The sequence below is a fragment of the Balaenoptera ricei genome, chromosome 18, assembly GCF_028023285.1.
Source record: "Balaenoptera ricei isolate mBalRic1 chromosome 18, mBalRic1.hap2, whole genome shotgun sequence".
NCBI classification, from domain to species: domain Eukaryota; kingdom Metazoa; phylum Chordata; class Mammalia; order Artiodactyla; family Balaenopteridae; genus Balaenoptera; species Balaenoptera ricei.
The window spans coordinates 15,611,877-15,900,234 of record NC_082656.1 but is presented as its reverse complement, the minus strand read 5'-3'; the positions used below and the strand labels follow the sequence as shown (position 1 = coordinate 15,900,234).

Below are 288,358 nucleotides of genomic sequence, written 5' to 3'. Positions count from 1 at the left end.
GGGTGGACTTCTGCGGTATACGTGTTCTCCAGTTTGTGAGTCACCCACCCAGCAGTTATGGGATTTGATTTTATTGTGATTGCACCTCTCCTACCGTCTCATTGTGGCTTCTCCTTTGTCTTTGGATGTGGGGTATCTTTTTTGGTGAGTTCCAGTGTCTTCCTGTGGATGATTGTTCAGCAGTTAGTTGTGATTCTGGTGTTCTTGCAAGAGGGAGTGAGAGCACGTCCTTCTACTCCGCCATCTTGAACCAATCTTGAGTCATTAACTTTTTTGGTGGGTCAAAAATATTCATTACAATATATGTAGAATCATTTCTAGGAAAAATGAGATATCAGGTTCCAGATAACTGATTTACATGTGAATTTCCTAAGAGCCAACCAGTTTATAAGCTTAAGCGTAATTGTAGCAGGGAATTCTCTGGTGGTCCAGTGGTTAGGACAGCATGCTCTCACTGCTGAGGGCCCGGGTTCAATCCCTGTTTGGGGAACTAAGATCCCACAGGATGTGCAGTGCAGCCAAAAAAAAAAAAAAAGAGTAATTATAGCTAATTTGAACTAAAAATGTAAAAGTCTAGAAGTCATGTGGTATCTTGCTATGTCTATCTTTAATACCATAGCACTGCCCTGAGTGAATTGGCAGGAGGATTCTTCATGGCAAAGTAAGATATGATAAATAAATACATGTATAATATGTACACACGTACAAACATACATACATAACATACATAGAGAAATTAAGATTTGGGATGTTCACCCTTAGGGGCACCCATGGGAATATAGAGTTCCCTTGATACTGTTTCTAACGTCCTCTCGTGGTAAGATTCTATGTGGAATAGTCTTTGTCTCTTGAATTGAGGTAGAAAAAGAGGCACAAGACATAGAGGGAGTCTTCTTACTCCCAGTCTTGACTCTCAGTTACTAGCAGCCAAACTCTCGGGAAACTGTCAGATTGCCTGTGTATGAGACTCTCCTGGAGTGGGTGTGGGGAAGATGAAAGCCGTCTGGAGCAAGGAGAATAATAATAAATTGTATCAGCTACCATGTGAGGCCGATAACCCAAATCCAGACCCATGTTCACATCAGATGGAGCCCCTGACTCAGGACTGTAGTTACGTGACCCTATGTCAGGGGCAGGAAAGATGAGCATGCTTCCTATGGAGCACAGACCTGGTGAGGAGGTTAGATTGGTCAAGAAAGTTGGGTACCTACAACCTGAAGTTGAATTTGAAATAAATTCCACCCCAAAAGGTTGTTACACATTGGATCAGATTCAGTAGTAAAGAACTGTACTTCAGTCTTGAGTCATTACCTTTTTGACAAGTGTAAGATATTCATTACAAATACATAAAGCCTCATTTCTGGGGAAAGTGACCTACCAGGTTTCAAGCAATCGATTTACATGTCAGTTTTTAAAGGGTCATCTAGTTTATAAGTGAAAGCATTAATTTAAACTAATTTGAACCAGAAAGTTTAACTGAGAAAATTATAGGGTGTCTGACTGTGCCTTTTTAATCCTTTAGCACTGCTTTGAGTGAATTGACAACAGGAAGACCTGATGGACCCACCACTAATACGTGAGATAGAAATAAAGATAGAGAGATGTCAACAACAACAAGAAATATGTATATAAATGCAGAGAGAGAGAGCATGTGAGAGTGAGAGAAACAGAGAGAGGAAAGGGGAGAGAGGTTGATTATATTTGGGAGGTTCATTTTTAGGAGTATTCATGACATAACAGAGTGTCTTTGACATTGTTTCTAAATCTTTTTACTGTAGCCTATGTAAGTATGTTTCTTTCTTTCTTTCTTTTTGTATCTAGTTGGATAAAACAGAAACAGGTCATAAGAGGGATGCTTCTTACTCATCTGTTTATCACTCTTAGATGCAGCCGAAACCCCTAGGGAAACTATCCAAATGGTTGTGTTTGAGGCTCTACTAAAATGGGCCAAGAAAGGAGAGAAACTTATTTTGCAAGGAGAAAGTTGTACTCCTGAAGGGGTTCAGGAGTCAAGAAATGTCTATAAACTTGATTCATGACATATTTCCCCCCCCAGGACTAAGATTTTCATTACAAATGTATAAAGCCTCACTTACAGGGGAAAATGAAATACCAGGTTTTAAATAACTGATTAGAATGTTATTTTTAGGACAACTAGGTTATAAATTGTAGAGCAATTGTAGCTAATGTGCATTTAAAAATAAGTCTAGGGAGACCTGACGTCTTACCATGTGCATTTATAATCCTTTAGCTATGACCAGAGCCAGGTGGAAAAAGTAACTTGTGTTGAACCCTTCGATGAAAGGTGAGATATAAATATATATAGATAGTGTAAGGGGGGATGTTGAGATTTGTGAAATTTATTCTGGGGAGCATCTACGGCAATACAGAGTTTCTTCCATGCTTTATCTAAGGGTTTTGTTTGTTTGTTTGTTTTGCCAGCCTCAGTATGTTACTTTCTTTCTTTTTTGGATCTATTTGGGGGAAAAAAAAGAACAGGTCATAAAAGGGAGTGTTCTTACCCCTAGTCTGTTTGTTACCCTTAGGAGCAGCCACTATCTGATACTTTCCCTTAGGAAGGTATCAGATTGCCCATGCATGGGCCAAGAGAGGACAGAATCATATTAGGAGTTAGGAGAAGGTCTCAGTGGATAGAGAGCAGAGGGGAACCCTCAACAGAAAAAAATGGATCTGATAGACCGTGGATGTGTCCCTCACTTTCCAGAGCTCTGCCACCATGTGAGGCTGGTGCCCCAAACCCAAACCCACCATCACATTGGAGGGAGACCCTGCCTTGTCTTGACCCTGTCTGAAGGGCAGGAAAGACATCTATGATTCGTGAAGGGTTACTAGGTGGTGTAGGGACTTGAGAAGGCAGAAAATTATAGGGCAAGTGAGATTAGTACATACAAACTCAAGCTGAATTTGAAGTAAATTTAATCACAAAATGGTGTTACACTTGGGGATTAGGTTCAGGAGTAAAGAAATGTACCTAAATTTGATTACGTTTTCCCACAGGACTAAGATTTTTATTACCAATATATAAAATTCATTTCTACAGAAAAATTAAATACCAGGTTTTAAATAACTGATTAGAATGTTATTTTTAGGGCAACTAAATTATAAATTGCAGAGTAATTATAGCTAAATTGCATTTAAAAATAAATCTTTAAGACACATGGAGTCTTACTATGTACATTTTAATCCTTTAGCCCTGACTCATGTGAATCGAGAGGCAGAGATGAAAGGTGAGATATAAATATAGAAAGAGGGGAAAAGGGAGGCTATTAAGATTTGTGAAATCCAATTAGTTATGGAGTCCTTGTCTCAGGCAGTTATTTGAAACCTACTCAAGGAGAAAACAAGATATCCATAATATGTGAAAAGTAGGTGGTGCAGGGACCCAGGTTCCAAATAACTAACTGACGTATAATTTTTTTAGAGTTCAACCAGTTTATAAGTTCTAGAGCAAGTGTATCCAATTTCAGCCAAAAAAAGTGAAGTCATTTCGTGCTATGTACATTTTAAATCCTTCACAATGACCCAAATAAATTGACATCAAAGGTCTTTGACTACTTTGATATATCTTGCCTTTTAATTATGGTGCCTTCCAAGGCTGCTGATATAATTTACTTGCATCAGTGCTATCTATATATTATTAATCTCTATCATTATAGAAAGAGTGAGACAGAGAGAGAGAAGCAGACACAGAGACAGAGACATAGGGAGAAACACAGAGAGAGAAAGATTTGCAAAATTCAGTCTTGGAAGTATCCATAGGAATACAGAGTTTTCTAGACAATGATTCTAAATTTCTTTCTGTAAGATTGGGTCATCCAGTGAGCTAAGTCATGGTTCCTTTAGATTTAAGGAATTCTTTTTCTTCAAATAAGTTTTTCACATCACTGTTCCATGTAGCAAATCTCTAATGATATATTTTTGCATTTGTTGGCGGTTAAAGTATGATGGAACAGCTGTCCAAGATCGATGATGGTGATGAAGACATTGACTCTCTCAATTCACATTAGTAAGTTAGTTTGAAGTTCGGAGGGAGGGAGCTGTTGATGGATTTCTTATCTTTTAGAAGATGGGGCTCATGCTGAGGTGAAAAAAAAGAGCTATGGAAAGATAGCAAAATGTTTGGGAGGGAGGGTATACAATGAGTCTATTTGAATTTGCATATAAGTACCATACTTGAAAAAATATTTCCACGTATTCACAAGTAAATGTTCTTCTAGTTTGAAAATGTGAAAATATCCTTTGTAGAGACTAATTTTATTACAAAGTTTCTTTCTAAACAGAGGATTGCAGAATGCTGCTTGCTCTTCTCTTGTGTTCCTTTCTCATTTTTCTTGGATATGTTCTGATTCCTAGTTTTGTTGATTTTATCTATGAGCAAATAGGACTGAGAGCAAAAGCAAACATGTTTTGCTGATTAAAGACCTCTTCATGTCCGTTGGGATTTTATTAATTTTGACTTGTTTCTGAGTAATCTCACGAGAGTACTTCCTATTGCACTGATCTGAAGGCATTTTTACCTGTACTCAATGACAAGGACACGATACATTCTTAAAATCACACACGTCTGACTCTCCCTCCCCCAAACTACTATGTATAAAATAAGCATCAAGGATATATTGTACAGCACAGGGAAATATAGCCTTTATTTTGTAATAACTTTAAATAGAATATAATCTATAAAATTATTGAATCGCTATGTTGTACACCCGAAACTAATATAATATTGTAAATCAATTGTACTTCCAAAAAAATCCCATGTGTCTGGACTGCAGAATTATTCATGCAGTTTTTCTTCTGCTACTCTCTTGGCCAGTTACTTAACCATTCACCAACTTGAATTAACGTTGGGGAGTGAGTATTGCTAAAGAGGCAATGAATTGGTTACTGTTGTAATCTGTTGGTGTCTAGACAAAAAAACAACATGAAAAATAAAGGGGCGACTAATGAATACAAATAGCTCATCAAATTACCCATGAATTTCCATTTTCTGTTTTTTCATCATGGGCCATCAATGAAGAGTTCACTCTGCTACTTAATTAAATGATATGTCTGAATATTAACTATATATTTTCTGCAATGAGGCTGCCCAGGGCAGGGGCAAAATTTGAATAGACTGAGCAAGGCAACTTCTTACAAAGAAGAAGTGTTAGTTTAGTTTTGTTTTTTAAATTACAAATGCTTATGGTATAGATTTGGGTGGCATTTCAATAGTCCCTGTGTGAGAGACACTGGTGTTTCAGACCAGGGGATGGTATTAGATTTGGAGTAAGACCTGGAATCAGTGCTTGGCTTTGGCATCTAATATGCACTGAACACTTGGCAAAATACTAAACTACTTTAAATTTTAGATCTTTTATCTGTAAACTGGTAATAATGCTATCTACAATATCTATGTACTGGGTGCTGGGTGTAGTATAATAAAAAACTAAAAATAAATGTGGAGTAATATGTACACACATATTAGTGTGATTTTAAAACTCTAAAGCACCATAAATAAATTTTATACTTAAAACCAAAAATAAAGCAACAAAATTTCACTATTAGGAAAATCAGAAAATACAAACAAGCAATAAATCCTCCCATTAATAGGCATTCCTAATGTTTAATAGATGCCCTTCAAGGTTCTTTAGGCTTATACATTTTTTGTTTATGGATATGGTATCATACATTGTTTTAAAAATAACCTTATTACTTAGTGACATATCATGACTATATTTCCATGCATTTACATTTGCATTTACAACATTATATATTTTTTAATTTCAGATTTTTTATTGTTGCCTGAAGTTCTGCCTATATTTGACTTTATTGATTTTTAAATTTGCAACATTCCTTTTGACAGGTGTATAATATTTCATGGTATAGATGTTTAAATTGTCATTCATTTAAATTGTCAGATATTTCTGGACATTTAAGCTGTGACTTATTACAAAATATGATGAATAACTTTGAGACCAAACCTCTGTATATTTTATTTCTTTATAATAAAAATTCTCAGAGGTGTAAATTCTGTGTCAAAAGGAACGTTTGTGAGGCTATTGATTTTGATACTTTCCACACCAAGATGCAGTGTACATTTCTTCCCCTTTCACGCTAGCCATTGCTCGTCTTTTCAATGTTAGTAAATATGTTTGTTCTAATGCACATTTGACATTGTTTTTGTTTATACTTTTTTCCATAGAACTTGTATTTCATTGTTTGCAAACTACCTTTGCCCGCTTAAAATTGGGGTGTTTATCACTGCCACTGGATAGAAAAGTTAAATATATCCTTTTTATATCATAGATAGGGCAAGTATTTTTTCCCAGGTTGCCTAGCTTTTCACTATATAGAAGTTTATAATCCTCATACAGTTGAGTACATCTGTCCTTTTCTTTATGATTTATGCCTTTAGCGTCAGAAAGTCTTTCTCTACCTAAGATTTTAATATATTCACCAAAATTCATCTATGTTTTGAATATATTTTCTACATTTAAATAAAACATCAGGATTTATTTTGTATTAAGGTATAAAATGTAGGAGTCTACTTTTCTCCCACGTGACTACTTAGTTTTCCCAGCATCAAAGTTGCATCCCCCTCCATTGTCCTTACCCTAATTTAATGATCCTTATTGCATTTATCACCTTATAACTTACTACCTTATTTACTTATTTATTATATTTATGGTCTGCACGAGACAGAATTTAAACATCATGACGGAAGAAAATTTTGTCCATTTTTTTAACTGCTGTATCTCCAGTGCCTCAAACAGTGCCATGGCACATAGTAGGCACTCAGTGAGTTTGGTTGAATGAATGAACCCATTATTGAAAACATTTATATCTTGTTCAAAGATTTTAAAATCAATCTCTGTTATGTTATGAATCTTTATACACTGGGTCTTTCCAGAATCTATTTTATTTAATCATTTTCTAGCCTTTTGATTTCAGCATGCTTTTCACACATTATGATATAATTTATAGTGAACTAAAACATTCTTAAAAACATAAGTTCCATCCTTTTCCTCTTCCCCTTTTGCTTTTGTTGTCTCAAATTACCCATTTTTGTTTAGTTAGTTTGTTACCAAACTGTAGAGAGCTATAGTTACTTTTCTGCTTTCTTTTTTTTTCTCCCTTTAACCTTTATATACTATAATAAAGTATTTAAAAACCTATCTTGGTAAAGAGTGGCAATTTTCTGGTTCTATTTATCACCTTGCTCAAAGTTTTGTGTATTCTTGTCCTTTTGTTTCTGATAGAAGAGTTCCTTTCAACATCTCTTGTAAGGCAGGTCTAGTGTTGATGAACTCCAGCTTTTGTTTGTCTGGGAAAGCATTTATTTCTCCTTCATATCTGAATGATAACTGTGTTATATAGATTATTCTTGGGTGACAGTTTTTATCTTTCAGTATTTTGAGAATGTCATTCCACTCCCTCTTGGCCTGTAGGGTTTCTGCTGAGAAATCTGCTGATAGCCTAATAGTGGGGGTTCCCTGGTAGGTTACCATCTTTTTTGCCTTAGCTGATTTTAAAATTCTTTGTCATTCACTTTTTTTTTTTTTTTTAAATTTCCAGTGTTTAATTGGGTATGCACACAGGCATGACACAGGTTTGGATCCATTAAGTCCTCATGCAGAATTATATTCTTCTCCATAAAGAAGCCAGTTCCATCCAGGTCACTATGTACACACCTATGTTACAACATTTATATCAAATCTGGTATCTGAAGAAAAGATACACATATAATATGTTCATTTAAGTTATGTATTTTACAGAAAGATTAAAAATTCAAGTCACACAAAACTCAAAAACTGTATTAAAAGTTTGAATAGAAAACTCAGAGATCCACCTGGAATGACTAGAGAATGGAAGTTCTGTATCTACCTGTGTTAAAACTGGTAAATGTGATGAAATTTGTTACCAATAAGATGCATTTGTTTACTCAGTGTAAGTTATCTAATTTTAACAATATGGCACCCTAAAAACCAAATGTATTTTTATGATGAGGCACTTTTGTTAGTGATGTCATTCACTTTTAACAATTTTAATATTATGTGTCTTGGAGAAGGTCTTTTTGCATTGAGGTAATTAGGTGCTCTCTTAGCTTAATGGACATCTCCAGTTCCTTCCCCAAGTTTGGGATGTTCTCAGCTATTATTTCTTTAAATAAACTCTCTGCTCCCTTTTCCCTCTCTTCAACTTCTGGGATATGCACTATCCTAATGTTGCCCTTCCTGAAAGAGTCAGATAACTCTCTCAGGATTTCTTCCTTTTAAAAATCTTATTTCTCTTTCCTCTTCTACTTGTATCATTTCTAGATTGCTATCTTCCAGCTTGCTAATTCTCTCTTCCATATTGTCTGCTCTGTTTCCAATGCTTCTAATGTGTGTTCTTCATCTCATTTATTAAGTTCTTCAGCTCCAGAGTTTCTTTTTCGTTCCTTTTTATTTATTTTAATTATTTTTTATTGATGTATAGTTGATTTACAATATTGTGTTAGTTTCTGCTGTACAGCAAAATGAATCAGTTATACCTATACATATATAACCACTCTATTGAGTAGAGTTCCCTGTACTACACAGTAGGTTCTTATTAGTTATCTATTTTATATATAGTAGTGTGTATATGTCAATCCCAATCTCTCAATTGTTTCTTTTTAGAGTTTTAGTCTCTTTGGTAAAATATTCTTTCTGTTCATTCATCTTTATTCCTGGGCTCATTAAACTGCCTTTCTGAGTTTTCTTATATCTCATTGAGTTCATGGGCTGTGCCACTGCAGGTGGGGGAGTGGCAGTGAGGTTGTGGTCACCTCGGTGGCTGGAGGGACAGGATCCCAGGCCCCACTGTTGGTCAGTTACATGTAGCCATGGGTGCTGGTGTGGTCTGGAGCCTGGAGTCATGTGTGCTGCTTCCCCTGCTGCTACTGTATTCTCTGAAGCTGTGGGCACAGCTGCTGTGGTCAGAGGGCCAGGATTGCAGGCACTGATTCCACTGTTCCCTCGTTCCATCTCTTCTAAGTGTTCCAGTCCACCTGCCTTTAGATGTACAGATGTGTGGAGTCCTCTGGCCAACTGTTGTGTTGGACAGTGGCACCTTTGTTGAGTTGTGGATGTTTTATTGGTTGTAGATTGAAGGGGAGAGACAAAGGTAGTTTTTCACTCTGTCATGTTTCTGACATCACTGTGAATGTACCATATTTTCTTATCCATTCACCCACTGATGGACATTTGGATTATTTCCAGTTTTGGCCTGTTATGAGTAATGTGGCTATGAACATTTGTGTACAAGTTTTTTGTGTGGACACAACTTTCATTTATCTTTGGTTAGTGCCAAGGAATAGGATTGCTGATACTTATGGTAAAGTGTATGTTTAAGTGTATAAGAAATAGTTTCCAAAATGGCAGTACAATTTCACATCTCTTCTTATCTTTAGGTTTTCATTTTCTTTCGTCAAGTTTTGTAATTTTCAGCATACAGATCCTGCACATATTTTGTTACTTTATAAAAAAGTATTTCATGGGTTTTGGTGCTAATATAAATGGTTCAGTTGCTTAAATTTCTACTTTTCAATCGTTCATTGCTAGTATATAGAAATATAATTGAATTTTGTATATTGACCTTTTATACAATAACTATTAAACTCACTTATTAGTTCTGTTAGCTTTTTTGTAGATTCCTTGGGATTTTCTAGGTAGGCAAGCATCTCATCTACAAATAGAGGTTTTTTTTTTTTAAATGTGTTTAAGATTTATTTATTTTTTATTTTTTTGATTAATTAATTTATTTATTTTTGGCTGTGTTGGGTCTTCGTTTCTGTGCAAGGGCTTTCTCTAGTTGTGGCAAGCGGGGGCCACTCTTCATCGCGGTGCGCGGGCCTCAATAGTGAGAGTTTTATTTCTTCCTTTTCAATCTATAGGCCTTTTATTTCCATTTCTTGCTTTATTACATTGACTCCAATATAATTTTGAGTGGAAGAAGTGTGAACTGACATCCTAGATGCCTAATCATTGGAAGAAAACATTCAGTCTCACCATTAAGATTGATATCAGCCATAGGTTTTTTTGTTTGTTTGTTTTGGGGGGGCGTAAATGCCCCTTGTCAGGTTAAGGAAGTTCCCTTTTTTCCTAGTTCACTGAAAGTTTTTATCATAAATGGATGTTAAATTTTGTTTAAAAATTTTTTTGCCTCTACTGAGATTATCATATGTTTTATTTTCCTTAGTTTATTGACATGGCGAATTATGTTATATTTAGAATGTTGAACCATCCTTGAATTCCTGGAACAAACACTAAGTGGTCATGAATTTAAAATATATATATACTGCTGGATTCAATTTATTAATGTTTTGTTAAGGATTTTTGTAAATATATTTATGAGGGATATTGGTAATTTTCTTGTCAGGTAATGTCTTTACTGGTTTTGGTATCAGGGTAATGCTAATCTGCTAAAATGAGTTTGGAAGTCGTCCCTATTCTTCTGTTTTATGGAAGAATTTGTTTAGATTTATATCTTCCTTGAAGAATTAAGTAGAATTCTCCAGTGAAGTCACTTGGGCTTGGACTTTTTTGTTGTTGTTGGAAAGTTTTAAACTACAAGTTCAATTTCTCTACAAGATATATTACCTTTTAAACTATTCAGGTTATCTATTTTTTCTTGAGCACATTTTAGTAGTTTGTGTCTTTCAAACAATATCTCCATTTAATCTAAGTTGTCATATGTGGCACCTTTAAAATTTCTATAGTGATAAAATGCAATTAAATATCTTGTATATTAGTACTCTCCCACTTCACTGGTTTTATTAAATCATGGTCAGAAAATGTTGTCTGAATAATTTTTATATTTTAGAGTACCATTAAAGTTTTTTTATCTTCTTGTAGGATAAATTTCTTTTAAAATTTCATAGAAATGCTTTAAATATGTTTTCTCTGCACAATAGAAACTATATATATATATATATATATATATATGTAGTTTTAAAATATATATATATATATATATATATTTTTTTTTTAAATGGATAGTATTTGACCAGGGACACTCAGATCTTATCTTTGCTACCAACACCCCTCTCCAAAGGAAAGTATATCCCTGAGGACCAAGCCGGGCAAAGGACACTCCTGGGTACTTTGGAGGTTTCTCTCTAAGTCCCAGTAGAGAATCCTAATGAGCGAACTTAGGTTGGATTCAGATCTAAAGCCTGACTCTGCTCTCTTCAGCCTGAGTTTAATCTAGGAATATAGCCTTGTCTGTTATGGATAGTTTGGTGGGGGGGACCCAGAGCCCTGGAGTGAGAGTAGGAAAACCAAAGAATCATCCCAGTGCCTTTAATGCTTTGAGTATGACCACATGCCTCCCTCCACCATCTGTGCAGAGAAATAAGTGTCCAATGGGAAAGATAGGACCTGCCCCCAATGCAGATCCCACCGCTGTTCAACATGGTCTTAATAGTATCTTATAGAGTCTGCCTTCTATCAGTATAAAATAAGTCTTGGTCATAGTTAATATTTTTGCTTTGAATTAAACTTTGATATTAATATTACAACTTTTAATGTTTTGAGATTTCACATTTGCATCTGATATCTTTGTCCATCTCTTTATTTTCAAACTATCATTTTAATTTAGTTTTTGTTCTTGTATACAGCATATAGTGCATTTAGTTTTTAAACTTATCAAAGTATTTGTCAGTATTTGATATGAGAGTAATGTGTTTGTATTTATTATCATTTCAGGTATGTTCGGTTTTATTTGCTATCATTTTACTTTGTTTTCTGTATTAAACACTTCCTTGATAGTTTTTCTTTAAATTTTTTTAACATTATGCTATTAGTTGGTTTGTTTTTATTTAAGTTTTAATAATATGAAAGTTATAAACCTGTTTTTAGAAAACATAATTGTACCTTTGTTTCTCCATCAGTATCGTTTAAAACTGGACTTGTACCTGGGAAGATAGAAATGCAACATGCTTTTACTTCTGTCTTCTGAGAAACCTAAATTATTGTGGAAAAACCCTGCAAATTTAAATCCATACTATTATCGAGAATTTTGTTACTTATCTTTGCTTTTAGAATCATTTGTTTACATTTCCACATGCTACATTAACAATGATGATTTGGACTTAGTTCTGAATTTTTATGATTTTATTTCTTGACACCTTTTCTCTGTAAGCCATCTTCCTTATTCCTGCCTTCTTCATTTTTATTCCTTGCTCAGTTGGCTCAAGCACTTCTCTGAGTAATCATTTTTAGGAAGGTTACATGGTTGCACTGGGTGTTGGAGAGTGTATGTCTGTTGCTCCCACATATGAATAGTACTTTTTCTAAATGTATAATTATTGAGTTACTGTCCTTTCCCAGCAAACTCCACACACATTGTTTGAAGCTGCATTTATATAGCACACTCTTTGTTAAAAAAAAATCTCAATTCTAAATTTACTTGGGGTAGTTTTGGGAGGCACTGAAAGTGATAGTAGAGCCTAAAGCCACCCCCAAGCCATCCTTTTGTGCCCCAATGATTCTGTCGGGCATGGTTCTGTAAATTCACTTTGTCAAGTAAGTTCTGATTTGTTGTAACATTTCTTTGCTACCCAGAGATCTGATAGTCTGTCTGGGATCAGAAAGGGCTTGTATTAAGAGAATGGCAACCTCAGGGGAGGTTCACCTCTTTTGGCCAATCAGTTCCCCATCCGCATCAACCTTTGCTCGCTAAGCCTGGGCAGAGGTAGTGGGTGCAGATGGAGAAGGGAGAAATTAGAGGGGGTGGGGAGATCTTATAGCTCAGCTTAGCCCAACAGTATCCATCTGTGGCCTGTTCCATTTGGCAGTGCCGCAGTTCTATTAGGCATCTGTCCTCCCTCTTCTCCAGTCTTGGGCGCAGTCTGTGAGCATTGCTTTGGGATCAAATCCCACTTGGGGTGGAATTTGGGTCACGTGTTGGAGGCTTCAGCAGGGCAAGAAATTGCTCCTCAATGACTACCTTGTCTCCAGCCATAGGGTAAAATGAGGCACAACTGCTGGCGCTATAAAACCGTCTCCTCCTACTACTAATGGGAGGAGCCCAGCCTCCAGGGTGTTTCTCCTTTGAAATGTATCTTACTAACATTCCTCACCCCCAAAGTGCACTTCCCACCCCAGCGGTGAGTCTCATTAATGTTTAACTGTCTTATTCATGGGGTGACTTGTTTCAAGAAATGCATATTACAAGACAAGAGCTTCCCTGAAGGTCCCTTATTCTATTGTTGTAGAACAGGTTTGGCCATAGTTTGATGACTTGCCCAGGACCCCACAGCTCACTCATGGGAGAGCTGGAACACACATCTCTTCTACCATTCCCTTCTGTCTCCACGCTCTGTTGCTTTAGTTGATGACCCCAAGCTTAATCTTACCATTAAGCTGGGATTAGGGCTTTACAGTCAAGGGAAAGGTTAGTGTTTTTTTCACATATATTCTACATAGGAAAGAAAGAAAAAAAAAAGAATCAGGTGAAATTTTTACAGTTATTAGTAAAAAGCATTTTGTTAGGCAACTTCTGGAGACTTTAAAAATTATATTTATAAAGGCCTTTGTTGGTTAAATTCATACTGTATGTTAGGAAAAATCTGATACACTTGAAAGCTCTGAAGTTTTATTTTTACTTCTTTTTGCAGCAGCAAGATTAAGAGAATTGTGTACTTCATTGTATCATCCTTCACTTTCAGGTATGTGAGACTCTAGAAAAGGAGGTAATTAAGTATGTATTAATTTAATATCAATATTTTTTAATGGCAAAGGATCTGGGAGGGAACAAAAAGCATTTCCACTGTCAGTATGTCGCTAAATAACCTTTGTACCCCGTTTAATGCAATCTAATTTATCTTGGAATTTTAATTGAAGCTGAACATTAAGAATTGCAAAGAAATGGCATGTACCGAGTCTAATAGCAACATATTAACATGCTTTTTTTTTTACCTGTAAAAGTAAAAATAATGAAACATGCATTTCAAAATTCTATAGCTATAAGGAAAGTGTTTTAGTAAATACCTTATTCACCTAGAATTATTCCTTAATTCTGGAAACATTTTACTTAGATCTTTCTTCTCTACATGATAGTAAGATTTCATACTATGTTACAGATTCACACAATATACTTGCTTCCTTTTAAATTGATAATATTTTAATTTGCATTGCTATTGTGAAAAAGTGCTTTAAGATTAATTTATCTTCATAGATTATACAAATAGTATAATCAACTTATAGAGAATGTGTTCAGCATATATAGGAAGAAGGCTTAAGAGTTACTTTAGAGTTCAATTATGTATGTATTCATGGAATTGAATTCCTTATGTGCCCAGAACTGTGCCAGAACCATCCATTGATATGTAATCTTATATTTGTTGATAATCTCACAATAAGAAGCCTTACTGGTCAAAGTAGTCTTTTAAGGGCTTATGTTAGTCATGCTTTCACTTGGTTTTTATTACTAAATTCTTTAAAAATATCAAGATTAATGAGGTTTAATTTATTGTGGGAAATTGATAGAAGACCCTTCTAAAATTCTTAAATTTTAAGAAGAGTTTACAAGTGGAAACATGTAATTTTAATGTAGTTTGCCTATTCTGTCTTGGAGTGTTGGTCTGATGTGTCTTAATATAAAAGGGCATGATATCATGAAGTGGTTTAGTCGGAAATTTATTTCCCTAACAACTGCTGCTATTGGGTGAAAGCAGAGTAATTTATGTTCAGATTCTAAGAGCAGTTCTCCCTACCACTGAACAGTTTAATCCAAAATAATGACATTTTGATATCAGATCATTGGGCTGAAGTTAGTCTACCTATAGGGGTGAAAACCACTTTATCCTTATTTGGTTTATTTATTTGTTTGTTGTAGAATATTTGGAATTTTGCTGATCTTTGTGGATGTGTCCCTCATCATTACAGACATAGTTGTCTCTGATAGCACGATGTATATTCCTTTGGAATATCATTCAGTTTCTTTAGCTATTGCTTTATTTTTTTTCATGGATGTTTTTCTTCGAGTATTTATAGAAGGGTAAGTTTGATTAATTTTTTAAAAGCACATAGAACTATTTGTACTGCTATGAGAAGCATCCCAGGTAATTACCAGGTCAACCCAACTAAATATGCCCCTCTTTATCAGAATAATTCTCCTCGAAGGCATACTCCACAAGAGAAACAACAATCCAAATCCCAATTTCTATCAGATTGAGCTTTAATATTACTATTGCAACTGGCACTCTAGCCTCCAAACCATGTATTCTAGATGGTTCCTTCAACAGATAAAGCTTAAAGGGTTTGCAAAATGGGGCCAGGCAGCTAATATGTCTACATGCACATTATTAAGAGGAATATGTATGTGAAGTATAAATATTGATATTTTTATTGAGTTCAATGTAAATAAAAGCTGACAGTATATTAAATACTAGATAATAGATCATGAGCAAACCCTACCTCAGTTAAAATAAAAATTTGTGGTACTTCCCTGGTGGTCCAATGGTTAGGACTCCATGCCTCCACTGCAGGGGGCGTGGGTTCGATCCCTGGTTGGGGAACTAAGATCCTGCAAGCTGCAAGGCCAAAAAATTTTTTAAAAATGAGAAATTTAAAAATAAATGAACAAAAACTTGTGTTAACCTCTATGGGAGAGCGAGTCAGGGACTAAATTCCCCAGCCTCACTTCATCCAGAGCATTTCGGAACATGCTTGTCTCCTTTCTGGCTGAATCTCTGTCCTCATGCCTCCGAGCTAAGGACAGTTGTCCACTCCCAGGTTACTCAGAGCCTAAAGGGGCTACCCCAGGATTAGAAGAAGCTTTCCCCGGAGCCCCAGTGCCCATGGCTGAAGGAGCTAGTGTTGAGGAGGAGGTGCCGGGGCTGAAAGTTCAGCTTTGCACAGAGGAGGCCACACCAGGTCACTGGGATTCCACTGTGGGTGCAAAACCAGGTGATGAGTTTGCAGGCCAAAGTAGTGGACCCGTCTTGCTCTCACAAGCTCCTTTCATGCACTTCTCACAGCCCGTTTCTCTAGGGCTGTGACATGTTCAGCTTCCATTGTCTGATAGCATGGCTCACCATCCCATCTCTCTCTCCCACCTGTGTGAAGGCAATGCTTGCCTCTTGTTCAATGGTTTGGTTATACCTCTTACTATACTTATGGTTATACTTGCCATATTGATGCTTTTGTCCTATATAAGTATAAAATGAGCATGAATATTTTTTTCCTTAATCTAGTCTAGTAAATGCACTTTAAATCATTCATCAAAGCAGAATTCCTTTTTTAAAAAAATATTTATTTATTTTGGCTGCACTGGTTCTTAGTTGCGGCATGTGGACTCTTAGTTGCAGCATGCACGCGGGATCTAGTTCCCTGACCAGGGATCTAACCCCAGGCTCCCTACATCGGGAGCGCAGAGTCTTACCCACTGGACCACCAGGGAAATCCCAAACCAGAAATCTTAAGGGGGATGAGTCAAATAATTTGTGCTCTTAAAATATCCCTATCTCTTCTTTGGGGAAGCATAAACTTATATATTTTTTTGTTTTTTATTACAGGGTACGACCGTATTTTTCTGATATAGTTAACTCCTTAGATGCTGCCATTATTGTGGTGACTCTACTGGTCAATATCGCTTATATTTTCTATGACTTTAAGGTTCTTAAAGATTTCCCTGAGTAAGAAACATATGCTTCCCTTCTCTTAAAGTTTTTCTTTCTTAAAAAATATTTTCTGTGGCTTTCATTTTGTGTAATCTTTTTAACTCTGAATGTGCTAATTCTGTGCTAAATAAGCTGCTTGAAAATGAAACATTGAAATAAATTTCCACATATCTGGAAACTAAAGGATGGTGGTGTTTAGAGACCAGTGAAGGGTGTCCACGCTGAGTACCTTTAGTTGAATGAAGAAGATGGTGCCCCCAAAGAAGAAACTGGGGACTTGCTTCTTGTCCTAACTTGAACTTCTCTACATTTTGAAATTCCCACTTGCGCTTCAACCACAAATTTCTTACACGTGAAATTCCTGGGTTTTTCCTGTAACCAAGAGAGTACTGGTTTGAGTTGATGAAAAATTTGAGTGACTCCAATGATGATTCTCTAAAAAGGAACAAATGGAAGAGAAAACGAGGTGACATGGGTAGAAACACAGAGGTAGAATTTTTGCAGTATAGTTAACATGATGAAAGCTGAGGCAAAGTTAGAACTGTTAGGGATCAAACAAAAATGTGTATGAGAGACCGATGGCTTCTTTTCTTTCTCCTCCTCTTTCTACTGTGGCAGTGAGAAAAAGAAGAGCGGAAGTGTTCTAGGATGTAGCTGCTGGGTGGCTCACTAGGCTTATTCCTTAGTCAAGACAGCTTGCCACTTCCTGCACTCCAGCTTCTCAGGACTTTGACTCAGGTCCCAACAAAACTTGATGTGATAAGCTTTTGGAGTTTTTGAAAATAACCAGAACCAGTATGGTCTTCAGACAGGCAACCTCAGTATCACCAAAGAGCTTGACAGAAATACAAGAAGAAAAACACCTCAGGGCCCACTCTAGACCTACTGAATCGGTATGCACACTCAAGCTAGAGAAGCACTAGCCCAAACCATCAGTTCTTTGCCATCGTGTTTCTTCCTGATGGTAGGAGACACACTTGGGAAGTAACTCATCTGCTACCTGCCTGATGTGTGTTCACAGCTCTAGTGAACCCCTGTTACTCACAGGAGTAACAGAGGGGAATAAGAATTCTGTTTTGATGGGGAAAAGATTGAAAAATGCTTGTCTTAAACCACAGAAGTTAAATCCACAAATTCTGAGAGTCTACCATATGACTTTTTCTTTAAACCAGAGTTTCTCAACACCAGCACTACAGATATTTTGGACCAGATAGATATTTAGTAAGGGAGCTGTCCTGTGCATCGGTACTGAGCAGCTCCCCTCTACCCACTAGATGCAAGTAGCAGCCCCTCACAGGCAGTTGTGACAGCCAAAAATGTCCCTAGACATTGCCAAGTATGCCCGGGGTGGGTGGGGTGGGTGGGAGGCTTGGGCCAGGGGGGCGTGTACAAAATTGCCCCTGGTTAAGAACCACTGCTCTAAACTTAGTCCATACTGACAAAATCCTCTGTTTCTAAAGCAAAAGTGAATCTTGTAAATTTATTGTTAGATTGACAATGATTTTACGACCTCTACGACTTATCATTCTGATAAGAGTTTTTCATCTGGCTCATCAAAAAAGACATCTTGAAATGCTGACCAGGAGGATGGTAAGTGGGCAAAATATGTTTTATGATTCAGAAAAAATGTTTGTGTTTCAGAAAATACTGGCAAGGGTTGTAGATATCTATATATTGTTCTTTTTTTATGTTGATTTATGTTTTACAAACGAATGACTGTTTTAAACCCTCAGGTTTCAGGAAACAAACGGCGATACAAGAAGGACGGATTTGACTTAGACCTCACTTACGTTACTGGTTTGTGAAGTTTATCTCTTGATTTGCCTATATTAACATCACATTTTTCTTGTGTGTGAGTAATTAATTATATGCTAATTTTGTTCTTTCCCTGTCTGAGGCATGTTCTTTCAAAGCATTTTTTATCCATGAAGACATATGCCACTATGATAGTGTGATGTATTTGGGGTTTAACCCTGAAAATGGAAAAATCTTAAATTTCCTCTCAATTCAGGGCTACTTGCTTATAGTATAGGAAGTTGAATGGATTTTCAGCTGACTCCATTCGTTTGGTTTAGAATTCATTGAGTTCTAGTAGGTATCCTCGGTCCCAAGGATTTCAGAGAGACCTGTTCTCTTCCTAGAACCCTAGAGATGAGGTCATTGCTTTGTAGGTCTCAGGTTTCTGAGTCAGGGGGGACGCTGGAAAGCACCCTAGGAGTTCCCAACATTGCTGGAGCCAAGATCTCTCATTTTTCTTTGGTGTTTAAATAAGAAATAAATTCCCACCACAGGGGGCCCTCCAGACTAAAGTCAACGAAAATTTGTTGCATAAGGCTGGAACCAGTTGAGACTTGGGAACACTGAATGTAATGGTCAAAATAGTGGATAGTTTAATATCCAGTATTGGATATTAAATACTGGATTAGTTAGCTAACTAGGGCTAGTTAGGGTTAGGGTTAGGGTTAGTTTTTTTCCTGTCATTCTCAATCCTGAAAGTTCTTTTCTATGAAAACAGTCTGATTATATGTAAGTCGAGTTCTCATATATTGTTTCACATCTATAACATTTGTTAATAGTGACTGTTTTGACTTCCAGAGCGTATTATTGCCATGTCATTCCCATCTTCTGGAAAGCAGTCTTTCTATAGGAATCCCATTAAGGTAAGAGTTGTTATCTAACAAATGCTCACATTTCTCAGTAAACATAGACTGTGGAATTGTAAGATAATTTTGGCCCAGAGATGACAGTGTTCTCCTAAAAATTTACACTTTCAGGTAAAAAATTATCATGGATTGCTGTCAATTACCTTTCGCTCTGTGATGAATCACCCGCAAACTTAAATGACTTGTAACAGCAAACATTTACTTTGCTCGTGATAATGTGGTTTGTGAATTTGAGTTGGGCTTAACTGATCAGGGACACGCTTAACTAATTTCAGCAGAGCTAACTCATGCATCTGTGGGCAGCAACTGGGCATCTGAGGGCTGGCTAGTCTAAAATGGCATTGTTGGATGGCTCCAAGTGATGTTTCATTCTGTAACAGGCTAGCTCAGGCTTGTTCACATAAGGCAGTGGCAAGGAGCTCACTAGCATCAAGCAGAAGAATGCAGAGGCCCTGGCTCTCAACTAGTATAATGTGGCTTCTACCTCATTCTATTGGACAAGCAAACTACAAACCCAGTTCAGATTCAAGCAGACAACAGATGCCGTCTCGGGAAGGCAGGAATTGTGGTGAATTGTGGCTGTTTTTCATGGTCTATCATAGGGAAGAAGATTGAGAATTCTTTAACTAAAATGTGTATTCTTAGATTGAGATCCTAAATTACAGTGGATACATACTGCTTTAGGTTCCGTAGATTAAATAAAGTTCAAACATCAAGTGATGCTTACTATGAAATGCCAGTTAAAAGTCATTGTTTAAGAAGTTTGCATATGTGTGCGGGTGTGTATACATTAGTGCAATTTACAGTATTTGTTCTATCTCAATAAAACTGTAATTATGTATGTATATGTGTGTATGTCTATGTATAAGTATGTGTATATATAATTATACTTTGAGGCATAAAAATTACTGTAAATTGCGCTAATCTCATGTATATCTTGATAAAATTATATATAGGTATATATACAGCCAACACCCCTATCAAAATATAGAACATTTCTTGCTTTTTTTCAGTCAATACCCCAACACACTGGAGGTAATTACTATTCTCACTTGTGTCACAACAGATGAGTTCTACTTTTTTTTGAATTTCACATAAATGGAATCATAGACTACATCTTCTGTGACCAGCTTTTTATGCTTAAAATGAATTCTGTGGGATTTAGCCAATATTGTTGGGTGTACAGTAGTTCTTTCTAAATAGTATAAAATAATATTTATTGCTTCTAGAATACTGATTGAAAGCTCAAGCATTCAGTTTACTTACAGAAATTATACAATTATACATTGCTTCACAAAGGCAGCAAACACATTATACTCTAAAAAGTCTACTTTACAGAAAATTAAAAATTCTAAATATCAAAAGGTACATCTGAAGAAACAAGTATAAATTTGGCAGCCAGTAATTTTGACAGGAAGTTGTACAGCTTGCATGACTTTAAATCTGTGAATATGACCTTCAGTCATTTAGCTCAAGTTCATCATTAATTTATTAATTTTTCCAATATAATTGTGTTTCATACCATTGACATTTGCATACTCTAGAATATGTTAGAAAGAAATGTGTAGTATTCACAAATGTTCAGAAAAGCAAGCAAAAGTTCTGTGAATCGGCCCAGTTCTTCTGAGATGGTCTCACATCAGCTTCATAAGCATATTCAATCATACAAAATAGTAAGCTAATGTTTGAACACAATTTCCAAGATAAAGCATATTTTCTCACAAATAGTGAAGTCTTTTTCTCAAGCACCACAAAAGTATACAAAAGAATTTTAGTTTGAACAGATCTGTCAGAACGTGTTTAACCTGATATTTCAACAGACTTAAAGTTTCCATGCTTTCACAAGGACCAGATTTTTAATTACTTAGAGAAAGAAACGGCCTTGAAAGATGTGGACTCGATCATTACCAATAGAAAAAGTATCCAATGCATATCTTATAGAAACAGAAAAATAGAACATTTCCCCTCTCAGAATAATGTGTATATAATTATATGTAATATATATTATATATACTATACTATATAGCATATATTAGATAATGTATAGTTGTACATGTAATTATATAATATATAATACATTTCCTTCTTAAAATAGTGTATATTTAAATAAAATGTATATTATAATATATATTAAATATATATTAATATATAATGTATAATATATAAAATTAGTATATAGTATTTGTAATATATATCATATGTTATATATAATTATGTTATATATAACTGCATATAAATTTTATATAGTATAACTATATATTATTCTATTTATAAATATATATTACATATATATCTTATCTCTTATAGAAACAGAAAAACATAACATTTCCGCCTTAGAATAATACATGTATACTTATAGATAATATATATTATACAGAATAATGTATAATTACATGTATAAATTATATATTGTATGTATAATATATGTCTTATATAACATGTAAATATATTATTTCATTTATAAATATATAATATAAACTCATCTCTTATAGAAACAGAAAAATATAACATTTCCCCCTTTATAATAATATATTTATATATAATTATGTTATTATATATAATTATATAATGTATAAATTATATAACTATATATTACATATCATAATTTTATAACAATAATATATAAGTATGCATATATTATGAATATATTAACATCATAAATATATAATACTGTAAGTATATAGATATGTAACTTATATAAATTTATAGTTTATATATTATATAATTATATAATTTATATTTTGTATGAATGATATGTAAATTACAATTTATATATCATTTATACAGTATATAATTCTGTTATATATATTTATATATAATGTTATATATGTTATTACTTTATTTTATATTATATGATATGTATTATATTACATATGTTATATCATATAACATATATAACATTATAAAATATGTTACACATAAATATACATATATTATTCTAAGGGAGCAAATTTTTAATTTTTCTGTTTCTGTAGAAGATGAACATATATGTAATTTATATTTATAAATATAAATAACTACCATGAAACCCTTTAATTCATATGGTAAATGTTGAAACTATGACCAAAATATGAAGACTGCCAGAGCTGTTAGAAAAAGACTAGAAGCCTTTTCACATATGTATAATCTAAGCATGATACTCTCCAAAAAAAGAAAAGGAATTGTAATTATTACCTTCCAGTTTGAAAACTTTAATTCTAAATTAAAAAAAAAATCTATACACAAGCCACTGAGTTAACCAGATCCTCCCCCGCCCCCCCAAAAAAGTGTTTAGTAAGCAGGACCCAGAAGAGCTGATATTCACAGTTCCTACAAGAACAACTCTTTCAGGGTTTATCCCATGAAGTACTTTATTTTACAACCATCTTCTCGTGCAAAACTAAAGGTCCATTTGATTACACAGAAATTTCATACAATGTAAAACTAGAACTGAGTGTGAAATACTGCATGTAAGTATTTCTAAATAGTCTTGTTCCATCGGTTCATCAGTGATTTCTGTGGCTTTATAGTCATTTTCTGTGGAAGATTCTGAGAGAATCTCTCCAGTTCTACTGGAATTGGAGCCTCCTAATTCTTCTGTTTCATGGCAGTCGGAATCCTACTTGCAGGGCCTCTGTTTTCACTATCTTCAGAATGTAAATCTTTCTCATCCAGAGACAGATGAGATTCCTCTATTTGATTATTTTCCGCAGAATTCTCTTCATTTATAGTTAAGGCATCATCAGATTCTTTCTCTTGAATTTTTTTTTTCTGGAATCATTTCTGTTGTTAAAGACACTTTTCCTCTTCATCCTCTTCTCTTTGTCTTTATTCTTAGATGAAGCTGGTTCTTCTGTTTCTTCTGTCATAACTGAAGAAATGTGACTAGAAGTTGTTTGGTCATCTCTGACTTCACCTTCTTTGTCACACTTGAGTTTTTTAACCTCATGTCCCCCAGCTCCCAGACCATATTCATTTGGATGTTTATTTTCTATACGGCTCACTGAGGAACTCCTGATCCAGATGTCAGAGTCACTGTGAATTTTGTCCTCATCATGCTGTAAGTTTGTAAAGACTCTTTGCTCCCTGTGCTCTGAGGCAAACCCTTCCTTCCTTCCTTCCTTCCTTCCTTCCTTCCTTCCTTCCTTCCTTCCTCCCTCCCTTCCTCTCTCCCTCCCTCCCTTCCTTCCTTCCTTCCTCCCTCCCTCCCTTCTTTTCTTCCTTCCTTCCTTGTTCTCTCCCTTCCTCACTCTCTCCCACCCCCCCATTCTCTCTCTCTCTTTCTTATTGTATAAGTTGCAGGAGTACAGCATTAAAATTCAACAAATGTATACACTACAAAGTGATCACCAGCACAAGTCTAGCTGCTGTCTATCACCATACAGTTGACCCTCTACCTATTTCAGCCACACCCCAAACCCCTTCCCCTCTGGTAACCAGTAATCTGTTCTCTGTATCTGTGTTTGGTTTTGTTCGCTTTTGTTTGTTCATTTATATTTTTAGATTTCACATATGAGTGAAATTGTACGGTGTTTGTCTTTCTCTGCCTGACAGTTTCACTTAGCATAATATTCTCAAGGTCCATCCATGTTGTTGCAAATGGCAGGACTTCATTCTTTTATGGTTGAGTAGTATTCATTGTGTGTGTGTGTGTGTGTGCATGTGTGTGCACGCGTATTTATCACATCTTTATCTATTCATTCATCAGTGGACATTTGGGTTGTTTCCATATCTTGGCTGTTGTTAATAATGCTGCAGTGAATATAGGGGTGCATATATCTTTTGGAATTATAGTGTTTTTTTGTGTTCTTTGGCTAAATAGCCAGAAGTGGAATAGCTGGGATCATATGGTAGTTCTAGTCTTAATTTTGGGGGTAATTTCCATGCTGTTTTCCATAGTGGCTGCTCCAATTTACAGTCTCACCAACAGTGTTTGAGGGTTCCCTTTTCTCCACATCCTCTCCAACATTTGTTATTTCTTACCTTTTTGATAATAGCCATTCTAATAGGCATGAAGTGATATCTTACTGTGGTTTTGATGTGCATTTTTCCTTAATGATTAGTGTTGCTGAACATCTTTTCTTGTGCCCATTTGCCATCTGTATATCTTCTTTGGAAAGCTGTCTATTCAGGTCCTCTACCCATTTTTTAATTGGGTTGTTTTTAAGTTGTATAGTTCATGTATTTTGGATATTAACCCCTTATTGGATATATAAATTGCAAATATTTTCACCCATTCACTAGGTTGCCTTTTCGTTTTGATCATGGTTTTTATCACCATGCAGAAGCTTTTTAGTTTGATGTAGTCCCATTTGTTTACATTGGCTTTTGTTTCCCTTGCCTTTGGAGTCAGATCCACAAAAACATCGCTAAGACCAATGTCAATGAAATTACCAGCTATGTTTTCTTCTAGGAATTTTATGTTTTCACATCTTACATTCAAGTTTTTAATCCTTTTTGAGTTAATTTTTGTGTATGGAGTGACATAGTGGTATAGTTTCATTCTTTTGCATGTGGCTGTCCAGTTTTCCCAACACCATATATTAAAGAGACTATCCTTTCTGTATGTTCTTTTCTCCTTTATCATAAATTAATTATCCATATATGTGTGGGTTTTTTTCTGGGCCCTCAATTCTGTTCCATTGATCTATGTGTTTGTTTTTGTGCCTGTACCCTACTGTTCTGATGACTTCAGCTTTGTATCAATAGTATAGTTTAAAATCAGGGAGCATGATAACTCCAGCTTTGTTCTTTCTGAAGATTGGCTATTCAGGATCTTTTGTGGTTCCATGCAAATTTTAGAACAAATTACAATTTTCTTAAAGCTTGTTAACCACTTAACTTCCTTCTCTGGTAGCTTTAAACAATGTGTATTTACAGTAGAGGATAATCAGAGTAGTCATTCACAACTTTTGTGTGCTATTTGAAAACCATCAGTGGGTTAGTTATGACTTGGAATGTATGTACCTTTTTATTCCCTGAATCTCCCCTAAAAGGTGCTAAGTGACGGACCAGTGAATAAAAGGGTGATAATCATTTTAGGTTAGTCCTAGGAAAAGGCTTATGTTGGTGCCATGTGGAATATGTAAGGTATGTGTCCATCTTTTTTTAGGAAGTTGTACGGTTCCTGGATACCAAGCATCAAAACCACTACCGAGTCTACAATCTCTGCAGTATGTACATGACTCGATATTTTGCTACTATAGATAGAAAACAGGTCACTCACTGCATGTAAGAAGATGATTCAGTTTTTACATTTCATTTAATCATAGGTATTTGGTGGTGGTGGGAAGTGAGTTTTAAAAAGTCTCCATCTTGTGCTGGCTCTGTTTGGTAGGAAAAGAAAGTGCAACAGCACACAGTGCCCTGTGAGGTAGGCAGGAGGCTGGGGGCAGAGCCATTTTAGGAGAGTCAGGTCTAGTGGTAGTAAGTTTTGGAAAATATTTGTTTTTTCCTGCCAGCTTGTGTTTTGAAGACAATTCAACAAATGCACGCTCTAACCCACTAGGAATGAGGCGTGAGGAGACCAGGGCCCTGCATAGGAAAAAACCCCAAAACCCTATAGCAAACAAATTATAGCCCAGCTGACCCTCTTCCTCTATATTAAATGGACATTTTCAGGAGGGAAGTATTTTGGTTGGCCGCATTGGCTTCTTCTCTGTGTAACCTTCCAATAACATAGTGAGTAGCCTGCTAGAAAAGTACAAGTAAGGCCTATTAAACCAAAATAACTTGGGCTTATGTTACTCAAGATGGACAAAACACTACTCTACTTTTATGTTTGAGACGCTTACGTTTCTTTTAGAACAGCAGGGGCCAGACAGAAAGCTCCTTTTAAAGGTAGAGGAGGAATTTCTAATAGAAAAGTATAACTTATTTACACCTTGACCGTTTACTGTGTTTATTAGGGTTAGAGATATGACCCGTGCATCATTTATTTCAGGTGAAAGAGCTTATGATGCTAAGTACTTCCATGATAGGGTCTGTCGATACATGATTGACGATCACAATGTCCCCTCTTTGAGGTAAGTTTGATGCCACGCTGGCTGTCAGAAGAGGGCTAAATACACAGGGCTTGATTTTTGGGGAAGTATTTTCATTCAACTAAAAATCTTTCACTTGGAATCAGTGAGATGGTGGCGTTCTCCAAGGAAGTAAAAGAGTGGATGGCTCAAGACGAGGAAAACATCGCAGTGATTCACTGTAAGGGGGGCAAAGGTAAAAAACGTTTTTCTTTTTCGTTCTCTTTTTCTAAAGAAATTTGAAAAATATATTAAAGTACACCAACAAGATACGTTCTGCTATTAACCGGTATTAATCATTGTTAACATTTTTTAATATTAGCTTCAAGACTGAAGGAAGGGAAGGAAAGAGGGAGGAAGGGGGGAGGAAAGGAAGAAAGAGTAAAGAAGAGAAGAAAGCAGGAATAGAAGAACTGAGGAAGGTTAAGTGTGTTTTCCCTTGTTTATTGACTATCTGGGTTTCTTCATTTTTGATTTGCCAAAATATCTGTCAAAATACAAACACTGGGGCTTCCCTGGTGGCTCAGTGGTTGAGAATCTGCCTGCCAATGCAGGGGACACGGGTTCGAGCCCTGGTCTGGGAAGATCCCACATGCCGCGGAGCAACTGGGCCCGTGAGCCACAACTACTGAGCCTGCGCGTCTGGAGCCTGTGCTCCGCAACAAGAGAGGCCGCGATAGTGAGAGGCCCGCGCACCGCGATGAAGAGTGGCCCCCGCTTGCCGCAACTAGAGAAAGCCCTCGCACAGAAACGAAGATGCAACACAGCCATAAATAAATAAATAAATAAAAATTGTAAAAATACAAACACTGTTTAACTTTAGAAACCATCAGAGCACTTTTCATTTTATTTAAGGTTGTTCTTAAACTTTGTGAGGATGTTTTAAAGTTAAGAGTGTCAACAGCCATGCCATTTCAAAGACCAAAAATTATACTGGAATTTTTATAGTGTAATGATACATAGAAGTTGATTTTGGTGGGGGGAAAATGGGGGTGGTGGGAAAGCCAGTTGTAAATTCAACCAATTTAACTTGAATCAGATTTTCTCTCATTCAGATTTAGGCTTTTAATAATCATCTAGGCATATTTCACAGTTTTTGACAAATAAGGAATTATGGTTTCGTTGGGCTGTGAAACAGTTTTTTATATTAAATTCCAGGAAAACACACTTTAAAACTGCCTTCTGTAATTGAGTAGAATAAAGTTTTAGTCTTATTTGAAAAGTAGTTTCAAGCTCATGAGTTAGTAGGTAAGTTCTATCTTTAGTTCCACAGGTCGAAATATTCTGTATGTATGGCAATTTACAATATTGTGCCTAAATGAAGAATACAGAGGTTGAACCACATGGAATTGCCTTTCTTTGGACCATCTTTTGCTTTAAAAAAAGGCCATTTAATATGGCTCAACGAAAATATTATAATCTAAGAGTTGGCTTTAGTTTTCTTTTAATCAGGTTAATTCCCTGCTTAAAGGAAAACCTTCATTTCAAATTTAATTTTTTTTTCTGAGAGCAGACTTACATTATTCTGTGTTCATGTGTGTTTCATTGCTTTCCCTTAGGATTGTTTCGAAGGCTAGTATTCAGTTGGTCTGTACCAGAGCAGCACCTTTTTTCAAGTTTTCATTCATCTTGATTTTGCTTCTTTTTGTTGGTTGATGCCTGCACATTACCAGTAATATCATGATAGCCCAAATATTTTGTGATTGATTTATAGGACTTCTTTAAATAATCTGGGTGCTAATTTTTTGTTAGCAGTTTATATTGCAAATATCTTCTTCCACTGTGTTGTCTTTTAAATTTGATTGTGATTTATTTTGTCATATAGAAGTTTTAAATTTTTAATGTAGTGAAGTTTATCAGTCTTCTGTGTGTGCGTGGTTCGTGCATTTTGGTCACGTTTAAGAAATCCACCCATACACTGAGGTGGTGAAGATATTCTCCTTATAAAATAGTAAAGTTTTGCTTTTTATATTTAGGTCTTTAATCTAATTGGAATTTGGGGAGGGAGATTTCTTTTCCATATGGATAGACAATCGTTCTAAAACCATCTATGACATGCTCATGTAGTCCCCATCAACATGTAGTCCCTTCTCAGTCATATACCAAGTTTCCATACGTATTTGGGACTGTCTGTGAATTTTCTATACCACACTATTGTAATTTTTATAGCTTTATAATATATATTGATAAAGACAGAAATCTCTTGACTCTTCTTACATTTAATTTTAGAATTATTTTATCAAGTTCTACAAGAAAATATATTTGGGATTTTTATTGGAACTGCATTGAATCTATAGATTAATTCAGAAGCATTGAGAACTTTGCAATATTGAGCTGTACATGAATAGTTTTCTATTTATTTGAATCATCTGATCTTTCAATAATATTTTATACTTCTCTTCATGATGGTCTCGTATATCTTTTGTTAAATTCATCCCAAGACATAGTGCTACTGCAAAAGGAAGCTTTTTTCTATTACATTTGGATTGGTTCCAATTTTTACTATTATAATACTGCTATGAAATACATTTTTCTTGTTGCACATGTGCCCATATTTCTGTTGAGTGTAGACCTTGGACTAAAATTGTTTTGTCTTAGGATAATGAATCTCAAACTTTAATAGATGATGTCATCTGTTTTCCAAAACAGTTGACAATTTACACTCCACTGGCATTGCATGAAAGTTCCAAGTGTTCCACGTCCTTACCAACACTTGGATTTCTCAGTCATTTTATTTTTAGCTATTGGGTGGGTGTGTAGTTGTATCTCATTATGGCTTTCATTTGCATTTCTATGGTTACTAATAAGATGGAGAAAGTTTTCATAGGTGTATTATGATATCCTTGGATATTCTTTTTTGTGAAGTATCCGTTTAATTTCCTTGTCTATTTTTATCCTGGATTGTTTGTTTTTTTCCAATTGACTTGTAGGAATTCATTGTATATTCTCAATTTCAACTCTGTTGTTTGTTATATGTATTATACAGTATTACAAGATACCTTTTCTGCTCTGTGATTTGCCATTTCTCTCTGAGTATCTTTTGGTTAACAGCACTTCTTTTCTAACATAGTGTACATTGTTCTTTCTCTTCTTAAGGTTAGTGTTCTGTGTCCTAATTAAGAAATCTTTCCCTGAGTTTAAAAAGACATAGTCCTATATTATCTTATATAAGTTTTTATTTCGTTTGGAATTGATTTATGTGTGTGGTGTGAGGAAGGGGTCAAGTTTTATCATTTTCCATATGGCTGTCTAATTGTTTCAGCACACTGATTTCATTTCCTTGCTGTTCTGCAGGACATGGGTCTGTTTCTGAACTTTCTAATCTGTTCGTTGCTTTTTCATCTATCTCTGTGCTAGTAGCACAACTCTCTTACTTGCCTTAGCTTTCTAATAAGTCCTGATTTCCTTTCAAGGGAGTCCACTCATCTTGTTCTTCACAATTGTTTGGGTTTTTTAGGCCATCTACATTTCCATATACATTTTGGAATCAGCTAGTCAAGTTACACACACACACACAGCACACAGCCCTGATGGAACTTTGGAATTTCATTGAATCTGTAGATAGAGGGGAATTGAAATCTTTACAATACTGAGTTTTCCAATCCATGAATGGAAATATCCACTCATCTAGTTAAGTCTTTTTCAATCTCTCTTTATAATGCCTTTTCATTTTCTGCATAGAAAGCTTGTATATGTGTGGTTAGATTTATTCCTAGATATTTGATATTTTGATACTATTATAAATTATATCCATTGGAAATTTTTATGTCCTAAATTTTTTTTTGTTGATGCTCTAAATGCAGTTGATTTTACTAACCTTGCAATCAGCAAACTTAACTAAATTCATTCATTAATTCTATTAACTTGTCTGTAAATTCTTTTGGATTTTATGGCACATGATTATATCGTATGAAATAATGAACTAAATTTTTCCTTTTCAATCCTTTTTTCACCTAGCACTTGCTAGAACCTTTGGTACAGTGTTGAATTATACGTGATGATTGCAGGAATCCTTGTTCTCCTGCTCTCAAAGGAAAAGCTTTCAGCATCTCATCAATTACTTTAGGGTGTGTGTGTGTGTGTGTGTGTGTGTGTGTGTGTGTGTGTGTGTTAGATATTCTTTATCAGATTAAGACATTCCTTTAATTTGCTAAGAGTTTTTATAATGAATGAATGTTGAATTTTATCGGAAGCTTTTTCTATGTCTTTAAAATAATATGATTTCTTACCTTTATTCTATTAATCTGGTTGATTACATTGATTACAAAGTAGTAAACTAACCTTGAATTCCTGGAATAAACACAATTTTGTTGTGCTGTATTATTTTTTAATAAATTGCTGGATTCTGTTTGCTAATATTTTCTTAAGGATTTTTGTATCTATGTCATGAGTAAGAGTGGCTACAGTTTTCAAATTTTGGCTTCATAAACCAAAATTAAGTTGTACTTTTTTTTTTAAAGTCTCTGGATGAGTTTGTATAAGTTGACATTTTTTTCCCTTACATGTAAAGTAGAATTCAGTAGTAAAGCCACATTGGCCTCAGTGGGGGAATTGGCCTTAGTTTCTCTGTGGGGAAGTTTTTAAAGTATGGTTCAATTTCTTTATTAGATATGGGATTATTTATAATTTTATTTCTTCTGCACATTTTGGGTATTTTTCCAAGCATTTGTTCATTTAATCTAAATTTTCAAATGCCTTGGCATCAAATTGTCTTAAAATATCTAATTCTAATGTCTACAGTGGTGTTGCCTTTTTCATTCCTTACATTGCTATTTTTGGTGCCTTCTCTCTTTTCTTTTGATTAGTCTCACCAGGAATTTATTAATTTTATTAGTCCTTTCAAAGTACCAAGTGTTTTGGCCTTACTGATCTTCCCTATTATTTGTTTTTTATTTCATCAATTACTTTAGTGTTTCCTTTCTTCCAGTTTCTTTGGTTTAATTTGCTGTTTTTTTCCTAACTTCTTGAGATGGATGCTTAACTCATAGATTTTCAGCCTTTCTCTTTTCTAGTTAGTGTTTAAGGCTATAAATTTCCCTCTAAGAATAGATTTAGCTTCATCACACAAGTTTTTATGTATATTCATTATTATTTAGTTCAGAATATTTTCTAATTTCCATTGTGCTTTTTTCTTAGACTCATGGGTTATTTAGAAATATACTGTCTTATTTTCAAACATGAGGATTTTGTAATTATCTTCTAGTTATTCATTTCTGGTTGTATTGCATTGTGGTCAGAGAACATATGTATTTTTTTGGTTCTTTGAAACGTATTTAGACTTGCTTTATCGCCCAGAATTTGGTCAATTTTATCAAATGTTTTCTGTGCACTTGAAAATAAAGTGTATTATGCAATGTCCTGAACAGTGTTCTATATGTGCCCATTAGGTCGTTTGTTAATTGTTTTATTCAAATCTTCTATATCCTTAACTGACATTTTATTTTGGTTTGCTTGAATTCTTTGCAGCATAATTCCTTCCTCCCACCCCCACCATTTGCTTGGAAGTCATATACTCTTTTTATATTCCTTAGTAATTACTCTAAAGATTTCAACTGACATCCCTTATTTAGCTATTGGTTTTTGCTTTTTTCTTAGTGTTGACCTTGTATCTTCCTGAACTCTTTCATTAGTTTTAGGGGTTAGCCTAGATTTACTTGGATTTTTCTTTTTTTTTTTTTAAAGAATAGCTATTAAATCTTTTTTTTTTTTAATTTTTATTTATTTATTTATTTATTTATTTATGGCTGTGTTAGGTCTTCGTTTCTGTGCGAGGGCTTTCTCTAGTTGTGGCAAGCGGGGGCCACTCTTCATCGCGGTGCGCGGGCCTCTCACTATCGCGGCCTCTCTTGTTGCGGAGCACAGGCTCCAGACGCGCAGGCTCAGTAATTGTGGCTCACGGGCCCAGCTGCTCCGCGGCATGTGGGATGTTCCCAGACCAGGGCTCGAACCCGTGTCCCCTGCATTGGCAGGCAGATTCTCAACCACTGCGCCACCAGGGAAGCCCTACTTGGATTTTTCTAGTCTGCAAATAATGAGAGTTTGTTTCTTCTGTTTTTATCCCTATACATTTTGTTTCTTTTTCTTATCTTACAATACTGGCTAAGCCATGTAGTAAATAGAAGCAGTGAATAGTGGACATTTTGTTTAGTTCCTGGCTTTAAGAGGAATGTTATCATCATTTCATCATTAATATGATATACCTGGTAGGTATTTTGGTAGATTCCTTTCATCATAGTTAAAAACTTAAAACCTTTGTCCAATAGCAAAAGTTTAGTGAATGAATATACGTTTATGTTTTAAGTTAAAATACTGAAGACAAGTGTAAATCATTTTAATGATTCCTTGCATACCTGACTTGACTGGATGAGAGGGCATCTACTTTGTCTGTGGTTGTGCTTATCCATAGCCACCGGGACATGAATCTGCAAGTTTGTTTTCAAATGGGAATATATAAGGGCTGTAAAGACTCAGAGATGTCCTCCAGAATTGAAATGTTAACCATCCATGCTAGAGGGCTAGAGAGCTAGATTGTTAATGGTCAGTAGCCTCCTTTAGCAAGAAGCTTTTACTTACCAGAGCACAGGGCGGTACAAAGTCCTCTTTGGAAGTACTTGGCTTAGAATATTGTTTTTCAAACTATGGGTTGCAAAATAAATTTAGTGGTTCATTTTTTCAAAAGGATAGAATAGAAAATAGAGTGCATCTTAAGGTAAAAGGATAAGTTTGGAATTACATAAAATAAGTTCAGCATATACTGGCTAAGACAAAAGTTACAGATCACTGTAGAAAGAATAGATGCAATGTACTTTTTAACTCACATTTTGTATGGCAGGACAAAAATATAAATTGGAAAAAAAAAACATGAGACTTTGAGGATAAAATGACATGAAATCAAGGATTTGCTTTAACATGCTGGTGGGGGGGGGCGCTGGGGCACGTGTAGAGAAGGGGAGGGAAAGAAGGATGAGGGAAGAAAAGGAAAAAACAAGTATAACAATATGATAATTATCGAATCTGGGGAATAGGTATATGGGGGCTCATTATTCTGTTCTTTCTACTTTAATATATGTCTTGTAACACCCAAAAAACTCTAACTAAAATGGAAGGAATAATAGGTATGGCAAATGCTAGGTGGTGTTTTGGGTTCTGTCCACATTTTATCTTTTATAGTTTCTTTTATTTACATTAGTAGAAAAACAGGGTGTGTAATTAGCTCTTAATTGGTAGGCATCTCTTTAGATTTAGAGTCCTAGAGCAGAGCTCATTGCCTCTGCCTCTTACTGCAGTCTCCAGGGGTCATGATTCAAGAACAACATACACGTGCACATTCATGCACACAATTAGCACAGAACTCCAGGTGGAACCTCAGAGCAAGCAGTGTAAGGGCTTTGTCTATCTCTGAATTGAAATATTTTGAACCAGCACTTTCAGAGTGGAAGAAAATCAATCCAAAATGAACTCTAAATACTTCTGAGAGTAGATTTATACCAAGTGCTGCCATGAGCAATGGTTCATGAACTAACTTCTTTTCTAGGAAGAACTGGAACCATGATCTGTGCCTACCTTCTTGCCAGTGAAATATTTGCAACTGCAGAGGTATGAAAGATGCTCCTACCAACGCTGTCTTAGGCTGATTGAATTTGCTAGCTCTGAAACCCCACTGGTGGGATGTTAACATGATTCCTGAGTCATGGTACTTAATGGAGTTGTGATTGGAGAGGTGATTATTAGAAAGCCTGGTTTGGATACTTTCTCATTTAACTGGCACTAGTTAGTAACTGACCTCAGGGCCTCTTTCTTTGGGACGGGATGAGGGTGAGGTCAGTGAGACGCTCACCTTGGACACGAAATTTAAGGGAATGCCAAAAATCTCAGTAATTAAGATAAATAATATTCTAGTGCAGCATTTAAAAAATCTAAGTTAATGCCAAAAAATCCATCGTGGATACAATATGAATATTTTAAATAAAGACAGGACACAATAGAGTCCAGATTAATGTGAAATGAGTAAGGTCAAGTTGTGAAAGTGCAAAAAACCCTCAGCAATACAGAAGCTTGACTTGCCTCCTCCAGACCCAGAACTGCTCTGACATAATCCCACCAGCTCCAGGCCTTCCTCCTTTCTCACGAGAATAATAAGAAGATGGGTTAGGGAAATTTTCTAAAGGACCTTGAACATCCTTGCAAGTGCTAGGTAGGTAAAAGGCATCGTTTTCCAACTCAGAACAAAGTCTCTCCTGGATGTTATTATCTTTGCACATCTGTGGGGCCTGTGCCCTCTGGAAATTTCTGAGAAGACAGGATGGGCTGTTGCTATGTCTAAAGCAGGGTTCCCACTCTTTTCCTGCCATGATCTTGCTGAAAAGTCACCTCTTACAGGGCACGCTCCCAGCAGCTCTGCTTCTCTCTCAGCCTGCAGCCCAGATAAGAGAAGCTGGGGGTTATGATCGGGGCCCAGCACCCTGATCCCACCGTCTTCTTTATTTCAAATTTGAGACACACAGGTTAGGAAAATGGATGCTCTAGGACAGTGTTTTTCACACTGTGCATCACAGTTTATCAGTGAGTTGTGAAATCAACTTATTGGGTTGTCACTCGCATTTTTTAAATAAAATGGAATCGATTTGAATAGGAAATATCAAAAGGTAAGTATTGTTTGTGAAACTTTTGTTTCAGTTCTGTGTGTGTGTGTGAGAGAGAGAGTGCGTGTGTATGTGTGTGTGTGTATCTCCCAGGTTTATGAATGTGGATTGTAGCTTTAAAAATAAAAAGTTTGAGGGACTTCTCTGGAGGTCCAGTGGTTAGGACTCCACGCTTTCACTGCCGAGGGTTGAGTCCCTGGTCAGGGAACTAAGATCTCATAAGCTGCGTGGTGTGGCCAAAATAAGTAAATAAATAAATACAGAGTTTGAAAGCTGTTGGTCTGGAGCCCTAGACAGAGCCAGAGGCCGGTGCTCAGGCCTGTGCTGTCTCTGACTGGCTGCATGCATCTCCACGGCAGGTCACTTGGTTTTCTTTTGGTCCTCATCTTCTCCATTTGTAAAATAGAAAGATAGGAAGAAGGACCAGATTATCTCTAAATTCTTCCAGCTCTAAAATTGCCTGTCTTTGTGAATCTTTGAGTGATAGGCCTTGATGTGGCTTTGTTAATTCTGTTATTTCGGGTATAGCCTCTGCCCAAAGACCGCTGACTTAAGGAAATCATGTGCCCTTAGAAACTTCAGAATGCCTTACACAGGAAAGGACGTGCATATGACCCATGATTGGACTGTCCCCTGTTTTATAGGACAGCCTTTATTATTTTGGAGAACGGCGAACAGATAAATCCACCAGCAGTAAATTTCAGGGAATAGAAACTCCTTCTCAGGTAAGTGTTCTTTCTTTAAAAGGGGTCACTCTGGATAATTAGGTTAAGATTGGCATCTATTACCTGGTTTCATTTTAGACTCTCTTCCTTGGGTGATTCCTTAGGTCATCTTCTCCTTGGGTGATCTTCTCCTTGGGTGATCTTCTCCTTGGGTGATCTTCTCCTTGGGTGCCCCGTGACAGGCCTTGATCCCTTCCAGAGGCCAGGAGCCCTGCCTCAGGTGTTGCTTGGCTTTGCAAGCACTGAGTTCTCCCCAGAGCACCCTGCTTCCCATTTTAATTGGTTATTGTTTACAGAGTTCAGGAGTTGATTCCCTTCCCAAAGTAGGAAGGTCCAATTCCTAAGGTTTCAGACCCCTGAAGATTATCTGAAGTCACTAGCCTTTTATTTCCATGTAAAGAGGAACTGAGTCTTTCACAAACCCCTATTAGGGCAATTCAGCCCTTGTAGAACATTGTGTGTGTGTGTGTGCACGCATGGGTGTGCACATGTGCACATGTGTAAGGGAGAGAGACAGACAGTGACAGAAAAAGACAGAGACAGACAGAGTCGGTGGGAGGGGGGCTGCGCTTCAAAAGAGAAAGGAAATGGAAAAGTAACATTTTTCAAAAACCTATTTTATACTAGACACTATTGTACTTTTACATATATTGTCTCATTTAATACTCAGACAACCCATGCGACCCATATGTTATTACCTTATTTTTTTTTCCTTTTAAAACGTTTTATCATGGACTTTTTCATAAACAGTCAAGACAGTCATACAATAAATCCCCTTATATTCATCACACTGCTTCAGCAATCGTTTCGTCACGTGGCCAACCATTCATTCCTCCCCAGTCTACACACACACACACACACACACACGCTGCACTTTCACACTAAACTTGGATTATTTTGAAGGAAATCCCAGACATCAGATCATCTTATCCCCTAAGCATTTTAGTATGACATCTAACATAAAGACTCTAAAAAAAAAAAACAAAAACTTTAAAACCATTGACATATCTAACAATATTATACCTTAATAGTATCAAATGTCTAGTCCTCGTTTAAATTTCCATAATTATCTTAAAATCTTTTAAAACTTAGTTTGTTTTAATCGGGATCCAAACAAGGGCACACATTTCATTTGGCTGCTGTGTCTCCTTAAGTCTCTTTTAGTTTATAGGTTTCCCACCTCTCTTTTTTTTCCCTTGTAAATTGTTTATTGCAGAAACCAGGGCGTTTATCCTATAGAGTTTACAACATTCTAGGCTTTGTTGAATCCTGCTAAGGGTTTTACATTCATTATCTAATATAATATTCTCAATAACGCAAAGGGTTTTACATTCATTATCTAATATAATATTCTCAATAACGCAATGAGTGGGCACCATTATGATTCCCATTTTATAGACTGGGAAATCAAGGTTCAAGGAAACTAACTTTTTGAACTAAGAACTCAAATCCAGATCTTTCAGACTCCAAAGCCTATTATTTCCCATCCTGTGTACAGCTTCTCATCTGGATTGCCTTTTCTATACGGCCCCTCAAACCCAAGTGAGAGATGGTTGGGAATTCTTAAGTAAATGTGGATGTGGCCATGAAGGAAGTTTTCTTTGAGTGAAGTGATGAAAGCTGATACCCTTGGCCTAGTTAGCAGAACACTGTACCTGCTGGCTCTAGACATTTCATTTGGGATCAAAGAGCTCAGCCTTATCCATTCTTACTTTTCTGCCAAACTCAAGCAACACAAGAAAAAAAAAAAAAGATAGCCATAGGCTATAAGTAATACATCAACTTATTGAAGCCCAGCTCGAATCATGCCATTGCATGCTCAAAATCCATAATGGCCTCTGACTGCCAATGGCAACAAATATGTTTTAACCTGGCACTCCCAATCTAGATTTGATTTTTCCCACCGCTTCTTCCACTATGTGCATTCACATGCTCTAACGCGTTTGGATTGTTTGCCGTTTCCCAGCCTGCTTATACTTTACACCCACGTGCTCACGAGGGCCCCTTGTCCTGGAGTCCCTTTGCCCTCCCAGCCTGAAGTAGTCTCCTGCTTTTTCAGGAGTTCTTATAGCCTTTGTGTTCCTTTTAGGGACTAAGTTGCTTTATATTATTTTCCAGCTATTCGAAGTTGTGTCTTCTCTACCCTTTTTGCAGGCCCATGTCTTGCCCATCTTTCCACCCTGGCAGCCCGAAATGCCTCATATAGTATCTCCTTTGTCTGTAGTGAGTGCTTACTAAATATATGTTGGTTTTATTAACTTCTGCTACATGCGCCTGTTGTTTTGGGCTGTAGGGGAAAGAAGAGTGAGAGCAAAACCAGCTACAGGGCCATGGTAGGTTACAAGCCTTCAGTGGAAGGTCAAGGATCTGGTGGCAGGAGCCAAGGGGACGGTAGAGGTAGCTCCTTCAGGCACGTCTTCCCTTCCCCATTTCCTCTGCAGTCCCGTGCAGTGTCTCTAACTTACTCCAGGACTGGCACACCCTAGGCTGCAGCTGAGTCTCTTCTGACTCACTGGGCTAGCAGTGCAGCGACCCGGCCTCAGGCTTGAGGGCTGTGTTGGCGAGGCCCCAGGACAGAGTTCCCTGTGTGCGCGGCAGTAATTCTCAGACACCATCCCCTCCTGCCCCTGCAGTGTGGCCATTCAGTGCACTCCATACATTTCATCCACCCCGGAGTTAAGAGCTTGACTGGTCCTTTCCAATGCAGAGGATGGTGGTTAATTTTATTAACACTTCCCAACGGGTGGGGAAGAGTCTATGAACTTTTCAGTCCGGTTGATTCTGTACCAGAACTCTTCTTAACTTCTAGAAGAAAGGAGAGCCCTTGTGAACGGCTTGCCACAGGAGATGGGACTAGGCTAAGAGAATCCCCAGGCTTCCTTGCAGAAATGGCGCTGGGGACATGGGCAGTGGAGAGATGCTCACTGGCTGGGACTGGAGAAGGATGTGAATGTGCTGCTGGCCTATGGAGCGCTCCCCCTGAGCTTTTACCTCTTCCCTGCTCTCATGCCAAGGAGGCTCCTCCTCCCCAAAGCACAGACCTTCCTTTAACTCAGCCACAATGAAGCTTCTGCCCCAGACCCGCCTCTCCCACATTTGCAGTTGATGGCATCTTGCTGGGATGTTGTCCTAGCTGTTCTGTTGGCTCTGGTTAGTCACTCTCTCAGTCCCAGCAGCCCCTAAGCAACACCTGGCTCCTTTCCTGTTCCTTCCCTGTTGCTCTTCATTCAGTATTTTTTTCTAAGGTAGATATTTAGTCATGAGGCAACAAATGCCTAGTTACATAATGGCACCCGATCAATGTTTCCTTCATCTATTATTTTCCTTAAAAAAATCAGGACTTTTTTACCTCCACTTAAATCGAGACTTCTGTTGTTTTGCAGAACAGATTTGTTGGATATTTTGCAATGGTGAAAAATACCTACAACTTGACTCTTCCTCCAATGAAAAAACTCACGATTAAAAATATCGTTATTTATTCAATTCATGGTAAGTGCTTTATGTATAATTGGAGAATTGGCGGGAGGGCCAATGTTCTTACTATTCGGGAGGGTTTTCTCATGGTTATATACAGAGACAGTCCCAACGCATAGCTGTCTTTTTGTGTAGCCTCAGGTATAAACAAACCCCTCCCCCTGGAATTGCCCATCAGCCCAGCGCTGCTGTGGCCACATTACCACTGCTTAGGTGTCCTCTACTTTCCTTTCCCATCACCAATTTGGGGGGCTCCATCCCCCCTTCCCTTTCTCCTGTTCTCATTGCTGCTCTGGCCTCAGCCCAGGGTGTCCTTTTCAGAGTAGAACCTCTGAGATTAAAGGGAGGAAGGTCCCATGAGACCTGGAGACCACTTCTTTCTCACGCCCATCTCTGGTTCAGGGTTTGTCTTGGGAGATGCATCCCTGTATCATTTTCTCTCCTACTCCTCTCAGAAACCTTTTTCTTTTTTCTTATCCCCTGGTCTCTCCCTTTCCCCGCCCTCCTCCCCCATAGCCCCCTCTCCCCCAGCAACTCCATCAGGATGTCTTAAATACTGGAACAGCAAATGAATTTTGTTGCCACAAATTCTTTTTGCAAATGACTGCTGAGAACTGCTTTGGGCCAGGCCCCCTGCTCGTGTTTCTTTGCCCTTCAGGAGCCCCTGAGTGTAAGCAGAGGAGAGGAAGGTACACAGGTGAACAGCTGACCACAGTGTTGGACAGCTTCCTAGGGGAACAGCACTTAGGTCTTCCCTGCCTGAACCTACACGAACACAAAAAAGGGGTGGGAGAAACCTGGCCTCTGGGGGGGGCTCTCTCAGGCCCCTGGCTGTTACCAGTTCTTACCAAGAGTAAAAGTCCTTATAAACTTCAAAAGAGCTGACGATGCCTGCTTCAGGAGTGTAAGGAGAGAGAGGGGACCTGCCACCGCCCCGAGAGGCAGAGATATTGGTCAGATCGTCCACCTCTGGGACTTGAAAGAAAAGGAAGGAGGGGAGAGGAATGGGCCTCAAGGCCATGTCTTTATTTCTCTGTCACCCGCCTAGCTTCCCTGTACAGCTCACCCTCAGGGAGGTGGAAACAGGGACCCCTCAGTGTGGAGGGGATGGGGCCTCACTCACCGCCAGAGGTGCAGCAGGAGGTGCAGCTTCTGACCCCCTAAAGCAGCAGCCAGCTGGTGCAGCACGAGGCGGCGCTGAGTGCCGGGCCTCTCCCGGGCCCGGCTGCGGGACGAGGGCGCTGGTGTCCACCCAGGCAGCCCGTTGTCTTTAGCCCTCTGGGGAGTCACACAAAATAAGATCTAGACGTGTATTTTTTAACGCTTCGACCAATTATTCAGAAATAAGAGAACCCTTTAGAATGTATGTAACCACTGCAGAGTCAAAAAAAAAATTACAATTGTTAGTTAAAATATAAAATGCTTTTTCCAAATTATTTACATATTTCTCCCTTCTTCTCCACACGCCCGCATGGCCGCCACTTCTTGGCAGGGGTGAGGAATTGTGAAAGTTACCACGAGCAGATTGCATGGGTTTCTGGCTTCTGGAAACGAACTTCAGCCCAGCAGCATGGTTTCTGTGGGAGATTTTGGTCTAGATTTCCAAACAAGCGCTGTGCAGGCAGACCCTGGAAACACAGCCCGTCCCAGCAGGAGGCTGCCTGCGTGTATAAAGGAGCAACTGTTTGTGCGGAGGCTTTGTGGGCTGCAGAGTTCTCTGTGAGGTCCATTCTCACTGTGATGTGCGTGTGTCACGTATGAGGGACGGGGCTGGAGTGGAGCCTTGCTCAGAACACCACCTGCCTTCAGACAGCCCCGGGGCAGAGCCAGGCTTGTCCGGCAGCTGGTGGGAAACGACAGCAGTGCCTTGCTCACCATCCTTTCCTGCAGGAAGTGCGGTGTGAGAGGCAACCCAGGTGGCTGTCGGAGCAGTGTCTTTCTCTAGGAAATTGAAACTCAGCTCTAAAACCAAGTTGGTGGCGTGAGAGCCTGTTTCGTACCTGAGTGTATCCTCTCCCTCAGGGTCCTCTTGGTTAACAGTGGGAATCCAGGCATCCCTCGTTTTATTGCTCTTTGCTTTATTGCACTTCACAGATGTTGCACTTGTTCAAAAAATTAAAGGTTTGTGACAATTCTGAGTTGTCAGATGATGGTGAGCAATTTTTTTTTTAGCAATGTGGCAATCAAGTTTTTTTATTTAATGGTTTGTGTTAGAATTTTATGTATCTATTTATTGGCTGCATTGGGTTTTCGTTGCTGCTCGCAGGCTTTCTCTAGTTGCTACTCTTTGTTGCGGTGCGCGGGCTTCTCATTGCAGTGGCTTCTCTTGTTGCGGAGCACGGGCTCTAGGTGCGCAGGCTCAGTAGTTGCGGCGCATGGGCTTAGTTGCTCCGTGGCATGTGGGATCTTCCTGGGCCAGGGGTCGAACTCATGTCCCCTGCACTGGCAGGTGGATTCTTAACCACTGCACCACCAGGGAAGTCCCAATCAAGTATTTTTTAATGAAGGTATGTACATTGTTTTTTTTAGACATAATGCTATTGCACACTAAATAGACTACAGTATAGTGTAAGCATAACTTTTTATATGCACTGGGAAACCAAAAAAGTTCGTGTGACTCACTTTATTGCGATATTCGCTGTATTGCAGTGGCATGGAACTGAACCCACAGTATCTCCGAGGTAACCCTATAACAGTATCTATACAAACCTCTGTATTAAACTATTCCAAACAGGCAAATAGGCATTTAGTCTGAGGGAGTTTTGATGCATTTCTCTAACATGAACGATGAGAACAGGAATAGTTTCTCAAACTTCTAAGCTTAAAAATGGTCTTAATAAGTTCTAGCATTTCATATATTGTCCCAGTCTGATATCATATCCTAAGACTGTGACTTCTCTCTTCATATTTTGAATTTTACTTAACCTCTGTGGAGATATTGTTTAGTTAAAACTGTAAAGTGCAGATCTAGAGAACAGAGGAACTAACACAAATTTATAAGTACTGCAGGTGAAAACTGGTGGAGAGTTTTATGGGTTTGATTTCCTCGTCTCAGGCTAACATAAAACAGAGGATTTTAAAAGTCTAATTTGAGATCCCTCATAAAGGCTTCCAGGCAGAAAGCTGTGCCCTTTGCAGCTGTTCTTACGGTGTGGGCCTCGGCTGGCAGAACCAACTTACGAAGGCCTGCCTGGTACGCTAAAATTCTTGCTGCACCCACGTAAATAAGCAGGCCAAACCCAATGACAGCAGCCTTCTTTTGGAATAAGAATTATCCCCTTTGAGGGAGATCAAGGTGGTGGAGTAGGAGAACGCTGAGCTTACCTCCCCCCACGAACACATCAAAAATACAACTACTTGTGGAGCTACCTGGAGGCTGGCGGAAAGGCCCTTCTACGGCCGAGGCTGTAAAGAAAAATCCACATGGAGGCTGGTAGGAAGGGAGAAGTGATCTGGTCGAGACCTGCACCCTTGGTGGGGGACAGAGACGTGGAGGGGGGTGTCGCGGGCTTGGGGAGCCTCCCTGGGGAGCAAGGGGTTTGAGCCACACGTTTGGCACTCCAGCCCTGGGGTCTGACACCAGAAGGATGAGTCCCCTTAGCTGCGTTGAAAGCCAGTGGGGCTCATGGGAGGCTGTGAAACACTGAGACCTCACTCAGCGGTTGCTTATACCCGCGTCCTGGCAGCCTGAGAACTCTGACCAGGGGGAAAGCAGCCTTGGCCGGTGCTCGGTCACTGCCCACATGTAGGAGGAGTGAAACTACGCCAGGGCAGGGGCTGACATTGCCAGCAGGAAAGAAAGCAGCTCGGTAGTGAGGCACCAACCCCTCCGGCCCTGACCCAGCCTCTAACCAAGGGTGCGCAGCGGGGAAAATGTAAAACCAGCACAGAAGTGCAGCCCCAAACCCTTGAGCCCCTGCTGCATCCCAAACCCAGGTGGAGACTGCTGTCTCTCTCACACACAGGGTCGCACCTGGCTCCGGCTCTAGCCCCTCCACCTCCAGCCCCGCTTCCCACCAGGGTGGCGGCTGCCACCGCACCCCAGGGGCAGATGGGACCTGTGCTCACTTCTCCCACCAACGCCGCTGAGCATATGCGGAGCGCATAGTCCTGCACAAGGGCACGCCTTCACGACTGGGATGGGTGACTGATCCACTTAACTTCACAGAGACAGAGAAAGGTCAACAAAATGAGAAGACAAAGGAGTATGTTTCAAATGAAAGAACAGCAAAGAAAAAAAAAAAACCCCTAAAGAATAATCTTCCTTTGAGATTATGATCACAACAGACTGTCAGGAAAAAGTGTGATAGATTCTGAAATGGGCAGTATCTTCTCTAGGCCCACCTCCAGGGTTACCTTCACCTCTCATGGTCTTTAAGCTATTTTACAACTCTAAGTTGTAGAAAACTGATAATAATGCAAATAACTTTTGTACATAAAAATGCAAATTAGCTGTGTCTAGCAGAATGCAACTGATTATTGACCTGTTTTGTATTTATGTGTAAATTCATTTCATCATTCCTTATCTGCCCATAAATGTGCAGTACTTTGAAACAGCTGTAGCATTTTACTGGTTCCTTAGTAATAAGTTAACATTTTTGACGTGTTAAAAAATGCATGTACAGGACAGTGCTATGGCATGCAACAATTTCTGTAAAACAGAAGGAGAATATATTTGTTCATGTGTATATACATATATAAAACCTCTGGGAGAATATATATTCATATTTGACTATACATGCATAAAGAACTAGAAACTAGTAATAGGGGTTATCTGTTTGGGGCTGGAGAACTAAACAGGTGGGAGATAAGGAAAATGGAGACTTTTCACTTCATGCCTTTTATACCTTTTATTTATTTTTTTTAAAAGATTTTTTATTTTATTTATTTATTTATTTATTTATTTTACGGCTGTGTTGGGTCCTCATTTCTGTGCGAGGGCTTTCTCTAGTTGCGGCAAGCGGGGGGCCACTCTTCATCACGGTGCACGGGCCTCTCACTATCGTGGCCTCTCTTGTTGCGGAGCACAGGCTCCAGACGCGCAGGCTCAGTAATTGTGGCTCATGGGCCTAGTTGCTCCGCGGCATGTGGGATCTTCCCAGACCAGGGCTCGAACCCGTGTCCCCTGCATTGGCAGGCAGACTCTCAACCACTGCGCCACCAGGGAAGCCCCCTTTTATTTTTAAATCATGCAAATATACTTAAATTATTTTTAAAAATTTTAAATTGTGTGGGAATTAATTTAAGCTCATAAAGCAATGCCCTTTTCCTGTCATGTGGTAAGTGTTTGACTTCGTTTAGCTCTACATTTCACTGACTTCTGGTTGACATCAGTAGAAGGAAGTTCTGCAGGTGGATGGGACAGAGGGAACTGAGGCAAAGAAACCATGATTCCTCATGACAAATTGTGTTAGTGAGAACAAAATTAAATGAACACAAAACAAACTTAATATAACAATTAAGAATGATGGATATATGACTTTATTAGAGTATTTGTTTTAGTTCTGTACCTTTAGTTCTGTGCATATTTAAGTGAAACATGCAGGGTGGAAAGGAAAGCCGGAAAAATTAATTGGAGGCTTGAGAAACCAGCCCTTTGATGAAATGCTGAAGTAAGTGGGTCAATTAAATTGAAAAAAAATAAAAGGGGGAAGAAACCATTTGTCTGTAAATATATGCTGAACATAGCAGGAATGTTTGGATACAGCTCTCCTATATTTTCCATAAACTGGATTTAAACTAGGGCAAGAGGAATTTAGACTATTTATTATTAAGAAACATCACAATTAGAAGTCTGAAGAAAGCAACACATCAACAAGAAAGGTTGCACGTCCCCTTCCCTAATTTTTTTTTTTTTTCTATGAAGGTGAAGTGATGAGATTCTAAATCTTAGAAGCTGAACAATGTCTTTTTTTTTTTTTTCTCCAGCCTTATAAATTCTGCTTTAGGGGACAGAACTGAACTTGAAGCCTTGTCTCTCAAAGACAAAATCCATGCAAGAGCCAAATGATTCAATATTGACACATTGTTAGCTGGGATAATTTTTTCTCTTTTTAATCCGTATTGTTAATTGGTGAGACATTTTGATCTTTGCTCTAACCAGCCTAACTTTTTAATTTCATTCAGGTGTTGGAAAAGGCAATGGAAATGATCTAAAAGTACAAATAATAATGCAACGAAAGCCTGTTTTTTTCTGTTCTGCTTCCAAAAACTGTGGGGTAAGAGAAAGCATGGAAACTGAAAATTCTAGTGTTTGTTTTAAATCTCAGTGTCAAATCAGCATGTTGCCCTCCCCACACCATCACTCACCACAGGGAGAGGCTGTGTTGCTTTCTGCTTGCCATCCAACTTGGTGTCCCTGGGTTTGGATTTGAGTCAAGAGTTAAATTTATTTGTTCAAAATAGTTTTCAGGGGAAATAGTTTTCCAGAATATATTTTCAGTTCAGAGTGGTGCCTTGCCTTTCACTTTTCCACAGATGCCAAGCATGTTCCCAGGAATCTATCAGAGTTTTAAATTCATGTATCTGGTCACTTTTAGCCATATTCTCTTCTTCTTGGTCATTTTTGTGATATGGCACTGATTCTGAAATTTTAATGTGCATGAAAATCACCTAGAGACCGGTAAAGATGCAGATTCCTAAGTTATACCCCCAAAGTGTGACTCAGGAAATCTGGAAAGGGGCCCAGGAATCTCTAGACTTCGCAATGTCTCAGGTGATTCTAACTCAGATATCCTGTGGGACTGCACTGTGAGAGACAATGCAGGGGTGTATGGATTGGGGAGGAATCTCTTTGGGACCAAATAGTCAGTTTTCTTAAATGCTGAAGAAATGGTTAACACTACAAACCTTTCCTGGAGCAACAGGAAAGCTTCCTTCATGGGTGTAAGAAATATAAACTTTTAAGATTCTTTCTCCGGCTTTGGTCTCTAGTTCTCCTATTACCCCTCCTCCTCCTCCTTTTTACTCCCCTGACCCCCGGGAGGGGGCACTCCCCCCAGGCCTCATCCCTGGCTTTCTGTTCTTATCTCCACACATACTCTATTCTTGGTTCTGCACATCCATTCCCCTACTTTGAACTATAATATCTTCTTTCACTCACTTGACACATTATTTATGAGCCCCATACACGTGGTAGACACAGGAGCTGCAATGTGGGCATTCCTTTTACCCCAGCAATTCAAACACAGTTGTCAATCCAATTTTATCCAATGAACTTTTCATCTGCTTCTGCAAATGGCACCAGCATTCTCTTACTCAGGCTTTCAAATTTGGTGTCATCTTTGATTCTCTCTTTGCCCGTGGCCCCCTAAATCCAGTGAGTCACCAATTCCTGCTGATGATAGCACTGGAATCTCTCTTCACTCGCTCCCTTCCTGTCTGTTCCCATTGCCACTACCTGGTCCAGGACCTCATTTGCTCATGCCTAGACTTCTACAATGGTCTCCTTACCTTTTCTGTCTCCTTATACAGGGCAGTATATAGGGTCCTGCAATATGCATCCTGAAATACTGCTCTCATTGTAAAAAGCTGTAGCTAGACCAGAAGACACACTGTGTACCCACGGTCAAAGCTAGTTAATATCTCTGGCTCAATATTCTTTTTTTTTCTGGCTGTGAGGCATGCGGGATCTTAGTTTCCCAACCAGGGATTGAACCCATGCCCCCTGAAGTGGAAGCGTGGAGTCTTAACTACTGGACTGCCAGGGAAGTCCTTTTGGCTCAATATTCTTATCTGTAAAATAAAGGTTACATCTCAAGTGTTGTGAGGATTGAATTAGATAATATATGTGAAGTTGCTTTGTGAGTTATATACATCACTAAATAAATGTTAGATGTGATAATTACCAGGCCAACTTTATCACCTAGGAAATGCTCCACTATAATCTTCAACAACTTCCTTCTTATTTTCCTGGGTCTTGAATTCTCAAGATATAGCCCTATCATACCTGAGCTTATTCGCATTAGTAACACGGCCTGCTGTCTCCATGCCAGGTAGACTGGGTCCCCTGTGGCCCTTGGAACACAGCACTCTGATTTCTGCTTCCTGTTTTTGCTGGTCTTTCCCCTCCTCCAGCCCTGCCCTGTCAGTCCCCTGTCTGAACTGGATTCTCTTTACAGAGCTCCTCTTTTTTAAAAATTGAAGTATAATTGACATACAATATTATATTAGTTTCAGGTGTACAACATAGTGATTTGACGTTTATATACATTGTGAGATGATCACCGTTAAGTTTAGTTACCATTTGTCACCATTTAAAGTTATTACAACGTTATTGACTATATTCCCTATTCTGTATATTACATCCCCATGACTTATTTATTTTATAACTGGAAGTTTGTGCCTCTTAATCCCCTTCACCTATTTCACCCATCCTCCTATCCCCTGCCAACCACCAGTTTGTTCTTTCTATCTATGAGTTTGCTTCTGTTTTGTTACGTTCATTTGTTTTTTAGATTCCACATGTAAGTGAAATCATGCAGTATTTGTATTTCTTTGACTTAATTCACTTAGCATAATACCTTCTAAGTCCATCCATGTTGTCACAAATGAAAGATTTCATTCTTGTTATGGATAATATTCATATATACATACATGTGCATATATATATATATATATATATATATATATATATATATATATACCTCACACTTTATTGATGGATACTTAGGTTGCTTCCATATCTTGGCTATTGTAAATAATGCTACAGTGAACATAGGGGTGCATATATCTTTTCGAATTAGTGTTGTTGATTTTTCTTTTTTTGGATAAATACCCAGAAGTGGAATTGTTCAATCATGTGGTAGTTCTATTTTTAATTTTTTGAGGAACCTCCATACTTTCTTCCATAGTGGCTGCACCAATTTACATTCCCACCAACAGTGAAAGAGGGTTTCTTTTTTTCCACACCTTCACCAACGTTATTTTTTGTCCTTTTGATAATAGTCATTCTGACCGGTATGAGGTGATGTTCTGGTTTTGAATTGCATTTCCCTGATGATTAGTAATGTTGAGCATTTTTTCATGTGCCTGTTGGCCGTCTGTATGTCTTCTTTAGAAAAATGTCTGTTCTAGGTCCTCTGCCCATTTTTCAATTGGATTCTTTTTTTGATGTTTCTTTTTTAAGTTGTATGAGTTATTTTTATATTCTGGATATTAACCTCTATTGGATACATAATTTACAAGTATCTTCTCCCATTCAGTAGATTATTTTTCCATTTTGTTGCAGGATTCCTTCACTGTGCAAAAGCATTTTAGTTTGATGTAGTCCCACTTGTTTATTTTTGCTTTTGTTGTCCTTGCCTGAGGAGACGGATCCATAAAGGTATCGTTAAGATCAAAGTCAAAGAGCTGACTGCCTATGCTTTCTTCTAGAAGTTTTATGGTTTCAGATCTTACATTCAAATTTTTAATCCATTTTAACTTTATTGTCATATATGGTATAAGGTAGTGGTCCAGATTCATTCTTTTGCATGTAACTGTCCAGTTTTTCCAACATTGCTTATTGAAGAGACTGTCTTTTCCACTTTGTATATTCTTGTTTTCTCTGTTGTAGATTAATTGACCATAAGTGTGTGGATTTATTTCTGGCCTCTCTATTCTGTTCCATTGATCTATGTATCTGTTTTTGTTCCAGTAACATACTGTTTTGAATACTATAACTCTGTGATATAGTTTGAAGTCAGAAAAACTGATACCTCCAGTTTTGTTCTTTTAAAGATTACTTTGGCTATTTGGGGTCTTTTGTGGTTCCACACAAATTTTAGGATTCTAGTTCTGTGAAATATGCTACTGGTATTTTGATAGGGATTACATTGAATTTGTATATTGCTTTGGGTAGTAGCATGGACATTTTAACAATATGAATTCTTCCAATCCATGAGCACAGTATACCTTTCCATTTAATTGTATCACGTTTACCTCTTTCATCAGTGTATTATAGTTTTCAGAGTGCAGGTCTTTCACTTTCTTGGTTAAACTTATTCGTAAGTATTTTATTCTTTTTGATGCAATTTTAAATGGGAGTTTCTTAATTTATCTTTCTGATAGTTCATTATTAGTGTATTGAAATGCAACAGATTTCTATACATTAATTTTGTATCCTGCAACTTCACTGAATTCATTTATTTGAATAGTTTTTTGGTGGAGTCTTTAGCATTTCCTATATATAGTACCATGTCATCAGCAAATAGTGACAGTTTTACTTTTTCCTTTCCAATTTAGATGTGTTTTATTTCTTTTTACTGTCTAATTGCTGGGGCTAGGACTTCTAATACTTGGTTGAATAAAAGCAGCAAGAGTAGGCATCCTTGTCTTGTTCCTGATCTTAAGGAAAAGCTTTCAACTTTTCAACACTGAGTATGATATTAGCTGTGGGTTTATTACATATGGTCTTTTTATCTTGTTGAGGTACGTTCCCTCTATACCCACTTTGCTGGGAGGTTTTTTTTTTTTTTTTTTTTATAAATGGGTGTTAAATTTTGTCAAATGCTTTTTCTGCATCGATGGAGAGGATCATGATTTTTATCCTTTGTTAACATGGTGTATCACATTAATTTCATTTGCAGATGTTGAACCATCTTTGCATCCCCAAAATAAATCCCACTTGGTCTGGTGTATGATTTTTTTAATGTATTGTTGAATTTGGTTTGTTAATGTTTCACTGAAGATTTTTGCATCTATGTTCATCCAGGATATTGGCCTGTAATTTTCTTTTTTTGCAGTGTCTTTGTCTGGTTTTGGTATCAAGGTAATGCTGGCCTCATGGAATGAGTTTGGAATATTTTGATGAAGGACAGGTATTTACTTTTCTTTAAATGTTTGTTAGAATTCACCTGTGAACCTCTCTGGTCCTGGACTTTTGTTTATTGGGAGTTTTTTGATTACTGATTCAATATCATTATTAGAAATCTACCTATTTGGATTTTCTATTTCTTCCTGATTGTTTTGGAAGATTGTGTGTTTCTAGGAGTTTATCTATTTCTCCTAAGTTTTCCAATCTGTTGCTGTAGTTTCATATGATCCTTTGTATTTCTATGGTATCAGTTGTAACTTCTCTTTCATTTCTGATTTTATTCATTTGGGCCCTCTCCCTTTTTTTTCTTGATGAGTCTGGATAAAGGTTTGTCAGTTTTGTTTATCTTTTCAAAGAACCAGTTCTTAGTTTAATTGATCTTTTCTATGTTTAAAAAATCTCTATTTCTGTTCTGATCTTCACGATTTTTTCCATTCTACTAACTTTGGACTTTGTTTGTTCTTTTTCTACTTCCTTTAGTGCTAAGGTTAGATTGAGATTTTACTTGTTTCTTGAGTTTGGTCTGTATTGCTATGAACTTGCTTTTTAGAACTCCTTTTGCTGTGTCCCAGAGATTTTGGAATGTTGTGTTTCCATTTTTATTTGTCTTAAGGTATTTTAAAAATTTTCTCTTTGATTTCTTCAGTGACCCATTGGATTGTTTAGTAGCATGTTGTTTAGTCTCCACTTGTTTGTGTTTTTTTTTTCTTCTGGTTTTCTTCTTATAGTCAATTTCAAGTTTGGTATTGTTGTGGTCAGAAAAGATGCTTGGTATGATTTTAATCTTAACTTTATTTAGACTTGTTTTGTGGCCTAACATGTGATCTATCCTGAAGAGTGTTCCATGTACACTTAAAAAGAATGTATATTCTGCTGTTTGGGGTAGAATGTTTTTTATATATCTATTAAGTTCATTTGGCCTAACGTGTCATTTAAAGCCAGTTTCCTTATTGATTTTCTGCCTGGATGATCTGTTCATTGCTGTAAGTGGGGTGTTAAAGTCCATACTATTATTGTATTACTGTCAGTTTCTTTTATGTGTGTTAATATTAGCTTTACCTATTTAGGTATGCCTATGTTGAGTGCATAAATATCTACAAGTGTTATATACTCTTGTTGGATTGAACCCTTTATCATTATGTAATGTTTTTTTTTTTTTTGGTCTCTTGTTACAGCCTTTGTTTTTTCTTTTTTTAATACATTTATTTTATTTATTTATTTTTGGCTGCATTGGGTCTTCGTTACTGTGCACGGGGTTTTCTCTAGTTGCAGCGAGTGGGGGCTACTCTTCGTTGCAGTGTGTGTGGGCTTCTCATTGTGGTGGCTTCTCTTGTTGTGGAGCACAGGCTCTAGGCACGTGGGCTTCAGTAGCTGTGGCACGTGGGATCAGTAGTTGTGGCTTGTGGGCTCAGTAGTTGTGGCTTGCGGGCTCTAGAGCGCAAGCTCAGTAGTTGTGGCACATGGGCTTAGCTGCTCCACGGCATGTGGGATCTTCCCAGACCAGGGCTCAAACCCGTGTCCCCTGCATTGGCAGGCAGATTCTTAACCACTGTGCCACCAGGAAACTCCCACAGCCTTTGTTTTTAAAAATTGGTTTTATTTGGGGGGATTGTTAAAATTGAATTATAGTTGATGGACAATATTATATAAGTTACAGATGGACAACATAGTGATTCACAATTTTTAAAGGTTATACTACATTCACAGTTATTATAAAATATTGGCTGTATTCCCCGTGTTATACAATATATCCTTGTAGCTTATTTATTTTATACATAATTTGTACCTCTTAGTCCCCTACCGCTATCTTGCCCCTCCCCCCTTCCATCTCCCCACTGGGAACCACTAGTTTGTTTGTGTTTTATATCTGTGAGTCTGTTTCTTTTGTTATATTCCCTAGTTTGTTTTATTTTTTTATATTCCACATATAAAGGATACCATACAGTATTTGTCTTACTCTGACTTATTTCACTTAGCATAATACCCTCAAAGTCCATCCATGTTGTTGCAAATAGCAAATTGTTCTTTTTTATGGCTGAGTAGTATTCCACTGTGATATATGTGTGTGTGTGTGTGTGTGTGTGTGTGTGTGTGTGTGTATATATAATTTATGTTTATATATCACACAGTGGAATACTACTCATATGCCACATCTTCTTTATCCATTCATCTGTTGATGGACATTTAGGTTGCTTCCATATCTTGGCAATTGTAAATAATGCTGCTATAAACATTGGAGTGCATGTATCTTTTTGAATTAGTGGGGTTTTTTTCTGTATACATACCCAGGAGTGGATTGCTTGGTCACATGATAGTTCTATTTTTTGGTTTTTTGAGAAGCCTCCATACTGTTTGCCACAGTCACTGCACCAATTTACTTTCCCACCAACAGTGTATGAAGGGTCCCTTTTCTCCACATCCTTGCCAACATTGGTTGTCTTTTTTTTTTTTTCTTTTTAATCTTTATTGGAGTATAATTGCTTCACAATACTGTGTTAGTTTCTGTTGCACAACAAAGCGAATCAGCCATATGCATACACGTCCCCATATCCCCTCCCTCTTGAGCCTCCCTCCCACCCTCCCTATCCCACCCCTCTAGGTCATCGCAAAGTACCGAGCCGATCTCCCTGTGCTATGCTGCTCCTTCCCACCGGCCAACTATTTTACATTCAGTAGTGTATATATGTCGATGCTACTCTCACTTCGCCCCAGCTTTGCCCTCCCACCCCATGTTCTCAAGTCCATTTTCTATGTCTACCTCTTTATTCCTGCCCTGCAACTAGGTTCATCAGTACCATATATATTTTTTTTTAGATTCCATATATATGTGTTAGCATACGGTATTTGTTTTTCTCTTTCTGACTTACTTCACTCTGTACGACAGACTCTAGGTCCATCCACCTCACTACAAATAACTCAATTTCATTTCTGTTTATGACTGAGTAATATTCCATTGTATATATGTGCCACATCTTCTTTATCCATTCATCTGTCAATGGACATTTAGGTTGGTTCCATGTCCTGGCTATTGTAAATAGTGCTGCAATGAACATTGTGGTACATGTCTTTTTTTTTTTTTTTTTTTTTGGCTGTGTTGGGTCTTTGTTGCTGCACATGGGCTTTCTCTAGTTGTGGTGAGCAGGGGCTACTCTTCGTTGTGGTGCACGGGCTCTCTTTGCAGTGGCTTCTCTTGCTGCAGAGCATGGGCTCTAGGCGCCTGGGCTTCAGGAGTTGTGGCTCGTGGGCTCTGGAGCACAGGCTCAGTAGTTGTGGAGCACGAACTTAGTTGCTCCGTGGCATGTGGGAACTTTCCGGACCAGGGCTCGAACCCATGTCCCCTGCCTGCATTGGCAGGCGGATTCTTAACCACTGCGCCACCAGGGAACCCCCATGTCTCTTTTTGAATTATGGTTTTCTCAGGGTATATGCCCAGTAGTGGGATAGCTGGGTCATATGGTAGTTCTATTTTTAGTTTTTTAAGGAACCTCCATACTGTTTTCCATAGTGGTTGTATCAATTTACATTCCCACCAACAGTGCAGGAGGGTTCCCTTTTCACCACACCCTTTCCAGCATTTATTGTTTCTAGATTTTTTGATAATGGCCATTCTGACTGGCAGGAGGTGATACCTAATTGTAGTTTTTGATTTGCATCTCTCTAATGATTAGTGATGTTGAGCATCTTTTCATATGCCTCTTGGCTATCTGTATGTCCTTCTTGTGAAATGTCTATTTAGGTCATCCACCCATTTTTTAACTGGATTGTTTGTTTTTTTGATATTGAGCTCCTTGAGCTGTTTGTATATTTTGGAGATTAATCCTTTGTCCGTTGTTTCATTTGCAAATATTTTCTCCCATTCTGAGGGTTGTCTTTTCATCTTGTTTATGGTTTCCTTTGCTGTGCAAAAGCTTTTAAGTTTAAGTCCCATTTGTTTATTTTTGTTTTTATTTCCGTTACTCTAAGAGATGGGTCAAAAAAGATCTTGCTGTGGTTTATGTCAAAGAGTGTTTTTCCTATGTTTTCCTCTAAGAGTTTATAGTGTCTGGTCTTACATTTAAGTCTTTAATCCATTTGGAGTTTATTTTTGTGTATGGTGTTAGGTAGTGTTCTAATTTCATTCTTTTATATGTAGCTGTCGAGTTTTCCCAGCACCACTTATTGAAGAGGCTTGTCTTCTTTTTGATGATAGCCATTCTGACAGGTTTGAGGTGATATCTCATTGTGGTTTTAATTTGCATTTATCTGATGATTAACAGTGTTAAGCATCTTTTCACGTGCCTGTTGGCCATCTGCACGTGCTCTCTGGAAAACTCTCTATTCAGGTCTTCTGCCCATTTTTTAAAAAATTTTATTTATTTATTTATTTTTGGCTGTGTTGGGTTTTTGCTTCTGTGCGAGGGCTTTCTCTAGTTGTGGCAAGCAGGGGTCACTCTTCATCGCGGTGCGCGGGCCTCTCACTATCGCGGCCTCTCTTGTTGCGGAGCACAGGCTCCAGACGCACAGGCTCAGTAGTTGTGGCTCACGGGCCTAGTTGCTCCGCGGCATGTGGGATCTTCCCAGACCAGGGCTCGAACCCGTGTCCCCTGCATTGGCAGGCAGATTCTCAACCACTGCGCCACCAGGGAAGCCCCTGCCCATTTTTTAATTGCCTTTTTTTTTTTTTTTTTAAATGTTGAGTTGTAGGAGCTGCTTATATATTTTGGATATTAACCCCTTATCAGTCATGTCATTTACAAATATTTTTCCCCATTCAGTAGGTTGTCTCTTCATTTTGTCAATGGTTTCCATTGCTATGCAAAAGCTTATACACTTAATTAGGTCCCATTTATTTATTTTTGCTTTTGTTTCCTTTGATTTAGGAGACAGATCCAAAGAATTATTGCTATAATTTACATCAAAGAGTGTTCTGCCTATGTTTTCCTCTAGGAGTTTTATAGTATCCAGTCTTACATTTAGGTCTTTAATCCATTTTGAGTTTTTGTACATGGTGTTAGAGAATGTTCTTTTACATGTAGCTGTCCTACAGCCTTTGTTTTAAAGTCTATTTTGTATAATATAAGTATTGCTACCCCAAATTTTTGTTTCTATTTGCATGGAATATCTTTTTGTATCCCTTCACTTTCAGTTTGTGTGTGTCTTTAGATCTGAAGTGAATCTCTTGTAGGCAGCATATAGATGGGTCTTGTTTTTTTTTTTAATCCATCAGTCACCCTATGTCTTTTGATTGAAGAATTTACATTTAAAGTGATAATTGATAGGTTGTACTAAATACCATTTTGTTAATTATTTCCTGGTTGTTTTTGCAGTTCTTCTATGTTCCTTCTTCTCTTGCTCTCTTCTTTTGGAATTTGATGCCTTTCTTTAGCATTATGTTTGAATTCCTTTTTCTAATTTTTCTCAATATTAGGTTTTTGGTTTGTGGTTAATTTACGGTTCGTGTATAGAAGCCTATGTGTATAGCAGTCTATTTTAAGTTGATTACTTAAGTTCAAATCATTCTAAAAACACTACATTTTTACTCCCCCCACTCCACGTTTTATGTTTTTGATACATTTTACATCTTTTGATTTTGTATACCTACTAATTATTGTAGTTGTAGTTGATTTTACAACTTTTCTCTTTAAACCTTATATAACCTTTGTAAGTGGTTGATCCACTGCCTTTACTATACGTTTGCTTTTACTAGGGAGATTTTTCCTTTTACATATTTTCTGATTTTTAGTAATGGCCTTTTCTTTTTTGCTTAAAGAAGTCCTTTTAACATTTCTTGTACGACTGGTTCAGTGGTGAACTCCTGTAGATTCTGCTTGTCAGGGAAACTATTGCTCCTTCAATTCTGAACAATAACCTTGCCAGATAGAGTATTCTTGTGGTTATAAGTTTTTCCCTCTCAGTACTTTGAATACATTGTGCCACTCACTTATGGCCTGTAAAGTTTCTGCTGAAAAATCAGCTGACAGTCTTATGGGGATTCCCTTGTACATAACTAGTTGTTTTTCCATTCTTTTGCACCTAATATGCTCTTGATTCCATCTACTGTATTGTTCCTTTCAGTTATTGTATTCTTCAGCTCTGATTGGTTCTTTTTTATATCTCTTTGTTGAAGTTCTCACTGTGTTCATTCTTCTTCCAAGTCTGGTGAGTATCTTTATGGGTATTACTTTGAACACTTTACCAGGTTGATTACTTATGTCCATTTCGTTGGTTCTTTTCCTGAAGTTTTGTCTTGTTCTTTCATTTGGAGCATATTCCTGTCTCCTCATTTGTTTCTGTGTATTAGGTAGATTAGCTACATCTTCTGGTTTTGAAGAAGTGGCCTTATGTAGAAGGTTTCCTGTAGGGCCCAGGAGAGCAATCTCTGCTAGTCACCAGAGCCAGGGATGTTTTCTTTGTGGGCTGCATGTGCCCCCTCCTGTTGTACGGTGCCACAGTTGCTGCAGTCACGCTAGTGGAAGGGGCTGGCCCCCAAGCCAGCTGCCTGTGTGGCCTGGCCACAGCTGCTGCGCATTCACTGGTGGGCAAGGCTGGCCCCAGTGTGGCTGGTTGTGGGGCCCAACCACAACAGTTGTAGGTACAATTGTGAGTGGGGTTGGCCGCCAGGGTGGGAGCTTCTTTGGGCTCCCACCCTGAGAGGAGGGAGACTATAACCAGCCAAGGACCCCCACTGGACATGGCAGGGTGGCTGCCAGCTGGGAGGAGCTGCTTTGGGCACAGCAGGTCTGCAGGGGAATGCTGGGGTCGGGGTGAGCAGTGTTAGCAAGGTAGATGGCAAATGTTTTGAAATGGCACCTGCCAGCACTGGGCCAGCCTAGGTAGAGGGAGAATTTTTTTAAATGATGCCTGCCAGCACTTTGTTCCCCAGAGGCAGTTTCTTCCCCCCTTTGGCACTCACCCTAAAGTTAGTTAATGAATGTACTTCACATATAGCCTGGGCACTTTGCAAAGTGCTGCCTCTGTCCTGGGACTCAAAGTGAGTGAATTTGTGCATGTGCCCTTTAAGAGCAGAGTCTTGGTTTCCTACAGCTCTCCTGCTCTCCTGGATACAAGCCCTGCTGGTTTTCAAAACCAGATGTTGTTATGGGGGCTTATCTTCCTGGTGCAGGTCCCCAGGGCTGGGGTGCCTGATGTGGGGCTCGAACCCCTCTCTCCTTAGGGAGAACCTCCATGTTTGTGAGGTCCCCTCCCACTTGTGGGTAGCCGTGTTGGGGGTATGGGTCCTGATGAGACCACATCTCTGCCCTCCTGTCTCAATGTGTTTTTTTCTTTATATCCTTAGTTGTAGGAGAGCTGTTCTGCTAGTCTTCAGGTCATTCTGAGAGAGAGTTGTTGCACGTGTAGTTGTAGTTGTGGAGTGTCCGTGGGAGCATCTTCCTACTCCACCATCTTGATCCCACCTCAGTGCTCCTCTTCATTTATACAAATCCTTCCATGCCCATCTCAGTTTCTACCTCCTCGGTGACACTTTCTCATTCTACGCCTCCTGTTAGCCTCCCTGAAGCACAGAACAGCACCCTTAGTCTTCATCATACAGCTTAACACGTAGTTCTATGCTATTCTGCTATTGTTCCTGATGTGTTTTACTCCCTGAAGCATCAACGGAGTCTTCACTTTCTTTTGTATTTTTCACAGGGCCTAGCATAGACCTTTCTCACTGTGGGTGTCATTATCATACAAGGGTGTAACTGTAACAAATAATCAGTATAGCTTCAAAGTCGTTCATTGCAGAAACTTGGCCTACCTTTGGCCACTCCATCCAGCAGTCTGCTACAAACAAGGCCTATGATCCCATCAGCAAACACATTTTTGATAAAATGTGAGCAACTAGGCATTGCTTTTTAAATATGCATACTAGCTTTAAAATTGAGCTTATGTATTCCCAACATATGAAAATTAGGTGACACACATTCATCACTAATGTTTACTTGGTTAAAGTCTAATAGAAAATTGAATACTTTCCTTTTCAAGTGTTCCACCATAACCCTTAACCACGATGGCCTGTTAAAAATGTTAACAAACAGTATTGCAACTTTATAGAAATAAATATTAACATTTATACATGTAGTCATTGGGCTATGAGACCAAGAGTACTTGATTAAATATAAGAAGCCTCAATAAGTGAACATGAACTTCACTGTTGTCTCATTATCAGTTAGGTTTATAATTCTGAATACCATGTGTTCATCCACAGATAGTTCATGATGCTGAAACAGACAGAGTAATAATTAATCTATCCAACTGTCCACCTCTGTATGATGAGGTAAAAGTGAAATTTCTCTCTTCTTCGGTGAGTAATCAAGAAACAATCTATGCTGCTAATCTTGTCTAGTCTTCTGAATGATTCTGGTTTGGGATTTCCTTTGCTACAATTCCCTACAAGGGAGATGACAAGAGATGTCAACCCCTAGTCAGGGATGGGGAGACAAAACAAGTCAGATTTCTATATCGAATTTTTTTTAAAAAAAGAAAACATGTAATTAAATATATTTTTGCTCATTTGTTTTCTAAATTGTATACAATTTGCATGTATTAATTTTCAAATAAGAAAAAAATACAAAAACCCAGATGTTAAAAAAAAAGAAACCCAAGGTATAAACTACATAGCAGCGATCATATTTTTGGTTTGTATCTTTAAAACACATTGCTCCCCATAACTTATAAAATATGTTAAAGTGAGGGGGATTTTGCTTTCCTCTCAATGGATGTATAATTCATTTAAAATAGTATATTTAATCCAATATTTATAAAAAATATCTGCCATTGTCATTACAGTATAATTTATGCTGACCAGTTATCAAATGTATGTCTGATTATTCTGTATATAGCAAATTTCTAAGCCCCAGTAGTTTTTTTCCTATTAAATCATCAACCAGAACTGCCAACACGTAACTGTGTTTGCTCAATTTAAAGCTTATTTCCTGTGCCCGCCTGCATCCCCTGCTTGCTCCCTGTTGGCGGAGAATTTACTAAGTTTGAAATGGTACATGTGTCGAAGCAAGTGGCCAGGATAGCTCCCCGTGAATAATGGAGCCAGTCTGAATTCTCTAAATCAGTGGTCTCTAAGCAGAAGCACTGGGGTAGGGACACTAGCCAAGGGCATGTTGGTGATATCTGGCCTTTGTGATTGTCAAGGGTCATGAGATGAAAGCACTTTCAGGAATCTTAGATATTTCTATCATCATCAATCGTGGTTAATTATCCAATGTAGCTGCTCCTTGTAGGAACGGATGATATATTGGGGCAGAAATAGACATAGGTCCTTAGTAGATTCTGTTTAGCACTGTCCAAACCAGATTAAAAGACCAGTGTCTAAATTTATAAATATCTATCATAGAGAAAATACATATCCTTGAAAATTTTGTTAGAAATGGCGAGAGAAAGGAACAGCAATCTCTCAAAGTCTGTCTTGGTGTCTTGAGTATAATGTTGACGGTAAGTCCTGCATATTCAATAGCTACAGTTATTTGATGAACGTACAGATTAATAAAGGAAGGAATTTTAATCCCTTTGGAAAGATTATTTTTCACAGTAAAATGGATACTAAGAACTAATTGTTTTTTTTTAACCATGTCTTTTTAGGACCTTCCTAAATACTATGATGACTGTCCATTTTTCTTTTGGTTCCATACATCTTTTATACAAAATAACAGGTATGGCTATGGTATAATCCAGTAGAAACAGCTTAGTCTCGAATGTCTATGTAAGAGGTAATGACAAGTCTTTTGCTAATTGCCATAAGCCCAATTTATAGAAACCAAAAAATCCTTGAGTCACCTTTCTTCATTGCCTTCCTTATTGTGATCTGGTTATTTAAAAAATATGGCTTTTTTTTTTAACATCTTTATTGGAGTATAATTGTTTTACAATGTTGTGTTTCTGTTGTACAACAAAGTGAATCAGCCATATGTATACATATGTCCCCATATTCCCTCCCTCTTGAGCCTCCCTCCCACGCTCCCTATCCCACCCCTCTAGGTGGTCACAAAGCACCGAGCTGATCTCCCTGTGCTATGTGGCTGCTTCCCACTAGCTAGCTATTTTACATCTGGTAGTGTATACAAGTCCATGCCACTCTCTCACTTCTTCCCAGCTTACCCTTCCCCCTCCCCATGTCCTCAAGTCCATTCTCTATGTCTGTGTCTTTATTCCTGCCCTGTCCCTAGGTTCTTCATGACCTTTTTTTCTTCTTCTTAGATTCCAAATCTATGTGTTAGCATACAGCATTTGTTTTTCTCTTTCTGACTTACTTCACTCTGTATGACAGACTCTAGGTCCATCCACCTCACTACAAATAACTCAATTTCGTTTCTTTTTATGGCTGAGTAATATTCCATTGTATATATGTGCCACTCTTCTTTATCCATTCATCTGTTGATGGACACTTAGGTTGCTTCCACGTCCTGGCTATTGTAAATAGTGCTGCAATGAACATTGTGGTACATGACTCTTTTTGAATTATGGTTTTCTCAGGGTATATGCCCAGTAGTGGGATTGCTGGGCCATATAGTAGTTCTATTTTTAGTTTTTTAAGGAACCTCCATACTGTTCTCCATAGTGGCTGTATCAATTTACATTCCCACCAACAGTGCAAGAGGGTTCCCTTTTCACCACACCCTCTCCAGCATTTGTTGTTTGTAGATTTTTTGATGATGGCCATTCTGACTGGTGTGAGGTGATACCTCACTGTAGTTTTGATTTGCATTTCTCTAATGATTAGTGATGCTAAGCATTCTTTCATGTGTTTGTTGGCAATCTGTATATCTTCTTTGGAGAAATCTCTTTTTAGGTCTTCTGTGCATTTTTGGATTGGGTTTTTTTGATATTGAGCTTCATTTTTCATATTGAGCTTGTATATTTTGGAGATTAATCGTTTGCCAGCTGCTTTGTTTGCAAATATTTTCTCCCATTCTGAGGGTTGTCTTTTCATCTTGTTTATGGTTTCCTTTGCTGTGCAAAAGCTTTAAAGTTTCATTAGGTTCCATTTGTTTATTTTTGTTTTTATTTCCCTTACTCTAGGAGGTGGGTCAAAAAGGATCTTGCTGTGATGTATGTGTTTTCCTCTAAGAGTTTTTTAGTGTCTGGCCTTATATTTAGGTCTTTAATCAATTTTGAGTTTATTTTTGTTTATGGTGTTAGGAAGTGTTCTAATTGCATTCTTTTACATGTAGCTGTCCAGTTTTCCCACCACCACTTATTGAAGAGGCTGTCTTTTCTCCATTGTATATTCTTGCCTCCTTTATCAAAGGTAAGGTGACCATATGTGCGTGGGTTTATCTCTGAGCTTTCTATCCTGTTCCATTGATCTATATTTCTGTTTTTGTGCCAGTACCATACTGTATTGATTACTGTAGCTTTGTAGTATAGTCTGAAGTCAGGGAGCCTGATTCCTCCAGCTCCGTTTTTATTTCTCAAGATGGCTTTGGCTATTCGGAGTCTTTTGTGTTTCCATACAAATTGTGAAATTTTTTGTTCTAGTTTTGTGAAAAATGCCATTGGTAGTTTGATAATTGCATTGAATCTGTAGATTGCTTTGGGTAGTATACTCATTTTCACAATGTTGATTCTTCCATTCCAAAAACATGGTATATCTCTCCATCTGTTTGTATCCTCTTTAATTTCTTTCATCAGTGTCTTATATTTTTCTGCATACAGGTCTTTTGTCTCCTTAGGTAGGTTTATCCCTGGGTATTTTATTCTTTTTGTTGCAGTGGTGAATGGGAGTGTTTCCTTAATTTCTCTTTCAAATTTTTCATCATTAGTGTATAGGAATCAAGACATTGCTGTGCATTAATTTTGTATCCTGCTACTTTACCGAATTCATTGATTAGCTCTAGTAGTTTTCTGGTAGCATCTTTAGGATTCTCAGTGTATAGTATCATGTCATCTGCAAATAGTGACAGTTTTACTTCTTTTCCAATTTGGATTCCTTTTCTTCTCTGATTGTAAAAATATGGCTATTCTTGAGACCCACTGTTGCATTATCCTCAAGGTCCATGCCATAGGACTGCGTTATAAAACATACTATAAGCAGATCTTGAGTGTGGCAACAGATCCCTCCCATGAAAGTTTAATATCAGTTTGTTCAGTACCTTGAATATGGCAGGTCCTCAGTATGTGTTGATTTACTGATGACTGACCAACACCAAATTCTATGCCACAGGAAGGTGTCATCCAGGGAGGCTCCAGCTAGTTTAAAAGCTAGTTGACACACTTACATCTAGGGCAGAAGTTACAAGACACAGTAAGTATCAGTAAAGACAGCTTTTAAAAAATCATTAAGTCTCCCATTTAAAACTGGTTTTCTTACAACTAAACTGGATAATCTATTTTTAAAAAGTAATTGATTTGAAGAGTATTCCAAAGAACCTCTATCATATCTGAAACTCATTCCTAAATCTAGAAGTTCTCCACGTCTTCTATTCTGTGGTGCTGAAAATTTGAGATTGGTATCACCATACCATTCAATACAAAAGGAAAGGTAATATTCAAAAAATCATACAGAGGAGTTTTGAAGAAGTGGTTATGATTGTACGTGGCATGAATTGACAGTTCCCATGACGTACAATCCTAGCCTTTTCTTCAAATGTAGACTGCATCTAATCCCACCTCAAGTCCACTAAGGTGATAGTAAATAAAAACCTGGCCTAAACACCTACAATGCACACACATTTAGTGGATATTGATAGAGTGAACTTTGGATTTGATGGAACATTTTTACCAATTTTTTCCCCTGGATGTATACAGACAGAAAACTTCGACTTATAACATGAGCAAAGTCCCTCAAATAGACATCTAGGTGGAACTTCATTTGGTACTACTTCTCAAAAGTGGTTCTTGCTAAAGGGCACAGTTTTTTCCTTTAAAACACCATGTTCATACTAGAGAAGCAACAAGCTAGATCACTTTTCTCCTCATTTTATAGTTTCTGAAGATTTAACGTGTGAATTTCTATACTCCTTGGTAAAGCTGTTTTTATTATGAGACTTAATTTACCCAAAATGCCAACTTCATCATTTAAAAGACACTTGTTATTACTGGGTTTTAATACACATCTAGTCTGATTTATCACATATAGAAATTTATTTTATTAAATGCAGATGTTAATTCCATAAAAGGCAATATTAAAAGGATCAGTGACACGTTGTTACTGAAGGTCATGATATTTTTGTGTCTTAAGAGAGAAAGTGGGAGAGCTGGTCTTTGAAAGCTAATTAGATGCAGAGGAGGGGTCAAGACTGATGGTGGCCAGCAAGGCTTTTTTTTTTTTAAAAGCTCTAACAAGGGTGTCCTACAGCATGGCTTTTCTGTTAGCCCTAGAATAAAATGTAATCTTTTTTTTTTTTTCTATTCAAGGCTTTATCTTTCAAGAAGTGAATTGGATAATCCCCACAAACCAAAAGCATGGAAAATTTACCGTCCAGAGTTTGCAGTCGAGGTATATTTTGATGACGTTAAGTTGTAGCTGGTATCTGATTAAGTGTAGCTCCCCTTCTAGGCTAGAATCATGTTCTTCCCAATCCTTGCTACCTATTTATATCTTTTAAACCTATTTCCTTGCTGATATATTTACATATATATACATATGTTCTTGAGAACTGTATTAAATATATACAAGGGAGAATGCCAATGGCAATAGTTTTTTTTTGAAAGAATATATGTCACAGTTTTCATTTGTATTGAGATCAATTTGAAACAGTACACGGGAACATTAGTTATCACTTAAGAACTCAGAAATAAAACTTTCCTATCAAAATAACATTTAAAAATTGTGATTGTCCCCCAACACTGTGGGTTTATTTTATTTACTTATGTATTTTTGGACAAGTATTCATTCCCTGCTTTGTTTTACATTTGTAATTTCAGATTTGTTAGAAAAGTAATTTCTAATTCCTTCTTCTACTTGATTTACAAACTATTAACAAGCATCAGAATGGCAGCAAAGATCATTTTAAAACCCATCACCCCTGCTCACAACCAGCTTCACCTAAGCTTAGGGAACTCTGAAGTAAGGTCAAGTTTTCATTATAGACACTGGTTAGTCCTGTGTCCACAGGGAATCATTTTCTCTTTGGTACCAGGTGCTACTTTATTCTAAGTACTTTCACTGCCACTATCTTAAGGCCATAACTTTCTTTGAAAACAGTTCTATGTTGGCTTTACTATTTGAATGATTTTCCTTTTATTGGCAAGGCTCTCAACAATCTAACCCAAGCTGAATTGATCAGGAAATGAAAAGTAGCAAATGATAACCAGCGCCTCTGCTAAAACACAGACTACTCGTTCCTGAAAAACCCTGCACTTTGCAAAAAGCACACGATAAAAAAATAGGGTTTGGGGGGTTGGGACAGACCATTCCAACTAAGCAGTGTTGTAACAGTGCACTAACCACTGGCCACTTGGGTTGGCAGCCCCAGGAGGTCTGGAGGTTGCCACAGTCAGTACTTTTTAAGGGAAACTAGAGCAACACTTTATAGAGAAGGGTTGGTGGGTGCCGGCCTAGCAGGGACGGGAAGAGAGCCCCGAGCCGCCAGCGTGGTGGTGTGGAAGGCCACGCAGATGCTTCTCACCCCCTCAAAATAGCCCCCCAAAAGCGCAGCTGCAAAGGTTATTCTACTCGCCTTAATCTGACTCCCCTTAGAGGAAGAGCTCTTGGAGACACAGCCTTTCAAACTCCTTCCATGTTATGACTACATTATTCCCTGTAATTTGGGTTACAGAAACGTACTGTGGCAGCCCAGGTTATTTCCTTTAAAATTCCTGCAGCTATAATCCGTGGAGGGCAGATCAGCGGGCAGGCCTAGGTGAATGGGAAAAAAAAGTGAGGAGTAAGAAAGATCTACCTTTAACACTGGCAAAAGTTGGGAAATCCCAGTTTTTCAGAATCTTGCTTTTTGAAATAAAGGAAATTACAGTTGGGGGTTTCTCTTCCCTAGCCCTCCAAAATGGATGAAAATTTCTGGCAATTATGAGCTGTCACACTATTCTGCTTTTGCTCATAAAGAGAACTTGTTCAGGGCCTCCAGCAGGGCTGCTTTCCTAGAACCCAGTGCAAATAATTCGTTAAACAACTTGAGAAACTTAGATCATAATATATCAGAACGATATTGGTTTTCTTGAATAGAATTTACTGACCTGGAACAGAACTATCCAAAACTTGATAGCAAGAAGTTTATTTTAAAAAATAGAATGGCATCCTGCCAAATCAGTCACATCACATACACAGCCTGGTGGAGGGAGAGTAATTCTAGTGGGCCATGTTTCATAACTGCAGTGTATATAGAATATGTATTTATATCAGTAGTTGTTATTTTACATCAGGAATCTTGCTGACAAAACAATGCTTGTTGCAATAAAACCATCACCTTGAAATATCACCATACATAACTCAAACATTCCTGACAGTTGGTTCTTAGCACGTAAAGTACTTAAATCATATAGTCAACTATTAGGCAAATAATTTAATGAGAGAACACGAGAATTTCTTTAAACACAGTATTTCAAGTTACTCTATTTTTGTCTGGAGTACAGATCTGAAATGGTACAAATTGTACCCACATACTGAACCATGAATTAAGCAAATAGAATGAAACGTAAAAAAAACCAACTCTGTCTTAAGTTTCCATTCATTACTCCCACTCACTCTTACTTGCCTCAGACAGTTTCTGTTGAAGATATTCAGTTAAATCTTTACAGGACAACACGTGAGAAGACTTACTGCCAACAGGGCTTAGACAACAGGGGCCTGGTGGGCTCTGGAGCAGGTCACTTCCTGGGGGAAGCCAGTCCCATTTGCTATTTTTGCTTCAATCCAGGCCTGTTCAGAAGCAGCACCACTCAGTAGCTACTGACCATTTAAGTACGGACAAAAGTAAGGGAGAAAAACTGCTTTTCAAGAAAAGGCAAACGGAAGACCAGGCATAGCTCTGGAGCCCATCGGGCACAACACCGGGCATCCCCCCTCCGCTAAACGTCTGCCAGCAGCTGGCCTTCCTGACCCTCTCTGGCTTCTGGCTGGAGTCACCACCGAGGCTGCAGGGAGAACAAAAACTTGTGGAAACTGGAGGTCTCACACAACGCTTCCGTCCTGCCGACAGGGGCGGACATACCAGTGTGGATCATTATTAACACATCAGCCGCAGGGGCGGATTAACAACTCTTTATTAGAGGCCTGGGTGGTCTCGGAGCAGCACAGGATGAGGAGGCTTACTTCTCTGGTGACGACAAGGGCTCCCGTAAACCAGACGGCCAGAGAACAGCTGCCCTCCCCAAGTCTATGGGAATCAGATGAACTGGGGTTTGTTATTAGTGCATACATACGACATAGTTTAATAAAATTACCTTTGCTTCATTGATTCATTAAGTCTCACCCCAGAGACCACATCACTGAAATTCACGACAGCCAGTACCCCATGTTAAAGGCTCCAGCATGGCAAGGAGTGAGGGATCCCGAGACAAACTTCAGCCTGGGTCAGCCCTGACACCACTCACGGGGCACGCAAGCACGACACTCTGGTTCCCTCTGAAAGGAGACCGCTTTGCCCACAAGCACCACCACTCTGGCCCCAGACGGGGAGCCAGGGCCGCTCTTGGCTTTGGCACTCTGCCAATCGGAAGCCCTTCCAGGGAGTAGAGGCAAGGAGGGTGTGGTCCAAAGTCGATCAGCAGCCCATAGATGGTCCGACAGACTTCTCTGGAATCCCGCCCAGGCCAGGACACAGAGGCAGAGGCTCAGGGCAGCTGTCAGCCAGTCTTCACAAAGCACCCCAGGCCCCTCCTCTCAGCCCCTTCCCTGAGCTCAAGCCCAGCAGGGAGGAGCTCCTCGGGAGAGGAGGAGGGGCTGGCACAGGCGAGGGCCGTGCTGCTTCCTTCCCAAAGGCTCTAGGCCACACCCAACAATATGTCCGAGCGTGGAATGTGATCCCGCCTGGAAGAAGATGGATGGCACTGTTTCCACAGAGGAGCATCTTGGGAAAATCCAGGATGCTTACTCTGAAACTTAAATCAAGAACACGGAAGCCACACCAGTATGCAGGTATATTCTCCTCTTTAGAATCGAGATGGACGTCTTAGTTTTCAAGCACCACAGGAAAACTTTTTAAAAACTTTAACCACTTATTATAGGGTACGTGCTAAGCAGATTTTAAAAGAGACCCACATCTAGAATGGATTAAGCATTTATAACCATCCTCATGAAACATGGTTACCTCTGGTTTTTTCTAGTGAGATCTGAGATGAAACATGGAACTAAACTGTGCTTCACTCACGACACAGAACCATCTAAACTGCATGTACACATACAGGTTTATGCAAAAGCCCTTGATATAGCTCTACTTAGCCTTTCAGATTAGGTACCTAGGGCCAGCAGCCCACCCTGTATGTCCCACCAAGGACAAGAGCAGCAACTTTTCCATTTCAATACAATTATGGGCAGAAATTATATAGTATAAAAGAGAAGCTCTTCTATAAAGTTTAAGGTATAAGGTAGAAAAATGGAAGACAAAAAAAATTCCCACAAAATCAAACAATTCCACATTGGTCTTGTAGTCTTTGAAACCCTGAGAACCGCAGTCCTCAAACACCTTCGCTCGGGTCAAGGCTCGCCAGAGCGCTTCAGTGCGCTTCCAACTGGCTCATCATCAACCTCCGGCTGTACTCATAGGCCAGAAAGAGTGCCCCGTTGGCGGGGAACGCGCGAATCATGGTAGGTTTCAGTCCAGAATATAAGGCCGTTATTCCTAGAAAACAAAAGGGTGACCAAAGACTGAGCTCCCCCTCCTTGGAAATATCCCATGAAGCCACACAGCACAGATATTTTTACAGTTACAAATCCAGACAATAGCGCTAAAAGCCAGCAGTGATGGGACAGGTTTCCCTGGGCTACTGGAACTAGACAGACTAGTAGAAACAAGGGCAAGGGCAGGTCTCCCGGCAAAGCTGGCGAGGCTCAGGGAACAGTCACCAATCCCGTGCCTGTTCACTCCTGGTAAATGGATCAGGCAGAGCAGGGGGCCTCACATGGGCAGACAGAAGGCAACCACAGGGCCACAGACAGCAGCAACGTTGCAGCTTCACCTGGCGGGTGAGGACCACGAGGCACTGGGCCAGAAGACAGAGCACTGACATTGACATCGAAGACCTGTTTCTGGTATTAGCACTGCCCAAGGCCGTTCTGAAGATCCAGGCAGATAAGGGAGGTGTAAGTACTTTGTAAAACTATAAAGTGTAATGCAAATTTAAAAGGGGTTACTATTAGTAATATACAAGATGTCTGTGCTCTATTTGGGGTTAAATCAGTTTCTGCATACTGTTACTGTGCTCGCTTGCTCTTAAAATCAAGACAGAAAAGTGCACATCCAAGTTTTAAGACGTATAGTGGATGCTGGAAGGACAAGCCTTTACTCACTAGTGGCATAAAATTGGCTTTATACAAACACTACTTTAAAAGTCTTTATCCGCCTGTATAACTAAAAACTGATAGCAAATCACCTTCAGAAATTGCTTAGTGCCTTTCTCATTGCAGAAGTCTTATCATTAAGGATGTACATTCTTTTAAATGCCTTAGTGATACGCTGTTAGAGCTCATCTCCTGATGATATTGTTTAAAACAAGTGGTGCAGGACTTCCCCAGTGGTCCAGTGGTTAAGACTCCACACTTCCACTGCAGGGGGAATGGGTTGGATCCCTGGTTGGGGAAGTTTCACACGCCGCAGAGTGCAGCCAAAAAAAAAAAAAGTGGTGCTAACTCTGAAACATTTGTCCTCGTAGACAAAACACATACTTTAAAAATTCCCACCAGGCTATTTAGAAACAAAATCCTGGCCCAAAGGTTAGGAATCAGAGCTTTAAACACTCTTGAGGGGACTTCCCTGGTGGTGCAGTGGTTAAGAATTTGCCTGCCAATGCAGGGGACCTGGGTTCGATCCCTGGTCCAGGAAGATCCCACATGCCGCGGAGCAACTAAGCCCGTGCGCCACAACTACTGAGCCTGCACTCTAGAGCCCCCAAGCCACAACTACTGAGCCCGCGAGCCACAACTACTGAAACCCATGTGCCTAGAGCCTGTGCTCCGCAACAAGAGAAGCCACCGCCATGAGAAGCCCGCGCACCGCAACGAAGAGTAGCCCCCACTCACTGCAACTAGAGAAAGCCCACGCGCAGCAACAAAGACTCAACACAGCAAAAAATAAAATAAATAAATAAATAAACAAACAAACATTCTTGAGAATAGTGAAGTAAGCTAAAGAAAGGGGTCTGGAAACAAATCCACAAATGTGAATTACATACCCTGTTAGAAAAGTGAGGCGGTGGAAGAGAGCGATTACCCATCTGATCAACCTCGACGAGACTAGCAGCCAAATGACCACTCTCTATACGTACCTCCTCTGTTTCAGCAATTGGCAGACTCACCTTCATTTTTCACGATGCTTATAAAAGTTCCAATAAATCCTGCCTGTTTTCCAGACATGGAGAGAACTTGAATTCTGGATTTGATACAATCCACTGGGTAAACAGCAAGCCAGAGGCAGATTCCACCAAATCCACCACTTAACATCAAAGGGACAGGGCCTAGAGAAGAAAATGAGCAAACAGTATTTTGTCTCAAGAACAGCTGATGGGATATTTCCAGAGGTCAATGTAGTAGTAGCTGCAGGTAGGTGCAAATACAAACACTAAAGCTGTGGAACACAGTTCCCTGGGGCAACTGCCAAAATGTCTAATAGCACAGGTTCTGTGTGGTAGCCTGGGGCTGTCCCTCATGACTCCAGGACAAGAGACAGCCCTAGTGAGGGTCAGATTTAGGCTGGTCTCTGTGGCCCTCCTGCCCCGTCCTCCAGAGGCCTGACCCCCCAAGAACCAGCAGGCCCCTGGCACCATGGCAACGCCCTACCATGAGGAGTGAGAACAGAGGCCACTGAAACACAGGCTGCATCTTTTTCAACTTTCTCTTAAGTATTTTAATATATTAATGTCCCACAGCCCTGATTCTTCCTTTGCCATGAAAAAGCAAAGTTATTAAACATAATAGTTAAGCCTGGGAGCTTGACTATCCCCAGAATAGGTCCAAAACACTGAAGGGAGGTATTAAAGAAAAAAGTAATCACTCATGTGAGCCAAACATTGATACAGTTGTGTCAAGCAGTTAATTAGGATAAACTAGAAGTACACTTCTCACTGCTCTCAAAACACTATCAAGATTTATTACTAAACTTAAGCTTATTGCAAGATGATTTATAGGTGATTTCCCCATTTGTTGGTGATATCCTACAGGGAAAATAATGTCTGTATTCTCCCCTAAAATGGACCCAGAGCAAATGAACAAATGTTATTCCAGTAAAAAAGTTTGGGTGGGGGAACCTTCAAGATGGCAGAGGAGTAAAACATGGAGATCACCTTCCTCCCCACAAATACATCAGAAATACATCTACATGTGGAACAACTCCTACAGAACACCTACTGAATGCTGGCAGATGACCTCAGACTTCCCAAAAGGCAAGAAACTCCCTACATACCTGGGTAGGGCAAAAGAAAAAAGAGACAAAAGAATAGGGACGGGACCTTCACCTCTGGGAGGGAGCTGTGAAGGAGGAAAGGTTTCCACACACTAGGAAGCCCCTTCGCGGGCGGAGACTGCGGGGGGCAGAGGGGAAGCTTCGGAGCCACGGAGGAGAGTGCAGCCACAGAGGTGCAGAGGGCAAAGCGGAGAGATTCCCGCACAGAGGATCGGTGCCGACCTGCACTCACCGGCCCGAGAGGCTTGTTGGCTCACCCGCCGGGGCGGGTGGGGGCTCGGAGCTGAGGCTCGAGCTTCGGAGGTCGGATCCCAGGGAGAGGACTGGGGTTGGCTGCGTGAACACAGCCTGAAGGGGCTAGTGCGCCATGGCTAGCTGGGAGGGAGTCCAGGAAAACTCTGGAACTGCCTAAGAGTTAGGAGACCATTGTTTCGTGGTGTGCGAGGAGAGGGGATCCCTTCCCTCTCTGCCCACGGAAGGCAGAGCACCGCCTAAACAAGCTCCAGAGACAGGCACGAGCCATGGCTATCAGCTCAAACACCAGAAATGGGCATGAAACGCTAACGCTGCTGTTGCAGCCACAAGGAGTCCTGTGTGCGAGCACAGGTCACTATCCACACCCCCCAAGGAGCCTGTGCAGCCCTCCACTGCCAGGGTCCTGTGATCCAGGGACAACTTCCCCGGGAGAACACACAGCACACCTCAGGCTGTTGCAACGTCACAATGGGCTCTGCCACCACAGGCTCGCCCCACATTCCAATTATAACTACCGTACCCCTCCCTCCCCCCGGCATGAGTGAGCCAGAGCCCCCCAATCAACCCCTGCTTTAAACCTGTCCTGTCTGGGCGGGAACAGAAGCTTGAGGGCGACCTACACGCAGAGGCGGGGCCAAAACCAAAGCTGAACCCCAGGAGCTGTGCGAACAGAGAAGAGAAAGGGAAGTTCCTCCATGCACCCTCAGGAGCAGCGGATTAAATCTCCACAATCAACTTGATGTACCCTGCATCTGTGGAATACCTGGGTAGACAACAAATCAACCCAAATTGAGGAGGTGGACTTTGGGAGCAACTGTGGACTCGGGGTTCGCTGTCTGACACTGACTTGTTTCTGATTTTTATCTTAGTATAGTTTTTAGTGCTTGTTATCATTGGTGGATTTGTTTATTGGTTTGGTTGCTCTCTTTTTATTACTTTTTAATTTTTTTATTTTAACTATTTTATTTTATTTATTTTTTATTTATTTATTTTTCTTTCTTTTTTTTCCTATCTTTTCTTCTGAGCCATGTGGCTGACAGGGTCTTGGTGCTCTGGCCGGGTGTCAGGCCTTAGCCTCTGAGGTGTGGCAGAGCCGAGTTCAGAACACTGGTCCACCAGAGACCTTCTGGCCCCACGTAATACTGATCAGCAAGAGCTCTCCCAGAGATCTCCATCTCAACACTAAGACCCAGCTCCACCCAACAGCCAGCAAGATCCAGTGCTGGACACCCAATGCCAAACAACTGGCAAGACAGGAACACTACCCCACCCATTAGCAGAGAGCCTGCCTAAAATCATAATAAGTTCACAGACACCACAAAACACACCATCTGACTCGGCCCTGCCCACCAGAAATACAAGATCCAGCCCCACCCATCAGAACACAGGCACCAATGCCCTCCATCAGGAAGCCTACACAAGCCACTGAACCAACCTTACCTACTTGGGGCAGACACCAAAAACAATGGGAACTATGAACCTACAGCCTGCAAAAAGGATACCCCAAACACAGTAAGTTAAATGAAATGAGAAGACAGAGAAATATGCAGCAGATGAAGGAGCAAGGTAAAAAACCACCAAACCAAACAAATGAAGAGGAAATAGACAGTCTACCTGAAAAAGAATTCAGAGTGATGATAGTAAAGATGATCCAAAATCTTGGAAACAGAATGGAGAAAATACAAGAAATGCTTAACAAGGACCTAGAAGAACTAAAAAGCAAACAAACAATGATGAACAACACAATAAATTAAAAGAAAAATTCTCTAGAAGGAATCAACAGCAGAATAACTGAGGCAGAACAACAGCTAAGTGACCTGGAAGATAAAATAGTGGAAATAACTACTGCAGAGCAGAATAAAGAAAAAAGAATGAAAAGAATTGAGGACAGGCTCAGAGACCTCTGGGACAACATTAAACACACGAACATTCGAATATAGGGGTCCCAGAAGAAGAGAAAAAGAAAGGGTCTGAGAAAATATTTGAAGAGATTATAGTTGAAAACTTCCCTAACATGGGAAAGGAAATAGTCAATCAAGTCCAGGAAGCACAAAGAGTCCCATACAGGATAAATCCAAGGAGAAACACTCCTAGACACATATTAATCAAACTATCAAAAATTAAATACAAAGAAAAAATATTAAAAGCAGCAATGGAAAAGTAACAAATAACATACAAGGGAATCCCCATAAGGTTAACAGCTGATCTTTTAGCAGAAACTCTGCAAGCCAGAAGGGAGTGACAGGACATGTTTAAAGTGATGAAACGGAAACACTTAGAACCAAGATTACTCTACCCAGCAAGGATCTCATTCAGATTCAACGGAGAAATTAAAACCTTTACAGACAAGCAAAAGTTAAGAGAATTCAGCACCACCAAACCAGCTCTACAACAAATGCTAAAGGAACTTTTCTAGGCAGGAAACACAAGAGAAGGAAAAATCCTACAAAAACAAACCCAAAACAATTAAGAAAATGGTAATAGGAACATACATATCAATAACTACCTTAAATGTAAATGGATTAAATGCTCCCACCAAAAGACACAGACTGGCTGAATGGATACAAAAACAAGACCCATATATATGCTGTCTACAAGAGACCCACTTCAGACCTAGAGACACATACAGACTGAAAGTGAGGGGATGGAAAAAGATATGCCATGCAAATGGAAATCAAAAGAAAGCTGGAGTAGCAATTCTCATATCAGACAAAATAGACTTTAAAATAAAGACTATTACAAGAGACAAAGAAGGACACTACATAATGATCAAGGGATCGATCCAAGAAGAAGATGTAACAATTGTAAATATTTATGCACCCAACGTAGGAGCACCTCAATACATAAGGCAAATACTAACAGCCATAAAAGGGGAAATCAACAGTAACACAATCATAGTAGGGGAATTTAACACCCCACTTTGACCAATGGACAGATCATCCAAAATGAAAATAAATAAGGAAACACAAGCTTTAAATGATACATTAAACAAGATGGACTTAATTGATATTTATAAGACATTCCATCCAAAAACAACAGAATACACATTCTTCTCAAGTGCTCATGGAACATTCTCCAGGATAGATCATATCTTGGGTCACAAATCAAGCCTTGGTAAATTTAAGAAAATTGAAAACGTATCAAGTATCTTTTCTGACCACAACACTATGAGACTAGATATCAATTACAGGAAAAGATCTGTAAAAAATACAAACACATGGAGGCTAAACAATACACTACTTAATAACCAAGTGATCACTGAAGAAATTAAAGAGGAAATCAAAAAATACCGAGAAACAAATGACAATGGAGACACGACGACCCAAAACCTATGGGATGCAGCAAAAGCAGTTTTAAGAGGGAAGTTTATAGCAATACAATCCTACCTTAAGAAACAGGAAACATCTCAAATAAACAACCTAACCTTGCACCTAAAGCAATTAGAGAAAGAAGAACAAAAAAACCCAAAGTTAGCAGAAGGAAAGAAATCATAAAGATCAGATCAGAAATAAATGAAAAAGAAATGAAGGAAACGATAGCAAAGATCAATAAAACTAAAAGCTGGTTCTCTGAGAAGATAAACAAAATTGATAATCCATTAGCCAGACTCATCAAGAAAAAAAGGGAGAGGACTCAAATCAACAGAGTTAGAAATGAAAAAGGAGAAGTAACAACTGACACTGCAGAAATACATAGGATCATGAGACATTACTACAAGCAACTATATGCCAATAAAATGGACAACCTGGAAGAAATGGACAAATTCTTAGAAAAGCACAACCTTCCAAGACTGAACCAGGAAGAAACAGAAAATATAAACAGACCAATCACAAGCACTGAAATTCAAACTGTGATTACAAATCTTCCAACAAACAAAGCCCAGGACCAGATGGCTTCACAGGTGAATTCTATCAAATATTTAGAGAGGAGCTAACAACTATCCTTCTGAAACTCTTCCAAAATATAGCAGAGGGAGGAACACTCCCAAACTCATTCTATGAGGCCACAATCACCCTGATACCAAAACCAGACAAAGATGTCACAAAAAAAGAAAACTACAGACCAATATCACTGATGAACATAGATGCAAAAATCCTCAACAAAATACTAGCAAACAGAATCCAACAGTGCATTAAAAGGATCATACACCATGATCAAGTGGGGTTTATCCCAGGAACGCAAGGATTCTTCAATATATGCAAATCAATCAATGTGATACACCATATTAACAAACTGAAGGATAAAAACCATATGATGATCTCAACAGATGCAGAAAAAGCTTTTGACAAAATTCAACACCATTTATGATAAAAACTCTCCAGAAAGTAGGCATAGAGGGAACTTACCAAAGGTCATATATGACAAACCCACAGCCAACATCATTCTCAGTGGTGAATACCTGAACCTATTTCCTCTAAGATCAGGAACAAGACAAGGTTGCCCACTCTCACCACTATTACTGAACATAGTTTTGGAAGTTTTAGTCACAGTAATCAGAGAAGAAAAAGAAATAAAAGACATCCAAATCAGAAAAGAAGAAGTAAAACTGTCACTGTTTCCAGATGACATGATACTATACATCGAGAATCCTAAAGATGCTACCAGAAAACTACTAGAGCTAATCAATGAATTTGGTAAAGTAGCAGGATACAAAATTAATGCACAGCAATCAATGTCTTGATTCCTATACACTAATGATGAAAAATCTGAAAGAGGAATTAAGGAAACACTCCCATTTACCACTGCAACAAAAAGAATAAAATACCTTGGAATAAACCTACCTAAGGAGACAAAAGACCTGTATGCAGAAAACTATAAGACACTGATGAAAGAAATTAAACAGGATTCAATCAGATGGAGAGATACACCATGTTCTTGGGTTGGAAAAATCAACATTGTGAAAATGAGTATATGACCCAAAACAATCTATAGATTCAATGCAATCCCTATCAAACTACCAATGGCATTTTTCACAGAACTAGAACAAAAAATTTCACAATTTGTATGGAAACACAAAAGACCCCGAATAGCCAAAGCAATCTTGAGAAAGAAAAATGGAGCTGGAGGAATCTGGCTCCCTGACTTCAGACTATACTACAAAGCTACAGTAATTAAGACAGTATGGTACTGGCACAAAAACAGAAATATAGATCAATGGAACAGGATAGAAAGCCCAGAGATAAACCCATGCACATATGGTCACCTTATCTTTGATAAAGGAGGCAAGAATATACAATGGAGAAAAGACAGCCTCTTCAATAAGTGGTGGTGGGAAAACTGGACAGCTACATGTAAAAGAATGAAATTAGAACACTTCCTAACACCATGCACAAAAATAAACTCAAAATGGATTAAAGACCTAAATGTAAGGCCAGACACTATAAAACTCTTAGAGGAAAACATAGGCAGAACACTCTATGACATAAATCACAGCAAGCTCCTTTTTGACCCACCTCCTAGAGAAATGGAAATAAAAACAAAAATAAACAAATGGGACCTAATGAAACTTAAAAGCTTTTGCACAGCAAAGGAAACCATAAACAAGATGAAAAACCAACCCTCAGAATGGGAGAAAATACTTGCAAATGAAGCAGCTGACAATGGATTAATCTCCAAAATATACAAGCAGCTCATGCACCTCAATATCAAAAAAACAAACAACCCAATCCAAAAATGGGCAGAAGACCTAAATAGACATTTCTCCAAAGAAGACATACAGATTGCCAACAAATACATGAAAGGATGCTCAACATCACTAATCATTAGAGAAATGCAAATCAAAACTACAATGAGGTATCACCTCACACCAGTCAGAATGGCCATCATCAAAAAATCTACATACAATAAATGCTGGAGAGGGTGTGGAGAAAAGGGAACACTCTTGCACTGTTGGTGGGAATGTATATTGATACAGCCACTATGGAGAACAGTATGGAGGTTCCTTAAAAAACTACAAATAGAACTACCATATGACCCAGCAATCCCACTACTGGGCATATACCCTGAGAAAACCATAGTTCAAAAAGAGTCATGTACCAAAATGTTCATTGCAGCTCTACTTACAATAGACAGGACATGGAAGCAACCTAAATGTCCATCGACAGATGAACGGATAAAGAAGATGTGGCACATATATACAATGGAATATTACTCAGCCATAAAAAGAAATGAAATGGAGGTATTTGTAATGAGGTGGATGGAGTTAGAGTCTGTCATACAGAGTGAAGTAAGTCAGAAAGAGAGAAACAAATACCGTATGCTAACACATATATACGGAATCTAAGGGAAAAAAAAGGCCATGAAGAACCTAGTGGCAAGACGGGAATAAAGACACAGACCTACTAGAGAATGGACTTGAGGATATGGGGAGGGGGTGGGGTGAGATGTGACAGGGTGAGAGAGTGTCATGGACATATATACACTACCAAATGTAAAATAGATAGCTAGTGGGAAGCAGCCACATAGCACAGGGAGATCAGCTCGGTGCTCTGTAACCACCTAGAGGGGTGGGATGGGGAGGGTGGGAGGGAGGGAGATGCAAGAGGGAAGAGATATGGGAACATATTGTATATGTATAACTGATTCACTTTGTTATAAAGCAGAAGCTAGCACACCATTGTAAGGCAATTATACTTCAATAAAGATGTTTTAAAAAAAAAATCTACATACAATAAATGCTGGAGAGGGTGTGGAGAAAAGGGAACACTCTTGCACTGTTGGTGGGAATGTATATTGATACAGCCACTATGGAGAACAGTATGGAGGTTCCTTAAAAAACTAAAACTAGAACTACCATATGACCCAGCAATCCCACTACTGCACATATACCCTGAGAAAACCATAATTCAAAAAGAATCATGTACCACAATGTTCATTGCAGCACTATTTACAATAGCCAGGACGTGGAAGCAACCTAAGTGTCCATCGACAGATGAATGGATAAAGAAGAGTGGTACATATATACAATGGAATATTAGTCAGCCATAAAAAGAAATGAAATTGAGTTATTTGTAGTGAGGTGGATGGACCTAGAGTCTGTCATACAGAGTGAAGTAAGTCAGAAAGAGAAAAACAAATACCGTATGCTAACACACACATATATATATATGGAATCTAAAAAAAAAAAAAAATGGTTCTGAAGAACCTTGGGGCAGGACAGGAATAAAGACGCAGACCTACTAGAGAATGGACTTGAGGACACGGGGAGGGGGAAGGGTAAGCTGGGACGAAGTGAGAGAGTGGCATGGACATATATACACTACCAAACATAAAATAGATAGCTAGTGGGAAGCAGCCACATAGCACAGGGAGATCAGCTCGGTGCTTTGTGACCACCTAGAGGGGTGGGATAGGGAGGGCGGGAGGGAGACGCAAGAGGGAGGAGATATGGGGATATATGTATACGTATAGCTGATTCACTTTTCTATATAGCAGAAACTAACACACCATTGTAAAGCAGTTATACTCCAATAAAGATGTTAGAAAAACCCCAAAACGTTGTGGATGTCCGGCTCCAGCCTCTGCCCTGAGGAAGTTACCAAGGCTGGAGGACGGTGCTCGCTGTCACCTGCTGCACGGTACTCCCTGGCATCCAGAAACTCCCAGTGCCAGGCGGACCCCCCCCAAGGGGCAAAGTGCACAGAAGCCACCGAGACTACACCACTGGGAAGCAGACACCGTCAAATCCACCTGCTGTCCCTGCCAACACACTTACCTAGTTCATCTTTTGATCTCCCTGATGCAAAAAACGATCGGCTCAGCTCATAGCCACCGAAGAAGAAGAAGTAACCCGGTACTTCTCGAAGTAAAGTGCTCGAGAGTCCATGGTAGAAGCCCAAGGGGCCGTCCTTCTTAAGGATACTCTTCACGACAGACCAAACTGTGCTGGGGGGACACATGGGGTGACAGTTAAGAACAGCGTTCACACCCAACTAGCAGACCTGATGGAGCTCTAACAAGGAAGTAGCTCATTTTATAAACAGAGGAACCAGAATTCCAGCAATAAAAGGTTTTTGTGGGAAGGAAATATCTCCGAGAAAGACAGGTATACAATTATTTTGTAACAAGTTTTATCACTTGAACTAGTCTGTGTAAAGATATTTTATTACAACGAAGGCATACATTTCTAGAAATCATTATCAAAGATCTAAAAGAGCCAATACCCATTTTTTCAATAGTGAGTAAGTGAAATTACAATGAGATTGTCCAAACTCAGGGAGAATAAAATGGCACTGTACGTGCCCAGTCCCTTACCTCCCTTAATTCCTATCTCCTCAGCCTTCCTTTTGAGCTTGTATGTTTTGAGGGAATTGGTTCAGGTGTTTAGGGTTTGTTTTGTTTTGCATTCATCAAGTGAGCAACAAGCCTTAAATGTTACTTAAAGGCAAGACAAAAGAAATTCTAAGGGCTGAGCTATAGCTCCTGTAAGGCTCTAGATGCACCCAGTACTTGGTTCTTAGTGAGGTAGGTGTGTAAGAGTTTTTACGTGCAGCAGATCAGAGCCTGCAGAAGCCAGAACACGGGCACCTTCTGGGCAGGCCCCTCTTCCTGGTGGTGCAGGGGGGCAGGCCCACCCCTGGAACAGCACCACAAACCACACCTGTCAGCTTAGCGAGCCCCGCACTCCTCACTCTGTTCTCAGCCGGTGACCTGGCTTGGATCAGGGAAGGATCAGGCCCCCAGGTAACAAAGGACCGCAGGTAACAAAGGCTGCTTTTATTGATGATCTTCCTTCCCAGGCATTACCCACGAGCCAGGCCCTGCCTGCAGTGCCCCCACCTTCTATCAATACAATGAAGAAGTAACAAAGTCACCCCACTCAACACAATTCGCCTGCTTCCAATCCAGGTCTTAACCCCAAGCTACCAAATCCCAGGCTTGGGCACTGCTATACCTAAAATACAGTCAGCCAATATTTACTTTGGTACAGGGTGTCCGTCTACCTAAGTCCTTTGGATCTAACAATTACTTTCTTTAAAGATACTTTAAACGACTTTTAAGGGACACAAGGGCAACTTTCTGGGTGCTGTTAATGATCTATTTCTTTATCTAGGTACCAGTTTACAAAGGCATGTTCATTTTGTGACTACTTGTGGAACTGCACACCTAGGATTTCCTGTGATTTCTGGGTGTGTTCCTGTTATTGTGTGTACATTGTATTTCAATAAAAAAGCATTAACGACTTAAAGTTTTGAACTTCTAGGCTATGAATAATAGATTCGAATTGGTTGTAATGAATCTCACAGGTGCAGGAAATAGGGCGCTATGATGAACCCCATTCTCACTGCATGGAAAGTGATGACTCTAAAAACGGTCCGTTTACCTAATGGTTTTTCCCAGGAGATTTACTGGCTTTGAGTTCACTTCAGCAACAACCACGAGCAACCCTTTAGTTTAGATAAATAAGCAAGTTTTGAGATTGACAAGGATAATAAATTGATTTTCAATTCAAATATATAATGAATCATATTGTATATGAAACATACATTCACAGGGTAACTAGAATCTGTTTTCAAGACAGAGCTGGAGAGTGATTCGATCGCTGAAGACTTGCTATGCTTATGAGGGTTTGCGTGAATGTTTTCAGAATCTGGCTTGTTTGTAGGTACACTTGAAGGATTCGGGAGGAGGTAAAGGAAGTCATTGCTAGGATCTGGGATGGTCAGCCTGAGCACCCGTGTGAAACCGGGGAGTGAGCAAACATTCAGCCCAGAATCCAAACTGGCAGTTAGGAAAGCTCAGCCCTCAGTTCCAAAGACACTGCTACGTGCCTCCCGGTACAGTTGGGGGTCATGCCTTATGCTCTCCACAGGCCAAATAGGGTGTAAAAGCCCCTGCTTCTCCACTTTTGGGATATTAAATACTTGCCTACAACATTCTGTGGGGTGGATGGTGATTCCAAGCACCACAGACAGTATGTTCAGAAAATTATCCTCAGAGTGGTGGTGGAGAGGGGTGTTTGGACTAGATAAACTGTTTCTCTGCCACTTAATTTTAGTACAACATAAAATTTAAAAATACTGGATACACCAAGGCAACAAGACCCCACGTTTGTGCCCGAGCAGCACTTACTTCTGGCTTTTGGCTATCTTTCCCGACATCTCCATTTCATACATGGTCTGCAGCCGGCACTTCACGAGCTCGGTGGGGCAGAGGACCAGAGCAGCAAAGGCAGAGGCAAAGGAACCAGCAGCTGCATTCTGCAGGTCACTGGAAGGACGCAAGCACAGGAGGCCGGTTACCCACCCATGATTCATGTGCTCGGTCTCAGCATGCCGAAACACTGGTGGTAAAGGAGAGCAAGCTTGAGGGGAGAGGAAGACTTCCTCAGTGCCCACCAGGCACCTGCTGCTTCCTCTGAGGAGCCCACGACCCTGTGAGAGTGACAGCAGTACCCCAATTTTCACATGGGGAAAACGATGCTTAGAGACGCCACGAACTGTGCTCAGTCACACAGCTGCTAAGCGGCAACGCTAGGCTTCACACCCAGGTCTGCCTGACTGCAAGCCCGTGCTCCTTTTATTAGGCATAGCTCTGTGGGCTGGACGTTTGTGTCCCCCACCCCCAGATTCCTATGTTGAAGCCATAACCCCCAATGTGATGGTATTTGGAGGAAGGCCTTTGGGAGGTAGTCAGGTTTAGATGAGGTCATAAGGGTGAAATCTTCTTGATGAGATTAGTGTCCCTGTAAGAAGAGAGCTGGCTGGCACTCTCTCCACCATGTGAGAACACAGCCAGGTGTCCCTGTGCAAACCAGGAAGAGGGCCTTCACCAGACACCGAATCAGCTGGCATCTTGTTCTTGGACTTTCCAGCCTCCAGAGCTGTGAGAAACAAATTTTTGTTGTTTAAACCACCCAGCCTGGGGTATTTTGTTCTAGCAGAGCCAGAACTAAGACAGAAAGTGACACAGAAAAACCAAACCAAACCAAACCAAACAATGTGGGAGAAAAAATTCCCTATGGTCCCACCACCTCAACACACACACTATTAATACTTCAGTGTGTTTGCCACTGAGCTTTAAATAAAAACAGGTCTGAGGCCATCCCTACGTGCCTCTGGATTCAGCCCAGAGCAACAAGTGTAATGTAACTGCTGCTACAGATGAAAACCCAGGATACATTTTTAACCAAAATGTTGCTCATTGAAAAAAGATTTCCCAGTTCAGCTGATGACCTCCTGGACCTCAGTTGCACAGAGGGCACGAGGTGGGCAAGTGGTGCTGCCAGCGTGAGTCAGCAAGCTCAATGGCTGTAGGGCAAGTGGCGAAGCTGGAAATATAAATGGAAAATGAATGCACATAAGTACAAAAATGCAAGAATTCACTTCATCACACATGGGTTTAGTACCACCAGCCTCAGTCACCAGCAGGGGAGTGAAACTGGAAAGAATATGGGGGAAAGTACAAGAAACAAATTGCCAGGAAGACTCCTGAGAGTTCTTGGGGGTCAGCAAAGGAGATCCTCTCCAAACCCTGGGAGGATGTTCTATCACGAGAGCACCGTTGGCACCTACGGGGACAATCTTTAGTTGCACAGAAAGGACTGAGCTGCTCACAGCAACAACTGGCTGTGACACTCACCTGTTAACTGCCAGCATCTGGCTGTCACTGGACGACCAGGACAACTCACAAACCTCCAGAAGCCCCCAGTGGTAACCCCCTAGGCAGCCTGCCCAGGTAGCGAGGTCCCCTCATGATTTCTCTTCCAACTGTGAGCAGAAGCCTAACAGACCTACCACATTCAATTGCCCTAAAGTTACAATAAACTATCTCACTTACATCAATGGACAGATCATCCAGACAGAAAATCAATAAGGAAACACAGGCCTTACATGACACATTAGACCACATGGACTGAATTGATATTTGTAGAACATTCCATCAGAAAGCAGCAGAATACACATTCTTCTCAAGTGCACATGGAACATTCTCCAGGATAGATCACATGCTAGGCCACAGAGCAAGCCTTGGTAAATTTAAGAAAATTGAAATAATATCAAGCATCTTTTCCAACCACAACACTATGAGATTGGAAATCAATCACAGGAAAAAAACTGTAAAAAACACAAACACGTGGAGGCTAAACAGTGTTACTAAACAACCAATGGATCACTGAAGAAATCAAAGAAGAAATAAAAAAATACCTAGACACAAATGACAACAGAAACACTACAATCCAAAACCTATGGGATGCAGCAAAAGCAGTTCTAAGAGGGAAGTTTATAGCAATACAATCTTACCTCAGGAAACAAAAAGAAAAATCTCAAATAAACAACCTAACCTTACACCTAAAGCAATTAGAGAAGGAAGAACAAAATAAACCCAAAGTTAGCAGAAGGAAAGTAATCATAAACATCAGAGCAGAAATAAATGAAAAAGAAATGAAGGAAACACTAGCAAAGATCAATAAAACTAAAAGCTTTTTCTTTAAGAAGATAAACAAAATTCATAAACCTTTAGCCAGATTCATCAAGAAAAAAAAGGGAGAGGGCTCAAATCAATAAAACTAGAAATGAAAAAAGTTATAACCGACACCACAGAAATACAAAGGATCCTAAGAGACTACTACAAGCAACTATATGACAATAAAATGGACAACCTAGAAGAAATGGACAAATTCTTAGAAAGGTATAACCTTCCAAGACTGAACCAGGAAGAAACAGAAAATATGAACAAACCAATCACAAGTAATGAAGTTGAAACTGTGATTAAAAAACTCCCAACAAACAAAAGTCCAGGACCAGATGGCTTCACAGGCGAATTCTATCAAACATTTAGAGAAGAGTTAACATCTATCCTTCTGAAACTATTCCAAAAAATTTCAGAGGAGGGAACACTCCCAAACTCATTCTATGACCCTCATCACCCTGATACCAAAACCAGACAAAGATATAACAAAAAAGGAAAATTACAGGCCAATATCACTGATGAACACAGACACAAAAATCCTCAACAAAATACTAGCAAACTGAATCCAACAATACATTAAAAGGGTCATACACCATGATCAAGTGGGACTTATCCCAGGGATGCAAGGATTCTTCAATATCCACAAATCAATCAGTGTGATAGACCACATTAACAAACTGAAGAATAAAAACGATATGATCATCAATAGATTCAGGAAAAGCTTTTGACAAAATTCAACACCCATTTATGATAAAAACTCTCCAGAAAGTGGGCACAGAGGGAACTTAGCTCAACATAATAAAGGCCATATAGGACAAACCCACAGTTAACATCATTCTCAACGGTGAAAAGCTGAAAGCATTTCCTCTAAGATGAGGAATGAGACAAGGATGTCCACTCTGGCCACTTTTATTCAACATAGTTTTGGAAGTCCTAGCCATGGCAATCAAAGAAGAAATAAAAGGAATAGAAATTGGAATAGAAGTAAAATCACCGCTGTTTGCAGATGGCATGATACTATACATAGAAAATTCTGAACATGCTACTAGAAAACTACTAGAACTCATCAACGAATTTGGTAAAGTTGCAGGATACAAAATTACTACTCAGAAATCTCTTGCATTCCTATATACTAACAACGAAAGATCAAAAAGAGAAATTAAGAAAACAATCCCATTTACCATCACATCAAAAAGAATAAAATACCTAGGAATAAACCTACCTGAGTAGGCAGAAAACCTGTACTCTGAAAACTAGAAGACACTGATGAAAGAAATCAAAGATGACATAAACAGGGGAATTCCCCAGCAGTCCAGTGTTTAGGACTCCATGCTTTCACTGCAGAGGGCCTGGGTTCAATACCTTGTTGGGGAACTAAGATCCCACAAGCTGTGTGGCACGGTCACCAAAAAAAAAAAAAAAAAAAAAAAATACCATGCTCTTGGATTGGAAGAATGAATATTGTCAAAATGACATACTACCCAAGGCAATCTACAGATTCAATGCAGTCCCTAACAAACTACCAATGGCCTTTTTCACAGAACTGGAACAAAAAATTTTTTCATTTGTCTGGAAACACGAAAGACCTCAAATAGCCAAAGCAATCCTGAGAAAGAAAAATGGAGCTGGAGGAATCAGCCTCCCTGACTTCAGACTATATTACAAAGCTACAGTAATCAAAACAGTATGGTACTGGCACAAAAACAGAAATATAGATCAATGGAACAGGATAGAAAGCCCAGAAATAAACCCATGCACCTATGGTCAGTTAATCCATGACAAAGGAGGCAAGAATAAACAATGGAGAAAAGAAAGGCTCTTCAATAAGTGGTGCTGGGAAAAGTGGACAACTACATGTGAAAGAATGAAATTAGAACATTCTCTAACACCATACACAAAAATAAACTCAAAATGGATTAAAGACCTAAATGTAAGGCCGGATACCATAAATCTCTTAGAGGGGACTTCCGCGGTGGTTCAGTGGTAAAAAATCCACCTTACAATGCAAGGGACGTGGGTTCGACCCCTGGTCAGGGAAATAAGATCCCACATGCCATGGGGCAGCTAAGCCCACACGCCACAACTACTGAGCTTGTGTGCCTCAACTAGAACCTGTGTGCCACAAGCTACAGAGCCCACATGCTCTGGAGCCTGTGCGCCACAACTAGAGAAGAGAAAACCTGCATGCGGCAACTAGAGAGAAGCCTGCGCACCACAAGGAAGAGCCCTTGCACTGCAACGAGAGATCCCACGTGCCGCAACTAAGACCCAACACAGCCAAAAATAAAATAAATAATAAATAAATCTTTAAAAAATAATAAAACTCTTAGAGGCAGAACACTCTGACATAAATCACAGCAATATCTTTTTGGATCTATTCCTGGAGTAATGAAAATAAAAACAAAAATAAACAGATGGGACCTAATTAAACTTAAAAGCTCCTGCACAGCAAAGGAAACCATAAACAAAAAGACAACCTACAAAATGGGAGAAAATATTTGTAAATGAAGTGACTGACAAGGATTAATCTCCAAAATATACAAGCACCTCATGCAGCTCTATATCAAAAAAAACGACCCAATAAAAAAATGGACAGAAGATCTAAATAGACATTTCTCCAAAGAATACATACAGATGGCCAAAAAAGCACATGAAAAGATGCTTAACATCACTAATTACTAAACAAATGCAAATCAAAATTCAAATGAGGTATCACCTCACACCAGTCATAATGGCCATCACCAAAAAGCTTACAAACAATAAATGCTGGAGAGGGTGTGGAGAAAAGGGAACCCTCCTGCACTGTTGGTGGGAATGTAAATTGATATAGCCACTATGGAGAACAGTATGGAGGTTCCTTAAAAAACTAAAAACAGAACTACCATATGATCCAGCAATCCCACTCCTGGGCATATATCCAGAGAAAACCAAATCAGAAAGATACATGCACCCTGATGCTCACAGCAGTACTATTTACAAAAGCCAAGACATGGAAGCAACCTAAATATCCACTGACAGAGGAATGGATAAAGAAGATGTGGTACATATATACAATGGAATATTACTCAGCCATAAAAAAAGAATGAAATAATGCCATTTGCAGCAACACAAAGGGACCTAGAGATTATCATACTAAGTGAAGTAAGTCAGACAAAGACAAATATCATATGCTATCACTTATATGTGGAATCTTAAAAAAAAAAAATGATACAAATGAACTTATTTACAAAACAGAAACAGACTCACAGACTTTGAGAACTTATAGTTTCCAAAGGGGAAACATGTTGAGGGGGGGATAAATCAGGAGTTTGGGATTAATATATATAACATATATAACATATATATAAAATAGATAATCAACAAGGATGTACTGAATAGCACAGGGAACTCTACTCAATATGCTTTAATAACCTATATGGGAAAAGAATCTGAAAAAGAATGGATATATGTATAACTGAATCACTTAGCTGTACACCTGAAACACAACATTGTAAATAAACCATATTCCAATATAAAATAAAAAATTTTTAAATGTTTTTAAAAAAAGTGTTTTGAAACCATAAAAAAAGTTACAATAAATAGTTATAGAAACTGAGGTCAAACATTACTACAGGCAAACCTTGTTTTATTGCACTTCGCTTTATTACTTTGAAGATACTGCATTAAAAAATTTTTTTTTTCTTTTTATTTTTTTAACACCTTTATTGGAGTATAATTGCTTTACAATGGTGTGTTAGTTTCTGCTTTATAACAAAGTTGAAGGTTTGTGGCAACCCTGAGTTGTCAGAGGATGGTTAGCATTTTTTAGCAATAAAGTATTTTTAAATTAAGGTAGGTACATTCTTTTTGAGACATAACGCTATTGCACAGACTACGGTATAGTGTGAACATAGCTTTACATGCACTGGGAAACCAAAAAATTTGCAAGATGGTCCGGAACCGAACCTCAAAGATTTGACGTGTGCCTGCATAAAGCCAAGGGCTGCCTACCATCCCGGTCCCGATTTCCTATCCCTGGTGGTCTGGCCTTGGTGCCTCAGGTGGATGTGAAGTGGGTGCCCAGGGCTGAGCCGGCCTGTTACACACCCGGGTCTCAGAAGAGCTGGCTTGGAGCAGGCTTTCTTTCAGGAGGAAGACACTGCCTGCAGTGTGGCCTTCCTCTCGATTTTAAAGAATGATACGTCAGATGGTCACCAGGAGAGCCAGCTCCACAACTGTACCGGCACACAGCTTTCTAGGGGTGGGAAGTGCCCGACGCCGTCCCCTCCATCCTTCCCCCTTCACTCCTACTTAAATTGTTTGTCAAAACCAAAGCTTAGAGGGTTTGTCTCTTGGCCAGTCTGCAGATCCATACTTGGCCTCCCTCGGGACTCTCTGTCAACCTGCTGACAGGCCGTAGTCAATCAGGGTCATTGACAAGGGTTTGCCAATCTTGCTGGAACAAAGGTGGCATCGATAAATGCAGATGGCTGTTTCATCCAAGAGGCAGTAACGCCTGAACGAACCCCAAGCATGTGGATCCAGGGCAACACAGGGCCGAGTCAGATCTGCAGTGGACTTTGGCTTTCTAATAAATACTTTCACCTACCAGCGCATGAGATGAGGGACATGGGCCCCAGGCTGTGCCTACAGTAGAAACGTTTAGAACTGGATCTCAAATGGCAGTCGGCGTAGGATGGGATTTTGTTAAGAATCAACTGTTTTGTCACCCACTCAACAAACGTGTTCCTAAACACTCCTGCCGTGTCAGACCCCGTCCAGCCAAAGGTGAAAAGAGAGCACTACTCAGGGCGTGTTCAAACCGAGAATATTTACTGTATCGCTGCTGAAATTCACAACAGGTGCTCACAAGCAGTTCTTTCCTTTCCCTACTTCTGTGTAATTATTAATCTTTTCTCTAGACCTGACCCCTACAGAGTACTCCAGAGCCCCGCCTGTGGTCTTGTGGGAAGAATGCTGGATTGGGGGTGCAGAAGACACGGGCTGGAGTCCGGCTCTGTCACTTATTAACCCAGTGATCTTCAGCGCATCAGTATCTGTACCAGAGTTTCCCCATCTGTAAAATGGATACCATCACCTGCCTGGATCCTCGCGCAGGACCACGGTGAGGACGAAGAAAGCATGACATGCGTGTCAGGGCTTCGTAAGCTCTCAGGCAGCATTTGCTCACTGGTAATGAGCAACCACTGTTCTGCAGGATGAAAAAGCTGCAGCCCCTGTCCTGTCCCCCAAGTTCAAAAAAGACGAGGGTGCTGGGTTAGGCCGAGTGAAAGAGGAAGCTTTCTTCACTGCAGGACCTGCTCCAGAATCTCCTGTGGTTGCTCCATTTCCCTGTCCTTCTCCAAGGATGCTGAAGGAGACCTAAACTCCAGGTCTCCTCAGCTAGAAAGTCTCTCGCTCCAGTGGAAAGAGCTACAGTCACTGCAGTGTCCCTCCTGTCTGTCTCTACCACGGGACACCACATTCTCCTGGTTTATCTTCTGCTTATTTCTTTACTTCCTCTTTTTCCTGACCCCTCCCTGCTGGAGGGTCCTAGGATCTGTGCTCAGTCCTATAAACACTGTCTCCCTGGGGGATTTCATCCAGTCCCAAGCCTTTAAAAAACAAGTTCCATCTATCAAGATGGGATGCCTGCTATAAAGAGCACATCTCCAGGCATCCCAAAAGAAGACTTCTGTACAAAAGGAACCTACTTTAGCCATGTGGGATCTGTATTTGCAATAGGGTCTTGAATTCCCACCAAAACAACAGGCAAGACTGCCCTCTGCAACCACGAAGCTGATAACAATAATTTTAAATGATTTAAAATAAATCAATGGGGACCTCCCTGATGGCGCAGTGGTTAAGAATCCACCCGCCAATGCAGGGGACACGGGTTCGAGCCCTGGTCGGGGAAGATCCCACATGCCACGGAGCAACTAAGCCCGTGCGCCACAACTACTGAGCCTGCGCACTAGACCCCGCGAGCCACAACTACTGAGCCCACGTGCTACAACTACTGAAGCCCACGTGCCTAGAGCCTGTGCTCCGCAACGAGAAGCCACCACAATGAGAAGCCTGCACACCGCAACGAAGAGTAGCCCCCGCTCGACGCAACTAGAGAAAGCCCGCGCACAGCAACGAAGACCCAACACAGCCAAAAATAAATAAATATTTTTTTAAAAAAGAGTGAAAACTTATAAAATAAATCAATGTTCAAAGGAGCAAAGGCTAAACATTCCAGTGGTTTCCGAATTCCTTTTAGTCTCGGTATAATAAATACCCAAGGGATGACCAAGTACACACCCAAGTCTGATGTTTGGGGCAGACTCGACCAATGAAACAGTAGGTTCACCTGCATCTTCTCAGATACTCTGACCCTTCCTAAAATTCCAAGTTCTTCCTCAAACCTATTTGGCTCTTCCAATACTCTGCATTCTGCTGATGACGTGGAACCCAAAACTCGGGTCACAAGTTGCACCTATGGTTTAAGTTCTGCACTTCTGCCCAGAGAAGTGGCACCAACAGCAGCATTTGAAAAGCATCTTCCCCAAATATCATATGATATCACTTATATGTGGAATTTAATTTTTAAAAATGGCACAAGTGAACTTATTTACAAAACAGAAACAGACTCACAGATCTCAAAATCAAATTTCGGGTTACCAAAGGGGAAACATGGGGGGAGGGGATAAATTAGGAGATTGGGATGAACATAAACAAACTACTATAAATAAAATAGATAATCAACAAGGACCTACTGTATAGCACAGGGAACTCTACTCAATATTCTGTAATAACCTCTATGGGAAAAGAATCTGAAAGAGAATGGATATATATATGTATAACTGATTCACTTTGCTGTACACCTGAAACTAACACAACATTGTAAATCAACTATACTGCAATTAAAAAAAAAGAAAAATAATAATAAAAAAAGAAAAATAATTTTTAAAAAAAGAAAGAAGTATGGAAATATGTATGGAAATATGTTAATATAAATGTTTCAGACATTACATGAAATTTCTAAAAATCTTATATTTGTACTTGTATGGAAATATGTATGGAAATATGTTAATATAAATGTTTCAGACATTACATGAAATTTCTAAAAATCTTATATGTTCTGGTATAATGTTATAAGTAATAATCCTAGTTATTACTTTAAAATGTATATCTCAGAAATAACTAATTTTCTTGTCAACTGCATTATTATGAGCTGTCATCAAATCTTTAACCGTGGTCATTTTTAAGTCTTTTGTCATTTACAGACAGTTCTGGGTGTACTCTGATGATTTTGCAAATATGTTCCTATAAAAGGGTTTCATCTTCAAGAAATACATGGAAAAGACTCTGACAAGTACAGGTTTCTGGTAACGGACTGTACTGCTGAACTGAATGAATAAGCATTTTCAGAACTCTAATGAAAAACTGATGAACTCATAAAAGAGCTAACAAAAGATCAAGATGAAAAAAAAAATTAATTACATGGGACTGAGTGAACTGATGAGGATGAGTATAATTTTTGTGACTTTCTGTCTGAATTAAAAAAAAAAAAAAAAAATTCCACAAGGACTCAGAGGCAAAGAATATACAAATCAATTTTCACTGCAAAGTAAAGGAGCTGTTACAGTGGAGGATTACTGGACTGAATGTCAATACTATGACATAGTATGAGTGTGTTTCATGTTTGGTAATTGCAATCATTGTTGCTTTTGTTGTGGTCATCCATGTACAATGCTTGGTGTCAGTCGATTTATCTCTTGTAAAAATAAAATACAGTGTGTGTGTGTGAAAAAAAAAAAAATATATATACCAAAAATGAAAAAAAAAAAAAAAAAGAAAGAAAGAAAAGCATCTTCCCGAAGAATGGAAGGAACGTGAGAGTGGTTGTTTCTACGTGGTGGATTATGGGCAACTCTCCTTTTGCATAACACATGCGTTTTCCCAGTTTTCTATGATGGCAATATATGACTTCTTAATCAAAGAAAGTAGTTATTGTAAAAAAGGAAATGTTCTTCGCCCTAAGGTCTCATAAAAATCACAAGTGTTGTTTTTCAAACAAAGAGTCTCAGTGACCTCAACTCACCTTAGCTTCGCCTGCTTTTCCAATCCAACCACTTTCCGTACCACCTGCTGGCAGAATCCGTAGCACATGAAGAGGACGGAGTTCTCGGCGATGTTGGCAATCAGCGCTGGGCTGGTCCCCTTGTAGAAGCCCCGGAAGCCCACCTGGTAGTAGGTCTTCAGGCAGCAGTCGGTGAGGCCCCTGTACAGGTCGGGGAACGTCTGCATCTTCACTTTCATGGTGTCGAAGGGCTGCCCGGTGAATACACATGCTGTGCCCCCTGCAACCAGGACAAGGGTCCTTGTGCAGCACGAGTCTACAGCCACGTGGTAGAGTGCGGCCTCGAGGACCCATGGAGATGAGGGACAGGCAGCCCACCGCAGGGCTTACCTCTGGGTCACTTCATTTTGACCTCCTCCCCCCCATACCTTCTAGCTCAGTCCAATAAAACTTCTAGGGGGTCCTTCATGTGTCTGGCACCCCGCTCCAGCCCTGAAGGAGCTCACACTCGGTAGAGGAGAGGACGTGTGTTTGACAGTCAAAGCCACCGGACGTGAAGGTGTGACGTGTGTTCAGGAGCATCGGTCAGAGGGACCTGGGCTCAAAGCCTGACTCTGCTGTGAAATCCTGGCTAAGCGATGTGACCTCCGAGCCTCGATTCCCTATCGGGTTAGCGTGAGGATTAGGAAAAGGCTCTCACGTACTGGCTGCTACACAACAAGTGGCTAATTTACAGCGGTTAACTGTGCCTGTGTGTGCATCCACATAAAAGGAAGGGGAAGGGAAGAGTCTGGTGTTAATCACTCTTTTGCCTGATGCCGAGTGGTCCTAATGACTATCAGGGAAATAACAGAGGAATAGGCCACAGATAAAGAAAACAAAGAGTCTAATTAGTCCCTAAAGAGCTAAATGTTTGACCCTATGGGAAAACCTCTTATTTGGACTCTACCAATTAATGATTTGTATTCAGACAGGAAATGGATTGAAACTTACCTCTGCTGAGCATAAATCATATATTTATATGCTTTTATACGGTAAAAGTATTGAATTGCATTCAATTACTTCGATAAAAATTCTGAATGTAAGGAAAAGAATGAACTATAAACCCTGCAATATCTCCAGACCCTGAACTGGGTCAGCATTTGGGGAACTGTCTGTCACTGGTGAATGCTTCCACCTCCCCATGGGCCTGAGACGTCCCCTGCTTGTGTCAGGAAACACAGCCATTGGATGAGGTTATTAAAACCTCAGCAAAATTGAAGAGAAGGCTTACATAAAATATTTCAGAAATGCAATTTCATAACTTAGACGTAATACACAGTTACTCCAATGAAGCTGTGGAAAGTAGAGATGGAGGGAGGGCTGTTAAGAATAACTTCCTATTAATTATTGGTAGATGGACATTTCCAAAGAGTCTGAAAACTGATCCCTTAAGCAAGCACAAGTGTGATCTCCATGATCCTATCACCATTGTCCCTTTTTTCTAGGACAGCAATGACACATTTCTGCTTTGTTTTGCCACACTATCCCCAGTTTTGAATTAGTGGAATATAATTTAATAAGATGTTACCATAATTAGAGTTATTCTCTCCCAGGTACTGATGGGCTAGAATAAAATAAGATCCTACTTATGTCAAAAATAATCATTCCAAAAGAAGAGGTGAATGTCAGAATTTTTAAAGTGGGTTCATAATTTTGACAACCTAGATGCATTTTAGTTCTATCACAACAGATCCTACAGTCTATCTTTGATAGACTGACTGAAGGATATAAAATTCCAAAAGCTGAGCATCCCTCATGGGGTGAAACGCCCTTCTATTGCAGAGACACAAACTTGAGCCCAGGCATTCACGGGAGGGTAAGAGGATGCCAACGGCAGGCAAGTGGGTCCACTGTTGCCAAAGTCGGCATCCTCTGCAGTATGGCACTGGGGGAGCGGGGACTGGTGAAGGGGTCGGGGATGGTGCACAGGGCCTGGGGTGCTTGATTCCACAGCAGGGTGAGGGGCTGACCCAAAGGCACTCAGCACGTAAGAGGCCATGGGGCGGAATCCCGGCAGCCCTTAGTTCCCCTGCTTCTTGTGGTCTCTGACCTGGGAGCACCCTTGCCTGAACGTCTCATCAGTGTCTGCAGACTTCCTCATGAGCCTACTTTGGCCAATTTCTGGTTCATGGCAAAATACTTCGATCTTCCCTGAACCCATGATTTCCTTTTTACAATTAAGACGACGACAGGGGACTTCCCAGGTGGCGCAGTGATTAAGACTCCACGCTCCCAACGCAGGGAGCCCGGGTTCGATCCCTGGTCCGGGAACTAGATCCCACATACATGCTGCAACTAAGAGTTCGCATGCCACAACTAAGGAGCCCATGAGCCGCAACTAAGACCCGATGCAACCAAATAAATAAATATTAAAAAAAAAAAAAGACGACAACAGGATGAGAGAAGGCGGCTCTGACTGCTCTTGATCTGTTGACCCAGGAGGTCCCACCAGATAAAAGGACAATGGGCAACCCACTCCCCTGGCCTCTCCACTCCAAGGAGCGGTGACCCAGTATAAGAATCGGTGAGGGAGGCAAGGGCAAGCCAGGGTCTTCATCTGGGAAGTATGGGCATTCCAGTGCTCCTCCAGCCCTAGAATCATCCAGGAATCTGGAGAACCAAGTAACCACCCAGGGACTTCCAAGTCTGTCACTTGCCTCAGGCTGAATAAAGGTGACCATTCTAAAGAGTGGCCTGCGGTGGCAGGTGCTACCCAGAGCCCACCGGTGCCTGGTGGGGCCAGAGTCTGCCCCAGCACTCGCCCCGCCCACCACTCCCCGGCCAATCCTGGGGCCTCTCCTTTCAGGGCTTTAAGACACAGTCAAAAGTCAGCCTGATTTACCAAAGACATTCCTAAGGGGATCCTTTCTCTCCCCCAGCAGTAGTAAGGCCAGCAACTGGGATTTCCCTGGAGAGACGGCACAGTGTTATGTTTGCACCCTAAGGCCTCTGAAGCCGGGCTTGGAGCGGAATCCTGCATATCCCAGCCACATGGCAATGCACAAGTGGCTTCAGCTCTGAGCTGTGATGTTTTCCAGCTGTCACCCGGGGACACTCCCACACCGTACCCTGACTCATAGCTCTAATACAGCGGGAACTACTCTACCTTCTGCTGTGTTTGCATCACAGTATTACACTTCTATAAAGTGGATTCATTCCAGGGTTAAAGCATGTCGCTTCTGGAGCTACAAAGGCAATGTCTTCACCCCGAGCTCACTTGCAGAAGGTATTTGAGGAACAAAGGACGGGTTTTCTCTGGGATTACCTGCGGCCCCCGCCGTGAGGTCAATGGCAGCTTGGATGGCAGGATTGGATTTCATGTTTGCCCACTCCTCTGCTGGGCTCCGTGAAGGGCAACTCTCAGGAGCTTATGATGGGCACCGCATATCCCTAGGAGGAGGCAAGAGTTCACCATCAGTCGGGCCTCTGCAGCCCCGCTTTCTCTAGGCCTGCTGCCTAGCTACTGGACTTGAACTTCAGGGAACCGGGAAACTGGCTCTACATTGCTCCAAAGGAGGGGGCTCGAGTTGTCAGAGCAGCTCAGAGATCAGCCTCCCCTTCTCCCTGCCCACCACCTCCCCATAAAAAGCACACAGATCAAAAACCTTGCTCACATATCACTGCTACAGCCACAGGTGAGGGCACTTCAACCAACCTTTCTGAAACCCTCAAGAAACGAATGCCAAATAAGCAAGCCAACCGGACATCCCAAGCCCCATCAAACCAGTTTTTCAGAGGCCTAAGTTCAACCATCAATCCACTGGGCTCTGTTCCAAATTCAGACAGCGGCCTGAGACCCTAAGAGAAGGTCACAAAACAGTAGCTCTGGAAAGGAATGGGTTAGGAGCTCTGCCAAGTGACACATGCCTGGGTCTGAATGCCTGCTCTGCCACCGGTATGGTGGCCCTTTGGGCCCCTAAAGCTGGAGGTCCCCGTCTATACAAGGTGAATAATAAAAGTACTATCATTATAATACGAGGGCAACCACAAATAGCCACATCGGACAAATACGATGATGAACTGTGACCACGCACCAGGAGTTCTTAGAACAACTACAAAGCACAACACCAAACATTACTATCATCATAGGCCTCCCATAGCTTCTCAACCATAAACATGCACATGAATCACCTGGGGACCTTGTGAAAAGGCCGATTCTGATGCAATTGGCTTCAAGTGGGACCAGAAATGCTGCCTGCCTGACGTGTTCCCAGGTGAAGATGATAATGCCTGGCTATTAACCATATTTTGAGAAGCAACACCTGGGTCCACTGCGCCCCAAATTTGCTTGATAAGTATCACCTGGGACACTTGTTAAACATTCCGATAACCAGGCTGCTCTCCTGGAAATGTTGATTCAGTAGGTTTGAGCTGGAGCCTAGAAGTTTGGGAAAACCAGAGTCTACTCCTCTACCTTTAGACAAAAATCAACCATTGGCAAGGCATGAACTTAATAAATATTGACTAGAAAAGGGGAGGTGCTTCATTCACATAGAATATTAAAATAACCAATACAGAAACCAATTCTGTATCATTTTCAAACTATGTCACTGACGTACACGCCTGAATAACAAGGAATGCTTTTTATCCATCACACTGAAGACCTGTGTGATTCCAGTCAGGACACCTCTCAAGGAGGGGGTGGGCGGGCTGGATGATCAATGAATACCAACATCTTCCTAATCATCAGCAGCGGAGAATAATTTTAGCCACCAAGAAGTTTTTTAACCACTTGAAGCATGTTGTCAATGACTAGACACCAACAATCTTTACAAAAAATGTTAAAACCAGCAACAACAAAAGAACACTACTTAATAAAGCAACTAAATTAGACATACAATTAGATGTACAAAACACTGACTTTATGTTACTGATAGGCCTGGAGAGGCAGTACCAATTACTAAGGTTGATAAGACGGTGACCATCCAGTATCTAGAGAAGGATATCAGGGTCCTAACCCAATCTCTTCCCTTTCCGGGTGGAAAACTGAGTCCAGAGGAAGACAAGGACTTGTCCAAGGTCATACAACAAGTCCATGGCAGAGACAGGATTCAACTCAAGTCTCGCCTTTTGGGTCTGTTCCTATCAACCAGAGTATTCCCACCTGGCCAAAAAGAGAAAACAAAACACCCAACCCTGCATTTTAGAGGAAAATGGAGGCAAGTGGGGAAAGGAGTCACAGACAGGGCACATCCAATGCAGCTCATTCCCTTGAGGGTGGACATTTCTTTCTTAGAAGGAAAGAGGCACAGCAGATGATACTGTGTCATCAATGCGAATTCAACCCTTTTAGGCAAGTCAAACTTAAACACATCAACTCCTACAAATAACTACTTGTAGCATTATTAGAACAGTTAACAGTCCTAACAGATTAACAGATTAACTCAGAAGGGGCATCTGTTTCAAATTACGCGTAGCTTTGGCTTGAAGAAGGCATGGGGCGTGGTGGCAGCCAGACTGATCAACTTGAGTTAATTAAACTGATTCGTGAGCCTTCGGTACCAACTGGAATAGAAAAACGGAGTCCTTTCAGGGTCCCTTTACCCTTCCTTCAAACTACACCGGAGTCTGACTCCAGAAGAAACAAACAGCGCCGACCATGTATCTTTTTCATTCCTTAGGGAAATTAACTTCTCGTGTGGGAGAATCCGAGGAGGCCGCATTCCCCACTAGGTAACACGAATTGCTCCGGGAAGATTCCAGCTTCAAGGCCGAAGCTGGCGCCCGCCATCCGAGCGCCCAGAGCTGGTGGGGCCCACGGGCGCTGGGATGCAAACCGGTCTCGCCGCTCAGCAGCCGGCTCGGGAGCTCCTGCTCCGGGGCTCGGGATCCCGATCCGCACAAGGGGCAGCTTAGGGAGACGACTTCCAACTTTGCTGTCTTCCCGGCTCTAAACGTTCGCTGGCTCTGCCACAACAACCTGCGAGGGTCTCCCATTCATAAGCGCCTCCGCCCTCCCTGCCCGGCGCGGAGCCGGCGTGACACGACGACCGGGCAAATGAGTGCAACCTTTCCCGGGAAGCGACCACTGCGCGCAGGAGGCGGGTGGCCCAGAGTCTCCGGGGAACCCCAGGCAGAGCGCGGGAAGGCGGCGCCCGCGGGTCCCCGGGCACGTGTGCGGCGCGGCGGGCCCGGGACCCCATATTTTCCCCCCGCCTCCCGGGAGGGTCACGCCGCCCGGGCGCGGAGGCCGGCCGGCCCGCCCGCCCGCTCCCGCTCCCTCCTCCCGGCCGGTTCCCTGCAGCCCACGAGCGCCCGGCTGGGCTGCGCTCACCGCCGCGCAGACTGGCCACGTCCTACTCGCGCTTCGCCGCCCGCTCTGGACTCTGGCTCGGCGGCGGGGTCGGCCGCTTAACACCCACGTCGGCTACCGGCCGGCCCTCCGCCCCGCCTCCCGCGCTGGACTGCCGCCGGCGGGCGGCCCCGCGGGCTCAGGAGCGCCCCCTGCGGCCGGGACGGGCTGCGCTGGGGCCGGGGCCGGGGCGCCGCCCGCCCGCCGGCGAAGCGGAAGTCGGCGCGGTGCGGCGGCGCGCTCGGGCCGGGGGTCGCGCCGGGAGCGGGAGGGGCTGGCGGGGCCAACGGGGCCGGGGGGAGGGCTGGGACCGCGGCCTCCACGTCGCTTTCCTGCCGCTCGGTTCCCGGAGGCCCTCGGTGAGCTCGTCTCTAGTTCGACCTCAGGGCGAGGGCGGGGGCGGGGGCGGGGGCGGGGGCGGGGGGTGTCCGGAGTGAGGACGAGGGACTGAAGTCTTCAGGCTGGTTAGCTTTGCTGGGGCTCGGGGCTCAAGGCCTTCATTTTATATTATAATTGAGTGCCAAAGTACTGGAAAGGTAGTGATGAAAAATAAATTTGCTTATTGCTGGTAAAAACAAAACCCCAAACATTTCCTATTCCGCCCTCCGCGAGGACATCCATCTCCACCGATGACATTTCGGAAAGCACACCCACCAATGAAAACTGTAACTCTAAATGTCCTTTTAGTTTCCAATGAATTATAGGCTAGTTCTATAGCTCTCTGGCATTTTATTAGAAAGCACAATTCCAAGAGTCTGTCGTGCACCAGAAGTAAAGGAATTTTCTCTAGTGCCCCAGGCAAAGACCCGCACAGCTGGAAGGGTCTTGGTCTATTACTGACAGCTGCTCGATGTTAACAGTCACGGCCTTCGGAGTGCTTTGTTTCAAACCTCATGGATTTATTTTCTTTTTCTACACCGTGTTTTCTTCCTTAAACCGTGCTATCGTTTTCTTTTACAATTTTCTGCCCTGTTTGGATGTGGTGTTAGGCTACTGCCAATGTAACTTAAGTGATTTTGGGTGAGGGCCAGTGACAAATATTTGAAGTGACTTGTGTTAGTCCTTAAACACGGGTGCCGAGCTGAATGGACCTTGGGGGAGGGGGGACAGGGGGAGGTGCTGTGAAGGTTCAGAGCTCCTGATAAACAAGGGCCCTCCTCAACCCAGCCCAAGACCGTCTTCTGCTGCGCTTTAGAACTCAGGCTTCCGGAACATAATTTAATTACAGAAGCAAGCCAGGGCGTTTGAGTGACTTGCCCAAAGTGACATGTAACATAACAAGTGGGAAGCAGATCAGGACAGAACCTACGGTATAACGTCCTATAGGACTAGGACTTTCAGTATCACCTGGCCCAGTGGCTTCTGCAAACCAGAAAGATGAGGCCCAGAGGAGCTAATTAGGCCAGGCTTAGATCTCCTATTACAGATTAGAAAGAGCACTGGACTTGGAGCCAGGCCACTTGTGTTAAAATCTCTGTGAACTTTAGTGAGTCATTTAACCCTTTTAAACCCCAGCCTTCACATAACAGCATCTTGGCCTCCTCTGCACCCCCGTGCTGTGGGAGCCTTCGGGGGCAATCCAGCATGGGGGCAGGGGAGGGCGCTGCTACTCCACATCTGGGTCTCCCTGAGTCATCAGCTCCCCCCTGATACTTTGTCCTTTCTGGCTTTAGCACCTTCCTCTCCTACCCTCACAAGGGCTGTCCCAAACTCTCATCACTCTCCCGAAGCCTTTTACATTTCTTCTCTCCCTCACCTCCCCTTAGCAACCCTCAGCCTCAGTTCTGTAAACTAAGAAGCAATCAGGAAGCTTCTGTGCAACTCTTTAACCCCTAATCTGCAAAGCTGCCTTTTTGCACAAACTTTCTTCTCTGCCTGCTGTCTTGCTTGCTGTACCCCCATGGCTGGCAACGATGCTGGTGAAGAAACTGAGGCTTAAAGAGGTCAAGTGACTTGCCCGATGTGCTGGTTAATGATACTAAAAGGAGAAATAATTTCACCACTTGAAGCTTTTGGGCCCTGATACCATATGGGTGTGTTTTAACAAAGTGTTAATTGGAGTGGCAGATAATTCGAAAACATAAATTACTAAGGGGAGAGCTGGGACTCAACCAAGTTCATGTTGTTAACTGCTATACAGTACCTTAATACCTCCCAGAAGGCTTCCTCTTAAAAGCAAGAGGGTTGCAGGAACCAGAAGTTCTTTCTCCTGGAATAGATCTCCCTCCATAATATTTTATAAAATAACCTCAGCTGCTTAAAATCCCTCACAGCAGCGGCCCTATCTGCTATCTTTGCTTTAGGAATAGAGAACTATGTAGATGTAGAAAAGCTTAACATCTCACAGGAGCTCAAAGAAAGGATTGGAAAACCACCTGGTTGGCATTAAATCATGAAAGTGTCCATGCAATCTTTGTCCTAAGGGTAATTCCCCAGCAACCCAATGGCCTCTTGAGAACAGTTTTAGAGTCATGCATCACTGCTCTCCATAGAGGTTAGTCAACCCAGTGGTATTTCAGATCCAGGTTCAAAACAGCAAATAAGTCAATGCACTGACCTCTTTGCTCCAGGCATCTGTTTGCTGAACTTGGGATTGCACAATCCAGGAACATCAGTGAGGCTGGCTCTGGGATGAGAGGGCAGGTATGACGCAGGTCAGAGGTGAGGGGACAGACAGAGTGGAAAAGGGACCTTTTGCTCTTTCAACAGAATTTCACAACGTGCTGGTTAATGATACTAAAAGGAGGAATAATTTCACCACTTGAAGGTTTTGGGCCCTGATACCATGTGGGTGTGTTTTAACAAAGTGTTAATTGGAGTTGCAAATAATTCAAAAATATAAATTATCTCTGATTCAAGGGTACTTTTAGTTAATGAGAAAAAAGAAAAAAGTGCTTTGATTACACAATTTCAACTCCCGTTGAATATTCTTGGCTGCTGATGTAACTTATTGAAAACTCCCTCAAATTGTTTTGGAATCAGGTAGAGTTTGTATTTGAAATAAGCATGGGTTTGGATTTCTGTCTTTCAATGTGGAATAAGGGAGTAATTCGTGTCCCATGAAAGAGTTGTTAGGGCCATGTTTTAAAGGGGGACAATTTCTTTTATTTGTCTTTTCCTTGTCAGCTTTTTAATGGTATGAGCAAAAATAAGAAAAAGAAAGTCAGCAGAGGTGCATGTTTTATGAGCCTTAAGTTTGAATTTGTAAAATATGTGTTAAAAATAAAAGATAATTTATAACAGCAAAGAATTAGGAGAGATGTCCATAAATGGTTAAACTTTAATGGGTTATCAATAAGAGGAAATACTATGCCATAATTTAAAAAATCATATTCTCATATCATATGTTTTAGTACATATTTGTCTGCAAGTAATAGAATGTCCAACTGTCAGTATAGTTATTTTGAATATAAAAATATATCTAGAAGTAGGATGTTCCAGGGTTGATTAATTTAACAGCTCAAAAGTATCTGGGTCCCCTTCTCTGTGATTCTCTTCGCTTTTCCTCATGACCACAAAATGGCTGCCACAGCTCTACCGATCACATTCTCACATGTGACATCCAAAGGCAGGAAGCATTCTCCCATAGTAACTTTTTATCAGAGAAAAATATTTTCCTAGAAGCCCTCTGTCAAACTTCTCCTTATATTTCATTGGCCCAGAACTGGGTCTCATGCTCCCCCAAACGTAAACATTGGGAAGAGAATGAAGTTAACATGATTGGTTTAGAACAGGGGTCAGCAAACTTCTTCTGAAAAGGACCAGCTAGTAAATATTTTAGGTTTTGCAGGGCATACAATCTCTTGCCTCTATTCAACTCTGCTGTTGTAAAGAAACAGCCATAGACGCTGCCAACAGATAAGTGTGGTTGTGTTCTAATAAAACTTTATGAACACTGAAATTTGAATTTCATATACTTTTTACCTGTCACGAAATATTATTCTTCTTTTAACTTCTTTCAACCATTTAAAACTGTACAAATCAAAAACAGAAACAAACAATAAAAACCATTTTGTATGGTTCATGGCCATACAAAAATAAGTGGCAGTCCAGATTTGGCTACCAGGCCATGATTTGTCAACCTCTGGTTTATCCTCTTGGGAATAAGGAGAGACCCACCTTCCCGGAGACATCACCACTGCAGACCTTAAAAAAATAAAATAAAGCAGGGTTCTATTAGGCAATCAAGAAGGTCCCCTACCATATATTTAGGATATGGAAGAATGCTCAGGATATAAATTTTAGAAAGCAGATTACATGTCAATATGGACTGGATGATCCCAACTAATTCTGCCTGTTGAAATCCCTGCTGTTCACCAAGACCTATATTAGACATGGCTCCTCAAATGCCTTTCCTGGTCCCCGGTCCTCCTAAACAAATTAGATCACTGCTTCCTATCAAACTTTCCTAACAAATTTTTATTTAGCACCGATCATGTGCTAGGCTCTTTGTCAACCCAAACTGAGTGCTGGAAGTACAGAATGAGAGAGACAATGGCTAGCCTTAAAGAGACCTCAGTCCAAGCAGAGGAGGAAGAAACAAATAATTATAATTCAGGGAGGGCATGCAGCAAGAGAGGTACGAGTAGTGTAGCATCTCGGAGAAGGGCATGAATAAAAGATGGAAAAGAGGGTTTCAGGGGAGGCCCCTAGGAGACCCCCATATCAGGGTGGGTTCTGAAAGACAAAGTGGCCCTTTTTTAAGAGGAGGAAAGTCTGTTGATGTACCACCCAGGGCTCTTAGCTGCAATCAACAGAAGCTAGCTCTGGCTGATAGAGCACAAAAGCAGCTGGTTAAAAGGATGCTGGGTGACTCTCACCGCCCCTGAGTGGGGAGATGGTACTTCCTGAAGAACTTGAAACAAGTCCTCAAACCCACTGCAGAGCTGGTCATCCGTGGAACCCATGCTGCAGCTCCTTCCGAGCTCTAGATGTTATAGTTTGTACCACTGTCCCATTTGTGCCAGGGCCTCAGCTTTGTAGCTACTGCTCTTCCAAAGCTGGGCACCTTCGTTCCCAGCTCTGCCTAGTAAGTCAGTGCCACGCCATGTTCACTGCCTTGTGTTTCTCATTCCAAATTGATGTCTCCTGTAGATGCAGCTGATGATTGGAGCCTGGGTCACGTGCCTGGACCCTGATCTGTAAAGGGGGGGCTGGGAGTGTGGGGTTTCTGGCTTCTGTCTTGGAGAGGCAGGACTCGCTTGTTAGGAAATTCCCTGAATGTAGGTTGGGTTTTCAGACAATTTTAAGCAGCCAGAAAACATGACACATGCCCACTCCAGATGGGCCAAGCATTCCTGTCTGGGGAAACGGCACGTCTGAAGGCACAGAGGTATGAAGCAGGACAGCATGTTTGGGGAACTATAGCAGTTTGGCTCTGCTGGAGTATAAAGCAGGGAGTGCTGGCAGGTGGGGCTCAGAGGTGGGAAGAGCCACCTGCAGAGTTCTCAGGGCCGCTGTTCTCTAATCTACTCAGTGTCCCCAGCTAAGGCACAGAAGCTGTGATTTACACCTTGCCTGGCCCAGGGCTTTGGCCATGGTGGGTTTTAGTCACTATCTGTTGATATGAATCATTATAATAAATCTGTTGGATTGCATCATTGTTGTAAAATTTACCAGTATGAAAGTTGCCGGCGTATACAGTTCTTTCTCTTGTGTGTGTGTGCTTGTGTACACATGTGTCTTTCCCCACAACTGGGCCTATCTCCAACGGATACTTTTCTAAAGGCTAATTTGCTTTCAGTACGAGAAGTATGCAATTACTAACTTTTAGAGCTGCGTCCATATTCTTTGATGATGTCTTCATTTGAATGTAAGATCAAAACCATTTTTAAAAAGTCATAAAATATGGCTTGAGAAATAGAATGAACAATAATCCATCTCATAGTAAAATAAATGGAAAACATTATCAAACTTGCAAATCGTTTACACTTACCAAATTAATAATCCAAAGTAAGCAGTGCAAGCATTTTATATTTTTTTTAAACAAAATAACCGTAAAGGCCATTTCTTTTTGCCTTTATTTTTTCTATTTAGATTATTAAAATCTGCAAAATCTACTTATCATTGGTTCTATTATCTTCAAAATACAAACATATCAAAAGTATCTTATGAATAAATTTTCTCCTGTAGGTCCCCCTTGTCCTTTCTCATCTTCACATCTACAGCAATCAGGTATATGCCTTCAAGTTTTCCGAGGCAACAAGCATTAAATTCAGCTTGAACTATCAAAGAAGTGCTGCCATCAGCTCGGGACCTTAATATATAGTATCTTCACAGTCAGATCTGGGGGAACAGTTCCTAGTTTGGTCACTATTAACCAGAGCAGGCCAGGTGACACAAATGATGGCAGAACAGTTGCCTTGGTAACCATCATGCTATGCATCAAGCCCACAGTTCTTAAATCTTTCTTCTTCTCTCACGTATTGGGTGGGCCAGAAGGTTCCTTCGTTTTTTTCCGTGAGATGACTCTAGTAGCACTTAGATGTCTTTAACTCCATTCAAAACAATTTTGTTAGATTGTATGTGACAGCTGTCATATCAGTGTGTATTTTATAAAAGACATCAAAATTGGTGAATTTTTGTGTAGCCATTTTAATATTGGACATGGAAGGGGAAAAAGCCACATTTTCGGCATATTATGCTTTATTATTTCAAGAAAGGTGAAAACGCAACTGAAACGCACAAAAAGATTTGCGCAGTGTACGGAGAAGTTGCTGTGACTGATCGAACGTGTCAAAAGTGGTTTGCGAAGTTTCGTGCTGGAGATTTGTCGCTGGACGATGCTCCGTAGTTGGGTAGACCAATTGCAGTTGATAGTGATCAAACTGAAACAGTAATTGAGAACAATCAGCGTTATACCACGCGGGAGCTAGCTGACATTCTCAAAATATCCAAATCGAGCGTTGAAAATCATTTGCACCACCTTGGTTATGTGAATCACTTTGATGTTTGGGTTCCAATAAGTTCAGCGAAAAACACCTTCTTAACCATATTTCTGCATGCGATTCTCTACTCAAACGTAAGGAAAATGTTCCATTTTTAAAACAAATTGTGACGGGCGATGAAAAGTGGATACTGTACAACAATGTGGAATGGAGGAGATCGTGGGGCAAGCGAAATGAACCACCACCAACCACACCACAAAGGCTGGTCTTCATCCAAAGAAGGTGATGCTTTGTACATGGTGGGATTGGAAGGGAGTCCTCTGTTATGAGTTTCTTCCAGAAAACCAAACGATTAATTCCAACAAGTACTGCTCCCTATTAGACCAATTGAGAGCAGCACTTGACGAAAAGCATCCGGAATTAGTCAACAGAAAACGCGTGATCTTCCACCAGGATAACGCAAGACCGCAGGTTTCTTTGATAAGCATGCAAAAACTGTTACAGCTTGGCTGGCTGGGAAGTTCTGATTCATTCTCTGTATTCACCAGACACTGCACCTTCAGATTTCCATTTATTTCAGCCTTTACAAAATTCTCTTAATGGAAAAAATTTCAATTCCCTGGAAGACTGTAAAAGGCACCTGGAACAGTTCTTTGCTCAAAAAGATAAAAAGTTTTCAGAAGATGGAATTATGAAGTTGCCTGAAGAATGTCAGAAGGTAGTGGAACAAAAGGGTGAATACGTTGTTCAGTAAAGTTCTTGGTGAAAATGAAAAATGTGTCTTTTTATGTAAAAAACCAAAGGCACTTTTTGGCCCACCCAATATTTTGTTCACTGTGGTCAGTGGGAGATTTGAAGTTTGTCTCTATTCTCTTGTGGAGAATCCCCTTCTATGAGCCAAACAAAACAACCAAAGAAGGAAAGCTGTATATTGTATGCCCAGAAGGTTGTGTATATTGATTACTTATTTATTTATTTTCATATATCCACTCTTTTTTATTTCTTTATTTTTTACTTTTTAAAAAAAATATTTATTTATTTGGCTGTGCCGGGTCTTATTTGCAGCACACGGGATCTTCGTTGCCTCATGCGGGATCTTTAGTTGTGGGGTGTGGGATCTAGTTCCCTGACCAGGAATCAAACCTGGGTCCCCTGCATTGGGAGCGCAGAGTCTTAACCACTGACCACCAGGGAAGTCCCTATCTACTCTTTTTTAGATTTCCTTCCCACTTAGGTCACCAGAGATCATTGAGTAGAGTTCCCTGTGCTACACAGCAGGTTCTCATGAGTTATCTATTTTATACATAGCGGTGTATATATGTCAATCCCAATCTCCCAATTCATCCCACCACCCCCCCCTTGATCATTTACTACAGGGTTAAAAATTACACATGTGATTTAACACCAAAAATATGACGGGGTGCTGGGTAGGATTTTTCTTGTCCAAACTGATGCTAAGATTCAATGCTTAGAGGAAGGGCATTCCAGAGAGAGCCACCACAAGGGGCTAATAGCGCCTCCTTGTAGGGTTAAGCCCGAGGTGTCAGACCTGCTGCTTCCTCATCCATCAGCCCGACCCTCCTTGCCCAAGCTCCGCCATCCCAGCCTCCTCTTCCATCACTGGGAGAGGAATTGATTAAGTGGGTGAGGGGAGAGGTTAGTCATGAATCACAGGCCACCTGGGGGAGAGGGGGCAGGGAGGGTGCAGGGCTTGTGTCGAGAAGCTTATTCCTTCCTCCTCTTCACAAAATCATTTGGGTCACCAGGACATTGAAAGGAATCCACCTAGCTCTCTCCCCAGCTGGCCACTAGTGCACTTACTGTCCAAGCAGAGCTGAGCATGGTGAGGGGGTCTTGGAAGAGCTTGTCTTGGGACAGCTGGTGTACAGGCGTCTCATGAACATGAGGACTGGTGTCTATTTCTCACAGAGAGATTCTGAAGGTGGGGAGGCTTGGCCAGCTGGTTTGAAGGAACAGTGGCCTGGTGAAGGGTAGCAGGGTTCTCAGTGGTTCCCATGATTCCCCATGAAGGAGAATGGTACAGGAAGGGGAGGAGACGCAGGACTGCCCAGGGAGCCAAAGGAGGTGGTACCCCACCAGAAGAGGGCATTTGGGGGTGAGCTAACAGCAGCAGCAGGAAGCGTGGCTGCCCTTCTCTGAGGAGGTGCTTCACCATGGAGAGGGCGGGGGCGACCCTGCACACCATCCCTTAGGAAGCATCCCTTTGCTTCATATACTAACTATATGTCTAAATAGTTACATTTAAATAGAATCACAAATGAATTAGAATTAAGAACACCAACAACAAAAAAGGCAAGCCTGCCGTTTCTATCCCCTTCCTGCCCCATCCTTGAGGAGCTTGAGAGGAAGGGGAGGAGGAGAGAAATTGGAGGTGAAATTGGATTGGACTGAATTATCATAACCAAAGGATCCAAAAGTTCTGAGATTAACCTGACCACCCTATTTTATTTTTTAAAATTTTTATTTATTTATTTTTTATTTTTGGCTGCGTTGGGTCTTTGTTGGTGTGCGCAGGCTTTCTCTAGTTGCCGCGAGCGGGGGCTACTCTTCATTGCGGTGTGCGGGCTTCTCATTGCGGTGGCTTATCTCGTTGTGGAGCACGGGCTCTAGGTGCGTGGACTTCCGTAGTTGTGGCACACGGGCTCAGTAGTTATGGCTCGTGGGCTCTAGAGCGCAGGCTCAGTAGTTGTGGCGCATGGGCTTGGTTGCTCTGCAGCATGTGGGGTCTTCCCGGACCAGGGCTTGAACCCATGTCCCATGCATTGGCAGGCAGGTTCTTAACCACTGTGCCACCAGGGAAGTCCTGACCACCCTATCTTAAAATGCAACCCAGGCCCTCCTTCCTCTGCTGCACATTTCATTTTCTGTAGCACATTATGTGCTATATATTTTACTTATTTATTATGTTTTATTACTGTGTTTCTCTTCCTCTCTCACCTCTACCTTCATCCCAAAAATGTAAACTCCTCAAGAGCAAGAATCTTTGTTTCTAACTGATGTTTCCCTAGCATCTAGAATTATACTGTCCATTTTGGTAGCCCCTCGTTACATGTGAGTACTTAATTACAATGAAGTAAAGTTTAAAACTCAGTGCTTCAGTTGTACTAGCCACATGGAGGTGCTCAAGAGCCACCTGTGGCTAGTGGCTACCATATTGGTCAGGACAGATATAGACTATTTCATCACCACCAAAATTTTATTGAACATTACTGACCTGGAACAATACCTGGCATGTTGTAGAGCTCAATACGTATTTGTAGAACAAATGACTGAATGGCTGAGATGTTTTAAGACAAGATAGGCCAGTGGTTAAGAGAAGAGTATCTAGAGGCAAATTGCTCTACTATTAGTAGTTGTGTAAACTTGAGTAAATTAAGTCTGTGCACCCATCATTAGGCAATTAGCTATTTATGAACATTTTAAAAGTGTTTTTAGGGAATTCCCTGGCGCTCCAGTGGTTAGGACTTTGTGCTTTCACTGCAGGGGGCACAGGTTCAATCCCTGTGGGAACTAAGGTCCCACCAGCCGTGTGGTGCAGCCAAAAAAAAAAAATGTGCTTTTAGAAAATTGATTATTCTTTGCAAACACAGACAGATATAACCACTGAAAGGATACACAAATAAAGGGATACATCCAGTCTTTGGAAGGCCCAGTATATTTGAGGCAACGTGGCCTAGAGATTAGCACAGGCTCTGGAGTCAGAGGCCTGAGGGGGAAATCCCAGTATCTGTTCTTCCACTGGGGTGAGAATAAAGAGAGAGATTCAGTTCTACCAACTGTTGTGTTAAGTACCACGCCGCCCATGCCTGTGCCTCTCAGCCCGCCATTTTTACGCTCCATGTGGTCTCACCAATGAAGACTTGCACGTGCCACATTCTAACCCTCTCTTTCTCATAGGATCCTTTCCTCACGGTGTGTAAAATACTAAAGCATGGCATTCAACTAATCCCCAAATAAAAATCCATTATTCAAAGCATTATTCAACACCTCTCTTCCAAGCTTTGTGCTAAGCTCTGGAAATCTGGAGATGAAAAGCAAAGCTTCATCTCCCAAGTAGCTTCTACTGTGGGGAGGGAAGACAGTTTACTGAGAATTATAGAGGCATGTCAAAGGTGCTGGCGAGCAACAGAGAAAGGGCACATAACCCACCCCAGGAAACCAGGAAGGGCATCTGGAGAAAGTGATAGCTGAGTTTTGAAGTATTAGTAGGAGTTATGAGTAGGAGTTTCAAAGGAGGGAACAAACCATACAATTGCAAGGAGGGGAAAGCAGTACGGAAAAGTCTGGGAGCCTTGATGCTTCAGTGCAGAGTAGGAGGTGAGGGGAACAGGAGCAGGGCTGCTCTGTAAGGGTCCCACGTGCCCAGCTAAGAGTGTTGAGTTTATTCAGAGAGTGGGAGAGGGAGCCATTGAGTAAAGTAGGCATTCTTCATGTGAATGTGGATGTGTGGAGAGGTAGCACACAGAGGAGGTTGAAAGCATGGACTCTGGAATTGGACTGTCCTGTCCTCCCATTTGATGGCTTTGTGATGGTGGGCAACTTCTTTAAGCCTCAAATTCCTCATCTTAAAGAGCGGAGAATGGGGCTTCCCTAGTGGCACAGTGGTTAAGAACCTGCCTGCCAATGCAGGGGATACAGGTTCGAGCCCTGGTCCAGGAAGATCCCACATGCTGCAGAGCAACTAAGCCCATGCGCCACAACTACTGAGCCTGCGTGCCACAACTACTGAAGCCCGCGCACCTAGAGCCCATGCTCCGCAACAAGAGAAGCCACCACAATGAGAAGCCCACGCACCGCAACGAAGAGTAGCCCCCGCTCTCTGCAACTAGAGAAAGCCCGCATGCAGCAATGAAGACCCAACGCAGCCTAAATAAATATATAAAATTAAAAAAAAAAAAAAACCAGGGGAGAATGGTGCTACCTGTGTCATGGAATTTTGTGAAGATGAGATAATACATATAAAGCACTTAGTACAGTGACTGACACATAGTAAGTGGTCCATAAATGCTAACTATCGTTATCAATCACTGGAATAATTGATAATTAGGTTTCTTGTTTGCCTCATTTTTACAGTAAATGAATTAATTTTATCACAATGATAGGAATTTAACATGTTGTTTTTTGTACCCTAATAAAAAATAGAAACGTTTGCTTATTCATTCAACAAATAGTGATTGACCATAAATGGTGTACCAGGCACTGTTCTAGGCTCTGGGGATAAAGCAGTTAACAAGGCTGACCAAGGTCCCTGCTTCCATATCCTAGTCGGAGAGGCTAATGTAAATAAATAAAAAACAGGATTGACAAGATCTGTAAACTCTACGAGGCAGGGAGCTGGTCTGTTTGTACTCTGATGTATCTCGAGTGCATGAGATAGCGCCCCCTGCAGGCATTCAATGAATGTGTTGAGTGAATGGAAAATCATTTCAGGTAGTGATGAGTGCTAGGGCCACGTGATGGAGCCGGCAGGTTGCCTTCACTAGATGTGAAAGTGACTGACAAAGGGACTGGTCAGCTAAGTCAAGAAGATGTGAAGGAGCCAATCACGGAACAATCTTTGAGAAGAATATTCCAGGCACAAGAGTATTTCATGCCAAAGCTAACAGTCCTGAAGCAAGGCTCTACAGAGAACAGGAAGAGGGCCCAAGTTACTGGGGTGCAGTGAGCAAGGGGTACAGAGAGGTAGGGAAGGAGGTCAGAGCTGTAGGCTAGGGCTGGTCATTTACCACATTTATGCCTATTTCCTTGCCCTGCACAGACCCCACCTGGTAAGATTTTCTCTTCCTTACTTCACAGTGTCTGTGGAATAGATTGCTTCTTATGTTGGCTGCTCTCACTCTTGTGTAATAGAAATATCTTTTGATTGGCACTTTATCTGCTCAGTGTTTCTGGCTGTGTTGGGTTTATTTTGTGAGATTTGATGTAGTGATAAAGTGAAATCTTGCCCTCTGGGGGAAAAAATTCTAAGTGCAAGGGGGAGACTTCAAGATTTTAAATTGGTGGAAAAAATGGCCTAAATTAAGTTATTAAGGATCACTTTGCTGGTTGGGTAGAGAAGAAATTGTAGGAGAGTGAGAATGAGGGGAAGGGGACCAGGCAGGTGACTAGTGAAGCAGTCAAGGCCCAAGACAATGAGGGCCTGGACTTGGGGTCTAGATGGTGGGAAGAGGGATGATGGGACCCCCAGCACAGGCTCTGATCACTGTAGTCTTTTGGTGGAAGTGTGCGCATGTGCGTGCACACAGACACACACACACACACACGCACACACACACACACGGTATACATGTTTTATGTAACATGAGATTATTCTCGCCGCCAGAGGGCACCTGAACGTTACAAATGTCTCCAAGGGTCAGAGCACATTAACTCAGGCAGAGAAGCAGTTTCCCCGAGGGCACAAGTTGAGAGGGCCAGGAAAGCAAAGAGAAAACAATCTCAGCTGAAGCTACAGCCTTTGCTTATTGGAACTTGAAACGTCTTCTTTTAAAAATTATATTTTCTTGCGATAGCTCGCATAATAAGCCAGTAATTTGGGCTTTCATATATTACTGTTAGTTAAATGATACGGCCAGTCCTCCCAGTGGATGGATGGGAGAGAGGGAGTCTGACAGACAGGAGCTGGGAAGGGAAGGCTCATTTGCAGAGGAGCCTTTGGCCAGGGTGCCAGGCCCGGCTGAGGCCCAAAACAGGGCGGCTCGGAGAAGCCCGAGGGCAGCAGAGAGAAGGGCGCCTGGAGAGAATGAGTATGAAAAGGTGTGGGGATGGGGCGACCGGGGAACTTTCAGACACTTCAGAACATGGCCCGAGGACAGTTTTGCCTGGAAACACCTCTGTCATCTCCAGAGATCACTTGCTAAGTGCTGTTTCACCATAATTCTCTGTCTTCTGCTGGGCAATACACGTTAGCATATGATCCTGGTCTTTGATAAACTTAAAAGTCCAAAGCAATTTTATATATAAATATACTGAGAATGAGTCATTTTACACAGAGAGGGAAAAAGCAAGCATCTAGACGTCTAATTTGAAGGGCACAAAACCACTTCCTTTTCCATCTCATCTTTCATAAACGCTGCCACGGCGTGTCTCAAAGCCCCCTCCCCTCTTACCTTGTCCTTGGCTTTGAGCACTGAAAAGACTTTTGAGTCTTGTGAAAAGACTCACGTCATCGGGGAGGCTTCTCCACCTGGGCCCCCCAGGAGCCTGTGCCTGTGTCACTTTGCACCGTTGCCTTCTGTGTCTTGTCACACCACCTGCTAACCTAAGTGCGACCCCGCCCAGATCACCAGCCCCTTGAAGCAGGAATGAATTCTTACTCATTTTTGTATTCCAAGGATACTAAAACCTTATTTTCACATAACAAGAACTACATGTTTATGCTGATCCCATATATCTCTATTTATTTTATATAGGTACACATATATATTCATCTATTTTAGGCTGTGTTTGATACTCTAGTTTGCCCTGGTTTATAAACTAGAGTAGCTGGGAATATATGTATATACAGGGAGAAGATAAAAATTTCCCACTTTGGAAGGTGTGGAGACACTCTTACTCCACCTCTGAAAAAAGACAAATACTCCATCTAACAATCTGCCCCACACAGCCATGGCCCACCCAGACCAGGAAACCTCGGGACAGGCTTCACCCCAGCTGAGCCGTCCAGCCTCATTCTCTACCTCCTTCTGTGCCTTTAGCTGGTACACTGCCTTTGAAAGATGCCTGTAATAATTTAACACTTCTGCGAGTGGGGTCACAAGTATATTGAAATGGTTAGCTAAAACTGCTGGATAAGTGGGTTTATTCTGCAGGCTTATTTCACAAAGAACAAACCTCAGTGCCTCTGGCGACCTGGCTAGTTGGATTTTCAAATATTTCAAATTCTTGGACTCCTTGTTACATGATGTCATCTTCTGCTGTGACACACAATTACCCTGCATCGGATCATCCTGATGTTATTCAGAAATTTGAGAGACATAGAGAACGGACTTGTGGTTTTCAAGGGGGAGATAGGGATGAGGGAGGGATGGATTGGGAGTTTGGGATTAGTAGATGCAAACTGTATACAGGATGGATAAACAACAAGGTCCTACTGTATAGCACAGGAAACTATATTCAATATCCTGTGATAAACCATAATGGAAAAGAATATGAAAAAGAATGTATATAAACCTATAACTGAATCACTTTGCTGTACAGCAGAAATTAACACAACGTTGTAAATCAACTATATTTCAATAAAATAAAATTTTTAAAAAAGAAAATTAAGTGAGATAACAGATATAAATTGTTTAGTGCTCAATATGGCAGTTAATCTTGTTATTATCATTAATTACTACACTGCAGATATATATGGCACCTCCCAATTTTGTTGGAAAAGTTTTACTTTTTTGTACTCTTTTACATAGACGCATTGAAAATTGATTTAAAGTTGATTTTAGGGAAGAAGGATAATTTTGCACATCAAATAAAGTATACTGATTCTATGAAATGGAAATATTAAATCGTAAATCCTGGATATTCAACAATGTCTACCTACATATAAAGTAGGTAAACAACAAAGTCCTACTTTATAGCACAGGGAACTGTATTCAATATCTGTAATAAACCATAACGGAAAAAAAAACAATGTCTACCAACCCTGAAAATAAAATAGAAAATTGTATAGCTAAAAATAAATATATTGGTATCAATGTAAACTAGTATATAATAGACAACAAAGCAACATATTTATTGGAAAATGAAGTCACATATACAGGCGATGCTAGTGATTGAAAAGCAATTCATAATGTAGATTAAATTTGATTGCATATGAAGTATATGCAGACAGAGCAAGTCTAATGTAAAGTAGAATAAGACAATTAGCAAGGGCTTCCCTGGTGGCGCAGTGGTTGAGAATCTGCCTGCCAATGCAGGGGATACGGGTTCGAGCCCTGGTTCTGGGAAGATCCCACATGCCGCGGAGCAACTAGGCCCGTGAGCCACAACTACTGAGCCTGCGCGTCTGGAGCCTGTGCTCCGCAACAGGAGAGGCCTCGAGAGTGAGAGGCCCGCGCACCGCGATGAAGAGTGGCCCCCACTTGCCGCAACTAGAGAAAGCCCTCGCACAGAAACGAAGACCGAACACAACCAAAAATAAATAATAAATAAATTAAAAAAAAAAAAGACAATTAGCAAACATTTTGATGGATGCATGAGCAAGTAGTCACAGTACCTGTAAAACTCATCTGTGCTGTGACATTTGTGTTCCACTCTCCTGGCACTGGGGAGAAGTGGCTTCTCTATTTGTCCTATTGTGATCCACTAGCATGAGCAGTTTGGCAGCAAATGTCAGATTAGCAGAATATTTCTAACTTTTCCTGTATCTTTCTAGGTGTGTTATTCATTTAGATATTTCCCAGATGTATTATTTACTCAGATGTAGGGTGTTTCATAGAATTAGCATAGTAATTTTTGTTTAAAACTTTTTTCTTTTGGCTGTGCTTTGCAGCTTGTGGGATCTTATTTCCCCTACCAGGGATCGAACCCGGGCCCCCTGCAATGGAAGTGCGGAGTCCACTGGACCACTGGACCACCAGGGAAGTCCCTAGCATAGTAATTAAATAATGTAGGAAATGAAACTGGGATAGATTAGATAGTATGGGAAGGAAGTTCATGAAGATGAAGTGAAATTACTTGTACCATTAAGCTAAACTGCTATTTTAATATCTTTGTTGCTCTTTTGTAACATTGTATAACTTAGCCTGTTTTCAATATTTCTATATAATTATTAATACTATGCATAACAGTTTTACAGTTTAGTGAACCACCAGTTATTGAATCGCACTTCTAACCTGTTAGCTAACAAATTTCAAATTATCATTTATTCATGGAGTGCTTTGGAATTAGAGTGTATATATCATTTGAGTGGAGTGTGTGTGTGTGTGTGTGTGTGTGTGTGTATGTGTGTGTTACATGGCAATAAATATAACTATCACATTGGACTCGAGGTGGCTATCAGCACAGGCTTCAACCACTGTATTCTGGCAGCTGGCCCAACCCTTTCCCTTTGTATCTGGTGACACCCGAGGGCAGGTCTAATTCTCAGAGCTGGTCCTTCCTGTCTGCCCATCCTGCTGCAGAGAGCCAACAATGCCTATCTATGTGTCAGGATATGACCCCTCCTAAACTCTCAGGCTCCCCTCACCCAAGGATGTACTATAATCAGAACATTTGAAAAACTCTTCTCAATATCGAATGCTACATGCACATATTGCTTTACAACACAATTGATGCAATATCAATATTCCTTTTACTTAGATTTCCGCCTTTGAATCATAGATTCCAGAGGTCTGCCGCACCATGAATTGACTGGAATCAATATTCTCCTGATTTAAAAAAATTCTTTCATTTCATTTTCTTTAGCATCTGCAAGTAGAAATATATTACAGTTCTTAAAAACAACAGCAATATATTCTCCCTGGACTATCTGATAAGGGTTGACTGATGAAAGTTCACCGTTAGGTCCAGAAGTAGTAATTGCTGAAAAAAGTTGGCTTTGGTGCTCTCCAGGTGTGCCCCATTTAAAATCATAAGGCATTCTTATAAAGAACAGTGTTTACTAGCCTTCTCAATAATTTAGCATCAACCAAAATTGTTTTCTGCAGGAGCTTTGGAGTTGGCGAACACATCTATGTGCTGGGAGGGTGCAAAATTTTATATAAATTGAAATATGAACTTCTTAAAAGACCATCAAGATGGTTGGAAATGGAAAAAAAGAACCCCGGCAGAACAGACTGGTAAAGTGAATGGGCTTAATTAAAAGTTGGCCAAGATGTGGTGGTAGCCCTCCTTCTCCTCTTTCACCTCCACCTCTACTTCCACCTCCTTCTTCTCCTTCTGCTTCCTTCTCTTCTTCCCTCTTCCTATTACTCCTTGTTCCTCTTCTGTTTGAATATTGTTTTCATTATGAAACATAACATGTGACCAGGAGAGTCCATGAAGCTGAAATTATGGTTTAAATAATTACTATAAACACAAATCCATGCAGTCATCACCAGCTCAAGAAAAAGACAGTTACCCGCTCTCCTGTGTGTCCCACCCCACTTATAACCTCTCCAACTCCCCAATTCTTTTCCTTTTCCTTTAGAATTTTACCACTATGTGTGCATATCTCAACAGTATTATTTGATCTTACCTGTTTTTGACTTTTATGTAAGTGTAATCATACTATAGGAATTTTAGTGGCTTGCTTATTTTCATTTACTGTAATGATTTATGTTACTGTGTATAACTGCAGTTTACTTATTCTCATTGCTATATAATACTCTATTGTGTATACCACATTTTATTTATCCATTCTACTGTTGGTGGACTTTTGGGTTGTTTCCAGTTTAGGCTATTAAGAACAATGCTGCTAAGAACATTAAAAAAAAAAAAAAAAGATGTGATGGTAGCAGGTCTCCAAAGATGGTCCCAATGAGCCACTCCTCCTGGAATTTGTTTATTTTTAAAGATTTATTTATTATTTATTTATTTATGGCCACGTCGGGTCTTAGTTGCGGCACGTGTAATCTTTGTTGAGGCGTGTGGGATCTTCGTTGTGGTGCGCGGGCTTCTCTCTAGTTGCGGTGTGTGGGTTTTCTCTTCTCTAGTTGTGGCGTGCGGGGTCCAGAGCGCGTGGGCTCTGTAGCTTGCGGCACATGGGCTCTAGGTGAGGTGCACGAGCTCAGTACTTGTGGCCCCGCAGCATGTGGGATCTTAGTTCACTGACTAGGGATCGAACCCAAGTCCCCTGCATTGTAAGGCAGATTCTTTACCACTGGACCAGCAGGGAAGTCCCTACTTCTGGAATCTGAAGGGAAATGTAGTTCCCTCCCTTAGAATCTGGGCTGGCCCTGTGACTCATTTTTTTACCAATAGAATGTCATAGAAGTGATGTTATGTGACTTCCAATGCTAGGTCATAAAAAGCTGTGCAGCTTTAGCCTGCGTCTGTGGAACCCTCACGGCAAGGCAAGCCAGCTTGCATGTAAGAAATTCAAATACCCTAAGGTGCCATGCTGTGAGGAAGCCCAAGCTAGCCAAGTAGAGAGGTGTAGGGAAGGAAAAGGATCTCTTTTCCATTTACCCATTGTAGGTTCATTGGCTGGGTCTCTGTAAATTAGACTGACAAAAGAGAGGTTAACAAGAGAAAAACAAATAGAAGTTTATTAACACATGCATCATGCATACACATGGGAGCACTCAGAGATGAGTAACTCAAATGAGTGGTTATAACTCAGGGTTATAGAGCATCTTAACAAAAAAGCAGTACATTTTTAGAGACGGATGAAACCAAAGCGAAAGACTTTGAGTTTCTAGGGCAGCAGATCGTGAGAAGGCAAATATATGGGGGAACTAACAGAAGTTAGAGGTTAGTGAGTAAAGTTGGTTATGTGGATTCCTTTAGTGTCATCTCTGGGCTGACAAGCATCTAGAGTTGTTTTCAGTGATTAATTTTTGTTCTTCCTGGTAGAGGAGGGTGGGGACATCTCTACAAATTTATGTCCTGCTTTTGGGCAAACAGAGGGAAGGCAGAGAGGTTTTTTTGTGTTTGCTTCTTCTCAAATGCTTACAGCTCAAAATAATCTTTATACCAAAGAGGGATATTTTGGGCTGGCATATTCTGCTATCTCTCAGAGGCCATGTAGAAAGAGAGAGAGAGAGAGAGAGTTGCCCAGCCAGCCCATTTCTTCCAGCCATTCCAGCTAAGCCATCAAATATGTGAATGAAAAAGCCATGTTGGACATCCAGTCCAGACTAGCTGCTATCTGACTGCAACCACATGAGAGACACCAAGCAGGAACCACCCAGCTGAGCCCAGTCAACCAGAGAGCCATGAGAGATAATAAATTGTTGTTTTAAGCCATTTAATTAAGTTTTGGGGGTGGTCTGTTATGTAGCAATCGATAACTGGGATGTAGAATGATTTTGTTTTTTTCATTTTCATGGCAGGCTTATGGAGTCAGTTAGTGTAGAATTTCATGAGATATTTAGGACAAAGTCACTGATGTATGTCTGGACCTATTTCAGTTGATTTGCTGCCCCTTGCCCAAGGCACATTGCTCTAGAAAGTGCACTTCAAGGGGGCACTGGGAAGAAAATGACTGGTGAATCAACGCCAGAAAAGAAGGAGGACGAAAAACATTTTCTTTTAGACTACGTTTTTGTCACTTTCATAAATGATTGCTCTGCACAATTGCACAAGTTACGGTTTTTCAAAGGACAGATCTATTCTTATTTTTCTCAGAATGTATTGAAGTTCTCTTGTGGTTTAATTTGTGGCCAGTTAGAGCTACTCTATTAATTATCCTTATTGTGGTAATCATTTCATGATGTATGCAAGTCAAATCATTATGCTGCACACCTTAAACTTACACAGTGCTCGTTGTCAATTATATCTCAACAAAACTGGAGGAAAAACAAACACCCCCCCACCCCCAAATAGAGTGCATTTCTTTTTTTTTTTTTTTTTAAATATTACAGTGTTCTGTAGACCTCCCTTGCTATATGTTCGGTCTTTTTGATACATGTATATAATATGTATTTGTATACGTATAGTAACACTAATCTTCATTTATCAATTTCCCCCCCTCCTTTCCTTTTAATTAATTAATTTATTTATTTTTGGGTGTGTTGGGTCTTCGTTTCTGTGCGAGGGCTTTCTCCAGTTCCAGCGAGCGGGGTCCACTCTTCATCGCGGTGCGCGGGCCTCTCACTGTCGCGGCCTCTCTTGTGGCAGAGCACGGGCTCCAGACGCGCAGGCTCAGTAGTCGTGGCTCACGGGCTTAGTTGCTCCACGGCATGTGGGATCTTCCCAGACCAGGGCTCGAACCCGTGTTCCCTGCATTGGCAGGCAGACTCTCAACCACTGCGCCACCAGGGAAGCCCTAGAGTGCATTTCTTGTAGGCAGAAAAAAAAAAAAAAAAAAAAGGAAAGCATCCTTGAGTATACTGTGTTTAGCATTGTCACAAAAGTTCTGCCAGAGCTAGTGGATCTTAGCAAGATCTGTTCAACGTAAGCTGTGTTTTCAGCATCACAAAAATTTCCCCACCAGGGCTTCTCTGGTGGCGCAGTGGTTAAGAATCCACCTGCCAAGGCAGGGGACACAGGTTTGAGCCCTGGTCCGGGAAGATCCCACATGCCGTGGAGCAACTAAGCCCGTGCACCACAACTACTGAGCCTGCGCTGTAGAGCCCGAGAGCCACAGTTGCTGAAGCCCATGCTCTGCAACGAGAAGCCACCTCAACGAGAAGCCCCAGCACGGCATCGCCCGCTCATCACAACTAGAGAAAGCCCACGTGCAGCAATGAAGACAACGCAGCCAAAAATAAATAAATAAAATAAATAAATTTATTTAAAAAAATTCCCCACCAATTTTGATTCGTTTTTGAAGCGGCAGGGAAAATGTTGATGCTAATAGTCAACCGACAGTATGGAATTCTAAGCTAGAGGTTGCCATGTGACCTACTAGCCGGCATTTTTCACCCGGGTGTGTAGGCTCATGCCCTTCCAGATCTGAGAATCCCTCATCTCTTCTGGGCCACTGTTCACTGCCTTCATACGGGGCAGGAGAAAGCCAGGTCTTTCTCTTGCATTTTTTTTTTTTTTTTAATCTCTAAGGCCATTTTAGATCAATGAAATATATGTCTCATGTTTTGACTCTCCGTCAAAAACAGAGACTGAAAAGAAATACTAATTTATCGGACAGCATGTCCCATGTTAATTTTGTTTTTTAACCTCCTTGGTGGCCATGGATCATTTTGAGAATATGATGAACGCTGTGGATCTTCTCCCCCTAACGCCGCACAGTAGGGTCTGTTCTGCGCCTCATCTTACTGGCCCCATCAGCGGTATTTTGCACAGATGATCGCTCCCTCCACTCTCAGCTCTCGGGTCAGGGCCCCGTCCCCAGCGCCACCCCCTTGCTGACCTCAGTTGACTCCACCTCTGGGATGGGGCCAGAATCGCCGAGGGCGGGGAGGAGTCGCCTGGAGACAGCGGGCTCGGCCGCGGGCGCACCCGGAACACAATTAGCAGCCCCTGTTGTCCGCCGGCACACGAAGCGAGAGGAGCGCGTCGGGCTGGGGAACGGAAGCGGGAGTTGGGGGGCGTGTTTGTCAGAGGACGCGTCGTCTCCCCTGTGTGCCCTATTCTGTTTGTTTCTCCGCGATGTTTCCGAGGGTCTCGGCTCTCCTCCCTCTTCGCCCGCTTTCCCGCCTCCCTTTGTGCTCCGGAGGCCCAGAGGTATCGGCGGCCGCCGTCGTGCTACTCGCTTCTCCGCGTGGGACTGTCAGGTACCGCGTTGCAGCGCTGTTGGTCCCGCAGGTCTTCAGGCAACCCCTGTCTCCGTTCCTGCACATTCAGTGCTCTTTCTCCGGCTTCCTGGAGTCCGTGTTATGATCCGCGGGATCTTAGAAGCCGTCGCTTTAAATCTGAGCAAAGGGAAATCCCAGAAAGATAAAATGACTTGCCCAAGGTCATGGTGACAGGCCTGGTCCGCTGCCCTGTGCTCTTTCTACGACATACCGTGCCTCATCTCTCTTGCCACTTCTCCCCTCATTTTACCCAGGTTCCAGAAAGCGAAGTTGTTTTGTTTTATGGTTTTGTTTTTTGGTTTTTTTTGCCTCCCAAGACTGTGATGGTTTCATTTTTACCTTCATTATTGAAAACGCTTGCCGTGTGCCAGCCCTGGGGTTAAGACCCTAGTAACACAGTCCTGCCATCGCCGAGCTTAGAGTTCCACCACATAGGCAATTCAAGTATAGTGGAGTAATCGCTGAGATAGTGTAGGTAGCGCAGAGTGCCACAGAATTCATTGAACTGGTAATTGCTGGGTGAGCAAATCGAGACGCCTAACCATTGCAGGAGAGGTTCAGAGTATCCTTTCTGGAAAAGAAGTCTGATAAAATCTAAAGGGGGCCCAAGGGTTGGAGTTAGCCAGGCAAGAAAAAGATTTGCAGCATACTTGGTGTTGGTATGTATTTTCTGAGAACTCTCATGATTATGAAAACTTAATTCTCCTGCATAGATATTCCATGCAGATCAGTTGGGGGCCCTTTTGGTTAAGTACAGCCCTGAAGCAGGTTAGGAGCAGTGGGGATGGGAAGAAGTAGCTGGATGGAAAAGAATTCACGGGTGAAATTGCTAGGATGTGATATATGATGAGGTAAGGGTAGGGCAGTCAGAGCAAAGATTTCAGGTGGCTGCTTGGAAGGATTAGGGTACCATTAATGTTAACAGAAGAATGAGGAGCAGCTTTGAGAAGGCTTTTACAATATGTCATAGTTTTTAGAATACAAAAATAGCTATTTATGGTAAGAGGCCCCTTCAGTACAGAAGAGTGAAAAATGGAAGGTCAGTCTGAGAGGCAAGCTCTTGAATGTGGTTTTGGATGTGCTGCATTTGAGGTGCTATTGAGATGCTGTCAGTGGAAACAAGCCCAGGTGGGAGGTTAGGGCTAGAGTTTTATTATTTTAGTGTTATGGAGTTACTTCCTTATACATGATTTTCCTGGTATAAATATAGGTTACTTTCTGTAGTACTAGAGCAGTCTTGGAAGGAAACATTGAAGTACGGGTTATATGTGAGATTCTTTCTCCTGATTGCCACCTTTCTGTTATAATACCTTTAGTATTAATTTAACTTTCACATGTAAAATAGTAGAGCATTTTCCTAAATTCAATGGTATCACATATTGAATATTACAATGTGTCCGTGTACTGAATTTTTTAAAATAAATTTATTTATTTATTTATGGCTGCGTTATTTATGGCCTTGTTGCTACACGCAGGCTTTCTCTGGTTGCGGCGAGCGGGGGCTACTCTTTGTTGCGGTGCACAGACTTCTCATTGCCATGGTTTCTCTTGTTGTGGAGCACAGGCTCTAGGTGCACGGGCTTCAGTAGTTGTGGCTCACGGGCTCAGTAGTTGTGGCACACAGGCTCTAGAGCGCAGGCTCAGTAGTTGTGGCGCACAAGCTTAGTTGCTCTGCGGCATGTGGGATCTTCCCAGACCAGGGCTCGAACCCGTGTCCCCTGCATTGGCGGACGGATTCTTAACCACTGCGCCACCAGGGAAGTCCCCTGTGTACTGATTATAAGGATACTGGTTAAGCAGTTGGTTTTCATTCGATTTTTAAGTGTCTGATGTGTTAGCCTCTGACATTTTTATGAGCAGATCAAATAGTTTGTTTCAGCGTTTTTGGAAATAGCCATTTCTCTTTCATTACAGGGTCCCTCATCTGGCACTACCACTTACTAGCTTTGAGAACTTGAGATACTATTTAACCCAGGGTCTGATGCAGGTTCTTGAGATCAGTTGCACCAGAATCACCTGAGGTCCTGATTAAATTCAGATCCTTGGGCCTGATTCCAAACTTACCAACTGAGAATCTCAGGAATCCATGTTTTAAATCAGCTCCCTAGGTGATTCATATAACCTCTAAAGGTTAAGAACCACTAATTTAACCTTTTTGAGCAGCAGTTTCTTCTATAATATGGGAATAATAAAACCTGTTCTGTAAGAGTGTAAGGATTAAATGGCATGTGTAACATAGCTACTCAGATGTGGGCCTCTGATGGGCAGCCTCAGCATTACTTGGGAACTTGTTAGAAATGAAGACTCTGAGTTCCTCCCCAAAGCTACTGAATCAGAGTTCCTCGGTGGAACCAAAGAATCTGTGTTTCAGCAAGTCCTTTAGGCAGTTATCATGCATATTAAAGTTTGAGAAACAGTGCTCTAGCCTGTTAGCTTCATGAAATAGGCACCGTGAAATTTTTATTTACTAAGGCATCATCAATGCCTAGTATAGAGCCCAGCACAGAGTAGATATTCATTATATTTAATAAATGACTTTTTGTACTTTATACCCTCTTACTGAAACTAACACATTCATTAGTTTTTAAAATTCTTCAACATTAACTATCAAAAGGTTCTTAATGCCACAAAATAAAGTTAGATATTTGGGTTCCTTAGAATTGGGAAATCTTTTTTTGCATGAGTCTGAAATAGATGTGATTGTTTGTGTTGTTCTTTTTCACAAATAAATCTGAAGAAGAAAGCAGAATGACAACTCTAGCCACTGAAGATTCTTTTTTTCTGTTCCAGTTTAGCTTAGTTTACAGATAGTGGTCAGTTAAATGACATGGAGCTCAATGAGAAAGTTGAATAGATTAGAATCACACCCAGGAATTTTTTTGAAGAAAGTAACCTTTTTTTTTACTGATAGCAATTTCTTTATTTTCATATTGTTTAATTGTGACTTTTTATAGAGATCTTATATCATGTTAAGAGCAAGGACTCGGCAGTCTGTCAGTTTGGGGTTTGAGAATAATACGTTGAAATTTATTAACCATGTCAGTGTTTTGCAACTTTTTTAATGTCATGGAACATAGACAATGATATTTGTACCAAACCTTGAGATAAATGGGAGGCGGTAACAGACAGGTGCACCAGCGGCCCTGCTCCTCGCCCAGCCACTTCAAGGACCAGGTGGTCAGTATCTCAGCACACCTGTAACTCATTTGTGCTCACCAGCGGGTCTTAGGCCTTAGTGAGCTCTGAGCTACATGACCTTGGCTAAGTTACTCCTCTGGTTTCCAGTTTCCTTATCTGCAAAATGGGGATAATACCTACCTTTTGGAGTTGATGTGGGTATGAGAAAATGTACATAAAATGTTGCACAAGACTAGGCACATAGTACATGTTCAATAAATGTTAAATTGCTGTCATTACAGTTGCTGATAACAGTAATAAGCAAAAGGGAAGGGTTTAATTGAAAAAATTTTAAACACATAGAAGCAGCGTTTTGAGCCCTGTACTATTTTGCAGTGTTTTTTTGTTTTCTTTTTTTTCTTTAATCTTTTCAGGACAAAAAATAATATCCAAAGATATTTTGGCACTAACGGCGTGATCTGTAGCAAAAAAGATGAGCATTCTGTTCCAACCCGTGAGATTTCCAAGGAGACAGAGAGCCAACACAGTGTAAAGGAGAATACAAAAAAAGACTTGGTAAATATTCTTAAGGGAATGAAAGTTGAATTAAGCACAGTAAATGTACAAACAACAAAGCCACCCAACAGAAGACAACTTAAAAGTTTGGCGGCTTCAACTGTCAGACCTCAGAATGCTCCAGAAGATGCCCCCCAAAAGAGGTAAATTGAATTGCAATTTGAGTGTTTTTCTTTGAAAGTAATTTTTGAAACTCCAGTCTTTTTCTTTTAGAAAAAAAAATTTTTAATTAAAGTACATTGGAGATACAGAGTTAATGAAGACTAAATATTAGTTTGTAAACACAGAGACTAATAATTAAATGAGAAATACTGTTATTGTTCTATATTTAAATAAGTGGATATCTGTATGGAGTCTAGAGGAAAAGAGTAGTGATCTATCTAATTGAGAATTCCACATTCTCTTACATATTCATCACTTATTAACTGCATTTAATTGCTTCTTTAAGCTGTTAATTAACAAATTATTTACATCCTGATTTGAAGGTTGCTTTGTGTCTCTGAAGGACTTCTTTATTTGAAATTTCATTAAAAAAAGTCCACCTAGGATAGAATTTTGTCATGTTAATTACAGCTGTTTCATATTACTTCCTTTGACCAGTAATTATCAGGGCTCTCAGCTTACGTGGTTTCCTCGAAGTATTGTAATTACTTGTGCTTGTCAAAAGAGTATAATATTTTACTGATTCTAAGTGCAATCGGTGATATTTTAGCATTGTGTTGTAGTTTAAATGGCAGTATTTTGTTTTAGTGATATATAAATAATGATTACACCAGTGACATCGTCAATTCAAGTAATAAGAAATGTGGCTTTAAGATCTCCATCTCTGACTTCTCTTAGCAGAATAAACAGATAGTATAGATTTCTATTCCCAGAATGACTTAACATTTTAACAGAACTGCTTGGTTTCTACATTGTATCATATTGTATCTAAACTACCACTGGAAAGCATAATTGGGTGGTAGAGAGTAAGCTAATTCAAACAGGAAATGCCCATGTTAAGTACCTTCTCCTCCTTTTTAGAAACAATATAAAACAAATAAAAAATATATACACACGTAATTAGGTAATACTCCGACACACATTTATAATTACTTATGAAGAGTGAGGGTTTTTCCCCAGCTTCCAGACCTGTTTATGATTCATTTCGCTTTTTATTATAATTATACAATTTAATTAACTATTAATGAAATGGTTAAAATGAGTTGATTGCTTTGCAAAGACTCAGTAAAGGTAATTTTAAAAGTTGCTTTCCAATTAGGTATGAATGAGACAAGCATAAGAGTCCAGGAAAATTCTGCACTCAGACTGCTTTGTAAGCGTTTTAAATTCTTGCTCCATGTTTCCACTTTAAAGAAACCAAAACTGGCAATATTGGAGGATGTACTATGGGTGTAGTATACATATAAGAGATGTATCAATACCTTGAACTTCTATCAGTGGTCCTGTGTTCAAAGAAGAGGCTTTGATCCTATATCAAAAGATTGGTGAATGAGATACATTTATTTTGAGTTTTTAAAAATGTATCTTTTAATGATTCCCACCCCCCTCCAGTCTGCTTTTTTTTTTTTTTAAGGAATCCCAGATGCAGAGAATTGGGTTAGTCATCGTCTTTGATTCATGATGTGCTGTCGTCATTGCCCCGCGCATGGCCCGCTTTTAGCTCGTTTATTTGTATTATATGTCGAACACCCTCCCCCGTGTTGATACAGTTACCATGGATGCATAACAATTGCCCCCAAACTCAGCAGCATAAAACAGCCTTTTTCATGCTCACGCATTCTGTGGGTCAGCAGTTTGGACGGAGTACAGTAGAGAAGGCTCACCTCTGCTCCGTGATGTCTGGGGCCTCAGCTGGAAGACTTGGAAGTTTGGGAGCTGGAGTCATCTGTGGGTTTGCTCACTCAGGTCTGACAGTTGATGCTGGCTGTTAGCTGACACCTTAGCCAGGACTGTTACAGAACCACCTATATGTGGCCTGGGCTTCCTCACTGCATGGTGGCTGGGTTCCAAGGGTGAGTGTCCCAAGAGAAAACGAGCCCCTAGGAATTTGTATCGTTTTATGACCTAGCCTTGGAGTCAGACTGGACATCGCCACTCTCCTTCCTGTTCCATATTGACTTTTGAAGGGTTCTTACTTTTTAATATAGCAACTGCTGGAGAACCATCTTCACAAAGATATGGTGGCATTGAAAGGAATGCAGTAGTCTAATGTTAAAACTGTGAACTACCTTGAGTTAGTAGTTCACACACTCACTGACAGACGTGGCTGACATTTCCCTATGGTACTCCAGGGTGCCTTAGGGCACAGTTTGGGAACCAGGGTCCTGGTCTACATTGAGCTCCCTGTGAGAGGCCCTGGGACCACACCTTTAAGTTTCCTAGAATTCTTGTCTGAAGGGCACTCTAAGGCACCATCTTAAATCTTTCTAAGATCTTAACAGAGGGTTTTACAGTCATGCCCATGGCTTTATCTTTAGACCGTTTTCCTAATGCTGCCCTGGATTTGATCTCTGTACAGAAGCCATTTCTAAATTTTAGCATCATTTGCTATCTGGAGGAGCTAAGAATGAGAAATGTTTTATTTTTGATCCCAGCAAGTCTTGGCTCCTTTATGTGGGACAGTTCTTTCTTCTCTCTCCTCTCACATTTTACCATCGGCCACTAAGAAGGCAGGAGGCACCTTCAGTATTCTGTCTGGAAGGCTCCTTGGTAGGTCGTCCAATTCATTGAGCATCTCTCTCATTTGCCACATTACTTCAAGCAATAATGTCGCTAAACAAAGGCCCCCTTTCCTCCAGCTTCCAGTAACGTTGATTTTCCTACAGCCCTCACTCTCAGCTTCCTTGAGCGTTTCCAGGCTCTGACAGTCTCTTTGAGGCCCTAAGCTTTCTCTAACACTTGCCTCAGGGTCTCTCCGGTTTCCCCCCTCTGCCAGTACCCAAAACTCTCCCATACATTTTAGGTTTTTTTGTTTTTGTGTTATTACAGCAGCACCCAAGCTCCAGGCACCAAACTCTGTTCCAGTTATCTTATCGCTGCGTAACAAACCATTCCAACGCTTAGTGGCAGCATCTCTCTGCAGTCTGGGCAAAGAGCTGCAGATAGCTTTGTCTGCTCCACTCAGCGTCAGCAAGGGCAGCTTCAAAGCTGGCATCTGGAATTCTCTGAAAGCTTGCCCACGTACAGTACATTCCAGTGCTTGATGCTGGCTATTGGCTGAGACCATATTTGGGGCTCTTGGCCAGAACACTTACCCAGGGCCTCTCCAAGTGGCCTGGGCTTCTTTACAACCTGAGAGCTGGGGTCCATGGACACACGTCTCAAGAGAGATCCCAACAAAAGTCGTGTCACATTATGTGGCCTAGCCTCACAAGTCACAGGACACCATTTCTCTCTCATTCTGTTCATTGAGGCAGTCACGAAGTCTCCCTTGGTTTCAGGGGGAGGGGAAATTGCCTCTCTAGATGGGCTTGTAGAAAGGTTTTGGAAGAGCTTGTGGGACCAGAAACACTGCTGTCTGTTTTATGAAAATATCTGCCACAGCCGTTAACCTGATTACCGTAGTTGTCAGCTGTATCGAAGGCAACATTATTATGATAAAATTGACCCCCTGAATAACTCATTGCATCTGGATTGGGCGAACTGTAGGTACGTTACGGTTCAGCGTACTTAGGGCTTCCTTGAGTGCAGTTACTCTTGTAACTGCATGTCCCTTGTAGGGACCACAGATACTCTGCCTGTGGCCTTGTTACAAGAGATACGGGTTCCTGTGGGGCACTAAGCTCCTGCACCTGCGCGATGTGGGTCGCCTGTCCTAACTCCTGGATGGCTGTGTGATGTGTCACCCACAAGTGCTGCAGGGACTCCCCGAGAGGGACACCTGAGGCTGCCCTGCCAGCCTGCTGTGGTTCTGCCCTTTACCTTTCTGAGTAGTCCGGGCCAGGCATGTCAGTGGTAGTCTTGTGCGTCTGCATGTATTGTGAAACCTTACAAGACCCCTGGTGGGTGCAGTGATAACCATAGTTTCTAGCTCCTCTTTTAAGTAACATTCTCTTAACCAAGCAACTACCTGCTCTGATTTCAGCTACCTATTCATTAAGGTCCCCTTTCCTCCAGCTTCCAGTAACATTGATTTTCCTACAGCCCTCACTCTCAGCTTCCTTGAGCGTTTCCAGGCTCTGACAGTCTCTTTGAGGCCCAGCTTCAGGGATGTGGGAACTTTGATTTGCATGTTAGACATTATTTCCTAAGATAGAAAGCCAGGTATAGTAAAACAGTAATTTGGATCCCACTCATTGAGATGGCAATTTTCAGTGATGTAAAAAATGTAAATAACTTTTTATATCTGGCATATTTTTCTCCTAACTTACCCTAATTTACTGAAGAACAGCTTTTTTTTTTTTTTTTAGCTTATGGAAAATTTAAAACATAAACAAAATCATATGATGAAGTTTTGATAATTATCAAATCTTGCCATTCTTGTCATCTATACCTTCACCCACTTTCCATCTCCCACTTGATGATTTTATGGGGTTTTTTTCCAGGTAAAATTTACATACATTAAAGTGTACACATCTTAGCTGTAGGATTTTGGCAAATTGATGTGCCCATGTAACCCACACGCTTTCCAAGATGCAGAGCATTTCCCATCTTCACCTTCCCCATCAGTAACCTTCTGTCCTGAGGCAGCCACTGTTCTGATTTTTTTCACCTTAATTTGGCCTCTTCTAGAACTTGATATAAGTGGAATCATACCGTACATACTTTTTTAAATCCAGCTTCTTTCATTCAGTTTCATACGTGTTGTGGTGTGAGCGGCGTACTGTTCCGTTGCATGGATATATCACTGTTTATCTGTTCTGATGATAGACCTTTGGGTTGTTTCCAATTTGAGGATATTACGATTAAAGCTTGTATAAACAGGTTTAACCACTTTTATATTTGCTTGCAGTCTGTATTGTTTTTGAAATAAAATGGCATCTAACTTAAAAATCCACTAATTTATCACTTTCGAGGCTGATCCCTCATTCCTCCACGTTAATCTATTGCTCTGAGTTAGTATTGTGCTTCATTAACCATCCATTAACTTTAACTTTCAATATGGTAACATTTATATAAAACCGATACCTAATATTTAAGAATTCTTTTTTTAAAAAAATTTTAGTGAAGTATAGTTGATTTACAGTGCTGTGTTAAGAATTCTTGATTTTGTCAGAAATTGAATTGAATGATACTTTTTGAAGGACAAAAAGTTTTCTCCCAAGAAATCATTTTACTTTCCACTGAAGTAATGCCTCTTTTCTCTCATTTGTCTTCCATGTTCTCTTTCAGAAGTGAGTCCCTGAGCCCGGAGTTGGTGGCGGCGGCCTCCGCGGTTGCAGACTCTCTCCCTTTGGACAAGCAGATGACCAAGTCGGAGCTGCTCAGGCAGCTCCAGCAGCACGAGGAAGGCTCGAGGGCACAGAAGGATGGAGCAAGACCTAAAATTAGGTTGGTGCATCAAATAGCTATGTCAGTGATGCTGATATGACAAAACAGGCTGGCTTCATGTGAGTGCTGAGTTATATTACATAATATATTCATTTATATATAAAATATGCCTCCTAAGTATTAGCAGTTTGATTTCTTTTAAAACTTGTGTGTTAAGTAAGATTTCAGTTTTAAAAGACCAATTGAATGATTAAACTTCTTTTGAGAAGTTACATAATTTCTTTCTTGTCCCTGAAAAAGAAGTGGTAAATTCAGTAATGTTATTTAAAATAAAGAAATAAATAATAGAATAAGACAATTTCTCTGAGAAGTTTTTTTTTTAGTTAAATAATATGCTGGTTTTATGCACAATATGATCACGCACTTTATTTGTGTTTGAACAAATGCAAGGCAATAAATAAATATGGCTAAATCTCAACTTTAATATAGGTTTCTAATCTAGGTGCTAGGTATACAGATATTGATATCCACTTGTGTGGAAGTTTGACAGTTTTTCATGAGGGACACTTTTAATTATGTTTTAAATGAACATTTCTGAAGAATATCTTTAAAAGAGAGAAACCCACATCAATCTTAGTGGTCTGTGGTGTTAACAGGCAACATATAATTTTTTATTTAAACATGACTTTTTGTTCAGTATTAGTGCATAGAAGTGAAATAAGAATTAAGTGATATGAATCTCATGTTTAAGAAAGTTTATTATTCTTCTGTAGCTAAAATTTCTAACACACTTGACCTTTTTCTTATTTCAGTTTCACTGACATCATATCAGATATGAAAGTTGCCAGATCTGCCACAGCGAGAGTTAACACAAGACCAGTGCATCAGATTCAGTTTGATGAAGGGACTGATGATTTTGTTGGCCGAGAGAAGCCTGCTGATCTGAGAAGAAGGTGTTCAGGCTCTGCAGTCTGTTTGGTTTTGTTTGTTGAACTGTAGATTTACTTTGTTGCTGTGCATATTGTTGCTGTTGGGTGTCTGAGCATCACGGATGCATTTATATCTGTCTCCTTACTCTCCACGTCCCATTTCCTAGAGAGGGAAAGATGTACTGGGTTTAGCAGCCCTACATTTTTCTATATCGTAAATCAGAATGGGCCCTGCCTCACATTTACCCACGGTGAATAAAGGTCTCCTGATTTAGAATAAGTGGAGCTGACTGAATTCTGAACAAATGAATGTTTTGCGAGAAACACTGTTTTTCATTCTGATGTGTGCCTAACAGTGTATATTCATGTACTCTCTCTATCTCTCTACATAATCATCTTTCTTCATACCTTAGAGAAATAACCCACCATCAAAAAAAGAAAGATCCATTATAATACCTTAAAGTAGTACATTATTTGTGGCAATCTGAATTTGGTAATTTGCAGTTCTTAAAGATGCTAAGCCATGCCTTACATAGTTTTTTGGTTGTTTTTTAATACATTTATTTATTTTGTTTATTTATTTTTGGCTGCATTGGGTCTTTGTTGCCGCACATGGGCTTTCTCTAGTTGTGGTGAGTGGGGGCTACTCTTCGTTACGGTGCACAGGCTTCTCATTGCAGCAGCTTCTCATTGCGGAGCACAGGCTCTAGGCGCACGGGCTTCAGTAGTTGTGGCACACGGGCTCAGTAGTTGTGGTGCACAGGCTCAGTTGCTCCGCGGCATGTGGGATCTTCCCTGACCAGGGCTCGAACCTGTGTCCCCTGCATTGGCAGGCGGATTCTTAACCACCGCGCCACCAGGGAAGTCCTAGGCAGCTTTTTAATGCAGTCATTATATGCTCATATACCCCCTCCGTACTTTTTCAGCTTCTTCCTCACCACCTTCTAATTTTTGATGACAGCTCGAATCATTAAAAATCAATCTATAATATAGCATTCTGATGTAGCTGCCTGGCATCATTTCAAAGAAGACTGATTTAAAGAAGACTAAATTTAAATATTTTGGGGCAATATTTTTTGGTTTGTTTTTTGTTTTTTTAACAAATTTAATGCCTTTTCTATCTTATTTATTTATTTATTTTTGGCTGCGTTGGGTCTTCATTGCCGTGCATGGGCTTTCTCTAGTTGTGGTGAGCGGGGGCTACCCTTTATTGTGGTGCGCGGGCTTCTCATTGCGGTGGCTTCTCTTGTTGCAGAGCACAGGCTCTAGGTGCACAGGCTTCAGTAGTTGTGGGACGTGGGCTCAGTAGTTGTGGCTTGTGGGCTCTAGAGCGCAGGTTCAGTAGTTGTGGCGCACAGGCTTAGTTGCTCCGCAGCATGTGGGATCTTCCCGGACCAGGGCTCGAACTGGTGTCCCCTGCATTGGCAGGCTGATTCTTAACCACTGCGCCACCAGGGAAGTCCCAGGGCAATATTTAATAAGTTAAACTCTAAGTACACATTCTACTTTATTCAATGTCATAGATATAAATATCACTTTAAATTAGTAATTCAAATAATCTTCCGAAGTCACTATAACCCCTCAACTTCCTTTGTTAACTGCTGACCATCTTTTCCAATCTTCCTGTACAAATTAATAATCTAACACCCAGGAGGAGCTAACTCAGGTTCCTGAGATTATACGTAGAGCAAAACCCATGGAATACACAACACACAGAAAACATTCTGTAAGCACATCCTGCTATGACGTTCAGTTAGTGTTTGTCAGACCGTGCTAAATATTTGGTTCCCCCTCCCAACTATCACTTTATAGGCTTGAAGGAGAGAAAGAACAGAAACTTTATGTAAATACAGACAGCTTTCTATTATAAAATAACTATGGGGCCTCCCTGGTGGCACAGTGGTTAAGAATCCACCTGCCAATGCAGGGGACATGGGTTCGAGCCCTGGTCCGGGAAGATCCCACATGCCATGGAGCAGCTAAGCCCGTGAGCTACAACTACTGAGCCCATGTGCCACAACTACTGAAGCCCGTGCGCCTAGAGCCCGTGCTCTGTAACAAAGAGAAACCACAGTAGTGAGAAGCCCGCGCACCGCAAGGAAGAGTAGCCCCCCCTCGCCGCAGCTAGAGAAAGCCTGCATGCAGCAACGAAGACCCAATGCAGCTAAAAATAAATAAATAAATAAATAAATTATAAAAAAAAGCTGCCTAAAGGACTCTAGAATAAGGGGAAGCTATGGTGAGACACCAAGTTGTTCACCTGCTCTGACTTGGGACAGCCTGAGACATTCCAGGCCTGGACTGATTCTGTCAGTTGGAGATGGAGAGGTGTGAGTCGTAAGCACTGGCTTTGGAGTTGCGCTGGCCTGCACTGTGCATCTGACTAAACTTTCATAGCCCCATCAGTCTGCTTCCCTGTCTGTGAAATGCTGGAAGTGAAGCCTGCTTAAATGGCTTTCCTGAGGGATAGAAATGTGTGAACGATATATAGTAGATGCACAGCGAATGTTCTTTCCCTTCCCTTCTTTTTAGTACATTCCTTTTATAAAATTCCATACTTTGGTGAATCATTCCCTCTTGACTGTACTTTAATCCATCGTCCTGTTTACCTGACACGTCGTTGAGGGAATGCCAGGTGGGGAGAAGAGGGCAAGGCACTGAGGGTAGTTCTGTAGCCTTTGTTTACAAATACTTGGGGACCTGCTAGAGGAAAACTGTGTGACTTGAGATCACCTTATCTAATTTTAATGCGGTATTTTCATTTTTTTCAGTTAGTTTAATTTAGTAGAAAAAAGTAATTTGATCCAGAAAAGAATTCAAAATTATTTTAAAAACAAACCCTCTAGTTTATAAACTAGTGTTTAGTATGCCATAAATTTATTCAAGTAAGAATGTGAATTGATACGTAAAACAGTTGATTAAAACATACGAGGAAAAGTTACTTGTTAACTCTCTGACATTAATTTCAAGTTAATTAAATAGCTATGTAAAGAAAGTTAAACATTATTTTAAAATTACAGAATGATCGCTTTGTAAGTGGGAATGTTTTGATTTTTCTGTGCAATCTTTTATAATTTATAATTAAGCATGCAGTGTTTTTTACCCTTAAACTAAGACAAATGTTGACTTTAACAACTTCTAACTTAGCATATTTTAATAGCTTTCCACAATGTCAGGTTTTCTAAAACCTTAATATGAAATGGATCAAATAAAAATTGTGGCAAATTAAGCTGATCTTTTCAATTAGGTATTTTGGTAGTTAAATTGTACTAACTTCTTTGTTGTATTATCATGCAAAAATTCAGGTGAACTTGTTCCTGTTTTTAGTTATCAGTCCTAAAGACTTGGCAATTTAGTTAAAATGTCTGGTGTGGGGCAGCGGAATTATTTTTAATTTTTACGTTGAATATTTCATATAAAATTTTCTTCTCATAAACAATTTTTTGTTGACTGTGTATAAAATATTCATTAAAATAATTTTTTTCTTTTTCAGTTTTAGGAAAAATATATTCAAGGGGAAGAGGCTTAATATTTTTGAGCTTAAGGCAGTTACTGAAGAGGCACCTGAAACAGGTTTGTTAAGAAAATAACACTATTTCTCAGGTGTAGAAACATTCCATCTTTGAAAAATGTCCTTCATGTTTTGATTGCATAATAATCAGGTATTTTAATATTCCATCCTGTCATTGACCTGGATCTTGCTTACTAACGTAGTTGTTGACATTGTTAGTGTTGGTCAGATTTCTCCCTTGAAATGCTGCAGCCCATGAGGCAATGGGAGGTAAGTACCATCAGCCACATGAATCCAGATCTATAGATTGGCTGCTAATTTGGGTTAGAACATTAATGATCACCTACTATGTGCAACACACCTTTGTACTATTATGTAAAGATAAATTGTGGTGTCTGCCCTTAGGCAGCTTACTATCTAGAAGAGGAGATAGCATTTATAGATGCTAATTTATTGAAGTGATTTAGAGATTATTTAGGAGATGGGAAGGAGAGCATTCAGGGAATATATTTAGCAGACTTGTAGTGTTTTTTTCTTAACACACAGTTAGTGTTTGTTCTCTGTTCTTCCCCCTTTCTTCTTTCGGCAAGAAGTCAAATCCTTCAGAGTCACCATTTTAAGCCTAATTAAAAGAGAAATAAGTGTCTTCTTGCTTGACATTAAATTTGTTTTACTGATAACTTAAAATAAATGAAGAAACTCCATACAAATGGTCTTAGCTTATAAGTGACTTTCATTTCTAAGGATTATCAGTTAACTTTTTTGACCTTGGTAGAAATAATTTTATTTTTGATATTTAAGTTTCTAGGCCATCTTCTAGTGGCTCATTTAATCTTTCAGTTACTTATAAAAACATCTGACTTTCCCACTATTCAATAAACTCCTTGATATTAGGGGCTGGGTCTCATTGATTTTTGTATACCCAATAGCCCCTAGCCAAGTGGCTTACAAATAATAGGAATCCATTATCTTAAATCTTAAATCCTTTTTTAAACAAATTGAGCTATAAAATAAATATCCATGGAGGAAAGGCATTAATTCAATCACTGTTCATTTAAGCTGAAGATGAAGCTAAGAGAACAACCTCCCCTTCTTGTATTGTGACAACTGCATTCTGTCCTCTATGATTGATGAAAAGGAAATGCAAAATGCACAGGCGTAGAGAATGGTTCACCTCTCCCCTGTTGAAGTGGCAACTCTTTTTTTTTTTTTTTTGGGCCGCACCGCCCAGCTTGCGGGATCTTAGTTCCCGGACCAGGGATTGAACCCTGGCCACTGCAGTGAATCTTAACCACTGGACCACCAGGGAATTCCTGAAGTGGCAACTCTTAAGCTTGCCCCAAAAAGGGACTTTTTGTCAGGGCAGCTGCTATGGTCCACCTAATGAACAGCCAGAAGAGGCGCTTGGGTTCTTGAAGGAGCCAGCTTGCTTTTTTTCAAAAATAAATTTATTTATTTATTTATTTATTTTTGGCTGCTTTGGGTCTTTGTTTCTGCGCATGGGCTTTCTCTAGTTGCAGCAAGCGGTGGCTACTCTTCATTGTGGTGCACAGGCTTCTCACTGCAGTGGCTTCTCTCGTTGCGGAGCACGGGTTCTAGGCGTGCGTGCTTCAGTAGTTGTGGCATGTGGGCTCAGCAGTTGTGGCTCGCAAGCTCTAGAGTGCAGGCTCAGTAGCTGTGGTGCATGGGCTTAGTTGCTCCACGGCATGTGGGATGTTCCCGGACTAGGGCTCGAACCCATGTCCCCTGCATTGGCAGGCAGATTCTTAACCACTGTGCTACCAGGGAAGCCCCCAGCTTGCTTTTTTAAAGCAGAAATCTTATTCCTAAAACTGAAATTAGCTGGCAAGGCGGTACTGAAGTTGTATGTATTTTATAAAACAATATAAAATGATTATGTTCTAATAAGGAAAATAATGTACAGATTTATGTAAATTTACTCTATTGAAGGTTCTGTTTTAATAAGTATACTTGCATGAATCTGAAGACTGTCCTTTGTTTCCAAATACAAGAATAGCAACAATGTGCAAACTTAAATTTAGTGTTTTTTCACTGCTGTTTCCCTACTGTGTAAAATAATGCCTGACACGTAGCTGGCATTCAGTAATTATTGACGGAATGAATGAGTGCTTCCATCTCATGAGTCCCACATTTTGCTCCCCCCTAAATTCTTACCGCTGCTGCAAAGGGTATTGTCTTAGATCCGACTGCTTATCCTGGAGTAAACTAGAGCGGAGAGGCAGTTTAGCTTAACGGAAAGAGTTTTGGTATTGTGTAGATCTTGATTATTCAAATTCAGATTCTGACATACTAACCTGTCTGAGTCTCCCTTTTCCCACCTATACGTCCATCTCAAGGATTAAATGAGGTAATATAATTAGTGTCAGGTACAGTGCCTGGAAAGAGTTGCAGCTCTTAATAAAAATGATGATGGTAATGATGATCATGGAAAAGACATAAATTGATCAGTGCCCACTGAATAAATTTAAAAGTTGTAACCATGATAATTAAGTTATTTTCTGTTATGATTACTCTAAGTGTGGCTAATTAGCCTAACTGCTGGGATTTTTTCTCTGTATCAGATGTTCAAGACCAACATACTTCATAACCAGCAGTCAGTGTGTGGTCAGGCATGGTCATACATGAACTTCCATGTACAGGTCTTTGTATGGACATGTTTTCTTTTGGGTAAATACCTAGGAGTAAAATGGTTGTATGATAACTATATTCTTTCTTTCCTTCCCTCCCGCCCTCTCTCTCTCTCATCTTCGTTGCTGCATGCAGGCTTTCTCCAGTTGTGGCGAGCAGAGGCTACTCTTCCTTGTGGTGCATGGGCTTCTCACTGCAGTGGCTTCTCTTGTTGTGGAGCACAGGCTCTAGGTGTGCGGGCTTCAGTAGTTGTGGCATGCGGGCTCAGTAGTTGTGGCTTGTGGACTCTAGAGCACATGCTCAGTAGTCGTGGTGCATGGGCTTAAATGCTCCGAGGCATGTGGGATCTTCCTGGACCAGGGCTCGAACCTGTGTCCCCTTCATTGGCAGGTGGATTCTTAACCACTGTGCCACCAGGGAAGTCCCGATAAGTATATTCTTAACTTCTTAAGAAACTGCCAAACTCTTATTCAATATAGAGCAGCTGTACCATTACATTTCCACCAGCAGTGTTTGGTGGGAATGTGACTCATTCTTTAAAGATGTCTTAAATTTCCAAAACAAATAAATAATTGAAACATGTGATATGATGGTGGTAAAAAACTAACACTATATTACCTTAGTCATAGAGTTGGTTATGAGGATTAAATGAACTAATGTATAAAAAGCATTTGGCACAGAATAAGTGCCCAGTATGCATTAATAGTATTATCATTGTCATTGTTATTGTAATTACGTTAATTTAACTTATTTGGTCTTTATTAGTAGTACATTAGTGACTTATCTTAACAGACTAAAAATAAAGATAAATAGGCTGGACTTTAAAGAGCTAAATCACATGTTGTATAAAAAGTGTTCAGTCATAAAAAGATCCTTGAACAAAATAGACATTTTTTTCCTTTCCAGTAGAGGGGGCAGTGAGACTAGCGGTTGATTACCTAACATTGTAGTAAAAACAAAAATTAAGGCTTGCAATTATTGTGGTTGTAGTCTTTATATATTATTTTTGTTTCAATTTTAGCTATCAAAAAGAGTGACCTTTCATTATATACTGGGTTTTGTTTTGTTTTGTTTTGTTGTTTTTTGTGGTTTTTTGGGGGTGTGTTGGGTCTTCGTTGCTGTTCGCGGCCTATCTCTAGTTGCAGTGAGCAGGGGCTACTCTTTGTTGTGGTGCACAGGCTTCTCGTTGCGGTGGCCTCTCTTGTTGCGGAGCACAGGCTCTAGGCGCGTGGGCTTCAGTAGTTGCAGCGCGTGGGCTCAGTAGTTGTGGCTCATAGGATCTAGAGTGCAGGCTCAGTAGTTGTGGTGCACGGGCTTAGTTGCTCCAAGGCATGTGGAATCTTCCCAGACCAGGGATCGAACCTGTGTCCCTCTTCATTGGCAGGTGGATTCTTAACCACTGCACCACCAGGGAAGTCCCTATATACTGTTTAATTATGAGCTTCAAGATCTGAAAATATATTACCAATTCAGAGCTGATAACATTTTTTTTTAATATAAATTTATTTTATTTATTTATTTTTGGCTGTGTTGGGTCTCCATTGCTGCGCCTGGGCTTTCTCTAGTTGTGGTGAGAGGGGGCTACTCTTCGTTGTGGTGCGCGGGCTTCTCATTGTGGTGGCTTCTCTTGGTGTGGAGCACGGGCTCTAGGCATGTGGGCTTCAGTAGTTGTGGCGTGCAGGCTCAGTAGTTGTGACACATGGGCTTAGTTGCTCCGTGGCATGTGGGATCTTCCCGGACCAGGGTTCAAACCCGTGTCCCCTGCACTGGCAGGCGGATTCTTAGCTACTGTGCCACCAGAGAAGCCCTGATGATAACATTTTTTTAAAAAAAGATATTTACATGGAATTGTGCATAATTTGGATGTTTTTATTCTACAGAGGCAGCACCTTCTCTTTGGGATATAGAATTTGCTAAGAAGTTAGCGGCAGTCAATGAACAGCCCTTTCAGAATGGTTTTGAAGAGATGATCCAGTTGACAAAAGAGGGGAAATTGTGGGAGTTCCCAATTAACAATGAAGCAGGTAAGTCTTAATGCCATAGGTTTATAAAACTCAATGATTGAGATTAAATCTGGCAGATGTTCAGTTGTAGGTTTTGGATATTTACCTGAATTTCAAAACTTTGTGTAAACATCTTTGTGATGTCCTAAAAGAAATCTGACAGTGTTTTTTAAAAAGAATGCTACGATTTCACTGAATTCTAGTTGTTGGATAAGGAAAATAAAGAAGTAAAATTATATGGCAGAAATGCATCATGAATTTCTGTGACTTAGAAGTGTTGAGAACTGCAAATAATGACAGTTTTCTACTTGCCAAAAGCAGGAGATTACCTGGTAAATCTTCTAATACATTAAATACTGGGTATGAGATCATCCTTCAGTTTTGGGGAACATTACAACCTTCAAGTTTTATGCTGGTATCTTTTATTTAAAACTGTTGCATTAATGAGGCACAAGTTTCTTGTATTCAAAGCCACTCAAAACAAATATGTTAGGAGGCTTTGAAATTCTTTGGCTGCATACCTAGATGCTTTGAGCCAGTAATAAAACATTGGCTACTTTCCTGGAGATTTTTCTAGAGGTGTTACATCTTCCTCAATCAAAAGGAAAACAGTATTGCTATGCTGTTTATTTTTTATGGCGCCCATGATGTCATCAGCTAAACATTTCACTGAATTTTTATTGATGTATTTTTTTTTTTTTTTTTTTTTTTTAATGTCTGAAACATTTATATTAACATATTTCCATACATATTTCCATACAAGTACAAATATAAGATTTTTAGAAATTTCATGTAATGTCTGAAACATTTATATTAACATATTTCCATACATATTTCCATACAAATACAAATATGATTTTTAGAAATTTCATGTAATGTCTGAAACATTTATATTAACATATTTCCATACATATTTCCATACAAATACAAATATAAGATTTTTAGAAATTTCATGTAATGTCTGAAACATTTATATTAACATGTTTCCATACAAATAACCCAATGAAAGTTTAGTATTAGTTGTTTTGTTTGTTTTTTTATACTGCAGGTTCTTATTAGGCATCAGTTTTATACACATCAGTGTATACATGTCAATCCCAATCGCCCAATTCAGCACACCACCATCCCCACCCCACCGCAGTTTTCCCCCCTTGGTGTCCATATGTCCATTCTCTACATCTGTGTCTCAACTTCTGCCCTGCAAACTGGCTCATCTGTACCATTTTTCTAGGTTCCGCATACATGCATTAATATACGATATTTGTTTTTCTCTTTCTGACTTACTTCACTCTGTATGACAGTCTCTAGATCCATCCACGTCTCAACAAATGACTCAATTTCGTTCCTTTTTATGGCTGAGTAATATTCCATTGTATATATGTACCACATCTTCTTTATCCATTCGTCTGTTGATGGGCATTTAGGTTGCTTCCATGACCTGGCTATTGTAAATAGTGCTGCAATGAACATTCGGGTGCATGTGTCTTTTTGAATTACGGTTTTCTCTGGGTATATGCCCAGTAGTGGGATTGCTGGGTCATATGGTAATTCTATTTTTAGTTTTTTAAGGAACCTCCATATTGTTCTCCATAGTGGCTGTATCAATTTACATTCCCACCAACAGTGCAAGAGGGTTCCCTTTTCACCACACCCTCTCCAGCATTTGTTGTTTGTAGATTTTCTGATGATGCCCATTCTAACAGGAGTGAGGTGATACCTCATTGTAGTTTTGATTTGCATTTCTCTAATAATTAGTGATGTTGAGCATCTTTTCATGTGCTTCGTGGCCATCTGTATGTCTTCTTTGGAGAAATGTCTATTTAGGTCTTCTGCCCATTTTTGGATTGGGGTGTTTGTTTCTTTGATATTGAGCTGAATGAGCTGTTTATATATTTTGGAGATTAATCCTTTGTCCGTTGATTCATTTGCAAATATTTTCTCCCATTCTGAGGGTTGTCTTTTCGTCTTGTTTATGGTTTCCTTTGCTGTGCAAAAGCTTTTAAGTTTCATTAGGTCCCATTTGTTTATTTTTGTTTTTATTTCCATTACTCTAGGAGGTGGATCAAAAAAGATCTTGCTGTGATTTATGTCAAAGAGTGTTCTTCCTATGTTTTCCTCTAAGAGTTTTATAGTGTCCACTCTTATATTTAGGTCTCTAATCCATTTTGAGTTTATTTTTGTGTATGGTGTTAGGGAGTATTCTAATTTCATTCTTTTACATGTAGCTGTCCAGTTTTCCCAGCACCACTTATTGAAGAGACTGTCTTTTCTCCATTGTATATCTTTGCCTCCTTTGTCATAGATTAGTTGACCATAGGTGCGTGGGTTAATCTCTGGGCTTTCTATCTTGTTCCATTGATCTATGTTTCTGTTTTTGTGCCAGTACCATATTGTCTTGATTACTGTAGCTTTGTAGTATAGTCTGAAGTCAGGGAGTCTGATTCCTCCAGCTCCATTTTTTTGCCTCAAGACTGCTTTGCCTATTCGGGGTCTTTTGTGTCTCCATACAAATTTTAAGATGATTTGTTCTAGCTCCGTAAAAAATGCCATTGGTAATTTGATAGGGATTGCATTGAATCTGTAGATTGCTTTGGGTAGTATACTCATTTTCACAATGTTGATTCTTCCAATCCAAGAACATGGTATATCTCTCCATCTGTTGGTATCATCTTTAATTTCTTTCATCAGTGTCTTATAGTTTTCTGCATACAGGTCTTTTGTCTCCCTAGGTAGGTTTATTCCTAGGTATTTTATTCTTTTTGTTGCAATGGTAAATGGGAGTGTTTCCATAATTTCTCTTTCAGATTTTTCATCATTAGTGTATAGGAATGCAAGAGATTTCTGTGCATTAATTTTGTATCCTGCAACTTTACCATATTCATTAATTAGCTCTAGCAGTTTTCTGGTGGCAGTTTTAGGATTCTCTATGTATAGTATCATGTCATCCGCAAACAGTGACAGTTTTACTTCTTCTTTTCCAATTTGTATTCCTTTTATTTCTTTTTCTTCTCTGATTGCCGTGGCTAGGACTTCCAAAACTATGTTGAATAATAGTGGTGAGAGTGGACATCCTTGTCTCGTTCCTGATCTTAGAGGAAATGCTTTCAGTTTTTCACCATTGAGAATGATGTTTGCTGTGGGTTTGTCATATATGGCCTTTATTATGTTGAGGTAGGTTCCCTCTATGCCCACTTTCTGGAGAGTTTTTATCAGAAATGGGTGTTGAATTTTGTCAAAAGCTTTTTCTGCATCTATTGAGATGATCATATGGTTTTTATTCTTCAATTTGTTAATATGGTGTATCACATTGATTGATTTGCGTATATTGAAGAATCCTTGCATCCCTGGGATAAATCCCACTTGATCGTGGTGTATGATCCTTTTAATGTGTTGTTGGATTCTGTTTGCTAGTATTTTGTTGAGGATTTTTGCATCTATATTCATCAGTGATATTGGTCTGTAATTTTCTTTTTTTGTAGTGTCTTTGTCTGGTTTTGGTATCAGGGTGATGGTGGCCTCATAGAATGAGTTTGGGAGTGTTCCTTCCTCTGCAATTTTTTGGAAGAGTTTGAGAAGGATGGGTGTTAGCTCTTCTCTAAATGTTTGATAGAATTCACCTGTGAAGCCATCTGGTCCTGGACTTTTGTTTGTTGGAAGATTTTTAATCACAGTTTCAATTTCATTACTTGTGATTGGTCTGTTCATATTTTCTATTTCTTCCTGGTTCAGTCTTGGAAGGTTATACCTTTCTAAGAATTTGTCCATTTCTTCCAGGTTGTCCATTTTATTGGCATAAAGTTGCTTGTAGTAGTCTCTTAGGATGCTTTGTATTTCTGCAGTGTCTGTTGTAACTTCTCCTTTTTCATTTCTGATTTTATTGATTTGAGTCCTCTCCCTCTTTTTCTTGATGAGTCTGGCTAATGGTTTATCAATTTTGTTTATCTTCTCAAAGAACCAACTTTTAGTTTTATTGATCTTTGCTATTGTTTTCTTTGTTTCTATTTCATTTATTTCTGCTCTGATCTTTATGATTTCTTTCCTTCTGCTAACTTTGGGTTTTGTTTGTTCTTCTTTCTCTAGTTTCTTTAAGTGTAAGGTTAGATTGTTTACTTGAGCTTTTTCTTGTTTCTTTAGGTAGGCTTGTATAGCTATAAACTTCCCTCTTAGAACTGCTTTTGCTGCATCCCATAGGTTTTGGGTCGTCGTGTTTTCATTGTCATTTGTCTCTAGGTATTTTTTGATTTCCTCTTTGATTTCTTCAGTGATCTCTTGGTTATTTAGTAACGTATTGTTTAGCCTCCATGTGTTTGTCCTTTTTACGTTTTTTTCCCTGTAATTCATTTCTAATCTCATAGCGTTGTGGTCAGAAAAGATGCTTGATATGATTTCAATTTTCTTAAATTTACTGAGGCTTGATTTGTGACCCAAGATGTGATCTATCTTGGAGAATGTTCCGTGCGCACTTGAGAAGAACGTGTAATCTGCTGTTTTTGGATGGAATGTCCGATATATATCAATTAAATCTATCTGGTCTATTGTGTCATTTAAAGCTTCTGTTTCCTTATTTATTTTCATTTTGGATGATCTGTCCATTGGTGTAAGTGAGGTGTTAAAGTCCCCCACTATTATTGTGTTACTGTCGATTTCCTCTTTTATAGCTGTTAGCAGTTGCCTTATGTATTGAGGTGCTCCTATGTTGGGTGCATATATATTTATAATTGTTATATCTTCTTCTTGGATTGATCCCTGGATCATTATGTAGTGTCCTTCCTTGTCTCTTGTAACATTCTTTAATTTAAAGTCTATTTTATCTGATATGAGTATAGCTACTCCAGCTTTCTTTTGATTTCCATTTGCATGGAATATCTTTTTCCATCCCCTCACTTTCAGTCTGTATGTGTCCCTAGGTCTAAAGTGGGTCTCTTGTAGACAGCATATATATGGGTCTTGTTTTTGTATCCATTCAGCCAGTCTATGTCTTTTGGTTGGGGCATTTAATCCATTCACGTTTAAGGTAATTATCGATATGTATGTTCCTATGACCATTTTCTTAATTGTTTTGTGTTTGTTTTTGTAGGTCCTTTTCTTCTCTTGTGTTTCCCACTTAGAGAAGTTCCTTTAGCATTTGTTGTAGAGCTGGTTTGGTGGTGCTGAATTCTCTTAGCTTTTGCTTGTCTGTAAAGCTTTTGATTTCTCCATCAAATCTAAATGAGATCCTTGCCGGGTAGAGTAATCTTGGTTGTAGGTTCTTCCCTTTCATCACTTTAAGTATATCATGCCACTCCCTTCTGGCTTGCAGAGTTTCTGCTGAGAAATCAGCTGTTAACCTTATGGGAGTTCCCTTGTATGTTATTTGTCGTTTTTCCCTTGCTGCTTTCAATAACTTTTCTTTGTCTTTAATTTTTGCCACTTTGATTACTATGTGTCTCGGCGTGTTTCTCCTTGGGTTTATCCTGTATGGGACTCTCTGCGCTTCCTGGACTTGGGTGGCTATTTCCTTTCCCATGTTAGGGAAGTTTTCGACTATAATCTCTTCAAATATTTTCTCTGGTCCTTTCTCTCTCTCTTCTCCTTCTGGGACCCCTATAATGCGAATGTTGTTGCGTTTAATGTTATCCCAGAGGTCTCTTAGGCTGTCTTCATTTCTTTTCATTCTTTTTTCTTTAGTCTGTTCCGCAGCAGTGAATTCCATCATTCTGTCTTCCAGGTCACTTATCCGTTCTTCTGCCTCAGTTATTCTGCTATTGATTCCTTCTAGTGTAGTTTTCATTTCAGTTATTGTATTGGTCATCTCTGTTTGTTTGTTCTTTAATTCTTCTAGGTCTTTGTTAATCATTTCTTGCATCTTCTCAATCTTTGCCTCCATTCTTATTCCGAGGTCCTGGATCATCTTCACTATCATTATTCTGAATTCTTTTTCTGGAAGGTTGCCAATCTCCACTTCATTTAGTTGTTTTTCTGGGGATTTTTCTTGTTCCTTCATCTGGTACATAGCCCTCTGCCTTTTCATCTTCTCTATCTTTCTGTAACTGTGGTTTTTGGTCCACAGGCTGCAGGATTATAGTTTTTCTTGCTTCTGTTGTCTGCCCTCTGGTGGTTGAGGCTATCTAAGAGGCTTGATGGGAGGCTCTGGTGGTGGGTAGAGCTGACTGTTGCTGTGGCGGTCAGAGCTCAGTAAAACCTTAATCCACTTGACTGTTGATGGGTGGGGCTGGGTTCCCTCCCTGTTGCTGTGGCGGGTCAGAGCTCAGTAAAACCTTAATCCACTTGACTGTTGATGGGTGGGGCTGGGTTCCCTCCCTGTTGGCTGTTTTGCCTGAGGCAACCCAACACTGGAGCCTACCCGTGCTCTTTGGTGGGGTTAATGGCAGACTCTGGGAGGGCTCACGCCAAGGAGAACTTCCCAGAACCTCTGCTGCCAGTGTCCTTATCCCCACGGTGAAACAGAGCCACCACTCGCCTCTGCAGGAGACCCCCCAACACCAGCAGGTAGGTCTGGTTCAGTCTTCCCCAGGCTCACTGCTCCTTCCCCTGGGTCCTGATGCACACATTACTTTGTGTGTGCCCTCCAAGAGTGGGATCTCTGTTTCCCCCAGTCCCGTCAAAGTCCTGCAATCCAATTCCCACTAGGCTTCAAAGTCTGATTCTCTAGGAATTCCTCCTCCCGTTGCCTGACCCCCAGGTTGGGAAGCCTGACGAGGGGCTCAGAACCTTTACTCCAGTGGGTGGACTTCTGTGGTATAGGTGTTCGCCAGTCTGTGAGTCACCCACCCAGCAGTTACGGGGTTTGATTTTACTCTGCTTGCGCCCCTCCTACCGTCTCACTGTGGCTTCTCCTCTGTCCTTGGACGTGGGGTATCCTCCTTGGTGAAGTCCAGGGTCTTCCTGTCAATGATGGTCCAGCAGTCAGTTGTGATTCTGGTGCTCTCGCAAGAGGGAGTGACAGCACGTCCTTCTACTCCGCCATCTTGGTTAATCTCCCTTCTATTGATGTATTTTCAGTTAGAAGGGATTCATTTACTTTTATGGTAAGATTAAATAGAAATTGCAAACACCTCAGGAAGTCTTAGGAAAATGTAGTCTGTATTTTAACCTTTGTAGTATTATGCTGCACTGTAATATTTTCATTTTTGATAACCTTTCATTTGTTTGGATTAATAAGTGGAGCGGTCGCTTAAATAGTCTTATATTTTCATAAAGTAATCTTTTGTATAGGAAAACTTTAGGGACTTACAAATCCTTTAGCAAATTCTTAATATTTTATATATTTGTATGATATATTCAGTAATATAGAAATTTGCATTTCATCTATTAAATAATGTGTATTTTTTAAAGTATACTTTAAATATTTTTTAAAGTATTATGGCTTCTACATTGTAGAAGGTATCAGGATAAGGTAAAAAAAAAAAACCCAAAAACCAAGGACTTTTATTTGTGTAAGCCTGAGTACAGAGTCCAGCTAAGTCAGTTAGTCGCCATTTGCCTTTGAGGAAATTATTTAACCTCCTGAGCCTTAGTTTTCTCGTCTGTAAAATGAAGGATACCTCCCTGGAAGAATGTAAGAATTCGATAAGATATTGAGTTGCTCAGCACAGTTCTTGGCATATAATACATAGGAATAAATGTTAGTTCTTTTACCCTCCTGTATGATGACAGAATTTTAAAAGTAGCAAAAAAAAAAAAACTAACAAAATACAATCTATGATATTAAGGGAAGACTTTGTTCCATATTTGATGAAAGTTGGGTGTTCCAGGTCCTCATGGTTCAAGGTATGGTTTTAAAACCCAGTATTGAGGTAGAATATGTGACTTGACTTAGGGAGACAGTGAGTGTGGTGGTTAGAGATCAAGTTTCTGAGTGAGTCTTCATCTCTCCAAGCCTCACTTCCTCCCTCTTATAAAATGACGCGAATGATAATAGGATTATTTTATGGGATTCTTCCGAGAAACAACTCATTATACAAGTAAAGCATTGTCACCATCATCATCCCTGTTTCTACAACAACGATATTGTGAGGGGATTTGCTATTATAACTATTTTCTCTTCTATACTATAACATCTTTAAATCTTAAAATATTCATGAAGATACTGTGTATTTTCTAGGAACCCCCAAATAGGATCATAGAAAAGCATGAATTGGCAGTACATTGTCATCAGCAGAGAAACATTTAAGTTCATCAGAATCTTGAGTGTCCAAACTCCAAAGGAATTTATCTTAGATTTGACCTCGTTTCTGAGAAAGTGTAGTTTCTGAAAAAGGAAAAAAACATGTTTTCTGGTCAGGTTGGGGAGATAAATGTGACAAGTGTCCATATACACTGTACATATTATTGATGCTTTGGGGTCGGAAAGGGAGGTATCTCATTTCCAGCTCCTGAAGGCAATTGTTATCTGAACGAAAAACAGGAAGGGAACTGTGGAAACTTTCTCACTTTGATCACTCCCCTCAGTACACACTTAGGATCTTCTGAATACTTTAAGAGGACCGGCCTTAGAGCCTGGAGCCTCAGCCGTTCAGTAACATTCTTTTATATTTCTTATACTTAAGTTTTAAGAGTAGTAAAACGCCATGCTCTCTCTCCTAATAATTAGCTTCATGAAGATTTACTTTGATGTTTTTGGGAAGAGATGTTTTGTTGTGTATTTAGGGGCTCATCCATGTCAGTTTGGGAACATAATACCAAAAATGATAAAATGCATGTCTTGTGTTTACAATTTACTTCCCAGTATTGCGTTTTTCTGTTATATAAAAAATTGCAGTTGTTTGTTTTGCCACTTAAAATGTAAAAATTGTTTTTCCAATTTGAAGTAGCTTTTTGTCAGTTTTTAAAACCTGGTTTGTCCCTTCTGATGTGCTTTGCGAGCCTAGAGATTTATAAGAGCTGTTAGATGGGATTATTCCCAGTTAGATTTTGTAGTATTTGTTATATACTGGATTGATAATAAGATGACTTCTGTTTTAGCTTTGGCTTTATCTAAATTTCGTCTCATTTTTACCACTGCCCAGTTAGCAGAGTCTTGCCCTTGAATATCCATTAGCCATGTACATGCCACCAAATTACAGGTGTTTCTGAAATGCCCTCCAAGAGTAATTCTCAGTTTAGAGGCTTCAGTGGGCAAAAAAGCTCAGTCATGGATGTCAGTCACACTTTTGCTTTTATTCTTCAGTTGGTTTAAACTTGTTCACTTGTAATGTGCCATCCTTTGCTAGGGTATCTGGAATGTGTGCTGTAACATGAGCTAGCAAGAATGGTGAGAAGAGTTCAGAATTACCATAGCGCTCTAAAGAGGGCTCTGTTGTTAGGTGGGAGGGTACAGTGTGGAGGAGATAGGGGAACATACATATAAAGATGATTAAGTACGGTTGTCTGAAACAATCTGTTGGCTGTTTGAGATGGTGGCCTATGAACAAGAGCCTCAGAATACTAACAGGAAAAGAAATAATAGTTTTGACAAAATAGAAGTGGAAACAAGTCAAAGTGAAAGTGACTGAATTTGCTTCAGTGCTGTAATACACTCTTGTCAAAAATAATTGGTCATTGCTATTAGCTGGCTTTTACTGTTTATTTGCTGTACCCTATTTTTAGCTGTATTCAGTAATATTTAATTGCATTCAGTAATATTTAAAGGATAATTAGACACAGATTTAACCTGAGTTGATTGTACACCATTTGGGATTTCCTTGTTGTATTTAATTTCCCACACTCTCTTATTTTCTCCTTACTATATTATGTTTCTTTTGTTTATTAGAAAATATTTTAAATTACAGAAATAAATATGTTAAAGTTTACTTGCAAAAAAGTTAAATAATATGGAAGAATAGAGAATATGCCTTTACCTCTCAGTTCTCTTCCCTTTTTCTGAAACAACCGTTGTCAATAGTTTGCTATGTGTCCTCACAGTCTACTTTAAATGGTAGTTTCACATTTATCTGTTGTTTTGGTCTATATGGGACCATAAAATGGAACTATTTTACATATTCTATAGTATGCCATTGTATGAATGCACTGTAATTTATTTTACCATTTTCCTGTTGATGGATGGAGCTGTAGTGAATCTTTTTATACATATCCTTCTGTATATGTCTGAGTACTTCAATTCCTAGAAGGGTCAAACAATAGGCATGTTTTATATTGCAATAAATATTGGCACATCCTCTTCTAAAAAGATAGCCAGCTGATCCTCCAACTGGTAGGATGGGGGGCAGGGGGCGGCGTGGAATGTCTCACCATTCAGCACACAGACTTTCACTTAATTCCCCTTCTTATCAATTTAGTGACTCATTCCTCTTTCTGTTTTAGTTTCTCCAAAAAGTAAACTGCCCATCTTCTTTGGGAAATGGATGGTGTAGTCATCTAGAGATATAGGTAGAAGATGGGAGATCTAAGTATTCCCTAAACCAATTTTAATTAATCCTCTGGTTTTTTGTCCCTCATCCCCATTCCTAATTTCAGTGGTATATGCTGCCACTAATTCCCGAAGCCTTTGAAGTCTGCTTCTTAATTTGGTTTTAGCATCTTTGACTCAGCTGAGTCAGTTACTACTTATCTGTCCACTGTCCTTCTTCTAACATTTTGCTGATACCTCCTGTCTGTTATTGTTTCTTCTTCTGTTCTCTTTGTCTTTTTATTCCTTTTATTGCCATGTAGTAGATATTACAGGGGAGCAGAGATTTTTAAAGCACGGGTTCAATCTGCTACATTTTAACTAGAAGTCCTTGTTGCTTATCTTTTAACTGTTCAGAATGTCTTCAACCAACAGTGGTTTTAATTTGGACATAGTCAGATCTGTTAGCCTTTTCCTGTTTAATCTATCTGGAACTTATTTTTGTATATAGTATCCCCTCTTTATCTCTTTCTCGTTTTTTCCTTTGTTTTACTTGCCAGTACCACTTGGCTTTCATTCACTCATTGACTTATTCAGGAAGGATCTGTTCATTACGCCCTGCTGGAACATTCTGAGTTAAAAAGATGGTTGATCTCTCATCTAGGGGAAGAGTAATAAGAAATAAGATCACCTATGCCCTTAGATGCTTTTCCACCTAATATAGCATAGTCATAATTGCTATACCCATTAACTCATTATAACTTTATGTCAGAGATAGTCGATCTGTTAATGATTTAATAAATTGATTATTGAGCTTGTGTTAACACAGCTATTTTTTTTTTTTTTTTAATACTTTATTTATTTATTTATTTATTTATTTATTTATGGCTGTGTTGGGTCTCTTAGTTTTCGTGTGAGGGCTTTCTCTAGTTGCGGCAAGTGGGGGCCACTCTTCATCGCGGTGCGGAGGCCGCTCTTCATCGCGGTGCGCGGGCCTTTCACTATCGCGGCCCCTCCCGTTGCGGGGCACAGGCTCCAGACGCGCAGGCTCAGTAGTTGTGGCTCACGGGCCCAGCCGCTCCGCGGCATGTGGGATCTTCCCAGACCAGGGCTCGAACCCGTGTCCCCTGCATTAGCAGGCAGACTCTCAACCACTGCGCCACCAGGGAAGCCCAACACAGCTATTTTTAAAAATGATTTCTCTTGCAAAATTTTCTGTCTTAAGTCTTATATTTTAAGTACATCTAAGGATACTAATAACTAACAACAACAACAAAATCTCAATCCAGAAGTCACCCTTGGATTTTTGAGAGCACTTATCACCTTGATTTATTAAGTTTCCAGTGCTACAGACCTTATTTTTTAGCCCTAACATACTCTTTCAAATATATTGAACATGTAAACCTGCCTTGTTTTTCACATTAGCCATATTGGGTTTTTTTTTTTTTTTTGAAGAATAATTGTCACAGGAAACTGTTAGCAGTGTTTGACGATATGGAAAAGACCTTTTAGCAAAGCGAGGCTTTTATTTTTCATTTTTTACCTCTCTGGATTGCACTTCTCCCATTCCTATCCCCAGGTGCCTATGCCTTAAAAACAAAAGGAAAAAAAGTAAAGGAGTAACAACATGCTTGCTTGGTGGTATAAACTATTGAGAACCATAGAGAATTCTGAATGGGATTCAGAGAAAGATTTTTTTAAACAATAATTTGTCTTATTTTTAAAAAATACATATGCATTTAGGGAAAGGACTAGGAGGATATACACCTTAGAAGTGATTAGTCTTGGAAGTGATTAGCCTGGGAAAATGTGAGTAGAAACTTTGGGGGGTTATAGGATAGAGAAAACTTCCATTTAAAAAATTCCTGCACAGCTTTTTCCCTGTATTTCATTGAATATGACTACTTTTGTCTTTCACCGTTTTAAATATCTCTGAAATCGTGATGCACCTGGTTATGCTAGTCAGGCATCAGTGAAGCAGCAGTTGTCATTGCCTGTTGTGGATATGCATCCAGATTTGCATTAGGGGCGTCAGAGAGGCCATAGTGGAACACTCTTAAGAAACGCTGCATCGCAAATGTTCCTAACAGAAGTTGGAAAGCACGGCTGCTGACAACTCCAAGTTGAAAAGCCAGTTCAGAAGAGTTGGATTCTGAACGTGAAGAAGTTTTAGGAATACCTCAGCCGATCATGTCAATCAGTTTTTGCTACATAACAGACCACCCCAAACTTAGTAAAACAACAGCTAAGTTGTAACTGCTCATGAGCTTATGGGTTTTCTGGTTGGTTTTGGCAGGTTGGCTGGGGGTGGGTTGTTCTAGAGTAGCTTCTCTCAAATGTCTAGTTGGTGCTGGCTGGTTGGTTGTCAGAGAAGGCGATAAGAGGGTTATATGTCACTCACCATCTCACAGGCTAGCCTGGGCTGTTCACCTGGCTATAGAAGAGTTCCTAACACAAGGAAGAGCAAGGATTGATGTGCAAGCGCTTTTCAGGCCTTTGTTTGCATTGTGTTTGGTAATGTCCCATTGACCAAAGCAGGTCACCTGGCCAACCTCAAATTTAAGGGTTGGAGAAACAGGCTGTATCTACCTCTTTATGGGAAGAATGGCAAAGGCACATTGCAAAGGGGCATGTGTACAAGCATAGGATTAGTACGTGGCCATTTGGCAGTCTAACGCCTTAATTTATTTCTTGTGTGTTTCAGTTTTTATAAAAGTGATGAATAGATCTTTAAATGTCCAAATAAAATTTTTAAAATCTCTTTCAATAAGTGTAAGATAATTGTAAGTGATTAGAGAACATTTTTAAACTTCTTATTTTGAGGTAATTGTGGGTTCACATGCAGCTGTATTAAATGATAAATATCTCACATACCCTTTACCCATCTTCCCTCAGTAGTTACCGCCCACGTAACCACAGCCCAGTATCCCAGGCAGGCGGCCGGCAGCCGTATCTTTCAGCCGTGTTCAGATGCCACCAGTTCTACATGTACTCCTTCGTGTGAGTGTGTTTGTGTGCTTAGTTCTGTGCAGTTTTATCACATATGTAGACTCATGTAACCACGACCACAGTCAGGACACAGAACAGTCCTGTCGCCTCAAGGATCTCTCTTACACTCTTTCATAACGACATCCACTCACCTCCCACTGCCGTCCTTTCTTAGTCCCTGATCCTTGGCAATCTTACTAACTCCATTTTCCATTTCTATAATTTTGTCATTCCAAGAAAGACGTACAAATGGAATCACACAGTATGTAACCTTTGAGGATTGGCTTTTTTTCCCCACTCAGCATGATTAATTCTCTGGAGATGTATCCAAGTTGTTATGTGTGTCAATAGGGGTTTTTTGCTGCTGTTGTTTTTATTGCTGAGTAATATTCCATGGTTTGAATGTACCTTACAGTTTGTTTAACCATTCCCCTGATAAAAGACATCTGGGCTGTTACCAGTTTTTGGCTATTACAATAAAGGTGCTGTAAATATTCATGTACAGGTTTCTGTATGAATACAAATTTCCATTCCCCTGGGATAAATACTCAGGAGTGCAGTTGCTGGGTAGTATGGTAGTTACATGTTTAGTTTTTAAAGAAACTTCCAAGTTGTTTTCCAGAATGGCTATGCCACTTTATATTTCCACCAGCATTATATGAATGATCTAGTTTCTCCTTCTCACCAGCATTTGATGTTATTTTCTTTTAGATGTGTTCACATTCTGATTGGTGTTTATTAATATTTCATTGTGTTTTTCATCTGCATTTCCCTAATGGCTAATGAGGTTGAACATCTTTTTCATGTGTGTGTTTGCTATCTGTATCTCTTCTTGAAATGTGAAATGTCTCTTGTTTTTTGCCCATTTTCTAGTTGGATTATCTTTTTTTCTGTTGAGTTTTGAGTTTTTAAATATATTCCATATACTTCGTTGAATATATGGTTTGCAAATATTTTCTCCCAGTCTATAACTTGTCTTTGTATCCTTTTAACAGATTCTTTCACAGACCAAAAGTCTTCAATTTTGATGGGGTCCAATTTTTCCTTTTATGGATTGTGCTGTTGGTGTCAAGTTCTTTGCCAGCCCTAGAACCAGAAGAATTTCCTCTGGTTTTTTTTCTGTTAGATATATAGTTTAGACCGTGATCCATTCTTTGTTAATTTGTATGAGGTTGAGGTTCTTTTTCAATTCTTCTGGCACCATTTGTTGAAAAGGCTGTCCTTTCTCCATTGAATTATCTATGCATCTTTGTAAAAAGTTGGGCATATTCATGTGGATCTGTGTTAGTCTGCTAAGGCTTTTATAACAAAATATCACAGACTGGGTGCCTTACACAACAGAATTTACTTCTCAAAGTCTGCAGGCTGTAAGTCCAAGATCCACGTGTTGGCAGTCCATAACAGGGTCTATTTCTGGGTCCTCGATTTTTGTTCCATCAACCTTTGTGTCTTACCGCCTGCCAATACCATACTCTTTTTTTTTCTTTTTAATTTTTATTGGCATATAGTTGATTTACAGTGTTGTGTTAGTTTCAGGTATACAGCAAAGTGAGTCAGTTATACATATACATATATCTACTATTTTTTAGATTTTTTTTTCCATATAGGTCATTACATAGTATTGAGTAGAGTTCCCTGTGAATACCATACTCTTTTGATTACAGGCATACCTTAGATATTGCAGGTGTGTTTCCAGACCATTGCAATATAGCAAAGATTGTAATAAAGCAAGTCACATGCATCTTTTGGTTTCCCAGTGCATATAAAAATTATGTTTACACTACACTGTATTCTATTAAGTGTGCAATAACATTATGTCTAAAAAAAGTACATACCTTAATTAAAAAATACTTTATTGCTAAAAAATGCTAACCATCATCCGAGCCTTCAGCAAAGATCACCAATCACAGATCAGCATAACAAATATAGTAATAATGAAAAAAGTTTGAAACATTGTGAGAATTACCAAAATGTGACATAGAGACATGGAAGTAAGCAAATGCCATTGGAAAAAATGGTGTAGATACACTTGCTTGACAAAGGGTTGCCACAAACCTTTAATTTATAAAAAAAAAAAAAAGAAAAAGAAAAAAAGAAGAAAAAAGGCAATATCTGTGAAGCACAATAAAGCAGAGCACAATGAAACGAGGCATGCCTGTACTGTAGCTGTATAGTCAGCCCTAGCATTATTCCTCCCACTTTATTCTTCTCTTTCAAGATTGTTTTAACTCTTCGAGGACTTAACCCTTTCCATATAAATTTTAGAATAAGCTTGTCTGTGGCAAAACTTGGCTGGAATTTTGGTAGAAAGTACATTAAACCTGTAGATCAGTTTGGAGAGAAATGACATCTTTACTATGTTGAGTCTTCCAATTTAAATAGTGATTTTTATTTTTATGATCTTGTATCCTGTAACCTTACTGAACTCACTAATTAGTTCTAGGAGTTTTTTTGTAGATTCCTTGGAATTTTCTATGTAGACAATCATGTCATCTACAAATAGTTTTATGTCTTCCTTTCCCACCTCCGTGACTTTTCTTCCTGCCTCCCTTATCAGTGGCTGGAACTTTCAGTACTATGTTGAGTAAGAGTAGTGAGCGCTGATCTCCTTGCCTTGTTCAGGAACTTAGGGGAGAAGCCTTCAGTCTTTCACTATGATATTAGCTGTAGGTTTACCATGTTGATGTAGTTCTTCTCTTTTCCTAATTTGCTGAGAGTATTTATCAAAGTGAGTGTTGGGTCATACGATTTTTCTTCTTTAACCCGTTGATATGGTAGATTACCTTGATTTTCAGATGTTGAACCAGCCTTGCAGTAGAATCCTACTTAAGTAAATCCCACTTGATCTTGGTGTATACATCTTTTTATACGTTGTTGGATTTGTCTGCTAATTTTGTTTAAAGGTTTTTCCTCTAAGTTTATTAGAGATATTGTTTTGTAGTTCTCTCTCTCTCTTGCTCCTGTTTTTGGTTGTTGTTTTGTCTTTGTTTTTTTAACAAGGTAATGCTGGTCTCATAAAATGTGTTAGGAAGTATCCTGTCTTCTAGTTTCTGGAAGAGATTGTGTAAAATTGGTGTTAGTTTTTCTTTAAATGTTTGAGAGCTTTTAAATTACATATTTCTTTTCTTTAATAGTTATAAGATTATTCAGGTTATCTTTTATTTTGGTTGAGTTTTGGTAGTTCAATGGATTTTTTTAAAGTTGTCCATTTTTTTCAAGTTGTTGAATTTGTGAGTGTAAGGTTATTTGGAGTATTCCTTTATTATCCCTTTAATGATTTCAGGATTTATAATGATAACCCCCTTTTCATTGCTAATATTGTTGGTTTGTGCCTTCTCTTTTTTCTTTATCAGACTTGCTAGAAATGTATCAATTTTTGGTTTTTTGTTTTGTGTGTGTGTGTGTGTGAAGAACCAGGTACTGGTTTCATTGATTTTTCTCTATTTTCTTGTTTTCAGTTTTATTGATTTCTGATGTTATCTTTATTATTTCCTTCCTTTTGTTTGCTTTGGGGTTATTTTGCTCTTCTTTTACTAGGTTCTTAAAGTGGGAGCTTGGATTATTGATTTGAGACTTCTCCTCTTACGTGTGCATTCAGTGCTATATATTTCCCTCTCAGCACTGTTTTAGCTGTGTCCCACAAATTTTGATTTGTTGTATTTTCATTCAATTCTATGTGTTTTTTAAAATTTCTTTTGAGGGACTTCCCTTGTGGCACAGTGGTTAAGACTCCACACTCCCACTGCAGGGGGCCCAGGTTCAATCCCTGGTCAGGGAACTAGATCCCACTTGCATGCCACAACTAAGGAGCCCGCCTGCCACAACTAAAGACCTGCACATCCAAATAAATAAATAAATATTATTTCTTTTGAGATTTCCTTTATGACCATGAATTACTTACATTAATTTCCAACTGTTTGAAGATTTTCCTATTGTCTTCCTGTTACCGATTTCAATTTTGATTCCTTTATGATCAGAGAACATACTGTATATTATTTCAGTTATTTTAAATATGTTGACATTTGTTTTGTGACCCAGGATATGGTTAAACTAGGTGAATGTTCCATGGATACTTGAAAAGAATTTGTATTCTGCAGTAGTCTGGTAGAGTGTTCCGTAGATGTCAGTGTGATCCTGTTGGTTGATGTTGTTCAGTTCTTCTGTGTCTTTGCTAATTTTCTCCTTGGTAGTTCTCGCAATTGTTGACAGTGAGGTATTGAAACCTCCAACTGTAATTGTGGATTTTTAAATTTCTACTTTATTTCTATCAACTTTTCTTTCATGTATTTAGAAACTCTTTTGTTTGGTGCATACATAATTAAGATTGCTTTGTCTTCTTGGTGGGTTGATCCTTTTATTATGTAATGTTCCTCTTTCTCTCTAGTAGTTTTCTTTGCTCTGAAGTCTCTGTCTGATATTCCTATAGCCACTCATGCATTCTTTTTTTAAAAATTAATGGTAGCAAGATATGTCCGCCTTCATCCTTTTACTTTCAACCTACCTACGTTATAGGTAAATATTTGAAGTGAGTTTCTTGTATATAGCATATAGTTGGATCGTGTTTTTCTTTTGATGGTATATTTAGACATTTACATTTAAAGTAATTATTGATTTGTTAGGATTTAAGTCTCATTTTGTTATTTGTTTTATGTTCATTTTCTCTGTTTCTCACTCCTCTGTCTTTTCTTGGCTTCCTGTGAGCTGCTTGAATATATCTTAGGATTCCATCTTATTTTGCTTTATGTATTTTTTTAGTGTAGTTTGTATAGTTTTCTTAGTGGTTTCTTTAGATATTAAAATATCCATTAGTAGTAATTGCTGCTACATTTTGAATATTTGTAGTATGCTAAGCATTGTAAAGGAGCTTTATAAGATTTATGTCTATTTAACCTTATAAAACCCCATGAAGAAGGTGCTGTCTTAATACTCATTTTATGCCTGAGGAAACTGTTGCTCAGTGAAGTTAATTTGCCCAATCACATGGTTGTTAAATTGGTGAGCAAACCTCTGTTTTACTCCAATGTTCATGCCTTTACTGTAATGCTATACTACATCATTAATGTTAATTTTATCGTGTAGGTTTTACATTCAAAATTGTAACGTATTTTGTCTCATTTCCTAGGTTTTGATGATGATGGTTCAGAATTTCATGAACATATATTTCTGGATAAATACCTGGAGGATTTTCCAAAACAAGGACCAATTCGTCACTTCATGGAGTTGGTGACCTGTGGCCTTTCCAAAAACCCATATCTGAGTGTTAAACAGAAAGTTGAACATATAGAGTGGTTTAGGAATTATTTTAATGAAAAACGGGACATTCTAAAAGAAAGTGGCATACAGTTCAATTGAAGATCATGGAAATTTTTACTTCAAGCTGTTGGAGATTCATATTATAATTAAATAATTTTACTAGACGTTTTCCTGTATTGTGTTCATTATTGCATCTGATTTGAATGGTATAAATGTTAAATTGTTTAAAAGTATATACAGTGGTAACTGAAAAATATTCCTGCATGGAAAAAAGTTACCAGCTTTTATGGATTCAACTAGTAATTCTAAACAAAAAGAGTATCTTAGAATTACTAATAAGTTTAAGACAACTTCCTGTAACCTTTTTCTTTTCATTCAGTGACCATACTTCTTTGAAATATAAGTCGCCATACATGTGATGTCATCAGAGGACTATAACAGTTGAGAGGATTTACAGACAAATTTATATGCATAGACTATATTTACATATACATGTAGTTTCTATATTTGCATATATACATATTTATATTTTCACACTAAATTAACTACCCTTACCTAAGTCTGGGTCACTATAGTGAAGTAACCTTATAGAAATAAAGGGCTTATACTAATCACTTATAGAATTTTAGGTCATCATGCCAAAATCAGAACTAATTTCCTTTTTTTTTTATTTTAATTTTTATTTATTTATTTATTTTATTTGTTTGTTATTTTTGGCTGTGTTGGGTCTTCGTTGCTGTGCCCGGGCTTTCTCTATTTGTGGCGAGCGGGGGCTACTCTTCGTTGCGATGCGCGGGCTTCTCATTGCAGTGGCCTCTCTTGTTGCGGAGCACAGGCTCTAGGCGTGCAGGCTTCAGTAGTTGTAGCACACGGGCTCAGTAGTTGTGGCGCACGGGCTTAGTTGCTCCGCAGCATGTGGGATTTTCCTGGACCAGGGCTCGAACCCATGTCCCCTGCATTGGCAGGTGGATTCTTAACCGCTGCACCACCAGGGAAGCCCAGAACTAATTTCTATTACGGTGTATAGCAACGTGATTCAGATTCATACAACTGAAAGGACTGAGGATTCTTTAAAAAAAAAAAAAACTCCACCTTAAATTAAGAATTTAGTTTACAGTGGCCTCAGGCTAGTAGTGTTCAGGATCTGGCACAAGCAAACAAAAACTGTATGTGAAGGAACTCAGCATAAACCCAGTCTTCAAATTACAAAACACATAAGGAAAGAAAGCACCATGAATGTACACCAGCAGAAGCAACAGCCAACAGAATCAGACTCACAGAGCCTTTAAATATTGGGCTTATCATATTCAGAATCTAAAAATATGTGTAACTTAGAATGAAGTATAGAGCAGGAGACTATAAAAGTGACCTAACGGAGCTGAAAAAAAAAATTAGTGAAGGGGTTTATTTTTTTTAATTTTTATTTATTTTAAAATATTATTTATTGGGCTGTGCCAGGTCTTAATTGTGGCCTGTGGGATCTAGTTCTAGTTTAATTTAACAACAGATTAGACACTGAAAAATAGATCTAAAGAAATTCTCCACATGCAGCAGAGAGAATCAAAGAGAAAAGAAATATGAAAGAGAGGTAAAGATGAGTATAAGAAAGTAACATTTGTATAATCAGATTTCCAGAAGAGAAAAGAAGAAATGGGCCAGAGGCTCTCTTTGGGTAGTTTAAAAGAAAAATGATAATTTAATAACTGTTTGTTAAAGAAATAGGATCTCTATTTTTAAAATCTTCCCAGAAAGAAAACAATAAGCTCAGACCATTTCTCAGGAGAGTTTAAAATATTCAGAAAGCAAATAATCCTACAAATTATTCCAAAGCATAGAAAAAGAAGGAAAAAAATCCAACTCAGTTTCAAGAGATTAGAATAACAAAGATTAATCTCAATCATGACACATTTGAAAGATCCAAAATAGCAAACAAAATCCAGCAATAAATAGGAAAGAAAAGTTGATAATCTAGTTTATTCCAGGAATGCAAGAGTGGCTTGACAATGGAGAAAAAATATATATATCACCTCAAAGGATATAGAAAAAATTGTTTGATAAAATTCAACAGTCATTTATAATTTAAAGAAACTAGAAAACTTCAAGTAGAACTTCTTTAACCTGGTAAATGGCATTTACAAAAAACTTACAGCAAACATCTTTCTGGTGAATCATTAAACCACTTCCTTTAAGATGATAAGACCACAATTTATTGTCAATATTATACTGGAGGCCTAGACTGTGCAGTGTAGCAAGAAGAAGAAATATAAAGCTATTAGAATGGGAAATTCTAACTACCTTACCACCCAAAGATAATCTCCAATGAATCACATCCTCTCTTTGAGTGTAGGCAGAACCTGAGACTTGCTTCTAGCAAGTGTCAGTAGAATATGGCAAAGATGATGGGTGTAGGCATTCCCTTGACTGGATTATGTTCTGTGGCAAAAGTGACAGAATTAGTCACTCTTATGATTACATTGTTATGTAGGACTCTTAGTGACTAGATGAGTATGCTACTGGCTTTGAAATAGTGAACTGTCATGTGAGAAGGCCTGTGAATCGGCCACATGGCAAGGAACTGTGGGAGTTACTAGAAGCTGAGAGCAACCCCCAGTTGACAGCAACAAAATGGGGACCTCAGTTCTACAGCCTCAAATAACTGAATTCTGCCAGCAGCCATGTGATCTTGGAAGAAGGTCCTAAGCTCTGAAAAGGACCACAGCCTGGCTGACACATTAATTGAAGCCTTGTGAGGCCCTGAGCAGGGGACCCAGCTAAGTGAGCCACAGAAACATGGGGATAATAAGTGTATGTTCTTTTAAGCCACTAAGTTTGATGTAATTTATTATGCACAGATAGATACTTAATATAAAAAGGAAGAAACAAACCATCATTAGTAAGAGCCTGTGATTATGTAGAAAACAAAAGAATCTAAATTATAATTAATAGGCTAGTTTAGCAAGTTTGCAGTTGCATGTCTATATACCAGCAACAAACAGATAAAATACAATTTATAAGATACCATTTATAGTACCATTGAAAATTATAAATGAATAAGATCTTTATGAAGAAAACATTTTAAAACTTTAATAAAACAGTAATAAAATTTTAAAAATAAGGAAGCAAATGGATAAGAAGTTCATGGGTAAGCTATTTATCTATATAGCTTTAATGCAGTTTCATTCAAAATCCCAACAAGGTTTTTCACAGAACTTCACACATTTAAGCTAAACTTATAGAGGGAAGCAAATAACTAAGAAGAGTCAAAATACTCTTGAAAAAGAAGACAAGGTCAGGTAAGGAACTTGCCTTAACTTTTAAGCTATCAAGACTCCCTGGTGGTCCAGGGGTTAAGAATCCTCCTTCCAATGCAGGGGATGCGGGTTTGATCCCTAGTCGGGGAACTAAGATCGCACACGCCACGGGGCAACTAAGCCCTTGCGCGGCAACTACTGAGCCTGCGTGCTCTAGAGCCCACGCTCCACAACTACTGAGCCCGCACACCACAACTAGAGAGAAGCCTGCACGCTGTAACGAAGGTAGCCGTGTGCCGCAACTAAGACCCGATGTGGCCAAATAAATATTTTTAAAAAAGACTTACTATAAAGCTGTGATACTTAGCAGGATATTACACACAGAGATAGTTAAATAGACTGATGGAACAGAATAGAGAACACAGAAATAGGCCCATTAGTATATGGAAACTTGATACATGACAAAGTTGGCATTGCAGATCAATGGGAAGAGTGGATATTCAATGAATGGTGTTAGGACAACTGGTTATACACATGAAGGAAAAAAGTGGATTCTCTACTCATATTAAAAAAAAATCCAATTCAATTGAATTTGATACTTAAATGAGATAAAACTATAAACATTTAAAACGAAAATACAAAAGAATATCTTTATGGCTCTAATGTAGGCAAGGATTTAAAATATCAAAGCACAATCTCTAAGAAAAAGATTAATAAATTTGGCTATGTTAAAATTTAGAAATTTTAATCAAAAAAGACACCACCAAGAGTGAAAAGACAAGTGTCCAACATGAAGATAAATGCTTCAATACAATCACCAAATGAGTAGTATGTAGAGTATACAAAGAACTCCTAAAAATCAAGTAGACGAAAACACAAAAGAATATGGTCAAAATATATAAACAGGCATTTCATAGAAGAAATAATATAAGTGGCTAATATATGAAAGAATGTGAGGAAAATGCAAATGAAAACCATACTGAGAAAACACTAATTCGAAAAGACACACGCACTCCAATGTTCATAGCAGCATTATTTATGATTGCCAAGGTATGGAAGCAACCCAAGTGTCCATCAACAGATGAGTGGATAAAGATGTGGTATATATACACAATGGAATACTACTCAGCCATAAAAAAGAATGAAATTTTGCCATTTGCAGCAACACGGATGGACTTAGAGGGTATTATGCTAAGTGAAATAAGTCAGAGAAAGACAAATGCTGTAGGATGTCACTTATATGTGGAATCTAAAAAATACAACAAACTAGTGAATAAAACAAAAAAGCAGCAGACTCACAGATACAGAGAACAAACTAGTGGTTACCAGTGGGGAGAGGGAAGGGGGGAGGGGCAACATAGGGATGGGGGGAAAGGCTATTATGGGATTACATGAAATTGTGTGTGAAACTTTTGAAAATTTTAAAGCACTATAGAATTTAAAGAACCTTCCAGTTAAAAATTTTTTTAAAAAACCCATATTGAGATAACATTTGTGTATTCTTTAGATGGGTGAAAAATCAAAAGATAGGCAATATCACTCATATGTTGAGGTTGATGGGAGTGTAAATTGGCAAACACTCTTGGAATTACATAATTATATATTTATAATATATATTACACACATATATAGTATGTAAATATTAATATATAACACATGAAACATTTAGTTATCTTTTAATAATTATATGTAAATACATAGTATAAACATCTATCGTGTGTGTGTGTGTGTGTGTGTGTGTGTGTATTTATTTATTTATTTATTTATATAAACTGTGAACAATGCTTCTGGAGTATATACCTAAAGAAACCCTTGCAGATAAGTGCCGGGAGGCATTTACAAAAATGTTCAAAGTAGTAAAAACTGGGGAGAAAGTGCCCATTGCCTGGAGAACTAATAAATAAATTGTGGTTTATTCAGGCAATGGAACTCTAAATAGAAGCAAAAATGATTAAAATAGGGCTATACACATCAATACAGACGTTGAGTGAAAAATAAGTTGCAGAAGAATATATGCAATAGACTCCCATTTACAATTCTGAATATATAGCAGAGCAATAAATGTGATTATAACAAAGATCACAGGAATGATAAACACAATACTGTAACTCAGGGAGCCAAGGGACACGGGCTGTGGCGTTGAGGAGGGACACCCAGGGAGCCTAAACGGCACTAACATTCTATTTCCCAAGTTGGATGGTAGGTTCACAGGTGATCATTTTATTATCATGCTTTAAAAATTATATTACAGGGACTTCCCTGGTGGTGCAGTGGTTAAAAATCTGCCTGCCAATGCAGGGGACACGGGTTCAATCCCTGGTCTGGGAAGATCCCACGTGCCACGGAGCAACTAAGCCCGTGCGCCACAACTGCTGAGCCTGCGCTCTAGAGCCCGCGAACCACAACTACTGAGCCCACGTGCCACAACTACTGAAGCCTGCACGCCTAGAGCCCGTGTTCCACAACAGGAGAAGCCACCGCAGTGAGAAGCCTGCTCACCGCAACAAAGAGTAGCCCCCACTCACCGCAACTAGAGAAAGCCCGTGCGCAGCAACAAAGACCCAATGCAGCCAAAAATAAATAAATAAATAAAAATTATATTACAGATATCCCTTTGTATGTAACAACATTTCATGATATTTTAAGGAATGAATGGAAGTGGGTGTATAACTGGAAGATATGCAGAATCTGGCCATAGTTTTGAAGGATTGTCATACCTTCACAGTTGAGACCATGACATTAAAAACATCCTTTCTTTGTCCATTTACACACTTAATTCTAAAGAATCTACTATCCTTAGATTCTAGGTCCTATGGTCTATGTGTATAATGAAGATACTCCAACCATTTGAAAAAAGAATGCTCTGTTCTCAAGCCAAATAGAGGACCACCTACCATTTCGGGAAGAAGCACATGTTAGCCAAGGTGCAGGAAAGCTGGAAGGGTGTAGCTCGGTGGCTGAGGGCAGTAGAGGTGGTTGCTCCATGCGTGCCAGTCTACGAGTAATTACTGTCATCAGCATCGTGGCTGAGATCATCACAGGCACCACTGAGGTGGTAGGTTCCTCTTGGAAGGACTGGCCTGGTGCTGTGTGCTTCACACATATTACATCACTGAGTTTTGGAATATTCTCTAAGGTATGTAATATTCCCATTTACAGGAATTTAATAAATTTCCCAAGGCTGCAAATAAGTGGTACAGCCAGGATTTAAACCCTAGATCAACAACTCCAAAAACCAAGTATTTTTTTTTCCAGTACCCCTCAAGAAGAGATTTGAGGGCAATTATATGGATACTCTGGAGTAAAGGGAAAAGGAATTTCTTCATTTGGGTTCAGTAAAATATTCTAACGGGATCATCGCAAACATAGGAACTTTGAAGTGGTAGTTAATGTTTAGATGAAAAATCATTAAAGAGTGGAATAACAATGTAATAACTCAGAGTTGTGGGGGGCTAATTCAGTAGGGCTATTTGGGAAAAAATTAAAGGCAGAAAGGTCAGTGGGGCAAATGTCAAAGTGGCCACAATGAAAAAAGAATTTTTAACGGGATGGTAAGTGAGAAACAAACAGAAGAGAAGTCATTTTTCCAGTGTCATTATGGGCAAAAAGAAAATTGTTCTTTTATCTAGAAATCCCACTCCTGGACATATATCTGGAGAAAACCGTAATTCAAAAAGATACATGGGGACTTCCCCGGTGGCATAGTGGTTAAGAATCCACCTGCCAATGCAGGGGACATGGGTTCGAGCTCTGGTCTGGGAAGATCCCACATGCCACGGAGCAACTAAGCCCGTGAGCCACAACTGCTGAGCCCACGTGCCACAACTACTGAAGCCTGCACACCTAGAGCCTATGCTCCACAACAAGAGAAGCCACCGCAATGAGAAGCCTGTGTACTGCGATGAAGAGTAGCCCCTGCTTGCCACAACTAGAGAAAGCCTGAGCGCAGCAACGAAGATCCAACACAGCCAAATAAATACATAAATAAATTGATAAAAAAAAAAAAATGCATGCATCCCAGTGTTCACTATGCAGCACTATGTACAATAGCCAAGACATGGAAGCAACCTAAATGTCCATTGACAGATGAATGGATAAAGAAGATGTGGTATATATATATCTCTATAAATATATAGTTAGATAGATATAGATATAATGGAATATTACTCAGCCATTAAAAAGAATGAAATAATGCCATTTGCAGCAACATGGATGGACCTAGAGATTATCATTCTAAGCAAGATAAGTCAGAAAGAGAAAGACAAATACCATATGATATCACTTATATGTAGAATCTAAAATACGAAACAAATGAACATATCTATGAAATAGAAACAGACTCACAGACACAGAGAACAGACTTGTGGTTGCCAATGGGAAGGGGGGTGGGGGAGGGAAGGATTGGGAGTTTGGGATTAGCAGATGCAAACTAGTACATATAGGATGGATAAACAACAAGGTCCTACTGTATAGCACAGGGAACTATATTCAATATCCTGTGATAACTGAGTCACTTTGCCGTACAGCAGAAATTAATACAACATTGTAAATCAACTGTACTTCAATAAAATTAAGAAAAAAAAGACAAGTATTCTTTTAGGCTCTAGGTCAGCTTGTAATAATCTAGAGATTGGTGGTTTAGGCCACCAATGTCTGACTTTGAGTCAATCTCTATTCCCTATACCTTCAGCAAGAGGGATCAGGAAAAGAAAGGGGAGGAAAGAGTCAGGTGTGCCATACTTGTGGCTGCCGAACGATGCTTCTGTGGGAAAGGAATTTGAAATATGGTCCTAAAATGAAGCTTCTGATTTGGATAGATTGAATTTCACCATGTGAATATAACTCACTGCTATTCATTAGTGTGTAAAATCAAGAGATTTAAATGAGATTAAGATCTTTATTAAACTTTCTGAGATATTAAAAATTAAGAACCCAATTATCTATGCCACATACATTAACTTTGGTTAATGTCTTGACATACTGAGCTACAAACTGGCATTTACAGTCTTTGGTCACTTCTACACCAAAACTTTTAGCCTAACTTGGAGGTGGAGGTCAAGCTAGTAGGAGTCAGGAATTATGAATATGAAGCACAGAATTCCCCAACTGAGAAAGACAAATATCTTTTACTAATTCACTCATTTCATAGGTGTGGAAAATGGAGGCCCAGAGGGAGTAACTTGCCAGTGATTTCATAGTTCATTTATGACAGAGCTGAGAACCCCAGATTCAGATCAGGGACCCTTCCTACTTCTCTTTTACATTAATTGGTAGCTTAAGCTGGTAAGAATTATTTTCTGAATGAACAACAGGGAGCTCCATAAACTCAAAGATGAAAGAAGAGAAAGAGAATGCAAATTGTTTTTAAAACGTTTCAGCATTCTGTGAAACCACATGGTTTCAGTGAAGAGCAGTTCAGTATTAGGGGAAATTCTGAATAATATTCAAATCCTCAGCATAGCTATGACCAGGAGGATGTGGTTTTTAATGTGTGTTATGAAAATCACGCTTCAGATGAAGCTTATTTTATTTTTAATTAACGTTTTTATTTTTGAAATAATTTTAGACTTACAGAAAAGTTACAAAAATAATAGGAGTCTATGTATACCCTTCACCCAGCACCCCCTAATGTTAACTTACACAGCCATAGTTCAATGATCAAAATCCGAAAATTGACATTGATACAATACTATCAATAAATTACTGCTGAGGGCCCAGGTTCGATCCCTGGTCAGGGAACTAAGATCCCACAAGCCACGTGCTGTGGCCAAAAAAAAAAACCGAAATGAAACAAAAAGCATAGAAACCAAGATGTGTGCACAAAAGGGAAGCTTATTATTTGATGATTATAAAGCTTATATATCAGAAAATTTACCAATATAGGATCACGCAGCATCTCCAGTAATAATTCTGAAGCAGAGCAGCCAATTATATATGGGTTAACTTTAAACATGGTTTAAAATGCTCTGTTTGCAGCAAGATGTGCGTTAGGCATGAATGCCATTTATATCAAAGCTGAGAAAGTGCTTTTCCTTCCTAAGATGTTCCTTCATTCTTTAGCAGAAATTTTAATTTTCTTTTTTTTTTCAGTCTCTATCCTTCTATCTATAATGTCAAACTAATTACATCTTATCTTAAATAATAGAATGATAAAATATTCAATCTCATTAATAATCAAAGATATGCAAAGTTAGCAATGAGACTGCAGCCATCTTATGAAAGTATTAACAAATATGGAAAAGCTTAGTAAGATCCAATATTGTTAAGAGTGTGAGAAAGCAGGTTCTCTAGGGCACCTTTTGGAGAGCTATCGGTAGTATTGATTGAAACATTAAATGTGCATTTGTCTTAGCAATTTCACTTCTAGAAATGGATCTATCAGAGACGTAGGTACAAGTATAAGAAGGTGTGTGTGTGCGTATGTGTGTGTGAGACTGCATTGCTGGTATGAAAAACTAGAGACAACTTAAATGTCCGTCAGAGATGGCTGGTTAGATGCTCGACATTGCTAATTATTAGAGAAATGCAAACCAAAACTACAATGAGGTATCACCTCACACTGGTCAGAATGGCCATCATCAAAAAGTCTGCAAATAAATGCTGGAGAGGGTGTAGAGAAAAGGGAACCCTCCTACACTGTTGGTGGGAAGGTAAATTGGTACAACCACTATGGAGAACGGTATGGAGGTTCCTTAAAAGACTAAAAATAGAACTACCATATGATCCATCAACCCCACTCCTGGGCATATATCCAGAGAAAACCATAATTCAAAAAGATACATGCACCCCAATGTTCATTGCAGCAGTATTTACAATAGCCAAGACATGGAAGCAACCTAAATGTCCATCAACAGATGAATGGATAAAGAAGATGTGGTGTATATATATATATATATATATATATATATATATATATATAAATCAATAAATAAACACACATACACACACACACAATGGAATATTACTCAGCCATAAAAAAGAATGAAATAATGCCTTTTGCAGCAATATGGTTGGACCTAGAGATTATCATATTAAGTGAGGTAAGCCAGACAGAGAAAGACAAATATCACATGTTATCGCTTACACGTGGAATCTAAAACTATAAAAATGATACAAATAAACTTACATGTAAAACAGAAATAAACCCACAGACATAGAAAACAAACTTATGGTTACCAAAGGGGAAAGAGGGGAAAGGATAAATTAGGAGTTTGGGATTAACATATACACACTACTATATATAAAATAGATAACTAATAAGGACCTACTGTATAGCACAGGGAACTCTACTCAATATTTTGTAATAACCTATTAGGGCAAAGAATCTGAAAAAGAATAGATATATACATATATGTATAACTGAATCACTTTGCTGAAACTAACACAACATTGTAAATCAGCTATACTTCAATTAAAAAATTTTTTTTAAAAAGAGAGGGCTGGTTAAATACTGTATTGTGCACATAGAGGAGAGTCACAAAGAAGTGATGTTTAAGTTGTGAACTAAAGGATGAATAGGCATAAGCTCTGTGTGTGTGTGTGTGTGTGTGTGGTGTTGGGAGTGAGGAGAAGAAGCTGTAGCACATAGGGTGGCCTTGAGGCAGGAAAGAAAATGGTGTGTTTAAGACTTGGAGACTAAGAGAGAGTGATCGGGAGAGTGCCTCAAGAAGGGGCTGGAGAAGGAGGTGGGCATGGATGGTATAGAGCCTTGACAGGCAAGTTGGGCTCCGTGTGGTGGATACAGCTTATCCTGAGGTTTTTCACAGCTCAGCCTACAGATCCTCCATTGTGGAGCACAGGCTCGGATCCAAGTTCACTTTGACCTCAAGTCACTCACTTATTTCGTGCATAACTGCTTCCAGAGGCCTCCTCTGCCCCTCCTTATACACCAGGCTTTCCTCCATCATTGCACCTGCCATACTGAATAGCCATCATCTATTTGTGTATCAGTCTCCCCATCTTCACTGTGAGCTCCTTGAAGCTTAGTTATCCTTGTATCTCCATGTCTAGCACAGATTGACACGCAATAAATAGCTGTTGAATTAATAAAGTAATTCAACTGACCACCCACCACGGGGTCTTAACCTGGCGTCTAGGGTCTCACTGGGGGAGGAGGTATATATGTAGATAGAATTCAGGGTTGGGGAGTGTCTGTGAACTTAGGGGAAAAAAAATTACTCCCTTATTTCCATTTGCCTCTAACTGAAAATTAGCGTTTCCTTCAATTATGAATGTATACAACAAAACACAGTAGTAATAGTAGTATTAAGACTCTGTCACCCATAGAAGTCACAGCTATTTTCATATCACATTAGAGTTGTTGCAGATATCTCAAAATATAATTTACGCTCATTACTGCTTCAAAGTTACAGTAATTATTAGACCTGCCACTAGATCTTGTTATTTAATGTGTCGAAAAAGAGTAACTCATTCTATCACATTAAAAATATTTTGATAACTGTATTTCAACATAACTGTCTTCCTTCATAGTCCTATATATTTTATTTTATGCATCTAAAAACATTACTCTGAGAGGAAGTCGATAGATTTCGTTTTTTTTTTTTTTTTTTGGCCACCCTGAGAGGCTTGTTGGGGATCTTAGTTCCCCAACTGGGGATCGAACCCGGGGCCCCGACAGTGAGAGCACCGTCCTAACGACTGGACCTCCAGGGAATTCCCCACAGGTTTCTTCAAGAGTTCACAACCAGGGAATTCCCTGCCAGTCCAGTGGTTGGGACTCTGCTCTCACTGCTGAGGGCCCAAATTCAATCCCTGATTAGGGAACTAAAATCCCACAAGCTGTGTGGTGAAGCCAAAAAAAAAAAGAGCTCACAACCAGGTGGTTAAGAGCCCTGCCCCTAGAGGACAGCATATACAAACGTGTATACCACACTCTCTGTGATGAAGTATTGCAAATTGAAAGTGTCACAACCCAACTCCCTTTCTGTCAAACAGGTATCACCTTTGCCTCTCCCATCCCCAGCTCAGGCCATTCTGGTCTCCTTCTGCCCTCTCATTTGAACAAACCACTTGTGCTCAAGCTCTCAATTCTCATTTCTGTAAGAACAACGATTAAATATGAATACCTAGCCTGACCTCTCTCTGGGCCCTAATCATATATAAACAATTGTCTCTATTTCTTGTTGTGTGTCCAACATTATCTCAAGTTCTCCATCTTTCTCCACGAATAACCTCTATTTTCTAATACTGTATCTCCCCTCTGGTCAGATAACAAAATCCATGAATTCTAGACTTTGAGTTCCACAGCGTTAGGTTGTCTGTAGGGTGATTTACTTTTAAAATACTTTAGTATTAACAGTGTGATGTAGTATACCTGAAACAAACACAACATTGTACATCAACTAAACTCCAATAAATATTTAAAACAAAACAGTGTGATGTGTGTGTGTATAAATTAACTTTAATCCATAACCTAGAGGCTGCTCACATTTGAAGTACACTAATTAGGAACCCACACTCTAGAGGGGATTAGTTAACATTTGAAGTACCCTCATCAGAAATTCATTCTCTAGAGGCAGTTACTCAAGCACTTCAAATCCATGATTGATTTACAAACGAAATGATATGATGTCAGGGATTTGCTTCAAAAGAATCCAGGAGGAGGAGCAAATAGGAAGGGATATGGACGAAACAATGTTGACCACAAATTGGTAATTGTTGAAACTGGGTGATGAGTAATATGAGGGGTTTATTAACATCTCCTGTATTTTGTATACATTTGAAGCTTTCCATAATAAAAAGTTTTGACATTTGTCATAATTGCAATCTATACCAGAGTTTCTGTCTAAAGATAACAGATTGAACTCCTGCCATCTACCTTCCCTCCTGAAACCTCACTAAAGTGACAGGAAAGAGATTTCTTTTTTTAAGTCATAAGCATGTAAAGTTGGAAAGAATAGAGAAAAGGTGAAAAGATTTTGGAGGCTGGATAGACAATGGGTGAGTGATAAGGGATTAGCAGACCAAGAAAATGGGAACAACCTGTTTTACTCTATAGAACTCCCCCGCCCCTGGCAAGATCAGTAATTGATTACACCACATTCCTCTGCAAGTGAGGGCAGAAGGTGGTAGGTATAACAAAACAAGACTGATTGAAAATCTATTAGGAAGCAGCTAGGTACAATATATGAAATAAATAAGCAACAAGATATATTATACAGCACAGAGAAATATTCCCATTGTTCTGTAATAACTTTAGATGGAGCACAATGTATAAAAATATTGACTCACTATGCTACACACCTGAAACTAATATAATATTGCTAATCAACTATACTTCAATTAAAAAAAAAAAAAAAAAAGCAGCAGCTAGGTGCCTATATCACCTGCCCCTACTCTGGCAAAAGACTGGAGATTTGTTCCACAGAAGGTAAAACAGAAGTTTTGAACTGAAGATAAGACGTACTGGTAAGAGGTATGGAATATTACTCAGCCATAAAAAGAAAAGAAATTGAGTTATTTGTAGTGAGGTGGATGGACCTAGAGTCTGTCATACAGAGTGAAGTAAGTCAGAAAGAGAAAAACAAATACTGTATGTTAACACATATATATGGAATCTAAAAAAAAAAAAAAGGTCATGAAGAACCTAGGGGCAGGACGGGAATAAAGACGCAGACATAGAGAATGGACTTGAGGATACAGGGAGGGCGAAGGGTAAGCTGAGATGAAGTGAGAGAGTGGCATGGACATATATACACTACCAAATGTAAAATAGATAGCTAGTGGGAAGCAGCCGCATGGCACAGGGAGATCAGCTCGGTGCTCTGTGACCACCCAGAGGGGTGGGATAGGGAGGGTGGGAGGGAGACGCAGGAGGGAGGGGATACGGTGTTATGTATGCATATAGCTGATTCACTTTGTTGTACAGCAGAAACTAACACAGCAATGTAAGGCAATTATACTCCAATAAAGATGTTAAAAAAAAAAAGGTACTGTACTTCCAATAGAAGGATTAAATAAAAACCTTCTAAGTATCTAAATCCCTTTTTTTTTTTAACATCTTTATTGGAGTATAATTGGTTTACATTGCTGTGTTAGTTTCTGCTGTACAACAAAGTGAATCAGCTATACGTATACATATATCCCCATATGTCCTCCCTCCTGCGTCTCCCTCCCACCCCTCTAGGTGGTCACAGAGCACCGAGCTGATCTCCCTGTGCTATGCGGCTGTTTCCTCTCCACTCAAGATACTGACGTGCATCGGCGCCATCAATTTCACCTTCTTGAAGAAGTCTTGCCTGGGAGCTTTTCACCTGCTCTGGACTGGTTGCCCTCTGCACATAGTGAACAGCTATCATCCTGGGGTCTCTTGTTACGTCTTCTTAAGGATACCTCTCTCCTAGGTTGGTTATATTTCTTCTTGTAGGCCAAGTCTTCCTCTTTCTTAGTTCACTTAACCTTTTGGTAAGCACATCCTCCAACAGCTCCTGCTATAATACGCTGCGTAGCAACCAACCACAAAACCTCAAGTGGGCATCTAGCCTTCAGCCTGGGGACTAGGTTCAGCGGGCCTTCCTTTAACTAGTAATGCTGATTGGTTATAAGAATCACCTGGGATGCTTATTAAAAATACAGACTCCTGGGACCCACCCCAGACTTTCTGATCAGGGTCTCCAAGGTAGGGACCTGGACATTTGTATAACAAATTCTGTCATCTTGCAAGTATGAGAAACACTGCTGTAGATGTTGGTTCTATAAACCCAGGTCTTCAAAATTGGCCCCAGGCAGGCATATTGGAGCCAGCTGGGGAGACTGATAAAAATACAAATGCTGCTAATTCAGTCCCAAGATTCTGATTTCAGAGACTCTGGGGTGAGTCTTGGGAATCTGAGGTTTTTAACAATCCTCCCTCCCCAAGTTGATTCTGAAAGACAGCCAGGAGCCAGGGGGCCAACGCTTTACTAGATAGTGTGTCCAGTTATACCTTTCATCGTATTCCACTGATTTTGACCTTTACTATGTTCAAGATATTCCCTGCTATTTACAAAACCACTGCGGGAGAGAAAGGTAAATCCGTTATGATCGCTAGCTATAGCAGCTTCAGTCTTGAGTGAGAGACAGGTATACAATTAGCTATAAGACAGTGCTAATCAGTGATCAGTATATTTGAACCCAATCAGATTAGGATCCTTCCAATTGTCCCACACATTTATTGAGTGCCTATTTTGTGCTAGGTACTATGTAGGTTGAACACTTGACACTCCTCCAAATCTATACATGAATTTTGGAAACATGGGCTGATTTTTTGGTGGTTTAATTGCAAAGCAGTCTGAATCTGATGGTTTCTGGTTCTCATATTGTGTCCTCTGCTTTTGGAAAATCACTTTACCATCTGTCATCTCTCTCTCTCTCTCTCTTTTACTTGCTGGTGATATATGAAAATCTCAAGGCAGTTAACTTACAATCCTATATAAACTCATTATGGAATGTTACTGCCCCACTCAGAGGATACCTGAAAATGTGTGTCGGGAAGATAGTTTTTGCTTTTTGGTTGTCACCATGAATCTTAGGGGAGGGTGGTGCTACAGGTGTTTGGTGACTGGAGGCCAGGAATGCTAAATATCTTGTAATACACGGGACAGTCCTGCCCCAAATGTTAATATTGTCCCTGTTGAGAAACACTGGAAGTATATTTCTGTCAGTAAGTATTGGGTTGAACTACGTGGAACTGCTGTTTACGTAGGTCAAGAATAGTCAAATAGTGACCACGTTATGTGGCTCAACCTACTACTTGTGCAGCTATTCAGAGCAGCCCTAGGGATCTAATCTGATTTGGGCAAAGAAGACCAAGAGGCTGATTTGGTTACAGGAGCAAATATGGAATTGGTGTTCCCAGAGCTGAGGATCTGTCAAGGCCTGATGACCAAAATTGTCCCCAGGACCTGCTGGGGACAAGTATAGGGTGAAAGGTTGACCCTGTCTCTCTGTATTTTAATTTAGAATGTAAACGTCCTTTCATTAATGCCCCTTTGGGTCTTCCGGGTTCCTAACTCTCCCCCAGCCAGTAGCAAGTCCACTGTCTGGTACCATGTATCATATGCAACACAATCTGTTATGGATTGAATGTCAGTGTCCCCCTAAATTCATACATTGAAACCCTGCGCTGCTGGGATGCTATTAGGAGGCAGGGCTTTTGGCAGGTGATTGGGATTAGACAAAGTCATGAGGGTGGAGCCCCCATGAATGGGATTAGTTCTCGTAAAAGAGTCACAAAAGAGCTTGTCCTCTGCTCTCTGCCATGTGAGGAAATAGCAAGAAGTCAGCAGTCTACGACGTGGAAAAGGCACCCTGATCTTGGACTTCCAGCCTCCTGAACCGTGAGAACAAATTTCTGTTGTTTATAAGGTACTCAGTCTATGGTATTTCTGTCACAGCAGCCCGAACGGACTAAGACAGATTCTAACAATTTTTAAAAAGTTGGAGTAGGAAGGAAATGTTGACTCTATTGCTTCAAATGAGTAAGAGTTGGAAATTAATTGTGCGCAAGTTTGGAAGGCCTCCAGTATCATAAAGGTCCTGTGATAAAAGTGGATGTGTTTTTCTTCAAGACAGCATAATGTCAAGAGATTCTTGGACTTGTCAATAAGACTATTTCTGGTCTGTTCTACTCTATTCTTACATTAGTCTGTCTATCTATCTACCATCTATCTATCTATCCATCCATCCATCAATCATCTATCATCTATTTACCCATCTATTATCTATTCATGTCCACTACATGCAGAGAGATAGATGTCTCTATTTGTATCTACTCACTATAGAGATATAGTAAGAGTAATATGTGTGTGTGTGTGTGTGTGGGTGTGGGTGTGGGTGTGGGTGTGTGTTTAAGGATACAACAAATATTCTTCTTTTGGACTTCAGAGCCGGAAAATTAAATCCACCTTGCAAAGGGATGAGACTGGGAAAGTCTAACTGCTTTCATCATTGCTCCTCTTTGCTTACATTGCATTTACTGGGCCTTCTCAATTCAACATCATAACCTCTTAGTGAAAAGGTCCACCACTGGCTTACAATAATATCTTTGTCTCTTAGTTTACATTCTTAAGAAGGATAAAAGCTAATGGATCCATTTGTCTCAGTTTGGGCAGAGTCTTAATCTTTATCCACATCATCAGCCCCTGATCACACTATGGATTGGTCCCTTCAGGTTAGGTGCCCTTTCTGGGTCTATTTAGGGATTGTGGAGGAGGGGTGGAGTAAAGGTTAATTAGCATGCTAAGCTGTCCCTTTGAAAGCTGTGGATGGAAGAGTTTAACTTAAAAGTCAGGTGTAACAGGAAAATCACCACCTATATTCAATTCATAGCCCTAACTTCCCCATATCCTATCTGAGAGACTTTGGGCAAGTCACTCAATATTGTTGAGTTGTAGTTCCCTCATCTGTAAAATGGGTGTGAGCATATTTGTTCCACAAATTTGCTGTGAGGAGTAAATGAGATAAAAGGCATGAGCAGAGTGGCTACGTGGAGACACAGGTTATGCTTCCATCGCAGTAATTTTATTGCAGTGGTGCCAATGAGACCTGAGACAGTTTTTGCTAGGCTCATGAGTGAAAATTGGGTATAACAAGACTTTTCAGTATTAGAAACGATTAAGGAATAATATATTTTAGATCATTTCCCAAAATAGCAACGTACTTCCTACAATTTAACTTCTAGGGCCTTAAAGTAAATTGCTTGGGACTTCCTGGTGGCATAGTGGTTAAGGATCTGCCTGCCAATGCAGGGGACACGGGTTCGAGCCCTGGTCCGGGAAGATCCCACATGTCGTGGAGCAGCTAAGCCCGTGCGCCACAACTACTGAGCCTGCGCTCTAAAGCCCACAAGCCACAACTACTGAAGCCCATGTGCCACAACGACTGAAGCCCGCCCACCTAAAGCCTGTGCTCCGCAACAAGAGAAGCCACCGCCATGAGAAGCCCGTGCACCACAATGAAGAGTAGCTCCCGCTCGCCACAACTAGAGAAAGCCCGCGTGCAGCAACGAAGACCCAACGCAGCCAAAAATAAAATAAATAAATAAATAAATAAAATAAATTTGTAAAAAAAAAAAAAAAGTAAATTGCTTGAAGAAATTTCTTTCCAAAGATTACAGGTGGGTAATTTTTGAAGTATGTCCACATTTAAGTATAGATCAAAGAAACCCATCTAAAAGAATTGTGGACTAAGTGACTCGACAACAGTGGCTTAAGCAAAAGTTCTTTTTAAAAGGGCTATCGGGAAGATTAAGAATCAAACTTTGGAGGATTGGCAGTGGAAGGAATCATAGCATGTGAAATTCCTCAAATAAAAATTTATTGACTTAAAAAAAAAGGAGTGAGCAGAACATTGAGCCTATACATGGCAGGCCCTCAACAAAGACTTCAATTAACATTCAGAAACAGTGCTAAGTGTTTACAAACATTTAATCATCTTAATTCTCCAAACTGGAGTTCTACTATGTTTATGAAACCTGAATTTCCTGTTGGTCAAAAAGCTTATGAGTAGACTGTTGTCTTTAAGCACACCATGCTTTCTAGATGTAACATTTATAGAGGACCCATTAGATGCAAAGTTTAAGGAACACAATGTCAGCCATTCTGGAGTACAAAGTGAAAAGAAAATGCCTGAGGAAAATGACAAGTGACAGCATCTAATGTAAAACAATTGGACTAATAATTTGAAAGGAGAGCAATAAAATATTTAATCAAATGCAGAGTTGCCAAAAATCTGCCTTTCTGCCAATCCATCTTCCGCACTACTCCTGGGATGGTTTCTAGGCACTAGTTACTTCAGAAGCAAAGACTCACTCACTCAAACCCCCTTAAGAGAAAAAGGATTTGTGATAAGTCCACATGGACTTGACCTGGATCAGAGGCCCTTCTAGGAGCCAGCTCCTCTGCCTGGTCCTTCTTTCTTTCTTCCTTCCTTCCTTCCTTCCTTTCTTTCCTGCATTGGGTCTTCGTTGCCACACGTGGACTTTCTCTAGTTGCGGCGAGCGGGGGCTACTCTTCGTTGCAGTGCATGGGCTTCTCATTGCAGTGGCTTCTCTTGTTGTGGAGCATGGGCTCTAGGCATGCGGCCTTCAGTAGGTGTGGCGTGAGGGCTCAGTAGTTGTGGCTCGCAGGCTGTAGAGCGCAGGCTCAGTAGTTGTGGCGCACGGGCTTAGTTACTCCACAGCATGTGGGATCTTCCTGGACCAGGGCTTGAACTCGTGTCCCCTGCATTGGCAGGCGGATTCTTAACCACTGCGCCACCAGGGAAGCCCCTGTCTGCCCGGTTCTTATGGTCTGCATGCTCTTGCTACTGCTGCCCTGGCCTCCTCTCCCTACCAACGAGCCAACTTTGTCTCAACCCTGTATACTTAAACTTGGAAGGAGCCCATCTGGCTGGCTTAGTAACAACCATACTCCATATTGGCCAGAACCATCATTTTAGGCCACCTCATGATCCTGTCTGTGGATGGCTGGCCCTGGGATCAGAACCTCTGATCCTTTTTATTCAATCCTGGTCAACACTGCCCTAACCAGTGCAGGGCAGCTTCCCTGAGCGAGGGGCTGTAGGCAGGTCAGCTCCATCTAGGAGGAGCAGTTGGGTCTGGAAAGCACTGTGTCTACCCGACAGACATGTCCAGGGTACATATTTTTTTTAAGACAGAAATTGAGTCATGGTACCCCTTTCTCATCATCATTTGTTTTTAATTCTTAAATTTTTGGGATTCCCACATTTTTTTTTGGCTGTACCATGCAGCTTGTGGGATCTTAGTTCCCCAACCAGGGATCAAACCCCGGGCCCACAGCAGAGAAAACTCCGAGTCCTAACCACTGGACAGCCAGAGCGTTCCCCCAACCCATCACCTATTGTGGTGGTTTTCAATAAGCAATATTTAGGATGCTTCTTAGCCTTACCCATAACTACCAGATCAGTGGCATGAAGAATAGAGCTAAGAGGTTGCTTTTTTTTTTTTTTTTTTAAAGCAAAGTTGCCAAAGTTCCCAAAATGTGCCTTGTTCATTTTCAGTGAACAAGGTTTAGCATGCTAGCTGGCAGAGTTGAAATTCAATAAATGTTTGATGAAAATATAACAGAATGACAAGGTTTTCTTAAACTATCCCGATATATGAAAACCTCCACCTACTTTCTTGTGCTAAAGATCTCCCCAAGTTCAGGTCAGTTTTCTTGATTCCCCTCACTTGAGGGACAGACAGCTCAGCCTCATCCAAGCTGAGCCGCCCAGGCCCCTTTCCCGCTCGCCATCCAGTTACAGGTGGAGAAGGGATCGAACCCCCAGATCTCTCCCTCAGTTCCACCATCCTTGCAAACATCTGCTCAGCACATGTGTAAGATCATTTTGTAATGTATAAGCACAGAGTGGGCTAAATCCAGATTCGGGGAGGAGGCGTCCCACTAAAGAAAACATAATATACGGAGCAGAGTCTTGTGAGAAGAGAATAGCGGAGCACTTGGCATCTTCTGAAGCATCACTTTCCTGTCTTCCCCAAGAACAATGGGGTTGAATTCGCCTCTATGTGCATGATTAAAAGAGCTGAAAATAGATCACACAGTTTCTCCAGGGTGATCTTGTTTTAAAACACAGTGTTGATAATGATCATCTTCTTTTTAAAAAGCCTCTCCCCACCCCAACCTACCCCCAAAAAGCCCTCCATAGCCCTGCACTGATGAAACGGCAAACTTTATCCCTTTGTACCTTTCCATGTGCTCTTCTCCCTGTTTAGAGCACCACCACCCCTTCTCTGATTGGGAAACTCCTTACCGTCCCTGAAAGACACAGCTCAGCACTTGGCTGCTGGCGATTTCCTCCCAAGCACTCGCTGCAGCGAGCCCCGGACTCCCCGCTTGCTCCCACGGGGCAGTGTGGCCCAGGGTCCGTGCAGCAAACAACACTTAGATCACTGACACGGGTAGCCTGGCTCTATGACCAGCTGTGCCACTGTGCGTCAATTACTTACTGCCTCTGTGCCTCAGTTTCCCCATCTGATAGCGATTGTAAAACTCAGTTCCTAGCCTATAGGGCTGTGCTATGTTGTATAATATAGTGCTTAAGACAGCGCCTGACACATAATCAGCAGGAACTAAATGTTAGTTCTTATTCATAAACATTGTGTAAGGAAGCATCAGTGAGTATCTTGTTGAACAACTATGCAATCTTAGGTTTTCTCTAAGTTAGTGGTAAGAACTCAGCATAAAGAAAATCAGGGCAACTGCTTTTTATATCAGGGTTTCCAACTTTACCTACCTGTAGGGGTTGTGATTTCAAAACAAGAAGCCCCACATCCCCATTCAAGACTGGATAAGCCATAATGTGTTTGTAGGTGACAGTCCATTTTTATTCTTTTTTTGAGCTAGGTATTTTAGTCTAACTATGGAATGCAGATGAATATGAGCTCTTTCATAACAACGATCTGTATTTTAAGAGGCTCGGTTATTTAAAAAAAAAAAATTTGTCCTGTCCCTTCCCTTCCCCTAGAGCGTGAGCTGAGATGTAAAGTTGAGTTAAATTTATAATGTGCTTCTGACCTTATGAGAAATAGGCCCTGGAGACAGTTTTCAAGTTGTCTAGTTCCTGCGAAATTATAATGGGTAGGTTTGGTTTTAGAAGAACTGTCAGTTAAGGCAGCTTTTCTTCCCCTACAGTATGACTAATAATGGCAGTTATTAAAATTGAAGCTAAAATACCTAGAATTAAGATTTTGGCAGAACATACTGAGACATTCCATGGTTTTGGACATTTTAAGTATATGCCTTGATGAAACGTTCACTTCTCACTTAACAGATTTTAAAAGCAAGAGGTGGAAATAAGTGACAGAAATAAAAGTTATATGACAAATGTATCTTAAATGCTCCTCCAATGAATTTTAAAATTAAAAGTAGGATAAGGGAAAAAAGTCTGAGTGGAAGGTCAAGCCTAAAGGATTGAAAACAGCTTAGAAACTCCTTGAGGAGAGTATTTCGGGAAATTTAAATTTCCTGCGAAGCTTTGCTCTTTGTGAGGATCTAATACTTTGAGAGTGGTTTTCACTGTCAGGGCTAATCTTTCAAACCTGGCGCAAGATTATGAGTGGAAAGGTTTCACTTGGCCCAGTTTTGACACGAAGCTATCTCTAGTTTCCCTCTGGCTTTCATAACCTTTTTTTTTTTTTTTTTTTTTAATTTATTTATTTATTTATTTATGGCTGTGTTGGGTCTTCGTTTCTGTGCAAGGGCTTTCTCTAGTTGTGGCAAGCGGGGACCACTCTTCATCGCGGTGCGCGGGCCTCTCACTATCGCGGCCTCTCTTGTTGCGGAGCACAAGCTCCAGACGCACAGGCTCAGTAGTTGTGGCTCACAGGCCCAGTTGCTCCACGGCATGTGGGATCTTCCCAGACCAGGGCTCGAACCCGTGTCCCCTGCATTAGCAGGCAGATTCTTAACCACTGCGCCACCAGGGAAGCCCTCCCTCTGGCTTTCAAAAGCAGGCTTGCCCATCACTGACTGAAGTGGAAACCCCGAATCACTGCATATCTTCCCCTCTTGGGCCCTTGGGACCTTTCAGCGCAGACCAGGCTCCAGCTGGCTGTGGAGCGTCCTTGGACGCCTGCTTACATTTTCTCCCCTTTAGTGTTGGCTAGGAGTAGACAGAGAGCTCTAGGCCATATGGGCTCCCTCTGCCCTAGTTGGCTGCACATTCTACCCAAATACAATGAGAAAAAAATGGTTTCTAAGTGCAAATCGTTGTTCCAAAATTATTTTACTATCTAAAACAGGGCTTGCTTTATCAGGGACAAAAATCTTTCTCCACATTTAATTCCTCATCACTCCAGTTCCAACTCTTACCCCGCCTCCCCACCTCTTTGCCTTACTTCCTGTCCCCTCTAGTAGTTCTTCCGTCTCCTGATCTCTTATGGCATGGAGTGTTTGTCCTTTCTCCTTACTGGGATTTTGGATTTTATCATAATGGCTATTCAGCAATCTGCCTCCATAATTATTATCCATTGTTCATAAAAATCCAAAGCATAAATTTCCTTTAAAGATGGATCCATTCCCAAAGCCTACTTCCTCTCTTTTTCTGAAGTGAAACAAAGGTTCTATTTTAGACTAATAAGCAGCCTCAGAGAGGGTGTGAAGATCTAATGGAAATTCTCTCTTAACGAGTATATTTACTTATTAAATAAAAATGATCCAGTTCCCAAAATGAAACTGATAAAGGTTTTTTCACCCCAACTAAATACTGGATAGAGTGAAAGATATAAATTAATCAAGATGTTTAATGTTAAAATATGCCTATACAATGAACAATAATAAAAATGATAGAGTATCTATTACTCTTAAGTATTTATATAGTATAAATATTAGACAAATTTTAAAGGCTCATAAAAGACTCTCTCTCTCTTTTTTTCTTTTCTATCAGTTATCTTTTATTATCTTTTCTCTAAAAGGTAAGTGAACCTTTTTTGCAAATGGACCACTAATGTCACATACCAGTAGGGGGCACTAAAACATTGCTGTTAAACGTTATTAAAAAACACTTTTATCAGAGTGAAAACGGGTTTTTGGGCAACTTTTCTTTTGCCCCATCAGGTTAATTGGAAAATGATGGAGGAAGATGGCAAGGGAGAGAAACACAGTTCAATTAGAAGATCAAAGCTAATAAATCATCTTGGCTAAGTTTGCAGAGAATCATTTTCTGTGTTAAAAACTAACGTGGACTTCCCTGGTGGCACAGTGGTTAAGAATCTGCCTGCCAGTGCAGGGGACACGGGTTCGAGCCCTGGTCTGGGAAGATCCCACACGCTTCGGAGCAAATAAGCCCGTGCCCCACAGCTACTGAGCCTGCGCTCTAGAGCCCGCAAGCCACAACTACTGAGCCCGCATGCCACAACTACTGAAGCCTGTGCGCCTAGAGCCCGTGCTCCGCAACAAGAGAAGCCACTGCAATGAGAAGCCCACGCACCGCGACGAGGAGTAGCCCTTGCTTGCCACTACTAGAGAAAGCCTGCATGCAGCAACGAAGACCCAACGCAGCCAAAAATAAATAAATAAATTTATTAAAAAAAAAAAACAAAACTAACGTGACAGCTGTATAATATGTTTGGAATCAGTGAACTTCTCCTGGACACAAGACCTCATGCTGGCTCTCTGATGTCCCATAACAACTGTGGACAATTACGTATGGGGATCCCTCAAACGGAAAGAAATGGCAAAACTCAACTGTACGTGGTCTACTACGCCTTGTGATGGTCTAGGATATGTAACTTTAAAATCCTAGATTGTAATAGTTTTCAGTTAGATGGTAGTTTGGGTTTGGACCCTTTGGCCATTCACTTGAGGTGTGGCAAGAATATGCCGTGGGGAACGGCTAGATGACTTTCTTGGGTGTCGGGTGCCACACTGATCTGGTCAGTCTGGACCACTGGGCTCCCTGCTCTTTACTGGCAGGGACAACCCACGTCATGCGGTGAATGAACATCTGGTCCTAAAAAAAGTGAGTGCTCTGGGGCTGCCTGGTGGTGCAGTGGTTAAGAATCCGGGTTCGATCCCTGGTCCAGGAAGATCCCACGTGCCGCAGAGCAACTAAGCCCGTGCACCACAACTACTGAGCCTGCGCTCTAGAGCCCTTGAACTACAGCTACTGAGCCCGTGTGCTGCAACTACTGAAGCCCACGTGCCTAGAGCCCGTGCTCCACAACAAGAGAAGCCACCGCAATGAGAAGCCCGTGCACTGCAACGGAGAGTAGCCCCCGCTCGCCACAACTAGAGAAAGCCCGCGCGCAGCAGCGAAGACCCAACACAGCCATAAATAAATAAATAAATTTAATTAAATTTTGTTTTTAAAAAAGTGAGTGCTCTGCTTCTTGGATTGTTTACTTCCATGAGAGGGAAAAGCAAGCCCGTGCATGTCCCTTTGGCTATGCTGCACAGCTAGAGATTGCGCACTGAATTTAGCCCGGCCTGCGGCATTCTGGTCATTTATTTTGCAAAGTTTAGTAGTATGGAAAGAAACCAGCAGCACAGGGGGAGAAAATTCCTATGGCTCTGAACATGTTAAGATGGCTATCAAATACAGGGCCCAGCCCAGCTAGTCTCCAGTGGGGTAGGCTTGTGCTCTGTCCCTGCCAAGATGTTAAAAGCTCCCTGGGCAACGTAATTCGGCTGCGCGGGGCATGAGATGAGGGTTTAGATCCAGACGCGGGAGCAGCTGCAGTAATGTGAGCTGAGAGGAATGCAAGCGTGTGTGGGGAGTGTCGATTTCAAAAGCAGGTTCTCCGAAGAGTGTTTCCCTGCCCATCGAGAGGCCCGGGGTTAACCTTATGACTAGGAAGGGAAATAATGAAATGTTGTCATCAGCCCAAGCAGGTGGACGGCAGAGGCATGGACAACGCGGATGAGACCGAGTCTGAGAGATGGGGGTGACCGACTGACAACTCACAGTGTCAGTTGTGATTCCAAAAGGCCCGGGCCTGCAAAGGAGCCACAGAGGTTATGTGGATGGCCAGTATTTGCAATCTGGGTGGACCGGATCCAGTCGGGACATCTGAGGCTGGTCTCAGGAAAGGCTGGTCTGGCATTAGGGTGCCTTCAGCCACATGGGCCTGGAGGGGTTGGGGGGTGGTGGTGGGAGCTTGAATGCACTTTGGGTAGCTGGGTGTGGGAGGGAGGGACCTCATGCGGGTTCTGTAGGCTCCTGAGGGGACCACCAGAGGATCTGGTCTACCCTTGCCTTATTCAATAGGCTGGCCTTCCCATTCTTTCAACGAGCCGCACACAAAAATGCCTTTCATCCAAAGGCTGCTTTCCCTAAATGTGATATTTCTAAGGGCTCTCCAGAAGCCTAGGGAAGGTGGGAGAGAAGACCTCCAGGGGCTAGGGAAGGGAGAGTGAGGCCCTCTTTCCCCTGCCATTCTTACTTGTCCACATGATGGTTTACTGAGGGCAAGGGGTAGTGGACCTGTACGGGCGGGCATGGTTGAGCCCTCATGCACTACAGATACAAGACTAACTGGAAGCGGAAGTTAAGCCTTTGATGGACCGGAAGAGCCATGGTGGATGGTGGGTTGCCACTCAGCAGAGAGCCCCTCTGAATTATCTTTAAAAGGAATCTCAGACCTTGTAAACAAGTCTGCAATGCCTGGGGCTAATCCCACCTGCAGGCGCTTTCATATAATTATCTCAGTGGAGCCTCACAGCAGCAAGTATTATCATTCCCCTTATTCAGATAAGGAAACTGCCTGGAGGAACAATGAATAAGAGTTTGCATCTGGATTTAGGTCCTTCAACCTTCCACGCTAGCGATCCTCTCACCACAGTTCACTGCCCTCTGCTGGGTTGGTGACGGAGGGGTAACAAGTATTAGATCTACTTACTAAAGAAGCCACACGGATTACTGTTGAGCAAAGACTCTGGAGCAGACTGTTGGGTAGGTATCCTTGTTAGCTAGGGGACCTTGTGCAAGTTGCTCAACCTCCACGGGCCCCCATTCCCTCTTCTGTCAAAGAGTGCCTCCCCCACAGGGTTTGGGAAGATGCAATGAGTTTATATGGTACGGTGCTTGGAACATAGTAAGTTCTAGATGCATGTTTTCCTCTGATGCTGACCATGCTTCTTGTTCATAAACCGTGCATTAGCAGCATGGATTTTGTTGAGACTTTGCTCTCAAGTTAGTGCTTTATTTGCTTAACTGCATTTTTGGGTTAGGGCCCTTTAGTCCCTCAGTGGAATGTTAAAAATCTACCCTAACCTTTGGAAAAACGTAACTGATCCTTTAGCCAGTGGATTAGTTTTCTAGGGCTGCCATGACAAAATACCACAGACCGATTGGCTTAAACAACAGAAATTAATTTTCTCATAGTTTTGGAGGCTAGAAGTCCAAGATTAAGGTGTCAGCAGGATTGGTTTCTGCTGAGGCCTCTCTCCTTGGCTGGCGGTCAGCCTCCTTCTTTGCTTTGTCCTCACATCATCTCTCCTCTGTGTGTGCTCACATTTCCCCTTTTTATAAGGACACTAGTCAGATAGGATTAGGGACCACCTTAATGGCCTCATTTTAACTTAATCACCTCTTTAAAGGCCTTTTCTCCAAACGCACTCACATTCTGAGGTTCTGGGGGCTTCAAAGTATGAATTTGGAGGGGTGGATGCAATGTAGCCCATAACAGTCAGGTTCCTCAAACCCCCAAAATCTAGATGCACTAACTTCAATCTAAGATTGCAACAGGTGCTATTTAAAGGGAGAAGTTGCGAGCTTGGGAGCAGTGTGATGTCTGGTGGATACCAGCGCGAGTCCCACGTATGGGTACCACAGCACACTGAGGATTTTAAATTGTGTAGGATATCACGATTTAAAAATTTCCCCTCGCTCCTCTCTCCTGCTGTCGTTCTCAGCTGCCTAAGAGAAGAACGCGGTGCAGGGCAGCAGGTGGAAGTGAGTGTGCACTAAGGAACACCGATGTCCCCTCACCTGGGTCCAACTCAAGAAAGGCCTTTGACTCTCTCTGGGAAACAAGAGAGAGTACTTTATCCATTATGACCACCTTAATAATTTCTTCATCACGACCCATTTAAAAATTATTTTTCCATTATGACCAGTTTAAGAATTTATCAGCAAATGTAGCTGTGAAGGTCCTTCCTAATAAAAAACTTTCACACCTTTAAGTGTTTGGGGGTAACATTTACACTACAAATTCTTACCTTGACTGTGTAATTTTAGCAACTTCTTTTGTTTCTTAATTTCAGGTCCTCCTGATTCCTGATTTAAGAGGTTTCCATGGTTCTCATCAATTTTTGTTTATCAATCAGTGACTGAATTTGTTGTATGTTTTAATTAGGTTGTGAAAATAAGGTGGCATTTACGATCTTTTAATAGAATCCTGGTGTGTACACATAGGAACGTGAGCGTGTACGCCCTCAGGCTTGCACACGTGCGTACACACACACACACACACACACACAGGGTGACACAGTTTTACAGTACCGTTGCCAAGAATAACTAATCTAGGAATAACTGCAGAATCTGATAATACAGGTGGTATTTCTTGTTAAAATAATTTGTCTACATGAACAGACATGAATTCTTTTTAATTATAAAAGTGAACGTTAATGTTAAGCTACTGCCTTATTCCTAAATGTTTCTTTTTTTTTTAACTATCAAAATCACTTTATTCTCTCTCATACGTAAGGCATTAAACCTGAGAAGATTGGAAAAAACATCATGAATTACTCTTCACGTGACTTCCTAAATAAAAATAGTTTATGGTTCAAAGTTTGAAAGGCAGTTTATCTAAAAGAATGCTTTAAAATTACTAAAGCTAACCTTAATCAATTGTCTTAACAGGTAATTAATCAAGCATTTAGAAGCTAGTTTCTAAATAAGTATTTCGATTGTCTTAAAAAAAAAAATCAGACCTAGAAAAAAAAATTCGGGACCCAGAAGCCATTATATTCCAATTCCCTTTAAGTAGAATACTTTTTCTTGTTTCTGTTCTGTATGTTTTTGTTTTCTTTCTTCTTTTTTTTTTTTTTTTTGAGAGTGCTAATGTTGTAGGACTATTCTGTTTTCATGAGGAAGTCATTTGTCTCCAGTTGTTATGTTTCTTGGAGACATCTAACTCTTACAAAACATGCTATGGTGTTTGAGTGGGTTTAGTTTTTTAAGAATTTTGCCCCCCAAAAAGAGCCACAGAAAACCAAAGAATACACTGTATCAATTCTCTTCTGCAATTGTTTTAGAGAAATTTGCTCTATTGTTAAAGTTGTGCTGCTTTCTATGATAACATTATCTGTTAAATGAAGCTGCCAGAATCATCATCAGCTAAACTACCAAAATGAGTCAGCTAACTTTATTTTTAACCGCTTTTTAATTGCCTGCTGAGACTATCAAGCATAATGTCAGAGGATTTTTAAAGCCTTTATAGCAATGTTTTGGTATATCAGGCCACATAAAAAGGTGCATCGATGGTTCAGAATTCTCAAGTCATTTCCATGAGTTTTTCCTTTTAAAACTCAGCTGTAGGGCATGGATAAGTAATAAAAATCCCTGAGATTGGAGACTTTTCCTAAATTCTTGCTATGACATTCCATGGATGTTATACATACTATCTCTGAATCCACAAAGAATCAGTTGGATTTGGGCAACCGATGTGCAAAACATTTGAACATGAAGGAGTCATAGCAGGATTTAGAACAAATATCAGTGATTTAGAAATCATGTGTTTACCTAAGCTGAAGTCATTCATATAGTAACAAAAACCTACCCACGAGGTTGTACCGATGTCAAAGAACAAACATTTCATCCCTGTTTCAAAGTACTTTAAGACATTACTGTAATCCTTACAATACCTCTTTGAGCTATGTAGGTGGCAAGTAATATCAAGATAAAATTTCAAAATGCAGAATAAATTGAACACTACTTAGGGAATAAAAGAACTTCAGTTGATCGTGCTTTGTTGATTTTCTGCTTTTCTTGGAAGAGCCATTGGTGATTTAATTTTATCATATTTTGCAGGTAGGGCCAACATCACAGCATACTTGATAAAACAGCTACTGTGATCTATAAGAGAGCCACTGTGTTTCCAGAGCTTTCTACTCACACTATAGCCTTGGCTGGAGATGAGCGAGGGACACACGTGATTTGCTTTCCTATCCAGGTGGAGGCATTCTGCTCCTTTCCCCAGGCCTTGTCGGTTTGTGTCTACAATAAAAAGTAAAACATCAAATCAAGTATCAAATATACAACTATTGAAGAAAAGAGATAATATATTTGGATTATTATACTGATTTTACTTGATTATCATACAAAATTATGATTATCTGCTGACTCTCACAACTGGATGCACTGGCTAATTAAAACTAGGACATCTCCTGGGGATGGGAAAGCATGGAGGGGTGATTTCCCTTTCGTGATTCATTGGCAATTTAAACTGACTGGAAGGAAGGTAGCCACAGCTAAGCTCTTCTGACTAATACTGGCCTGTAGTCTGTGGGTCATAGAGGCTGCCGATATGTCTCTGTGATGGGAGGCTGAAGACAGGAGAACACAGCCTAAACTCTTAGCTGAAGGGTGTTTTATTCATGCTTTTTATGAAAACTGGGGGCATTAAGATAGGAACCCATCCCCTTCCCAAAGTAAGTTTTTCTAAAGGTGCTTTACAAATATTCCTGATATTTTATGCTCACCTGGTGGTGGAGAGGGCACTTTCCAATTCACTTTGAGGTGGAGAGGAACACAAGGGTTTTGTTTGTTTTGCTCTTAATTTTGTTTACTGTCTCATGAAAGTAAACCTTATGGCTTTGATCAATCCCCAGCATGTTCAGCAATAGAGTTGGATTCAGTAGTATTGGAATAACGTAATGTCCCTCATTTGAATTGTAAAATATCATGTTCACTTGTTCTAAGCTAAATCTGAGCTTCTGAAACTCATGTGAGGAATGGCTTTTAGATAAAGATCCAAAGCTAACCACTTTCTTTGGTGGGGATAGAGCTCAGGAGACCTGGTGAACTTGGTTTGATGTGCTTTATTGAGGATCAGGAGAGCTTTGGAAAGAGTTCCAGATGAGCCAACCTTTCTGGAAGGGCAGGTTGCTCTTACTGTAGATGTAGATGGTCTGAGGCTGTTTGTTCAGATAAGCAAGTGCTAATGGCTTGAAATCCCCGACATCATTTGTGTTATACAAATGCAAACGTCAGCATTATTATTGTCATTTATATTCTATCTCTAGGCTTCTTTCATTAACATAAACTAAACTGGTTTCAGGCAGAGCTGATTGCTGACAAAGATCCCTCCACCCCCCAAAATGTTCCAATGTCAATTTTCTGGCAAAAAACTGAATCATCAAATTAACCTCTGGTTAATTTCTAGGGCTCTAGAAAAATCCCAACATTTTACGGAGGCAGAAGGTGTGTTAACCAGGACATGAGCTCTGGATTTTGATAACAGTAGGATCAAGTCTGATTACAATTAGATAAGCTTCTAAAGTACAACATTAAGTAAGTTTCTTAGCTCTCTGTACCTCAGTTTCAATTTCTGTAAAATATGAATCATAATAATTCCTACATTATTGGTTGGCTTTGAGGACTGATTCATATAATAGCTATATAGTGCTTAGTCCATAATTACTGTTGAAAAATGGTAGTTTTTATTAACACTGGGGCATAAAGAAAATGTGTATATTCTGCTTCTGAGTAAAAAGTGATTTATGGCTTAGAAATGAAAACATTTTGAAACAAGAGATATATATTTATATTTATCAATATACATATCATCTTGTTTCAGATGATATATAAATCTGAAAAACAGGAGGGCGAGATCTCACCGAGCCTAGTCTCGGATTGTGGAAAGAGTTTTTCCAGGTTGTAATCTTCTGGAGTGCAGGCATGCAATGTAGCTGTCAAATGTTCTGTTTTCAGTTTGTTGTTCAAACACAAAATTATTTGAAGTATATAACGTCATCATATGAGACAAATCAGTTTTTTCCTTCAGCATGGTATCAGTGATCAGCTAATTGGAAGTTCCATTTTAAAATGTTAAACCTTAGAATATAGAATATTTCAGTGTGTTTTAAAGGCTGTATTTACCACAAAATAAAAACCTGGTATTCCAGAGAAATACTCACTATTCATCTATGTTTACTCTCTGGCATAGCAGACTTTGCATATGGGTGGGCTGTGCTGAGTCAGCCAAATCTGAAATTTGATAAACTCTTACCTCCTGTTTTTACACCATAACTGACACAGTCAGTGACTATACATGTCATATTAAAAACACATGTACGCTGACTATATAGTCATTACCTCTTGTTATTGACTTTTATCAACAAATGGCAAGCAACATGGTTAGTTACTATAAAATGCTGTTTCTTCTTCCTTCATTCTTTCATTACTGTCGTGGACTCCCAGGGGTTTACAATCACATTTGGCGCCCTTTCTCTACTGTAATCTTATGGAAATAGGGCAATTTGATTGGAAAAAACTGATTATAGTAAAACAGCAATTAATTCTTACCACTTAACTTGAACATTCATACATGTTAGTTTTCCAAGTAAATAAGTAGAACGCCTTGTTAAACTTCCTTTCTGCCAAAAATGTACTGCCATCTGTGATCTACATGGCAGCTTTTTCTTATTTAATACATATGTCCCCCCTTTTTTGGGAAGCATGTTAAGAGCTTTAATATGACATGAAACAGAAATAAAATAGTGAAAACACATTGTGTTTCAAGCATGAGTGCAAAATTCAGATTTGTGATATTCAAAGAATTTGGGCTTTCATGTGCCATCCATTAATTTTTATGGCAACTCTCAGTCCTTAATGTTAGAAAAAATTTTAATTGTAATGTGCAGGCAGTTTGGAGTTTGGGAGAGTAATTTTATTGTCTCAAAGATAGTTAAAGACCTAGTGTTTAAAATAGGCTGAATTTCATTAAATAGTCTGAAAACCTCCAGTTAGAAAGGTAAAGTGAAAAGCAATGCAATACAAAGAAAGAGTTTTGGCCTGAATGCTAGGAGGTCTGAATTCTGGCCCAGCTCTTCACTTAACTGTACAGCCTCGGGCAAATCACTTAACTTCTCATTGTCTGTTTTCTTACCTGTAAAACGAGGGGTTTGTGTGAGACCTGTAACGATCACCTATAAATCCATCACCCAGATATAACCACTGCCAAAATTTTTTAGCCGACAGTGGTACCTCCAACCTTTTAAATATTGTATCACCAGCATTGTCGCAATGCCATTATGTATGCTTGGTCCACTTTATTTTAAATGACTATATATGATTCTACCTTACAGGCATTTAACCATTCTCTATTGTTGGTCATTTAGATTATCTCCAAATACATTTTTAGTATTGTTGTAGGGACCCACAAGTAGTCTCTCACCAACACTTAAAGCAAAGGGATAGAGTTTATCGAAGCTGACACACATCTTCACAGCACAATAGAAAATGCTGGATCTCTGGTTTATGATTTGCCCAATGCTCCTCTCCAGTTACAGATTAGTAAGCATCATCTTTATTTGTGATAGACAAATAATCTGACATATCCCGTGTCTTTTGTCCATTTGGGGCAAGATCATCCAAATCCCAAGGCCTGGTGGCCAGAGCTCATACTCCCAACACCTGCGGATGTTCATTTATTCAGCTTTTCTACCTCATCTTATTATTTTTCTTCAAAATGGTGACTATAATACATCAATTCTTTTCTGCCTTAGCATTCCTTGTATCTATCAAATACTTTTTTTGTGGAATTCCTTCAAATAAATATTGTCAGTATGCATTGCTGATTATTTAAAGAGTGACATAGTCTTAATTCTGACATCAAATATCATATAAAGGAAAATAAACTATTTATGACCTCAAGGAATTTGCCATCAAAACAATACTCTGAAGAAAAAAAAAAAAAAAGAAAAACCAACGTACTGTGTGATGCATGGCACCTGGCCTGTACATAGGAGGTGCTCTACAAGTATTTGCTGAATGAAGGACAAAATCCGAAGGAAATAACCCCTCGAGAAAAATGAATGGCTACTTCTGATATTGCTATAACTACCACTTAATAGGACAGGTTTCACGACACTGGTTTAAGAAGCTGAAGCTGTGTTGTTTCATATCATTATTTTCTATGAGCAAATTGAAGAAAGCTTGTTTTAAGTTGATAGCAGTACCTCCTAATGATTTAGACAAAATATTGGAAATGGGCAGTTCTGGGGAAAGGGAAGGTGGAGTATGAAGTTAGAGGTGCTGTGACTGAAGAATAAGCATCCAGGCTTTTTACTCATTAACTTGGACTTAAATTACCTATTTTTTGATAAGTAAGAATTTAAACCAGAGATCAGTGTGTTGGTGGTGAGGGGTACATATAGAAATTTCTGCCTGGGAATTGATCAAAGGGAACCATCCCTCAGTCTTCCTGTCAAGGATGATGTAATAATTACCCTGAAAAGAGGCAGAGGAAAGAATACCACATTGGTTTGTGAGATGGGCTTTGTGAGGATAAACTTCCTTTTTCATTTTAATTGTCCTAACCTGACATGAAACATTTTTCTTCTCAATTTGGCCACATGAACCGATGATAATGATTCACACTTACTTATTAATCAGTGAGAATCATTAGAAAAAGCCTTCTAAGCAAACAGCTACCACAAAAAAAATACTGAAGGAGAAAAGAAATAAACCTTTTTCTCTTAAGCAGAGCTAGTGTCAGCCTAAATCCTTGCCATCCTTCAAAGAAAACGTTTACATTTTTTGACTAAAAAAAACCCAAACCACTTCTTTTGTAATCTTTTTTATTATCTTACTATCACTATCATTTTTTTTGTGTGTCTGCTTTTTAAAAATCTTTTAAATCAAAACTTCCAGCTCAGCGGAGTTAATCTAAGTAAAATTACTAAAATCTGCGGGATTGGCTGGAGAGAAATACACCACAGTTTTATCGTGGTTATCGCATATTGGGATTACAGGGTATTTATAATTTTCTATCTTTGTGTTGAGAAGATTATGGATGGGAAAGCAAGAAATTGAAGCTCTAGTTCTAACAGCACCACTGTTATTTGTGTGAACTCGGGCATGTCAGTTAGCTTCTCTGTGCCTCGGTTTCCTTATCTATAAATTAAAGGGACCACCAGGATGATCTCCAGGTTTACTTTCAACTTTATCATTCTCTAGGTCTAGCTGAAAAGAAAGTTCAGCTTGATACAACCCTTAGGGAGGGCAATTCGGCAGTGTCTCCAAATTACAAATGCATTTAACTGCTGACCCAGTGATCTCTTTTCTGGAAATTCCTCCTATAGACATACTTGTACATATGCAAAATGAGTTATATAAGGTTATTCATTCACTACAGAAGGGTTTGTGACCGCTAAAGAGTAGAAACAAGCCAAATGTCCGCCAGCTTGTATGAGTAGATTGATACATACCACGGTATTTTAGGCAGCTATAAGAACCTTTAAATATATATTTTTAATTTTTTGGAACCACGTGTCAGGGACATTGGTGCTTGAAGTTACTCTGGGCCTGCTTCAAGTCAAATTTTTAAAAAAGACCAAGCAAAAGCAAATATGTCACTTACAGAAACAATTAGGCAGGATAGCTCAGAAGATTTCAAGGATCTGGGGAGAAAGTTTGTAAAAAAAACCCTCTTAACCAAATACTCTCCTCCAACTGAGGCCCTGAAAAACCGGAATTGAAATGAAGGCAAGGCCAAATTTGCAGCTGGCTTCCTTTGCCAAGAATGACCCACTAGGGCACCGCCTATTCGCAGGGTGCGGCCGTCTGAATGGGGGCTGCCCCTGCAGAGTGCAGTGGCAAAGGTTGAGGGAAGCAGTAGTTCTACATTACGGCCTTCCTTTCAGCTCGTCTGGGTTACTGAGGTCCCCTAGCGGCGGGCAGAGGAGGCCCAAACAGTCCAAATTTGATAGTAAACGCAGAGACCACAAGACGAGGGTGGGAACCAACCCTAGCTTCAATCTATCAGGCTCAAACCTCCACCCAGCCCCCTTATCACTGGGTAGCTGTTGTGATAAGAGGATTATGAAGAAATAGGAGTTTGGATGAGTGAGAATGTCAAGGAGGAATAAATCTTTCAGTCTTTTCAAACTTTTGTAAACGAGGCCTCATTTTCTTTAGGTGCCACTTTTTCAACAGAAGAACCACCTGTCAGAAAAAGGGTTTTTTTTTTTTTTTTTTTTTTGGAATTGGGAGCTGTCATTTTGGACAAGATATTTAAAACCCTACGGTCAATCTTCCATCTTAAGTGATCCCATCCCTCTGAAAGGAAATGCCTTCCATATTCCTCCTAAAAAAAAAAAAGGCAAAAGAAAACAAAACTTGACGACTGTTTCTTCTAATCCCTGAGACACAAGGGCCATTGTCTTCCTACCTTTTGCCCCACCGATCTCGGCAGGACGTCCTGGACCTGGAGCCCAGATGGGGAAAGGTGGGGTGGGTTGATGGACGCACGGGGCAAGCGGCCTAAAGGAACACCTGCGAGTGGGGCAGGGCTGCACCCCAAGGCTCTGGTCCTCTCCCCTCTTCCGTTTTCACTTCTCAACACCTCAGCACTTCCATTCTAAATAGCAAAGAAATGGCAAGCAAACGGTTAAACTTAATTAGGGTAAGTAATAAAGTGACAAGGCTCTCACTAAATGCTCTCCTCTGACCCCTTCCCCGTCGCCCCGGACTGACTCAGTGGACAGAGTCTGAGATTCCCGCCCAAGGGAAGAGGGCACGAGGATGAGGATGCCTTTGGGCCCGATGGTGCGTGTGAGATAGGACCATCTTCGGCCCGTGCCGAGCCCCCTTCCCTCACTTCTAGTTAACTCAAGAATGGAGTGAACCCGGCTGGTGGCTGCTGGGCTGGACAACTGGCCCCCGTCTACACCCAACCGCAGAGACTCAGCCCGCGGGTGCGGACAGGTGGGTTCCCGGCGCGGAAGCTGCAGCGACTGCGTCCTCCGCGCGGACTTGACCGTCAGAGCCCCTGCCCCGGGTGGCGTGTGCGGCTCGCACGGGGGCCGGAGGACTCGACACGTCGCAGGGAAAGGAAAACAAAACAAAACAAAAACAAAACCCACCGACTTCCCCACGTTTCTCTGCAAAGAAATCGTGGGCAGAGTCGAGAGGTGGTGATTGAGCAGAATGCAGCGAGGCCGCCTCCGCCCGCCCGCCCACCCAGCGCCCCCGGGGCGCTGAGCGTCCCCGGCCCCCGCCAGGCCCCGCTTTGGGCCCCGAGCGGAGGTCGAGGCGAAGCGAGCGACTCGTTCCACTCGGGCTTCCCGAGTACTCGTCTCTGCTCCTCAGTAGTAAACAAAGTGTCGCCGTCGCCTCCACGTTGGTTTTCCTCCTAGCAATCAAAACACTGAGAGGGCGAGAGACTCACAGAAACACTCGAGAATTACCAGAAAATAATAACAGAGAGCTTAAAAAAAAGAGAGAGCGAGAGAGCGAGAGTGTGTGTGTGTGTGTCCGCGTGTGTGGGAGAGAAAAACACCCCACTACCCCCCACCAACCCACTGCGGCCTCCCGGTGGAAAACCGGGCCCCGCCCAGGCCGGCGTCCACTGGCTGCCTGGGCGGAGCCGCCGCGCGCTCATTGGGCGCTCGGGCTGTCAGTCAGGGGCGGGCCGGCGCGCGCGCCGCCGCGGGCGGGGGACGGCGGCAGATCCAGTAAGTCGGGCGGCAGCGTAGTTGCTGCAGCTGCCGCCGTCGCCGCCACATTCAACAGGCAGCAGCGCCACGGTCGCGCAGCCCGGGAGAGTGAACGGTCCGCGGCGTCCGTCCGTCCTTCGTTCCGCGGGCCGTGTCAGCAGGAGCGCGACGCCGGCGCTGCCGGGGCCCGGCGACTCTGGCCTGCCGTCCCGTCCGTGCAGCGGACCCGGAGGAGCCTAGATGTTGATGGACCTGTGAAGTTAAGTTCTGGGCTCGCGCTTCCACTCTGCCGCCGCCGCGCCTTCCTCCCGGTTTCCGTCCGCTCGCGGCACCGACCTCAACTCCCCCCGCCGCCCCCCGCCCCCGGCCCCGGGAAATCTCGGACCGGCTCTTCTCGCTCTCTCCCCTCGGCCCCCGGTGCTGCGCTCTCTCACTTCTTGGCAGTCCCGCGGCTGGGGGAGGGGCGGGGGTCACCATGGCCGAAGCGCCCCAGGTGGTGGAGATCGACCCGGACTTCGAGCCGCTGCCCCGGCCGCGCTCGTGCACCTGGCCGCTACCCAGGCCGGAGTTTAGCCAGTCCAACTCGGCCACCTCCAGCCCGGCGCCGTCGGGCGGCACGGCCGCGAACCCCGACGCCGCCGCGGGCCTGCCCTCGGCCTCAGCGGCCGCTGTCAGCGCCGACTTCATGAGCAACCTGAGCCTGCTGGAGGAGAGCGGGGACTTCCAGCAGGCGCCCGGCTCCGTGGCGGCGGCCGCGGCGGCGGCCGCGGTGGCGGCGGCCGCAGCTGCCGCCACCGGGGGGCTGTGCGGGGACTTCCAGGGCCCGGAGGCGGGCTGCCTGCACCCGGCGCCGCCGCAGCCCCCGCCGCCCGGGCCGCTGTCGCAGCACCCGCCCGTGCCCCCCGCCGCCGCCGCCGGGCCGCTCGCGGGGCAGCCGCGCAAGAGCAGCTCGTCCCGCCGCAACGCGTGGGGCAACCTGTCCTACGCCGACCTCATCACTAAGGCCATCGAGAGCTCGGCCGAGAAGCGGCTCACGCTGTCGCAGATCTACGAGTGGATGGTCAAGAGCGTGCCCTACTTCAAGGATAAGGGCGACAGCAACAGCTCGGCTGGCTGGAAGGTGAGTGGCCTCGGGGCTCACGGCCGGAGCGGGAGGGGGGCTCGGGCAGCCCGCCTGCCTCCTCCTGAGGTCGCGGTGGGGCAGATGAGGGGGCGGCTGGGCAAGTTTGCTTGGGCTGAAAGTGCAGAGCACGCGGGCAGCGCGTGAAGGGAGCGGGCAAGAAGCGGCAGGGCTGGGTCGTGGGCTTGCCCCGGACCCGTCGGGGGACCGGAATAAGTGTCTGCGCGCGCTCAAGTGAGAGTTGGAGCGGGACGGGGAAGGGGCTCGTTGAGACCTAAGGGAGTGAAAAAAGTACTCCAAGAAGTGGACCTCCGAGCGGGCAGAAAAGTTCGCCAGTGGAAGGAAAGGGGGGTTCACTGGGAGCTGCTCCGCCACGGCCCGCGCGGACTCGTGCAGCTGCTGCTTTTCTTCCAGAACCTCGGGGGTGAGGGCGGCTCCCCTCCGCCCCCGCGGCGCGCGTCCTCCCAGCCCCGCGACGCCCCGCGGAGCCGTTTCCGCAGCGCTGGGCTGGGGAGAGCGCGGCGAGGGGCCTCGGAGCCCGGCCGCCCGGGGACGGGGCTGCAGGTGGAGGGGACAGGCAGGGCGCGAGCCGGGAGTCCCGTCGGGGATGGCCGCGCAGATTTTGGAGGCCGGTGTGCATTTTGTTTTGTTTTGATTTTATTCGAAGTGGCCTCGAGTGCTGGGGGCCGGGAGCGCCCAGCCCGAGGTAGCGCCTCCGACACGTGCGAAGGGGCGGCCACCGCCTGCGGAGCGCCGGCGCCTGGCCGCGCGGGGCGAGCTAAAGTTCAAGTGTGACCCTCGGCGGGGGCGGGAGCTGGCGACGGCGAGGGAGGGGCCGCGGGCGCAGGAAGCGAGTGCCTTTAAAGGGCCAGCGCGCCCTGGCCGTGCGTGCCTCCGGGCCGGGCCGCGGCGCAGCGAGGCCAGCTCTTTGCTGCGCCGGGAGGTACCCCCAAACTTGGCCTCGCCAAAGGTTCAAGGCCTTTAATTAGCGAGGAGAGTCTCCCCCGGATGACCAGGGCCTGGGGCGTGTGTACTCTCTTGCTTTGCCACCTCAGTGCCATCGAGCACGGAGGTACGGATCCGAGGGGCAAGGCGGGGGCCTTTGAGACCAGTGTTTTGGGGGAGTTGGAGTGGAGATTCGAATCTGGGGAACCGCAGGGAACTCCTGTCTGCATGGAGGCCTGTAGAGGAGGTGCCTCGCCCTTTTTGCCTTTCTGAGAGAGAGAGAGGCAGACTGACAGACCCGAGGAGAGACTCAGGTGGGGGCAGGCACGTACCTACCCCGAGGTGGAGAAGGCCCTGGGGCCCTCGGGAGGACAGTCTCGGGGCTGGGGGGGCGGAGGCTTACCGGCCGTGCGTTCGCCTTGTGGCTGCCAGAAGCTGCCAGTTTCTCACTGTCACAGGTGGAAGGATCGATGCGAAGGTTCCCTAGTTGAGCTAAACTCCTTCCTTACCCCTCATCCGGGCTGTACAGCACAATACAGATTTTCCTTTGCTGCGCACTTGTTACACCAAGGTGGTTTTACATACACTGTCATCCTTGTGGTTAATGTGTGTAAAAAAGGTTAAGTTAATCACATCGTATTGAAGTTCCTGGAGAAGGATTCAGGATCTTATTTTTTCCAAAGTGTATTTTAGAGTAAAGGCATCACTTATAACCTCATTACTAGGCATTACATGCAATTTTACCAAGTGCTTCAAAAAGGTAAAGTGCCTCCTTACTTTAAGCTAGGTACATATTCTTTTAAGTCAGAAAATCGGGGTTGCCTGCCAAATCCAATTTTACTTTAACATTTGAATTTAAGTACTTGACTGACTTGTTCATTTATCAATCCTACTTGAGCTGTTACAAAGCATTTGCTGTTAAAAAAAAAAAAACTTTTTTTTTTTTTTGGGCATTCAAAGTACAGTATGTACTTACACCTTTTCTCATGTCCTTGGAAATGGATACAGCCTGCTTTCAGCTTGCTGGAGTGGCTTTCTTTAAAGATAGGGAAAGGCAGAGTTTGGGGACTATTTTTAGTTTTGCCTCTCAAATGGCCTTAAGTCAAGGTATTCTTAAACTGTTGTAGGAATATAACTTAAACGTTTAAGCTTTAGTGCTTTTTATAAAAATAGATTCTAAGGCCAAATCACCGCCCCCCCAGCCATTTTTATTAGGTTCTTTACTTGTTCTAATTTTTTTCCCAAATGCAATTGTAATTTTTTAAAAAAAATTTACTGGTCAGAGCTAGGAGATCTATTAAATGTTAGTGAGAATTGTCCAGAATTGGAGGCCAGGTGGCAGCTCCCAGTGGAAACCTAGCGGAGCTTTGGGAGAGAGCAGGCTGCCATTCTCAAGTGAGGAAATGTTTCAGGTGCAATCAGTCAGTTGGTGCAAGTCAGATTACAGCAAGCGCATTTTCACTTTGAGTAAAAGGGTATTTTAAGGAGAAAAGAAACAACCTGAAGTGTTTCTAACTCATAGCTAGTCTTCTGGTTGGAGTTTTCATAAAAATGAGTTACTTGTTAAAACTAAGTTTCACTCTCAGATCTGAAAAACTTGCCTGTTTTAAACATTCATAAAAAGGAGAAATTTTACTATGACTTTTAGCTTAAAAAAATTCAGTTCTAAAATGCAAATCGACCAAAACTTAACTGTTTGAGGACTGAGGAGAGGCTGCTTTGGAACTAAATTATTTCCTGTGATTTACTACAGGGAATTAGACTGAATCTTTAAGTAAATATAGTTTCTTGTGCTTTACTTCCTGGGGCCTGCCTGAGAATTTGAAAGTCATTTGCATGGGACAAAATAGTTGGAAAGCTGTTAAAAAGTTCAAAAACTTTTAGTTCCTTAAACAGTGGTAGTATTTGTGGGGTATGCATTTTGTATTTGTAGGAATGGTATGTTAAATCTGCTTTACAGTTGTTGGTTAGAACTGTCATAATGTTACACACAAAGTGGAAGCTGAGACTTTTGGAAATCCCGGGATCTTTTAAACCATGTACAGTATTTATACATAGTGAAACTTCATTTCCGTGACCTGTCTTCCCCCCCCCCCCCCCCCCATATAGAAAGCTTTCTAGAGCTTGGGAAGTAATATTGTGAGCTCTGGCTCTGTGTTTTTTGTTTTTGTTTTTTTAATTGTTGTTTTGAGTTGACTCTTGTTTTATGCTTTGAAATTATTTGGAGCACAATGTAGATTAAAAGAATGCTTCAACAGTAAAACTTAACACTTGTTAAAATTTTAAATTGTTTTATTATGAGATATCACAGATATTCTTTATCTTAGAATAACGTTTCTTTAATTTGGTCTGTGAACTGAGAGTGCATTTCCTCATATTTAAAAATTCATATTTATTCTATTAGGGTTTGCAACCTGCAGGTGAGTAATTTAGCCACAGAGATTCCATGGCAGGGATGATGGCTGCTTTCTTGCTGCACTGTCACGTTTGACAGAATCCTGGTGAGGATTACGGAAATCACCTTAAAGAAAACCTTTTTTACAGTTGGGTGAAAATCTCAATATATGTATTTGGGGAAAGGAGCATGAGGAAAGAGAATTGGGAAAGGGCATAATACAGCGAAGTATGCACTAAGGCTGAAAGTTATGTGGGACTGATGTGACCATGTCTCATGGCTGAGATATTTTGTTCAGAAATTCCCAAATAGATGTCAAATACGAATATCTTAATTGCTCCTCATAAGAACTTTATTTTTATTTTACTTTCGGTCTTGTGGCAAATCCTTGGGGAGATGTGGCAGGAGGGGTGGCTTCCATTTTTGAATGATACTCAGCTTTGTTTTTCTTTTTTAAAGTGGCAAACATTTGAATACTGGAAAGAAGGCATTTTTAATTCTCATGTAAACTTCAAAAAAAGTTAAAGTTTGTTGAGACATCCCCTTCCCCCCATTACTGAAAGGCCATCACGTTGGCAATGGACACAAATATCGCCAGCTATCATGAGCTGCCCAGGGATCTTCTAAGTGGATGTATGAAATGGGGAGGGAGGAGTGAATACTCAGTGGTTGGTTAGAATAATAGGGTGCCAACTTTTTGCTCGCCCTTGCGCTCTAACCTCTTCATCCAAGCTCCTAAACTGCAATTCTGTGTGACTTCCTAAGAGAACAGCTGTCTGTATTGGCCTGGAATTTCTTTGGGTAAGCCCTAACTATTTGCATTTTTCTGGAACGCTCTGCCCTTGGAAACTACCCAGTACCCTGGCATCATGGGAATTGACTCTGCCAGTTTTTTTTGTCTTTGTGTGCCATCACTTTGGGGCTTCCTGGAATCCTCTTGGAAAGGCAGTGTAAACCCCATGGTGATGGGAGAGAGCAAAGGAGTTTGCAGTTGCACTCTGCGTGCAATGAGCAGAGTGGGTTCAGCCCTGCTTCTCTGCACCTCAGGACTTGCCTTGGCCTTCATAGTAACAAGTTGCAGAGACTTGCCCCCGCCCCTTGGGTCAGATGACCACCTTTTCTTGGTGCACACAAAATTCTGAAGTTGATGCAGTTGTTCCTCAGTTGTGAACCAGAGAAGACCAGATGAACTTGAAAGTGTTTGTTTTGGTGTCTTAGGGGTAAAGGCTTGTATTCCAGCGGATATGCTGTATACGAATGTACAGTGTATACAATGCGCAGTAAGGTGTAGAAGGAGTCCCCCTTTTCGCTAATTCCTGGTAAGGACCAACAGCACAGTGGCACAGAAGTTCTTTGCAGAGTATTACTACTTTTTTTTTTTATTGTGGTCTTCTATAGAACATAAGAAACATGCAAGTGAATAATTGTACATTATTGATTTCATATGGTTCAACCTTTAAGGAAAACTTTTTTCACTGGCATCCCAGTTTACTCCACTCAGTCTGCCTGTGGTTTATTGACCTGTGGGTTAAGCAGTGCAAATAATGAATCTTGCCTTCCTTACCCCTTCCCCCCTGGCTCTTTTATCCATCCTCATATAGCTTTGATATGACCAAAAGAAAAGAAAAGCAAACTAGTTTTGATATTGGGCCACATAAAATTGAAAAGCTAGATCTGCAACCGTTTTTCAGTTTATTTAGTGAATTTTCACCTTAATGCATTACTTAAATAAGGACATAAATTCAACTTGTGTCCTTTTTTTCAGGCCATATTCCTTATAGAAGAAAAAAATGACAGAGCTGCGTGATGAGCTTCTGTAGCCCCCAAGTCTGGGTTTCTGATGATTGCCGAAGCTGCACTCTTTATGGTCTAAGTTCTTCCCTTTTCTCAGTTTTCCCTTGACCTCTCTGTAGAAAGCCTTTCTTACCTTGGACTCAGTTACACTGTACTGTCCTGATCCTTAACCGCATTCTGGCTTCTCCTCCAGTTGGTTCATTTTTCCTTCTATGCCCAATTGTAAGTATGCCTAGGACTAGGTGTAGACTTATTTTGATTCTTTCCTAGATAACTTACCCCTTTATTGTCCAAGTCTCCAGTTACCTGAAGGCCATAAATGTCCCACTTTCACCTCCAATTCGACATGTCTAAACCCAAGCATACTATATTTCTTATTCCTCTCAGATGAGGTTCCCATCTTGAGTTCCCTGATTTGGTTAATGGTCTTTAGCCCTTTCCCTCGTTTTCACTCCTGGATGTCCTCTTCAGCACTTTCTTCTTATGGTGTTAGTGTCCCCAAGTCTGTTAGCTCTTCTTCCTCAGGGTCTCTTGAGACTTTCACTTCCCAGCTTCTAACCACTCCCCCGGTTAACTCTTACATCAGGGCCAGTCCATCCTATCGCCGGGACTTGGAGCATCCTGTGCGTCTACTGGAGCTTCCACAAATTTTGCTTAGTCTGCAAGGTTCAAGTCAGTTCCATCAACTTCCAACCTTGGCTTGTGTCTGAAGGCACTTTCGATTCTCTGAGTGAATGCCTGGTAACCTCTTAATTCATGCTGCTGCGTATTTTAATTTATCTTTAACATCTGCATGTTTTTGGCGTCTCAGTTATATTGTAAATACATGGGTGGAAAAAATTTTTTCTTGAAACATGGATCTTTTATGTTTCAGCTTCCTCTGTGTTCAAGATGCTTACATTCTGACATAGGGAATATAGCCAATATTTTATAATAACCTTTAAAAATTGTGACTCACTGTATTGTATACCTGTAGGTTATAACTTACATGATATCGTACATCAACTATACTTCAGTAAAAAAGATCACGTTCTGTAATACTTGAGGATAATTTTATTAGTAGTATTACTAAAGAACAGTGGTTATTTTCAGTCTATAGTCAAAGTATTTCCTTCCCATTTGTTGAATGATTATTGTGTATAAGTTGCATTAGATGCATTTGAATGATAGAAAAATGATTCAAGTGTGGATCCTGTAGGGAGATTAGATGTGACACATAATAACTATGATACCTGGTAGCATGGTTAAGTGCCTTCGAGAAAAATGGAGTTCTGGGTTGGCCATTTAGGTGGGCCTTGGAAATGGGATGTTATTGTCTCAAGATTTCATTATAAAATATTTCAAACATGCAGCAAAGTTGGAAGAATTCTCCCCTGAACACCCATATACCTACCACTTAGTTTCTACTTCTGCCATTTTATTATACTTGCTTTATCATATATTTATCCATTGGCACACCCATCTTCCCATCAGTCCCTCTTAGTTTTTAAAATTTATTTTTGGAATGATGGACTGGCATTCATAAAGGCATGAAAATAGGGGAAACAGTTTCTCTGAGTGATGGATGTATGCAACACACAGAGAAGGTTTGAAAAGTGTAGGAAGGAGAGTTTCTATTGTCAGACTGAACTTGGACTTCATATACATTATGAAAATAATATTGTGTTATAGACCAAGTTTTTCTATGAGATTGTATGTTTGTTTTTGTAATATAAGAAATTATGAAAATAGGATTACATTTTTAGTTTTTTAAATGCAGTTTCTCAGAAACGTGTTCATGTGTAAATATAGAGCATGGCATGCAGTGTAAAGACAACGTGCTGCATTTGATTTAAAACTGATATACAGAATTTGGTAACGCAGGGAACAGATTATGTAATTGACTTAATGCGACTAGGAGACATTTATAAAATATTTAGAGTTTTGCTTGGTCTGTTCTTTAAAATCAACTTTCACGCCCGGTGTCCTGGGGGCAGAGTGATTCATACAAAGAAAGATCACTATTGGTCGTAATTCTTACTGTTTTTTTTTAAGTGAGAAATCTTGAAGTTGAAGTTAGCAATCTCTAAATATACTTAGGGCAATTATGAGTGAAAGTTATATTGACTTGAAAAGATGCTTTACAATTTAAATGTCAGTTTTCATATTGTATTAGCTAAATATTAGATATCCTTGATAGCTTTATTGTATTATATCTTTACCCACTAACCCAAGTACAGGACAAGGAAGGCTATAATGAGATGTTTCAACAGATCCAGAGGAGGTTAAATTTGGATAGGCTAAACCCAAAATTGATGCCAAGCAGATAGACGTAACTGCATGTATTCAGAATACTTGAAATGAGTCGGATTAGCTTTTGGTGAACTAAAAGGTTTAAAACAATAAAAACTCTACTGTGGCACATCAAAAGGCAGAAATACAGATTTATTAAAACTTATTAGCCATTTTAGAAGTGACAGGTGTTGAAATGTAGGAAGCTATTTTACTAGTGTAAATAGTAAAATAGTAGCAGATAGCACTTTATTCAGAAGATACCCTGCTGTGGGGAGGGGGACAGTGAAGGAAAAATAGACTGCAAAACTCACCACTGTGAGGTTTTGTTAAATGAGTACGTTACCTTCCACATGGGTGAAACAGCTTTCAAAGCACGCCAGGCCTTCACAGTTGCGTGACTGCTAATGATATCAGGGTAAACTAGTCAAACGCAGGTAGGAAACAATATGGAATTGGCCAATCTAATTTTTTCCCGCTGTTATTGTTTGGAGATTGAGTGAGGGTCAAAATTGCAGGCTGTGTCTTTGGTCTTTTCATTGCATAAGTAGAGAGAGATGTAAAGCATCTTCATTCTTCAACGTGAGGGGTTTTACCTCCCTCTGGGAGGAGAGTCAGAAGCATCGTGGAGATCTGTGGGAGGATAGGTCATTTCTTCCAAGGTAGCCCCATTCCTGCTGACACTAAGTCATATGAATTCTTTAACTCTTAGTGATGGTGGGTGGTACTACCGTCTTTTGAGAAGAGAATGTCACCTCTAAAGCATGTGGCCCACTGGTCTATACTGTGCACCTGTGACCTGGGCTGTGCTCTCTTACCTGCAACAAGCCCTGCTCCTCTTACACCCCTGCTAGCCACATGCGTGGAAATCCCGAGGCTGCCACCTTTTTTGAGTGTGACTTGGTTCTGAAAATCTCTGTGTAGATCTTTGACCTAAAAAGAAAATCTTTTTCTGCCTTGGTTAATTTTCCCCCTAGATGATATTTGTCTTAATTACAGTGTCATTCTTTGTGTGTCTTAAGTTACAGAGCTGATCCTAATACTAAACTCCATGACCTTAACAGCTCTGGAGATGCTGCCCAGCTCACCTGATTAAAAGCAACACTGTAACAAGAGAGAGGGTGGGAAGAGCCAGTGGCCTGTGTCCATTTGTTTTTCCTCTGTTTAAGTCAAACAGATATTTCTCAGTTGCCATTCCTCCCAAATCTAGAAAATGGGTCATGGTTTTGTGAATCTCTCCTTTTGTCACATTAGAGATTTGCTAAGAATCAGGGTTGAGGAAAAATGTTTTTCTGTTTACAGCCATGATCCTGAAGTTGTTACTCGGCTGCCTTTGCACTGCTAGTGAGAGTCCTGGTTTGCTGAGTTAAAACTTTGAAAGTAGCTAAAGGAACCTGGCTTCAGGAAGGGGGAGGGGACCTCAGTGGTTGCGTTTTGTACCTGCAGTAAAAAAGTCTCAAAGAGCATGATTAACCCCCTCAGTCTTATTTGGACTCAAGCCAAGAGAGAGGCCTAGTGAAGGACAGAGGAAGAGGAGAACCAGTTTGGGTTCTGTGGGAAGGTCTGGAGGCACTTAGCGCCTTCTAGCACTGCCCCCCACCCCCAAATCAGTTTTTCTATTTTAGTTAGGAAATTAGTGCTTTTCCTCCACCAGTATCATGTCTCACAAGCCCACCATGCAGGTGGCTTGAGGGAAGACCCATCTTGTCTGAGTTGAAAATGCCTGCACACAGAATTGGGGGCGGGGGTGGTCTCTTTGCAGTGGTGTTTGAGGGTAAGAGTGAAAAGGTTCTGTCTGAAAAGAAATGCATTTGAATTTCAAGTCCAATTTGGAGAGATAAATTATGATTGAATTACATAATTCCTAGCCTTGTAAATATTGTGTATCCTTCAAAGCTTGGAAACAAAATAACCACATAAATATCTGGAAATGGTCTATATAAGTAAATATATCATACCTCAAGACAGTTTGGTTGCTTGGAAGCTAGGTCAAAGGAAATGGTTTGCATATGGTTTAGCTAGAGGCTCTTATTTTGGCAGATTCTTGAGGCAGTGTATTTTACTGTACTCCTATTTTGACATGAATTTTTTCACTTGTTAAGTGTAGGGTTGCTTGCATCAAGATAGGTGCATTCGAGATGTTATAGCTTCTTTATTCTGTGATGCTTAATTTGCGGAATCATCAATTTGTCACACCAGTGAGTGTTCCTTGTCAAGTTTCAGCCCGCCAAACTGTGATTTGAATACTGGAGAAACCCAGCTACCTTAAGGCAGGCGTTACATCACCTGTCTGCTCTGCAGGGCCGGCTCTGAAGGGGTCGGAGGGGAGGTAGTTGCAGAGGGGAACTTGTTGAACTTGTAAATATCAATGGAGGTTGTTTGTGTACCTGGTACCTCACTGGTTTGGTTGCATCTCACTAAACTTGAATGTAAACGTTTTTTCTCTGGATGGGTAGATATGCATGCCATTATGAAATTTACATGCAATGAATGTGAAAGCTTCCTGTGGACCATCCTACTGAGAGACCTTTTTGTAATCTGTGTGACCGTATTGGTCTCTCTCCTTCAGCCTTTTGGAATTTAACTTTCTCTTTAGTGGCCCATTATGACATTTGCATACATTGAATGTGAAAGATTCCTATACGCTCACTCTCTTCGGTTACCTGTGTGCCCAAAGGGTTTCTTGACCCCTTTAGAATTCATGAAATAGAATTACTTATGTAGGGCCTGGATTTATATTTCCTGTATACATTTGCATTAACGTGCAGCTTTTCAGATTGTGATCTAACACTGATTTTAAACACAGTATTTGATGGCTTTACATTTTAGAAGAGGTCACCGTAATGGTTTTTATTGCTGTTTTTATTATCTTCTGAAATACATGAGATAATTAAAAAATTAATGCTAAAGAAATTTTCTTAGGGTTAAAAATTCCTATAATTAGGCATGTTTTGATGCGATTTACATCCTCTTTTTTGCTTCTGTAATGGATACTTCCCCAGCTGTGACCACATTGCTCTGTAGTAGTCCTGTATTATTATATTTCAGTATTTCGGAGGTGCTTCCTTAAGGTGCTTTATATTTCTTGAAATGCCATTTTGACGCCTTTGATAATTATACTGAGAACATATTTTTAAAAAGCAGAAGTCACATTAAAATTTTGTAAAAGTGATTGTCAAAAGCTTCAAGAATTACTCTCCCCACACTTCAGTGTTTAGGCGGGTCCTTGTGTTGGAGGACTAGTGCCCCCCCCCCCCACTGTCTGTCACCATCCTTTCAGAGACTGCCCTTCATGATCTTTTTAGCCTGAATTTCTCACTGTGGTGTCTAACTCAGAAGTAAATATTCTTAAAGCAATCTGTTCAGCCTAGTTAAGTTACAAGCCATTTAGTGAGTAGCTTGAATATTAAAGTTTGTGCCATTGCATTCCTTAGTGTGACTGCTTTATTTTGAGCTAAAGGGTGGATAGAGAATAAAATGGAGAGAATATTGATACCGATACAGATGAAACCCATATTTACGCTGAGTGTTTTTTCTCCACGAACAATGGGAGGGTGCATGTTTGAAGTCAGTCAGTTTCAGAATTTACCTTTTGATTGCATGCCTTATAACTTGTATTTCTAAGAAAAAAATTAAAAATACTGATTATTGTGCTGTGTGCTCCCGTTGAATAATGTAAATGATCTTGGGTTATATCAAATGCTGAATGTATTCCTAGAAGGAATTCCTGCTTAATTTCTTTTGTGATGAAATTATGGAGACACTTTAATCAAAGACAAGCTGTTGATGGCTATGTTCTTAGACTAACCATTATTTCTGCCTGTATTTATATATAAAAGCCAAGAAGAGAAAAGGGAAAACACGTTCAATCCTGGAAGTCTTGAGCTGAGATCGATTCCACTGCGATTGACAACTCAGGGCCTGCAATTAAGCCTCATTTACACTCCCCACCTCCATTTGTGTTTCAAATAACTCTCTTAAAAGAGTCCTGGAAGGAAGAATTAATAAAGTCAGAGGATAACATGAAAACTTAAAACATTTCAGAGGGATTCCTTTCATGACTAAATTCTTTGTGATCCTTAACTGTGTGAATACACCCCTGGGATTGGAAATGGAGACACCCCCCCCCCCCTTTAATCACGTGCCCCGTTAAGCTCGTTTCTGGGTGGCTTGCTGAGACTGTTTCAGGGACTCACTTAAAAAAATGACATTGAATTTTATTAAGCAAGCGTTCAAGTCCACCACCTGCCTTTTGCACAAAAGCTCACCTCTCTTGGTGAGCTATCCTTGCTCCCCTGGGCTGCTGTCTTGTTACTCAGGCCTGAAACAAGGTAGCAGCCAGCTTTCTGCAGACCTGCACAAGGGCACATCACCACCTCACGGGCCCACCAGTAAGAGCATAATGACTTGTTAGACCACATTTATTGTGCAGATGAACTTGAATGTCACTAGGACAGCATACCCCTGTAGGCTTAAAAACGTTTGAATTTAATGTCCCTTCTGTCTTTCATCAGGTTATAGCTTTTGGATTTATAGTTACTCATTCTGGCTGTAATTATATTAGTAGTATTTTTGTTTGGCCAGATATGAGGCATGACCTTTGCCATCCTGCTTGGCTGTGCTTGGGAATTTGACATCCTTCAATTTAGATGGAATTCCCTTGCTTTGTTTCCTGTGATAGTGTGGGGAATACGCATTTTGGCTTTTTCAACAGAAGTGGAGGAAGACAGGAAAAAAGTAGAATTGGAACGCACAAAGAGGGTATTAATTTTTTCTGCTGGGTGTGGTTCAGTTGGCATGCTTTTTATTAGGAGTCTGAGCCTACGAAAGTAGTTAGTGCAGAATACTCGGAAAATGCTGTACTCATCCCTAGTTTTATTTTCTCTGATCTGGATTTAAATTTATCACTGGTTTGACATTTTAGGGTCTTTGGACTGTTTTTCATTTAAGTACACTTGGTAAAAAAGAACTAAAATTCTTATGTTTTTGTGGTGTCTTTACCAGTCCTAAGTACGCCATCAACAGCAAAGAAAACTGCAAAGGGGGAACATATTTGCACCTCTCTCTGAGGGGGGAGTGTTTTGCTGCTACTGACTAAAAGTTTACATGTGTGATTCTGTTTCCTGAAGGTAGTCAAAACCGCCGTCAAAAATTACCCCCTTTTGGGCTTCCCTGGTGGTGCAGTGGTTGAGAATCTGCCTGCCAATGCAGGGGACACGGGTTCGAGCCCTGGTCTGGGAAGATCCCACATGCCGCGGAGCAACTAGGCCCGTGAGCCACAACTACTGAGCCTGCGCGTCTGGAGCCTGTGCTCCGCAACAAGAGAGGCCGCAATAGTGAGAGGCCCATGCACCGCGATGAAGAGTGGCCCCCGCTTGCCGCAACTGGGGAGGGCCCTCGCACAGAGGCGAAGACCCAACACAGCCAAAAATAAATAAAAAAAAAAAAAAAAAAAAAAAATTTAAAATAAAGTTTGAAAAAAAAAAAATTACCCCCTTTGAATTGTCATGAAATTTTAGTATCTAAAATTTGGCGAAGTGGAGAGAAAAGTTGAAGCCAGAGTTTTACAATGTTTTCCTTTTAAAAGTTGGAAAAGTCACCTTTTGCTTTAAGTGCTTTAAACAGAAAATCATAATCCGTGTCCCCTGCCTCCCAATAACCCATTAATAGGCTTGCTTTTGTGTTAATTTTCTCATTTCCCATCTAAGGTTAATATCCGGGGTAGGTTAGTTAGCAGTGTACGTACGTTGTAGGGTGTCTATCTGTTCTGTTCTCAATTATCCAGTAAATGAAGAATGCCCCGTGCAGCCTTCTGAGCTTTTGGGGGCACACATCCAAATGCCTGTATTAAAAGGGCACTTCTTTTTGATTATCTCCTACCCCCGCTCCCTACTTTTTCATCTCCTCTTTGCTTTCCTTCTCATTTTCAGCCCCCTCATTTATTTGAATACATTTCTCCAACTTATTAATGTAAATTAGGTGAGATCTTTCTTTAAAAATTGTTGCTGGTTACTGGTGTGTTTTACTTCGTTACAGCAACCCGAATGTATTTTCGACTGCCATTGGAAATGGTCATTAAATTATTAATAGATCTGATCCCATTAAGAACTATTTACAAGGAGATTTCTGTCTGACTAGTTGTCTGTATAGGAGTTATCTTAAAGTGTTGGCATTCCCATTTATCTCCTAGTTCTTGGGTGTTGGCTCGAGGCCTTTAAAATTTACTGAACTGTGTGTAAGAGAAGGTATGAGGAATCATGAAGTTTTTAGTTGAACAAATTTTAAAACTGCTTGGTGTAGGAGCCTCCGCTTGGCCACTTGGAGATTTTGAGAATCACTACCTCGCACGCTGCTGAAAAGTTTATTTCTATATCGAGCCCATGTGTTCACGTGTAATTCCCTTCCTCCCTGCCCCCGGCTTGCTTCTGGATTTTGGGGCTACATTGAATTAGCTTAATGTATTTCCCCTTCCAGTACCTGAAGCCAATTCCCATAATTATTCTCTTCCCAGCTAACCAGTCCTAACTCCTTAATAAACCCTTCCAGGGACTTAAGGTTTCTGTACGTTGTCGAAACACAGAACCCCAAACCCAGGCGTCTGTGGATGGGGAGCGACCAGTGAAGTGCACGGCGGGGCTGGTAGTGCCCTTGTTCAGGGACACCATACTTCTGGCAGGGTGGCTTGAGAAAGCCTGTGCTAGCTTTTGGGTGCTGTGTCACCCTTTGACATAGAAGAGAGGTAAAAGAACAGGGCCAAGAGGCCTGTGTGGATTCTCGTCAGTGTTCGGTTAGGATGGTGGTCCTGTGCTTCAGGTGAACGAGCTCCAAGTCCCACATTAAGCAAGGCACATAAAGAGAAAATCCTCGAGGAGGAGAGTAACTGAGGGAATAAGCTAAATGGAAGAACTCAGTGTATTTTAGCCTTTTAAGCTAAATATCTGTTAGTATGTGTTTGCCTGTCTTGAAAGTTCTTTTTTTTTTTTTAAAACTAACTTCAGTTTGTACTGGTAAGTAGGCAGGGTTTTGAAAGGAAGGAAACAGCTTTTTGGATGTGGGATAGTCCAAATGTATAGATGTAAATTTCCACTGAATCTGCACTACCAAATCTATCCCATTCAGTGATGTGTAGTTAACCTATATTTGACTTTTGGGAAGAGAGAACCACACCAAGGTGCAAGATGTGAGTAATCATAGCCATATCGGTGTTAAGCTAGGTGTATATCGTCATCAACTCTTCTTATTGAACTAAAGTGTGTCTTCGAGCTTTTCAGTGGTGAATCTTGAACTTTGTCTTTAGCCATAGTCTGGATTAGTAAAGTCTGCAACCTTCCTGCTCCATCTGTGTTAAATGTGGAAATTACTAATATTGAGATGGGTGGTGTTGGTTGATTTCACATTCTGAAGTTTTAAATTTTAATTTCTGGCCTAGAGAATATGAGGCCATAGGCTGGAGAAGTCTCTGCATTAGTAAAAACAATTAAAATCTCAGGGTTGTATGGTTTTTGTGCTTTAGTGAGGAGAGAGAATGCCGCCCCTGTGTTTTGGGTGAGTAATTCCATAGATAGACATTTTATCTATTGATTACAGAGATTTGACCCAGTCAAACCAGGCTTTTATGGGGTTGGGATCTCCAATACTAAGGATGCTAAGTTCCTGTAAACCACTTAGGAAGCTCCTGAGCCAATACTGTATGTGTGACCTGGTACATCCCTCACGTACAGATCTTTTTACATCATGAGTGCTTCTCTGGGTCCATTGGATTTGATGCTCACCCTTATCACTGCCTTCTCATTGGTCCTCCCAGTAACTTTTCCTTTTCTGTTCAAGGCAGCAGAGTTCCCACTCCTTGTCAGTCCGAATGGAAACGTTGCTTACCTGGCTCCGCTTGGGGTCAGCCGAGGTGGGAGAGGAACACTAGTCCTGTTTTAATCACAGGTTGTTGGGAATAATTGGCCAGCCAGTGCCAGTGTCTACAGAACATGCTTAGATCCATGGTTAGATATCTTTTCTCACACGCCTGGGAGGATGCCCTTAGATCACCAGGGTGTTTGAGAATCGATGTTGGGGTCATTTCAGAGCTGTAAGAATTCCCTCTAGCATTTGCTTTTTGTAATGCCCTCAGGAGCCTAGCTCAGATCTGTGATTTTTCAGTAAATATTAGGAGTCCTGGATTTTGTTTCTAGATTGGTAACCTGATAATTCATATTTAGACAAGTCACATCACTGCTGTGTTAGCTTCTTTATCTGTAAAATGGGGTTAATGATACCACTGGGGAGTACTTGTAGAGCAGCTTGAGGTGCTCAGAGTAGGGGGCCATGTACTTAGGCCGTGTTGTACATTTTAGGATTAGCCGAGATACTTGGGCTTAAACAGAGTAGCAGAGAGTCTGGGGCTTTCATTTTTTGTTTCTGGGCTTCTTGATTATATAAAATACGTTTAGGTAAAAAACAGAATAGAACCAAAGCAAGCTACAACACCTAACTAGGTCTTTCTTTCCTAAACTTTCCTAGTACTTCTGTAGCAAGTTTGATGAGGGTGCCCGGGAGACTTGTTTTGTGTTTTGGAAGAACTCTGATAGTACAGGAAATAGCTGGTGGGGGGTATTTGGGTTGTATAAATATGGGTAATTTATTTTTTCTTTATATTTTGCCTTTTTACATTTTTTTAACATCTTTATTGGAGTATAATTGCTTTACAATGGTTAGTTTCTGCTTTATAACAAAGTGAATCAGCTATACATATATACATTCCCTGTATCTCCTCCCTCTTGCGTCTCCCTCCTACCCTCCCTACCCCACCCCTCTAGGTGGTCACAAAGCACCGAGCTGATCTCCCTGTGGCCTTTTTATATTTTAAGCAACAAACACTTGTATTAGAAGTACTAAGTTTTTTGAAATGAAAATGCAGTTTGGGGTTTTCCATCCCTCCTCCTCCTCCTCCTCCTTCTCCTCGAGAGAGAATATTGGATTCAAGCAAGTGATTGCATAAACATGTAAGATAGCTATCATTACTATCCCCATTTTTTAGACAAGGAAACTGAGGTATAAAGTTAAACAGCCCAGTGTCACACAGTAAGTGATGGAACCAAGAAGCCAGGGGGTTTTTATTGTAGATCTCAGACTCTTAACCACTTCACTTTGCTACATCAGAGAGAATGATTATCTTTAGAATCTTGGAGGGAAAACTAGGACTTAAATTTAAAGTTGGAAATATGAAGGTAAAATTAATGGGTAGATAATCAGTTAATTAACAGAATCTAAACAATTAATGCACATACCGACAATCCGAAGACAGAAATTTTGCTGACTTGTCCAGTTAGTTAACTAGACTGCTAAAGATGAAAAAGTGCATTGTTATAGTGAGCCTTTGGGGTAGTGAATTTTCTTGTCCTCTGAGGAGAGGAAGGAGTGCATCTATGGTGATGATTAATGAGAGGTTGGGAGAAGTGACCCAGTGGCCCAGTCGTGGCTCACAGTGTGGCAAAAAGGAGTTTTTGCCCCATGTCTTCCTCACCAGATGGACGAGTGGGTGCTAGAGTGTTCTGTGGGCTCTGTCACTATGTCCACACACTGCTTAGGAGGAGGAAAAGTACTTCCTGCACAGGGAGATGGTCTTGGCCTGTTGATGCTCTGGGGTTAACAAATAGAAAGAACAAATACTGACCCATTTGGACAGAAAAGACTTTGTTTGGGGTGAACTTAAGGAAGGCTACGAAGCCCTCATTTAAGGGACAAAGGTGAGGTGAAATTCTTAGCTAAGCTGTCACCCAAACTTTACTAAGTGCTGGTCAGTCTTCTTTACCATTTGGCCGTGTTTCCGTTGCATGGATGGGACCTTACTAGATAGTTCATCGGTCTGTATAATCCCGGATTCCCCTTGTTGAGAGAAAGTCTTTTGGTTTTGCTTTGAAAGCTGCTTGGCGAGAGTATTGTGGTTTGGAGGAAATGATAGCCCGGGCTTCAGAGATAAATACTGCTTGGCTTTGGGTCCTGCTTCCAAATATGTTCCTCCTCCCTACCTTTCCCGTACAGCCTTTAAAAATCACGTCAACCTACAGTGATTATTTCTTCCAACTACTTTTGTGTATGTTTCTTGTGTGAAGTGGTACCATGTTAGATTTTTCCTGAATAGGTAGTTCCTAATAGATGGACAGGATTTGTGCCATTTTATTTAGTGTGGGGTTTTGTAGAGGGTTATTAATATTTATTTTATTTAGATAATGGAATTTCTGTTTACCTAAGTAAAAGAGCTCCTTTTTGGAGAAGTAGTGTTTAGAACCTGGAGTATTGTCACCAATCCATTCAAGCTTGTTGAACTTAGCAGAACTTTGGACACGTTAACATTAAGTATAGGTTTCGTCATCTGTAAAATGAGAATAATACATCCTGGGATTTTTGTGAGGGCTAAGAGATTGGGGTTGCCACATAAGAAGACAAAGGTGACTGTCTCCTCTGTCCTCGATCCATTTTATCTGGAGAGATTTTTCAGATAGAAGAGAGAAAGGAAAAAATTCTCCAGACATACCTCATTTTATTGCACTTCGCTTTATTGTGTTTTGCAGATACTGCATTTTTTTTTTTTTTTTTTAATTGAAGGTTTGTGGCAACCACGCGTGGAGCAAGTCTATTGATGCCATTTATCCAACAGCATTCGCTCCCTTTGTGTCTCTTTGTAATTTTGGTAATTCTTGCAATATTTCAGATGTTTTCATTATTATATTTGTTACGGTGATCTGTGATCAGTGATCTCTGATGTTACTATTGCAAAAAGATTACAACTCACTGAAGGCTCAGATGATGGTTAGCATTTTTTAATGAAGGTACTTATGGTTTTTTTTAGACATAATGCGATTACACACTTAATAGACTACAGCATAGTGTAAAGATAACTTTTATATGCACTGGGAAACCAAAAAATGTGTGTGACTCACTTTATTGCGCATGTGCTTTATCACGGTGGTCTGGAATGGAACCTGCAACATCTCCGAGGTATGCCTGTATTTCTACATTCCCTACAAAAGACTAGGCCAGTGGTTCTCAACCGGGAGGGATTTTGTCCCCCAGGGGACATTTGGCAATTTGGGAAAGATGTTTGGTTGTCAGAATTGGGGGTGGGGGTAGGGTTGCTGCTAGCACGTAGAGGGGAAAGGCCAGGCCTGCTGCTGAACACCCAGCAGTGCCCAGGACAGCCCTCCGACAAAGCGTGGCTGGGCCTCAGGTGTCAGTACTGCTGAGGCTGAGAAGCCTTGCTCTCTGCAAAATTACTCTCTATTATTCTTTTTCCTGCACTAGAATTTCGTTATTTATTGTTTACTAAGTGACTTCAAAACTTCTTCTGCCCTCTGTCTGCCTGGTGTGAATATAAAGTTTGCTTCAATTCTTCTCATTACTGTCATAAGAGGGCATGGGTTTTCTTAGGACAGTTGCTGCCTTCTGAAATCCTAGGTCCCCCGGGGTGTGTGATGGCAAAGCCTGGTCCTCGCACGCTTATGGGGTGGGCATTGGTCGTGCCCCACTCCTCCCTCGCTGCCTCTTTTGCCCACCTCCTTTAGGAAGCTTTTCCTGATTCCCTCCCAGTTGAATGGGATCTCTCTCTTTCCTTTGAGTCCTGTGATGGGTGCGCTTTCTCATGGATTTGTCTCTTGCTTTCTGTCTCTCCATGGGCTGCAAGCTCTTTACGGCAGAATTCTTCCCTTCTCTTTCCTGGTCCCTGGAAACACCTGAGTATAAATAAGTTCCTCCCAAATAAATGGATATGAAACAGACATTGAGAAAATAATACATTACATTTTTCTTGATGAGGACAGAAAAGCAATTTCTTTTATTCTTTCATATTACATTTTCATGCGTCACTTTATTGTTCCTCTGTAAGTTAGATGATGGTGATGCCAGAGGTTCTCATCTGGCTTGACGTGCTCTTCTAGAGCAGCTTTTTGAATTACCAGGTCCTTAAATTATCTGGTTCACTGTCATTGTACTAACCTAACCTAAACCAATCCATGCTGTTCCTAAATTTAGGAAGGAATGGAATCCTCCACAGTATTCCAGTCTTCTCTGCCGCTGAACTATGCTGGCAGAAAAAGGAATTCCAAGAATTAAAAAAATAGACACAAAGTGGGCAGACATGTCACTGTTAACTAAGTAATAGACTGTTGGTAAAAATGTGTATTGCAACTTGAAGTGATCCTGAAGTGTGGTGCTTTTCAAACATTTTATTCTCATCTGTAGTTAATTTACAGATTAAACATATACAATTCTTCTGAAATTCTGTAGTTGGTTATCTGAACTATAGATGTGACAGTTATTCTTATAAAGCTAATTGTTGCTGAGGAAGTCCGTATTCTAAAGTGGTGAGAACTCAGGTTTGCTAGTCACATGCCTGGGTTGACTCCTGCCCTTTAGCACTTAGCAACTTTGTCACTTGGGCCTCACTGTGCTGTAGTTTTCTCATCTGAAAAATGTAAATAGTAACTCTCTTATAAGTTGTTGTGAGAATTCAATAAAATATGAAATATTCTAAGGCAGTGTTTGGAATGTAGGAAGTGTTTTTTAATAAATGGCAGCTATTATTACTTTAGCATAGAACAGAGTATATATAGAAGGCAAGAAAGATGAGACTGACATTTTTTTGAGTTGGTTAAAATGTGACAGATAGGAACACCTGGGTCAAGGGTGAAATCCCCGTGTGGACCTGTTGTAAGCTTTTACGCTAGGATCAGTAGCCGTTGCATACACCCACCACTGCTAGAAGGGCTGATGACTGTCGAATTGGGAATCTTCCTGTCTGATTTTTGAATCCAGACTTCCTGACTGGTGAATGAAATTCATAACCTCTTTGCCTCATTTTTCTCATCTATAAATCAGGGTAATAATGACTGAGGGTTGTTTTGAGAACTGTATGAGTTAATATGTGTGAAGTGCTTAAAGAACAGTGCCTGGCACAGTCATCGTTCAAGACATGTCACAGTTTATGATCACTGTCATTTATTCAGCTTGTACCTGGTGGCAGGGACTGTGCTTGGCTTGTTGTGAGATGTTATTTGGTTCTCACAGCAACCTTTCAAGGTAAGTATTATCCTCAGGAGACGCCTAGAGTTAGAAGAACTTGCCCAAGGTTGTGTAATTTGTTGTGGCAGAGGTATAACTGACCCCACAGCTTTTTCCACAGACATGTGCTACCGTGGGACTGTGAAATGCATGTATTGGGTCGCCCAGCTAGACTGCAGCGCGTCCGAGAGGCCAGGGCCACTCTCAAGCCCCTGAGACTGGGCAGGGTGGGCCCCCAGTGGAAGGCGAAGGACTCGGCGAAGCCATCACACTCATCAGGGTGTGCCTGACGGCCAGAGGCCCTTCCTGCAGAAGGGACCAGCCCTGCCCAGTTGTAGAGGGCAGTGGTTAGAGGTGAGAGAAATCTAGTTCAAGGAGTTGCCCAGACATGACATCTACATTTCTTATACACAAATTCTCTGCCAGGATTGTTGTAAAAATATTTTCACTATAGTCTTAACAGGGTATTTGTTTGAGGATTATAAACCTGATTAACAAAAATTTCACTGGTGTCTTGACAAGCAAATTATGAAACTGAGTAAAAACAAAACTGACCATGGTAATTTCTTTTTTTCTTTTTAAACAACCTTGGCAATGTATAAAGTGCCTCCTCCTCATTCCAGTGTGTTGCAATATTAAACTGTAAATTAAGTCTTGAAAAGTTGCCCTTCTGTGTTAAAAGCCTTTTTATTAGAAACAATTAAAATTTTTTCTTAATATTAAGAGAAGCTTGTAATGTAATGGTTCTGTAAAGCTACAGATATTTTATAGCCTACAGAAAAATATTATCTTGAATTCACTCCTTATCTTCTTTCTTCCTAGGAAGAATTGAAGAAGCAGAAAGAATGGGAAGCAATATTTTTGTATACTTTTTTTGGTTAGTTAATGTGGAAATAGGCCTTAAGATTTCTTGATTGAAAGGCTCTTCTGTAATAAGCATTTCAGATGTCTAATATTTCATTTCAAGCATGTAGAACAATGCCAGATGCCCCATAAGGTTGGTTATGACTCATAAATGTCATGAGTTAGGTTTAGAGGCTTAGATTTTAGTGAATGATGCTAAAATGATGTTGCAATTGTACATTTTTTTTAAAAAAGAAATTAAGACCATTTTTTTTGTAAAGAAATTAAGTAAAGAAATTACTAAGACTTTTCTTAGTAATTATACTCAGAGCGACTTAAAAATTATATGTTTTCTACTACAACCTTTTAGGTTTGTATTCAGTTTATTGAACATGGGACTTCTTTGTTAATGTCTAAGTGAGATTTGTTATTGCCTAATATAGCAAGATAATTAAATATGTACTCATGTAGACATGAACCAGTTAAGTTGCTGAGTCTTCTGAAGATTTCCCCAACACAAAGCAAGATTTTGTGATGTCATTGGGAAAACTCTAAGGTGACTTTGTCATGGGCAGTTTTATTGGAAAAGTGAGGCTTCTTTATGTTTTGCTGTAAAATCACATAGCTATGGAATATCAAACCTTGGTATCCTGTCATACCTGTCTATCGCGTGGGCAAACACTTTGATGTTCAAGAGCTTCCAATCTTAATAGTAAGTGCTTTACTCGGTATAGTGCTTTGTAACTTTATTTTTATGACCCTGGTTGCTTGGCTTAATACATACAACAGGTATTTCTACTGATGATGTGTGCCCGGGCCAGTGTTACCCGGGGGGCTGCTGAGGTAGTTTGAGTTCCTATAACTGATTATAAGGAGACTTGTGAATTCTTTCCTTTGCCATTCAGAGAGTTACTGTGTCTCAGTATCTTTTAGGTAAGGAATGGATGGACGTTCACATTTATATTTTTTCATAATAGCTTTATTGAGATATAATTCACATACCATACAATTAACCTATTTAAAGAGTATAATTCAGTGTTTTTAGTACATCCACAGAATTGTGCAGCCATCACCACAATCAATTTTGGAACATTTTCATCACCCCCAAAAGAAACGGGTAACCGTGGCTAGTCACTCCCCATTGCCCCCTGCCTTCCAACCCTAGGCTCCTGACTGTTCATCTGCTTCTGTCTTTATGGATTTGCCCATTCTGGGCATTTCATATAAATGGATTCATATAATATGCAATCTTTTGTGACTGGCTTTCACTTAGCATAACATTTTCAAGGTTCGTCCACGTTGTACGTACGTACTTCATTCCTTTTTATTGCCAAATAGTATTCCGTTGTGTATGAATATACTACGTTTTATCAGTTGATGGACATTTAGGTTGTTTCCACCTTTTGACTATTATGAATAATGTTGCTGTGATCATTCATGTATAATTTTTTTGGTGTGTGGACATATCTTTTTATTTCTCTTGGCTTGGATATATACCTAGGAGTGAAATAGGTGGGCCATCTGGTGACTCAGTATTTAGCCTTTGAAGAACTGCCAGACTTTTCTAAAGTGGCTGCATCATTTTATATTTCTACTAGGAGGGTATGAGGATTCTAATTTCTCCATATCCTTGGCAATGCTTGTTACTGTCTTTTATTTTAACCATCCTAGTGGATATGAAGTGGTACCTCATTGTGGCTTTGTTTTCCGTTTTTCTGATGGCGAATGATGTTGAGCATCTTAATGGCCATTTGCATATCTTCTCTGGAGAAATATCTATTCAGATTCTTTACCCATTTTATTTATTATTTTTTAAAAAGAGGTTTTTGTTTCTGTTTTTATTTTGGCCTCGCCACATGGCTTGCGGGATCTCAGTCCCCGCCCAGGGATTGAACCCAGGTCACAACAGCGAAAGCACCGAATCCTAATCACTCGACGACCAGGGAACTCCCTGGGTTCTTTACCCATTTAAAAATTGTTTTATTTATGTTTTTTAAAATTGAGATTTAAGAGTTCTTTATATACGCTAGATACAAACCCCTTATCATATATATGATTTGCAAATAATTTCTCCCCTTCTGTGGGTTGCCTTTTCACTTTCTTGGTGGTGGTGTGATACTTTTTTTCTTTTACTTTTAAAAATTGTGGTAAATCCACATAAATTTACCATCCTAATCATTTTTAAGTATCTAGTTCAGTGGCTTTAAGTACTGTCATATTGTTGTGCGACCATCACCACCATCCATCTCCAGAATTCTTTTCATTCTGCAAAACGAAAACTCTTCATTCATTAAGCAGTAACTCCCCATACCGTCCTACCTCGGTTCCTGGCAACCACCATTCTATTTTCTGTCTCTGAATTTGACTACTCTAGGTACCTCATGAGAGGATTCATACAATATTTGTCTGTTTGTGACTGGCTTTTTTCCATTTAGCATAATGTTTTCAAACAGATATGGTTATATAGAACAGAATTTCCTTCCCTTTTGAGGCTGACTAATATTCCCTTCTATGTATGTACCACATACATAAAATTTATCCGTCAGTGGACACTTGAATTGCTTCTGGTTTTTGGTTATTGCGAATAATGCTGCTGTGAACATGGATGTAGAAATGGCGGTGGTGTTCTTTGAAGTACACAAGTTTTTAATTTTGATGAAGTCCAATTTATCTATGATTTTCTTTTGTTGCTTGTGCTTTTGTTGTCATGTCTAAGAATCCATTACCTAGTCCAAGGTCACAAAGATTTACGCTCACATTGTCTTCCAAGAGTTTAATAGCATTAGTTCTTACATTTAGGTCTTTGATCCTTTTGAGTGAATTTTGGTATACAGTGTGAGGTCACATTCATATTTTAGGGAATGGGGGCTCTAAACTTATCCTCCAGTTGTTAGGTCTACTTTGGTTCTGCTGCGAAGCTGGAGCATGAAAGCCCTTCTCCACCGCGGTGCTGCCACCGCCTACCTCCAACAAGACCCCCAGCCCGGCCTCTCAGCCCCGCGGGATTGCAGACTCTGGAGCAAAGACTTCGGCAGTAGTTATTTTTGTATCCTCTTCATTTTTCTGTATTCGTCATCATGGATTCATTCTTTCTCGCTTATCCACCCCTACAACATAATTTATGTCAGGCAGAAAATTCCCCCGCACTTCAGCAGGCCTCTTTGGGAGTCGGAAGTCACACCTGTGTTGAAGGTACTGCCTCTTCCGTTCTTCTGTTCTCCTTCTGAACCACGTTCCAGCAGAGTGGTGCCAGGAGGGAATCTTGGTGTTATATCTCAGGCAAATGGCACTTCCCTCCCATTTAATAAACGTAGAACATTTAAACAAAGAAAATGACAGAGTGGTGTTGCCAAAACGCGTAGCCTTCACAATACTTCGAGGGGATAAATAGATCGTTTTAGGCCCTTTTCTTGTTTACCAGACCAACCATTAAATGACAAGCCTTTCTTGGTTTTTCTAGTGTTGACAAATAATTTTTGTTCTTCAGTAGGAACGAAGGTAAAACTGGCCCAGGCTGTGTTGAAGGAGTCCCCTGGCTGGCGTGTGTATAGATTACATGCAGATTTTCTATATAATCAGATTCGCAGGGTTTCGGTTCCTCTTGCTGTTGAAATTAATAGTACTTGAATTCCTAGAACAAAATGCCTAGCATTTTGTCAGGTCTGGGGTTCCTGGTTTAGCGAATTACATTTTAAACCTCCCTCCCTTATTTTTTGGGAGATAGAAAGGTAGATGATATTATCAATGTTTTTAAAGTCGTGGGCATTAGTAAGTTAAAAATCCTAAATGTGACTAATTAAAAGTTCTTGTCACTCCATGTGTTGATGAGCTTGAGTGCTGAGCTTGAGAGATGCCTGAAGCCGGCTACTTGTTCTTTCTGGAGGCTTCCTGACCGCCAGTTCCCATCTGCCTTCTAGGTCCCCTGGTTTCAGAATGATGTGTACTCACTCCACTAGTGCTTGTTTAATCATCCTGAGTCCCATCATCTGTAACTTCCTTTTACAGAGCTCAGTACCCCAGAAGGGCCATGTGGAACCAGATGGCTGCAGGGAAACTAGATCTGTGGTCTCCTCTGAGGTTTTAGCCAAGGCTCACAACTCAGTATGTAAAAAGAGGGCCACGGGTGGGTGCACCCCACGTCTGGCCACTTCATAACATCTACAGGTTGTGAATGAAGTCGTAGGCAGTTCAGAACTTACTGTTGTAACTACTCAGTGCCATTTATTGGTTGGGCCCCTTCAGTGATTAGGATCTAATCATTGTAGTTCAGTATGTTATTGAATTCAGATATTGAGCTCTTAAGATGTGCAAGGAGGACACGTCAAGATGGGGCTGCTACACTTGGGGAGTTGAGATAGGTTTACCTTCTTCACAGGGTGCACTGGGATGGGCCTGGTGGACCGTAGGTGGTCGCTATAGTGCTGGGTGAACTTGGGGAAGAAGGTTGAACCTGCAGGCTTTAGATGTGTGGAGGTAATGACACTTAACAGTGTTCGGTATTATTTCAGCTTACAGAGCACTCGCACACTTCCCGCCTCACTCAACTTGAACCTCAGCCACCAGGCCGGGTCCCATCTGCACCTAGACTGTAGGTGGTCATAATCCCCACTTCACAGGTGAGGAGCTGGGCTGCCAGCCGAGCATGTGACTGGATACAGCTGAGATTTGAGGCTAGGTCTTGTGAGTCCAAATTCCACTGTCGCTTTTCCAGGAAGCCGTAGTAGAATGAACAAAAAAGAGGAAGAAAGACAAACTCAGACAGCACAGTGAGTTCTTCAGGACTGTGGGAAAGAAGGATGAAAAGTGCAGAAAAGGGACGAGAGGGCCACAGGCACAGGGTGTGTTGAGATGCTTTTGTGAGAGAGCCCACGAGGACTGAAACCCTCAAAGGGCTGTGAATGTGTATTTTTAAAAAACTGCTTTATTGAGGCATAACTAACATTCATTGACTGCATGTATTTAGTGTGCCATTCGATGAGTTTTGACACACGTATGCACTTGTGGAACTTCACCACAGTCAAGACAGTGAACATAGCCGTCACTGTGAGATTTCCTCGTGTCCCCTCAAAAGATGAGCTTAAAGAATAAAGAACTTCTGCACACCCTTTACCCAGATTTACCAATTTTTAACATCTGCCACCTTTGCTTGCATTCTTATGTGTATATGCATGGGTGTGTGTAAATTTGTATTGACATACATTCATTTCCCCCCCCGTTTGTTCAAGAGTAGCTTATATAAAGAGTGGATGTATGTATATGTATAACTGACTCACTTTGCTGTACAGCAGAAACTAACACAACATTGTAAATCAACTATACTCCAATAAAAAGAATAAATTAAAAAAAAAGAGTAGCTTATATAAGTGGTGTTGCTTTATTCCTTAATGTTTCAGTGTATATTTTCAAAGAACAAGTGTAACCTCTTGTGTATCTGTCGTACAGCTATCACATTCAGGAAATTTACCATTAATACAGCCTTTTTTATCCCGTTTTTTTTTTTTTTCCCCCCCATGTTCCAGTTTTGTCAGCTTCCCAGTAATGTCATTAATAGCAGCTTTCTTTTTCTCGTGGTACAGGATCCAATGCAGGATCACACATGCATTTAAGCATTACCTTCTTTAGTCTCCTTTGATTTGAACAGTTCCTCAGTTTTCATCTTTCATGCAATTGACAATCTGGAAGAACACAGCTATTTTATAGAGTGTCAGAGGGTTTTGAGCAGGTGAGTGAATATGATCCTCTGGGCTTTGAGAAGACAGGTGTGAGATGGACAGGGAAGGTGGAGTGCGTCAGGTGCAGTGGCCTTGTTGCTTGGTTTCGAGAGGCCAGGTGGGTGGAGGAAGTACTGATAAGATTGCTTGGCTGTAGATGGCACTGGACAAGAGCAGAGCTCATTGCAGGGTCCTAGTAAGGCTTTTGATCTGGAAAATTAAAGAAATAATGAAAGAGGAGGGAGGAGAAGTAAAGAAAAATTGGGAAGGCATTTTTATGTCCCTGAATTGTATATATACATTTCTGAATATTTACTGGACACCATGACAACTCTGGTTTAGAAAGAGGTTGTGAAATCTTCGGAGTTTTGGATCCTGTGGCCAGATCGAAGTTCTTTGCATGAAGGGCCTGTGCCAGTGAAGTCACCCTTGGGCGCACGTTGGTAGCTGGTAGCCCTTTAGCCTTAGATGGAGGGAAGTTTGTTCTCTTGAAGGAGTCAAGGCTGGTGTCATCTTAGGCTGAGTCTGGTGTACCAAGTTTTAGGGAAGCTCACGGGCCCTGCAAGTGAAACTAGGCATCTTTCCCCAGCTGAGACCACAAGGAGAGCGTCACCTTGAGGACGGGCTTTGAACAGGGAGAGGTATGGGTAGAGTTTACAATTTTGTTTGGTAGCCTACGTAGTGTAGTTACCATTTCTGTGGGTGTATAACAGTCCACTAAGTGCAAGGAGTTACCTCTGGACTTTCTATGTAGTAGAGCCAGGAAAATTTGGGAATCTTAACTGACAAGGAATTATTTTTATAACCCTTGTGACGCAAAGAACATTGCCGGGTGTGGGGCAGGAGATCTCTCACTGATAGGACAGCTTTAGAAACAGTGTTAGGTTTTCCATTTGGTAAAATGTTTTGTCACTTATGTTAAACTATCATAACTACCTAAAATCAGTGATCTTACTTGGTTCCTTTGTCGGAGGACTTGGGAATACTGTATGCAGAGTTTTTACAATGTTTTAAGGGTGGGATTAGTTTAAAATACATCCTATTAATCAGAATATCTGCTGGTTAGGATTTTTCTATTATTCTGTCTCCTTAGAACATATCATAGAACCAGGTATTTTCTAAAATAGTCTTAGGTTTTAAAATAGAGTAGTAAAGATGGAAAAGACTTTTCACCCAGGTCCCTGATCCCTGGTCAGGTTTATCATTTAAACACTCCTCTTTCAGTTTCAACATCTCTAAAATAGAGATGATAATCTCTTCTGTCCTGGATTGCTAGAGATGATAATCTCTTCTGTCCTGGACTGCTTTTGACAGTGTGCATGTGAAGATGTGTCTTCAAATGGTAGTGGGAAGGTTGGTATCCATACAATGTACTTATCGTGAGCCATATTTTCCTTTAATTTGCACCTAAAATATTTTCAAGAGACAGTTGCCTTGTGTAGAATTATCACAAGATCATATAACTATGTTCTCCTTCTGTGTGGAAAATTGGACTTTTTAATTGAGTCTGAGTTAATGGAAATTTAAGTATTATAAACTCTGTTTTATAGAATTTTCTATTAGGCTACATTTGGATTTCTGCTCTTCCATCCTAATTTTTTTTATTTTAATTAATTAATTAATTTTTGGCTGCATTGGGTCTTAGTTGCTGCATGCGGGCTTTCTCTAGTTGCAGTGGTGAGCGGGGACTACTCTCCGTTGAGGTGCGCGGGCTTCTCATTGCGGTGGCTTCTCTTGTTGCAGAGCACGGGCTCTAGGTGCACAGGCTTCAGTAGTTGTGGCACACGGGCTCAGTAGTTGTGGCTCGTGGGCTCTAGAGCACAGGCTCAGTAGTTGTGGCACACGGGCTCAGTAGTTGTGGCTCGTGGGCTCTAGAGCACAGGCTCAGTAGTTGTGGCGCACGGGCTTAGCTGCTCCGCGGCATGTGGGATCTTCCCGGACCAGGGCTCGAACCCGTGTCCCCTGCATTGGCAGGCGGATTCTCAACCACTGCGCCACCAGGGAAGCCCCCTAAGTGTTAATGGTGGGAAATTGTGGATACTTACTGAGTAATAGTCAGAATTCGCCGGATTTGTTGGAAAAGTAATCCATTAGCATTGGGGACTCTAAGCAGTCTAAATTGCTGACACCATATTTATTTTATTTTGTTTAAGTAGGAAGAAGACCCCTTGAGTGAAGAGTTTTCGGGTGACACATTTTGTACTTAATCATAAGTGCATTTGTGCTATGTCAAATTAGTTCTAGGTCATAATAAACAGTTTATCAACATGCCCCATTTATGGTAGTCACGGCAGTGCTTTTATCCCCCCACCCTGACCTTTGTTTGCTTGGATCCAGATTAATTTATTACATTTTGTGTTTCTTTTAGTTCACTGTGGTAATTCTGTTGTGTTAAAGCTTTAATCAGTTTTGTCTTTACTAACAATTGACCTTATTACAATAAATAGTGCTTTCATGAATTCTGCTGACTTAAATTTATCCAATGAAAACTTTATCTATTACTAGACTTTTTGTTACTTTTCAAATAGCATTTAAAACCATGTTTTATAATTGGTTGGCAAAGGACTCTAGAATATACACACAAATCTTTACTGCTGAAACCGGTATTATTAAATTTTCTACCTAATGGATTGCCAGAAATATTCTTTGCTATATATATGAAAAACTATTATGCATACTCAGTGAGATAGTTATTTCCATTATTGAAACAGTCTCACTGAAAGTTGTAATCATATGTTCCTTTTCATGTTTACAAAAAGATTTGGCGAGTGGGTAATTCCATACACTTTAAAATTTTCTGAAAAATAATTTAGAGTGGAGTTGATAAGCTTTAAAAAGTATTAAACTCATACACAGTGTCCTCCTGTCATTTGCCCGGCTAGCCCCCGTTTAATTTATGATAAGATGTTTGCTCGGGCCCTATGATTCCCCACCCCCTCCTTTAGTCAGAGTACCACCCTCATAACACAGTATGAATCAGTGCTAGAATTGTATAAGTGGTAGGATAGGGTGGGCGATACCCGGTAAATGATATATGGCTGTTGTTCCTTTTTGGTACAAATTTTAGATGTTAGGAAGTGGAGCATTGCTGTGGGTTCTGGTAAGTTTTGGGGAAGCTCCTGTAGTTCATTATTTCTCTGTGGTCTTAGGAGCTTCATGAGTGGTCTGCTTTTGCAGCAATATTCGTTGCTGACAGCTTTGATCACATTACTGATCTGTTTTTTTGTTGATGGTGCTATCAGGCTGTGATATGGCAACAGTTCCCAGGTGCTTGAAATTTTAGAGTTGAGACTAGGTCACATCCCCTCTCAGCATCTCCTGCAGAGGGTCACCTAGTCCCTGTTTTTCTCCAGGGGTAGGGACTTCATTGACCCAAGTTTGCAGAACTGGCTTCCGTTCTCTTTTTGGGATGTGCTTTCATTTATCAGTGTCCTTAAAGTGTGATAATAAAGAGCTCACCTATCCTCTAGCTATTACGTGGCCTCTTCCGAGCACATGGGACTTCAGTTTCCTGTGATCTGGAAACTACACTTTGGTTCTGCAGCCTGTATCTTAACAGCTTATTCAGGATCTGCATCACTCTGATAGTTCGGCTGAAGCCTGCAGTCAGCAAACATATCTCTGGCTACCTCCAAACACATTTCCTCCAATTTCTCACATCCTTTTTTAAAAAATTTTTACTGGAGTATAGTTGATTTACAATGTTCTGTTAAGTTTCTGCTCTACAGCAAAGTAAATCAGTTATACATATACATATATCCACTCTTTTTTAGATTCTTTTCCCAAATAGGTCATTATAGAGTATTGAGTAGAGTTCCCTGTGCTATGCAGTAGGTCCTTATTAGTTATCTGTTTTATATATGGTAGTGTGTATATGTCAATCCCAATCTCCCAGTTTATCCCTTTCCCCCCTGGTAACCATATGTTTGCTTTTTACATCTGTGACTCATCTTTTTTAATTTATTTAATTTATTTTTATTTTTTATTGAAAAAATTTTTTTTGGCTGCACCGCGTGGCTTGTGGGATCTTAGTTCCCCTACCAGGGATTGAACCTGCGCCCTCGGCAGTGAAAGTGCGGAGTCCCAACCACTGGACCGCCAGGGAATTCCCTTTTATTTTTATTTATTTTTTTTGGTGTTTTGTAAGTAAGTTCATTTGTACCATTTTTTTTAGATTCTACATTATAAGTGATATCATATCTCACATCTTTTTTTTACAGCTCTGTTGAACTTTCAATTTTATCTTGATTTTTAACTCAGCATTCTAACCTGTCAGTGTAATTTAATTCTGTTGTTGATTTTCTTGCTTATCTCATTTTGCTGCTTGTCATTGGCAGGTTTGCTGGTCTGCCTTCTGGGTTATCATGTGATACACAGATATACATACAGAGTAAAAAGAGCATTATTAATAAGTTGGCACCAGTAAGAACTAATGTCCCATATGATTCCCAGTGCTGCTTTAAAAAGCCTGTGTTTGTAGAGTGGCCTTCCAGTGGATTAATGTTTTATGGTCAGATTTTTGATAGTTGGAAAAATGTATTTCAATATAATGGTTGTGTTATTTTTCAGAAGCCAGTTTCCTGTTTCCGGTGTTTCTCTTCCCCTTTACCTGTAGTTCATTGTTTTTTAACTCTCCCATTGGAGGATTAGAGGAAAGGTGAATCAATGCAAATTAGGTTGTTTTGTTTTGATTTAGTGGTACTCTCAGCTGAGAATTTGACTGTATAAATGTGTTAACCATCAGCATACTAAAGCCATAAGAAATGATTGGCATAGGCTTAGATCTGTGACTCTAACCCTCCAAGCAGATAGTGCCCTGAGAAGTCTCCTGTCTGGACACGTAGCACCCTTCCTCCTCCGTGCTACCTTTTACCTCTAGGAATTGTTGGGGAATGGGCAAAAATAGGAGTAAACTGGAAAATAATTTTTACAGGATTGGAATTTCTCAGTAATGTTAATAATAACAACGAAGAGCTAACTTTTTGTCTTTCATCACTCTGTTATGCCAGGCGTACACTTTGCGTGTATTATCTTCTTTAATCATCACAACAGTCCTGAAGTAACTACCTGCTATGTAACCCTGTTTCATAGTTGAAGGAATGGGTGCAGGGAACAGTGGAATGATGCGGAATTGTCAAAAGGTTTGGATATTTTTTGTTTAGATATCTTTGACTCGGGAAAGGCACATTTGCCTTCTGCCGGAAAAGAAACTCCATAGGTGACTAGGCACCCAAGATATCTCAGGGTGTCATATTGAGACTCAGCCAGTTCAGCCAAAGGTGTTGTTTTGTTTTAAGCAAACACCCCCCCATTCGTAAGTCTGGCTCTTTCCATAGTTGTGATGTTTGAGATTTTTATTTTAAAATGCAGGATAAGTAATGGAATATAGGCCATTACATAAGAGAAATGTCAAGCTCATTAATTAGGAGAAATTATACAAATCAGATATAATACTATATGCAAATAATTATATAATGCTGAAGAGTAATATTAATCTTTTGAGGAATAATGTCTTTTGAGGAGCTCAAACATATGTAGATAACCACCAGTCTCTTTTTCAGGATTTTAAGGAGTAAGAAGAACTCCATGTTCGTACAGCTTTTACTTCTGGAATGGCAGTAGAAATAAAAATCAAGCTTAAGTTGGAGACAAGCTAATAAGATAGCTGCCTTTTACTGAGTACTACGTATCTTGTGCACGATTCTAATTCTTAATTCCACCCATATAAGGTAGATAATGTTGCTGTTCCCCTTCTTCCAAGTGGAAAGTGAGGCTTAGCTATTTTAGGTAGATGACATAGTTAATGAAGAGGACAACCTGGAATCAAGTCCAGGTCTGTCTGTCTCCACGGCTCTTAGTTTTATTAACTCTTGCTCTTTTCTCAGTTTTGTCACTCTGCTCTTCAATAAAATGATAGTCACTCTGCTTCATTGCCCAGTTGAGCAAAATCACCCACCAAAATCTAATCCTGTAACATGGAACACAGCTCTTGGGAGACTGGAAGTGTGAAGAGTGTTTATTTTATTATGAATTGGTATTTGTACATGTACATTGAAGGTTGTTAAATCTTGAACTCCTCTGGAAGGAATATCTAGAAATGCAGATAATGTAATTTTGACAGGCATGTCACCTGTTGGTTTCTATTTTGCCAATGAAAGAATGAGGCTGAAGTGGTTGTTTTTTGTTCGGTGGCCTCAAGCGTGTGTGAGGACTGGACTTCATTTCTTGTTCATTGTAATCTTAACTTACCCTCTAGAGCTTTTTCATTCTCTCCAGAGAATATCACATGGAATGCTTTTCATTTATTGTGTCCATGTATGGCACAGAATACCCATGCTTTAATTGCTTAGGAAACTCTGAAGTAAAAATTAAATACTGCTTCTGTTTTTGCTTTCTTCTTAGTTATTCTTCAGCGTTGTTACTTGACTCTTTTTCTCCTATTTGAAAGATCATGATCCCTCCCCCCGCCTCCCCCCCGCCAGCCGAGCAACTCATTTGATAGTGTTTCTCTTGTTCCTTCACCCAAATATAAGTTAGGACAGCAGGGGTGCTGGCCTGCTGAGGCTTGTGTACTGTGGCTCCGTGTCTCCATTGGCTGGAAGTGAATTCCCACTCAGTGACTCCCGTTACCAAGTGCCCTTTCTGCTGCTCTAACCCGTGATTTTACTGATAGACTGACTTCTTGTCCTTGCCCACGTGCGTTTTGCCGTCTGCTGAGCCTTCGTTTGAAATTCTTTTTCCCAGCCTCCTCATTAAACCTACATTGTCTCATCCTCAAGACTCATCTCCTCTGCAGAACTTTCTAGAAGTACCTGTTTGGTTCTTCCATTTCCTTCCTTCAGACGTTTCTTCAAACACTAGCCCCTCTATAGAGCTCTCTGACTTCATTATATGTCACGTGTGCAGTTTTCTTGTCTCAGCGTGGTCTGCTGAAGATATTTGTGTTCCGTTTAAGTAAATATTTCAAGTAACTTTAAAGCACTTTTGAATTCAGAAGACCTTTTTCCTTTCCCATCGCAACCCACCCCACGTGCAATTTGTCAGCAAATTTGGTCATCTCCCGGAATTCCCTGGCGGTCCAGCGGTTAGCGCTCTGCGCTTCCACTGCAGGGATGTTCGATCCCTGGTTGGGGAACTAAGATCTCACAAGCCGTGCGGTGCAGCAAAAAAAAAAAATTGTTTTTTGGTCATCTCTACTTTCAAAATATATCCAGATTTCCTTCCACTTCTCACCTCCTCTGCTGCTACCCTACCCCCTTGATCCAAGTTGTGTAATTTCTCACCTGTTTGCTTGCTGGGTCTCCTCACTGCTTTCCTGCTCTGCCTTTGCTTCCCTTCAGCCCTTTCCCAGCAGCCCCAGAGTGATCCTCTGCTCCCAGCCTTCCCCCGGCTGCCTGGCTCCCTCAGTGTGAAAGCCAAGGTTCTTCCAGGGGTTCCTCCCCCTGCCAGACCCCCAGTCATTTCTCTGAACTCATTTCCTCCTTCATGGCCCTCTGGTCCCATTGACCTCCCTGCAGGCCAAGCATCCTCCTGCCTCAGGGCCTTGGCACCATCCTTTGCCTCTGCTTGGAGCGCTCTTCTCCAGGTGTCTGAATGGTTGACTTCCTTCACCTCGCCTCCTTTACTCAGACGTCACCTTTCCCGTGTGACCTTCCCTGACCACTCTGTTGATAATTATTGCCTCCTTCATCCCCAATCCCTCCTCTCTGCTTTATTTTTACCCCTAGCATTTATTGCCATCCTACCCACTTGTGTGTACTCTAGAGCATGGGCTCCACAAGGACAAGCATTTTCTGTGTGTTTCTGTGTGTTTTGTTCGTTCCTTTGAACCCAGGACATGTAGATGCCCAGCAACTGTTTGTTGCACGAATGCACTTTTCCTGTACCTCTGATTTCACTGTATGCTCTCTACCTTACTTCGTGACTTGGGGTGATCATTGGGAATATCTGCTTTAACACTTCCCACCTGCGTCATAATGTCTTCTGGGACTATTGAAGCATCTCTTCTCAACTGTGCATTGACTGGTCTCTCAGCTACTTAAAAATGGTCTTCTAGCTAGGAAGGAATGAGGATCTCAGGAGAACCTGCATAATACAACCTGCATAATATCTTAAGTAACTGACCTTATTTTATCCGAAGTTTAGATCCAGCAGGCGCTGGAGGGTCTCAGAGGGTCTCTGTGCTCTGTGGATTAGTACTCTGCTTTCATCATTTTCTTTCTGACCTGATTTTCTGGTTCATGTTTGTTCAGAGAGTCGAAATGCTTTCTGAATGGTTGAGGTTTTTGGAAGGCTGACCACCAGATACGAGGCGTGTTGCTGTATTTGTACTTTTTCCTCTGCAGGGTCCAAGCCTGTGCAACACCAAAATTCTTCTAGCATCATTCTCAGTAACAAAACCCTCTACATGAAGATTTGTCCCCTCTGTTCCTTAGTGTTCTGTCTGCAAAATGAGGTGGACTGACTGTATTTTCAGGTCTTTTACAATTCCAGTGACCTTGACTCACGTAGGCTGCTTTCTGGGTATCATTTTCAGATGAATCAAGTGTGGTGCCATCATTTTGCGGGATCATGCTTTGAAACAGAGAGTCATATTCCCGGCAGCGCTCTTGCCTTCCTAAAGCGGATTTAGCTCATATCACATCCTGGTAGTTAAATGTATCTAGCCTCAAAATTTCTAGCCACTGAAGGAGATGGGGACAGTGGGGATCAAGCCTACAGCAAACACTTCGACTTTGGGAAGCATCCTGGCATGGCCGGGTGAACTTGCACATAACCACCGGCGCCAAGTCAGTTCTCTGGGACTTTTCCAACATTCGTCTCTGTATTGAATTTTGTTCTTATTCCTGAAACAGAGTGGCTACTGAAATCAGGAACTAGAACTGCTGGAAAATACCTTTGGAAACCACTATACTGCTTGGTAGAGGGAAGGTAACTGCTAGTAGTTCAGATGCTGGGTCAGATGCTAGTTTTTTTTTTTTCCTCCGTCTGTTTTTTTCTTTTTAAAGAGGGGCTTGATTTACTGTCCCTTTTGTCTGTTAAGGCTCTTCTCGGGCTCTTAGAAAAATGAGCCATTTAATGGTACCAGCCATGAGGGTCCAACTTTAAATCCTGGGAGAGCTGTCCCATCAGTCCTGGTCACGGGACCGGATGGAAGGCTGTACAGCTGAAGAGGCGGAGCCGCCAGGCAGGCAGTCAGGTGGTTCTGGTGTCGCATGTTTGTTCAAGTGACCTGAATGTGCTTCCTCCTCGGGGACCTGTTTTAAATGCAGATGCTAACAGCCCATAATCACCCGCTTAAGCTCAACCAAGGGAGAGTCAGGAAATTCAAATTCACAGTGTCTGTGACTTGGCCCTGCTGCCCACACGCACATCACGGTCTTCAGTCAGAGATACTAGCGTGTACAGTAACACCCGCGTTGCACGTGGGAGCCGAGCTGCTGCTGCTGCTGGGGGAACTGCAACTTTGAAGTTCCAGACTCTGATGTGATTAAAGTCTCAGACTTAAAGTCCCTCTGTGTGTGGTAAACCTTTTCTCTTTGTTTAGACACCGAACTGAAAATAAAAATGGATTTAGATTGGGGATGGGGTGGAGAAGCAGATCATAAAGGGAGGAGACCTCTTGCAAACCACACGTCACTATGTCACATCCTTATATGCCTCAGGAAGAGAGAGATGACAGACCCCTGACCTTTTCACCCCCTCTTTGTACTCACAGCCGTTCCTGCCCCTACCCTGCCCCCAACACACATAGCACGCCACCACCCGCCCCGGAAGAGGACTCTTACACCTGGCTGTGTTTCATTGACCTAGTGGTAATCCTGATGGGGAAATAAGAGTTTATGTACGCTAGGTACTCTTTTTAGCCAAGATCCAAGATTGAAATACTTGGGATCGTCTAGTAGGTTTCTTAAAATTGTGGCTGGTAAACGTTTGGTTCTTTGCCTCTATGTTGCTGATGAAAGGAATATGGGGAAAGGGAAAGCAGAGTTTGTGGGTCGTTTCCTCTTTAAAAAGTTGCCATTAAAATTCTAGATCGATTGATATACCAGTCACGGAATTGACTTAAAAAAAAACAGCAACCACAAAACCAAGAAATTTTGTGCCTGGGAGTTTAAGATTTCTTGGCCACAGAAATCATAGGGTCAGCTTTCTTTTTGAAAGAAATCTTGTTAGGTATGTTTGCACTTGTGTATGTGTGTGTGTGTGCGCTTGTATTTGTGTGTGTGTATGTATGAGTAACACACGCAAACACATATGTCAAGAATCCCTTCTGGGGGATTCCCTGGCGGTCCAGTGGTTAGGACGCTTTCACTGCCGTGGGCCGGGGTTCAATCCCTGCTCGGGGAACTAAGATCCCACAAGCTGCGTGGTGCAGCAAAAAAAATAAAATAAAATAAAAAAGAATCCCTTCTGTTTTGTTTTTTGTTTTTGTTTTTTTCCTTTAACGTTGAAAACCTGAGGTATCATCCCGATACTTAATTTTACAGGTTCATGGAACCCCTGTAACACTTTTCCCCCTCATAAACGGCACGATCTCTTAATATTTGAGTGTCTGTGATGTGCTGTGTGCCTGCCATGCTCTATCCCGTTTGAGCTTTATAGGACCCGGTGGGAGAGGTGGTGAAGCCAGATTTTGTCAGTCTCCATGGTGTGACAACTAATAAATAGAAGAGGGAGAATTGGAATGCCCAAGTGCAGTGCCTTTTCCGCCAGGCCTCTACCAACCTGTGGACCCTGTCCTTGGTAATCCCTGCAGGATGCAGGGCGAAAGCTAGACCCCTGGTTCTTAGGTTTTTTTTTTAAACTGTAGATAACACTACAGCTGTGATGGCAGGAGAGTGACAGTAGGGCTTGTGACAGACTGTATGTAGAGTTTCTGCCTTTTAAAACTCATATTTGAAAATGAGAAGAGCAACACACAAACAGCTTCTGCTGTTTGCCTTTATGTCTCCTTTTCCCATTTCCCCATCCATGTTCAGGGCCACAGGTGACAAGGGAATGGGCAGGTAAGTCAGTGGGAACTCCTAGCAGGTTTTCCTACCTCTCAGCACCATTTCAAGGAGATGGAATGGAACTGTGATGGCTTAAACTCTCTCTCTTCACGTAATAAGTCAGCAGAGCTATGAATTCGTTTGTCTGCAAATGTATTATACACTGAGTACTTTATATGTAATTCTCAATTTATTGGTCAAATCCTGAAATATACACTGTATGTACCTAATCTTGGCTGCAGCAATGTCATCTTGTTAATTTTTTATTTTTTATTTTTTTATACTGAACCTACTCTAGCACAATTTTGGGTAACAAACAAGATTACATTCTGAAGTGGTGGCATCAATGATCTCTAGAACCCCATAAGGTCATGTAGAATGTGTTGAAATGGCAGGACGGAACAAACTCATTGTTCCTAGAATATACTGCTCACTCATTGTAGTTATTTTATCCACAGACAAGATGGGTTCTACAGTCTGTATGCATTATAGATGTCATTGGATAAGTATTCACCTTTGGTGAAGATGTAACCTTTCCCTTAACTTCTAGTTGAGCGGGTGCAGTAGCTAAGATTTTGGGTTCTGAAATGTATGTCCGTATTTGTGTATAAATAAATGTAGTTTTATAAAACCTGACAACCTTAGCGAATGGTGGTGAAAGATTTTGGCTGTCATTTAACAGCATTATCACATGGTTGACAGTTTAAGTAAGCAGCACTTTATCTTGATGAAGTGAATGCATTTAATTGGTTATCTTGGCCCACCAGGGTATTTGTTGGTCAAAAACTTAATTTTCTTTCTGGATGTTTATGTTATTTTTCTTTCTAGATGTTTGTGGGGCATTGTTTTTATAGCTTATATTGAAAACATGCTTTTTCTTTTTAAAGTGGATGTAGTAAAGAGCTCTGTTAATAAAAAAAATTAAAATAAAAATGGTCAGGCAGAATGACTTTTTATATTTTCCTGTAAAAACAGCCTCAGTTAAGTGAGCCACAATGAGCCGTGATGTATTTCCTCCATCAGGATGGAAAATAAGCCATTTATTATTTCAGGTCTGACTCACAGTGAACCTGCTGACACTGTGATGTTTTAAAAATCATAATCATAAGGAACAGGTTAGGGCAGAAACTTGGACGCTGGGCCTAGGATTACCTGCTTATTACAGTGCTTTACAGCATGGATGCTTTAGGTTTTTTGGTACAGTGTCCTAAACCTCACACACTAAACACCCCCTTGTTGTACAATTACTGCTTGCTGGTTTTAGATGGTGCCAGATAGACAGACAGATCCTCATCATAATTACCATTTTTTAATTTCACTGCTATAGACACATGTATAGGTTGTTACCTCCTCTCCCCTCCCGAGTGCTTGTCTTCCTCCCTGCCATGGGCTCCTTCGTTCATAAGGACTGGGGAGTGAGGCAGGTGGACGCAACACATGTGATTGCAGAGCAAACTAGTTACAGCGAATACAGTTATCAAAATTGTCACTTGGTAAGACGTGTGCTTCTTTATTAATACATTAAAATAACAGGATTTAGTGGCAAGTCGCCGTAATTTTGAGGTAATTACTCATCACAAGTAAAAAAAAATCTTTTGAATTTTGACAGATCCATTTCCATTGGTGTCAAAGTCACAGGTACTGCTAATACTGTGTTGCGCTACCTATTTTCATAATTGAAAGAAATGCTAGATTTCAGTGATTGGTTAGTAAATATCAAAATGTATGTCTCCCCCCCCAATCTAAGTTTCTTAAATCCCTTGGGAGTTCTATACATAAGCTCCAGGTTAAGAACCCTTGGCCTTGAGGGATTTTTTTAATACATATATATATTTATAAAGTGGAAATTACATCCTTTCAAAAGGAAGTATATCCTTTTCGTTTTATAAGACAGGAAGAAGAATATAGAAAGGAAACAAATTAACCTTGTCATGGCAAGCAGAAGGAAAAATAAGCAGTAGATTCTCAGTTTGGTATTCTACCTTCCAGATGACTCTGTTGCATGATGTGTTTTGTCATCCAAACATAATTTTATTTCAAGTCTACTGCGCTTTAAAAATTACAAATGATAATGATAATTAATTAAATTGGAGTAGTTTTAACAACATCGGGAAGACTTCCCTGGTGGCGCAGTGGTTAAGAATCCGCCTGCCAATGCAGGGGACATGGGTTCCATCCCTGGTCTGGGAAGATCCCACACGCCGCGGAGCAACTAAGCCCGTGCGCCACAACTACTGAGCCTGCGCTCTAGAGCCTGTGAGCCACAACTGCTGAGCCCTCGTGCCACAACTACTGAAGCCTGCGCACCTAGAACCCATGCTCCGCAACAAGAGAAGCCACTGCACTGCAATGAAGAGTAGGCCCCCGCTCGCCGCAACTAGAGAAAGCCTGTGCGCAGCAACGAAGACCCAATGCAGCCAAAAACAAACAAACATAAATAAATAAATAAAAACAACAACAACAACGTCGGGGTATGTGCTGGAATAAGCAAGTGCCTAAATTAAAGGGCGTTTACGTTGAGTGTCATTGTTTAATGTTACCCTGATTTGGAGGGGCTTTAAAAATATTAAGAAAAAAAAAATCAGTGTTTTTAACATTTATTTTAGTACCTGCCCTGAAAGATACGTGTATTCCCTTCCCATCTATCTGTAGGATCTATCATATGAGCTGAAAATTATCTTTACTAAATTAATGGTGATCGTGACAAATCTTAACTGCTTTGAAGGGAGAAGGCGGCATTTCATGAGAGCATACTGAAAGGATACATTTTTCTCTCACTTAAATATATCTACCATAAGAGTCAGTGAAGCACTTGGAGATGACACTTTAATTTGGAGACAGGTTCTTTTCTGAAGATAATTCAAATAAGAGATGGCCTCAAGAAATTAGCAAAATGGAAGTAAAAGAGAATAAGTCAGTTTCTACTTACGCTAATACTTTCTACTTACGCTGATACTCTGAGGAGATGCAACATTGACAGATAACCAGAAGTAGGCATTCTTGGCTTGAAGGATAGATAAGACATTGTGTCAGCCAGCTTTGCTGCATAACAAACCACCTCGACATCTCAGTGCCATACACCTATAAGCATGTAAGCTTGTACGTCTTGCTCACATGTATGAAGTTGCCTAGGGCAGCTCACTCTTTCTCACTCTGAGGCCCAGGCTGGAAGGGGTACGTTCTTCTCAGGACGATGTCAGATGCACAAGAGGGGGAGCATTACTGCGCAAGTTCACTTCCAGCCTCTGTTGGCCAAAATAAGCCATACGGCCAAGCCTGAAATCAGGGAGGAGAGAAGTGCACTTTAGCAAGGGGCCATGGAAATAACCACACCGGAACAATTGGGACCAACAATTCTATTTACCACAAATTCGAAAAATGCTGGCAGCTGGAGGAAGCGTTTGGTTATGAGATTATGTGGTGCTACTTTGTTGTCTTTGGCTTTTGTCCTTTCCTGTGCCCCAAGAAACACCAGTTCAGCTTTTCATATGACCGTGATCTGAATTTAACACATCACAGGGGACACGTTACTGTCAGGTGAGGGGCAAGACAGAGGAAGAGAATGGAACTGAGACGGGAGATCTCGATTCTAAGTCAGGTTTAGCTGTAACCTGTTGGAAGACCCCAGGCAGTTGATGTAATTTGTCTTGGGCTGCTTGTTCTGTAAAATGAAGTTGTTGGGCTAGTCTGTCTCTGTAGTTACTAACATGACTAGAATTGAGATTTTGTTCCCTGTCTGTAACTGCACGTTTCATTTATTGGCACCACCAGTGCACCTTTATGTTGCCATGTGTCATAAGGGTGTAAAACTTGGGAAACACCCAAGGGCAACAGAATGACTTTAAGTAGCCAAAGGAGGTTAAATACTGGATGAGAATAAAGGCACCGAATGTGTAGTTACTTAATATCTATGTGTAGTGTACTAAAAAATGTGGACTAGTTACTGAATGCTGTATTGGGCGGTTATAGAATCCCCCAGTAGGCTCTCAATTCCCTGAGAGTGGAGACAATGCCTTATCTATCTTCCTTCCTCCCTCCCTCCCATTCTCTCTCTCTCATCCATTCATTCATTTGTATTGCCTAGTACAGTGCCTGACATGTAGTAGAGCACATTTGGAACAAATGGATGAAGTAAGGAAGCCTCAAATGGGAAACTAGTGAAGGCGTAGCCTAAAAGTGTCTTCAAGAAGAATGTGGGTTTTCTGCACTCACATGTAGTAACTAGGATGGACAGTTGTCCACCTCGGGGCATTTGGAATGTTACAGTAGTCCAAGGATTGCACCACTGCTGAGACGTCATATACTCTCAGACTCCTCGCTCCGTCTTTGGCATTTTGCTAGGCACTCAGGGTGCAGGACAAAACAACAGAGTCAGTGTCCTTCGGTTTTTCTGGAGTTGCAGCACCACGTGCCTCCTTCTGTGACAGAAGCCTGGACATGGCTCAGGGGAGGTGTGCAGGAGGCAGCAGTGCCCTCTGGTCAGGAGGGACAGGGAGCTCTCGGGAGAAACTTGAGGGCTTTATGGAGAGCCTCTGGGAAGCATGCAATGACACAACACATTTTGGGAGCCCAAGTACAAAGTCTGAAGGGAGTGGCAGGGTGAAGTAAGGCTGCAGAGGCAGGCAGGGTCAGATCTGAGAGTGTTACACGAACTTGATCTTTACCTGATGGAAAGAGGAAGCCAGTTTAAAGCAGGGTCAGGGATGCGATCAGATGTGCTTTTTTAGAAAGTGGGGAATAGGAGTGGCCGCGAGGAAATTGCATTGGCAGGGATGCAGGACCCTCAGGTGGAAGTGTGGCTTGGGGATGATGGAGGAACAGGGGACACCTGACAAGTAGAGTCTCCCAGGGGCAGACTCCCACTTCCACAGCCTTCCTCAGCCCCTGTTGGCACCCTGCCTCTCTCCCCGCCCTTCCAAAAAATAGAGAACATGATGTGCAGTCATTTAAAACCTTTTCCTCCGCTGACAGAAGCTGGTGTACTGCTTCTGAAGTGCTGCTAGGCCTTGAAATCGTCTGTTTTAGGCTAGATAGCTTCAGGTGACAGGATGGGTGTGGTGTATGTAGTCTCAGTGTTGAAGGATGATATAACCTCAGTTTGGTAAAACGTCAACTTGGGGTGTTTGAAAACCACCTTGGTCACCAAAGTAACGGCTGTTATTTTGATCTTCAGTTTTTACGTTTGCTTCATCTTGCTATCTAACATTTGGAAAAAAATGGTTTTTACTGTATCTTGGTTAAGTAGAACATGCCTTTCAGTAAATTCCACCACATCATTGTGTCAGAATATCTTTTATGTTGGTCCCAGATTTGTTGGTATTTTTATTGCTCGGTCCACGTACATCTTCTAGATTATTAGGTTCATACTTACTAGCTTTAAACACTCGTCAACTGATATCAAGAGGCATCTCTTAGCGGTTAGTGTTGGCGCCACTGTTGGTGTAATTTGTGGCATCCTTCCACACACCAGTTGGTTGTTTTCGCCAGCCTGCATCTCCATTGATCACCAGGGATATTATTCCTTCGCCTTGTGCAGCCAGTGATGATACAGCTTCTGCCTTAAGAGGCTAACAGCTAGTCAGGGCTTAGATAGCTGCTGATACACAGACATTAAGGGCAAGTGACTGGAGAGAAATGTAAAAGGGAGTACTGGGGTTTCAGGGGCTAGAAAGTTCACATCGGGTTGGGAGCACCAGGAGAAGCATGGCCCACGCTTAAGATGAGTGCAGAAGTGTGGGTAGAATTTCAGCAGGCTGACACTACTTTTGGGCCAGTCAGGGAGGAGATTCAGGGTGGGAGGAGCAGCCTGAACACAGGGATGTTGGTGGGAGAGGGTCAGCGTGTTACGGGGATTGAGAAGTGTAGTGTAGTTGGAGATGGATTACTGGAGATAATGCTGAAGCGGGGGCCTTGTCCCCATCATTTGTAATTGAGAGTTGGGAGCTATTGAGAAGGGAATTTTTCATATGTGTATTGCTAACAGTGATGCTGTTAATTAATTTTTTAATTGCCAATTATGGTAACCTGGACTGCTTGGATTTGTGACTGAGCATCTGTGAACAGATTGGAATTATCCTGGAAATACCCACTTATTCCTTGATCAGGGAATAAAATGATATGATCACGCAGTGAATTTTAAGAGTTTTATTTTTCTATTTAGTTATTTACTCCTGTAGTCATGTACTGGTAACTGACTTTTAGTATCTTTTTTTCTACAGTGTGTGGTTTTGCTCACTAAAAATGAGGACTGGATTACAGTTTATCAAACAATATGTATATTAATTATCACGTTGGAAATTTTGAGTTACCAATTTTGCCTACCTAAGCATGTTAAAAGGACTTTGACATAACTGAGCGTAATTACTTTTCCTGGGGACGCCAGTTCCTTTACTATTACAAACTCAGCGTGTACATTTCAAAGTTTTTAAAAAAATGTTAAATCTCAGTTTTAAAAAAATCACACTTTTTTGAGTAAATGACAAAGAACATTACTACCCAGTTTTATTTGTTTTTTAATAAATCAAGAAATACATACCAGTTTTTAAATTTTGGAAACAAAGACTTCAGGTCTCTATGGTGTTTAATAAATGTGATTATTCATAGCAAAAACTGCATTCCTGAAGCAGTTTAAGAACCAGGAGAAAGAATTTGTGTCAAATAGGAACCAGCTGGATTTTAGAAAGAAAGCGTTAACATATAGCTGTTTTGCTCTCTATTATGTTAAGTAAATACACTTTAGGTTTCTGTCTGGAAAAAAATAACATCTTAATCAAGTAGTATGTGGCTTTTTGTTCTATATATATATAGGACTGTTTTTAGGGATGACGGTAGTATTTGCAGGTATGTGAGCAAATACAGAGCTGTCTGGTTTAGAGCCACATTGCCTGTTATGACATTTCTAAACAAGAAAGTTTCCAGCAGAGAAAGGCTGATGGTGATTAAGTGGCGTTACCTTTCAGTATCTGCAGTATAGACTGTGTGTCTGTTTGCCTTTTCATCCACACTGGCGTCTTGGTGTCCTTACCTACTACCAGTATGACACTGGGCTAAAGGCCTCTGAATCAGTTCTAATATAGAGAGCACAAAGGAAAAGAACTGTGCTAAGAGAACTCCGTAAAGACCATACCATGTATTCCAAAGCCGAGGAGAGTTAAAAAAAAATTATCTGGCACCCAGCTAATTATGAGATAATTGGGTTACACGCGGTCATATGTGCACGTTAATTAGCATGTACATACACGCACATACATATACAATATCACTATTCAGATTTTCTAGAAGATGGACTTGTAGGAACAAGTAACATTCAACTCTTAACACATTTAATGTGTTAATATTAGTACTTCTTGGGTGGCAGGGTTTTTTGTTTTTGTTTTTTTTAAGGAAGTGAAACATTTCAGGTTAATTCAGTCACATTTAACAGAAATCAAGTGTTAAAAAAAAAAAAAAAAATCCTGCAGTCTTCCTGTCTTTACCCCTGTCTGACAGATAAATGTTTAGGGTACACTTTGGTGGTAGCACCAGCATCCGCGGGAGCAGCTGTCCTGGTTGACCGGCGCTTCACCAACACACGTGAACACATGCTCTCCATGCCCTCCGTGAAATACTCTTCCTGGTTGAACGCCCCTCTGGCTGCTTACGCTACCCTCTAGTGCACCAGCTTAGTTGTGTTCTTCTTGGAACTCATTTGTGTTCTTTCAGACATGTTTGTGCAGTTGTACTGCTTTCCCCATTAATAAAAAATTAATTAAACGTTAAATGAATCCATTAAATATGAACGTGAAATAATTATCTTTAGGAAAACTAAGTTGAATACTTTGGAAAGACTTAAATTGCTGATAAATTAGGTGTGGTCAGACCCTATAAAAAATTAGGGGGACAGCATGAAGAATTCTGTAGTTGGATTGCTGCGTGCAGTGGTTGGGTAGATTCCTGTACTTTAAAGAAATCAGCGTTGTAAATCTTCAATGACAATGCATTGTGAGTTTATAAGAAAGACTGGACCTTGTCTCAGAGGAAAGATTTTACCTTATCTCAAGCACATGTACGTGTATTTAAGTTTAATGTTTAAGGCCTGTATATCAAGTTTTTAAAAATTCTGTACTGTAACTTTCCCTTTTTTAAAATTAATTGGCCAGCTAGGGTTTTGATCTGGTTTGGGTTGTATTGGGTAACAAATGTTTTTTAACCTAATGGTCAGTGGCATTAAAAACTTCGACCAACAAAAGCCACATTTGTTTGGGATATGTCTTGTTTCTCTTCATTACCTTGTGTTGGAATGATAGATTATCTCAAGAACATGCTGGGAAAGTCTGAAATGCGAATAAAAGGCATAGGCATAGTAAGAAGTTCAAAGAGACTAGAAGGGTTATTGCCAATGCCTTCAAGTAAAACTGGGGAAATGGCCCTAACAGTGGTGTGGCTGCTGAGTGACTGAGGCGGTGAGTGGGTGAGCGTGTGCGGTGTGTACTTGCGGGTGGGGTGTTCACATTCATCCCTTACTCATCCTGCACAAAATTGCCTCTACACTGGGACCTTGAACTGTGTATCAGTTTTATGGTAGTGTGAGTGAGGTGCAGAAGATTTTGCTTATGAAGTAGATGAGTTTGGTAGTGCGGTTTTGGGCTTTGTTTTGCATTTGGGACCATCTTTACTTCTGTCAGCTAAAAAGGATAGATTGTTAATCTACTCACAAATCCTGGAAAAGCCTTAAAATGTGTGGTAGCCAAAGATGTGGTGTGTTAGGGGCTATGTAAACCATGCCTGCTAGATAGAATGCTCTGTGTTGGGATGAAATTAAAACAACAGTTCCCCACCCCCCCGCAATTCAAATGATTTTGTGTAGAAAAACATGAGCATTTAAAAAAGCTCTGTTAGCAGTTGAAGGTAAGTATCTCTCCATTGGTGTTTGAAATAATCTTTTATATTGCTTGTGTGGATTTTATTCTCTTATATTTATAACATGTGCATTGGTTATGCATCTTCCCCCATCCTCCACATTTAATCCCTAAGGGATCTGTATTAATGAGTTTTATGCTTTGAACTTAAAAATTGTTTCTTGTCCTCAAAAGTGAGACTGGGGAGAAAGAGGAGGAAGGCTTTTCAAATTTCCTTTGAAAGCTTTTATTTATCTCATATACCTATTCCTTTTGAAAATTTCTCTGTGTACAGCAGCCTTAGGTTTTTGCACATGACCAATTTAAATGCCAGAGAGTATGTGCAGATTCCCTGTCCCTCGGTTGTTCATGTCCCCGTTCCTTTGCCCAGATTCATCTTCAGAGAGTTAGGGAGAGGAAGCATAACCTGCCTACACTTAAGGCATAGGTTGGTTATTTAATTTGCACTTAGTTAAAAAAAATTTTTGGAAGAAACTGTATTTAATTTGTTCCTGCCATGATGGAACTAAAAATTAACTAAAAAGAAAACCAGGATGCCTGTCTTTTTGCAAAGGTCTATGTGAATTTTTCTGTGTGCTCTGAAAGCTATGTGTGTGTGTATATGTATATATATACATACATATATAATTTCATTATTAGTAATAATATATGTACCTCTGTAGGGTTCCAATTACCTTACTTTTTAATCTCTAATATTTGAAAATGTAGTTAGATCTTCTACTGGTACTAATTTTAGATTACATAACAGGTCTGAACTGAGGATCTTTGGTGATACTTCTATTTCAAAGTATTTTTCAAATGAAGATATTAATGATTAAGCTGTACTTGTACAAAGATATGCCTGGTTATTGCTCTGTATAGCAAAGCAAAGATGTTATTCTTAACATTTTTGAAAACGTGTGCCACAAAGTAACAGTCTGACAAAAAAGCCATTCAGCCACTGAGAATTTTAATGGTAATTTCAAAATCATATTTTAGTGAAGTGTCAATGTTTAGTGTGTTGGGCAGTTCAGAAGAGTGATTTGTTCAGATTTGCTAGGAGACTTGATGAGAACTAATTTGACTTTAAATTTGTATTTATAATTTTTAAAACATAATCATAAAAGAAAACTTGAAAAATAGGGAAAAGAGCCATATTTCTTTAATGAAAGAAAACTTAATGTTTTAGCAGTGTTCCCCTTTTCTTTTCTATTCAGTATCTTTTAAAAGTCACTGCTTAGGGGCGTCCCTGGTGGCGCAGTGGTTGGGAATCTGCCTGCCAATGCAGGGGACACGGGTTCGAGCCCTGGTCTGGGAAGATCCCACATGCCGCGGAGCAACTGGGCCCGTGAGCCACAATTACTGAGCCTGCGCGTCTGGAGCCTGTGCTCCGCAACAGGAGAGGCCGCGACAGTGAGAGGCCCGCGCACCGTGATGAAGGGTGGCCCCCACTCGCCGCAACTAGAGAAAGCCCTCGCACAGAAACGAAGACCCAACACAGCCATAAATAAATAAATAAATAAAGTGTAACCAAAAAAAAAAAAAAATCACTGCTTAATGCTATGTATAAACTTGCCAACTTGCTTTTGATTAATAAAGTAAGTTTAATCAGGGAATAATGTAAAATAAGATCATTGGCAGCATAACTGGAAGTGACTCGAGCAGATAAAAATTAGCTTTTAAAAAAAATCTTTTACTCCCAGTACTGTTTTTTTAAAAAATATTTTTATGTATCTTATTTATTTATTTATTTATTTATTTATTGCTTGCTTGTTGGGTCTTAGTTGCGACACACGGGATCTTTGTGGTGACACATGGGATCTTTGTTGTGGCGCATGGGCTTCTCTCAAGTTGTGGAGTGTGGGCTCCAGGGCGCGTGGGCTCTCTCATTGAGGCGCGCGGCCTGAGTTGCCCCGCGGCATGTGGGATCTTAGTTCCCCGACCAGGGACCAACCCGCATCCCCTGCATTAGAAGGTGGATTCTTTACCACTGGACCACCAGGAAAGCCTCCTAAAAATTAGCCTTAAATCAAAAGCTAAATTCCTCCTTTCATATTATCTGTTGTCATCCTTTAGAGAAAAGAAACATACCTTACCTTAGGAATTCTCTCTTAATATCTCCTGAAGACTGGGCTTTTAACAAACAAATTTACCAGCTGTCATCTGGTGAAGGGGGAAGATGAATGCAGAGAAGGAAGACAGGGGATTGAGCTGTGACCCATGCCTGTGGGATAATTTTATACCTAGACTAGACCCACCTCAGGCTCATGCTTACAAACACCATTACCCTGCAGACATTGATCTCAGCTTTTCTGTTTTTCTCTTTTCAGCTTTTATTTGTAGTAGATTTCTTCATGAAAGACCACTGTTGATTGGTTGTTAATCGTCTAAACATTGGTTGTCATGATGACTAGGAAGTCTAAATAAAAATCTATTAGCTTCAATTTGGACAGAAATGTGAATGCACAGTTTGGTGGATTGCCTTTAAATCATCATTGGTGATACGTGAATCGAGTTAGGGTTCCGCCTATGACGAGAACCTTAGGAGTAAATTAGACAGTTTGAAAGCCCCGTTAACTCTTTCAGAGCACTAGGCTACCATTTACTTCACCCAAACAATGATTTACTAAGTTTAGCATACCCAGACAGTAATTTGCAAAGTAATACCTTGAAGATGCTAGAAAGAGTTAATGAAGCTTCTGAAGTACCTTGCACTTTCTTGGAGAATCTAATTTCAGCATTTACAATGGTTATACTCGAGAAAAAGATCTTTAAATTGAGTGCCTGTTGCAGGAATTGCTACTGAACGTATTCTACCATCTTTAGGTTTTTAATCCTATCCTGCCCTATTCCTGTCCTTGTTTTGCATACTCTTTTTTTCTTCTTTCCTGTGAGTATCCCCCAAGGTACAGTCCTGTACCTCATGCTGTTTCTTGGTGGTCTCCTCTCTTCTCACTGGCTTCAGCTGCCTTGATTCAAAGACATGGGTTTCTGGATACCGCTTAGCTCTTGCTGTCTTGTTCTTCATCTCCCACGCGACGTCGTCGCATCTTTTTTTTGCTGAGCTTTAGTCTCATTTGTCAACCAGCTGGTGAGCAAATGGCCTTAAACCTAACTTATTTTCCTCCCTAAAACTGGTTTCCCCTCCTGACTAATTTATTTTTTGCGTAGCACCTACCACTCTTCTTTCAGTAGTCTTGTCCTGGAACTGTGGAGAAAACTCCTCCCATCAACTGCAGCCCCTACAGTGGAGTGGCAAGTGCAGGTTCCCTTGGAGTTTCTCCTCCCTCCCCTTCCCTGTGGTCCTTACCATCTCGTACCTGGATCACTACACTGGTCTTGTTGCCTCCAGTTTCCTCCTCCTTCACTCTCCTCTGGGTGAGCTGAGACATCAGATTCTTGACACGTCACTTTAATTATATCATTCATCCCTTCAAGCACCTTCACACACTCTCTATTGGCATTCAAGGCCACCCACCATCTTTCCAACTTCCTTTCCTATGAACTCCTCTAGCAGCTCCCCGTTCCATGCTCTAGGGCATTCTCCTCCCTCCTGGTTATTTTGCTCATTCTGTTCCCCCAGCAGGGCATTCCCTTTCCCTATCCACACTAGATAGATCCTTCTAGAACTACATTCTGCACAGTTTCATTTATATGAATTTCAGTAAACAAGCAAAACTAGTGTATCTGCCAGAAGTCAGAATAGTGGTTACCTGTGGGGAAGGGGCTGCTGACTTTGTGGGGCACGGGAGCCTCCTGCTGGGGTGCTGGGAATGACCATGACCGCCGTGGTGGTTACACGGGGGTATACAAATGTGAAAATTCACTGAGCTGTACGCAGCAGATTTCAGTGTTTGGCTATGTGGAAGTTAAACATCAATAAAATGTAGGCTAAGACATACCCACCTTACAAGGCTGCGGTACAGCTTAAATTCAATACTGTATTGCAAATGCTGAGGACAGAGACTGGCATGTGGGGAAAATCCCATTTCCTTCAGTTAGACAAAAGTTGTCTTTCTCACTCTGAATTGTATAGCATATTCCCCAGCAAGACTGATTTGGCAAATAATTTTGTCTTGGAGACATTTTTTGTACCTTCTTCACTTGAATTGCCATGTTTATTGCTCAGTTGATATTGTTGATTTCATGTGGATACCTGCTTTTATTTTTGTTTATTGTGTACATTTTTGATCATCAATAGAAATAGTGGCAGTATGGTGTGTCATGGAAAGCTTATAGTGAATTTAGAGATTTTTTTTCCCCCCTCAAACATTGCACACAGTTAAAAAGAACTTGGAGTTTATTTTGAAAGTATTTCACACAACACGCTTAAGATTGGAGTTCTTTCCCTGAGTATTCTAGTTACCACGGAAGCATCCATAAATGGGCTTATGGGAGGGCATATTACAAGTCAGTATAAGGAAGACTTTTTAGCAGAGCTGTTAAAATGGGTTTAAATGATTTTCAAATAAGAAACTATCTTCTGAGATGGTGGTTAGCAAACTTCAATATGTGTATGAATCTTACACACCCGGGGATCTTATACAGACACAGGTTCTGACTCAGTAGGTCTGGGGTGAAGCCTGAGGTCCTGCATTTGTAACCAGTGCCTAGACGATGCCACTGGTCCCCAAACCACACTTGGAATAGCACAGAGTCAGGGGTACATTCAGGTTTAGAGATGTGACATTCTGAAGGGCAAAACAAGAACAGCTTAGCCCATAGAAACCACTCCTCAAATTTGGGTGGTTAGTGGTCATGTGAGCCACATTTGTGTAAAAATATTCCTGAAAGAATCCATTCAAGAAAGTGTTGACTCTTTTTTTTTTTAAAGTTTTGGTGTTACAGGATTTTTTGTTTTTCGTGCTAGTGTGCAGGACTGGTTGATTTCATTAGTTTGTTTTTGTTCCCTCTTGCAAATAATGTTGTATCAGTGGAAATGGTTGTGAATTCAACCAGAATTTTTAGGGGAAGAAATTTAGAAATAACTCGGAATCATTTGTGAATGGCCTTCCTTAAAAACAAAAAACCAGACAAACTGAAAAAGTGTCACCATAGGACACAGGCCTCGCCCGTTTGTGACTCTGCTGCATGCACAGTACTTGGCGGGGTCACCACCGCTGTGCCCTGTGCCGTTTGAAGAGCCAGCTTCACTACTTCATGCTCTGCCCCTTGTGTGGTAGATTTCCGTCCCCTTCTCCGAACAGGGGCCTCCTTTATCCTGTTGTTTCCTTTTGCTTGTCATATTCTTGACTCACTACACAGTGATTTTATACCCTGTCAAGTCTTTAACCTCTGTCAGCCTGTGATTTGAAACGGAGAAAAATCCAAGTTACAAATTGAAGACGCGACCTGACCCTTTGATGTTGGGAAAGCGGTGCTGTCAGAATACTTGTCCCCAGCGCTGCTCCAGCCCCGTCTGCCCGCCTGCAAGCCCGCCCTAACAGGGTGACAGGAGGAATGTGGCTCTGCCTGCTGGCTCCCGGGCACATTCCTTTCTGTTTGGGACTGAAGTACCAGACGCTCATTATTAAATTACTTAGCGGAGATTTTGTAGCACCTCTGATGCCTTTGAAAAGGCCCTTTCAGCCAGAGAAAGGGTGTGTGGGCAGATGGAGGGAGAGAGCAGCTTTCACACTGGTGAACAGGCCCTCAGACAGCGCTCGGGATGCCTGTGAAGGTGCCGAGGCTGGCTGTTTCTTTTCAGCTCTGATTCGGCAGAAGAGACTTTCCCAAGCTCCAGGGAAGGTTCTTCGTAGGGCAGGGCCCTTCCTTCACCGAGGGAAAATGTAGGGTTTCGGCTTCAACCTTGACTCAGCGTTGCCATTTACATTCCAACACAGGAGACCTTGTTTAGGCTATGATTAAGGGCCCACAGATGGTGGGCTGTGGTTTACAGATCCTGATAACTTAGAGCGGGCGCAGCTCAGGCTGATAAAATGGGCTCCAGTGGTCTCCGTCAGAAAGATGTGTGTAATTGAATTACGTAGGTGGTTCTGGAATGTCCTCACCACCATCTTCCTGGGGAGATCTCTGTCTTAGAGAATGAGAGAAGGTGCAAAGGCTCGGTGGCCATGAACTTGTCTCGTTTATCAGACTTTGTAAGCCTTTATCTGTGATAAAGGTAATAAAAATAGCAGTCCTAAATACTTCACAGGGTTATTGTTGGGATTGATTGAGAATAATGTATATGGAAAGGCTGTGGACTTTAAAACATTAATCACATGCACTTACTTGTAAACAGTGGTCTTCCAGGGTTTTGCTTTCATAAGTAGCCTTCCTGTGTGGTCAGTGCTGAACTCGCAGGGGCAAGGCGGTCTGTTCTTTCTCACGTGCTGCTGAGGAGACCAGTTGCTGTTGGCTCAGGAAGGACACATAGATGGGGAGATGGGGTGAGGGGACAGACTCTCTTCCTCCTCTTCGGGGTGCTGTGCTGGCTTCAGACAGAATGAGGATGGGGGGATGTGGTGGGAAGCAGGGAGGATTAGTGACGAGATGGCATTGGGGAAAATAAACATTACAGTCTTTCTCCTCTGTGTACCGCAGCGCTTAGGTGAGTACGTAGAAATCAGGAATTATCAGTGATGTTTAAAAAGTCGGTGTGACTATACGTGTTGCTTGCTGAGAACGTAAGCTCGCTGAGAACAGAGCCTGCCAGTGACATGTATGTTTAGTAGAGCGTGGATTGGGGTTGCTGGCTCAGCTGGAGAAGGTGGCCGTGATGGTACCGGTGATACTTCTGCCGTTGGGCCTCACCGGGCCGACTGCCGAGCCGCTGGGAGCTCAGAGCACCTGAGCTCGCGGGAACCTCACTCGGTGGCTCTTGTCCTCATTTTGTAGTTGAGGAAAAGACTTAGAAAGCTTAAGTACTAGTGACTGTCAGGGATTGAGCCAAGATCTCCAAAGCCACATTGCTTCCTAAGGCTAGTTTTAAAAATTTGATTCCTCAAACGTGGAATAGCCCACCAAAGACTATAAGACAGTCTTCAGAGAGCTTACATTTCCACTAAGGCACATGAGGCCACGGAAGGAAATGGTGTCAGGTGTTAGAGAAATGACTGTATGCCTGGGTTAGAGCAACCGTGCTCCACGGTCTTAGCCCAGGCTTTCCCGTGGGTTGTCACAACAGAAGCCTCAGGACTGCTGGAAAGTAACACAGGACCCACTCTGAGTGCAAATGGGGAAGGTTAGCTTTCATGCAAAAGAACACGTGGTCCAGTTGGCCACCCAAGAGGACTTAAATCAGGTTCTACTAACTCCAGCCTTTACTCTCCCTTTCTTGTCTGACAAACATACAGGCTATGATTTTTTTTCCACCCAAACCCGGAGCCACTTCTGTTGTATTAAATAATCACAATGCCGTGTACTGAATGCTTTTATGTTTACTTGTTGGACTTGGAACCCGCCCCCCCAAGAAAAAAAAAGTTATGTTGACATTTCTGCAGAGCCTGTCACTCACCAGAAGGAAAAAGACCCACATGTCACTGTTTTATAGCCAGCAATCCAAGTTGTGAGATAAACATGCCTTGAACTGTGGTTTTCATACCTCATGTTGTTTTATGGCCTTGCTGCCTGAAGTATGGTCCGTAAACCAGCCTGGTGGCATCAGCATCACCCAGGAGCTTGTTAGAACCTCAGGCCTGACCCTCGGCATATGGAATCAGAATCTGCATTTTGATAAGCTCCCTGGTGATTCCGGTGCACATTTAACAGCAGAAGCACTGGATTTTATGGTACTCACCCCCCTAAGTTAACGGTTAAGCTTATTGAATAGAGATTTTTTTTCCTTTTCTACAAAGCCTGTTTCAAGAATATAACCTTATATTTTTAGAGCCAGGCCCTAAAGAACAGAAGTCTCAAGTATAGCTGTTTAGCGCCAAAGGGGCATTTTGCCATTTCTAGCAAAGTCTGACATTTATTAAACCTCTTAATCACTCCATCTCAGTTTTCTCCATTTGTAATGCAAAGTTGCTAGTGTTCCTTTATTTGGGGAGAGGAGTTGACCTTGGCTTCTTAAGAGTATAAAAACCACAACCCGGTTACAGATCTCTCACGTAGGTACCACTGCAGATCGAAGCCCGTTGACCAACCGTGTGGTCCAGATGGCCCCCCCTCCAGCTGCACACCTCTTCTGCTGCCTTCTTCTTTTTTTTTAATTAATTAATTAATTAATATTTATTTTTGGCTGTGTTGGGTCTTCGTTTCTGTGCGAGGGCTTTCTCTAGTTGTGGCAAGCGGGGGCCGCTCTTCATTGCGGTGCGCGGGCCTCTCACTATCGCGGCCTCTCTTGTTGCGGGGCACAGGCTCCAGAGGCGCAGGCTCAGTAATCATGGCTCACGGGCCCAGTTGCTCCGCGGCACGTGGGATCTTCCCAGACCAGGGCTCGAACCCGTGTCCCCTGCGTTGGCAGGCGGATTCTCAACCACTGCGCCACCAGGGAAGCCCTGCTGCCTTCTCCTTGTGCTCTTCCTTGGAGGAGAGAGTGTGAGGTGAACACGTAGAAAGGTGGTCCACACCAAGTGGTTTGAACCTCTTCATTCATTGTCCACGCATCTTGCCTTCTCAGCGGTGGGACTAGCAACCCAGGCCTGATTCCTGTCACTTACCGGCTTTGAGAGCACAGCCTCAGTTTCCTCAGCCCCGAAATGAAGGCGTTAGATCCTGACACTCCAGAGATCCTCACCAGCCCATCTCCACCGCCTGCAGCCAGCTCTTCATGACCCGGGGCCACTTCTGCCCCTCCACCTTCGACACCCTCCTTTCTGCTCTTCCTCCTCCCCGCTAAATGCCCCGCCTTCTGCTTGGCTCCTGCTGCCCTCATGGGCCTCCTTAAACTCCAGAAGGGCATAGCGGTGACCGCGTGGGCTTTTTCTGCACTGTCCATTAACTGTTCAAGGACTCGGAGGTGAACTTGTGAATATATTTGAATGTATATTACTGCTCACTTGATAATGGTGCAGCTCTCTTGGGGGCCCTTCAAACAGAAGACACCCCTGTATGAAATATTATCGCTTTATTCCCCCATTTTTAGGGAAGAGGGTTCCCTAAATCCTTTCCAAATTCAGAGGAATTAGGAAATCTTGGATCACTTTAGTATTAACTAATTGTGGGTTGTTGTCAAGCGAGCCTTTGTCTAAGGGGACCTCATTAGGCAGTGCTCTATGATGGTGACAGGGTGGCTTACGATGTCTCGCTAAATGTAAATGATCTCAGAGCCAATTGTTAAGTTTCACTTGAAAGTCTATGAAACATCTAATTAAGGAGCAAAGAAGGATGTCAGAGAAGGATCCAAAGTCCTGAATTTTTGTTATACTGGGGTAGATTTTACTGGAAACTAGAGGATTCTTTATACAGTAAATTGCTGTTTGAAAAAATAGCAAACAGCAGAAAGCTAAATCTTCACTTTTCTTTACCCGTGGTATAAGTTAGAACCAGCTTATAGGTTGGGATGTCCACTAGTTTAGTTTGTATTATTTATTACCAGAGTTCAGATTTGAACTTGAAATATTTTTAAAGCACACTGTAGTGGTAATAGCTTTTCTTTGCAGCATGCATGATTATCTTGCTGAGCTTTTTCATATCACCTAGGTAGAAAACAATAACATCTCGGAACAATTGTACACCGGGGCTTGAGACCCCGGATGTGAACTGTTTTCTAATGACTATATTATGTGTGTGATCCAAGGTTCAGTACCTCTCCGAGTCTTAGATTTTAAATGATCTCATTCAAAATGCCTCCTTCTATTCTTGAGGCATAGTTGGTATTTTATCAGTGTTAAGTTTTATAAACATAACTGCTATGTAAGTGGTGAAATGATTGCTTATTAGATTGGTAATATCATAGGCCATGTACCTTTTTATTGTGTTTAATAATGTGAGACCCAGAAATGCCCCCTTAAATATATTAAAGAAATATATTTCTTTAATATTTCATGGCAAGACAGTAGGGGCCTGCCATCCCTGTTAAGCAGTAAAGTAATACAAGGAATTGGAAAATAGGAATTAGGATTATTGAAATTGGAAAGAAGGAGGGAGTAACTTGGATTCTTCTCACTTATTGGAAGTCTGGTTTCCTGACTGTGCTAAAGCACTGCAGAAAGACAGCGTCAGACAGAGCTTTAGTCCCTCGGGAGCTTACATCCAAGGCAGGGGTCACCTGACGCTGCATTTCCAGTTGTAGAATTGGAGCTATTCAGAAAATGTTCCCGAGGAATGTAGTAATCAGGGCACTCTTTTGGTTTAGTCTTGCTTCTTCCCTGCTTTCACTGCTATTCAAAAACAGAATGTTCTTTGTTCTGGATCTTTGAAATACAAATTGATCTGCTGCTTTTAAAAATTTAAGATAATTCCTGGGAAGACATTGTAGGCTTAGTTCACAAAACAAATTGTGCAGTGGGCAGGAAGCAACTGGCTCTGTGTCCTGAGTTTTGATAATTTTTTTTTTTTTTTAATGGAGGGCAGGTACACAGGTTCTTAAATTAGTTTGTCCGTAGCTTAGTAACCTGAGAGCCGTTGGAAGCGGAGATGAAAGTAGCATGAAGATGAAATGAGATGGGGATCGCACACTATGATATACCCAGCTGGGAAGAGTGAAGCGTATGTAGCTATGGGATGTTGCTGGCTGAAGATGCCAGTATGTGAGAATTCAGCCTAATGATTTATTTCATTTAATCTACTTGCAAAGCTTTAACTTATTTACCGAGCTATAGCAACCAAAAATTTCAAATAGTCTTTGCTGTAGTTTTAAGGTACGTGCTGCCCCCAGGAAATAACGAACAGCCGGCAGCCCACAGGGAAGGTGTGAGGAGCGAGAGAAGTTAACGGCAGCCCACAACACCATGGTGTGCACAGCCTCCTGTTAATTGGAAATTTAAAGTCTCTTCCATAAAAGACTTGGTTAAACAATAAAGTGATTGGGAAGATGATGCAGTCACACCTTGAAGTATCTGTGTTGATTCTGACTTAAGGTGAAGTATGCCTTGAAACCTCTTATCAATAGAATTTCACAAAAGTCACTGAATGAAAAGGCCTTCACTTTTCAGCTCTTTTCACTCTGAGATGCAGCAGGGCCGCATTCAGTGTTTCTGTACAAGTCGTGTTTCTTTTGGAGATCTTGAAGAGATCGGAAGTTAACAAATCCAGGAGCAAAAGTACTGTAAATTCAGTTTCGTATATGAATTCCTATGATAGTAGCCATGTCAAGGCTATGCAGAGACTTTTCTTACTGTTTCCCTTTATTATTCACCTGGTCAGTGTGTACTAAACATCTAATATGTGCCAGGTACCAACCTGGGGACTGGAGACCCACCGGTAGACATTACTCACAAAATTCATGCCCATGCAGAGTTTACAACCCCAGCAGGAGAGACTGCAATAATTGTACTAGTAATTAGATAAGTAAAGCGAAAGGAGTGTGTCATGGTGCTCTAAGTGCTTTGGAAAACAGCCAAGCAAGGAAAGGGGGCAGATCCTGAGTTCCAAGGTAGACTTATTAGGGTAACACTTACACAAACACCTGAAATGGTGAGGTCTTCTTTCAGATCTTTTGAATTTTGTACCGCATACATGTATTTCCACATTAAAAATAAATCCTCAGGAAAAGAATATATGGTGTCAACTCTTGGCTATGCTATGTCATTCTTTCATGATCCTGGCCCAAATGAAGTCTTTGAACCCAAAGATGGGAAAAGTCGCTGAATATTGGCTTTGTACTTAAGGAAATGCTAGTTTCAGTTGCTTCAGTTTTTATATTGAAGGTTTTAATGAAATAGGATATATTTGTTATCAGTTGCTGATTAGCAAAGTATTCCAAAACTTAGGGGTTTAAAATAACACACAGCCCTTATTTCACAGTTTCTGTGGGTGAGGAATCCTGGGCCCAGTGTAGCTGGGTGCCTGTAGGGGAGGAGATGACACAGGGCCTGAATATCAGGAGGAGAGCCTGCGACATCTTAGAGACCCCTTCCCATGTGGGGTCTCAGGAACTCTGAATCTCTTCCTACTGGCCTTGAGACTGGAGGGACAGTTGGACGGAAGTACCTTTCTTTCTGCCGTCTAAGGAAGGAGAAGAAACTCTTTCCTCGTTTTTTCTTTTTTTTTCATCCAGTTTTTCAATCAAATATAACACTTATCACAGGGAAACAGTAGTAAAACTATCAAGTGACTGTCCTTTACTGGTTTTACACTTTCTCATTTATAGGCCCCTTTGGGGGTTTCCTCTGTCCTCCTCCACTCTGCCCTCTGTCCTCCCCAACCGTCCTGGGTGCTCTACCTGGTGGGCCTGCTGGGGAAGGATGGGGATTCCTGTTCTGGGCCCTTGGCTGGCTGTACTAACCTCCTTATCACTCCCTCCACTTCCTGGCTGTCCCTGGCTCAGTTGCTCGAAATTCTTTTACCTCCGTCGAGTTTGCAGTTCTGCCCAGTTTGGCTGAAGCTCAGTGCCAGTGATGATTTCTTCTTTTTGTGATACTTGCCTTCTCCATATGAGCCACTGTCTGCTGGACCATGTCTGGACCTAGTCATACTGCTCTGTGTCCAGAAGGTGGGAGCTACTGGGAAGCTGTCTACATCAGTGCCATCCCTCAGCAGCAAGCTGCCAACTTGCCCTCTTCCAAAGTCTGCGTTCCCTCTTGGATGTCTCCTTGCTCCCCCTCCGTCCTCCTTACTTGTTGGCGGAAGGGCCTCTTTGATTCTCAGTGGGTTTGCAGAGCAGAAATGATGGACTTCTGATGAGCTCCCCGAGTGGTCATCCTCTCTGCCTGGGGCTCTGGTCCTCTTGGCCTCCGCTCCTCCTGCCCCCGTCAGTCATGCTCCAGCCCTCCAGAGGTCTTCTAGAACCTACGCATGGTGTTTTTAGCAATACCTACCACCTTGAAAACCAGAAGGGAATACAAGGAAGAGGGGAGTGGACATTAAGTAAAAGAGCGTTTTGCTGGGCAACTTGTAAAGTGGCATGTTAAATGAAAAACTGCCATGTGCCAGGCAAAATGTTTAGTTAAATGTAAGTCCACTCCACTCCTCAAAGCAATTTGATTTTCTTTAAAAAAAAAAAAAAAAAAAAAAGCTGCACAGAAGGCATTAATATAGTTCTTGGTGTGTTATTTAAACAGGGTTGGCATTTCAGCATGTCTCCTCATCTTCATTGCACTTGCATTCACAGCAAATCTGAGCCAGCGTAACAAATCTAGACTTTGAGACTATTGGGATTAACCTACGCTGCAGAGATGGAAAACTCAGCTTTATCTGCTGAATTTTCTGGGTTTGTGCTATTTTGGGTTCATCTTTAGATTTCACTAGTTCCAGTTTTGAGTATTTGTATTTTAGTTCTGGCTAGGGTCCCACCTGGGATACAGGTGTGCCTTGTTTTACACTGAGCTTCACAGATACTACGTTTTCACAGGTTGAAGGTTTGTGGCAACCCTCTGTTGAACAAGTCTACTGGCACCATTTTCCCAACAGCATTATTTTTAAATGAAGGTATGTAGACTGAAGGCGGTCTCTGTCTCCATTCTGCACCCTTGACAGACAAATGCTTCTCTCAAACTTAATTCTGGAAGGGGTGGATATTTGGATAATGGTCATTTTGGAAAGAAAGCTCTTTTAGGGACAGTAGCACCAGGAGTTATTATGTAAGAAGGGACCCAGGAGTCTCAGCAAGGAGAAGATTTCCCCATTTGTGGCATTTATGCTCTGGTGTAAATTCCTCTCATAGTGTTTTGTTTGCATCCTTTGGCTTAGATGTTATTAGATGTTACTAGTCTAATCCAATCCCTTGTTTTGTGAAAACAGGGTTTCTCTTTATCAGAGAGAGGCTCTTCTCTGACACTGTCCTGGAGTAGTCATTCTGGGACAAATGATGGCTTTCGAATCTATTACATTTTCAGACTTGCTGTAGGCTTGTAAAATAACAGCATTGTTACTGGGAAGAGTTGGGCAGGGGCCACGAGCAGTAGGGAGAGGAAGGCTGCCACAGGACAAAATTGCAGACTTTTGCTAAAACTTCTTTTTTTTTTTTTAATTTTTATTTATTTTATTTTTGGCTACATTGTGTCTTTGTTGCTGCGCGCAGGCTTTGTCTGGCTGCGGCGAGCGGGGGCCGCTCCCCGTTGCTGTGCGCGGGCCTCTCACTGCGGTGGCTTCTCCTGTGGAGCACGGGCCCTAGGTCCTTGGGCTTCAGCAGTTGTGGCACATGGGCCCAGCAGCTGTGGCTCACGGGCTTTAGAGTGCAGGCTCAGTAATTGTGGCACACGGGCTCAGCTGCTCCGCGGCACGTGGGATCCTCCCAGACCAGGGCTCGAACCCGAGTCCCCTGCATTGGCAGGCGGACTCCCAACCACTGCGCCACCAGGGAAGGCCTGCTAGAACTTCTTGGCTGCAAATTATGGCAGAGAGTAAGACCTCTGTCAGTCTCCAAGTTACTAGTCTTTGCGTCTTCACCTTGTTGTTTCCAGGCGCCCCTCAGACACCTGCTGCTTCTGCTGTTGTCCAGTCATGCCCTGGTGACCAGCCCCAGAAGTCTGGTGGCTCTTCCCGCCAGCTCCAAACAGCCGAGCTGTTCTGAACACCCGGGAACAGTGGCACTCCTGAACACCTCTGCTGCTGACATACAGAAGCGCATGCCTTCTTTCTTAACTTCAGGCAGAGTCACCGTGATGGCTTTGAAATGTGTTCTGAAACGGAATAAACTCAAAAGGATGCTGTTAATCTTGTTCTGATTTACTTAGGAAGCAGCAGCGTTCATTATTTGACTTATGTTACTGGTTAATTAACCAGACTAGAACATGTTTCCTTTTTACAAATTGAATGCTGAGGGAGTAACAGAGACCAAATATTTTACAACACGGATCCTTGAGTTTGACTCTGAAATACCATATTTTATTTTGCAGCAACTTCCGGTTTTAGTGACAACTGAAATACTTTCTATTATTAGCAAGTTTTGAATTTTAAGTAAATTGAAATGGAAATGAAAATTGTTTCTAAAAATAATACTGACTGTGCTTATGTGATTTTTTTTTTTTTTTTTTAATTCCATGTTGTTGGTGAGGAAGGTCTTGATTGGGAAGAAAGTGTAAATTTCATGCCAGTCTCTTCTTGTTCAGAATTAATGAGAATAGATGGGACTGTTTGAGGGTCCTTTTAGTGTCGGGATATACTCTTGCGGTCATTTCTTGATGATCTACCCTGACTGACGGTCCTGTGGGCTGCTGGCATCAGCGGCATTTCTAAATCCCTGTCTTGTTGACTGTGAAGGACCTGCCCTTCATTGTACCCAGGAAGGCTCCTTCGTTGCTTAGTCTGAAATCTCTAGAGAAGGTTTGGTTGAGGACTGCTCTCATGAGGCTGGTGCCTTCTACCAGTGAGGAGTTCGATGGGTAACGGGGAAATGATCACATTGCTTCCCGACTCCTTTTTAGCCGGGGGCTTCTTTAGGTGACTTTCTGGCTTGGAATAAATTCCCCTCCAAACCTGATACCCTCGTTCAAAATATAAGGATGAAGATATATACCAAAGCTTAAAAGTATTTTTTTCTGGACTTTGGGATTCTGTGGACATTGCTTACTCCTGCTAGCGGCGACTGTGGAGGGTTTAACACCCTCTTTTTCACTAGGATTTTAGATGACTCAGTGGAAAATGAAAAGGAAGGCAGACAACTTTGTTTCACTCATGGCATCTCTTGGCTTATCCAGCTTCAGCTGAATCAAGATGTGATAATGAAAGTAGAGGTCCTTTCTCCAGATACATGTGACCTTCAAGCTGAGAAGTACAGTTCAGGGAATTACCACCAGAGCCTATCTTGGGAACACACAAATCATTCCGGGGAGGAAAGGTGGGAGATTTAGCACTCCCTTAATCCTCCACTCTTGGTTTCTTTAGGATGAAATTAACAGTTATTTAAATGTAGGCCTCTGTTTGCCTGAGCTCCTAACCTTTTGTTAATTGAGTTTAATTTGTGAGATTCCAGGCCTCCTACACCACCTGTACCTTAGGACATGTGGGGATATGGAACACGATGCAGTATTCTGTACTCTGCGTTATATAATTTGAAAAGCACTGTCCTAACCTGGAAAAGTTTGTATGTTTGTTCTCTTTTGTATGGAGAACCCTATGGTTTGCTTGGAGGTCAGCCTACACAGCACAGAGGCAAAGACCCATTTCCACTGCCAACCCCCTGGCCATTTTCAAAGACAGGGAAAGGATACTGTGAATGCCAGAGACAGCACTTTAATTGGATGGGTTTCATAATTAATGTCTCCTTAAGTGAAGACTTCTGTTTAATTTGCTTTTCCAGACCATTTGGTAGAAATTGCAGAGGAACGGAGGGAGAACAGCACGTTGTGGTTGGCAGGCGGCGAGAGCTGCCGTGGAGGTGCCAACTCCTTTGTTTAAAGGTGGCTGTTTTCTTCAAGTTCTTGAAGGAGATTTGAGCTGTGCTGTAGGTGCAGGAGAGTAATTCTTATGGTTAGTACAAATTTTTCCCTCAGTTCTCGAGTCTTTCTTTTAACAAAAATGACCAAGGTACCCAGCCTTGGAGAGGAGATGAAATTTGGATAAATACTTTAAAATTTGTATTTGAAGGGGAAGATGAAAACTATTCATGTAAGTAACTGTTGGGCTTATCTGGACTTTTCCATTGTTTTTGGGTTCCTGCCTCTTGTGGATAATTGACCATTGGCTACCAGTTGATGCTTGGGCACCTGTTCACTCTAGTCTGCTCTCTCTCTCTCTCTCTTTTTCTTCTTTGTTCTGAGCCCTGCTTCCCAGGCAGAGGAGGTCAGGCAGGTACACGTGCATTTGGGAAGGAGGAGGTGGGAAAAATATGCAATAATGAGCCCTTCTGACTTTGGATTCAGCAATTTAGCATTGGTGCAGTAGGTGGAGTTATTCTTGGAGCCCCATTTTGAAGATTGCTGTGCAGAAACCCATCTGTGCCGCTGGTTGCCAACATTTCTGGTACAAATATTGTCATTTGCTCTTGAGGCAATCTGCTATTTCAGTCCTAGATGCAGTTTTGTAATATGCTGGGCAAAATAGTAGAGAAAAAATATCTTAAGTGGTGGTATAATCTTCAGTTTAAAAACACTTTAGCAATGTTTCCAGTAGAGGATTTGTTCAACGTGTCTTCTTTTCTCCTTTCCTTGGCTTGTAAACATAATCTGAATTCATTTTTCTCACTTGCCCGAGCCATGGTTTCGTTGTGCTGACTCTGCACCCACCCAAAGGAAAGATGGAGACTTAAGTAATAGTTCTTTAAAATCACACTCCTAAAATGTGAAGGTTTAGCATACCACGTTTCTTCTCTTGACGAGAAAGTAACTTGGCCAGAAGTGACCTGGTTAAAAAAAAATTGTCCAACATGATAGTACACAACCCTTTCCCAGCCCGTATTCTTCCCTGTCCCAGATAGTGAGTCACATCTGCCTCACAGGACGCTGAGGAAGAAGGCCCCCTGTTGCCTGCACAGAGTGGGCGCTCCCTGAAGGTTTTGGGGTATCTCCGGAAACCCTGGGGATGGAGCTGTGCTCCGTTTCATTGGGCTTTGTCATTAGGCCTTTCCTAGAGAGGGAAAACATGTCCTCTAGGAAGTAATACGTTTCTTTCTGTTTCTGTGGCTTTCTCATTTTTTTCCCCAGCCTGATGCATAGTAAGAAATCCATTTTCCAGTATGACTCAGTGTACACGTGCACAAACGTGATACAAGAGTTTTACAAAATAGAAAAGCTTTCTATTTTGTTAATAAAAAAAAAATGCTGGCCTCAACCCTCTAGATTGATTTCACTGCTTTATGGATTGTGATCCAGAGTTTTTAGCATGAGGTTCTCTCCCACAGTTATTCCTAAAAGAGCTTCATGTCACAGTAACCTTGGAGTTAGGGGAGAAGTGGATACCTCCATATATGGAAGGCTGGCCTTCAGTCATGGAATGGAAGGAGGGGGTTCACACTTCCCTTGGGCACACACTGAAGGAAGTAGCCCCTTTTTGGATTGGTCTTGTCTCAGACATGAACTTGTTAAAATTATGTACTAAGTTAAACACCCTCAAAGATGTTTGATTCCATGTGAGCCCTTATGTGACATACTAGCCAGGATAATTTTGCACTTTTCTGGACATCTTTGTCATTTAGGTTTTGCTTTTGACCCTTGAAAACTGGCGGCTGCTTGGATCCACTTTGCTGGATGGGGTTTCACTCTCCTTTCCTTCTGCATTAACCTGGGTCAGGCTCACCTGACCTATGGTCAGCTGTGTTCAGAACCTTTAATCCCATGAAAGTACTTTCCACTGTTAATTTCCAGAGCAGATGTGAAGTCTCCCTTCACCCTGGAGTCAGATGGCTTGTCAGAAACGTAAAGGAATTTTAGGTGATATCAGTGTGTGATAAGAAATGATTATCCTTTCTTGGCCAAAGCAGGAGCAGTGGAAGCGGGTGCAGTCAAGCTGCAATCGTGTTCCTCCCACTGAGTCCCTGGCTGGCCTGTTGGTATCTGGAGCAGTGATCTTGTAAAGACTTCATTGTGAAGTTGGCTGTGTGTGTGTCCAAAGGAAATACTATATATTAAAGAGGAAAGCGGGGGAGGAGAATTCCAGGAAATTGAAAGGTGAGGTTGACACGTCCTCATTCCCTAACGATGCTTCTGTTTTTCTTTCTGAAAAACAATGATGGTTTAAAGTTTGATCTCAGAACAAACTGGCTTTTATCCATAACCTTATAATTATATTTTTAAACATCCTTTCTTAACTGCTTGGTAAATAACATCATACTAATAAGTTGCCTTATATTATTTGGTGTTAATGACCCATACAAGTACCACTAACACAGTGTTTCTCAAACTTGCCTGTCAGATGAGATACTTGTTAAGAATCTTCTGGGACTTCACTCTCCTCCTCCTGTTGAGTCAGACTCTATATGGAATAAGACAGTTGAGTTATTTCCTTAGAATATTAGAGCTGAAAGGAATGTTGGATGTGAAGCTAGTCCAGGTGTTCCCAAACCTGGTGACCCTCAGTATTATTATGACTTTTTAAAGTATAGAACCCTGGGCCACACTCCATATGTGCTGTGAATCCCAACCTCCAAGCCAAGGGCTTTAGGGTTTCAGTCTTCACCACACTTCCTAGAAGATGCCGATCATTAGTCTGGAGTGGTAAGCACTCATCTCTTCAGACTCCTTCAGGAAAGGGAAATTGACCGGCTGTGCTTGGTTATTGGGCTACGAGATAGCAGCACAAGAAATCCTCTGCTGATAGCTGTTGATTCACTCAAGTAATATTCATGTCTCAGGCCCTGACTAGGTAGGTGAGCGCTGGCAGTTTGGAGATGAGTGAGTGGCGTCCCTGCCCTTGAGGCGTGGGGACTGCTACTCAGCCTTCCTGAAGGATGAGCTTGGGGGTGTGGCATGACAATTTGGGGGAGCTTTTTCAAGCTGTGTCCGGTGCTGCCCCAGCTCTCAGATGGGCATGCGCCTGGGTGGGGGTCAGAAAGTCTAGGGCACTGATTCTCCTTCCCTCTTGGCTGCTGTCCTGCCCCGCCCTTGTCTTTCTCTTACAGCTTTATGAAATAGTCCCAACATCTAGAAGCGCACAGAGGCTAGTACAGTTGGTACGCACATGCTACCACATGGTTTTAACAAATGTCACCCATCTTGCTTGAAGCCTTCCTGTCTCCCCAGAGGCAGTCACTGGTTCAGAGGTGGGCTGTTGTTCGGGGCTCCTTTCCTTAGAGAAGCCTGCCCCCCCTCCCAGCTGGGCTGATATAGGCGGGTCCATAAATCCTATATAGTCACCCCCCACCCCTTTACATTTATATAAGTGTTGTCAGTGTAGGTATCATTCTGCAACTGTTTTAAAGTCAGCATGGTGTTTTTGAGTTTTAGCCATTGTTATTACATGACCTGATATGGCCCCATACTTAACCGTAAAGTCAGGAAATTGAAGCCAGACAGCTTGAAAACCTTCTTAATGGAAAAAGTGCAAGAAGATGTGGGTGGGAGAGAGTTTCTGTTGAATTTTTAGTATAGAACTTTGTCATTTATGGGAAAATCGTTAATTTGAATCAGGCACTGTTTTGAATAGCCCAGTATCAACTTAACAAGAATTAATTGCACGTTGTATGAAAAGTTCATTGTTTTATTTACTATGGGTGTAGTTATTGCAGTTTGGTTCCAGACAGGTGAAAGTTAAGATTTGTGGCATAAAACAGGAAGCAGATGGGGGCTAATTAAAGTTCTGTTGATGATAAAAGGATGACTGATCAAGGAACAGCTGGTTTCCCAATTTAAACACAATTTATACTATTGTATGAAGACAGCCCTCCGCAAGTTCTCATGATTGTCTTTCAAAGGTGAAGGAATGTGTTTCAGCAAAGTGTGAAGGCTGTTGCACTCTATTTTTGTTCAACTTTTTTGCCTTTAAGCGGTTTCTCTTCAGGGTTTATCCACGATGAGGGAAGGAGTCACAAAGCACAGCTGAGATTTTCAGTGGTGCTCTGTCCACTCCAGACACCTTTTATACCCTGGAAAAACCCAAATTCCCTTCTGTATTCTCCAAGGAAGTGCACAAGCATTTGATTTTATTCTGAATTTTTTTCTTATTTCTTCCGACACCCTCTCCTGCTGGGTTTTAAAGTGTTGGTGCCCATATCTCCCTAACTGCATCACCCTTGTATGTCTGTGTGTAGATGAGGGCTAAGAAGTGCTTTGGACACGGTCTTGAACTGGTGTGTCTTTGAGCTTCTGGCTGAAATTATTTTGTTTGATCGTGCCCTGGATGACTTTCACCTTCAAGTGACAGCATCTTTTGTTGCTACTGCTAATAATGGTTGGATAAACATTAAGACCCAGTGCCCAGGGATGTGTTTTGCCTAAAAAACGTACCAGCACTCGGTTCCCTTTGAATCTGTGCAGGGCGGCGACATGAGGTTTGCTTTGCCTTTAGTCAGAGGCTAGACGTTTGCTTGACATTTTGTGTTTATAAGTGCTTTGTGTGATTATCTCATTTTAATCCTTATAAATTTAAAGTGGCAACTGTTGTCCCCATTTTGCAGATGAGGCGATTAAAGCATGGGGAGTTGAAGTGCCTCAGCCAGGGTCACATTCACTGTCAGGACTGGGTTAGAATCCAGGCTTGTCTGACAACAGGCTCATGTTCCTCAGCCACCATATTCTACTGGTTTTGTGTAAAACTATCATAAAACTATTGTTTTTTTCTACTTTTGATTAAGGAAAGAGCTATTTCCTGAAAAAATAAAAAATCAGGATATAGTTTGTGAACTTCATTTTATTTGATTATGTAAATATGTGTGTGTGTGTGTGTGTGTGTGTGTATTATATGATACAGGTCCTGGCACTTGGTAGGAAATCAGTTTTTTGAATGAACACATGAAAGAGGAACAGGCATAATTTTTTTTTCTTTTTGGGTCCCCCCACCAAGGAAGTAGCTTTATTCTGATTTTAAAAGTTACACATGCTCTTTCTTTTAACAACAGCAAAAAGGACAACATACAACTAGAAATTAAAAATCCCCATTACCTTCACCACCGAGAGACATCATCATTATATTCATTGAGGTTGTCTTGTAAAAGAAATAATTGACCATATAGATCCCATGTAACTGGTAATAAAGGTCACCGTTTATATTAGCTACAAATAGCATGCACTAGAGGTTTCGGGGATGTGATAATTGACATTCATTGTCAAATGTTGTATGTAAGTAAACTTTCCAGTCCTAGCTGCTGTTTTTGCCCAATCTGGTTCTACAGTAGCTCTGCTACACATTGTACTAATGAGGAGCGCCTGTGTGCAGGTTCCTCTCCTCCAGGCTCTGTTTCCCTGACCCTAGAAAACTGTCTCCTTGCTCACATCACAGTTCTTTCAGTGTGTGGTGTCACGGCCAGAGCTGGAGTAATTTCCTGACCTAGGAGATGTCTCAGGAATCATAGTCATTTTTTTCATTCCGCTGTCTGAGCAAATCAACCTACCACACTCTTCTCCTACCTTCTCCTCCCCTTTTCTTCCTCCTGTACCTTGCTTGCCTTCCTTCCTCTCGCAAAAGCATTAAGGGAGGTGGGAGAGATTTGGAAATGACATTAGAGTGGGCCCAGTCTTCTCCCCTGGTAACTCTGCCTTGTGTATTTTTGAAGATACTGGTGTTGGCTCTTACTGTGAGATCCTGGGCGAGAGGCCTGTGCGGGACCTGCTTCGTCCTGAGTAACCTGACCTGCTCGGAGAGTCTGCGTCTCCTTCGTCCTTCAGAGAGTGAGAGGGCATGGTTCATGGTTTGCAGAGCACCTGGGCTTTCCAGGGTGCGTGGGACAGGCGGTGTGTTCTTTGGTAGGAAGTGTGGGTAGCTCTGCAACTTTCAGGTAGCCTGCCCTTCTACCCTGGGCGTAATCATGAAATCTCACAAGTGCACGGTACTCTATTTATGCCTTTTGAAGAGGTTGTATCCATTACAACTCCTCTGTGGAGTTAGGACAAGTGTTATTTTTTTCCACTCTCTAGGCAAGAAAGCGGAGATACACAGGATATAAAATTTGTCCAAAGTCATACACACAAAGATAGAGCCAGACCTAGGTCTTCACTCTCTTGACCACTGTCTTGCCATTAGAGCAGCGTTTCCCAAAGTGTGTGCTACTACACGTTGGTTCCACGGTATGGTCTGTGAGGAAGTGTCAGAGACGTGGTGGGTGCATGGGATCACACCCACAAAACAGAAGGAACCATCTTAAGTTAGTGAAGGGTGTTGTGTTTTGCTTTGCTTTGCGTTTGTATGTTAACATGAAGTTAGTGTATTAAAGGCTCTAAGAATCCCGCAGTTGGGAGTCCTGTTTGAGTCGGTGTGGCCAGATATCCCGAACCTACTTCCTCAGTGAACTCCATTCACCCTAGGAGGAGCCATTATGCTGTGGAGCGCATGTTGGAGATGCTCCTCTCGGCCATAATGTACCGCCTTGTCCTGGATTTACTTCGGAGGTGCTCCAGGAGACCTCAGTGGTTAGAGGAAAATCTAACCTTTGGCGACCTGGCGGGCGAATCCACACGGGCAGTGGCTGGAGATGCTTTGGTAATAGAGACTACCCTGTGGGTGGGGTGGGAGGCTGGCCGTGGGGAATCCTGTCGCCATGTCATTGTCAGCAGTTCAGCAGGAGCTTTGTGGAGTAGGATTTTAACCGGAACGCAGGAAGGTTCTCAGTCAACAGGATCAGCATTCTAGGAACTGTTGTCAGGGTTGTTAGGTAAAGACTCATGAACTATAGCCTGAGTGACAGCTGCACTGTTTGGCAAGGATGGACTGAAGAAATTTGGACCCAGAACAGCACACTGCTTCCTCTTGGCAGGTGTTTGACCAGGCACATTCCCCGAGCGAGGCCGTCTGTGTCAGCACCCCTCCCCCCAGCTCTTGTTTAATATTTAATATTCAGCTTTGCTGCTTTTGTTGCTCTCGTTAGATTGCTTGATTATGGTAGGGGGGCAAGGTGAAGGTGCAAGCGGCAGATTCTGCGTCCCTCTCATCAGTCAGCCCTCTGCTTTGGGGAAGCAGAACCTCTTAACAAAACTTTTTTATTTTGAGGCAAATTGTTCCAGCCAGGCAGAAATGATTTATTAGTCTGCATTGAAATCTCAAACTAAGGAAGCAAGTCAAGTCCAGCTTCTCAGAACTGATCTTGGGCATTGCACTTTATCTTCTCTCCTCCCCTCCCCTCCCCTCCCCTCTCCTCCCTCTCCTCCCTCTCTTCCTCCCTCCCTCCCTCCCCCCCCCTTCCTTCCATACCTAAGCTAAGCTTTTCCAGGAGTTGAGTGTACATGAAAAGTTCACATAAAGTATTTTCTATCCAGAAGATACAAACTCTGACTTAATGGAACTGTTTTGTTCGGTTTTGTTTGTTTTGGTGGGGAGAATAGAAGGATCCTAATGGGAGCAATGGTTGGGAGAAAGCACTGTGAAATAGATGGGAAGTTAATAACCTATGGTGTGGTATTTCTCTCAGCAAGTGTTCCTCAGCGCTTCTCCAGAAAAGTGATCAGGCCAAGTATTAGACTGTGAGATCTTCGTTTTACAAAATGTTTGAACTGCCTGCTATTGTTTGTTTGTTTGCTAGTAACTTTGTGACTTTTAAACCTGGCTGTAAGTTGCATGGCACTAACTTATTTTTGGGGCAGAAAGGAAAGGAAGCAGATAAGAGGCCAGGGCTCCTGGGCTATGGAAGAGGAAAGGTCGATGGGATCTGCTGAGGGTAGGGTTTATACCCACAATCGTGCTTTTATAATCAAATTCTGATGGGATAGTCAGCCGTTAAAAATTAAGTTCCCAAGATTTAGACCTCTTTCCTGTGTGTGTGCGTGTGTGGTGCCTTTCAGGATGATGGAAGTGTGTATGTGGTGGAGGGAGTGTTGTGTGTGTGGGCGGTTCCTGGGGAGAAAATGCCATCTCAGTTTATCCTCATACCACTGCTATCCAGCCGTGGGCCAGTCTCGGCCCTGGATCTCATATGCATCTACTAGGGTACTGAATAACTGAGTGATTTGTTGTAGCTCTATCCCTGTTTATGTGGAACAGTCCATGGTTACATTGTAGGGCATTACTTCCTTTAATTTCCCTTTAGCTTTTCAAAACAACCTGAAAGATGTTATGGTTGAGCCTAGACAATGACCTCAAGAAACAAAAATAAACCTTTCTAAAAGTAAGAACGGGATTTGTATGCCAAATGTTGTGAACGATGGATAAAAGTATGAAAACACACCAGACTTCACGAGTTTTAGAATTTGTTTTCAAAACAAATGGTCCCAGTCCCAGTCTCCTGCCCTCCTCTGACTATGAAAATATCAGATATTATGCCACGAGTTTCAAAACAACCAAGTAGCATTTGAATCATGAGACAAAAGCCCGGCAGCAGCTTTAATATAAAACCCCATCATTTTCATTGAGAGAGATGCATGAAGTCCTCAAGGTGACACTTGTCATCCGCCTCTCCACAGGAGCTGTGGCAGCCTCCTGTTGGGGGAGTGATTTGAACAAAGGGCACCTTTCAGGGTGGGGAAGAACCATACTGAAGACAGCACCTCCCCGAGGTGCTTTTGCTTATCAACAGACATTTATATGCACGTGAAAATACAGACGTCGCACATACTTAAATTTTTGGATAATCAAAAATATCTGCTTTCCGAGCAGGACACAATCTCTCCTTTTTTCCCTGCTGTCTCGTGGGAAGACAGGTTGGCCCTTTCCTCTAGGTTCCACGTCGTAACTTTATTCTGATCTTTTCTCGCTCTCCTGAGTGTTGCCTGTCGGATAAAATACAAGCTCCTAGCTCATTTTTAAAAGTCCCCTCCCACCTTGTTTCCCCCTCTTTCTGCGTCTGAACTCAAATACAGCCACTCTTACCCCTTCTTTCTTCTCCAGACACATCTTGTTAGTGCTTTTAACAAACTTTTCTCGCAGGCACTGATACTAATATTTGTTGGTCACTTTGTACACACTGAGCGTTTAGTACTGTGGTTCAGTAAGGTAAGTACTGTTAGATTGTAAGTCACTTGCCCAGGATTACTCAGGTTTGGATTTGAATCCAGGTCTCTCAGGTTTTAGAACACGTTATGTAGTATACCCGTCACCTTTTATTCGTGTTCTGCACTCACATCGAGAATTCCCTTCCCTTTTATCCAGCAATCTGAATCTTGCCTTTCCTCAATTCTAGGTTAGGGTCTTTCCTTTCTTGTTTTGAGCATGTGCCACCTTTCATTTTCGTGTTGTCAGCCATCTGTATATGACCCTGGGAGGCAGGAAAACAGTGCTCTGGTGCTGGCTGGGGCAGTGCTGAATGGGACATGTTCTGCCCCAGCCCTGACTGACCCTGGGGTCCTTTTGGAACAGTCGGGTGTCTTTATAATTAAATAAGCAAAAAACTAAATAAACCAGCCTTGAAGACTCTTCAAAAGAAAATATTTTGTTCTAAAATTGCATGCTACTCCAGTTTAATTTATAGCTACTTTGAGGACTAAAACAGTTATGCAATATATTGGTGTCTGTCTTCATCAATTGTTTGATAGAGTTGTATCATGGACTTTAAAAATGGTTAAAATGTAAAACTTCTTACCTTTGGGGGTAGAGTTGTAGTGAAGAACGATTGTTTGAAACTTTGTTCACCCACTAACAATTCTGAATTCTCCCTTACAATCTTAACTAGGTTGTCAGAATTTGTCTCAATTACTTTTCCGAGTAATAAAAAAAGAAAGAAAATAAATTAATACCAGAGAGACTACCTGTTGTTTAGAACAAAGTGAGAGGAGTTGAAATTAGACTGATCTCACTGCTAATAGGGTTAACAACTTCTTCCAGAAAACCCTGCTTTTGTTTTAGAATATCAAGGATTTCTAGAAATTGAAATTGCTAGTGTCTCTCACATTTTTAATATGCTGTGTGGTTTCCAAACGCACTCTCACTTAGCTTTCGTCGTGCTCCTTTGGGTTATATGATGGTGAGGCACAGGGCGTCATCTAAATAAGCCCTTACTCTTCTGAGAAGACCCTTAATACTGAACCATTTTGGCAAATGCATCATTTTAAGGAAGTGGAGAAAAGGCACCCCAAATGTATATACTAATATATTGTGGTGGAAATTGTTAGCAGTGGTTCAGAGTATCCTTGAATGCAGTAGCTCGGAAGAGATACAAAACATTTGTACCATGTGCAAGATTCCAGCCACAATGGTTGCTATTCACAGTTCCATTTTGGACAAAATTCAAAGTGATAAAACTGAAAACAGTGACCACTGAAGTTCCAAAGAGGAGTTGAACGTGTACCATCACAGACTATGGGCTCGGGTGAGAAGTTCTGATTCTCCATTGGTATGAATCACCCTAAGAAATGGTTCATATAGTCATTTATTCATTACTTCTTTGTTAGTTTCCCTCTAGTATTTAAAATAGAGCTTAACAAAACTCTCATTGTTTTCTCAACCCAAAACAAAGAACGTGTGTTGTGTATAGCCGGTGCATTTTAAATGATCGACATCTTCCTAAAAACGATCCTCATAACTACCAAAAGTAGCTGTGAGGTTTTTGTCTTTGGAGATTTGTAAACCTGGTCTTACACTTTTAATTCTTGACAATGTTATTCATATTTCTAGAGGTTATGAGTTCAAACTGCAGCATTAGAGTAAAAAGTATAATACAAGGAAAACTTTCCAGATGGGGAGGTTTGCTGATCGCTCAACTGGGGATCCTCAGGTGATTTGGGGATCCTTTTTGTCCTACTTGACTTTCTTCCTCTCTTCTCTCTGGAATGTGGACCAGCCTAACCCTGGGGCTAAGCTCAAAAATAATGGAACCCACAGGAGTCATAGTAGATGTCCCCAGGTCGTCTAAATCTGGTTCCAGGGCAAACTCAGTTTGGAGCCTTCCAGCATCCCCTGAGCCCTGGAGTGATCGTGGCGAAGCACATTCTCCCAGAGCTGGCCTTAATCTTGACCTGAGACCTGATTTAGGCTGCAGGTCCTTGTGGGCATCACTTAATAAATGTGTTACTTCTGGTGGAGCGTCAGTGTCTATGCAGGAGTGAGGGGGCCATTCTCAGGCTCCTTCCTTGTTCAGTTGGTGCAGTTTTCAGAGGTGAAAATGCTGTTCATAGCGTAGGTGACAAACAAGCACAGCACCGTGTTGTTGTGACAGCGCCATGGACAAATACTGCTTGAGAAGTTAAGTGCAGGCCTCGTGTGCAGGACAGGGGCTGTGCCGGTGAGGAGGTGTGGTTTTAAGGTGGACACATTCTGAAAGGCCTTGAGAGACATGTATATGTAGGCTTTTAGGTAACTTAATAAAGCTGCCTTTTGAAACATTTTGGGGGGTTCTTTTGGAGTCCCTGAACTGGCGTGGGTCCTGGTGGTACTGACGGGAGTCTTTGTTGTTTGGAAGGGAGGTGTGGAGAGGAGGGCGGTTGTGCAGCAGACCTGCTGTGTCTGCGGTCTCTTCACTGAGGTGGATCCCTGCCATCTGCAGGACGCCTGGGGACAGCTCTGGCGGGCCCAGTCTCCCACGGTGGGGGGCGCTTCGCTTTATCATGAAGTAAATGGGCCCAAATGGTTTTGCTAGTATAGGGTCAGTCAGTGAATATCTGTAACTATTTGACTTGAGACAAGCTCTGAAGAATTTTTGGGGGGTAGCCCCAAAACAATGTGTACTTAACAGATCATTGTTGCATTAGGTTCCTTACCCAGAATGATGGGCAAGAAGGCTGGTTTCAAGATTCTGTATAACCAAGAAAACCCTACATTGCAAATAATGTGAAATTCAGAGTGTTATATTTTATTGCAATTTGTTGTTGTAATCTGGATTTATCATATTTGGGTTCCAAAACAGAAAAAAAAACCCCACATAAGCCTAGACTTTGTACTTTTTAATTCTGTTGACTATGAGTAGCAGTTCTTGGTAAATAGCTTATGCATTCAGTGGATTCATCTTTCCCTAGATTTTCCAGACAGTGAACATATTTAGGATAAAAAGCAATTATAGATAGTACGTCCTATGGGTGGGATCTTATCCTAGAGATTCTAATCTGTCCAAGTTTCAGCCTTACTGCCTTTACATTCGTAGAGCTTTCTGTGGCTCTTGTAAGCAGTTTGGTTGCAAACCTTGAGTAAACATTTACTTAACATGAGCAGGTTTAATGGGCTCATCACTAACTCTGACAAAATACTTTAGAATTCACTTTAGTTCTCTTTAGAAAACTTTAAAATGGATCAAGCTATTGATATATGCTATGTTTCATTTTATGCCTAATTTAAGTTCTTCATCAGAAGAGAGTAAATCCTAATGTGTTCTTTGTTTTTGGCTTTTATTTTGTTTTGCCTCATTCCGGTAGCCAAATACATAAGGTAAGTTAATTGCATTGTGAAGCAGTGTGTTTCTAAAGCCACTGAAGATTCGAAAAGTAGTAAGGCCTATAAAATAGACAAAGATTTTCATTAGGAAAATGGCAGAATCACTTCAACAAACGAGTTTCCTCTTAATATTCTGTGCTGGTGGAGCCTTACGTGTCTGAGGCAGTCATTAGGCAAGAGCAGCAAAAGAGCCTGTATTCTGGGCAGTTAATGAAAAAGAAGTTTCGCAAAGGATAGGCTCCTTCAGGTCAGCTGATGGGCAGGGTGGGGAGTGGTGGCTCTTTGCTGTGGGCTTGGCAGTGCCTGCCGGTCTCTGTGCCTCCCTGGGGAAGGAGGGACTGGGTCAAAGGGTGGCCAAGGATGCCTGCTTGCCGCCCTGGAACTAAATCCCAGGAGAAACAAGCTCCACTTTGAAATCCTTAGTAGCCGACGCATCCTTTTTATTTAAAAGAAAAAAAAAGGCATTTAAAAGAATTTTAGCTAAATGAAGTTTAGTCTCTGTATATGCATTACGGGGACCTTCCTAGCCAGGGTGGATGACATTCACTTGAGAGTTAGCTCCGCGGCTGGTATATGGCAACATCAGGCCCAAGTGTGTAGCCGTGGGCGGTAGTTTCTGTTTTCCGGACTTTACTAATCAGGGCTCCACAGTAGCAACTTGCACGGAGATTGTACCGGGACAGTGGTGCACATAGATGCCTCATGATCTGGAACAGAAGGGAAGATGCTTGCATCTTAAGGTTTCAGCCTCACCTGGGTTGTTCGGGGTTTTGTCTTTCGGGGTTCCTGGTTTGGGATAGTGTGTAAAAACACAGGGCATGAAATGGTATGGGTTTTCACATCCTGAAAATTCAGGACTTCGCTGAAAGTTAAGGACTTCGCCCTTCCTCTCATAAAATGTAGCTTTCTCTGATAACGGGGTTTTCCTATGGGACACAGCATGGGGAAATGTGGTGCTTCTTTTTTAATTACGACCTTCTGAGAAGCAAAAGCTTGGGATACTTTTAATATCGTTAAGTAACGTTTCTCTTCCATCCCTGAAGATTTTTTTTTCTTAAGTCCTAAATGTCTGAGGTTGTTGGCTGAAACTTTACCCTGAACTATGGAGGCTTTTGGCCAACAGGAGAGCTTCTTAGAGATCAGGCGAGCCGTGGAGCATCGTCTGCTTCTCCTTGGCCGTCCTTCTAGGCCAGGGGTGCTTCCGTCTGCACGCCTTGTTTCCTGATACCACGGTCCCGTTCACTTTGTAACCCACCCCTTTACCCAGCACTCTGCCCTGCACTCGGCTCTAAATCCCCCCCACCCCCTCGGGGGCTCTTTCAGGGTTTGCTGTCTGTGAAGCAGGCGGCCGTGGGTGGCCCCTGTGTGGGAAGAGACGAGGAAGAGCGTTGTTCTCGTAATTGCCTTCCTGGGTACCAGCTCTTCACTGGCCGACTGGCGTATGTCCCGCTCCTTGAACAAGCTTGTGGACACAGGTTCTGACAGGGGTCGCCCCCAAAGCTGAGGGAACAAACGCTAGTCAAACGGATCGGGACTTTTACCTTTGAAATCCTCTTAAAGGGCGAGAACAATTTCTCTGTCAGAGAAGGGTTTTGCAGCTCAGTTGTGAGGGCATGGAAGCAGCCTCAGGAAGGCTGGCTGCCTGTTGAACAGGAAGTTTGTGATGAATGGTCTTTAATCAGGTTGTAACCATTCACGATGGCTAAAAAATTCCTGTTTATACATCTCTTTACTTCCCATCACAAAGTAGCCAACCTCTGTTCCGTCACTTTGTGCCAGGTGATGCGCTGAGCGCTTTCCATGCAGATGATGCCGTTCTGCCCTTAACGATCCCAAGTAACAGCTGGTGTTGTGTCACAGATGTCAAGACTGGGGCTTGGGGAGACCAGCTGACTCGGGGTCCCACAGTCTGACCTTGGGATCCGCCTCCGCACTGCCTCCTGAAAACAAGAAGGTTCGCATGAGATCTTACATGGGTCCTTTTGGTTCTTTTTTACATGAGAGCATAGCCTCCGATAGGCTTTTTTTAGTAGAAGCCGATTTAATGTAGTCATCTTTTCCTTCCTTTGGAATGATTTGAGTCAGAGATAGAGCTACTTCGAGCCAAATGTGTGTCTGTCTATAGCCGCTGGAGAATCTGTAGCTGAGTATTGGTTTGGTTGGGGGAGGGTCATTGCATGTCCTTGACACTTGTTCTTCTAGGACTAAAGCCCCATGTGCTTCTGCTTTTTGTAAATGAACACCCATAAGCCTTTCACCTGCATTTTAATCTTTCTGAACTCTATTTTCCCTAATATAAAATGAGGGTGTTAGGCCAGGTGACCTTCCCAGGGTTTTCCAGCTCACAAGTTTTATGAGGCTGCGAGTCCTCTGTCCACAGGGGTTCCCAGGGAAGCCTGAGTCCTAGTACAGACTGGGGGTGAGAGTGGCCTTTGGGGTCACCGATGTGCAGGCAAGAAGGACAGGTTTCGGGGAAGTGAAATCAGCTTTACAGAAGAAGAGCTGGACGCCAGGGCCTAATGTGTAAGCTTGTCGATCAAGCTCTTCACAGCAAATCTTCCATTACAACCGTTTCTAAAGTTGAATTTTTATGCTGTCGATGGGTAACATACATCTTTTGACATCACCTGTAAAAAAGAAGCACGGGCAAAAGGTCACGTGTTTCCTTCTGTTTGCAGGCAAAATGCATTATTTTACAAAGTTGTTGTTTTATTAGCACCTCTAACGGGAACTCTGTTGAACAGAGATTATTCCTACTTTCTCCTTAGTTTGTTTTCATTCTTGGAACTGCAGGAAGGGATGTGTAAAAGAGAGGAAGCAGGGAGAGGGGGTGAGTCCGTGCTGGGAGCCCACGAAACCATAGCACACATTGACAGAGTTCACAGAAATTAGATAAAATGCTTTTGGAAAAACCTAGTTTGTCTAGCATTTTGAAAGAATTTCTAGAATTTCTAGAACAACAAGTTCATTTAGTCACGTGTTCCAGCGCCTTAGTTTGGAGCTCTTTTTGTTTGGCTTGGTGACTGTAGCTCACACCCACCCTCCCACAGGGCGACGGGCAGTTCTAGGCTGTGGGACCTCTGAGGGCCTTTCCATTTCCCTCGTGGGTCCTCAAAGCCCCTTTGCACAGGCTTTTTCCCCGGGGCAGTGGCTCGCATCTGAAATTCACATTTCAGCTGCTCTGCTTTCCTGCCACAAAGAGTAACCAATTAGAATTAAAAGCAAATCATATTTTGTAAATTTATTACCCGTTGAGGCAGAAAAGGAGTTTTCTAAACTAGTGTTTGTAAACAGAATTATTTCCGCTCCCTCAAGATGCACACATGTAACCTCAGTCTTAAGTATGTTCCTTTGATTCTTCTTAATGATGGTGAAGCCAAAAAGTGGTTTCTCCAGCTGGCAGTGGTGTTGTGTGCAGAGTTATTTTGCATGAGATTCATTTTCCGAGCCTCAGTTTTCCTATTTTTAAAACGGGGCCAATAATACCTGCCTTATATAGGGCTCTTGCAAGGATGGAATGAGACATGATGTATTGAAAGCCGTTTGTAAACTGTTAAGTAAAATCCACGTGTAAAGTATGAAGGCCAGGGGATCCTGAGCAGGATGTATTCAGCTTAAGTTGCTGGTTTTGTTTTATTCCTGGTGAAACACAAAGACCAGAGTAGTCTTAGAATACCCAGCAGAAAGTAAGGTGCAGCAGTGATGGCTAGAGTTGTGGCTGAGAGGTGGTGGTCTCCACGTACACTGCTGGGTGGGCTGGACGGAGCCGGGTGGGAGCTCAGGTCTGAAGGTGGGATTCAGGAGGGCAGGGGAGGAGGGGAGCAAACCGAGGGCTGGACCCCCAGGCCATTTTTTCAACCCAGGCCTTGGGGGACCAAAGAGTTCGTTAGACTTGACAAGAGGTCTAGTTCTGCTCCCTTGGTTTTCTTTGTTGGGGCTTCTAGTAGACTGGAAGTTTACTGTAATAGACTAGTGCTCTCTAAATGTTTTTGTAAAAATCACACCCTTTTTGATGTTACGTTTATTCATTTATACTATACCAACATATTGTATATATTGCATAATGCATTTGCTCATTTTTATTTACTTAATTTGTTTTGAGGCTGGAACAGACAAGCTTTTACTCAATGGCTAAAGGATGGAGAAACGGAACTTAGTTCTCAAATCAACTTCTCCATGCTCATTTTTAAAAATGAGATAAAAATGTAAAGTAGGTGAAAAGTGTAAAGATGTCTTCTTGCACGTCGGTGGCTCTCCGATTATTGCTTTAGACATCCAGGCTAGGTGCGTCCAGGGAAGGGGCAGTTCCTGCCCTGTGTCTTCAGGGTCTCCGGGGCCCAGCCTTGGAGCGTGGCTTCTTGCAGCCAGGAGGGCGGTGGGCCCGCAGAGCTCAGTCACAACGTCCCCCGAGGAGACACACCAGCCTGTGGCCTTGGAAGTGGCCCTGCTCTAACACCTGCCGCTGCTTCCCCATCACGCGCCAGCTGAACGCGGAGCGCGGGGCCCGCACACAAGGCTCGGCAGCCACCTTGAGGATTCTGAGAACGTGCCCCGTGCCCGGCAAGCGCGTTAACAGACCAGCTGTAGTATCTAAATTCCTTCATTAGCACCTGCCCACAGCAGACACTATATCTAGTGCAGAGAGAAAATATCTTAACTACTACCGCAAAACTGGTCTATTTTCCCAGCAACTAACATGTAAAAGCCTCGTCTTAGTGGGAGCAGTACAAGGTACGATTATAAAGAAACGAGACCAATGTTTGTAATATGGGTGAGTCTCTAAAACACAGACATGTTATCTTATAGGTGCCATTATCTTAATAATAACAGCGGCCGATATCGATTGAGGTAAGGACACCTGTTATCTCATTTAATCTTCACGACAACCCCGTACATGTAGGACCTGTTAATCCATTCAGCAGATACTTGAGTGTCTACTTGGTGATGGAGCTGTGAGGGTACAGCGCACAAGAGGACAGCCCAGGTCCCTGAGCTCATGCAGCTCACAGCGTAGTGGGGAACCAGACATAGCAGAGGCATGACTGTGGTGAGTAAATCAGGTCCTGTGTTAGCTGCAGGCTGGGATGGGGTTCTCAGGAAATGCTTCCGGGAGGAAGGGACACTTGGGCTGAGACAGAAGTTGGGGGTGGTGGTGACCTTTGGCGGGAAAAAGTCGAGGCTCCTGGACAGTCCTTTGTACATCATTTTTTGTCCCGAGTGGCCATTTAGGTGGACTTGTTCCTTCCCCAGGTAGATCATAAAACACCCGGAGGGCAGACTCTGTGACTAATTCCTTCTGATGTCCTTCACTGCGCCCAGCATAAATCAGTCCCAATAAAAGTTACTTGGCATGAATTGGTACACGAATGGATAGAGAAAAGATGTGGAAGGCATTACACCTTCCCTGTGATGTTTTTGGGATGTCAGTCAACAAACGTTCATTGAATGTATCTTGTGTGTAAGAGCATCTGTTAGGGGCTTTGAGATGAGGAAATAAAAACACGCGCCAGCCCCTTGCCCTTTAAGAAGCTTGGAATCCGGTCTGTAGAGTGCACAAAATGAACACCCGAGCAGCATTCGAAACAGCTGGCAGAGCAGGTTGAGCAAGCCAGGGTGCACCGCACCGGGTGCCGGCTGCCCCTTTCCCCCACACGATCCACGGGCTTCCATTGGGTCGGGCTTCCCAAGAACCCGCTGCCCTGCTCGGGGTGGCCAGGCACGCGGAAGGCGAGGGAGAGTCGAGGGGCGGGCGGCCGAAGGGCGTGTGCAGAGGAGAGCCAGCTCGGCACCAGCGGCAAGCCCGGGCTGCGGAGACTACGGCTAGTGGAGGGGCAAGTTGCTGAGTGGTCTTTTTCTCTGATGGTCTCATGCAGAAACTCGGGATTTAGGTAAGTGGTTTGCAGCGCACGAGTCTCCTGTCCTCTCACCCTACCTCTCTCCTCACGTGGTAATTTGTTCGTGGCCGAAGAACTGAACAGCTCAGAGCACTGCTGGCCGCGTGTGGCTCTCTGCACAGGTCACGGGGAACCGCACTTTCCCTGCCTCGGCTGTGTCCACCGCATCCGGCAGAGATTTGCAGACATAACATCATTAATAGCGACACGTATTTTTTACAAGCTTTACCTCTTCAACACCCTCCACTCCGATATCCCCCATTGGAAATCATAGCTTCTTTAATGTCCTGCCGGCTGTATGAAAAACAGGAATTTATGTAACAAGCCCTGCGCAGCAAACCTTTTCCTGTTCGGAAAAAAATTTTTTAATTGTTGGCAAAGTTAGGAGACAGCTCTGTTGCTCAAAGAGCGACCTGAAATGTCCTCTTAGGAAAATATGTAGCATAATGTTTTGATAAGTAAGGGATTGTTCTACACCCACTCCCCCCCCACCCAACCTTTTTTTTTTTTTTTTTTTTTTGTAAATCTAAATGGTAAGTCAGCATATGTCCCATCCGAGCTAGTGAATGCTTCCTGAACTTTTTAAAGATTTCATCATGACAGATTCTGCAGTCTTGTTAGAAATGTCTCCCAGGGACTTCCCTGGTGGCGCAGTGGTTAAGAATCCGCCTGCCAATGCAGGGGACACGGGTTCGAGCCCTGGTCCGGGAAGATCCCACATGCCGCGGAGCAGCTAAGCCCGTGCACCACAACTACTGAGCCTGCGCTCTACAGCCCGCGAACCACAATTACTGAGCCTGCATGCCACAACTACTGAAGCCTGCGCTCTAGAGCCCGCGAGCCACGACTACTGAGCCCATGTGCCACAACTACTGAAGCCCGCATGCCACAACAACTGAGCCTGCACTCTAGAGCCCGCGAGCCACAACTACTGAGCCCCTGTGGCACAACTGCTGAAGCCCGTGCACCTAGAGCCCGTGCTCCGCAACAAGAGAAGCCACCGCAATGAGAAGCCCACGCACTGCAACGAAGAGTAGCCCCCGCTCACCGCAACTAGAGAAAGCCCGTGCGCAGCAACAAAGACCCAATGCAGCAAAAAAAAAAAAAAAAAAAAAGGAATGGCTTCCAGGCAAAAATAAGATTAAAAAAATGTCCCCCAATTGCAGTTGCAAATGATCTGATCTAATTATGTGAATCACAGAGCTGTGCTACCCCCTCCCCCAGGCAGTACAGACAGCCAGGAAGCCACCATCTAGGAAGATCTTTCCCCTTTATCATTAACTAAATGTGACAGGGACAGGAGTCAAGCTTCCTTTCCTCCAGAGATTTCATCGTCGCTTATCTGTGTTTCTGTTGTGTTCAAAGAACAAAATAGTCATGATGGAATATCGGGAGCACACAGTGTGTGCGTGTGTGTGCGCGCGCGCGCGCGTGTAAGTAAAACCTTCCCATAGGGTTTGGGGAATCTTATGGGGATGAAATAGGACATTGGGGAATTGCAGTGCTAGGCCTCTTTTAGGGGGTTCTTGTATGTCCACAAAGTCCTCAAAGCCGGTCTTGAGTTGGGGATAGATCTGTAGGTGAGAAGGAAGAGGAGAATCTTGGCAACAGAAGAAAACCCTCACTGCCATCCACTTACACACCTGCCCAGCGTCCAGCCTGGAAGTCCCCATTCAGGGCCGTGGCTGACCCACACTTGCCTGGGCCTGGCAGAAGGGCTCGTCACATAGCTGCTGTGTTGCAATCCTTGGGTGGAATGTAGTACAGAGGGTCAGAGGGCGTTTTGAAATGTGGATTTCTCAGCCTTGACTGTCCGGCCTCACTATGACTTTTGCATCTCCTTTTAGAAAGTGAGATTTTTTTCCTTCGTGTTCTACCTCCTTTTAATGAGGAAAATTGTGAACTCATAGTCTGTGTTGAGCCCCGGCCTGCCCTGCTGTGTGCCAAGGCTTTGTTCTGGCGCAGTGATTGGCACTCAAGCATCTGCGTCCCACGGCGATGGCGTGAGGGTGTGGGTGTCGTGGCTGCATCCTGGGCGACCACAAATCCAGCCGGAGCCTTTCCGTGGTCAGGGAGGGGCCCGCAGCGATCCGGGGGGCTTGGTCGCTGAGCCTTGCATTCAGTCGGCAGAGGAAGCCAGGGAAGTCTGGGGGCCACGCACACAGCGCACACAGCCCTGCTCCAGGTCCCTAGGTCCCCGCCCCTGGACTTGGGATCAGGGCCCTGATGACGGAGTCTGCTGCGTGCCCTGTCCTGTGCTGGGGCAAAAAAATCTGTCAGAGAAGCTCCCTCCTCCTCGGGAGCCCCCCTTTCCTTGTCCACGTGTCCCAGAGGTTCTCCAGATGCTGTCAGTCTCGCCGTGTGTCCAGTAGCGGAATTGCATTCGGGCTTCCTTGTTTACCGTCTGGCTCCACGGCTTCTGCTGGAGCTTGCAACTGTCTCTGGCTCCCGTTGCAGCGTGTTTGCAGTGGTGGGTTTGTGTCTGCGATACCCGTAAGCTCCTACCGACACACCAGTGACTAGGAGGAGGGAAATGGGCTCAGAATGGGCGGTGCCTTGGGCCCCTCCTCCCCAGCCCCCAACCAAGTTGGGATCTGACACCTTCTTCTTGGTGACCGCTTACCATGTTGCACACACCACTGAGCATTTGACCTACCTTATCTCGTGGAATCCACAGAACAGCCCCAAAGGGGCTGTAAGGTACATGGGGGCCAAGCAGTTTCCCAAGGTTTGTAGCCAGTGAGTAGCAGAGCCACCTAAGTGCTCCAGAAAAAGTTGATTTTCTTTACTAACTGCCCCAGGGGGCATGCGATTTAGTTGTGGAGCCGTACTCAGTGGATCAGAGCCACCAGCTCTCTGTCCTCTCCACCACTCCTTCCCTCCCAGACCGGCTTTTTGGCCAGAGTGTAACCTCTGACGGGTGTCAGAGGCTGAGTTAGTTGGTGCGTGCTACTGGTTATTGCTAGGAGGAGAGGGTTGCGAACAACATTTGAATTTAAACTTTCCTTTCTTTCTTTCTTTCTTTCTTCCTTCCTTCCTTTCTTTCTCTCTCGTTTTTTTTGGCAGTTTAACTTTCTAAAGTTAAACAACAACAGCCCAGTTGTCCTTATATTCACCTATATCTGCCTAATGGACTTTAAGGATGTAAATGAATCGACGTCTTACTAGTTTTCAGACTTTTAATTCTTGACTAAGAATATATCTTGCTTCCTTTCTTTCCTTTCCGTGACCATGTGGGCCCCATAATATAAAACTTTCGACAGTTAGACTAGATGGCTGTGTAAGTGGCAAATGTGCCGTCCGAAGAGAATTAGTAGTAGTTCTAGGCGTGGTAGAGTGGAAAGGGGTTTTGATAGCACTTTGTTATGGAGTGCTATTTGCATAGCAAATCCAAGTGGTTTTAAAACCAGTTCCTGTAATTTCCCTGCAAAATAGAGCTATATAAAAGAAGGTGTTTATAATAATGCTCATTTAACTTTGTCCCCTCGTTAAATTAAGACACAGATACTGTTTTTAAGATACGATACTGTTGTTTCTTTACTGATTTGAGCTCTCGTGTAGTGACTGTACAGGTTGAAATCTATACCATAAACTCTTTCAAAACTTGACTTGTCTTCCATGTGATACGTGTCTCTATTGAATAGTGAGTGGGTTTTCCAATTGGAGGAGTATTTCTAACATGGTGTTTTGCTTTACAGAATTCAATTCGTCATAATCTGTCCCTACACAGCAAGTTTATTCGCGTGCAGAATGAAGGAACTGGAAAGAGTTCCTGGTGGATGCTTAATCCCGAGGGAGGCAAGAGTGGGAAATCGCCCAGGAGAAGAGCCGCATCCATGGACAACAACAGTAAATTTGCTAAGAGCCGAGGCCGAGCTGCCAAGAAAAAAGCGTCCCTGCAGGCTGGCCAAGAGGGTGCCGGGGACAGCCCAGGGTCTCAGTTTTCCAAGTGGCCTGCAAGCCCTGGCTCTCACAGCAATGACGACTTTGATAACTGGAGTACATTTCGCCCTCGAACTAGCTCGAATGCTAGCACTATTAGCGGGAGACTTTCTCCCATTATGACTGAGCAGGATGATCTCGGAGACGGGGACGTGCATTCTATGGTGTACCCACCGTCAGCGGCGAAGATGGCTTCTACTCTGCCCAGTCTGTCTGAGATAAGCAGTCCTGAGAACATGGAAAACCTCTTGGATAATCTCAACCTTCTCTCATCACCAACGTCGTTAACTGTTTCAACCCAGTCTTCGCCGGGCACCATGATGCAGCAGACGCCATGCTACTCGTTTGCGCCGCCAAACACCAGTCTGAATTCACCCAGCCCAAACTACCAAAAATACACCTACGGCCAGTCCAGCATGAGCCCTTTGCCCCAGATGCCTATGCAAACGCTTCAGGACAGCAAATCGAGTTATGGAGGCATGAGTCAGTATAACTGTGCACCGGGACTCTTGAAGGAGTTACTGACTTCCGACTCTCCTCCCCACAATGACATCATGACACCAGTTGATCCTGGGGTGGCTCAACCCAACAGCCGCGTCCTTGGCCAGAATGTGTTGATGGGCCCTAATTCGGTCATGCCCGCTTATGGCAGCCAGGCATCTCATAACAAAATGATGAACCCCAGCTCCCACACCCACCCTGGACACGCTCAGTCAACGTCTGCGGTGAATGGGCGTGCCTTGCCCCACGCGGTGAACACCATGCCCCACACCTCGGGTATGAGCCGCTTGGCCCCAGTGAAGACAGCTTTACAAGTGCCTCTGCCCCACCCCATGCAGATGAACGCCCTGGGGGGCTACTCCTCCGTGAGCAGCTGCAACGGCTACGGCAGGATGGGCGTTCTCCACCAGGAGAAGCTCCCCAGTGACTTGGACGGCATGTTTATCGAGCGCTTGGACTGTGACGTGGAGTCCATCATCCGCAACGACCTCATGGATGGAGATACGTTGGATTTTAACTTTGACAATGTGCTGCCCAACCAAAGCTTCCCACACAGTGTCAAGACGACGACACACAGCTGGGTGTCAGGCTGAGAGTGAGCGAGTGAGCAGGTAAGAGCGCCCCGATATCAAAAGACCTTCTGAAAACAGGACATAAAAGAGAGGAACCCAGTACCTTGCCTTGTATCCGCCATGGTCGGGGCTTTTTGGATGGCAGCTGGCCGCCCCTTGCAGAGAGGCATCTTTGATCATACATTCTCCGCCCCTTTCGCAGCTTATAAATTTTCCTTTGGAGCTTAAGCATAAGGAAGCTTTTCCTCTAACTGCTTTAAAGAGTTTCTTTCGACAGTTAGACTAGATGGCTGCATCTTTTTAGTAACTCGTCAGTAAGTGAATACATTTGATACAAATCAAATGCTGAAGGGTTTTTTAAAGTGGAATTTTCTCCCACTGAGTGATTTCAGAGCTGTTTGAGAAAGTCCAGCTCTCCCTGCAGTGTGTCTGTCACCCTAATGTGTTGAGTTGATTTTAATTTGGCTGTATATTCAATGAGTGTGTGTGTGTGTGTGTTTTCTTTCCTAGGCTACACTTAAAAGTACTTCAGATTGTCTGACAGCAGGAACTGAGAGAAGCAGTCCAAAGATGTCCTTCACCCTACCTTTTCGTTTTCTTGATTAAAAAAAAAAAGAAAAAAAGTGTTTCTTTTTTTCCTTTCGTCAGACTTGGCAGCGAAGACACTTTTCCTGTACAGGATGTTTGCCCGATGTTTGCAGGTTACGTGCTGCTGTAGATAAGGACTGTGCCATTGGAAATTTCATTACAATGAAGTGCCAAACTCACTACACCATATAATTGCAGAAAAGACTTTTGGATCCTGGTGTGCTTTCAAGTTTTGTATATAAGCCGTAGCTACAGAATTGTATTTGTGTGCATTTTTGTTTTTTTTAAATATTCATTTGGTCCAAGGAAAGTTTCTACTCTTTTTGTAATACTGTGATGGTCTCATGTCCTTGATAAGTTAAACTTTTGTTTGTACACGACCTGTGTTCTGCTGAACTGATGAATGACAAAGAACCAAGCTCTCCATTCTGCACCTCCATTTGAACAGCTCTGGACCTGTTCACATTGCCACATAATTCACAGGAGAACCAACAGCCTGTTGTCCGTCTGCTGAATTAATGGACTTACCAAAACTCTTTTGGAAAAAAATAAAAAATAGAAAATAGGTTAAACGCCAGCCTTGTACAGGTCTTTTCTTTCTTTTTTTTTCTGTTTTGTTTGTTTGTTTATTTTGTTATTTGCAAATTTGTACAAACACTTAAATGGTTCTAATTTCCAGATAAATGAATGATTTTTGATGTTATTGTTGGGACTTGAGATCATTTTTGGAATAGATATTGAACTGTAATGTTTTCTTAAAACTAGAGTCTACTTTGTTACATAGTCTGCTTGTAAATTTGTGGAATCCCAGATATTTGAAGCAGCATCCGTAATTTTCATTTTGTATTTCTAACTGGATTAGTACTAATTTTGTACGTGCTTAACTGGTTTGTACACTTTGGGATGCTACTTGGTGATGTTTCTGACTAATCTTACAATCATTGTAATTAGTACTTGCACACTCAGCATTTCTGGCCCTATCTTGGCAGGAGAGTGATGTATAGTTATGAACATTTTGTGTTTCACGTTTAGGAGAACTTGATACTTTTTTATGTATGTGTTTTTAAAAAATTCCATCCGCTTCTGCTATCCTGTGAATTAAGCATACCACACAGCATTGACTCTTCTGATTGATGCCTGTGTGCTCTTTGTTTCAAGTACTCCTGGCGGGGGGCCTCGTAATATTTGTAGATCAGAAGGGGAGATCCACCTCTAAAACAGTGCTCCTTTCTCAGGCTGGGGGTTTTGATCAACTTAAGCTTTTTGAGTTGAGCTTCAGCAAAAGTTTTCCCTCGTAATACTGTGCTCTTCCTGGTCTAGGTGGAGGTTGGTTTTGTAGCTCTGCCTTGAAGAATTAGGTCCACACTCATGCTTCATCCCTCTTTCCCTCTGTCCTTGGGTTACTTGCCACACTGTGGAAGGCTAAGTCGAAGCAGGGAATTTTTAAGTGGGACTTGAGTGATTTTTAGAATGTTTTGTGTTCATGAGTGCAGATGGCTACCAAACGGAATAGAACTTGCTTAAAAATTGGGGCAATGAATTTGAAAACCAACAAACGAGCTGTAAGTTGTATATTTGAATTTATCTTAAAAAGCCTTAGCGTAAGTTAAGAATTGGAGAGTTTCTTCTGCCTTTAGCAACCCAAATTATAATTCTGATCATTATGTTGTAATATTGACATTTTCCAATTACCTGTACTGATAGACCAAGTTAATTGGCTTTGCGTGCCACTTAATCCACCGGTGTGTTCAAGTCACGTGGAATGCTCAGAATCCGCACAATAAAAGGAACAGGTGCACAAAAACGTTCCTCTGGCCTTCTTGAGAAGGCCCTGATTTCTGTGAACCTAGCCCACTTCCCACTTGCTTTGTCTCGCCTGTGAGTTGCGTCTCTGTTGGCTTGGTTTTTCCTCCGTGTTTAACAAGAACACAGGTGTTCTGATGGCTCTCTCCTCCAGGAGACAGGCTCTACTGTAAGCTCCCACAGTGACTTCTGTGCTTCTGAAAATTAAGCAGCCGCCTCTCTAGCCATCTTCCTTGTTGGCCACTCCAAAATATGTCTGGTCATAGAAGCCCTAGTTCTTCTGAGCAGTGCCTCCTGCACACGTGCTAGAGCTCGCTGGAGCCAGAGTACTCGTGTTCCGCTCTGTGTGCACCTGCCACCACTCCCCGCCTCCCAGGCATCGCACGGTGAGCCTCCCCAGCCAGCCGCCTTGTTCACTGAAGAGGCAACCGTGGCTACAAATCACTGTTAAAATCTTACTACTTCGTAGAGTGACTTTTAAAAAGATGTTGCTTCCTCTTGAGTCTGTGTAAATATCTTTTTTTTTTTTTTTTTTTTCCTTCAAATTTTTCTTTGTGTTGAAATTCTAACAAGAATCCTGGGTAGCTCTCCGGGGTACCGTGAAGTCCAGTGAAAAGGCACCTTGTCTATTTTGAAAACAAACATTATGTGACCTCTAGTAATTCTTTTTCTGTAAGAATACTGACTTTCTGGAGTAATGAGTATATCAGTTATTGTACATGATTGCTTTGTGAAATGTGCAAATGATGATCACCTATGCAGCCTTGTTTGATTTATTTCCTCTGGTTTGTACTGTTATTAAAAGCATATTGTATTATAGAGCTATTCAGATATTTTAAATATAAAGTATTGTTTCCGTAATATAGACGTATGGAATATATTTAGGTCATAGATGTGTTACTTGGAAAGTTCTGCTTTGACAAACTGACAGAGTCTAAATTAATTAGCAAATGTTGTACCCCAGTGAGCAGTAAATCAGTGAAACATCCCCAAAAGAGGAGAAAGACACTTAAAATGGAAACCATTCCCCCAAAATATACGATTTGGACTCGTTCAGCTGCTGGATATATGTTACCAATCCTCCCCTCCCACCCACCATTCCCCAACCCCCAACTGGAAATTCTTAACATTCAGCTCCTAAGAGTTCTTAATTTATAACTGACTTGTAACCAAGAAGTTTCTCTTGTGGTTTTAGTTTGGGAGTAACCATTTGGTAAAAGTTGCAGTGTGGTTTATGCAAACAGAACAGCCTAGCATTACTCTTGGCCTCCTCCCCGACGGGGGCGGGGGGTGACAGCCTGGCGGCCTGGCCAGGTGCGGCCACGTCCATCCCGTCAGGACGCAGTCACTCCCGCCCACGTTTCACTACTCGCGTTTAGTACCAGGTTCCACGTTCCCGTTCCCGTACTCTCTGAGAAGTGCCTGATGATGCTGATGTACTTACAGACACAAGAACAATCTTTGCTGTTACTGTATAAAGCCATAAATGTACATAAATGATGTTTAAATGGTTTGGTGTCATTCTTTTCCAGTTGTGCAGAATCAGCTCTTTATTAGGTTTATGGGGGTTTTTTTTTGTTTTTTTGTTTTTTTGTGTTTTGCTCTCACGGGAGTTAAAACCTTGTCAGCCACGGTGCCATGGTTTATTCAAATCTGGTATTTCTTTGTGGGGGGTGGGGGTGGGGGTGGAAACAGTCCCTCTGGGACCAAACTATAGTCTGTCCCCAAGAATTGAAGAGCAAGTAGACTCCCTGGTAACAAACCACCCTGGAGCACTTCACCCGTGGAACGTCTGACACTACATCTGGCACAGAAACGACCAGGCATGTGAGACCTCATGTTGGAGTAGGTGGAGCTGAAGGTAAAAACACCTAAAGGGCAGGCTGGGGAGGGCCCTGGCTAGGAGATCAGCGAGCAGGGATGGGTGGTGTGGTGGGAGCAGTGGCTTCCCAAGGCCAAGGCCACGTGAAGGGGGGGCATTGTGTCTTCCACTCAGTGGCTGCAGATTGAAGTTTCTTTGTTTGCTTTTTTCAGAAAATGCCCGAGGAATGAGCTAGGATTAGATTAATGATGGTTAAATCCAGGATTAAAACCAGGATTAAGTCCCGTCTCTCCACGCTTCTGACTCTTTTGCTAGGCAAGGGAACATCCAAATGAGTTGGAGTAGGGAAAGGGAAATAGGTCATTCTAATGTTTATCTGTTTAGACACTGGAAGATCAGTCCAGCTTTTAGGGGTTTTGCTTTTTGTTTTTTCCTGCCTGCCTTCCAGCAATGGAACCCTTGCTTTAAAAGACACGATAGTCAGAAGCCCAGAGTGCGGAACAGATAAAAGCATCTACCCCCAGACCTGGGTCTTGTGCACAGATCACTTTGAAAAGTGATCTAGTCCAAATGCAGAAAAACGCCTTGATTGCACCACCAGAGCTCAAACCAGCAGGCCCCTTTCAAAACCCTCTGTACATATACATAAAATCACACACCTAATGTCATTTATTAAGACCAGTTCCCACGTTTTAACATCAGTTGATAAGAGGAAGCAACACAGTGGGAAGCGACAGATCCCATGGTTGGAGCTTGATGGTTAACATGGAGGGAGAGACTTCCTTCCTCGGACAGTATCTAGGCCCCTGCTGTGACCAGAGACTGACGGATTGTTTCTTGACCTGTGGACCTGCCACACTGAAGGACTTTGCCTTGGCTATTGTTTCTCCACGTTGGAGCTGACCTACTGTAACAATGATGGTGCTGGTTAAACTTACACCCGTTGGTGTGGTTAGGTGGGTGGAAGGCTGTTCCAAGAGACGTATTGCACTAAGCGGCAGTCTTGGCAGTAGTCACTGTCACGTGGACATTGAACCTTGTATCATCTGTTAGTGTTCCTCGTGGGTCATGAGCCTGCAGCCGGGCTGGGCCGTGACCTCTAAACTTGAGAGTGTGTTCATGTTAGGTTTCCTTATTCTCATTTATTATTCCGTGTAGAAAATTACCCTGGTGATCACATAGGTACATGGTCTCTAGGATGTTTTCCTGTTTAAGTAACTGGAAAATGAGTGACGTTAGTGTGGAATGGAAAGGGAGGTCTGTGCTGACATGAAAGAATGAGGAAGGCAGGTAGTCCTGGGTGGTGGCGGGTAATCCGGATGTGAGATGGAGACAGCCGAGGTACGAGCTGCAGGTGAAGGGCAGGCTTTTGGATCCTTTGACCAGAGGAAGCTACAGAGTGGCATGGGCATCTAGAAGGTCAAGAGAGAACTTCCAGTTTTGCAGGTGGCTGGGAGAGGAGGCTTTCTGTGCAGATCCCAGGCTTCGCCAACATGGCTGTGAGAGGGAGAAGCTGCATACTTGAGAAGGCATTCACCTGTTTAGGAGAAAAAAGGGAGATAGAGGCCAACTTTCTTAGGCCAACTTTTCTCAGCTTGACTGGTAGCAGGATACTGTTTTCAACCCTACTGCCCATGAACTCAAAGGCTAAGTGAAACTTCTTGGTATTAGTACTTTTATCACGTTCATGTTTTCGAAAAGTGAAAGTCTTGTTTGCACTGGCAGCCGCTGGTGGAAAGTAGAGACTTACATCCTCCAGGAAGAAAGAGGGCAACTTTTGGGGGGCTTGTTAGTCATTCTCTACATTTCCTTCCTTCCACGAGCTCCAATCCCCAACAAGCAACTTTCAGAGTTCCCATAAAACTTAAAATTGCCTAAGATGGTAACCCACTTGCTGGAGTTTCTGCAAACCCACTCGGGATTGTAACATTACTAAAATTGCTGCTCCAGTGAGGTGATCTTAGCTGCTTAGAACAGAGTTCACAGTGGGCCATTTTAACACAGATTGCTCTCTCTGGTGAATTGGGGTAGAGGACCGTCCGCTTTGCACTTTGGTTGCAAACTGGTTCGAGGACAAACCAGAGATACCCACTGCTTAGTCTGTGCTGGTGGCAGGGACACTCGGAGTGTTTGCTGAGCAGTGAGCTTCCCTGATGCCTGGGCAGTGATTTCCCCACAGATGAGGTAGGTTGAGGATACCTTCTGCGTGCCTCACCGGTTTGATGTGAGGATTGGAGGATGAGGTAATGTCTGCAAATGACTTCCCCTGTCAGGGGAAAAGGCTCAACTTAGGAGTTGGTGTCAGCATAGGTAATGGTAGGCCTTGGAGATTCGTTTCCTTAGTGGGGCTTCTGGACAGTCAGTCAGCCTTTCCCCGCAGGGTAAGCCGAAGAGCTGCTTGGCTCATTTGCATGGTTTTTCTGCATTCCCATTTGCCGGCCTCCATCTCTTACACAGGGGAGTGGGTAGAC

General features: G+C 41.3%; 4 protein-coding genes, 1 long non-coding RNA gene, 1 other non-coding gene and 1 pseudogene across 15 annotated transcripts; 4 read left to right on the top strand and 3 right to left on the bottom strand.

Moving 5' to 3' along the window:
• Positions 1 to 14,977: 14,977 nt before the first annotated feature.
• On the top strand, positions 14,978 to 63,440 carry LOC132352257 (phosphatidylinositol 3,4,5-trisphosphate 3-phosphatase TPTE2-like). Of its 3 annotated transcripts, none has more exons than XM_059902593.1 (15): positions 14,978 to 15,024; positions 16,544 to 16,663; positions 18,139 to 18,238; positions 18,382 to 18,445; positions 19,244 to 19,308; positions 25,403 to 25,463; positions 26,234 to 26,315; positions 26,420 to 26,508; positions 33,847 to 33,908; positions 35,599 to 35,679; positions 39,063 to 39,168; positions 45,292 to 45,371; positions 58,137 to 58,232; positions 59,525 to 59,595; positions 63,299 to 63,440. In XM_059902593.1, the coding sequence occupies exons 1-15, from the start codon at positions 14,993 to 14,995 to the stop codon at positions 63,405 to 63,407; spliced, it is 1,218 nt and encodes a 405-aa protein (XP_059758576.1). In that variant the 5' UTR covers positions 14,978 to 14,992; the 3' UTR covers positions 63,408 to 63,440. The 3 variants fall into 3 exon arrangements, with proteins under 3 accessions (XP_059758576.1, XP_059758575.1, XP_059758577.1); XM_059902592.1 differs by having other exon boundaries at positions 45,280 to 45,371; XM_059902594.1 differs by lacking the exon at positions 16,544 to 16,663.
• Positions 22,691 to 23,392, bottom strand: LOC132352695 (serine/threonine-protein phosphatase 4 regulatory subunit 2-like; annotated as a pseudogene).
• SLC25A15 (solute carrier family 25 member 15) lies at positions 59,909 to 97,622 on the bottom strand. Of its 5 annotated transcripts, XR_009498640.1 has the most exons (9): positions 97,482 to 97,622; positions 94,473 to 94,597; positions 91,187 to 91,445; positions 80,782 to 80,919; positions 78,425 to 78,594; positions 69,353 to 69,511; positions 67,525 to 67,680; positions 62,035 to 62,162; positions 59,909 to 61,949 (listed from the first exon to the last, which is right to left on the bottom strand). XR_009498640.1 is itself a non-coding variant. In XM_059902589.1 (8 exons), exons 2-7 carry the CDS (start codon positions 94,525 to 94,527, stop codon positions 67,556 to 67,558), a joined length of 906 nt encoding a protein of 301 aa, XP_059758572.1. In that variant the 5' UTR covers positions 94,528 to 94,597; positions 97,482 to 97,622; the 3' UTR covers positions 59,909 to 62,162; positions 67,525 to 67,555. The 5 variants fall into 5 exon arrangements, 4 of the variants coding, with proteins under 4 accessions (XP_059758572.1, XP_059758574.1, XP_059758573.1 ...); XM_059902589.1 differs by having other exon boundaries at positions 59,909 to 62,162; XM_059902590.1 differs by lacking the exons at positions 59,909 to 61,949; positions 62,035 to 62,162 and adding an exon at positions 63,720 to 64,742.
• Positions 97,623 to 119,503: 21,881 nt separating this feature from the next.
• MRPS31 (mitochondrial ribosomal protein S31) lies at positions 119,504 to 156,696 on the top strand. Its single transcript, XM_059903099.1, has 7 exons — positions 119,504 to 119,724; positions 123,297 to 123,581; positions 128,773 to 128,931; positions 129,684 to 129,824; positions 133,294 to 133,373; positions 137,841 to 137,984; positions 156,401 to 156,696. Exons 1-7 carry the CDS (start codon positions 119,600 to 119,602, stop codon positions 156,628 to 156,630), a joined length of 1,164 nt encoding a protein of 387 aa, XP_059759082.1. The 5' UTR covers positions 119,504 to 119,599; the 3' UTR covers positions 156,631 to 156,696.
• LOC132352544 (uncharacterized) lies at positions 129,621 to 193,724 on the bottom strand. Of its 4 annotated transcripts, XR_009498770.1 has the most exons (5): positions 193,334 to 193,724; positions 192,640 to 192,828; positions 186,361 to 186,461; positions 147,988 to 148,065; positions 145,359 to 146,214 (listed from the first exon to the last, which is right to left on the bottom strand). It is a non-coding gene; the product is annotated as an uncharacterized LOC132352544 (long non-coding RNA). The 4 variants fall into 4 exon arrangements; XR_009498768.1 differs by lacking the exons at positions 145,359 to 146,214; positions 147,988 to 148,065 and adding an exon at positions 129,621 to 129,963; XR_009498767.1 differs by lacking the exon at positions 147,988 to 148,065 and having other exon boundaries at positions 145,361 to 146,214.
• LOC132352799 (small nucleolar RNA SNORA1) lies at positions 174,254 to 174,337 on the top strand. The gene has a single exon (XR_009498880.1). It is a non-coding gene; the product is annotated as a small nucleolar RNA SNORA1 (small nucleolar RNA).
• A 195-nt stretch (positions 193,725 to 193,919) lies between the features above and the next one.
• On the top strand, positions 193,920 to 285,573 carry FOXO1 (forkhead box O1). Its single transcript, XM_059902805.1, has 3 exons — positions 193,920 to 195,026; positions 280,358 to 281,713; positions 282,185 to 285,573. The coding sequence occupies exons 1-2, from the start codon at positions 194,382 to 194,384 to the stop codon at positions 281,693 to 281,695; spliced, it is 1,983 nt and encodes a 660-aa protein (XP_059758788.1). The 5' UTR covers positions 193,920 to 194,381; the 3' UTR covers positions 281,696 to 281,713; positions 282,185 to 285,573.
• The last annotated feature ends 2,785 nt before the right edge of the window (positions 285,574 to 288,358 follow it).

Excerpts from the sequence above, each read along its gene's own strand:
- LOC132352257 (XM_059902592.1), top strand. The coding sequence starts at position 14,993 with ATGGATGTTTTTCTTCGAGTATTTATAGAAGG. Across the intron at positions 19,309-25,402 it reads TCTATAGGAATCCCATTAAG|GAAGTTGTACGGTTCCTGGA; the intron begins GTAAGAGTTGTT and ends ATCTTTTTTTAG. Across the intron at positions 45,372-58,136 it reads CTGCTTCCAAAAACTGTGGG|ATAGTTCATGATGCTGAAAC; the intron begins GTAAGAGAAAGC and ends GTTCATCCACAG.
- SLC25A15 (XM_059902589.1), bottom strand. The coding sequence starts at position 94,527 with ATGAAATCCAATCCTGCCATCCAAGCTGCCATTGACCTCACGGCGGGG. Across the intron at positions 78,595-80,781 it reads AAGATAGCCAAAAGCCAGAA|CACAGTTTGGTCTGTCGTGA; the intron begins GTAAGTGCTGCT and ends GTGTCCCCCCAG. Across the intron at positions 69,512-78,424 it reads GAGATCAAAAGATGAACTAG|GCCCTGTCCCTTTGATGTTA; the intron begins GTAAGTGTGTTG and ends TTTCTTCTCTAG.
- MRPS31 (XM_059903099.1), top strand. The coding sequence starts at position 119,600 with ATGTTTCCGAGGGTCTCGGCTCTCCTCCCTCTTCGCCCGCTTTCCCGC. Across the intron at positions 129,825-133,293 it reads CCTGCTGATCTGAGAAGAAG|TTTTAGGAAAAATATATTCA; the intron begins GTGTTCAGGCTC and ends TTTCTTTTTCAG. Across the intron at positions 133,374-137,840 it reads TGAAGAGGCACCTGAAACAG|AGGCAGCACCTTCTCTTTGG; the intron begins GTTTGTTAAGAA and ends TTTATTCTACAG.
- FOXO1 (XM_059902805.1), top strand. The coding sequence starts at position 194,382 with ATGGCCGAAGCGCCCCAGGTGGTGGAGATCGACCCGGACTTCGAGCCG. Across the intron at positions 195,027-280,357 it reads ACAGCTCGGCTGGCTGGAAG|AATTCAATTCGTCATAATCT; the intron begins GTGAGTGGCCTC and ends TTTGCTTTACAG.